Source organism: Oncorhynchus nerka, linkage group LG10, assembly GCF_034236695.1.
Source record: "Oncorhynchus nerka isolate Pitt River linkage group LG10, Oner_Uvic_2.0, whole genome shotgun sequence".
Taxonomy (NCBI): Eukaryota; Metazoa; Chordata; class Actinopteri; order Salmoniformes; family Salmonidae; genus Oncorhynchus; species Oncorhynchus nerka.
In genome coordinates, this window is record NC_088405.1 from 19156224 (window position 1) to 19410398 (window position 254175).

The 254175-nt window shown below is 41.5% G+C and overlaps 7 protein-coding genes across 11 annotated transcripts; 1 reads left to right on the forward strand and 6 right to left on the reverse strand.

The window, feature by feature from the left end:
• Positions 1–5605: 5605 nt before the first annotated feature.
• On the reverse strand, positions 5606–93207 carry LOC115134974 (potassium voltage-gated channel subfamily H member 1-like). The gene is made up of 14 exons (XM_065023098.1): positions 92351–93207; positions 86697–86820; positions 83449–83555; positions 82946–83074; positions 82475–82593; positions 81704–81871; positions 79872–80096; positions 68470–68627; positions 66694–66965; positions 51835–52034; positions 49907–50159; positions 43644–43840; positions 10941–11351; positions 5606–10830 (listed from the first exon to the last, which is right to left on the reverse strand). Exons 1-14 carry the CDS (start codon positions 92421–92423, stop codon positions 10381–10383), a joined length of 2886 nt encoding a protein of 961 aa, XP_064879170.1. The 5' UTR covers positions 92424–93207; the 3' UTR covers positions 5606–10380.
• Positions 93208–95326: 2119 nt separating this feature from the next.
• On the reverse strand, positions 95327–96665 carry LOC115136306 (large ribosomal subunit protein mL63-like). Its single transcript, XM_029671892.2, has 2 exons — positions 96537–96665; positions 95327–95811 (listed from the first exon to the last, which is right to left on the reverse strand). The coding sequence occupies exon 2, from the start codon at positions 95765–95767 to the stop codon at positions 95456–95458; it is 312 nt and encodes a 103-aa protein (XP_029527752.1). The 5' UTR covers positions 95768–95811; positions 96537–96665; the 3' UTR covers positions 95327–95455.
• A 458-nt stretch (positions 96666–97123) lies between these two features.
• On the forward strand, positions 97124–138443 carry LOC115134975 (1-phosphatidylinositol 4,5-bisphosphate phosphodiesterase epsilon-1-like). 3 transcript variants are annotated; one of them, XM_029669111.2, is made up of 32 exons: positions 97124–97387; positions 97827–99245; positions 118038–118314; positions 118685–119004; positions 119228–119373; positions 119597–119852; positions 121496–121716; positions 122024–122708; positions 122921–123100; positions 123239–123465; positions 123608–123730; positions 126030–126166; positions 126839–127077; positions 127168–127229; positions 127342–127507; positions 128699–128806; positions 128984–129100; positions 129357–129515; positions 129676–129805; positions 129951–129992; positions 130348–130472; positions 130629–130752; positions 130904–131044; positions 131271–131570; positions 131933–132096; positions 132291–132552; positions 134137–134255; positions 134488–134616; positions 134921–135166; positions 135513–135671; positions 135814–136038; positions 136443–138443. In XM_029669111.2, exons 2-32 carry the CDS (start codon positions 98052–98054, stop codon positions 136635–136637), a joined length of 6978 nt encoding a protein of 2325 aa, XP_029524971.1. In that variant the 5' UTR covers positions 97124–97387; positions 97827–98051; the 3' UTR covers positions 136638–138443. The 3 variants fall into 3 exon arrangements, with proteins under 3 accessions (XP_029524971.1, XP_029524972.1, XP_029524973.1); XM_029669112.2 differs by having other exon boundaries at positions 130647–130752; XM_029669113.2 differs by having other exon boundaries at positions 136447–136609.
• A 94-nt stretch (positions 138444–138537) lies between these two features.
• On the reverse strand, positions 138538–150660 carry hif1an (hypoxia inducible factor 1 subunit alpha inhibitor). Of its 2 annotated transcripts, none has more exons than XM_065023100.1 (8): positions 150216–150660; positions 147477–147727; positions 146273–146421; positions 143677–143822; positions 143342–143448; positions 143019–143082; positions 142620–142730; positions 138538–141212 (listed from the first exon to the last, which is right to left on the reverse strand). In XM_065023100.1, exons 1-8 carry the CDS (start codon positions 150402–150404, stop codon positions 141156–141158), a joined length of 1074 nt encoding a protein of 357 aa, XP_064879172.1. In that variant the 5' UTR covers positions 150405–150660; the 3' UTR covers positions 138538–141155. The 2 variants fall into 2 exon arrangements, with proteins under 2 accessions (XP_064879172.1, XP_064879173.1); XM_065023101.1 differs by lacking the exon at positions 150216–150660 and adding an exon at positions 148150–148673.
• Positions 150661–162788: 12128 nt separating this feature from the next.
• LOC115136307 (protein Wnt-8) lies at positions 162789–166290 on the reverse strand. The gene is made up of 4 exons (XM_065023281.1): positions 166278–166290; positions 165903–166045; positions 164083–164223; positions 162789–163977 (listed from the first exon to the last, which is right to left on the reverse strand). The coding sequence occupies exons 1-4, from the start codon at positions 166288–166290 to the stop codon at positions 163549–163551; spliced, it is 726 nt and encodes a 241-aa protein (XP_064879353.1). The 3' UTR covers positions 162789–163548.
• A 23905-nt stretch (positions 166291–190195) lies between these two features.
• scdb (stearoyl-CoA desaturase b) lies at positions 190196–199303 on the reverse strand. Of its 2 annotated transcripts, none has more exons than XM_029669116.2 (6): positions 199035–199303; positions 198523–198792; positions 197311–197441; positions 195887–196092; positions 193515–193747; positions 190196–192650 (listed from the first exon to the last, which is right to left on the reverse strand). In XM_029669116.2, the coding sequence occupies exons 2-6, from the start codon at positions 198746–198748 to the stop codon at positions 192451–192453; spliced, it is 996 nt and encodes a 331-aa protein (XP_029524976.1). In that variant the 5' UTR covers positions 198749–198792; positions 199035–199303; the 3' UTR covers positions 190196–192450. The 2 variants fall into 2 exon arrangements, with proteins under 2 accessions (XP_029524976.1, XP_029524975.1); XM_029669115.2 differs by having other exon boundaries at positions 198523–198797.
• Positions 199304–222444: 23141 nt separating this feature from the next.
• LOC115136308 (DNA damage-inducible transcript 4 protein-like) lies at positions 222445–224120 on the reverse strand. The gene is made up of 2 exons (XM_029671894.2): positions 223834–224120; positions 222445–223545 (listed from the first exon to the last, which is right to left on the reverse strand). Exons 1-2 carry the CDS (start codon positions 224009–224011, stop codon positions 223031–223033), a joined length of 693 nt encoding a protein of 230 aa, XP_029527754.1. The 5' UTR covers positions 224012–224120; the 3' UTR covers positions 222445–223030.
• Between the last annotated feature and the right edge of the window lie 30055 nt (positions 224121–254175).

A 254175-nucleotide genomic window follows, 5' to 3' on the forward strand; every position in this document is an offset into this window, starting at 1 on the left:
GAACATGAATGTGATTGAAAAGATAACACATTTCAATATATGCATCTCCACATCCTATTTTTCTATACTTTTCTAGTGTCCAGTCCAAATGAACTATTCTGATAAGGATAACCTGATTTTACTATAGAAAATGACATTAAGCCTTCCCAATAGAACCTCATGTAAATGCAGACAAACAATACCGTTTTGAAAATGTCATATTTTATACTAGGTAGCCTAGTGGTTAGAGTGTTGGACTTGTAACAGCAAGGTTGTACGAGTTGACAAGGTAAAAATCTGTCGTTCTGCACCTGAACAAGGCAGTTAACCCACTGCTCCTAGGCTGTCATTGAAAATAAGAATTTATTCTTAACTGACTTGCCTAGTTAAATAAAGGAAAAATAAAATAAAAAATATGTTCTGGTTTATATTGGTTGTTGTTCGTCTTATCTCGATCACCAACTGGAGTTTATAGTTTACCCACCTTTATGTATCACTACGTCACTGTAAACCACCCCATAGTGGACTCTACGTGGGTGGACCAACCCACCCTAAACCACCCCATAGTGGACTCTACGTGGGTGGACCAACCCACCCTAAACCACCCCATAGTGGACTCTACGTGGGTGGACCAACCCACCCTAAACCACCCCATAGTGGACTCTACGTGGGTGGACCAACCCACCCTAAACCACCCCACAGTGGACTCTACGTGGGTGGACCAACCCACCCTAAACCACCCCATAGTGGACTCTACGTGGGTGAACCAACCCACCCTAAACCACCCCATAGTGGACTCTACGTGGGTGGACCAACCCACCCTAAACCACCCCATAGTGGACTCTACGTGGGTGGACCAACCCACCCTAAACCACCCCACAGTGGACTCTACGTGGGTGGACCAACCCACCCTAAACCACCCCATAGTGGACTCTACGTGGGTGGACCAACCCACCCTAAACCACCCCATAGTGGACTCTACGTGGGTGAACCAACCCACCCTAAACCACCCCATAGTGGACTCTACGTGGGTGGACCAACCCACCCTAAACCACCCCATAGTGGACTCTACGTGGGTGGACCAACCCACCCTAAACCACCCCACAGTGGACTCTACGTGGGTGGACCAACCCACCCTAAACCACCCCACAGTGGACTCTACGTGGGTGGACCAACCCACCCTAAACCACCCCACAGTGGACTCTACGTGGGTGGACCAACCCACCCTAAACCACCCCATAGTGGACTCTACGTGGGTGGACCAACCCACCCTAAACCACCCCACAGTGGACTTTCCCTAAACCAGCCTCTGCTCTGCTGACTCTGCTGTCGGAAACCTGGCCATCAAGCTACCAATGAATAAAAAACACTGGACTCATTTACAGACTATAAGGAAGTGACGACAGGAAACCCGGACGACAAACTTTTTTACCTTTATTTAACTAGGCAAGTCAGTTAAGAACAAATTCTTATTTACACTGACGACCTACACCGGCAAAACCCAGACGACGCTGGGCCAATTGTGCACCGCCTTATGGGACTCCCAATCACGGCAGGTTGTGATAACGCCTGGAATCGAACCAAGGTCTGTAGTGACGCCTCTAGCACTAAGATACAGTGTCTTAGACCACTGCACCACTCAGGAATCCAATGGGAACTGCTGCATACTATCCTAGTTCAGTTTTAATATGTTGATAACCTGACTGAAGTTTGCAGTATCCAACATCTGGGAAGTTTTGGATCTGTTTTCCCAAAAGCAGCATTGTACATTTTCTGGAATGGAATAGCTGAAACCATCTCAGTATATTCTTTTGATTGTCTTCCATGTTAGCACTAGTTAGCATTACCTGCGCTAATCCTGTATCTGTCTCGTAGCACTAAAGGAATCAGGAGATCTCTGTGGTTTAAATCAGATTAACTAACACGGAGGGTCACGGGAGAAACCCTGCTAATTAGACCAGCCTAGCACTACCTTGAAAGGGATTTATTCTGCATCCTAAATGGCATGCTATTCCCTATGTATTGCAGTACATTTGACCAGGGCCCAATAGGGTGCCATTTGGTACACAGCCTTAGGTCTTATAACGTTCCAAGAATTCAAAGATCCAGCCAAAAACATAATATGATCTGCAGCGTTAAATCTTAAAAAGCTTACGATAAGAAACCCGCCACACAACCCTATTAGTGACGGATTACCGGTATAGCAATAATTTCATCACACGTAACGGTTGCGGTAGCTTCAAAGGGTGCCCCATCCATCTTTCGGAGCCCTGTGTTAATGTTAGTGTTAGTCATTTAGGCTGTTCTGTTTAATGATGTGGCAACCGCCAAGGGCCTGCTTGTATAGAGGCTGTTCATCGCCCTAATCTTTGGGTTGGCAGTGACTGACGTCGGTTCGAAATGGGCCATTGTCTATTCCTCTGTCACTAGATCCCTCACTCCCTATTTTTCTGTATTTCACTTTGTTTTTTGTCTTTGTTTTATATCTGTACCTGACTGAATCTGTCTTTCTCTTTCTGTGGACATTGGCCTCTTCCTCTCCCGGTCTCCCTCTCCATCCCTCAGTCGGGGGATGAGGGCCCGGTGGGGTGTAAATTGAATGTTAATTTGATGTTTTTAAATCAGGTGCTCGAGCGTTCAGTAAATATTGCACTCTTTCAGGAGGCAGCTAGATTTAACCCCTCGTCTGTCTGTTACCCAATGTAAGGTGTGCGTGTTGGTGGTAGGGAAGTCAGGTGCAGGAGAACGAACTTGGTATAAACTGAGTATTTAATAAGAACTCACATACAAACTAAGAAACTCACATCACAAAAAAGAAACTAGAGGAGACAGGTGAATTGGAGGACAGAATGTACCCCTGACACAGGGATTCGGAGACATATGACGTGACTCCTGGGAAGTGCAGCGTCTACCAGGAGATCTATCGCACAATCGCCCCGTCAATGAGGTGGTAATTGAGTCGCCTTCTTTTTAGAGAAGATGAGAGCCAAATCGGCATATTCAGGGGGAATGTGCATGGTGGAGACCTGATCTGGACTCTCCACCGTAGCAGCACCCTAAACACCTACTTGAGCACTCTCTCGACCACACCGTGAGAACCCTCTGTTGCCAAGAAACAGTGCGGTTATGACAAGCTAACCAGGGTAGGCCCAGCACCACGGGAAACACAGGAGAGTCAATAAGGAAAATACTAATTTTCTTTGTATGACCCCCCTGTGTCACCATGCCCAAAGGAGTGGTGACCTCCCTAATTAACCCTGACCCTAATGGTCGACTATCTCAAATCAAATCAAATTGTATTTGTCACATACACATGGTTAGCAGATGTTAATGCGAGTGTAGCGAAATGCTTGTGCTTCTAGTTCCGACAATGCAGTAATAACCAACATGTAATCTAGCTAACAATTCCAAAACTACTACCTTATAGACACAAGTGTAAGGGGATAAGAATATGTACATAAAGATATATGAGTGAGTGATGATACAGAGCGGCATAGGCAAGATACAGTAGATGGTATTGAGTGCAGTATATACATATGAGATGAGTATGTAAACAAAGTGGCATAGTTAAAGTGGCTAGTGATACATGTATTACCTAAAGATGCAGTAGATGATATAGAGTACAGTATATACATATACATATGAGATGAATAATGTAGGGTATGTAAACATTATATTAGGTAGCATTGTTTAAAGTGGCTAGTGATATATTTTACATCATTTCCCATCAATTCCCATTATTAAAGTGGCTCTAGTTGAGTCAGTGTGTTGGCAGCAGCCACTCAATGTTAGTGGTGGCTGTTTAACAGTCTGATGGCCTTGAGATAGAAGCTGTTTTTCAGTCTCTCGGTCCCAGCTTTGATGCACCTGTACTGACCTCGCCTTCTGGATGATAGCGGGGTGAACAGGCAGTGGCTCGGGTGGTTGTTGTCCTTGATGATCTTTATGGCCTTCCTGTGACATCGGGTGGTGTAGGTGTCCTGGAGGGCAGGTAGTTTTCCCCTGGTGATGCGTTGTGCAGACCTCACTACCCTCTGGAGAGCCTTACGGTTGTGGGCGGAGCAGTTGCCGTACCAGGCAGGATGCTCTCGATTGTGCATCTGTAGAAGTTTGTGAGTGCTTTTGGTGACAAGCCGAATTTCTTCAGCCTCCTGAGGTTGAAGAGGCGCTGCTGCGCCTTCTTCACGATGATGTCTGTGTGGGTGGACCAATTCAGTTTGTCTGTGATGTGTACGCTGAGAAACTTAAAACTTACTACCCTCTCCACTACTGTTCCATCAATGTGGATAGGGGGGTGTTCCCTCTGCTGTTTCCTGAAGTCCACAATCATCTCCTTAGTTTTGTTGACGTTGAGTGTGAGGTTATTTTCCTGACACCACACTCCGAGGGCCCTCACCTCCTCCCTGTAGGCCGTCTCGTCGTTGTTGGTAATCAAGCCTACCACTGTTGTGTCGTCCGCAAACTTGATGATTGAGTTGGAGGCGTGCGTGGCCACGCAGTCGTGGGTGAACAGAGAGTACAGGAGAGGGCTCAGAACGCACCCTTGTGGGGCCCCAGTGTTGAGGATCAGCGGGGTGGAAATGTTGTTGCCTACCCTCACCACCTGGGGGCAGCCCGTCAGGAAGTCCAGTACCCAGTTGCACAGGGCGGGGTCGAGACCCAGGGTCTCGAGCTTGATGACGAGCTTGGAGGGCACTATGGTGTTAAATAACGCTCTATCAATCTAAGGCGTGAACGGGGAAGGGCACATCCACGGGAACAATAGGGGTCCCTAAACTATGAGCTAACGCTCTATCAATGAAATTCCCAGCTGCGCCTGAATCTACGAGGGCCTTATGCTGGAAATGCGGGGAAAACTCAGGAAAAGTGACAGACACAAACATATGTGCGACAGAGGACTCTGGGTGAGAATGGTGCCAGCTCACCTGGGGTGACGCCAGAGCGCCCTGCCTGCTGCCTCGATTCCCAGAGGAACCAACCCGGCACCTACCGGCAGTGTGACCTCTGCGGCCACAGATGGTGCACAAGCGGAAACCCCCTCCGGTCTCCCTGCGCACCGCCCCTCCCAGCTCCATGGGTATCGGAGATGGGGTGCGGGAGGATGGAACCACCAGACCCCGATCTGGATGTCCGCGAGTATTCAACAGGTTGTCCAGCCGGATGGACAGGTCCACCAGCTGGTCGAAAGTTCGGTAGAAGTCGTGACACCCAACATGATTACTCTCACCTGCACACCATTGTGTTCCCTTAACTAAATGCTATGCTTTCCAGGGTTGTGTACAGTTGGGTAAAAAAAATATCATATATATATATAATAGTCCAATTAGAATTATTCTAAGGTGTGCCCAGCTGGACATGATCATAGGCTGGATGCCTTATCACTGTACTGTAAGTGTGACATCATGTATGCAAGAGTTTGGTTTTCTACTGATGATAGACTGTCCTGTATCTTATTCTTGTTGGTAGCTTAACCTATGGATGGAGCTATGTCTACTTAGTTTATTCTAAAGGGGAAACAATCGATTATTATTTCATCAACTTCTTATTTCTTCAACATCACACAATTGTGTTTGAAATTAAGAACCCCCCCTTCAAAACCAAACGACAGACTGCTATGTATAAAATATTTATTATAAATAGTATTTTACATATCATTACAAATACTCTCATTTGTGCTTACAATAATTACATGTACAGTATCATTACAGGGAACGTATGAGTATCGTGACATTACTGTCCTCATGATATATTTATATTAATGTTTGATATTTTAGTAACACTTTACTTGAAGGGTATCTACATAAGCACTTCATAACATATGTATAACCCATATACAGCACATATACAGTACCTTTACTAAATGCTTATGACAACTACAGTAGGTCAAAAAATATGTTCATTATGATTGTGTTAAAGTCCTTATATACTGTTGGTACCCTTAAAGTAAAGTGTAACCAATATTCTCTCTCTCTCTCTCTCTCTCTCTCTCTCTCTCTCTCTCTCTCGCTATGACATTCCAAAGTAGTATGTACATACATAGTGCCACTAGGCAGCAACCCTGAGCTGACCACAAAAATAGTTTAATGTTGTTTAAACTGGTCTGAAGTAATCATGCTCACATGTTTTAAGGAGTGCAACAGAGAATCAAGTTTAAGGGTTTTTTTGGTGCTCAGGGAGTCTGGGCCGTTAAACAAGGTGTTGGTGATGATCAGGTTTTACTGACCAGGCTCATGCATGGAAGTTTGCATCCCAAATCGCACCCTATTCCCTATATAGTGGACTTATTTTGACCAGGTGACCTGTTCAAAAGTAGTGTCCTATATAGAAAATAGGGTGCGATTTGGGACGCAGACAAGGAGGCAGACAAGCACTAACTGAATAGCTGGTAGGCTCTTTCTCAATTGTCTAAAATGTCAGTTCTCTCATAGCTTCCTCTAGTTTATTACACTGATCTGAAAGAAGTGACCAGGTTAAAGCTAGCCTAATGACCAGCGTCCACCATAAGGTTTTAACTGTCTTTCCAATCAATGTAGATAAGGGGGAGGAACCTAGGAGAGCCCCAGATTACCCACAATCGAATCGTGATGCTATCCATCAGAGCTCTCTATCAATTGATGTTCTAAACAACCCTTCCCCTCTGTGATGTCATCACAGTAATAAAACCCAACACATAGGGATCACCCATTAATGCAGGCGAACGCACTAAGCCAAGAATAAATACTTCTAAAAGTTTAGCATCAAATATTGCACACATGCATCAAGCAGCTGGCATGAGAATGTACATCAAGTTTCCATATAAGTGTGGTAAATGCATTATTGATGTACATTTGATGATGTGATTTCAGATGGAAACATATTGAAGAATAAAGTTACATTACATCAATATGCACCAACCAAATGACATCATTGTTGTAGTTGCCCATGGTGGCCATATTGGGACACTTAACAAAAGCATGCTATAATATTTAGAAACATTTGAGCATTATAATGCATAGAGTACAGCCTCATTTTTCTCGTTCAAACAACACCCCCTTACTCAGGCATTGGCCCATTAAACATTACTATACCGTATGTCAAGCTAAATGTGTTCAAAAATAAACAAGCTATCCTCTCTTCATGTTCACTTCTCTGTATCATGGAGACCGTGAATCTAGGCCAAAGTTAAGGTATGTTTAAGTAAAGTGTGTGCATTTTGTTTCCAATTTACTAGAAAATAGTAACACATTGACACCAATAGGGGTCATTCGGGTCAGCAGTAAACAATCATAACTGTATAGGTTACAGGGTACCACTTTACTTAACGCCAACACGGATAATGCATGATGTTGTTATAATGCATTATAAGACTTGCAATATGCATATGATCCTTGCAATGTCTTATCTCATAGTGATCCTTAATACATAACAACTATTTTCAGAAAGAAATGCTTTATATAAATGCATAACATAGCCTATAACAACACATTTTGAAGGGTCATATATGCATATGACAAGTCATAAAGCACTATACATATTGGCTTTACGTAGTGTGCTTCTGTTGACTACAATTAATATCTGTCCAGGATCGGAATTATACTATTCATAATTATTGCTAATATTGTCTGTAAGTGAAGACCCTCCACATTCCATGTTGTGTATGGTGAAAGATAAACGTGGTAACATTCATAAGTCGTAGTTTCCTTCAGGTTCCAGCATGAACAAATCCTCAAAATGTAGCCTAATGTAATACGATCACGATATGGGTTGGATTTTGTTCACGCATTGTAATCGCAGGCAGTTACAGCAGAGATATGATTTTTTGCTCTTTTACTACATAATTAATTGAGTGCAGTGTTGCAGCTGTCTATGTTTGTAGCCATCTGCGGAATTTGTAGCACAATGCAGCCATTATGTACCCCAATGTAGCCATTATGTAGCGTTATGTAGCCCAATGGGAACACTGAACCGTGGAGACCTCCCTTAAGACTGATAATGAACTACATATAAATGTACTGAAGCTGGTTTATTGAACCCAACTCACAGGATTGGTAACCTTGCCAGAGACCTGAAGATTCACGTTAGCTACCCAAACTAATGCCGAGGCTTGAATACAGGCTAACACTGTCTTGTTGCATGCAAGAGACTGGGCACGAATGCCAGTTAGTCCCATATAGTCACAGGTGGAACTCTGGCAGCAGTTAACAGCAAGATCATCATCATCATCAAACTGTATATTAAGATGACACTGCTAGGATGTGATTAGTTATGTTAAACTCACTGAAGATGTGAACACAGTGGTTGAGAACTTTGGCACTGCTAGTTTCCAATTAGTGACAGAAGGTCATCTACATGTCCTATGTATCTGTGCATGTCCCGTGTAATCATGTCCTGTGTACCTATTTAAAACATTTACATTGGTTACTAATTCACAGGCCTCAAAGTTATGTCTGCCTTTGATATTCAGCAATGGAGTTCACAGTACTATACAGTAAGCTAGCCTACGGCAAGCTGCAGGGCCAAACAGTACTGAAATGAATGTATGTTTAACAATGCGAGTCATGCAGCAAGTCATGCTTTGCAGTGAAGTATTTTTTTGTAGGAAGACACAGTTACAAATGCCATCGGTTAGATGAACAAAAAAAACTAAGAATCAGCTAAATAAAGCAACCTCCTCCACATGCAAACAGCTCAACATGGCGAGGTGGAGTGTTGTTAGTGCAACTGAAACAGTTCAGAGACATTCCCAGCACTGGAACCATCGGCCAAGAACACTGACCAAGCAGTCAACAAAAGGTGGTTGGATGTTGGTTACTTGGCTATGGATATCATATTGAATAGAGAACTGCTAAGACATACGGTGATGGTTGGTCAGTCTGAAAGGGGGTTGGATGATTTATAGCAAGTACAAAGCTCAGTGTGCAGTACCACCTGTTTTGAATGCATGTATAGCCTTTTTGCATTTATAAAGGCAACCCCCCCCGAGGTACACAACATGACCAAAAGTATGTGGACACCTGCTCGCAGAACATCACATTCCAAAATCATGGGCATTAATATGGAGTTGGTCCCCCCTTCGCTGCTATTACAGCCTCCACTCTTCTGGAAAGGCTTTCCACTAGATGTTGGAACATTGCTGCAGGGACTTGCTGCCATTCAGCCACAAGAGCATTAGTGAGGTCGGGCACTGATGTTGGGTGATTAGGCCTGGCTCGCAGTTAGCATTCCATTTCATCCCAAAGGAGTTTGACGGGGTTGATGTCAGGGCTCTGTGCAGGCCAGTCGAGTTCTTCCACACCGATCTCGGCATCCGTTTCTGTATGGACCTCGCATTGTGCACGGGGGCATTGTCATGTTGAAACAGGAAAGGGCCTTCCTCAAACTATTGCCACAAAGTTGAAAGCACAGAATCATCTAGAATGTCATCGTATGCTGTAGAGTTAAGATTTCCCTTCACTGGAACTAAGGAGCCTAGCTCAAACCATGAAAAACAGCCCTTACAGTTGACCAGGGCAGGGCAGAAATTTGATTAACTGACTTGTTTGAAAAGTGGCATGCTATGACAGTGCCACGTTGAAAGTTACTGAGCTCTTCAGTAAGACCATTCTACTGCCAGTGTTTGTCTAGGGAGATTGCATGGCTGTGTGCTCAATTTTATACACTTGTTAGCAACGGGTGTGGCTGAAATAGCCGAATCCACTCATTTGAAAGGGTGTCCACATACTTTTATATATATATATAGTGTATCCAGAAAGTCTTGTAAAGTATTACAGGGTGATAGAATGACATTGTGAATACATACAGAATCTATTGTACACTGGTGGCACAAAGAAAGTAAAATATGTATTCACCCCTTATAGATCATCTGAGAACCACTGATAGATAGTGATCCCACTGGAGATCTACAAGGATAATGAAGGTGAACAATACAACATTCATCGCTGCTCTGCTCTTACTCCATAGACTGGTAAAAAAAATAAAGTCTCTACCAAAATATACAGCAGATGTGCGCGAGCAGACTAGCACAACACAAGCGTACAGGAGTATAGGTGTGAACCTGTGTCTGTAGGTCACAGAGGGTAGCCAAACCCATGGTGGTCTTAAGGTCACTGCACTGTGCCTTGAAACCCTTTCACCACACTCACCCCAGAATCTTCAAAGTGACCAACAGGCTCAACTCCAAGGTTCCATGGCCCACAGGGGTAAAACCACCAGGTTCTCTTAAAATCAACAGCATCGTAGCGTCATCATCTGCTGCTCTTCACAGGCATCAGCAAGGTGAGGGCTAAGCAATGGCCTCAGCTGAGACACGCCAACAACTTGCAACATCTCTGACCCTATGACTAAATTGCCCAGCATTGGGACAATAAAGATTTTCTGAATCTGTTAACCATCTTCACACACTCAACATAAGCCCCTCTGCTTCTACGAAAATATGTCCTCCTTGTCCGAGTCTGGCGAGGTGGGTCTGGAGATCTCAAAGAGAGGCTTGGGGGAGCTGGGAGCTCTCCTTTGAGCCTTGAGGAGCTTCAGAGCCTCTGCTAGCTGAGTCTCCAGGCCGGCCATGCGGGTGTTCAAGGCCTTCAAGTCTTCTTTGAGCTCCAGCTTGAGCTCCAGGAGGGAAGCATGGAGAGTCTGCTCTGGGATAGGGTAGAAGGCGTGCTGCTTGGCCACCTCAGGGGGTACCACAGGGCTGCGGTCCTGTGGCGTGTTGCCCGTGGTTCGGGCGCCGTCCCCCACGTTGTCCAGGCGCAGATCACTCTTGGTAATGCCGCTGTCGCACGAGCCGGTTTTCTTGAGCGAGGTCTGGGACTCGTGGGCTGCCCCTGCCTTGGTCCGTTCGGGTAGCGTCTCCATGGACTCGGCTTTGGACACCTTGGAAATTAAGAATATAATGTATTAATGCAGATGGCTGGAGAGCTAATGCCAGGATTCAATCGGAGTTTGGGAATCCTGGTCTAAATATGTTATGTTTCTCGTTATACCTTGTTCCAGTTGGACTCCTTGAAGCGACCCCAGCCTTTGACCTTGGCTGGCTCTGACAATTGGAGAGACGGGGCCTGGAGCTGGGCTTTTTCTGAGGGGCCGGAGGTTGTGGACGCCAAGATGGAGATTGAAGGAATGGGCGTGGCTGGACTTTCGGTGACGGTGACAATGCTGGTGGTGGTGATGATTTCATGGATGGGAATGGGCTCAACATAAACGGTCTGGCCTCTCTCCAGGTCATCGGATGGGTCAGCCCGCTCCTGATGTACACGGGCCTCCTTCTGCTGCCGGAACCGCTGGAAGAGCCGACGGACCGGATGGTCCGGCGGGAGGTTGAGGGGCGCCTCATTCTTTCGTCTCAGGCGCTCCTCCTCCTCTCGTTTCACATCGCTGATCTTTCTGAACACAATCTGTAGAGAGACAACAGGCTCTTGATTAGTTCAATTCAACTATGACCTCCATCCTGTGTTATGTAGCTCATGTTGTGCATTGGGTGGTATGTCTAAGCTAAGCTATCCGGAGATTGCTGAAACTAACCAATAAACCAGAAGGTGCACTTTCAAATAAAATAAAAAATAAAATAAAATTGGGTCAATCAACTAAGTGTAGGTAAGTGAAAAAAACGTCAATGTGTTTCTGCACCAAATTCAGCTCTGTTCGATGATGAGCTTCTCTGACAGTTAAGACTAGCACACAGGTAAGTATCTATAGTAGGTAAGCATGGAAGTGCAGGTACAGTGCATTACTAATTTAATCCCATCAGACTGAAAACACAGCAAATAATGCCTTTTAAGGAATCCCTCAAAGGAAATATAAACGACTCAATCATTATTTAGCAGAACTTTAACCAAAACACAAAGCAGCTATTTTTGATTATTCTGGGTGACATTTAGAAAAAGATTGTTGTATTTATGTTGATACACTATTTTACACAGCAAATGTTGTCCATGTTGTCCCACAAATTACATTACTTTAACCATTCATGGTCAACACATTTCTTAGGATTTGTAAATATATATTCATAAGGAAAAGCACACGCAAAATATCAAAGTTCTATGCTTAGTATTTTCATTTATTTAGAGCCAGCACAAACACCTAACGTTTCAACTAGGTATTTTTCAAGGGTGTGCTGTGTGAGAAAACTCCTGCAGTCTCTATTCATACAAGTTTGAGTGAACAACAATTGGCAATAATTGGTCGTTTCAATTAGACAATTGGATAGCAATCAATTAGTAAGTCACAGTTGACAATACTTTTTCGACATACAATATTTACAAAAGTCTACATACACAATACATTTAGACAAAATCATAAGTCAACATGATATTGGGGCGGCAGCGTAGCCTAGTGGTTAGAGCGTTGGGCTAGTAACCGGAAGGTTGCGAGTTCAAACCCCCGAGCTGACAAGGTACAATTCTGTCGTTCTGCCCCTAAACAGGCGGTTAACCCACTGTTCCCAGGCCGTCATTGAAAATAAGAATGTGTTCATAACTGACTTGTGGTTAAATAAATTTAAAAAATATTGATAGGGCATGTTTTTCAAAGCAACGCTCCCATGACTTGTGCAAAGGCAAAACAATATTGTTAAAAATAAATCAAAACATGGCCATGATACATAAAAAATAAAGGTCTGAGATCGATTTCCTCATTAAAGGGATACTTTAATGGCAATGAGACTCTTTTCTACTTGAGCCAGATGAACTTGAAAATGCCATTTTTATGTCTCTGTGTTCAGTATGAAGAAAGAGGCAGCTTTGCCAGCCAATGCTAACTAGCATTAGCGCAATGACTGGAAGTCTATGGGAAAGAGAGAGCTAAAGAGGTAGAGAAAGATGGATAACATATGCAATGGAGTTGAAAAATATGAACTACAGGCAATCAGTGTTTGAACAGGAGATATTAAACAAAGTATTGATGAAAATGAGCTCATCTTATGATGTTCATTGCAAAAATGTACTTATTGATTCACTGGACACACACACACACACACACAAAGACTGAAATATTAAACAACAAATAGATTAGTATGGCTATCCTCACATCTATGGAGACAAAGAATTAGCAGCACATTCTAGATTGCATTTGAAAACTATTACATTTGAGTGAAACCCCAAACCCTGCAGACATATGCGAAATGCATATATGCTTATAACAAGTTATAAATCATTATACCTGCAAGCTTGTAGAAAAGTTTTACCCAAAAGTCCAATCTACTGGTTTATCATTAGTAGTTTGTTAAACTACTTCACAACAGGGACAGAGCCCCACCTGTTTAGCTAAAAAAATATATATATATACAGTGCATTCTGAAAGTATGTTCCCTTTACCCACATTCTGTTATGTTACAGCCTTATTCTAAAATTGATTAAATAAATACAAATTCCTAGCAATGTACACACAATGCACCATAATGACAAAGCGAAAACAGTTTTTTTTTTTTTTGCAAAAACAGAAATAACTTATTTATATAAGTATTCAGACCCTTTGCTATGAGACTTGAAATTGAGCTCAGGTGCATCCTGTTTCCATTGATCATCCTTGAGATGTTTCTACAACTTGACTGGAGTCCACCTGTGGTAAATTCAATTGATTGGACATGATTCGGAAAGGCACATACTATATAAGGTCCCACAGTTGACAGTGCATGTCAGAACAAAACCCAAGCCTTGAGGTTGAAAGAATTGCCCGTAGAGACAGGATTGTGTCGAGGTACAGATCTGGGGAAGGGTACCAAAAAAATGTCTGCAGCATTGAAGGTCCCCAAGAACACATTGGCCTCCATCATTCTTAAATGGAAGAAGTTTGGAACCACCAAGACTCTTCCTAGAGCTGGTTGCCCGGACAAACTGAGAAATTGGGGGAGGAGGGCCTTGATTAGATTAGGGAGGTGACCAAGAACCCGATGGTCACTCTGACAGAGCTTCACAGTTCCTCTGTGGACAGCCATCTCTGCAGTACTCTACCAAATAGGTTGAGACAGAAGCCACTCCTCAGTAAAAAGCACATGACAGCCTGCTTGGAGTTTGCCAAAAAGGCACCTAAAGACTCTCAGAACATGAGAAACAAGATTCTCTGGTCTGATGAAACCAAGGCCATTGGACATAACCATTACACAAGAAGTTAGAAATGGCAAAATCCATGAATGCTGAGGCACGACTGCAGCCTTGGGTTTGAACCCAGGATGTGTGACCAGGAGATCCGTGGGACAGCGCACGATTGTCCCAGCGTCGTCTGGGTTAGAGGAGGGTCTGGCCGACCAGGATTTCCTTGTCTCATGGTGCTCTAGCAACTGCTTGTGGTGGGCCGGGCACCTGCAAGCTGACCTCGGTCATCAGCTCGGTGGTGTTTCTTCTGACACATTGGTGCGGCTGGCTTCCGGGTTAAACGAACAGTGTGACAAGAAGCAGTGCGGCTTGGTTCTCGACCTTTGGTAGGAGAGTTGCAGATAAGAGACAAGATTGTAACTTCTGGCCCATGGCGTTGTATGTGAATGTTTATCCTTGATTTTTTTACCCTCTTTTTCTCCCCAATTTCGTGATATCAAATTGCTAAAGTTTGAATACATTGGCCATGCTGTCAATCCAGCATGACTTCTGCCGCGTTCAAAACAACTGGAAACTCGGAACTGGCAAATATCAGACTTCAGTGAGTTCAAGAAAACTGGGAACTCTGAAAGAAACTACCTTTGACTGGGAAAATAATTTTCAACGTTCATCCAACTCGGAAAGTGGGGAACTCCAGCATCTTTCTAGAGCCCAAAAGGACCGCCGCGCCACCACCCTGATCAAGTGAGAACAGCACAACAAGGTAAGTCTAAAAATGTCTTGTAAGTTGCTGCATGAATGATGTAATATGCCAGGGAGATAGCATTACTTTCGTGGCCACAGAATACATAAGTGTATGTTGTGTAGTAAGCTGTTAGTAGCCCATGTGTCTCACCCTAATAATTTGGTCCCTTCCCCCCCTCATAACTTAGCCTACTGTTCTGACTTGGTGGTGCACATGTAGCCTATAGCCTGTTTTAGAGAAATGGTATCGTTGAATATTGTAAGAGCTTTCATTGTCTGCTTATATGCCCCCTTTATTTATCCTACAGTTCTGACCTGGTGTACAGGGAGAATAATGTAAGAGCGATAACTACGTCCGTCCTAGCTCGGATTGCCTCTTATCCGCTCATTGTTCCCTTATGCCATAGTTTGTACATCTCAATTGTCAGTGAAACCACATTTGTTTAAGCAAGTCAGCCATGTCAGCTATGTTTTTTTAAAGGCAGTAAATGAGGCTGAATGAACTGTTTTGCTGCCCCAAAAAATTTGCGGCACTTTGCCCCACCAAGATTTACATGCTAAAATCTGCACAAATATAAATCCCAAACATTTTCTGCTATTATAATTCCTCTTACCAAGTAATGCGTAAAATATCAGATCTCTCTACAGGGTTCTAAGCCTCCAACCCCCAAGCAAAATGATGGTGTCATGAACATCGAAGTCAGAGATGTGGCTTGGCATCTATTATTCAGTGAGCTGCTGAATTGCCAGCTGGCTGCTTCAGAGAACAAAAGCTTCACGTCAATTGGGTATTTTTTATTTTATGTAAGGAGGCAAGCTTAATTTAGGTTAAGCCAGTGACTCTCATCATAGGGTGGGGGGTAATCATGGCAAACACTGTAACTGTAACGGTTGAGGAGGAGTAGTAGGAAGGACGAGGAAGAGTAGTAGGAAGGATCGGAGGACCAATGCGCAGCGTGGTAAGTGTTCATGATATTTATTATAACTCAGAACACTAAAGAACAATACAATAAAGCGACAACGAACTAAACGAAACAGTCCTGTACGGTGAATACACAAAACACAGAACAGAAAATAATCACCCACCACTCAAAGGTGAAACCAGGCTACCTAAGTATGGTTCTCAATCAGGGACAACGATTGACAGCTGCCTCTGATTGAGAACCATACCAGGCCAAACACAGAAATCCCAAATTATAGAAAAAAGAACATTGACTGCCCACCCCAACTCACGCCCTGCCCATACTAAAACAAAGACAAAACAAAGGAACAAAGGTCATAACGTGACAGTAACGTTAACTCTGTCACTAGCCCACATATACAGTGCCTTCAGAAAGTATTAAGCTTTCATAAGTTCAGGAGTAAAAATGTCTTCTACAAGTCACATAATAAGGTGCATGGACACTGTGCAACAATAGTATTTAACATGATTTGTGAATGACTACCTCATCTCTTTATCCCCCACATAAAATTATCTGTAAGGTCCCTGAGCTGAGCAGTGATTTTCAAACACAGATGTAACCACATAGATCAGGGAGATTTTCCAATGCCTCGCAAAGAAGGGCACCTATTGGTAGGTTGGTAGTGGTATTTTTTTCTTTTTTAAGCTGACATTGAATGTCCCTTTGAGCATGGTGAAGCTATTTCTTACACTTTGGATGGTGTATCAATACTAGAGGTCGACCGATTATGATTATTTAACGCCGATACCGATTATTGGAGGACCCCAAAAAAAGCCGATACCGAATAAGTTGGCCGATTTATATATATATATATATATACAGTATATCACAAAAGTGAGTACACCCCTCACATTTTTGTAAATATTTGAGTATATCTTTTCATGTGACAACACTGAAGAAATGACACTTTGCTACAATGTAAAGTAGTGAGTGTACAGCTTGTATAACAGTGTAAATTCGCTGTCCCCTCAAAATAACTCAACATACAGCCATTAATGTCTAAATTGCTGGCAACAAAAGGGATTACACCCCTATGTGAAAATGTCCAAATTGGGCCCAATTAGCCATTTTCCCTCCCCGGTGTCATGTGACTCATTCGTGTTACAAGGTCTCAGGTGTGAATGGGGAAAAGGTGTGTTAAATTTGGTGTCATCGCTCTCACATTCCCTCATACTGACTGGTCACTGGAAGTTCAACATGGCACCTCATGGCAAAGAACTCTGAGGATCTGAAAAAAATCATTGTTGCTCTACATAAAGATGGCCTGGGCTATAAGAAGATTGCCAAGACCCTGAAACTGAGCTGCAGCACGGTGGCCAAGACCATACAGCGGTTTAACTGGACAGGTTCCACTCAGAACAGGCCTCGCCATGGTCGACCAAAGAAGTTGAGTGCACGTGCTCAGCGTCATATCCAGAGGTTGTCTTTGGGAAATAGACGTATGAGTGCTGCCAGCATTGCTGCAGAGGTTGAAGGGGTGGGGGGTCAGCCTGTCAGTGCTCAGACCATACGCCGTACACTGCAATCAAATTGGTCGTCCCAGAAGGAAGCCTCTTCTAAAGATGATGCACAAGAAAGAAAAAAGCAACCAGGTGAGGAGTACAAAGACAAGTGTGTCTTGCCTACAGTCAAGCATGGTGGTGGGAGTGTCATGGTCTGAGGCTGAATGAGTGTTGCCGGCACTGGGGAGCTACAGTTCATTGAGGGAACCATGAATGCCAACACGTACTGTGACATACTGAAGCAGAGCATGATCCCCTCCCTTCGGAGACTGGGCCGTAGAGCAGTATTCCAACATAACGACCTCAAACACACCTCCAAGACAACCACTGCCTTGCTAAAGAAGCTGAGGGTAAAGGTGATGGACTGGCCAAGCATGTCTCCAGACCTAAACCCTATTGAGCATCTGTGGGGCATCCTCAAACGGAAGGTGGAGGAGTGCAAGGTCTCTAACATCCACCAGCTCCTTGATGTCACCATGGAGGAGTAGAAGAGGACTCCAGTGGCAACCTGTGAAGCTCTGGTGAACTCCATGCCCAAGAGGGTTAAGGCAGTGCTAGAAAATGATGGTGGCCACACAAAATATTGACACTTTGGGCCCAATTTGGACATTTTCAGTTAGGGGTGTACTCACTTTTGTTGCCAGCGGTTTAGACATTAATGGCTGTGTGTTGAGTTATTTTGAGGGGACAGCAAATTTACACTGTTATACAAGCTGTACACTCACGACTTTACATTGTAGCAAAGTGTCATTTATTCAGTGTTGTCACATGAAAAGATATACTCAAATATTTACAAAAATGTGAGGGGTGTACTCACTTTTGTGATATACTGTGTATATATATATATATATATATATATATATATATATATATATATATATATATAGTAATAATGACAATTACAACAATACTGAATTAACACTTAATTTAATATAATACATAAATAACATTTATTTAGTCTCAAATAAATAATGAAACATGTTCAATTTGGGTTAAATAATTCTTGGCTTGGCTGGTGTAGGCGGCCAGCTGTGTTGTTGAGTTGCTGAGCAACGGAGATGCTGGGCCAAGTTTTGAACTCTGAAAAAGATGTGAGCATTGTCAGAAATTCTACAAAATGTAGCACCTCTTTGGTTCTCTATTGACACGCGAGAACAATAAATTATAAATGTATTCAAAACTGTTGCCCCTACAAGTCTAATGGTCACTTTACAGATGCTGTAGTCTCGTTCTTATCCAATGCCTTGATATTGAGCTAGGTCTAGGGAACAAATTGTATTTTTTTCCTAATGGTAACGACCCTGGAAAATAATTTCTTAGCGGTCATACAGTATCATATGTCTTGTTGTGTTAACATTTGTGGCTAACTTTAGCTAGAAAGTTAGCTTAACATAGCTAGCACGTTAGCTTAACATACCTAGCAGGTTAATGTAACATAGCTATACAGGTTAATGTAACATAGCTAGCAGGTTAGCCTTACATGGTTCAGTCTAGGGTTAGCAAACATACTAAGTATTTGCAAATTGGTATGGTTGTGGTTAACTAAAGTTGCTAATTAGCTATGATGCTAAAGCTGTCCCGACCTGATTCAAGACGCAACCTTTGGTTTGATAGACATGTGCCTTATACGCTCACCCATCCTCCCTAACCAACCTCCCTACTTTCGTTTCTGTCTAAAGTAACCAGACCATTTGTAACATATCATACGTATCGGAGGTATCGCTTCCAAAAAAGGGTACTATCATAAATCTAGTCGGAGCGAACAGGCTGCACAGGCATGCACACACACACACCTGATTTATCTGATACAAATACAGACAACAATACTGGATGTACAGTATGGAAGCAAACATATTGTACTTTACCCAGTGGAGATTTTAGCATGTAAATCTTGGTGGGGGGATTTTTTTTTGTGGGATTCATTCCAGCAAAGCCCCTACACAACACTAAACAATACATTAATTGCACAATAATGGTGACAAACGGTGCCCACAAACTATTAGTGCCTACATAAAGCTGACCCAACAGCAGAGTCCCAACACCTTACCACCGCTACACCTGGCTATCAGCGGAGCCTTGTCTGGAAGAGAAACAGTTCATTCAACCTCATTTACTGCCTTAAAAACATAGCTGATATGGCTACTGACAATTGAGATGTACAAACCATGGCATAAGGGGACGACAAGCGGATTTGAAATGTACAGCGACAGAATTCAGAACATGAGCCGTTCTTACAGTGTTCTCCCTGTACACCAAGTCAGAACCATAGAATAAATAAAGGGGGCATATAAGCAGACAATGAAAGCTCTTAAAATGTTTGATGATTACATTTCTCAAAAACAATGTAATAGCTACATGTGCACCACCAAGTCAGAACTGTAGGCGAAATTAAGAAGTGAAAATAGACCAAATTATTAGGGTGAGGCACATGGGCTACTGACAGCTTACGGGAACAACGTACACTTAGTATTACTTTCTTAGCTACAGTATACATTTCTCCCTGGCATATTACATCATTTATGCAGCAGCATACAATACATTTTTGGACTCACCTTGTTGTGCTGTGCTCACTTGAACAGGAAGGTGGAGCGACAGTCCTTCGTCATCAAACTTTGTCAAATTCTGCCATTCTCTGGATTTATCGTGCTTTCAAGACAACTGGGAACTCCCCAAAAAAGTTGAATCATGATGATGTCAGTGATCTTCAGGTCATTGTTCTAGAAAGAGGCCCGAGTTCCAGATTTACAATTTCGAGTTGTATCAAATAGAGGTTGACCGATTAATTAGGGCCGATTTCAAGTTCATAACAATCCCGATTACATTGCAATCCACGAGGAAACTGTGTGGCAGGCTGACCACCTGTTGCGCGAGTGCAGCATCAAAAGGACCTTGTGGCTGCAAGGAGCCAAGGTAAGTTACTAGCTAGCATTAGACGTATCTTACATAAAATATTCAATCGTCACATAATCACTCGTTAACTACACATGGTTGATGATATTACTAGGTTACCTAGCTTGTCCTGCGTTGCATATAATCAATGCGGTGCCTGTTAATTTATCATCGAATCACAGCCTACTTCAACAGCCAAACAGGTGATGATTTAACAAAAGCACAATTGCGAAAAAAGCACATTCATTGCACAAATGTACATAACCATAAACATCAATGCCTTTCTTAAAATCAACACACAGAAGTATATTTTTTAAACCTGCATATTTAGTTAAAATAAATGCATGTTAGCAGGTAATATTAACTAGGGAAATTGTGTCACTTCTCTTGCGTTCAGTGCAAGCAGAGTCAGGGTATATGCAACAGTTTGGGCTGCCTGGCTCGTTGAGAACTGTGTTTCTTCCTAACAAAGACCGTAATTAATTTGCCAGAATTTTACATAATTATGACATAACATTGAAGTTTGTGCAATGTAACAGCAATATTTAGACTTAGGGTTGCCACCCGTTCGATAAAATATGGAACGGTTAGGTATTTCACTGAAAGAATAAACGTTTTGTTTTTCGAAATGATAGTTTCCGGATTTGACCATATTAATGACCAAATACTGGTATTTCTGTGTGTTTATTATAATTAGGTCTATGATTTGATATTTGATAGAGCAGTCTGACTGAGCAGTGGTAGGCAGCAGCAGGCTCGTAAGCATTCATTCAAACAGCACTTTACTGCATTTGCGAGCAGCTCTTAGCAATGCTTGAAGCACAGCGCTGTTTATGACTTCAAGCCTATCAACTCCCGAGATTAGGCTGGCAATACTCAAGTGCCTATAAGAACATCCAATAGTCAAGGTATATGAAATACAAATGGTATAGAGAGAAATAGTCGACACGTCATAATTCCTATAATAACTAGAACCTAAAACTTCTTAACTGGGAATATTGAATTACCAGCTTTCATATGTTCTCATGTTCTGAGCAAGGAACTTAAAACGTTTTCTACATGGCACAAATTGCACTTGTACTTTCTTCTCCAACACTGTTTTTGCATTTTTTATTTGACACTAAATATATTTTATTTATGCATTATATTAAGTTAAAATGGGGGTTCATTGTTCGTTCAGTATTGTTGTAATTGTCATTATTACAAATATATATAAAAATCATCCGATTAATCGGTATCTGCTTTTTTTTTTGGTCCTCCAATAATCGGTATCAAAATCGGCGTTGAAAAATCATAAATCGGTCAACCTCAAGTATCAAAGTTCAAAACTAATTTTCCCCAGTAGTAAAAATACATGTTTACACTTCCCAGTTGTCTTGAACTCACTTGTCAGATTTTGCAGTTCTGAGTTAACAGTTGTTTTGAGCGCGGCACAAATCATGCTTCACTGCTAGCATTGCCAATGTTGAATGTTTATCATTTTAAACTCGGAAAACAGACCCTTAATCTTAAGACTTGGGACCACACAGCCAGTCCACTGAATATCAGGCTAATGATTGCTTTGCGGCGGCAGCGTAGCCTAGTGGTTAGAGCGTTGGACTAGTAACCGGAAGGTTGCAAGTTCAAACCCCCGAGCTGACAAGGTACAAATCTGTCGTTCTGCCCCTGAACAGGCAGTTAACCCACTGTTCCCAGGCCGTCATTGAAAATAAGAATGTGTTCTTAACTGACTTGCCTGGTTAAATGAAGGTAAAAAAATATATTTAAAAAAAAAATATTTAAAAAAATGATTGCTTTGCAATGCTTGCAGTTAGCCACTGATTCCTTCCAAACCACTCATTGTTGAATTTGCGATTTCCAACTTGTTGTGTAATGTTTATGTCCAATAGCTGATGAGCACCGATACTTTTTATCTATAATTTCTCTTCATTATTTCTCTTCATATGGGGATTAAAAAGGATTTGCCAGTTGATTGTCGACTTGATTCATGATGATCACCGCTAGCTAAGATTTTCCAAGCTCTACCCTTAGACTTGGTGGTCACATAGTGTCCTCATGAGTGGCAGAATACTGAGCCAATCATGGCGCAATGCTCTGTATTTTCTGCTGGCTTGCCCCACCACCACAGAAAGCACTGAGCTAGACTGAAACACCTGCATTTTGGAGCTGCCTTACTCAAGAAAACAAAAAAAGAGACCATGTTTGTAAATTTTTATTTGATTTAACTAGGCAAGTCAGTTAAGAACAAATTCTTATTTACAATGATGGCCTACACCGGATGACGCTGGGCCAATTGTGCACCGCCCTATGGGACTCCCAATCACGGCCGGTTGTGATACAGCCTGGATTCGAACAAGGGTGTCTGTAGTGACACCCTGGGATGCAGTGCCTTAGACTGCTGCGCCACTCGGGAGCGTATGCGGTTTTATTAACTCAATTACATATATTTTTACATTGTTTACAAACTGATATGTGATGTACTAATGCCAAAATAACATGAAAAACAGGCAAGCACCATGTGTTGCTAAAAATTTACCATAGTTATAGCCACTGACTGTACCATAGTTATCTAACTCTCTTCGTTGTTGCTGTCTGCTTTGTTTGCTTTAATATTCCATATCACCTCAAGGGAGGAACCAATGCCTTGCTGTGTGCAGAGCAGTCAAGACATGTCTTGCTTTGTGCAGAGCAGTCAAGACGAATGTCGTGTACAAAGAAAAATTGTGGCCTGAGGTATTGAGGTGTTAGTGTTGCACTTTTCTCTTTAGATAAAAGACAGAGACCAGGTACACAGACATGGTAACACACACACATGCACAGACAGTGTTGATGTGCGTATTTGTGCTTGTGTATTTTGGGACAGACATGTGCTCAGTCAGTAAGGAACTCCCATGGCGCGGTCTGAAAGTTCATAACTCGCCTATGGCTCAAGCTTTACTTTCTCATGGGGACGCTATGCTAACATAGCCTTCTGCCTCATGAACCACTCAAGCTAACGCAGAGCAAATCCAGTCTGCATAAGACAAAACAACAGCCATGGTCATTTAATAAATAAATATATATATATATATCTTATTTACAATGATGGCCTACACCGGATGACCACCCTATGTGCACAATTAAATGACCATGGCTATTAAATTACCATATGTATATATAAATGCTACCCAACTTTTTATTAAAGGTTGTATAAAAAAAGTGCTTTATCTGTTAGCTTATCATTGCTATTTATAATTCATTTTCACAATTTGAAACTGAAAGACAGTCTTTTCAGAGTAATACTGCACCCAAACCCAAGTCATTTGAATGTGTAGCAGAAGACCCCTAAAGGCAAAGCAAGCAGTGTCATTTTGATTCTCTTTCGATAGATCAATGGGCATGGACGACTCACCACTTTATTGTATCCATGGCGATGCCAACAGGGTGTTACTTCTTCTAAGACTTGCCATCAGCATCTGGGTCCACTCAGCCATAACAAAACACAAAGTAGGTTGATGCTGTAGTGTATTCATGTCGTCTTCAGAGGCTCATTAGACGTATGATATGCATTGATGTGTGACACTAATGTATCCGTCTTTTCTCTGAATGCTGTTACAACGCAAAGGAAGATACAAATGAAAAAACTGTACCAGATAAGAGTTTAAACTTATACCATACCAATCTGTTGGAATTAAACCAAATGAGACATACAATATATTGTATATATTTTGTATTCAAGTGTGATCCCAACACTGGCGTCTCTTTCTCTCTTCTACTCCCTCGTTTGGCCTAACAGAGTAGTAGATTCTGTCTCTCTCCCTCTCCCTCTCTTTCTCTCTTCTACTCCTTCGTTTGGCCTAACAGAGTAGTAGATTCTGTCTCTCTCCCTCTCTTTCTCTCTTCTACTCCTTCGTTTGGCCTAACAGAGCCATAGAAGTAGATTCTCCCTCTCCCTCTCTTTCTCTCTTCTACTCCTTCGTTTGGCCTAACAGAGCCATAGAAGTAGATTCTGTCTCTCTCCCTCTCTTCCTCTCTTCTACTCCTTCGTTTGGCCTAACAGAGCCATAGAAGTAGATTCTGTCTCTCTCCCTCTCTTTCTCTCTTCTACTCCTTCGTTTGGCCTAACAGAGCCATAGAAGTAGATTCTGTCTCTCTCCCTCTCTTTCTCTCTTCTACTCCTTCGTTTGGCCTAACAGAGCCATAGAAGTAGATTCTGTCTCTCTCCCTCTCTTTCTCTCTTCTACTCCTTCGTTTGGCCTAACAGAGCCATAGAAGTAGATTCTGTCTCTCTCCCTCTCCCTCTCTTTCTCTCTTCTACTCCTTCGTTTGGCCTAACAGAGCCATAGAAGTAGATTCTGTCTCTCTCCCTCTCCCTCTGCCTGTGTGCAGTATATTGTTTGGTTTATTCTTTAGCATGGCATTTGGCTCTCTACCACTCATGCTGACAGCAGTATAGAGAAAGCAGTGTGCTCCCTACCCAGACCACAGTACCCATCAACCACCACCCCCACCCATATTTTACCAACTGGCAAACACCATCTGAAGCACTGTGGGAACACACACACACACACACACACACACACACACACACACACACACACACACACACACACACACACACACACACACACACACACACACCACCACCCTGACAGCGAAATGACCACTCCCCTCACCAGAAACCCTCATACCATCCACCCTGACAGCGAATTGACCACTCCCCTCACCAGAAACCCTCATACCATCCACCCTGACATCGAAATTACCACTCCCCTCACCAGAAACCCACCCGCTCCATATGCTACACTCTTAGAGGTTCCATCTAGAACCTAAAAGGGTTACAAGGCTGTCCACATAGGAGAACCTTTAAAGAACCATTTTTGGTTCCAAGTAGAACCCTTTCCACATGGAACCCAAAAAGGATTCTACCTGGAACTAAAAAGGGTTCTCCAGTGAGGACAGCCGAAGAACCGAAGAAGAGTATAGCACTCCAAGCCCGCGTTGAAGATGCTGAGGCGAGAGTGAAGATGCTGAGTGTTCCTGCCTGGAACAGCATGGGATTAGCGCTAGCATTAGAATGAGGGCAAGGGAAGGCAGTGGCAGAGTGTGTGCCTTTGCGATCGACTGCACAACTGATCCTCTCAAATGTCCTCTGTCTCTTACACAGCCGGTGTCCCAAATGGTACCATATTCCCTATAGCTCTATGGGCCCTGGTCAAAAGTAGTGCACTATATTTGGAATAGCGTGCCATTTAGGAGTCCACTCGCACAGAAGTCAAAACTCTGCTTCTGTGATATTTCACACCAACACTTCGTCATTAAGCTGTCTTTATAGTGACATGTTGTCCACGTCATTTAAAATGTGGTCCTTTGATTTCCCCAAAGGCAGAACAGAAAAGAAATCTGCCATTCACAAGAGCAGAAGTCCAAACTATGGTTAAATAAGAGGAGGAACCCAGCAGGCAAAGCGGGTTGAATGACATCAATCCACATCAAGGAGAGACGAGTGTTCAACTTGCTTTTTTAATTTGAATTGGTGTCATTACAACCAGTTACTATACCCTGATGAAGACAGATTGGCTGCCTAAACGATGGTATTAAAGCATCTGAGCTCATGGAGTGTGCGGCCCTCCTTTCATTTTTAAATCTGGTTGAATGTCATTGCAACCCATTTATAGATTGAAATCGGGTTGTAATGATGTTGATGCAACCAGTTTTGCCCACTGGGGAAGATGGCGAGGTGACAATATTGCAACCGTAAATTTCATCGACCACCCTAATCGTGGAAGGGTGTACTTTTCATTACTACGATTCATTTGTTTTCACTATAACTGTGACAGTGGACCAAGATCAATGTTCACATACTGCCATCCTTTTTAGTCCCCTCAGAATTGAGCATTCGGTTCCCTTTGCCCCAAACACTGCTGCTGATTGTAAATTGTTTCCTGCATTGAACCGTTATTGAAGCCCTCCTCCTCCTCCATAGCCTGCCACACACACACACACACACACACACACACACACACACACACACACACACACACACACACACACACACACACACACACACACACACACACACACAAACACAGGATTATCTGCCACCCTGGTAGTTTACCTCATGTGGAGCCTCACACTCCTGTTCACTCACACAGCTCCTTCCCAACTCTCTATAATTCAATGCATTTCTCAGAATATTAAATACACTGCATTCGGAAAGTATTCAGACCCCTTCACCTTTTGTTAACGCTCATCAATCTACACACAATAACCCATAATGATAAAGCAAAAACACGGTTTTAGTCATTTTTGCAAATGTATTAAAAAAACAACAACAGAAATACCTTATTTACATTATATTCAGACCCTTTGCTATGAGACTCGACATTAAGCTCAGGTGCATCCTGTTTCCATTGATCATCCTTGAGATGTTTCTACAACTTTATTGGAGTATACCTGTGGTAAATTCAATTCATTGGACATGATTTGGAAAGATACACACCTGTCTATAAGGTCCCACAGTTGATAGTGCATGTCAGAGAAAAAACCAAACCATGAGATCGAAGGAATTGTACGTAGAGCTTAGAGACAGGATTGTGTCGAGGCACAGATCTGAGGAAGGGTACCAAAACATTTCTGCAGCATTGAAGGTCCCCAAGAACAATTTGCCTCCACCGTTCTGAAACGGAAGAAGTTTGGGACCACCAAGACTCTTCCTAGAGCTGGCCGCCCGTCCAAACAGCAATCGGGGGAAAAGGGCCTTGGTCAGGGAGGTGACCAAGAACCCCATGGTCACTCTGACAGAGCTCCAGAGTTCCTCTGTGGAGATGGGAGAACCTTCCAGAAGGACAACAATCTCTGCAGCACTCCACCAATCAGGCCATTATGGTGGAGTGGCCAGGCAGAAGCCACTCCTCAGTAAAAGGCACATGACAGCCCACTTGGGGTTTGCCAAAAGGTACCTAAAGACTCTCAGAACATGAGAAACAAGATTCTCTGGTCTGATGAAACCAAGATTGAACTCTATAGGTTGAATGCCAAGCGTTCTGGAGGAAACCTTGTACCATCCATACGGTGAAGCATGGTAGAGGTAACATCATGCTGTAGGGTTGTTTTTCAGCGGCAGGGACTGGGAGACTAGTGAGGATCGAGGGAAAGATGAACGGAGCAAAGTACAGAGAGATCCTTGATGAAGTCCTGAGCGCTTTGGAGCAGGTTTTCAGACTGGGGCGAAGGTTCACCTTCCAACAGGACAACGACCATAAGCACACAGCAAAGACAACGCTGGGGTGGCTTTGGGACAAGTCTCTGAATGTCCTTGAGTGGCCCAGCCAGAGCCCAGACTTGAACCTGATCGAACATCTCTGAAGAGACCTGAAAATAGCTGTGCAGTATGCTCCCCATCCAACCTGACAGATCTTGAGAAGATCCGCAGAGAAGAATGTGAGAAACTCCCAAAATACAGGTGTGCCAAGCTTGTGGCGTCATACCCAAGAAGACTTGAGGGTGTAATCGCTGGCAAAGGTGTTTCGTCAATGTACTGAGTAAAGGGTCTGAATACTTATGTAAATGTCATATTTCAGTTTTTATGGGCTATTTATGAATATCTGCATCTTTCTCTAAAACTCTCTTAAATTCTCTCTCTCTCAGAAAGATTCAAAATAAAGAATTGTACAATGAATAAGGTGTAATATAACGTATTTATAATATTATGTGGAAATGCAAAATGCTCTCACACAACTGTAATGTACTTCATCTCTCTGATTGTTGAAGTGTGTTTTATTTGTCAGCTTAAAAGCATTCCGAACTGCAATTTGGAATCCATTAATAACATTAGCTCTATCATTATAAATAGTCTGACATTTTCAACTGATTTCACCTGACTATATAATAGAGCAATGTTATACTATTATGCATTTTCTTGGTTCTATCACAATGATTACATCAGCCCCCATCCGGCAAATCTGAGCCGCGTTCAGCAGGATGCAACATTTTGGAACGATTTTGGAACGTTCAGATAGAAATATGCTATGTCGAGCAAGTATGCCTCAGTTCCATCGGTGGCATTTCAATTTGTGGGCGCAGGTTATAATATGGTTGTAAATCGTTTTAATAAAAAAATAAAAATAATAAAAAACACTTTAGTTTAGTCAATATTTTCTTAACTCTATTTCTTGAACTGCATTGTTGGTTAAGGGCTTGTAAGTAAGCATTTCACGGTAAGGTCTACACCTGTTGTATTAGGCGCATGTGACAAATACAATTTGATTTGAAATTTGATTTGATTATGTCCTGAAACATTGTAAATAAAATCAAGCACTCATAATACAGGAAATGTGTGTGCATACCAGCGTTACCGTCTTCCAATACATTTTCCCATATAACAACAGTTATTTCTCATAATTAGTAACATATCTCTGAGGAATTGGATGCTGCTGCTGGTTGTCTCTCCAATCAATGACACAACAGGTTGGTGATGAATAGCCCTTATGCCAGAGGACAACGCTGAGCGTTCAACATATGCTCATCATTGCTCATACAGGTCACGTACACACCCATAACCATATGATATAATGACAGATTATTCATCATCATCCACTTTGATTAAAATGAATCACGCTTCTCTGATTTAATGGTCGCCCCACAAACCTGGGTTGCATAAAATACACTGGTGTGGCTTATGCAACTGTAATTGTCACAACTAACATCTTTCAATGGTAATGGTATTTTCCATTAGGCTGCACAGCCCTGGGAAAAAACATGAATCCTTTGCTGACCCTTGTCACATTCTAATGTAGCTGAGAAATCTAAGGTGATCAGTACAGTGCCTTGCAAAAATATTCACCCCTCTTGGTGTTTTTCCTATTTTGTTGCATTACAACCTGTAATTTAAATTCTCCACCCTCTCCGAGTTGAGCATCTCCGGCGCGGCCCACGCTTGGATTGCGTCCTACCTGACAGGTCGCTCCTACCAGGTGGCGTGGCGAGAATCTGTCTCCTCACCACGCGCTCTCACCACTGGCGTCCCCCAGGGCTCTGTTCTAGGCCCTCTCCTATTCTCGCTATACACCAAGTCACTTGGCTCTGTCATAACCTCACATGGTCTCTCCTATCATTGCTATGCAGACGACACACAATTAATCTTCTCCTTTCCCCCTTCTGATGACCAGGTGGCGAATCGCATCTCTGCATGTCTGGCAGACATATCAGTGTGGATGACGGATCACCACCTCAAGCTGAACCTCGGCAAGACGGAGCTGCTCTTCCTCCCGGGGAAGGACTGCCCGTTCCATGATCTCGCCATCACGGTTGACAACTCCATTGTGTCCTCCTCCCAGAGCGCTAAGAACCTTGGCGTGATCCTGGACAACACCCTGTCGTTCTCAACTAACATCAAGGCGGTGGCCCGTTCTTGTAGGTTCATGCTCTACAACATCCGCAGAGTACGACCCTGCCTCACACAGGAAGCGGCGCAGGTCCTAATCCAGGCACTTGTCATCTCCCGTCTGGATTACTGCAACTCGCTGTTGGCTGGGCTCCCTGCCTGTGCCATTAAACCCCTACAACTCATCCAGAACGCCGCAGCCCGTCTGGTGTTCAACCTTCCCAAGTTCTCTCACGTCACCCCGCTCCTCCGCTCTCTCCACTGGCTTCCAGTTGAAGCTCGCATCCGCTACAAGACCATGGTGCTTGCCTACGGAGCTGTGAGGGGAACGGCACCTCAGTACCTCCAGGCTCTGATCAGGCCCTACACCCAAACAAGGGCACTGCGTTCATCCACCTCTGGCCTGCTCGCCTCCCTACCACTGAGGAAGTACAGTTCCCGCGCAGCCCAGTCAAAACTGTTCGCTGCTCTGGCCCCCCAATGGTGGAACAAACTCCCTCACGACGCCAGGACAGCGGAGTCAATCACCACCTTCCGGAGACACCTGAAACCCCACCTCTTTCAGGAATACCTAGGATAGGATAAAGTAATCCTTCTCACCCCCCTTAAAATATTTAGATGCACTATTGTAAAGTGGCTGTTCCACTGGATGTCTTAAGGTGAACGCACCAATGTGTAAGTCGCTCTGGATAAGAGCGTCTGCTAAATGACTTAAATGTAAATGTTAAATGTAAATGTATTTTTATTTGGATTTCATTTAATGGACAAACACAAAATAGTCCAAATTGGTGAAGTTAAAAAAATGGTGTATTCAACCCCTTGTCTACGAAGCCCCTAAATAAGATCTGGTGCAACCAATTACCTTCAGAAGTCACATAATTAGTTAAATAAAGTCCACCTGTGTGCAATCTAAGTGTGACATGATCTCAGTATATATTCACACATCTGTTTTTAAAGGCCCCAGAGTTTGCAACACCACTAAGCAAGGGGCACCACCAAGCAAGTGGAACTATGAAGACCAAGGAGCTCTCCAAACAGGTCAAGGACAAAGTTGTGGAGATGTACAGATCAGGGTTGGGTTATAAAAAAATATCAGAAACTTTGAACATCCCACAGAGCACCATTAAATCCATTATTAAAAAAATTGAAAGAATATGGCATCACAACAAACCTGCCAAAACAGGGCCGCACACCAAAACTCATGGACCAGGCAAGGAGGGCATTAATCAGAGAGGCAACAAAGAGACCAAAGATAACCCTGAGTATCTGTCCATAGAACCACTTTAAGCCGTACACTCCATAGAGCTGGGCTTTACGGAATAGTGGCCAGAAAAAAGCCATTGCTTAAAGAAAAAAATAAGCAAACACGTCTGGCATGTTTGGCAAAAGGCATGTGGGAGACTTCCCAAACATATGGAAGAAGGTACTCTGGTCAGAGCTTTTTGGCCATCATGGAAAACTATGCCTGGCGCAAACCCAACACCTCTCATCACCACGAGAACATCATCCCCACAGTGAAGCATGGTGGTGGCAGCATCATGCTATGGGGATGTTTTTCAACGACAGGGACTGGGAAACTGGTCAGATTTGAATGAATGATGGATGCCGCTAAATACAGGGAATCCCTAAGGGAAACCTATTTCAGTCTTCCAGAGATTTGAGACTGGGACGGAGGTTCAGCTTCCAGCAGGACAATGACTCTAAGCATACTGCTAAAGCAACACTTGAGTGGTTTAAGGGGAAACCTTTACATGTCTTGGAATGGTCTAGTCAAAGCCCAGACCTCAATACAGTTGAGAATCTGTGGTATGACTTAAATATTCCTGTACACCAGCGGAACCCATCCAACTTGAAGGAGCTGGAGCAGTTTTGCCTTGAAGAATGGGCAAAAATCCCAGTGGCTAGATGTGCCAAGCTTATAGAGACATACCCCAAGAGACTTGCAGCTGTAATTGCTGCAAGGGGTGGCTCTACAAAGTATAGTTATGCACGTTCAAGTTCTGTTTTTTTGGTCTTATTGTCACGCCCTGGCCTTAGTATTCTGTGTTTTTCGTTATTATTTTGGTTAGGCCAGGGTGTGACATGGGTATTTATGTGGTTTGTTTTGTCTGTGGTTGTTTGTAGTTATGGGATTGTGGTTAGAGTAGTACTCTAGGTAAGTCTATGGTTGCCTAGAGTGGTTCTCAATCAGAGGCAGGTGTTTATCGTTGTCTCTGATTGGGAACCATATTTAGGCAGCCATATTCTTTAGGTCTCTTGTGGGTGATTGTTCCTGTCTCTGTGTTTGTTTGCACCAGATAGGCTGTTTAGGTTTTTTCACGTTTATTGTTTTTGTATACTGGTCGTGTTTTCATCTTTATTAAAGATGTATACAAGTAACCACGCTGCATTTTGGTCCGCCTCTCCTTCAACTCAAAAAAACGTTACACTTATTTCTTGTTTGTTTCATGAAAAAAAATATTTTGCATCTTCAAAGTGGTAGGCATGTTGTGTAAATCAAATGATACAACCCCCCCAAAAAAATATATTTAAATTACAGGTTGTAAGGCAACAAAATAGGGGGTGAATACTCTCGTAAGCCACTGTATTATTACCATATAACGTTTTCCTACTCTCATAAAGTCAGACATTCTACTCTACTAAAGTAATATCCCATGAAGATACATATTACTATATTATTGTAATATTATTATATATTAAACATTTGTTTTAATGATGTGTGATATCCTCTCTCACTACTCTGTCCTCTAACTCCCATTACCCAGCATGCACCATTCTGTAAATGCTCTTCTGTCCCTCCCGCGCCCATGGACAGGAAATGGTCTGGTAGAAGACATGTTTCTGATACGTCTGTACAACCCTAGCTCCTAGGTGAGATTGATGTTGTTAGGAAGGAGGAGGTCTGTCTCAATAAATCACCCGAGTTTAGTTAAGGTCTATAAATCTGCCCAGAGACCAGCCATTAAACACACTGCTGCAGATGGTGGGAGACAGAGACTGTCACTACAACTCAGAATCAACATGTTCTAGCCACTCAAATCCTTCCCCTTCACTCCCATCTACAGTAAGTCTCCATTCCAGTCTTCCCCTTGTTCTCCCAATTCTCTTCCTCTATAGCACTTTGCCACTCTTTAAAAAGGCCCACTCCTTAATTCTGAGGAAACAATAAATAAAACAGCAGCCCACCACTTGGTTTCTTATACAGCAACTCTTCTATCCATTCCAGTCTTCCCTATTTCCCTTCTCTAATGCTCTATCCTCCCTCTTCCTTTCTGTAGCTTCTTATCTGCCATCCTTTCATTTCCTTGGGATCATGTCTAAAGTCTCAATCCACATAGTGGTGTTTCATATGGATGAGAGGACGTTTTGCTGACAAATGGCGGGCTTTTGTAAGCTCATTACACTGCCCTCGTAGGAAAAGCTCTGTTAACAACAGAGAAAGTAAATTTTGTTTTACAGGTCACAGAGGCGGCAAACTTTGTTTTACAGATTTCCTTGGTAGGGTAAGGTCCTTTGAAGGGTAAGGTGGTCGCTCTTGGGATGTTTAGTGAGCAGAAAGGACGAGATCAGCAGAGATCAGGGCATAGGCTCAGCAGAGTTTGGTGCTGATGAGGCAGGAATGGACAGACGAGTGAGGAGGAGGGGATGAGGAGGAGGAAGGGTGAGGCCAAGTCTGAGTCTGAGGGGTAAGTTCAGCCTGCCAGGGTTCATCGGTACTGTAGCATTTACTGTGGACAGACACAACCCAATGCACCAAACTTCCTAGTAAGTCTCAATAGCACAATACTGTTCATAGATTGAGATAGAAATACTAAATAGTTCTCTATGGATACAACTGGCCAACTAAGTGCAGTCAGTCTGTTCTTTCTTTCTTTTTAGATCTGACTGATTTATAGCCCATGTTATCAATTGTCTGTAGTGGTTGGCTTTTGAATTTATACTAAGGCTATTGAATTAGCAACAATGAGCAGCACCAGGAAACCAAACTAAAGCTACCTGCCTTAATGGTCCACTCTTCAATTCTCCAAGCATTCGGCTGCTGCGAATTTCCAGTTTACTGCTTTGTGTTGAAGCAGATCACATACATTCTAAAAAGTCTACTATACTAAATATATTGAAACAACTATTTGCATCCAGGATAATAAGTAAGCACACAAATACACACAGGAGAGGGAGCACTATATATTTATTTAACTAGGCAAGTCAGTTAAGATCAAATTCTTATTTACAATGACAGCCTAGAAACAGTGGGTTAACTGCCTAGTTCAGGGGCAGAACGACAGATTTTTACCTTGTCAGCTCGGGGATTCGATCTAGTAACCTTTTAGTTTCTGGCCCAACACTCTAACCACTAGGCTACCTGCCGCCCCAAAATACCATATGAATGACATCAGTAAGCAGAGGGAAGTCCCCTGATGCTTCACTCAGTGCTACGGTAAGCACTAGCTGTGTGGAGGAAGCCTCAGGTAAGCTAATACATTCTGGAACCAAAACGTTCCATGGTCATCAAAGTATTGGGTTTCACCAAAGCAGATGAGGTAAGCTCTAGAGACCTTGAGTTTTACAATCTCAGCTAATCTCTAAAACAAACGTGGCCCATGCACCACTTTCCCCCAATGGGGTTTGGCATCTCAGGGGCCAATAGGTTGATATTAATGAACGTCACAATAGGCCACTATGGCGTAAACTGGTCATGGCAGCTTCAGACGAAACATGGATCTATGTTGTCAGTGGATTTAAAACTGAGTGGTGTTTGGAGGTTTTGTTAGGTATGTTAGTAATGGATTTAGCTCAACTGGCGCAGGATGGGGCATCACAGTCAGTGGTGCTGCATTATGTGACCAATCAAAAGGACATTCCACTCAATCTGCTCACCGATTGGCTCCTGAGAGAGAACCGGGTGAAGCGTGCCAAGTAACCTTTTCTAACCTCTGTTACATTGCTATGTAATCACTCACCCTTTACACCACACACACACACACACACGCACACACACACACACACCCCAAATGCCTGTAAATCTACCTTGAAAGACATGGTAGCGATCATAATAACTAGTAAACAAGAGACAAATGATCAACAGATCTGTCAGATAACATCATGGACCCCGTCAAGTCAATACCAATCCACATTACAGCGCCACTCTAGGGACCTAATTGACCTGTAAGGGCATTACTTTTGACATAGATTCATTTGTGGAATTCTCAGGGGGCCACGTTACAGAGGTAGAGCCCCCATTGGTGTCTCCTCTGGATCTGTGTCCTGTTACATAGAGTTATAGCTATGGAGTGCAAGAACAGATTGATTATCTCCTATCCCACCTGAGCCCTCGGAGAGGCCGGATGGTCGCAAATGGACACCGTAAATCAGTGAAGGCTGCTGAGGGGAGGATGGCTCATAATAATGGCTGGAACAGAGCAAATGGAATGGCATCAAAAGACATGGTTTCCATGCCATTATTATGAGCCGTCCTCCTCTCAGCAGCCTCCACTGCCATAGATAGCTGCAGCATCCCATTGTCTGTGTATGGTTGTCTTATCTGCATTGACTCACATGCGGAGGTCATTTACAGCAGAATCAAGGCTTATGCGCGGTCGCACAGATGCACGAATGTACACACACATCCACACGCATGCACTCTATCACTGACACACAAACACTGTAATCTCAGCATGGTTTTACACTGATAGTGCAGAACTAGCCAGCTGAAGTACGTGTTGTTGACTGATGTGGTGTGGCAGTAGATGAAATGGGATGAGTTTCCCCTACACAATGTCAAGTGCTTTGAGCATATTGGGAAATAACTATATTTATCATAACTATTGTTATTAATACTTAAGTCTGTGTACTGCCTTCCCCATGAGTGAGTTTACATGGACTCGCTCAAAGCCTTTATTTAAAAAAAATCCCTTATCCTGTGATTTCAGTACATTATATGTATTCTAAACTATATGTAGCTACAACATCTGCTTGCAATTCAGTATTGTGTGTTTGCATTGCGACGGTAGCTTACAAACGTGTCCTTAATTAAATTAAACACCTTGCAAATCATTAAAAAAACACACTCCTCAATGAAGAGATCCTCCAACAATCTGAATTGCCTGAAAGGCACCAATGCGTTCCAATTGTAGGGTATTCTGTAGATTGTTCCATCAATCAATATATCAAACACATAACGTAGAGGAATATTTACGCTAAAATGTTATGCTGATGTATGGCTTACAAAGACACAGCATTTCCTAGACATTAGTCTGCTGATCAGGCAGTTTGCATCAATGTACAGTACCAGTCCAAAGTTTGGACACACCTACTTATTCTGTCACACCCTGATCTGTTTCACCTGTCTTTGTGCTCGTCTCCACCCTCCTCCAGGTGTCGCCCATCTTCTGCATTATCCCCAGCATATTTATACCTTTGCTCTATGTTTGTCTTTTGCCAGTTTGTTTTGTGATACCTATCAGCGTTCGTCCCCTTGCTCCTGTCTGTTCTTGTTTTCTAGTCTTTCCTGGTTTTGACCTTTCTGCCTGCTTTGACCCTGAGCCTGCCTGCCGTTCTGTCCCTGTTGCACCCTTTCTGGATTATTGAACCCTGCCTGCCCTGACCCTGAGACTGCCCGCCGTTCTGTCCCTGTTGCACCCTTTCTGGATTACTGACCTCTGCCTGCCCTTGACCAGTTGTTTGACCCATTACTAGCAATAAAAACTTTTGTTACTTTGTCTGCATCTGGGTCATACCTGAAACCCGATAGAACAAACTGGCCATGACTGACCCAGCAGACTCAGACTCACACCAGCTCCACAATACTGTCTCCCTGCAAAGAGCCACCATTGGAAGACACGAGGAGGTACTTCAAGGTCTTATGGAGGGACTCCATACCCTGGCATAATGACATGACCAGGCATTCAATACTTTGCTGGAGCAATTCCGCAGATTCCCCACTGGGCAGCGGATCACGCCCGTAATCTCCCAGCCTACCCCAGTGTCCCGAGAACCCCGCTTACCTCCTCCGAAGCGCTATGCTGGAGATTCCAGATCCTGCCGGGCTTCTCTCCCAGTGCTCCCTCATTTTTGTGCTGCAGCCTTCTTCGTTCCCCTTGAACCTTTCGAGGATAGCGTACATCCTAACGATGATGTCAGGCGGTGTGGAAGCAGCAATCCGCCATCTGCCTCAGTCTGGAGGAGTTTGTGGAGGAAGTTCGGAAGGTGTTTGATTCTCCGTTGTCCGGTAGAGAGGCTGCTCGTAAGCTGCTCCAGCTACGTCAAGACTACTGTAGTGTGGCAGACTACGCAGTGGATTTTCGCACGTTGGCGGCTGAGAGTGCCTGGAACCCAGAAGCAATCAACATGTTTCTGCACGGAGTATCGGAGGAAGTAAAGGACAAGTTTTCAGCCCAGGAACTACCGACGGATCTCAACTTGCTCATCGCCTTGACCATTCGAATCGATGGGCGACTACGAGAACGAAGAAAGGAGAGGAGATTCGACTTCACTTGCCCGTCCAAGGATTCCACATCGCCTCCGAGGCATCCCGGAAGTCCCCGACGGCTCCATTGTCAAGAGAACACGAGGCTACCCGAGTTTCCACGAGAGTCTCCGAAGACTGACGATTCAACTCTTCCCAAGCCTATGCAACTAGGCAGAGCTAGGCTGTCTCCAGCTGAACGGCTAGACAGGCTTCACACTAAGAGTTGCCTGTATTGCGGGACTACGGGTAATTTCCTCACCACCTGTCCACTAAAAGACCACCGGTAGGAGCGAGTACTCTGGTGGGTCATACAGAGAACTTTCCTCTCCCTTTACTCGCATCCCTTTTCATGCCATGTTGCTGTGGGGGAACCAATCGAAATCTCTCCGGATACTCATCGACTCTGGGGCTGTTGAGAGCTTTATGGACGTAGCCTGGCTTCCGCTATGGATATCCCCACTCAGCCCCTCTCTATTCCCATGGATGTTAGAGCACTGGACGGGAACTCTATAGGCCGGGTCACCCACAATACCACCCCCATCAACCTACATGTGTCAGGGAACCACAGCGAGACGATCCAGTTCCTTCTGCATCAGATGACCTAGCCTCCACAATCACCAGACCTCAACCCCACTGAGATGGTTTGGGATGAGTTAGACCGCAGAGTGATGGAAAAACAACCAACAAGTGCTCAGCATATGAAGGATTTCCCACAAGACTGTTGAAAGAGCATTCCAGCTACCTAATGAAGCTGGTTGAGAGAATGCCAAGAGTGTCATCAAGGCAAAGGGTGGCTACTTTAAATAATATAAATATATTTTGATTTATTTAACATTTTTTGGGTTACTACATGATTCTATCTGTGTTATTTCATAATTTTAATGTCTAGACTATTATTCTACTATGTAGAAAATAGTAAAAAATAAAGAAAACCCTTGAATGAGTAGATGTGTCCAAACTTTTGACTGGTACTGTAGTTCAAGCATCTATCCAGCTCATCAGGCAGAACTGTGTTGAGTTAACATTGTTTTCACCATACCTTATCGACGTAAACATGTCTTTTTGGCTTTTTGATTGAATTTGCAACATTTAAGTCTTACATGAACAAAGGTTTAATCACAGGCATGTATCATTAACATTATCATCTAGAAATGTAGTAGTGAAAATTATAAAATGAGAATATTTGTAAATAATCTGCACACATTTTCAACTATCCAAATGGTTCTTCCAACCTTTTCATTTCTCCCTTCCTCCCTTTCCCTCTCTCCCGCTCCCCTAAATCAGTCATTGGTGTATTGATTGAGCCATGCCAGGCTGAGGTCCAAGAGCGCCTTGATAGCCAGCGTTTTGCAGCGATGAGTAAGCTATCTATCCCACAGTACAGCACACAGCTGTGGTTAAGTGGTGAGCATGTGCTCAGTTCACAAAGTAACAACAGCTGTTGAGCAACTTGAGGAGACTTAATTACTTTGTGTTTCATTGGATTTTTAACTGTTATGGTCAAAACATATTGATTCAGTGGTTGTGAAGATGCTCTGCTTTTTTGACACCACACTCCACAAAGAAAATCCTGCAGGCTCTAGTTTGATCTTATCTTGATTATTTTCCAGTCATATGGTCAAGTGCTGCAAAGAAGTACCTAGTTAAGCTGCAGCTGGCCCAGAATAGAGCGGCGCATCTTGCTCTTCACTGTAATCAGAGGGCTAATATAAATACTATGCATGCCAGTTTATCTTGGCTATAAGTTGAGGAGAGACTGACTGCATCACTTATTTTTACAAGAAACATTAAATGTGTTGAAAAATCAAAATAGTTTGCATAGTCGCTTACACACAGCACTGACACACACTGCACCAGACATGCCACCAGGGGTCTTTTCAGTACCCAAATCCAGAACAAATTCAAGAAAACACAGTATTATATAGAGCCATGATTGCATGGAACTCCGTTCCAACTCATATTGTTCAAATGAACAGCAAACCTGGTTTCAAAAAACAGATAAGCAACATCTCACGGCACAACACCTCTCCCCTATTTGACATAGATATTCTATGCATTGATACTGTAGGTAGGCGTTTAAAATGTACGTAGTTCTGTCCTTGAGCTGTTCTTGTCTATTAATGTCCTGTATTAAGTCATGTTTCATGTTTTGTGTGGACCCTAGGAAGAGTAGCTGCTGCTATCGCAACAGCTAATGGGGATCCTAATAAAATACCAAATATCAAAGCTCTCACATCATGCACAGAGAGAAGATCACACATCACAGTGCAGAGTAGGACACAGACAGACACACCTCTGCTGCAGCCCTGGTACATCCTGTCACAATATCATCATAAGTAAGCTTTGTACATCTGATCTCATCTGATCTGATCCACCATCATACAATCTATCATCTAGGATCTCAGAATCACCCCTTAATGATTCATTCATTCCAAAGAAAAATCATCTAGAAGGTGATCGGCATGAATTTTGTCTATAACTGAAAATCAAAGAGTTTATGCTGATACTGCTAATATAAAAGTGATATGGACTTCAAAATACCAGGTTGTAATCTGCTATTGACTTTTCTCTGATTGTTACAATGAGATGATATTGATTAGATTAGAAGCTTAGGTCAGGATTCATTAGATCAGTGGTTACTCGGGTTAGCCTGAAAAACATAGCATAGCATATATTGCATTTGTTTAGTTGGTGTCTACGGTGTAACTACGTAGGAGCTGTTAAATTAGAGGGCGGCTGCTCTTACGATTTAGTTTATTAGGATCCCCATCAGCTACTGCACACGCAGAAGTTACTCTCCCTGGATTCCACATAAAACGTACAAGTACATGACAAAGTATAAAACATTATAGACAAGAACAAAATATTAAATTATAAATGAAATAAAAATAAGAGATATATATGAAAGACACCAAGTGGCCCTTGTCACGAAACCACACGTATCCTTAGTGCATTCTGAAAGTATTCAGTTACATACCAGCCTTATTCTAAAATAGTTTAAATGTAAAAAAAGAAAAATCCTCATCAATCTACACACAATACCCCATAATGACAAAGCAAAAACAGGTTTAGATTTTTTTTGAAAATGTATTAAAAATAAAAAACAGAAATACCATATTTACAAAAGTATTCAGATCCTTTGCTATGAGAATCGAAATTGAGCTCAGGTGCATCCTGTTTCCATTGATCATCCTTGAGATGTTTCTACAACTTGATTGGAGTCCACCTGTGATAAATTCAATTGATTGGACATGATTTGAAAAGGTACACACCTGTCTATATAAGGTCCCACAGTTGACAGTGCATGTCAGAGCAAAAACCAAGCCATGAGGTCGAAGGAATTGTCCGTAGAGCTCCGAGGCACAGATCTGGGGAAGGGTACCAAACCATTTCTGCAGCATTTGAAGGTCCCCAAGAACACAGCGGCCTCCATCATTCTTAAATGGAAGACCTTTGGAACTAGAGGTTGACTGATTATGATTTTTCAATGCCGATACCGATGCCGATTATTGGAGGACCAAAAAAGCCGATACTGATTAATCGGCAGATTTTTATTTATTTATTTGTAATAATGACAATTAGAACAATACTGAATGAACACTATTTTAACTTAATATAATACATCAATAAAATCAATTTAGCCTCAAGTAAATAATGAAACATGTTCAACTTGGTTTAAATAATGCAAAAACAAAGTGTTGGAGAAGAAACTAAAAGTGCAATATGTGCTATCTAAGAAAGCTAACGTTTCAGTTCCTTGCTCAGAACATGAGAACATATGAAAGCTGGTGGTTCCTTTTAACATGAGTCTTCAATATTCCCAGGTAAGAAGTTTTAGGTTGTAGTTATTATAGGAATTATAGGACCATTTCCCTCTATACCATTTGTATATTCATTAACCTTTGACTATTGGATGTTTTTATAGGCACTTTAGTATTCCCAGTGTAACAGTATAGCTTCCGTCCCTCTCCTCGCTCCTCCCTGGGCTCGAACCAGCAACACAACGACAACAGCCACCATCGAAGCAGCGTTACCCATGCAGAGTAAGGGGAACAACTACTAGAAGGCTCAGAGCGAGTGATGTTTGAAACGCTATTAGCGCGCGCTAACTAGCTAGCCATTTCACTTCGGTTACACCAGCCTCATCTCGGGAGTTGATAGGCTTGAAGTCATAAACAGCTCAATGCATAAACAGCTGCTGGCAAAACGCACAAAAGTGCTGTTTGAATGAATGTTTACATGCCTGCTTCTGCCTACCACCGCTCAGTCAGATACTTAGATACTTGTATGCTTGTATGCTCAGTCAGATTATATGCAACGCAGGACACGCTAGATAATATCTAGTAATATCATCAACCATTTAACTAGTGATTATGATTGATTGTTTTTTATAAGATAAGTTTAATGCTAGCTAGCAACTTACCTTGGCTTACTGCATTCGCTTAACAGGCAGTCTCCTTGTGGAGTGCAACGAGAGAGAGGCAGGTCGTTATTGCGTTGGTCTAGTTAACTGTAAGGTTGCAAGATTGGATCCCCTGAGCTTACAAGGTGAAAATATGTTGTTCTGCCCCTGAACAAGGCAATTAACCCACTGTTCCTAGGCCGTCATTGAAAATAAGAATGTGTTCTTGACTGACTTGCCTAGTTAAATAAAGGTATAAAAAATAATAATAATAAAACAAATCGGCGCCCAAAAATACCGATTTCCGATTGTTATAAAAACGTGAAATCGGCGATAATTAATCGGCCATTCCGATTAATCGGCCGACCTCTATTTGGAACCACCAAGACTCTTCCTAGAGCTGGCCGCCCGGCAAAACTGAGCAATCAGGGGAGAAAGGGAGGTGACCAAGAACCCCATGGCCACACTGACAGAGTTCCTCTATGGAGTTGGGAGAACCGTCTCCGCAGTACTCCACCAATCACATCTTTGTGGTAGAGTGGCCAGACGGAGCCACTCCTCAGTAAAAAGGCACATAACAGCCCGCTTGGAGTTTGCCAAAAGACATAAAGGAATCTCAGACAATGAGAAACAAGATTCTCAGGTCTGATGAAACCAAGATTGAACTCTTTGGCCTGAATGCCAAGCGTTATTCTGGAGGAAACCTGGTGAAGCATGGTGGTGACAGCATCATGCTCTGGGGATGGTTTTCAGTGGCAGGGACTGGGAGACTAGTCAGGATCGAGAGAAAGATGAACAGAGAAAAGTACAGAGAGATTCTTTATGAAAACCTGCTCCAGAGCACTCGGGACTTCAGACTGGGGTGAAGGTTCACCTTCCAACAGGACAACAACCCTAAGCACACAGCCAAGACAATGCAGGAGTGGCTTCGGGACAAGTCTCAATGTCCTTGAGTGGCTCAGCCAGAGCCTGGACTTGAACCGGATTGAACATCTCTGAAAAGACCTGAAAATAGCTTTTCAGCGTCGCTCCCCATCCAACCTGACAGAGCTTGAGAGGATCTGCAGAGAAGAATGGGAAATACAGGTATGCCAAGCTTGTTGCGTCATACCCAAGAGACTCAAGGCTGTAATCGCTGCCAAAGGTGCTTCAACAAAGTACTGAGTAAAGGGTCTGAATGCTTCTGTAAATGTGATATTTCTGTTTTAATTTTTTTATTTTACAAATTTGCAAACATTTCTTGCTTTGTCAATATGGGGTATTATGTGTAGATTGATGATTGGGAAATGTTTTATTTAATCCATTTTAGAATTAGGCTGTAACGTAACAAAATGTGGAAAAAGTCAAGGGGTCTGAAAACTTTCTGAATGCACTGTATCTCACCCACGTTAGAAGTTCAGAATAAGAACGTGTAGGCTATATAGAAATAATGACTGTCAATTTGAAAATATTTAAAGGGAAATTTAAAAAAAAATCTAATTCACGTTCATCTCCAGCACCACCCCATCAACATATGTGAAAGTGGCATGTTTCTATGTTTTGTAATAAAAAAGATAGAGGAAGATAAATGTTTCCAATGACATCCTCAACCAATTAGTAGACAATTAGCAGGCAATGCCAACTCATAATTGGTTGAAAATCACACAACGCACACCGATGATGTCATTGGAAACACTTATCTTCCTGTATCTTTTTTAGTACGAAACATAAAAATGCGCCATTTTCACATGTTGATGTTGAGGTGGTGCTGGAGATTGTGAAAGTTCCCTTTAAACAAAAAGAATACAGATTTATATCAGCCTAATCGAGGTGTAGATTAAAGCATTACATTCCAGTGTTCAAACTTGTAACATGGCTGCATTTAACAGGGATTTCTACTAATGCGACTATGGCAATGTTCGCAATAGGAGGAGCCTCTTCTGGATTTGACCACTCTAATGCATTTAAACCTCTGACACATACTAAACAAAAGCAATGATAGGCTATGCGTTTGTCGGTCACTGTGGGTTACCGCTGATCTGATTTCAATCCTGGCCTTAGATGCCCTGTGCGGATGATGAGACGGGAGAACAGAGAGAAATATATATATATATATATATATATATATATATAGAGCGAGAGAGAGAGAGAGACGTGAAAGACAGGCATAGGAGACAAGGAAGATAAAATAACAACAGATATGAGAAAAGAAGATGAGTTTGATAGGCAGGGAGGAAGAAGAGTGGCCTGGTGAACCAGCCTGATCACTTAGATGAAATAGTCTGGTGAACAGCTATTAGGCTGGTTCTATGAGGCTAGAAGATAAGTGGATGGTCCAATAAGTTACTGACCCTCTTCCGCAGGTTGTAAGTGAGCAGCAGGTTCCGTGAGAAGTGGTTAGAGAAGGCTGTGTAGAACTCCAGAACCTTCTGCAGGGCGTCTCGTTTGATGACGTGGAGGTCACAGTAGGTCAGGGCACGCACGTTGGCACACGCCTGGGCTAGGGTCACCTCCTTCCAGAACACATCCCCAAACACGTCCCCCTTACCTGCAGAGAGAGAGAGAGAGAGAGAACCGATTAAGATATTACTTCTTAAATGTGACAGATTTTCCATCTGAGATTTACTTATGAATTACTTTTTTTAATACTTTAGAAAGATTTCCTAAATATTTTTTTTACCTGCAGAGAGCAGCTAAAATGCCCGGTTTACAACTGAGTATTTACCCATTTACTTCTGAGACATAACAATAGTTTGTTTATCCCAGTGACTATGCCGGAGATGTGAAGACGAACGTTTGCTCCCATAGTTAATGCCTAGGCTTTGGCTCAGCAGGATAACAAAGTGTTTTGGCTCAAACCCTGTCAGTCACAGCAACGAAAGCCTGCTTGAACCCATTCATCTTACTGGCTGAAATATACAACTTGTTGATGTGAATCATATCAATGTTCAGTCAATTGACAAATCATTCACAGACACTATATACATTTGTTCTGATCATTGGGTCTGGCTTCTGAGAGGATCCTATTTGTGATTCTGTAAAATTGCATTTAAAATGGCTGAGCTTATTAAAAAGAGAAGACATTTCACAACAATACCGAACAGTACAGTTGTCTATGAACTGACAATAATTGAAATTATTAAACTACAATATTCAAAAGGGCTTTGATATCTTTGTTGAATGATTGAAAGTGAATGGGAAAATGTTTGATGCTGTCATTGCAAAATATAACAAGATGATCCATTATATTACCTAATGATGTTTTCCTACTTGGAACTCACAAGATTTCATGCAATTGCACAAGACATGCATTCAATTACACATCCACACGCGCACGTACCAGACCTTGGTTCAAATACTATTTCAGGTATTTCAATTACTTTTCAACGATACATTTGAAAACAAGTATTCAGATAACCTTTATTTGAAAAAACAAGTAGTTGAATTTTGGAATGTATTTGGAAACACTCAAATACACAAAAAAGTATTTAAATAACAAAATACCCACACACACACACACACACACACAAACACGTCTTCTCGTAATCAAACACATAAAAATATTCTATATTCATTTGGGAAAAGAAACAGGAAATCTCTCCCATCAGTCACTTTGCTAATCACCACACTGCAAAGAAATCCCAATAGAAGTTAATTGACTGAAAAACAGTCATTATGGTGTAGCGGATAATCTATGGTGATAGAATTATTATTATTATTTAAGTCAGGATCATCTCCTACTCTCCAGAGAAGCTCTGACTAGCACAGCACAAAGTAAGAACGTAGCACAGTAACGCTCAGCACAGTACAGCACCGCTCAGATCAACACAACACAACACAGCCCAGTATAACACAAGCTAGAACAAAACAGAACAGCACAACACAGAACACCAACCTGCTAGATTTTAGTTGATCTACTCATCTAGACTACTAATCTACACACACACACACACACACACACACACACACACACACACACACACACACACACACACACACACACACACACACACACTCTATTGTGTGGCCAACATCCATCAAATACACGGCCAACATCCATCAAATACACGGCCAACATCCATCAAATACACGGCCAACATCCATCAAATACACGCCATCTGTTTATATCAGTCTCTTCCTAATTAAAGCGGACATCTGCCTCAGCTTTACGGTACGTTGTTGAAAAGCTGGCAACATCCATCAAATACACGGCCAACATCCATCAAATACACGGCCAACAACGACCAACATCCATCAAATACACAGCCAACATCCATCAGATACACGACCAACAACGGCCAACATCCATCAAAAACACGGCCAACAACCATCAAATACACGGCCAACATCCATCAAATACACGGCCAACATCCATCAAATACATGGCCAACAACCATCAAATACACGGCCAACAACCATCAAATACATGGCCAACATCCATCAAATACATGGCCAACAACCATCAAATACACGGCCAACAACCATCAAATACATGGCCAACATCCATCAAATACATGGCCAACAACCATCAAATACATGGCCAACAACCATCAAATACATGGCCAACAACCATCAAATACATGGCCAACATCCATCAAATACACGGCCAACAACCATCAAATACACGGCCAACAACCATCAAATACACGGCCAACAACCATCAAATACACGGCCAACAACCATCAAATACATGGCCAACAACCATCAAATACACGGCCAACAACCATCAAATACACGGCCAACAACCATCAAATACACGGCCAACAACCATCAAATACATGGCCAACAACCATCAAATACACGGCCAACAACCATCAAATACACGGCCAACAACCATCAGATACACGACCAACAACGGCCAACATCCATCAAATACACGGCCAACATCCATCAAAAACACGGCCAACATCCATCAAATACACGGCCAACATCCATCAAATACACGGCCAACATCCATCAAATACATGGCCAACATCCATCAAATACACGGCCAACAACCATCAAATACACGGCCAACAACCATCAAATACACGGCCAACAACCATCAAATACACGGCCAACATCCATCAAATACATGGCCAACAACCATCAAATACACGGCCAACAACCATCAAATACATGGCCAACATCCATCAAATACACGGCCAACGACCATCAAATACATGGCCAACAACCATCAAATACACGGCCAACAACCATCAAATACACGGCCAACAACCATCAAATACACGGCCAACAACCATCAAATACATGGCCAACAACCATCAAATACACGGCCAACAACCATCAAATACACGGCCAACATTGAATTACAGAGCGTACCTGGGTGTGTGTATGGCCCCATACAAAACAGTATGATAGTAGTTTGAACTAACTCAGTGGCCTTGTGGCTAGAGTGTTTGCCCTGAGATCGGAAGATTGGGAGCTCGATTCCCGGCAGAGTTATACTAAAGACAGTAAAAATGGGACCTGATGCGTCTCTGCTTGGCACTCAGCATTAAGGAGATAGATTGGGGGTAGGGCCCAGCGGTAGACCAGCGTCCTGTCCAGGGGGGGTACTTGTACATCAAGCTGCCTCACGCTACAGAAACAGGAGATCCTGCTCCTATGGGCTGTTCTGGCTCACACAAGCCAAGGCTCCTTACTTACTTATAGTTTGTCGGTTGCTGGTAGTCAGTCCTAACAATGTAAATTCACGCTCAAATTTTGGAACTAACAAATCTAACATATAATTTGCGATGGGTTTGGAGTTGATGAGTTTGTCAGCATAATCAGATTGGATTGAATAAAAAAGCAAGGCTTTCATGTTTTACAGCCTAAAACAAACCAAGGCAGTGATAGAGAGGCAAAAATGGAACAGCAAAACAGCTAAAGTCAATTCTAGTAAAACTATCATTGTTCTCTGCAGCTGTGGAAATGTGAATCAACTGCATGGTCGTTCTAAAAAGATCTTGTGAAACATCACAGCAAAGTAGAAAAATATATGGTAAATAGAAATCCAATCTGGATGGTTTTAAGAGATAGATGGGAGGTTGAATGGAGCTGAAGGTTGGGACTGGATGGTTTTAAGAGATAGATGGGAGGTTGAATGGAGCTGAAGGTTGGGACTAATAACAACTAGTAACAAGATAACTAATGTAAAACATACTGTGTCCGTAAAACGTACATAGGTTCAGAACTTTTGTGAAAGAGCAAAGTTTGACAGATATCGCAAATAGAAATCAAACCGGAATGACATCAGAAATAGATGGGAGTAGTTGAGGGTAGAGGAAGGACAGGAGTGAAAACAAACCAAATATAACTATTGTAAAATAGACTGTGTCCATAAAATGTATATAATATGTATAAACTGGAAGTAGAAGCCTAAGCGTTGTTGTTATATATATATATGGGGGATTGGAATTGATGCAAACAATTACATTGATGGAAGCTACAACCTATCTGTAACATTAAAGCTGATCTACCCCCTTCTGACAAACCAAGAGCGAATGAGGTAAGCAACTAGAGTTAATTAGTTAATAGAATGATCACGGTGCTACGTAGACCTACATTCAGCAGCTGGTGCAGCAATGATTCTGTATAGCAGCTGCCATTAGTTTAATGAGACTGTGATTTACAGCAGTAGCTAATTCATCACCCAGGGTTCAATCAACATGAACTAACCAGGTCAGCAACACAATAGAAAATAACCACAGCTACTGTTTGTTAGTAGGCCCAGGGAGATGGTGTTGCATTTTTACTGTTTACCATTTTTTATTATGTTGGTGTGTATGTTTGCCTGGCAATATTGGCTGTTTGCCCAGCAACAGTCTAACGATCTGTATATGCACTCACACACATCCGCCGACACACACACACACACACACACACACACACACACACACACACACACACACACACACACACACACACACACACACACACACACACACACACACACACACACACACACACACACACACACACACACACACACCATGGAGAACAACCAAAACATAATATGAGAAATAACAAAGAATCCATCACTCAGATCAATAACAGGGTGGGATTTACAGCCACTCAACATTTAACTATGTAGCCTTCACCCTCCACTCCCACATTAACACCCTGGTAATGTCTCTACAGGGACTGTCTTTGGGATTAGACTATAGCTCCTTTCACACAAGGTAGCGATGAACACCACGGTACCGATGTGCACCGGCTCAACTTAAGCACTGGTCCATGGACAGCAACTCACTCAAAATAGCCGCAAACCATCCTATACAATAGACAGCAGCAAAGCACCCAAGATGGCCACCATGTAATCCTACATCGTCATAATGTATAATACACAACTACTCACCCAAGATGGCCACCATGTAATCCTACATAGTCATAATGTATAATAGAAAACTACTCACCCAAGATGGCCACCATGTAATCCTACATCGTCATAATGTATAATAGAAAACTACTCACCCAAGATGGCCACCATGTAATCCTACATCGTCATAATGTATAATAGAAAACTACTCACCCAAGATGGCCACCGTGTAATCCTACATCGTCATACTGTATAATAGAAAACTACTCACCCAAGATGGCCACCGTGTAATCCTACATCGTCATACTGTATAATAGAAAACTACTCACCCAAGATGGCCACCATGTAATCCTACATCGTCACACTGTATAATAGAAAACTACTCACCCAAGATGGCCACCATGTAATCCTACATCGTCATACTGTAATAGAAAACTACTCACCCAAGATGGCCACCATGTAATCCTACATCGTCATACTGTATAATAGAAAACTACTCACCCAAGATGGCCACCATGTAATCCTACATCGTCATACTGTATAATAGAAAACTACTCACCCAAGATGGCCACCATGTAATCCTACATCGTCATACTGTATAATAGAAAACTACTCACCCAAGATGGCCACCATGTAATCCTACATCATCATACTGTATAATAGAAAACTACTCACCCAAGAACGCCACCATGTAATCCTACATCGTCATACTGTATAATAGAAAACTACTCACCCAAGATGGCCACCATATAATCCTACATCGTCATACTGTATAATAGAAAACTACTCACCCAAGATGGCCACCATGTAATCCTACATCGTCATACTGTATAATAGAAAACTACTCACCCAAGATGGCCACCATGTAATCCTACATCGTCATACTGTATAATAGAAAACTACTCACCCAAGATGGCCACCATGTAATCCTACATCGTCATAATGTATAATAGAAAACTACTCACCCAAGATGGCCACCATGTAATCCTACATCGTCATACTGTATAATAGAAAACTACTCACCCAAGATGGCCACCATGTAATCCTACATCGTCATAATGTATAATACACAACTACTCACCCAAGATGGCCACCATGTAATCCTACATCGTCATAATGTATAATAGAAAACTACTCACCCAAGATGGCCACCATGTAATCCTACATCGTCATACTGTATAATAGAAAACTACTCACCCAAGATGGCCACCATGTAATCCTACATCGTCATAATGTATAATAGAAAACTACTCACCCAAGGGCCACCATGTAATCCTACATCGTCATAATGTATAATAGAAAACCACTCACCCAAGATGGCCACCACCTCATCATCTTGGATGACCTCCAGGGACCCTGACACCACGAAACAGAGGCTGTCAACACTCTCCCCGGCATGGTAGATGAGGTCGCCAGGGGCACAGTGGATAGTCTGGAACTCCATGGCCAGGGCACGCAGGCACCCGTCACTGGCCAACCTGAACGCAGGGTGTTCTTTGAAGACTTTCCTGTTGAGGTGGACGCAGATATCTGCCCTCATGTCCTTAGGGCATATCTGCAATACCTGGGGCAGGGAGAGCAGAGGGATAAGAGTTAAATAACCTAATTGTATCACCTTCCAAACTCATGGTCTTTGGTGAACCAGTAGTTTCTGACTGGCAGCCATGATAGCGTTTAGATATATTACTTTAAAATCTTTATTGTGAAATATTCTAAGGGTGTCGCAACAAGGCAATCAAACAAAAACAGATTGCTAATACTTATAATAATAGCAACAAAATTAAATCTTAGCTAGACTTTTAATCTTGTATTGAGTGATAATGCATTTAAAAGTACATTTCTTTTCTTACCAAGATAAATTATTTTTTACCACATTGACAGATCGCTTGTCTTATTTTAACCTAAAAAAGACTTGATATAAGGTGGAATAAGATAAAACCCCCCACTATTAAAATTATCATACTCCACTTCTATCAAGCCAATGCGGTAAGATCATTTATCTTGATAAGAAAAAAGTAATTTTAAGAGCATTATAACTCAATACAAGTTTTTTTTAATCTAGCTAAGATTATATTTTTTGCAGTGCATCAACAACAACCACCATCATCATACAGTAATGGTGCACATTGGGCAAAAGTACAAGTTAGAGGGGCACAGAAAATACAACAGTACATCAATGTTAAAATCCTGTTATTTTAATCTTCTTTTTCTGTCTTAAAAAAAGGGGAAAAATGGAAGTATAAGTGTATAGACTAACCCCAACAATGTTTTGAGCTTAGTGGTATGGGTTACGGTTAGTTAAGTATGTGAACAGAGCACACTAAGAATCACCCAGAACTACCACTCAAACCAGCCTCCTCTCTACAGGCCTGGCTGGGATACTGTTGTTGTCACAGCAACAGCCACAGTTAAACACCTGGGAGGCTGAGGTGAGTCCATGGGTGATAGCAGAGAATCCTTAAAGGATTTTACCCTCCTTCGCTCATCCATTCTCTCTACGCTGTGGGAGAAATGTGCCTGGAAGCTTACATAGTGTTGCTTTCTACAGTCACTGAGGTAATCCCAAAGCATACAGCATAGGAATGTGTCTAAAAACTGTACTGAACTGCACATACACACCCCAGCTATCAGGCAGCCCCAAAAGGACAACACACTGTATTTTATATTTGTATTTAACTAGGCAAGTCAGTTAAGAACAAATTCTTATTTACAATGACAGCCTACCCTGGCCAAACCTGGACGACTCTGGGTCAAATGGTTCACTTATTAGACACATTTCTTACATTGATTTCCTCACTGTTTTTTCTGTAAACTGCTCATAATTGGATTAAAACCATCACATTCAGGCATTTAATTAATTGGAAACAAATTTCACAATGGTTAAAAATACCACCAGTTCGCTAATCAGCCAAAGTTTGTGTCATAACAGGGTCTTAACAGTCACTTGTCATAAACTAACACCAGCTGTCATGACTAATTATAATAATTAGTTAATATGACAGGTACAAAGCATTATCCATTAACTCAACACCAACACTCAACACCCTCCCCCACACTCCCACCCCAAGTGGACTGGTCAAGCACATCGAAACACAGAGCCACAATCACCACAATACAAAGGGGCCAGCTAGCTGCGGAAGCTACCATGCAGAACCAACCAACCAACCAACGCGGGGGGGGGGGGGGGGGGACAGCATGCAAGCCAAGGTAATGAATGTCAGGCTTACAGTTTGAGATACCTTTTCAGTATCTATGCCCCGGGACATGGACCAGGTGGAGGCGATGTAATCCATGACCCTCTCGCTCAGCCCCTTGGGCACCTGGTAGAGCTTGAGGAAGTCACGGACGCTGTTCAGCATCTCGTGGTAGCGGTTGGTGTTGGCGTACATCTGCTGGAAGATGGTGGTGACGTTACCGAAGATGGTGGCATAAAGAAGGGCTGTGAAAAAAGAAAAAGAAAGATGAGGAGGGAGAAACATTGAGAACAATTAGAGAAGATTACCTTGCAAACCAAAATAGTTCCCAGAACATTCGTTAGGTCTCGGCAAATGTTCTCATAACACAAAAACTGTCCATTTTGTATAAAACATTCACCTGATGTTGCAAGAGCTAGAACTAGGGCTGAATCGTGACCACAGTAAAATTCCACGTGACAGTTGAGTTACCGTATTCTCGTTTTATGCATGCTGGACATGCTTTGGTAGTACCCAATTTGATAACAACCATCAGGTCATAATGTCCTGGTACTTATGGCTCTATTGTCCCTCTAAACACTCTAACATCAAAGAATATGCAATCAAAAATCACATCAAACACTTATCCAAACAGGGGCCTATCCTACTTTTAAAACTCACCTCACTGTGACCAATTTGAAGAAAGAAGTTCAACAGCAGGTTGAAACAATGTAAAACATGGTTGTTGTGGATGTTTCAACGCCTAACACAACCAAAAGGACAGTGCTTTCTAATGTGATGATTCATTCAAAACACTCATATGCATATTATAGTTTGCGCATAGGTTTATGAGCCCAAAAAAAACAATTAAAATGATTGTGCCATTATACAGTGCATAGCCTACCGCATATTACGCATAGCAGAAAAACATAAACTAAACTGATTTAAGATGTATTTGGTAAATAATTGGTCTAGCCTTTGAGTGGACTGTATTACTATGCATACTGGGTGGACTGGTTACCTTGTGCTACGCTCCAAAATGTCTATCCATGGGTCTGGGAGACAACGTATAGCCCAAGGCGATGCTGTTGGTTCATTGATTGTGCGTGGCGGCTTTGATTTTGAATAGCCTAGTAATAGGAACATTTTTATATTTTCATAATTCATTGGATGACACATTACTATACCTATTACCTATTCAGAATATCTCACCACCATGTTTCCATATATCTCCAGCCCCCCCTTCCTTTCGCTCCTTTATTCCTTTCTCGAGCGGGCAGACGGGCTGTCAACAGTTCTAGTGAAATGTTTCGTTGCGAAAACCTGTTACTATCGATGTTCCCTAACAGATTTCACGTGGCCTCCATTCGCTATTCGACTGCATAAAGATGATATGCATGTCCCTGTTCCTGCCCATTTGATAAATGGTTATTCTAAATCGAAAGACAAGATTCAATTGAGAATAGTCCGATGGGTGAAAATATGATCAGTTGATGAGAGAACAGCTGTGGAGCCTGAGGCAAGGAACAGAGCGCAAGCTATTTTTCTACTTTCTCAAATCATCAATAGCCTATAGTTAAACCATGCAGCCCTTGGAATGTATTATATATGTTTTTACTTCTAAGGTTTGTATCATTCACAACTAAAGTTGCCAAATAACTCTAAATCTAGTTTTAAATGACCACTTTTATGCTTGATATAGCCACTTCATATGCACACATGCTCCGGAATGGGAAAAATATCCTTGACATTTTATTCAGCTCAGTTCAATACTATGAAATGATATAAAATAATTGCATGGGACTTAAGAATATATTGTCAGCTAAATGAACAAGCCTACAGCCTATGGTATGGAGCATAGCCAGATAACTAACAGTAGGCAACTCATTCTGTTCTTCTGAAATACATGTTCTTCATATCATGTTTCTTTAAACCTGACTAAAATGAATAATGGATGTATTGTGATGGTATATATTACATTTATTTATTATACTTTTATTGAAATGTAGACGTTCCAAAAGGTTAACATCAGCTGCTTGTATGCCTGGAGATGCTAAACGTGTTTATGTTCATTAACGGTCAATTACCTGAACCATGATACCAGTCTTTTGAATGACAATTACCAGACAAAATGTAATGACCGTCACAGCCCTACCTAGAACACATTTATCCTGTTATTTAATGGTTCCCAGAATGTTTCATTGTGTTGTGGGAACAGTCTGGTGACAACATTGTGGGGACATCACAAAAGATACGTTCTCAAAACACAAAAACTGTCCAGTTGCGTGGATGATTCTACAATGTTTCTTTGCTACTGGCGACAACAATGTCATACTATTTTTGACCAGACAGAATCAGAAAGACGGGCTACAAATACAGAGGGGACCTGTTTCTCTCACATGGATGCTTTCTCCTGTGAGGTACATTCAGCCTCTTGTGAATTGAAGGAAAATAATTAAACACAGAGACAAAAAAAACATAAAATAATTAGTAAATTTCCTGGGGAAGCCTGGCTTCCCTTTGCATCCATGAATACACTCCAGTGCATTTTACCTTGTTTTGCCTGTCCTCAGGTACTTATAACAATTTAACAATATAACATTTTCTAAATGTTCTTGAAATGATTACCTAATATTACCACAACATGCTCAGCTGTAGCTCCTTAAAGCAGATTGGAATACATCCCCATTATGTTTCTCTCCAGATTTAATGGCAATTCACATTTGAAGGTAATATAGAGACACATAGTATTTTAATTTCATTAATAGTACATTTGAACAGCATTTAAATAAAACAGACACCCATATTGTTTCCACCTCATATGTTAACAAAGTGCACATGTGGGGTTTGAACCTCCAATGTCTGGTTCCCAAGACAGGTATTTTATCCTCTTTGCCACCAGGCAACCCCTGAACGTTTGCATAAGTGTTCAAACCCTTTACTCCGTACTTTGTTGAAGCACCTTTGGCAAAGATTAAAGCCTCAAGTCTTCTTTGGGTATGACGCTACAAGCTTGGCATACCTGTATTTGGGGAGTTTCTCCCATTCTTCTCTGCAGATCCTCTCAAGCTAAGTCAGGTTGGATGGGGAGCGTCGCTGCACAGTTATTTTCAGGTCTCTCCAGAGATGTTCAAATTAGGTTCAAGTCCGGGCTATGGCTGGGCCACTCAAGGACATTCACAGACTTGTCCCGAATCCACTCCTGATTTGTCTTGGCTGTGTGCTTAGGGTCGTTGTCCTGTTGGAAGGTGAACCTTTCGCCCCAGTCTGAGGTCCTGAGTGCTCTGGAGCAGGTTTTCCTCAAGGATCTCTCTGTACTTTGCACAGTTAATCTTTCCTTCGATCCTCACTACTCTCTCAGTCCCTGCCTCTGAAAAACCTCCCCACAGTATGCTGCTGCCACCACCATGCTTCACCATATGGATGGTGACAGGTTTGCTCCAGACGTAACACTTGGCATTCAGGTCAGTCTTTATTTCATCAGACCAGAGAATCTTGGTTTATCATGGTCTGAGAGTCTTTAGGTACCTTTTGGCAAACTCCAAGCGGGCTGTCAGGTGCCTTTTACTGAGGAATGTCTTCCGTCTGGCCAGTCTATCATAAAGGCCTGATTGGTGCAATGGTGCAGAGATTGTTGTCCTCCTGGAAGTTTCTCCCATCTCCACAAAGGAATGCTGGAGCTCTGTCAACTCCCTGAGCAAGGCCCTTCTCCCTTGATTGCTCAGTTTGGCCGGGCAGTCAGCTCTAGGAAGTCTTGGCAGTTCCAAACTTCTTCCATTTAAGAATGATGGAGACCTGTCTTCTTTGGGATCTTCAATGCTGCAGAAATATTTTGGTATTCTTCCCCAGATCTGTGCGTCGACACAATCCTGTCTCAGAGCTCTACGGACAATTCCTTCGACGTCATGGCTTGGTTTTTGCTCTGACATGCATTGTCAACTGTGAGACCTTATATAGACAGGCATGTGCCTTTCCAAACCTTACTGGTAAATTGTGTTATTATATTACCTGGAAACCTAATGAGAACTTTTGGGGAATGTTCTGTGGTAGTTTACAGATGTTGTGCCTAAAAGTTTAGTGAATGTAAGGAAAACATTACTGGTACGTTGTGTTATTACTAAGCTAAGGACCCTGGGACTAAACACCTCCCTCTACAACTGGATCCTGGACTTCCTGACGGGCCGCCCCCAGGTGGTGAGGGTAGGCAGCAACACATCTGCCACGCTGATCCTCATCACTGGAGCCCCTCAGTGGCACGTCCTCTGTCCCCTCCTGTTCACCCACGACTGCATGGCCAGGCACTACTCCAACGCCATCATGACGTTTACAGACGAAACAACAATGGTAGGCCTGATCACCGACAACGACGAGACAGCCTATAGGGAGGTCAGAGACCTGGCTGTGTGGTGCCAGAATAACAACATATCCCTCAATGTAACCAAGACTAAGGAGATGATTGTGGATTACACGAAAAGGAGGACCGAACACACCCCCATTCTCATCGACGGGGCTGTAGTGGAGCAGGTTGAGAGCTTCAGGTTCCTTGGTGTCCACATCACCAACAAACTACAATGGTCCAAACACACCAAGACAGTCGTAAAGAGGGCACGGCAAAACCTATTCCCCCTCAGGAGACTGAAAAGATTTGGCATGGGTCCTCAGATCCTCAAAAGGTTCTACAGCTGCAACATCGAGAGCATCCTGACCGGTTGCATCATTGCCTGGTGCGGCAACTGCTCGGCCTCCGATCGCAAGGAGCTACAGAGGGTAGTGGGTATGGCCCCGTACATCACTGGGGCTAAGCTGCCTGCCATCATATCTACATGTACATATTACCTCAATCAGCCCGACTAACCGGTGCCTGTATATCGCCTTGCTACTGTTATTTTTCACTGTCTTTTTACTGTTGTTTTTAGTTCTTTACTTATCTATTGTTCACCTAATACCTTATTTTTAACTTAGAAATTGCACTGTTGGTTAGAGCCTGTAAGTAAGCATTTCACTGTAAGGTCGACACCTGTTGTATTCGGCGCGCGTGACAAATAAACTTTGATTTGTTTTGTTAATATTATTCGGAAACCTAACTTTTGGGAAATGTTCTGTGGTGGTTGTTGCAGATGTTGTGCCTAACATTTTAGTGAATGTAAGGAAAACATTCCAAGGATATTTAAATGAAGACAAAAAAAATCTATATCAAATGTTACCATGCTAATGTTAGGATTTTATCTAACGTTACGATCTAACTATAACTTAAATGGGAATCTTAGCTAATGTTCCCGGTTTATTGGGAAGAGTCCAAGAAAGTTAGCTTCACAGAGAAGAATATTACACATTTAAGGAGAAAAGCTTAAAGTTAACAGATGGCAGACTTCAGGAATTGATCCAGTATTAGAAACGTGCTAAAATGTGTCAGCCTACGTAATTGTAAGTAGCTGAAATACATACTTTAAGTCAAGTTATCAAAGCTTGTTGATCTGTAAATGTATCAAAGATTCACTGAAGGTTCAGACAGAGGTATCCTGCATCTTTGAGGACAAACAGAAAAGAAGAGTCAAGAACCAAAGTGACAAACATGCAGTTTGTGAGGAAGTGTTTATGCGGCATTGGTGACAGGGTGGCAGTTTTGCTTGCGTGTGTGCATGTGCGCATAGAGGAAACAGGAAACAGAGCTTTAGAGGTGGTGACAGAGACGCAGAGCTCTTCTGACCGTGCCTGTCTATCAGTATCATGGTCTATGTTGCATGACAAGCCTTTAGGTCACTACATGGATATCAAACGACTCAGTTTTACAACCTTTGGTAGTTCAACCTTTTCCTGCACAGTCTAAAGCGGTGTTTCTCAAACTTTTTGTCCACCAGGGACAAGCAAGATGTGGTACTTCCTTCTTTGAGGGCTTATTTTTAAATTCAATCAGTGTTAGCTAACTATGAGGGATTGGTGCCAGTCTACGGACCGGAGGTTGAAAAACATTGAACTAAAAGGTCTCCAATCAGTGTGGATGTCTTCAATAACTGGAATCAGGGATTCTACATGAATACATGTCTCCAGGTTTTTATTTTGGAGGGGTGGATATTGCGGAATTACAACACCTTATGTTTCAGCCTTTATAAATCAACCTGTGAATGTCATACGCATGTTCCAGCATTTGGAATTTTTTGAATAACCGATCATTCCCCTGTTAGCTTATAGATCACCACTAGAATATTTCATGTATCAACATTTAAGAATGCAGTAACGGTATTCTGCAGGAATTCAACAAATTAAATCATATTTTAATCTGCATTGCTACACTTTAATTGCTGAAAAATGAACAGATACTCATGACATCTGTGTTTATTTATTAATAAGCATTATACAACAGGTGGGTCAAATCCTTAATGCTGATTGGTTAAAACCACCTTCCAGCCGGTGTCCATTCCACAAGTTACCACGGGCTAAATCTATGATGTTAAAATGCCCATTTACTCTGACCTGACAGTCCAGAGCTCTGTTTTCATGTCATCTGACCAAAGCACCAGTTTCAATCCAAGTGGCAATAACACTACAGGTGTTAACATTTGTTAGATGACGTGAAAATAGAGCTCTTTGGCCACGCACACCAGTGGTGGGTTTGGTGTGGAAATGAGAACGCATGAGCAGAAAATATCCCCATAACTACTGTAAAATATGTTGGTGGATCTTTGATGTTATGGGGATATTTTTACTTCCACTGGTCCTGAGGCCGGTGTTGAGCTTGAGCTTTACCCAGTACCAGGATATTTTTGCCAAAAGCCTGGTTGCCTCTGCCAGGAAGCTGAAACTTGGCCACAAGTGAATCTTCCAGCAAGACAATAACCCCAAGCACACATCAAAATCCATAAAATCTACATCAGGTCTCCGGACTTGAAACCCATTGAAGACCTGAGGTTTGAATTGAAGAGGGCAGTCCATAAGTGCAGGAGGAGGATCTGGAAGGATTCTATATGGAGAATTGGTCTAAGATATCTCCCAACTCATAAAATATTTTAGAAAAAGGCTCAGTGCCATTATCTTCATAAGGGGTGTCAATAATTTGACCCCATTTTTTTTTTTAAATCACTTGTAAAATCTATTTCTGACCTATTATTATTATTTTCATGATTTATTTAATACAGTAATTTTTGCTCATCATCATCAAGGGTGACAATAATTTGGGACCCCACTCTAGCTCTACACATTCATAATACAAAGAGTTTACTTTTTCAACAGGCTATTGTGCAGCTTTAGCAGGGAAGCCTTTCTGTGGGCTGTCAGAAAGACTATGGCGAACTAACAAGGTTTAACAAGCCTGCTTAGGTTGATAGAACTGCATCTGATTGAAAAAGGTCAGCTCTCTCTCTTACACACATACAAACTTTATGTGCTTTATTCTGCAAAATAACAATAATCGTATGCCTTCCTCATTGGTTCTACTACAAGGGCAAATGGAGGGTTTGGTCAGTTTTCTGTGTAAAAATCTGTTTGAATTTCATGCTTATTCCTTTCCAAAGAAATAGGAATCCAAACCCTGGTTCTTCAGAGTAAAGTGTGAAGGGTGTCTCATTGAGTAATAAGGCTGTCATAAGAAGAGCTGCAGAAATATTTTCTTTACGCCATGTAAATGAATGTAATGATTGCACAATGAACAATTGAGCTAATTTAACAGCTTATTATAGCTGTGGCAATTTTCTGGAAGATGATAGCTTTGAGACATTGATGCTCCTTTTTTCCAAACCAAACACCACCTATAACATTCTGCAATGCCAACAGTATTTGACAAAGTACTCTATTTGAGGCCAGAGGGACCACAACAAAATTATCGCCTGAAATGGGTGCCATGTTGAAATGGAGTTTCCCATCATTGTAGCAGGAGATAGCAGTTAACACAGTTTAAATTACATTTCTCTCCCCACTTTAGAGTGCAGCTACACTGGTTTGTATTGATTTGACCTATCTGCCAAGTGTGTGTATTTGTGTATGTGCAAAAGCATCCGTTTCATCACAGGACGCAGTGATAAAGTGTTGTCACTATGATCTATGACAGCAGACACAACTTATCTCCTGACACACTCCAGTCTACTGTGTTTCTATCTAAACACTGATGTATAGGATACTGCAGATATACAATACGATCATTTTCCGTAATGATGTATTTACAAAAAAAAAAAGACATTGTATAGGGGAGAGTGGGGTAAGTTGTTTCAAAGGGGTAAGTTGAGCCACCTTTGTTTCTAGGAAACCATACACAAAATGTATATTTTGACCAAATATTTAGGAAGAGGTCATCATTTCATGGAGTCCATAAAAGAAGCAACCAGATGGAAAATGTAAAGTCCAAATGATTTTCACAAAGTCAAATGAATTTATTGTTTGAGGTTTCATGATGCTTGTATCTAAACCAAAGTAGATAATTTAAAGATTGTTCAATACATCAGATAGGGTCTCTATACATTTCATCATGAGGTCCAAAACCTAGCAAGAAAGTGCATCCTTGTAGCTGTGTGGGCTAATATAGTCAAAATATTTGCTTTGGGGGCCTCCCGAGTGGCACAGCGGTCTAAGGCACTGCATCGCAGTGCTAGCAGCGTCACTACAGATCCTGGTTCGATCCCAGGCTGTTTCGCAGTTGGCTGTGACAGGGATGCCCATGAGGTGGCACACAATAGGCCCAGCGTCGTCCTGGTTAGGGGAGGGTTTGGCCGGCCGGGTTGTCCTTGTCCCATCAGTCTCTAGCGACTCCTGTGGTGGGCCTGGGCGCAATGCATGCTGACACGGTCGCCCGGTGTACGGGGTTTCCTTCAATACATTGGTGCGGCTGGTTTCCGGGTTAAGTGAGAAGTGCGGCATGGCAGGGTCGTGTTTCGGAAAATGCACGGCTCTCGATCTTCGCCTCTCCCGAGTCCATACGGAAGTTGCAGCGATGGGACAAAACTGATTACCAACTGGATATCACGAAATTGGGGAGAAAAAGGGATATATTTTTATTTTCTTATTGTTGAGCCAATGGCAAGTTGAGCAAACTGAAGTGTCTTCTTCCCAGGAGTAATACAAGGCATTATTGCTGGAATATGAGGTAACCACAGCGCCTGGCCTATGTTAAAAGCGTACACAGTGTTTGTTAGGTGTAAACGCCTGTGTTAAAATATGCATGTGATGAATTATGTTTGGGAAATAAAGATATGCATGGTTTTTAAAAAGTAGTGGTAATATTTCATTCAGTACAGAAACTTGTAGGTAGCTTAACTAACCCTGTCCTGTGACTCACCTTACTCCATACCCAGGGTATTTGGGACAAGCTATGTTTTCAAAACTGTAATGTTTACATACATTCTGATTATTTCCAGGAATACACAACATCCAGAAATATATGGAGATATCTTTGTTAGAACGAATACTACATTTCTCTTGATGGAGTGATGCTGAATGCAAAGAATGGCTCAACTTACCCCAATCCCCCCTACAGTGTTTGCATTCACACACACAAATGTGCCTAGAATGCAGTATGAAGAGGGTATTCATAGTCTTACTCAATGTAGCTTTCCAAAGCAAAACTGTTACTGTAAAATTGTGTCCATACCATCCCTATCATTAATTGCACAAATATGAAATTGGCTCATATTGGTGCGATAAACCTTATTGTCAAACAAAATGTTGAGCCATTCTTAGCGAAAAAGTCCCCACGGCAACTTTTAAAATCCTTTGTCCGTTAATTTGCTATAAAATAGTATTCTAACAAGAGTATTTGAAGCAGGGCTCAATGGGACTTCCCTGCATGAATAAAGATTTTAAAAATGTCCTGCATGCTGTCTGCAATGTGAAGCATATGTGACAGAATATTATATCATTACGTTGTCACTGTTGCCTTTGAAGATGATCAGATACTACACAGGTCCATGTGACTCCAGTGCTCCTCTCTACTGTAGCTCTCTCTCTTCTCTCTACTGTATACTAGAACTCTCTCTCTCCTCTCTACTGTAGAATAGAGCTCTCTCTCTCCTCTCTACTGTAGACTAGAGCTCTCTCTCTCCTCTCTACTGTAGAATAGAGCTCTCTCTCTCCTCTCTACTGTAGCTCTCTCTCTTCTCTCTACTGTAGCTCTCTCTCTCCTCTCTACTGTAGCTCTCTCTCTCCTCTCTACTGTAGCTCTCTCTCTTCTCTCTACTGTAGACTAGAGCTCTCTCTCTCCTCTCTACTGTAGAATAGAGCTCTCTCTCTCCTCTCTACTGTATATTAGAACTCTCTCTCCTCTCTACTGTAGCTCTCTCTCTTCTCTCTACTGTATACTAGAACTCTCTCTCTCCTCTCTACTGTAGAATAGAGCTCTCCTCTCTACTGTATATTAGAACTCTCTCTCCTCTCTACTGTAGCTCTCTCTCTTCTCTCTACTGTATACTAGAACTCTCTCTCTTCTCTCTACTGTAGACTAGAGCTCTCTCTCTCCTCTCTACTGTATACTAGAACTCTCTCTCTTCTCTCTACTGTAGAATAGAGCTCTCTCTCTCCTCTCTACTGTATATTAGAACTCTCTCTCCTCTCTACTGTAGCTCTCTCTCTTCTCTCTACTGTATACTAGAACTCTCTCTCTCTTCTCTCTACTGTAGACTAGAGCTCTCTCTCTCCTCTCTACTGTAGAATAGAGCTCTCTCTTCTCTTTACTGTAGACTATAGCTCTCTCTCTCCTCTCTACTGTAGAATAGAGCCTTCTCTTCTCTTTACTGTAGACTAGAGCTCTTCTCTCTCCTCTACTGTAGACTAGAGCTCTCTCTCTCCTCTACTGTAGACTAGAGCTCTCTCTCTCCTCTCTACCGTAGACTAGAGCTCTCTCTCTCCTCTCTACCGTAGACTAGAGCTCTCTCTCTCCTCTCTACTGTAGACTCCCTAACTTCTTAGTGGACAGATACAGATGTAGGATCTTCATTTGCCCCAGTTTGCTACGTCAGGATACATTTTTCGTAAGGGAAAATCAAGTCTGAAATTTCAAAGTGGAAATTATAAACCTCAAATAGTTTCTCTCTCTCACGCTCTCTCTCTCTGGACAGGACAGAAGGTGACACCTGGAGCCATGTTACTAGGGGTGCTTGGGCAGGATGGAAGGTAACACCTGGAGCCATGTTACTAGGGGTGCTTGGACAGGATGGAAGGTAACACCTGGAGCCATGTTACTAGGGGTGCTTGGACAGGACGGAAGGTAACACCTGGAGCCATGTTACTAGGGGTGCTTGGACAGGACAGAAGGTAACACCTGGAGCCATGTTACTAGGGGTGCTTGGATAGGATGGAAGGTAACACCGGGAGCCATGTTACTAGGGGTGCTTGGGCAGGATGGAAGGTAACACCTGGAGCCATGTTACTAGGGGTGCTTGGACAAGACGGAAGGTAACACCTGGAGCCATGTGACTAGGGGTGCTTGGACAGGATGGAAGGTAACACCTGGAGCCATGTGACTAGGGGTGCTTGGACAGGATGGAAGGTAACACCTGGAGCCATGTTACCAGGGGTGCTTGGACAGGATGGAAGGTAACACCTGGAGCCATGTTACTAGGGGTGCTTGGACAGGATGGAAGGTAACACCTGGAGCCATGTTACTAGGGGTGCTTGGACAGGATGGAAGGTAACACCTGGAGCCATGTTACTAGGGGTGCTTGGACAGGATGGAAGGTAACACCTGGAGCCATGTTACTAGGGGTGCTTGGACAGGATGGAAGGTAACACCTGGAGCCATGTTACTAGGGGTGCTTGGACAAGATGGAAGGTAACACCTGGAGCCATGTTACTAGGGGTGCTTGGACAGGATGGAAGGTAACACCTGGAGCTATGTTACTAGGGGTGCTTGGACAGGATGGAAGGTAACACCTGGAGCCATGTTACTAGGGGTGCTTGGACAAGATGGAAGGTAACACCTGGAGCCATGTTACTAGGGGTGCTTGGACAAGATGGAAGGTAACACCTGGAGCTCGGTATGGCACGGGATCAAAGGCAGTGGAAAGAGACCTTCTCTGCTCTTTGTGTGTGTTACTGTACCATTCTCTTGACAGTGAGAACCTAATAAGTACTTATGCAATAGAGTGTGTGTGTGTGTGTGTGTGTGTGTGTGTGTGTGTGTGTGTGTGTGTGTGTGTGTGTGTGTGTGTGTGTGTGTGTGTGTGTGTGTGCGTGTGTGTGCGTGTGTGTCATCAATGCAACAGCCACGTCATTGTCCCTCTGGGTATATGAATGCATCAGCAAATCAATATTCCATATGATGTGACAATAATATGCAGAAACTGCAACTAGCCACAAAAAGTGATTACACAGTCTACAACATATACCGTACCTGTACTATACATTAAACATGCATCCCCAGGAAGAATGGCTGCTGCTTTGGCAAAAGCTAATGGGTATCTGAATAAACCAATAAACAGAATCACTGACAGAGCAGTGGTGTTATAACAAGACCGGATGGAGAGATTCAGGTGAAACAGGGACAAAGGTATTAACACACATAATGTACTTCAAAATATTTTAGAATGCCTAAGATTGGTAGCACTTTACTGTAGGGGGCCTTATGAATGCATTCATAATACTTTATAACAGCTACATAACACATAAAGACAGGACACCTACAGTAAAGAGTCACCAATCCTAGGCATCCGAAAGTCCTAATCTTTTTAAGTACATTGTGTGTGTTAATACCTTTGTCCCTGTTTCATCTGAATCTCTCCATCAGGACTTGTTATAACACCACTGCTCTGTCAGTGATTCTGCTTTAAATGGAATCAGCCAACAGCTGTCTTTCTTTAAAGACAATTTACAGACAGTTGTCAAAAACCCTATAATGCTCAGGGCCAACCGTTGCTATAGTGACAAGACAGCTGTATAATTCCCCTGTCAATGATGTGATCTTCGGCTGCTGCCAATAACAAATCACAGCAGTTGGTAAAAATAGAATCGTGCCGAGTCTGACATTTTTATAGCGAATAATGAAATAGTCTGTCAGGGTTTAAACTGAATAGAATCATACAGTAGTCATTCCACTTGAATCTTCTGATGCCTTTCCAAGCTTCTTTCTATTCAGAACAAAACCTACAGCATGACCTTCACAATACACAAACCCCAACTCTTGGATTGTGTCTCCATCGTTGAAGTGTATAGAATCCCTACTAGGACTTACTTTATGCCACAATGGTGCACAAAACAACCTTGGAGCTCTGCAGGTTATGAAATGGAAACAAGGAGAGAAACCAATTCAGTATTGAAATGCACCTGTACAACCGCTGTACCTCTCACCGTCTCCCTCTTTGTCTCTCACCATGGAAACGGAGGCTGAGGTGCAGGGAGTGCATCTGAACCTGTTGTTCAGTGGGTGCTGTAAAGTAGTGAGTGAAACAGGTCTGCGTCCCAAACGACACCCTGTTCCCTATGTAGTGTACTACTTTTGACCAGGGTCCATAGGGCTCTGGTCAAAAGTAGTGCACTAGGTAAGGAATAGGGTGCCATTTGGGACGCACAAGGGTGTAAGAGCAGCTGAGGCAGATGGTGCTGGAGGTAGTGAGTGATTGCAGGGGGATTGCTCGGCTCAATTGATCCTGCCTAGTATATTTCTCCTGGTTCTCCTGCTGCAGCTACTCCTAGACAACTGAGAGCCAGCCAGCCATATAACTGGTCTACGGTCTGTGCCCTATATGGCATGTGTGTGTCAGTCTCTGGCTGTCTTTAGATGTAGCCTTGCGAAATGGGTGGATGGAATAAAAAGGATGGCTAGGTGATGATCATTCCCTAAATGTTGCCATAACCACTGACAGATATGATATGAATCTCACCAGGTGAGATGATTCATCACCCCTGAATTAACGTTTCAAAGAGCTCAGGAGTGGCAAACATTTGTTATTTGCATACAAATGCTCATGCTGTTGTGATGCAAATATAATGATGCGAAATAGTGTCAGAAAATGGTTTTGGGGACAGTAGAGTGCTTGCTGTGCTCGCTGTTTCCTGGCTGGATGAAGTGCAGGGCCATCGATTCAGACAGTTTAAGGGGACATGATATAATGGGTTGGTCAAATCAATTCAAAATAGAGGCCTTAAAAGGCCCAATACAGCCATTTTTATCTCAATATCAAATAATTTCTGTAACAATAAAGTACCTTACTGCAATAGTTTTCCATTAAAATTATTTAAAAATATATATATTTCTCAAGCAATAATTTTGCTAGGACTCACTGGGAGTGGTCTGAGTGGGGAAGGGAATAGCGCCAAAGTGATGGAGGAGCCTAATGTGATGTAAATGTGAAAAGTAGCTGATATTGACAGAGAGGTTTGGAATGCTCTTTGTTATTGGTCTATTACATTTATACCGCCTGGTGACGTCACCAGGAAAAGCCAAAACTCCACCGATGGAAAAACCTGCTAATTAAAAGTTCCTATGTAGATTGCATTTTCAACAAGCAACTATCAGGAAATAACAACGATCAAATTTGACTTTTACAGTGTTAGTTTCATCAGCTGTGGTACAATATGATACAAAACAGAGGAAAAACTGAATTTTGACTGCCTTGGCCTTTTAGGGTCAGTGGAGCCCAAATGTATGATGGGGTGAACATGACAATATTACCAGATCGTGTTCTGTTTATATAGAATCAATGAATTCAATTCTAACAACAACGTCATGAGACTTGAGAGCATCATTTCTTCATTCAGAATGCTACCACAAGGGGAAAAAGCTAACATAAAGGAACCCTTAACCCTTAGATCTGTTTCCCAAACCTCTCAGAGTTCCCCCAGCCAGTCCAGAATGTATTCCACAATCCAAAGCTGATTCAAATGGTCACCTAACCATCAAGCCCTTCTGTTAAATCAGCAGCGATAATTCTGGAATACATCATATGTGGACTGGATGGGGGTACTCCAGGAGAGGATGGGGAAACATTGCCTTAGATCCCATGTACTCACATCCGATCATCATCATGGCGACAGCGAAGATCTTCTCTCCATCGGTGGTAGGGGCGATGTTTCCAAACCCTATACTGGTCAGAGAGGTCATGGTGAAGTATAGAGATGTGATGTAGACCGAGTCTTTGTTGGGGCCGCCCTCCCACTTCCCTGTCCCGCTGGCGTTGAAGCGGTATGGAGAGCCCACCGTCTCCCCCAGCATGTACAGCCAGCTGTCTGTCCGCAGGATGCCCGTTTCCTCGTCTATCACCTCATAGTCACCAATACTGTACCTGTTATAGTCAGTCAAGATAAAAAGATATTCAGCCACTCTTGGTAGAACAATGGACGTTTGCTTTAAAAAATGTATCCTTTATTGTTAAAGCCTAGTTAGACAACCAACCAGGTGATACCGGTTAGGTTGAGAAGAGAAAGAACCATGTTAGGGGTAGGAGTTAGGTTTAGGGGTTATGGTTAAGGGGTAGGGGCTAGGTTTATGTTTAGGGGTAGGGGTTAGGTTTAAGGGGGATGGGAAGGGATAGGTTTATGTTTAGGGGTTAGGTTTAGGGGTAGGAGTTAGGGTTACGGGAAGGGATAGGTTTATGTTTAGGGGTTAGGTTTAGGGGTAGGAGTTAGGGTTACTGGAAGGGATAGGTTTATGTTTAGGGGTTAGGTTTAGGGGTAGGAGTTAGGGTTACGGGAAGGGATAGGTTTATGTTTAGGGGTTAGGTTTAGGGGTAGGAGTTAGGGTTACTGGAAGGGATAGGTTTATGTTTAGGGCTTAGGTTTAGGGGTAGGAGTTAGGGTTACTGGAAGGGATAGGTTTATGTTTAGGGGTAGGGGTTAGGTTTAGTGTTAGTGTTAGGGTTAAGGGTACCTCTACAACACAGGTCAGAGGTTGGTTCACTTTGCTTAGGGGATTAAGAAAATAATGCATGTCAATGCTGGTGAGAAACAGAAACGCACTTCTCCACATGACATTGTCAACACCACAGAGCATGGCGCTTTTTAAAGGCGCTGTTTCTCAACCCTGTTACTCATTGACTCCCAAGTCCTTTTGTTTTGTATTTGTGTTCTAATCCACCGCTAGGACATCTGATTCAACTTGAACACTAATCCACAACTAATCTTCTAGATTAATTAAATTAGGTGTGGTAGAACAAAAGCATGCCACAGCTGGGGATCAGAGGGGGATGGATTAAGAAACACTGAAGAAATATGCAATTAACAAATACAGTAGTCAGATTGTTTTGACTCCTGTGATCATATATCAAAATATGATAAAAGTTCATTTTGAAGGGTACCAACATAATGGCTTTCTATCACATGAATAACTCCTATAACAGGTTTTGCCAACCCTCTCCTTGGGGACCACCAGACGGTTTACATCTTTGTTGTCTAATCGTCAAGGCTTGACTAGTTCAAATCAGGTGTGCCAGTTTAGGGCTACCGCAAATATCTGCAACATCTGGTGGTCCTGGATGAGAGGGTTGTAAAGTACTGTCATGACACATTAAAGGCAGACTCAGCGATATGACGTAGATGCACAATGTAAACAGCATAGTGGGACAATTTCCTCAAATAAGACCGATGAAGCAGGAGCTTAAACTTCTCCTCTGTTTTGTCCCGTACCTACCATGTTGTAACAGCGTGAAGTGAACCTGTGCACATGCTCAGATACTTGATTGTGACTGTGTGAGAGCAAAGTCTTGCATGTCGCTATTGTAATGCTGCTCGTGACAACACCATTTCACTGAAATCTACTTTTAATATACAGTAAATCAGTCAGAACAGTACCAGATGCAGGCCAGCCAGTGGGCAGCCAGGCCAAAGACACACACCAACAGGACGAGGACGGCGGCTCCATACTCAATGTAGTGGTCCAGTTTACGAGCTACCCTGCCCAAGCGCAGCAGCCGGACCACCTTCAGAGAACTGAACAGACTGCTGATCCCCTGAGAGAGAGAGAAAGAGAGAGAGAGAGATTTAAATAATGTCTCAGTTCTATGGAAACAGTAGGGTTGTCCTGTATTTTAAGAGCCATTACTTCAGGTGCAAACAAATACCAGGATTAACACAACTGCATCATATTTTTACCCAAACCAACTCAGTGAGTTTGATAATGAAAGGCCTACTTGAGTGACAGCTCGATGGTTCCAGTTCTTCACGTTCCACAAATAAACACAGGTAGAGGGACCATGCAAACAGAATGAAACAGGGGGACGAAGAAGAAAAGAAAGAAAGTAGTGAGCATGATCAAAACCGAAAAGAAGATCAAATTAAAAAAACTAAACATATACAAATTATTAGGTAAATCACATTAATGTAAAAAGGATCATGTGATAGAAAATACAAAAGGTTGCGACACTAAACCTAATCTCTGTTAGACTTGATTTTTATTACGAATGTGGTTTATTCAGCATGGTGGAATGCGACGAACATGTTACCTAGTAACAATTTCAGTTGACCAATTTCAATGCACATCCCAAAATATTACTGTGAAGCTGCAAATAAACTCATCAAAAAAAGAAACGTCCCTTTTTCAGGACCCTGTCTTTCAAAGAATATTCGTAAAAATCCAAATAACTTCACAGATCTTGGTGGTCGAAGTCACAAATTGAATACCGAATTTTTCTGGGTACATGCATTTACATTCAATATGCAAGATGTGAGTGCAAGATATATCTTAGACGCAAGGGTATAGTACATAATGAATTGCATGGCAATTCCGCCTACAGTTTGGTGATCAGAGTGGAATGGTATAATAACCTTGGGGGTTAAAAGACAAACAGCTCAAAGGCAGTGAGACAATTATTCTTCTGTCTCAAGATTATGTAGTCATCCTGATTTCCGTATACATGCATCATTGCAGACGTTGGCTGAAATGAAACTGATGCAACTTTCAGTTGAACAATGAGAGCAGAGAAACATCTGCTACTATGGGTACAGCTTGAGCCAGTTCAAGGTCGGATTGTCACGAGTTGAGGCCTCTACTGTGTGATCTGGGGCCCAGAGAACGATGGAGAGACCATTTTAAGCTATATGTGTGAAATTATGCAGGTCACTCATGATATGATTGCAAGCAAAGATATGTAATATGTAAGCATCTGAATGGAGTTGTCCTCCGTTCTCAATAACTCCTTTGATTGATTAGGCTCCACCCTATACGATCTCAACTCTACCCCGCCCCCAGATTACTGTGGCTTTTTAGCTGCAAACTGAAAAAACGGTCTATTACATGTACTAGGAATAGCAAAGTCAACATTTCCACGTGATTATTTGTAGTGGCAGTTTAGACTCGAAACAGACACGTTCGCCATAGACTGCTGTCACGCCCTTAGAGATCCTTTTTATGTCTCTATTTTGGTTTGGTCAAGGCGTGAGTTGGGGTGGGCATTCTATTTTTGTTCTATGTTTTCTATTTCTGTGTGTTTGGCCAGATGTGGGTCTCAGAGGCAGCTGTCTATCGTTGTCTCTAATTGAGAACCATACTTAGGTAGCCTTTTCCCACCTGTGTTTTGTGGGTAGTTGTTTTCTGTTTTTGTGTCTGCACCAGACAGGACTGTTTCGGTCGTGCTCGTTGTTGAATGTTGAATTGAATGTGTTAGCTAACTTTCAAACTAAACATATCTTAGTAATGCTGTACTTATCCCTTGTAGGTATAAAGCATGTTGAGGCCTTTATAATGTTATAACTTTATGCCTAAAATAAGCCTCACAAATCTTTTATCAAGCCTACTGTATGTAGATGCTTCACAAATCCTTTATCAAGCCTACTGTATGTAGATGCTTCACAAATCCTTTATCAAGCCTACTGTATGTAGATGCTTCACAAATCCTTTATCAAGCCTACTGTATGTAGATGCTTCACAAATCCTTTATCAAGCCTACTGTATGTAGATGCTTCACAAATCCTTTATCAAGCCTACTGTATGTAGATGCTTCACAAATCCTTTATCAAGCCTACTGTATGTAGATGCTTCACAAATCCTTTATCAAGCAGATTTAAACTCATCAAAAAAAGAAACGTCTTCTCACTGTCAACTGTTTTTTCAGCAAATTAACAAGATTCAACAACAGACATAAACTGAACAAGTTCCACAGACATGTGACTAACAGAATAGAATAATGTGTCCCTGAACAAAGGGGGTGTCAAAAGTAAAAGTGAGTATCTGGTGTGGCCACCAGCTGCATTAAGTACTGCAGTGCATCTCATCCTCATGGATTGCACCAGATTTGCCCGTTCTTGCTGTGAGATGTTACCCCACTCTTCGACCAAGGTACCTGCAAGTTCCCGGACATTTCTGGGGGGAATGGCCCTAGCCCTCACCCTCCGGTCCAACAGGTCCCAGACGTGCTCAATGAGATTGAGATCTGGGCTCTTCGCTGGCCATGGCAGAACACTGACATTCCTGTCTTGCAGGAAATCACACACAGAGCGAGCAGTATGGCTGGTGGTATTGTCATGCTTGAGGGTCATGTCAGGATGAGCACCACATGAGGGAGGATGTCTTCCCTGTAACGCACAGTGTTGAGATTGCCTGCAATGACAACAAGCTCAGTCCGATGATGCTGTGACACACCACCACAGACCATGACGGACCCTCCACCTCCAAATCAATCCCGCTTCAGAGTACAGGCCTCAGTGTACATGAATCTGACCATCACCCCTGGTGAGACAAAACCACGACTCGTCAGTGAAGAGCACTTTTTGCCAGTCCTGTCTGGTCCAGCGACGGTGGGTTTGTGCCCATAGGCGGCGTTGTTGCCGGTGATGTCTGGTGAGGACCTGCCTTACAACAGGCCTACAAGCCCTCAGTCCAGCCTCTCTCAGCCTATTGTGGACAGTCTGAACACTGATGGAGGGATTGTGCATTCCTGGTGTAACTCGGGCAGTTGCTGTTGCCATCCTGTACGTGTCCCGCAGGTGTGATGTTCGGATGTACCGATCCTGCGCAGCTGTTGTTACACATCTGCAGTTCTCATGCCTCCTTGCAACATGCCTAAGGCACATTCATGCAGATGAGCAGGGACCCTGGGCATCTTTCTTGGTGTTTTTCAGAGTCGGTACAAAGGCCTCTTTAGTGTCCTAAGTTTCCTTAACTGACCTTAATTGCCTACCCTCTGTAAGCTGTTAGTGTCTTAACGACCGTTCCACAGGTGCATGTTCATTAATTGTTTATGGTTCATTGAACAAGCATGGGAAACAGTTTAAACCCTTTATAAAGAAGATCTGTGAAGTTATTTGGATTTTTACGATTTTTCTTTGAAAGACAGGGTCCTGAAAAAGGGACGTTTATTGTTTTGCTGAGTTTAGCTGATTCACGTGAGCAAATGTACAACCAAAAGTACTAAAATTACTTGATGATCAAGCCCTTTAATGACATTAGGCCACATGAATCCCCAGTCATACAGAAATGTATATGTTGTTTTCCCTGTCCATAGCAGCTGGCTGGACAGAGCCTGGTTTTCCCTGTCCATAGCAGCTGGCTGGACAGAGCCTGGTTTTCCCTGTCCATAGCAGCTGGCTGGACAGAGTCCATAGCAGCTGGCTGGACAGAGCCTGGTTTTCCCTGTCCATAGCAGCTGGCTGGACAGAGCCTTGTTTTCCCTGTCCATAGCAGCTGGCTGGACAGAGCCTTGTTTTCCCTGTCCATAGCAGCTGGCTGGACAGAGCCTTGTTTTCCCTGTCCATAGCAGCTGGCTGGACAGAGCTTGGTTTTCCCTGTCCATAGCAGCTGGCTGGACAGAGCTTGGTTTTCCCTGTCCATAGCAGCTGGCTGGACAAAGTCTGGTTTTCCCTGTCCATAGCAGCTGGCTGGACAGAGCCTGGTTTTCCCTGTCCATAGCAGCTGGCTGGACAGAGCCTTGTTTTCCCTGTCCATAGCAGCTGGCTGGACAGAGCCTGGTTTTCCCTGTCCATAGCAGCTGGCTGGACAGAGTCTGGTTTTCCCTGTTCATAGCAGCTGGCTGGACAGAGCCTCGTTTTCCCTGTCCATAGCAACTGGCAGGACAGAGCCTCGTCAGGCTGACAGTGAATGTCCTGGTGTCTGTCAGCATTAACCGTGGCGCGAGTTGAGAAGCTGAAAGACTAGAGGCCGACAAAGTGCTGTACCTGCATATACAATAGACTTGGTGCCTCTCACAGTCCTGTTAGCATCAGCCTGTTAAGCACCACTGCAGCACTTTATACTACCGACACAGCCAAGTCCTTCATCCACCAACAACTCACAAAGGGACACATCAGGACGCTACCACAGATGTAGGCACAAACGGAGGCATGCACACACACAGTACTGGCTCCTAACTTGAGTCTAGTTTGGTTTGTCTAAATGACAACTGAAGGTAGCAACCGTTTGTAGCCCTTGGCCACATGTTAACACATTCCACGAGGGCTGAGTGTCTGGGGTTTTTCACTCCTCCCTTGTACTTGATTGATGCATGAAGGTCACTAATTAGTAAGGAACTACCCTCACCTGGTTGTCTACGTCTTAATTAAAAGGAAAAACCAAAAACCTGCAGACAGTCGGCCCTCTGGAGAATGAGTTTGACACCCCTGCCCTGGGCCTATAGGGGCAACAGTGTGCGTGTGTGTGTGTGTGTGTGAGAGAGAGAACAGTGTGCACATTGTGCAGTGCATGCTAATAATGAAGGTGACCTGGGTAATCAATAGGCCTGGTAGTGTATCATTATCCATCTGTAAATCTGTTGACACCGAAACCCTGCATGGTACAATGAGCCAGAGATGCATTAAACGTTATAATTCAAACTAAAAAGGTGCTTAAATGGCATTTACGTGCATTGACCCTCTATTACACCCTGTGCTTTCACATATCCAGTAGCGTCAGGGGCCATATTCACTAAGGAAGTGAATGTTATTAATAAACGTTATAATAAAAGGCTTGCATGGAGAAAATCGGACCTCTAAAATGACAATGGATGGCCTGCTCTATAAGCAGTGAATACCTCCAGGGCTGTATTTACTAAGCGTGTCAGAATAGGAATGTAAATCTATCAAGGATATAGTTCCACCTGTCCATATAATCATTCATTCATTCTGATCTAAAAGGCAAACCTGTTCCTATATTTATAGATTTTTTTATTTAACCTTTTTTTAACTATACCAGCACTCCTACTCTGAGACTCTGAATACGGACTCAGATCTGTCACGAGAAATAGCTTGAGATCAGAATGGACCTGAACAATATTTAAAGACTTCAAAGAAACACCAATATCATGTTTTATTCAATGTTACTATCCATTAGATAGACTTGGCACTGTTTTTAACAATAATTGGCTGTGGGATTGATTGTGAGAAACTTTAGAGGTGCCGATTTGGCTTAAATTGGGGGAAGGGAAATGGAGTGTATTGATTGTAGAGGGACTTATTGCATCTTAAATGACTCCGGGTTACGGTTCAGCTTCCTGTTTGGTCAGAGCTCCATTTGACCAATTACTATTAATGTTAGACCTCTCTCACACACACACATCTGAAATGTACTCTTTGTATATGTGTAGGCCTATGTACATATTCCTCTGCATAGCCAATCACACATTGGTTGGTAAATGTTCATACATACGTAGATCCAGTCCTGCAGCTGCACTAGTTCTATGGCTGTAGCTGTGCTGGCTAGCAGGGGCTTTGCTAACATTCTAGTTCTATGGCTACACTTTGAAGGCTTTGAAGGCGCTAATTCTAGTTCTATGGCTGTAGCTGTGCTACACGGCTGCTAATTCTAGTTCTATGGCAGCGTTGCTAACACTACGGCTACACTTTGAAGGCTACGCTAATTCTAGTTCCATGGCTGTAGCTGTGCGGCTGGCTAGCGGCGCTGCTAACACTACGGCTACACTTTGAAGGCTACGCTAATTCTAGTTCTATGGCTGTAGCTGTGCGGCTGGCTAGCTGTGCTAACGCTATGGTACAGCAGCTATCCCCTCCACCAGAGATCTCATTTACATGACGACAGGAGAAATCCCGAATCCCTTGACATATAATTAAAGCAGACGTCAAACCAGGCGGACAAGTTATTTTTAGAAGAAAGAAAATCTATAGAAAAGGGGAGATAGAGACAGAAAAGACAAAGATAATTTTTTTGTTTTGTCTCTTTGCATCTCTCTCCTTGCACGTTGAGAAACTAACAATGCATTTTAGTGAGACGGCAGTCTCCAAACCAAATGCTGTACTGATGGCTAGGGGTAGAATTCACATGTAAAACACAAAGAATTAGGCTAGCAGACTCTTCTCCCAACTCCATTTTATGAGATCTTCTTCACAAGCAGGGTTAGGGAGCAACATATTACATTTAATCCGTTACATGTAAGAGATTACAAAAAAACGGCAACTGTAATCCGTTACCAGCAAAAAATTTGTAAATCAGATTACAGACACTTGAAAAACTAGATGATTACTTTGAGGATTACTTTTAAATTCAGAAAGGATGTTTGAAAAAAAGATCTTTGACACTTTCTGTTTTCTCAATGACATTCAAATCAGAATTGAAAAAGTTTTTTTCCACCTGAGTGAGTCTGACCACAAATCAGAGACCACTATGACGACACACCAAATGGGTTTGATGGATCTAGGGAACAGGCTTTTGTAGGCTACAGTCCAAGCTATGTCTTCCAATGGAGCGACTGCTGTCGGCATCCAAAGATCATCCAACTTGAATAAACGCTTGGCGTTAAGGATGACAGTAGTGGTGTCGTCTACGGCGATATGGATATCATGTATTATTGATATCTACAAAGCACATTGATGTGAATCACACTGCTGCCCTCACATTTAGCTATTTGCGCCTGACGGATTGTGGTTGTTGTGGATGGCTTGTTCACAAATCGAAATGTATATTTGAACCCAATAATGGTTCAAATCAAGAAGTTTAAGCTGCATATTAATCATTGTTTTTGAAACCAGTGGACACCCAGAAAAAAATGCCTATTGCAACAGCTGTGAATCCCAGTCTATAGAATCCCAGTCTATATCCCAGCCTATAGAATAAAAGTAGGGCTTTTATTACTCAATCTAATTCATGCTGATAAAAAAAATACATCCATAGACCTAATGCTCAAACTCACACTTTTGCTTGCCCCTTTTTAAGTCTATCTGTAGTTCCTACATCCGTTTTAGGATTTATAAATTATATAATATATATATCATTTAATCATATTATTATTATATGTAGTAGAAAGTGATGGGTTAGAAGAAGCCTACATAACCAACCCATAAAGTAAAATTGAACATCCATATACGGCCAGCTATGTAAACTTTAACATTGATTTATCCTGCAATAGATGTCGTTCAATTGGTAACATACATTGTCTTCTTATAATACCTCTTAAGGGGAAAACAATCTAAAAGTATGTAAAAGTATGTAATCAGTATGTAATCAGAATGTAATCAGATTACGTTACTGAGTTTGGGTAATCCAAAAGTGATATTACTGCTTACAATTTTGACAGGTAACTAGGAACAGGTTACATTAAAAAAGTAACCTACCCTACCCTGTTCACAAGGTAATAATGGAGGGGACAATATGGCTAATTACCCTCACAGTGACCTCGATCTGTTTCCCAACCCTTCCCCTGAAGAGAAAAATGTATGTCAGCCAGCTCATTTCAAAAGGAAAAGAGAGTGACAGACAGGGTATACATAACTGGTATCGTAGTGTCTGTCAGACTGTGTGGATGTGACGACTAATGAGGAATTCTATTTTGGTATGCAGATATTTTGCCACTAATCATTTGGACCAATCACGATTCACAGGTGTTCATATCTTTCACATTTTTTAAATGGGAGGGGAGACATTTGGCCCATAGACTTGCCCGTAACTTGCAACCAGAGAGGAGGGATGCTACTGCTCTGTTTCCACTCTTCCTTCTAGGAAGTTTTATAACACGTCTTCGCACAGAACTAAATCGAGCATCTGACGCAATTATGCAAGGTTTTTGTTCTAGGTTTTTGAGATTAGGAACTCAGAAATGTCTGTTACTCATACCCAAGACACTCTGGGACTTACAATATATCGGCGTCATCTCCAATTATTCATCTAAGGTTGGTGTCAATTCTATTTCAAGTCAGAAAAAAAAATGAAAAGTTCAATTCCCATTTGCCTCATTCAAAAGCAATATCAGTTCACTTCATGAATTGACTAAATTCAAATGGAACCCAACCCTGTGCCTCAGACATGTTTACCTTGACTTACAGATCTGAAACAGGTGTTTCCAAATCTATCGATACCATCATCACCATGTGGTGTGTGAATACTGACACACTACAGAATTATCTGGTAAGGAGACTGACCCTAAGTAACCAAAAATGACATAGCACTTCATAGATTTAAAATGACAGCAATAATACACTGAGGGTACAAAGCATTAGGAACACCTTCCTAATATTGAGCTGCCCTCCCTTTTGCCCTCAGAACAGCCTCAATTTGTCAGGGCGTGGACGCTACAAGGTGTCGAAACCATTCCACAGGGATGCTGGCCCATGTTGACTCCAATGCTTCCCACAGATGTGTCAAGTTGGCTGGATGTCCTTTGGGTGGTGGACCATTCTTGACACACACAGGAAACTGTTGAGTGTGAAAACTCAGCAGTGTTGCAGTTCAGTGATTGACACAAATCTGTGCGCCTGGCACCTACTACCATACCCCTTTCAAAGTCACTTAAATATTTTGTCTTGCTCATTCACCCTCTGAATGGCACATGTACACAATTCATGTCTCAATTGTCTCAAGGCTTAAAAATCCTTCTTTAACCTGTCTCCTCCCCTTCATCTACACAGATTGAAGAGGATTTAACAAGTGACATCAATAAGGGATCATAGCTTTCACCTGGTCAGTCTGTCATAGAAAGAGCATGTAACGTTTTGTCAACTCTGCGTATATTTCCTATTACTGCAGCAGTCAGTCATAATCCCCCTTAATTAAGGAAAAAACATGCATTTGTGAAGTGTTCCAAAAACACATGTTTAATGTGATCAGATAATCGTATATGAAGTTCATTTGATAACATCTGACAACATATAAACAACATATGATAACATGGAACTACACATGTGAAAACATGATCACATGTAAAGTGTTCCAAAAACACAAGTCATGTGATTTTCCACAAGTGAAATCATGTGGTTTTTCTGCAAGGGATTTGCCTGTGACTCAATGATTTAACACTCATGGATAAATGGGTTTAATTTCATCATTTAATAATGCGTGAGGAGGGTAGGAGGGACGGGGCTAATATGTTTCTCTTTGGAGGATATTTTCTTTCTATTCAAAGAGAATCCTCCCTTTCCTTGCATCCCCTTCTTATCTCTTGGTGAGCAGCTTCTTGTCGTAAAGGTGGAGACTCAGAGAACCGTAAAAACCAGAGGGGTCTTTGTTTACTGTGACGCGCACACACACACACACACACACACACACACGCACACAGAAGACGGAGTCATATATTAGAACCAACAACCCACCCTTATAACTGAATATGGCTGCCATAAAACAAATAAATGCCGGCAGGTTTGTGGCCATTCAAATGGAGCCTGACTTCCAGTAATATAAACTGGTCAACAGGTTGAACTCATATCTAGACACACACATCTAGTAAAATAAGCCAATATAACAGGCGGCGCTCTGGGTAGTCAGGAAAAGACTGAGAAAAGGCGGTGTTGGGTTTCTGGAGGGGTAAGGATTAGGACATCAGATTATCAGGATTAGGACAGTAGGTGCCGTCATTAGCCAAACATAACTTAAATGGTCAGACAGGAAAAGAAACGCTCTGACATTTCAATAATTTAATGGCTGGTTCAAATGGCTCACTGGGCTTAGACTACTAGGTCATGGTGCTAGCAGGGGTAACACCAGGGCTGTGGGGTAAAGCATGGTGCTAGCAGGGGCAACACCAGGGATGTGGGGTAAAGCATGGTGCTAGCAGGGGTAACACCAGGGATGTGGGGTAAAGCATGGTGCTAGCAGGGGCAACACCAGGGATGTGGGGTAAAGCATGGTGCTAGCAGGGGCAACACCAGGGATGTGGGGTAAAGCATGGTGCTAGCAGGGGCAACACCAGGGATGTGGGGTAAAGCATGGTGCTAGCAGGGGTAACACCAGGGATGTGGGGTAAAGCATGGTGCTAGCAGGGGCAACACCAGGGATGTGGGGTAAAGCATGGTGCTAGCAGGGGAAACACCAGGGAGGGATGGTGCAGGGGCAACACCAGGGGGGTAAAGCATGGTGCTAGCAGGGGTAACACCAGGGATGTGGGGTAAAGCATGGTGCTAGCAGGGGCAACACCAGGGATGTGGGGTAAAGCATGGTGCTAGCAGGGGCAACACCAGGGATGTGGGGTAAAGCATGGTGCTAGCAGGGGCAACACCAGGGATGTGGGGTAAAGCATGGTGTTGGCAGGGGCAACACCAGGGATGTGGGGTAAAGCATGGTGTTGGCAGGGGCAACACCAGGGATGTGGTGTTTAAAGCATGGTGTTGGCAGGGGTAACACCAGGGATGTGGGGTAAAGCATGGTGCTAGCAGGGGCAACACCAGGGATGTGGGGTAAAGCATGGTGTTGGCAGGGGCAACACCAGGGATGTGGGGTAAAGCATGGTGTTGGCAGGGGTAACACCAGGGATGTGGGGTAAAGCATGGTGTTGGCAGGGGTAACACCAGGGATGTGGGGTAAAGCATGGTGTTGGCAGGGGCAACACCAGGGATGTGGGGTAAAGCATGGTGTTGGCAGGGGTAACACCAGGGATGTGGGGTAAAGCATGGTGTTGGCAGGGGTAACACCAGGGATGTGGGGTAAAGCATGGTGTTGGCAGGGGTAACACCAGGGATGTGGGGTAAAGCATGGTGTTGGCAGGGGCAACACCAGGGATGTGGGGTAAAGCATGGTGTTGGCAGGGGCAACACCAGGGATGTGTGTTAAAGCATGGTGTTGGCAGGGGCAACACCAGGGATGTGGGGTAAAGCATGGTGTTGGCAGGGGCAACACCAGGGATGTGGGGTAAAAGCTATAAAATGCTAAATTACCAATATATTGTCAGACTGACCTCGTCCAAATTTTAGAACACATTGATGAGTTCATATAGCAGGCAGGAGAGCAGGTCGATGACGAACACCCACCACACACACACACACACACACACACACACACACACACACACACACACACACACACACACACACACACACACACTACTGACCTCGTCCACATTCTCAAATGCGTTGATGACGTCGTAAGGCAGGCAGGAGAGCAGGTCGATGACGAACCAGGTCTTCAGGTAGTTCATCCTGATGAGCTTGGGGTCAGAGATGACCTCTCCGGCCGGGCCCACAAAGGTAGTGTGGAAGTTGAGCACGATGTCCACCAGGAAGATAACGTCTACAATGCTGTCCACCACCAACCACGTCACGTTGTTCTGCTTGGTCTGGAAGAGGAGAGGAGAGAATCTTTGGTATAGTAAGGGAGAGAATCTTTGGTATAGTAGGGGAGAGAATCTTTGGTATAGTAGGGGAGAGAATCTTTGGTATAGTAGGGGAGAGAATCTTTGGTATAGTAGAGGAGAGATATTTGGTATAGTATCGGAGAGAATCTTTGGTATAGTAGGGGAGAGAATCTTTGGTATAGTAGGGGAGAGAATCTTTGGTATAGTAGGGGAGAGAATCTTTGGTATAATCTTTGGTATAATAGGGAGAGAATCTTTGGTGTAGTAGGGGAGAGAATCTTTGAGTATAGTAGGGAGAGAATCTTTGGTATAATAGAGGGAGAGAATCTTTGGTATAATAGGGGAGAGAATCTTTGGTATAGTAGGGAAGAGAATCTTTGGTATAGTAGGGGAGAGAATCTTTGGTATAATAGGGGAGAGAATCTTTGGTATAGTAGGGGAGAGAATCTTTGGTATAATAGGGGAGAGAATCTTTGGTATAATAGGGGAGAGAATCTTTGGTATAGTAGGGGAGAGAATCTTTGGTATAATAGGGGGAGAAGTATAATAGGGAGAGAATCTTTGGTATAAGAGAATCTTTGGTATAATAGGGGAGAGAATCTTTGGTATAGTAGGGGAGATAATCTTTGGTATAGTAGGGGAGAGAATCTTTGGTATAGTAGGGGAGAGAATCTTTGGTATAATAGGGGAGAGAATCTTTGGTATAGTAGGGAGAGAATCTTTGGTATAATAGGGTAGAGAATCTTTGGTATAGTAGGGGAGAGAATCTTTGGTATAGTATCGGAGAGAATCTTAGTAGAGCAGAGAGAATCTTAGTAGAGCAGAGAGAATCTTAGTAGAGCAGAGAGAATCTTAGTAGAGCAGAGAGAATCTTAGTAGAGCAGAGAGAATCTTAGTTGAGCAGAGAGAATCTTAGTAGAGCAGAGAGAATCTTAGTAGAGCAGAGAGAATCTTAGTAGAGCAGAGAGAATCTTAGTAGAGCAGAGAGAATCTTAGTAGAGCAGAGAGAATCTTCGTAGAGCAGAGAGAATCTTCGTAGAGCAGAGAGAATCTTAGTAGAGCAGAGAGAATCTTAGTAGAGCAGAGAATCTGTGTTACAGTAGGGGAAAGAATCCACTATACATCCGAGATTATTACATTTATAATAAATTATTACAATGTTATTACATATATATTGTATACCTAAGGACAGGATCTTTATTTTTGTAGAGAAGAGACAGTTTATAACATAAAATAGAGTGGTTGATGTCACAAGCCTGCATAGCTCTAGAATGTGTTGATAATATACTGTTTGTTATGGTTGAGTTTGGTCAAGTCCCAAATGGCACCCTAGATAGGATAATGCACTATATTTCTTGCACTGGTCTTTTCCAACAAGCACTGACTTTGCTGATAGCTCTTTATTGAGTAAAAATGTACTTACTACGACTGTGACATGTCGTTGTCTCACATAGCTATATTAATTAAGATGAATGCACTAACTGTAAATTGGTCTGGATAAGAGCATCTGCTAAATGACAAAAATGTAAATAATGGCAGCCATCTTGGTCAGGGATAAATGATATGTAATTCAATTCAAAGGTTCAGACCTTGAAGGAGACATTGTAAGGAACCATGATGGCGGTGTAGAAAGTCAGGATGAGGATGACCCAGTCCCAGGTGGTCTTGAAGGCGCAGTAGTGGAGGATGATGTGGGGCGGCGTCTTGGGAGTCTCCTGCTTGTACTGGGGGAGGATGTCTGAGCCTAGCTGGAGGACCTGCAGATTGTATATCTTTGATGAGTTTGATTGAATAAAATCAAAGAAGGGTTTGGGGTAAACAGAGAGGTTACAGTTCACTTAAAGGTTGCTTACAGATTGTTACATCCATATATGGTGTGTGGGAGAAAAGTGTGTGTGTGCTCGCGAGTGTGTATATGAGTGTACATGTGTCATTTCAGTGCATCTCTGTAATCGCAAAGGACAGAGACAAATGAATACACAGCACGGGGGCACATGCCTCACCCATAGCCAAATGGAATGGCAACAAGCTCACACACATCTTCCCCCAGACACACGCATGGCTTAGCTTTATGAGAGTAGAGTTATAAACATTCACAACAGACATAAATACAGACGCATGCCTTAGCTTTATGAGAGTAGAGTTATAAACATTCACAACAGACATAAATACAGACGCATGCCTTAGCTTTATGAGAGTAGAGATATAAAGATTCACAACAGACATAAATACAGACGCATGCCTTAGCTTTATGAGAGTAGAGTTATAAACATTCACAACAGACATAAATACAGACGCATGCCTTAGCTTTATGAGAGTAGAGTTATAAACATTCACAACAGACAGAACTATGAGTGTACCTCAGCTAGGCGGGAGTGCTTGTGGACGTTCTCTCCCTTGTGTACAGTAGGCTGTAGCTGCTGTAACACTCCTCTACTGCTGGTCAGAGCACGAGTTAGCCGAGCGAACTTCCCCCAACCTGAGGCAACAAAAAAACATGTTTTGGGGTTAGCAGTCTGTGTGAAGATAATGAGAGTGCTAATAGTTGTACAAAAGATGATAAAGATTGAACTTATTAATTAGTCAGAGTGTTATTACTAATAAAACAATGTGTTTCGATAAAAAGCAACACCCTGATAAAGGCTTTAGACAAAACACATTTTTTTATAATAATGTTATGATATTTTATTGTAAAACACACACACACACACACACACAGCCTACCCTAAAAAGCTTTGTATAATAAAGACTATTTGTATAATCTACAGGGGACTATCCCAGGAAGGTACAGTAGGATCACATCCTCTGCTGCCACTCAAACTGTCACTCACCTTTCGAGGTTTCATCTTCTATTGGCTGTTTAAAGGCTGTGATGTCACTGAAGGTGCACAGAAACAGCACCACTTTTTCCTGTTCGTTTCGTATAGGGGCTATCTTCACGAAGAACCATACCGGCGTTCCTGAGACCAGAGAACATACACTGGTGAATAAACACAGCTTCATCTATAGCAGTATCTGTTTGATACAAATCGATCAAATGGGGAACACAACCATGAACAGTAACATATTTGGGGAGTTATAATTGGGCCTGTATTCACAAAGCATGTCAGAGTAGGAGTGCTGATCTAGGATCAGGTCCCCCCTGATTCATTATGATCTACAAGACAAATTGGATCCTAACTCAGCACTCCTACACTTGCGACGCTTTGTGAATGCGGCCCCTAATCGCCAGCGTTCCATGCGGCGTTGGAACATCATTGTACATATTCATAAGAAATGGCTGAATACATTTGCATTATGAGGCTTTAAAAAAAAAAATTCAATTGGTACTTACTGTTCTTTTTATACATGAGTATTTCAAACGAATTCATCTCGTAGTTTTCAAACGTTAGCCGTACTTTCTGGCTAGTATCTTTGTCTGTGAGCTCCCCGTACATGAAGCTAGGAAACACAAAACAATGGGTTTATTTTTATGACAAAAAAAACATTACAACTCAAGTAGGTAGAGGGTGTGTTAAGTGTAATTAGCAGTTTTTCGTATGATTGCACAAACAGTGTCATAATCTGAATTCTCTGTCCTTTTCACTTCTCTCTCATTCCCTCGCTCTGACTCTTAACTGTCTATTTCTCTAACCCCCCCACCCCGGGAGTATTCATTGCCTAAACGTTCTCCCTACCTTACAGGCCTGTCCCTGTGGGCCGAATGGGCTGATGCTTGTAGATGCTAACAGAGATGACACCATCAGGGGACTCTTCCAAGACACACACACACACACACACACTTCTGTCCCTCGGCCTCACAGTGACTCAACATCAGCGAGTCAAATCCCAGATCCCATCACAGATTACAACCGTGTGGGCAGAGAGGTGTGGCAGGCAGATTGTCTTGTTTCTCACCTAAGGAAGTGTTTGTAGACACCGGCCTAGTAGATCTGTTCAAGCCCATCTGATTCAACTAGTCAAGGGCTTGATGATTAAACAACTAATGTGTTGGTTCATTAGCTAGACTCAGGTGTGCTAGAGGTGGAATTGATCATGTGAAAGGCCTGGTGGTCCCAGAGGTGCTGCCGCCATAGAATGTTAGAATGCTCCAGCAGCACAGTGGTGGCATACTGATCATGATGCTACACATTGGGCCAGAGGTTCTTTCCAAGAAAGGTATGAGAAAGATCAGCCAGCCAACTGTCAGCTCTGTAGCAACACACACACTTTATTTAACCTTTAAGCAGGGAGGTGCTGAGACCAAGGTCTCTTTATCAGATGAGCCCTGCACGAACACATCAATAAACATAATTTACACTACACATATCTACACATCAATTACACATATACATTTCTAAAAATTATTTTGAGTTACTGACCTCAGAAATTGCAGCCCAAATAAATGCTTCACAGAGTTCAAGTAACAGACACATCTCAACATCAACTACAGACTGCATGAATCAGGCCTTCATGGTCAAATTGCTGTATAGACACCACTACTAAAAGACACCAACAAGAAGAAGAGACTTGCTTGGGCCAAGAAACACGAGCAATGGGCATTAGACCAGTGGAAATCTGTCCTTTGGTCTGATGAGTCCAAAATGTGAGATTTTTTGTTTCCAACCGCCATGTCCTTGTGAGACACAGAGTAGGTGAACGGATGATCTCCGCATGTATGGTTTCCACTGTGAAGCATGGAGGAGGAGGTGTGATGGTGCTTTGCTGGGGACACTGCTGGTGATTTATTCTGCAGCGATACGCAATCTCATCTGGTTTGCGCTTAGTGGGACTATCATTTGTTTTAAAACATGACAATCACCCAAAACACACCTCCAGGCTGTGTAAGGGCTATTTGACTAAGAAGGAAAGTGATGGCGCTGCATCAGATGACCTGGCCTCCGCAATCATCCGACCTCAACCCAATTTAAACGGTTTCGCATGAGTCGGACCGCAGAGTGAAGGAAAAGCAGCCAACAAGTGCTCAGCATATGTGGGAACTCTTTCAAGACTGTTGGAAAAAGCATTCCTCATGAAGCTGGTTGAGAGAATGCCAAGAGTGTGCAAAGCTTTCATCAAGGCAAAGGGTGGCTACATTGAATCATCTAAAATATATTTGGATTTGTTTAACACTTTTTTGGTTACTACATGATTCCATATGTTTTATTTCATAGTTTTGATGTCTTCACTATTATTCTGCAATGTAGAAAATAGTAAAGAATTCAGAAAAATCCTTGAACGAGTAGATGTGTCCAAACCTTTGACTGGTACTGTGTATATATACACACACACACACACACTCTCTCTCTCTCTAACTCTCTCTGGTTTAACACACTCTGGTTTCACACCATTGATTGCAGTTCTCGAGGTATGGTCTGTTCCAGTGTGTCTATAAATAAGTCTGGAGTTCAGTTAGCTTTGAATTGTGAATGACAGGGTCATTCTAATGAGACTATTTTGGGGGCTGCTCGAGAGGAGTGAAGACGCAACGGCTCCCAAAGACTAGTCTCTTCTTCTGACATTACTCCTGACAGGAACATATCTTGACACACCATGCACCGGCAGTCTGGGTTGTGTTCATTAGGGCACACTGCAGCAAAATGTTTTGCAAAAGAAGATTAAGACAAGCATTTCTTATTGGACAATAACTGCTAGGGTGCAACATCTCCCTAAGACTGTCGGCTTCATCTGACATCACTCCTGACAGGAACATGTCTCGACACATCACGTGCTAGGATCGGTGCCGTTCCCTTCAGACGGAGGTTCTTCTCAGCTAGAATTGCCAGACAAAGGTTACCGTAAGGTTCCCGAAATGTTGTGTTTGATTCCCCACTATATGGTCGACCCAAACAACAATGTGTTGGCTCAGATGTTTTCTCATGTTGTCCTTCCCAACACAGTCCGAGAATCTATGGTGATGCGTCACCAGCCCCGCCCAGTACAGTTCGGCTCAGTACTGTGAAGTGTCAAGTTATCAGTTCTTTTTATATGGAAGATGTGCTCATTGTTCTCACAACTTTAGTTTGAACTTAAAGAACAGAGAATAGTACCTTAAATAAGGAATATAATACCTTTATCCCAGCAATTGTAAAATGCGTAAGAAGAGCTTTAAAAACACCCATGCTTTTTCACACAATAACAACTAATCTGGCTTTGTTAGGAGCTGAGCAAGCAGAGCTTGCTGACATTGAACAAGTCACCTTCGGAGAGTCTGAATAGGGGTTTGTTTCTTATTTTTTGCTGACTGGGATTAGCTGTAGAGTATGGGCTTTAGTTTGGCAAGGAAAGGTGATTCTCTTGTTTTACTCAATTTTTCTTTTCAATGTAAATTTTTCTGCATAATTATATAATCCTGTTGGGCTGAAGTAAAAGAGGTTATCAACGAAGCAAAGAATCTGGTAATTGAATATACAGTATCTGAAAATAATTCTGCATGTAGGAACGATGGAGTAAAATGAGCTGAAGAAGAAGAACCCAACAACAAGTACAAGAAAGCTAACTCTGGCACTACTGCACCTCAGTGTTTTCTGAGATGTAGGCGGTTATTGTTCAGTGTTGCTGTTAAATAAATCTACAAAACAGATGGAAGGCAGTTTAGTGTACCTGCATGTGCTGCTCTTCTGCATGACTTCTGCCCTGTGGTACCCCGACAGCTTGCAGAAGCCATCGTTGCTATAGACGATGGGCCAGTCCACGATCTGAGCATTCCCAAGAACAAAATTGGTATCTGTCGAAGATGAGGGGGAACAGAGTAGAAGGTAAGGCTCACTCGTTTGAGGTTGCTCAAAGTTATCAACAACACATTACGTGGGGTGGGGAAAAAGAGTGGAGGCGGGCAGGATTGGGACCAATTACATTTCAGTACAGTCATGATGAGGAACTGAATTGAATTCATAATTTGGAAAGAAAATCCAAATGCATGAATTGAATTTCAGTGAGTTCCAAAAAAACTGAAGTGAAATGGTGTTGACACCAATCCAGGGTCGGCATCGACAGGCGACAGCACAGTCATATCGCACGATGGAAGCCACTACAGTACAGTGTGAAAACAGAGCAGCAGAATAATCCTACACATACTGGTACTGTACTCAGTCTCAGACCATCCTTACCCTTAATGCTGAGTAAGTAAGCACTGCATGTGGGGAGGGTTAGTTTCAGTTAGGCTGGAAGGGGTATACATAAGACTGTCATGATGCCTACGTAAGCATGACATAATGCCTGCATAAGCATGACATAATGCCTACATAAGACTGTCATGAGGCCTACGTAAGCATGACATAATGCCTGCATAAGCATGACATAATGCCTGCATAAGCATGACATAATGCCTGCATAAGCATGACATAATGCCTGCATAAGCATGACATAAAGCCTAGATAAGCATGACATAATGCCTACATAAGCATGACACCTGGGGCTTCATTTTGACCGAACAAAAATGTGCAGATTGTGTTAGAGAAGTCACTCCCAACACTGGAGACAACAGCATTTATTTCAAAACCACTCATTGTACCTATGAGAAAGTAGACAATCCACACAGGGTTTAAATCAAAGAGTGTAGATTTGTTTTGAAATAGATAGCTATGATGCTGAGTATGTAAAGTGATACCATTTTTAGCACTGTCAAAATCCCACTCCAAGTGTTCCTGGTACAGTACATGTACAATTGATGATTTCTCACAGAGAACATTAACTTCTCAGAGGTTTAAAGTAAACTTAAACATCAACAGGTTAACAAATACTACCAGGTGATTATAAAATATGATCGTTTGTTGTTTCTTTCCCTTATGTAATGTAATACCCCTTCAGATATACAGAAAGGCATAGAAACGCCTGTCTGTCCCAGCCAACAGACTCACTGAAGCTTACCACAGCACACTTCTATGCTGACAATGGCGATTCTATGCCGCTAAATAGCACATGTATAATATCACATTTGTATGAATTTGTGATTTTGGGCAGGAAGGAAAAGCAAGCTCTAAAAAAACAATACAAGAGTCAATGTGATGAGGATCAAATAGGCTTTTGATCCATTCACAAATGACTGACATAGGAGCTACTCAGACAGCTACAGAGCTAGGAAAGTCTGCACCTAAAGCTTCAACCATTGACTGTATTACCTAACTGGAGTCAACAGGACTCATGCACAGGACTGGCCACATACACACACACACACACACACACACAGTTCATTTGCTGTGTTCCACCATCTTTTTATGGAAGAGAAGATACACTGGCAATTCTAAGGATACTTCTGACAAAGGATTATAGAAAACTCCCAAATCTTAGGGATGGTTTCCACCACATATAAAATCCAGATTTAACCCTTTGCTGACTGCAGAACACAAAGGAAGAAAGACGGAGTCCGAGTTATACTGTACATTCACACCACTGTGCAGTTACATCCCTGTCCCAATATGAGTTGGGTGTAATAACTATGAACAACACTGATCTCTGTTATTCTGCATGTTCAAAGGGAAACTTAACTTCACTCCAATCCTCTGAAGCAACACACACACACACACAGGCGTGCGCACGCACGCTCTCTCGCTCATCACAAACACCCTCTTGAAAGTAGGTTAACGTCTCAGAATCCAGGGGGGAAAATGGGAATAGGAGAATAATTATCGTAGCAGTGTATGTCGAGCCTCAAGATTTCATTCCATGCAGCTTTTAAAAGACATGCTACTGTAAATCCCTCCAGGTACTCTGGGCCTTGTATTGTTGCTGGGCAGGATTGAACATTTCTGAAGGCAAAATAGCATTACCATGAGAAAACATGTTTACACAATAGTACCCAAATGAGTTTATATTGGTTCCATACCGTAAACATGGTGTTGTCTGTCTCATTTATGAAACTGCTGTGCTGGCAGTTTGTATCGAATAGTATAGCTTCTGTATTGATCACTAAGACAATCTAGCACAGTGTGTGTGTGTGTGTGTGTGTGTGTGTGTGTGTGTGTGTGTGTGTGTGTGTGTGTGTGTGTGTGTGTGTGTGTGTGTGTGCTTCAGCTCTGTCTCCTTGTCGTTAACTTTCGGGAGGTTTCTGGCCTGTCAGCTCTGAGATTAGGGGACTGACAGACACAGGTACATGCCTGACAGACTACAGGGAAATCTCTCTCTTTGTTGATTCCTCCACTATTGCACAATATGTTGTTTACATTGTTGTTATAAAAAAGCACAATTGAATCTGCCAGTACCTAGTCAACCTGGCATCCATTAAAAGGGGCATGCTACAGTAGCATACTAAATAACACAATTATGTCATGTCTGTGGTGTCAAAAAGTCACACGGAATCAACATGGAATGGCAACGAAACACAAACGAAATGTACTACTCAAGAATTGAAAATACACAAACTATCTTACCAAACTACAAACTTCCCCAAGATAAATGAAGACAAACACTAACATAACTGACACAAGCACAACTACAGGGCTATGAAGTAGAACGTTCCATGCCAACATGTTATTTTACAATGTTTTTTAAAACAACCGTAGGATGCCGTCGCTGATGGCTAGCTAAACATCCGTCATCTATGCCCCAACAAAGAACAAGTGTCCTAGGAACTGAATTAACAGTCACAAACAGTTACAAGCACAGAACGTCTCCGAAACTTTAACTGGGTAGTGTCTATGAACCCAAATGAGTAGAAGTTAAGGATGTTAAATGAAAAGAGAACAGGTGGCATTAAGAAGCAGGTGTCTGTCCCCAGGCCAGGGTTTGAAGCCTATGTCATAGACTTGGATTCATTTGCTTTGCAAATGAACAGCAATTGGTACAGAACAACAGACATAGTACATGGAGTTAATAGACGGTGAGATTAGGGGGAAAACATGAGCAGCAGCACTACAAAACATGGGTTGGGTTTATACCTGTCTGTCTATGTGATAATGTCCATACTGAAAAGTTGAAAAGAAAAATGGTTAAAGTAACAGTGACAAACTTATTTCAAACAAACTGGTACGTTTCATTTGAGTGATTTTTGTAATGCTTTTTCCACAACCAACATTTCACACGTCAACATATTGAGTTACACACGTTCTTTGAGCTCTTGAACTAAAAGGAGTAGTTGTGTGACTTTGCAAAATCACAATGAACTAGCTACACAACCTGGGTTATGGCCCGGTCTCAATGCATCATACTAATACCCTTGTTCACTCTTCCTCCTGAACTTGGATCAATGAGTCCACTCTAATCCATGCCAAGTGTCTCCTTCTGCCCTGCTATGACTGGTGTGTGGAGTAGCTTGGTGTATAATGGCTGCCGTGCTTCACCCAGGGTCCTGTTCATTAGGGAACCAAACAGGAGAAAATGGACTTGTACACCTAGAGTTACACAAACTGTAATGCTTCCCTAATAAACACAACCCTGGTTGGTGCTTCTACTCATTGGTTACCACTATACATCACTAAACAGACAGTGGGGCCCCAATAGACTACAGTTGGGCAACAATGGCTGACAACAGTATTTTCTGAAAATGTTGAATTGACGAGGAGAAAACTTTAATGGATTGAGGACTGTGCCATTCAAGTAGTTTATTTTGGTATTACATAAGGTCATTCTTACAAAAGCAAAGGTGTAGTTGATTGTCCAAGGAGGGATGCTCATGAATGAGAGGGGTGTCCCCAAAATTGGGGTGTGCCTCAAACATGTAGGCCTGGTGCAATTGCACATGGGTAATGTAGCCTGCCCACCCGGCCCCGCCTTGCTGCCTCATTGGATATGGATGTCTCCTTCCATCCCACCTACACCTGTCCTACTAATTTGTGTTTCTTTCATAAATTTGGTAGGCTACCAATAACTATGTACTTTGTTTTGTTATTTTGGCAGAATTGATTGACCATGCAGTTAAGCAAACTCCAGGAGAATGCTACTTGCCCCAATGCATAGTGCCAACTGTAAAGTTTGGTGGAGGAATAATGGTCAGGGGCTGTTTTTCATGGTTCGGGCTAGGCCCCTTAGTTCCAGTGAAGGGCCATCTTAACAGTACAGCATACAATGACATTCTAGATGATTCTGTGCTTCCAACTTTGTGGCAACAGTTTGGGAAAGGCCCTTTCCTGTTTCAGCATGACAATGGCCCTTGGCACAAAGCGAAGTCCATATAGAAATGGTTTGTTGAGATCGTTGTGTGGAAGAAATTGGCTGGCCTGCACAGAGCCCTGACCTCAACCCAATCAAACACCTTAGGGATGAATTGGAACATGGACTGTGAGCCAGGCCTAATCGGCCAACATCAGTGCCCGACCTCACTAATGCTCTTGTGCCTGAATGGAAGCAAGTCCCCGCGGCAATGTTCTAACATCTAGTGGAATGCCTTCCCAGAGGAGTGGAGGCTGTTATAGCAGCAAGGGGGGGGGGGGCAACTCCATATTAATGCCATGATTTTGAATGAGATGTTCTAGGAGCAGGTGTCCACATACACTACATGACCAAAAGTATCTTCATGCGTAATCGATGCATAATCATGTGCATAATGAGACCCATACACCGTAGCTACTGTTGTGAAGAAAAAACATGTATGGGCCCTGTGTATATAGGTTGGACTACATGTTGAAAACAACGACTATATCCATCCTCTCAAAGACACACCAATAAAGAGGATGGAACAAAGAGCCTATTATTTCGGGTGTATTTTCTCAAAACGATAAGCAAATAGTATAGTTTAACTAGCTGACAGGCCAAACAACTTCAAAGTGCAATTTAATCATCCTATTTTATTTAGTATATAAAAATGTGTTTATTCAATATATATATATATATATATATTTAATATTTATTTAGGCAGACTACGTAGAAATAGCCTAGGCTATTTTTGGATGCATAATTTTCAAAATTGTGCGTTGCTGCTGATTCCAGGGTAGTAAGGTTGTACTTAGGATGAAATAAGAAGCGACTTTCTGGGGATGGGATGTGCCCAAGCCTGACTGTAAAAATAAAGAGGTGTGCCTGACAAATAGCCTAGTAATTGTATCCCATTTGATAAGTTCATAAACTACCATACAACTTTTACTAAGCATAGATGTTTGGAAAGGACATGGAACATGTTTCCATTTGTGTTATGGTTATTCCGAAGAATCCAAGTCACGACGACGTCGAGGAAGAAAAATCGCGCAGTTTCTCGATCCTAGCCATTCGTATGCTTTTTTACATGCCAAATATTTAAAACCCCAACAGAAAAGTTTTGGGGGGATACTCCATTCTCAAGATAATTATCATAGGCATTACACATCTCATTGGAGCATGGTCCTTACCGTTAGATCGTCTGACAATATTTTCTAAAAAAGTGTTTTGAGGGGCTACAAGTCCTCTCCTTCCTCCGGCCATCCTGGTTCGTCATTCAGTCGTCCGTGTGTGGAAGCTGTCGGTGGGGCTGTATGCTGTCAGCAAAACTATAACTCCAGACGTCTGTCTTCATGGTCCCTTTTATCTGTACGGAGTGAGTGAGCTTTAGATAAAGAGCTCGTCTATAGCTGCTACTGCTATAAAGACTTCTCCCAGTCGCTGGCTGCGCTTCCCCAGTCTAGCAAGCGCCAACAGCACGTCAGGACGCGCATAGGAAATTATCCTCCGCGCTTGTTTGAGCGCAGCGGCGCGCCTGACTTGTGGTCCACGGGCTTTTGTGGTTCTTCATTCAAACTACGAGTGCCATCTGCCGGTGATATATGGCAGTGATTCTGAACCCTCTCCTCGGGGACCCCCAGCCGTTCCATGTATTTGATCTATTCCGGAGCTATCGCACCTAATTCTACTTCTCAAGTCATTATCAAGCTCTTGACTAGGCGAGTTAGTTGGGCCAATTCAGGGCTACAGCAAAATTGTGAAACGTCTGGGGATCCCTGAGGAGAGGTTTGAGAACCACTGATATATGGTATACCATCCTGAAAGAACCATATTATACATCCACTAGAAAATGAGTTTCCCAAACTCGTTCCCGACCCCCAGGTCAACTTAATGTTGGTTATTTGAATTAGCTGTGTATTGCTCAAGCAAAAATAAAATAAGTGTAACAGGGCCCCAGGACCCGAGTTTGGGAAACAAATCAAATCTTATTGGTCACATACACATGGTTAGCAGATGTGTAGTAAAATGCTTGTGCTTCTAGTTCCGACCATGCAGTAATATCTAACAAGTAATCTCACAATTTCACAACAACTACCTTATACACACAAGTGTAAAGGAATGAATAAGAATATGTACATATAAATATATGGATGAGCGATGGCCGAATGGCATAGGCAAGATGCAGTAGATGGTATAGAGTACAGTAAATACATATGAGATGAGTAGTGTAGGTTATGTAAACATTATATAAAGTGTCATTGTTTAAAGTGAAACATGTATTACATCCAATTTTTAATGATTAAAGTGGCTAGAGATTTGAGTTAGTATGTTGGCAGCAGCCACTCAATCTTAGTGATGGCTGTTTAACAGTCTGATGGCCTTGAGATAGAAGCTGTTTTTCAGTCTCTCGGTCCCAGCTTTGATGCACCTGTACTGACCTTCTCCTGACACCACACTCCCGAGGACCCTCACCTCCTCCCTGTAGGTGTCTAGTCGTTGTTGGTAATCAAGCCTACCACTGTAGTGTCGTCTGCAAACTTGATGATTGAGTTGGAGGCGTGCATGGCCACGCAGTCATGGGTGAACAGGGAGTACAGGAGAGGGCTGAGAACGCACCCTTGCGGGGCCCCAGTGTTGAGGATCAGCGGGGTGGAGATGTTGTTTCCTACCCTCACCACCCGGGGGCGGCCCATCAGAAAGTCCAGGACCCAGTTGCACAGGTCGGGGTTGAGACCTAGGGTCTCGAGCTTAATGATGGGTTTGGAGGGTACTATGGTTTTAAATTTCTGACCTGTAATCGATGAACAGCAGTCTTACATAGGTATTCCTCTTGTCAAAATGGGTTAGGGCAGTGTGCAGTGTGATTACGTCGTCTGTGGACCTATTAGGGCGGTAAGAAAATTGGAGTGGGTCTAGGGTGTCAGGTAGGGTGGAGGTGATATGATCCTTCACTAGTCTCTCAAAGAACTTCATGATGACAGAAGTGAGTGCTACGGGACAATAGTTGATAGTTACCTTAGCTTTTTTGGGATCAGGAACAATGGTTGCCCTCTTGAAGCATGTGGGAACAGCAGACTTGGATAGGGATTGATTGAATGTGTCCAAAACACACCAGCCAGTTGGTCTGCGCATGCTCTGAGGATGCGGCTAGAGATGCCATCTAGGAAGGCAGCCTTGCGAGGGTTAACACGTTTAAATGTTTTACTCACTTTGGCTGCGGTGAAGGAGAGCCCACAGGTTTTGGTAGCGGGCCGTGTCAGTGGCACTGTATTGTCCTCAAAACTAGCAAAGAAGTTGTTTACTTTCTCTGGGAGCAAGACATCGGCGTCCACGACGGGGCTGGTTTTCTTTTTGTAATCCGTGATTGACTGTAGACCCTGCCACATATGTCTTGTGTCTGAGCCGTTGAATTGCGACTCTACTTTGTCTCTATACTGACGCTTAGCTTGTTTGATTGCCTTGGAGGGAATAGCTACACTGTTCGTATTCCGTCATGTTTCCGGTCACCTTGCCATGATTAAAAGCAGTGGTTCGTACTTTAAGTTTTGCACGAAGGCTGCCATCAATACATGGTTTCTGGTTGGGGAAGGTTTTAATAGTCACCGTGGGTACCCTGCCACTTTGAGAGTGAAATGGGCCTTCTTTTGTACAAGTTGTGGGTCTATTTGCATCCTAATCTGTTTAAACACATTTTGAAAGATCATCGTCAAGTACGCCAGTGGTTCTCAAACCTCTCATCGGGACATAAAGCCGTTCCATGTAGGCTACTTGAACTACTCCAGAGCTTGCACACCTGATTCAACTTGTCAACTGATCATCAAGACCTTTAATAGGTGAATCATATGAGCTAGTGTAGCAGATGGGAGCTGGAAACGCACTCCTCAGCCTGAAGTGTCTCCACTTGCGCTGCCCAAAGCTAGCTTTGCGGTGGCACGAATGGGTAAGATGCTTCAGGAGGGCAGACACATGTTTGTGAGGCAGAGGTGTTGGGTTTGAGCTGAATCAAGAGGAAGTGGAAGCATGCTAAGCAAGCAGCATGGCATCCTTTACACTAGTTCAGGCCTACAACATAATTGTGAAACATCTGGGGGTACCAAAGGAGAGGTTTGAAACCCACTGATGTATGCACAAGAACATTTGAAATGTATTATGAAGCAAAGAACAGGTGGTTTTTAAATCAGAGCTGGCTTTATAGAGAATTTCCAACACTCCATAGTTCATATACATTACATATATTTCACACCGGAGTCAACCCTCTCTCCATCCCCCCACACAAAGTCAATACTTCCTCGTTATTAACTGGACCATGTCTTGGTTGTGTTGAGGTGATTTAGATGATCCGCAACATATTTATGTTCTGGAAACTTTTGAAACTTGGTCTCCTTAATTTTGAGCCAGTTCTGTGCTCGGCGCTCAGCGGCGTGTCCTCTCTCCTGCTCTGGGGTCATGTATGGTCTGGAGATCCAATACTCATTCTCTGCCTCGCGTTCCAGGTGCACCAGCATGTTGCGTTTCATCTGCCAGGTGATGGCACGTGGCCGGCGGTACTTCCCGATCCACTGCTTCCCAGAGATGCCTTTCCTCAGCAGGGCCATGGTGAGGAACATTGTGAAGGATGGTGGTTCTTCTCAGCAAGTCGTGGATTTATAGGCTACAATATGATAGAAACAGAGAAAAATGTGGGTATTGGCTCCATCTTACAGGAGAGGAACATTGATCACTAGCTAGGTGGTAGTGGCAAAACAATGGAGGGAATAAAATGTAATTCCCCCTGAAATGTTATCATTAAAAAAACTGAAATGTTATCATTAAAAAAAAATGAATTAAGAAGTTACATTTTACAATTTAACGTGAGTCATTTAGCAGGTTCCGGCTTACAGTAGTGAGTTTTCTAATGGATGTATAATATGGTTATTTTCGTATAGCCACACGGGACCATATTAAATTTATAACTATAACTATAAAGTATAAAATTACTAGAGATATATGGGTATACTCTTCCAAAACCCTGGAATACTTAGAAATACAAATGCCATAAAAATGTCAAACAGAACCGCGCATGCACAGAAGCTGTCCCCCTATCCTTGACAAAAACGACGCATTTGCAGCTAATTTACATTTGGTTGAACAAAAATTATTATGGACAGGTCTGTCCCATTTTCAGACTAATCCAAGTAATCAGAGTATATCATTTTACGAGTGAAACCCCGAATAATTGATCAAATCATTGACGCGACAAGTATAGCTAGCTGTGTTCACTATCAAAGTAAATGCTACTAGCTAGTTGGTAGCATTAGCCTGGCTAGCTACTACAAACGCGTTAAAAAAAATGAATTTATTAGGAAAATATTCCTAGCTCCATTTCTTTTGGGTTACCTGTCAGTTATCCGACACAAATCCAGCAATATTGATGTTGTCTTCATGTAATTCGTGCAAAACGTGACCCCAGTCGGTTTGAAAGACATTTCTTTCTTCCGCGAATTCTACGGTATGCAGGAGGAATCAAACCATTTCACATGTAATGACGATTCCATTCCAGCTGGAGCGCTATTATACAGAGTTGGTTACAAGAACACAGAAACAGTCATCCAGTTGTTTCATCAGAGACGGAATGTTTTCAAACCTCTGGTTTCATATGTTTTTGTTATGATAAGTTAAGACATTTGTACCAATCAAATGTCATGTTCTTCAAAATCAAAGAGGCACTATTTAATGCCTTTAGAAAGCTGCTCAAATCTAATCTGCTAAAATAGGAAAGTAAGGTAATTGCAAAGTAGGCACGTGTTGCATTAACCAAATCCTAACCTTACCCTATGTTGTGTGTTTACTTTCTGAATGAGCAAGCAACTCATGATTGATTGTACACCCATATTGACCTGATGGTACAAAGTTCATATTGAATAGATGGGAGTATAAAAGCAAGTCTATTTAAGTGACTGCCACTTTAAACACTGTGAAGGTATTAGCATTAGGTCCTGTCCAGTGTGATTGCAAAACAACCCAGTTAGCTGTGAGAATAAAAAAGGAAAAAAGCTCCTGCCAAGTTCTGTAACGAAAGCCCTGCCCGGTGAGATCCCTGTTTCTGTGACTTCCTTTTACCCACTCCCCTGATTCCTCTCTTTTCCTCTCCTCACAGACCCCCTATAATAACAGGAATAGAGAAGGAACTGGGATGCATCTGGACAGCTGGAAATGAAACTGGAGAGACACAAGTCAACCACACTAAGGTAAGGAAAACCTAATCATTCAACAAGATCACAGGCTGAAAAGTTTGAGAAGTTTTAGTCTTGTGACTTTTTGATTATTCTAATAGGGTTTTCATGTGATAATCCCATGCAAACAAACCTTTGATAATGCAGTGTTTTTGATAGGCTACTGTAGCAGAAGAGAATGGGGTACAATATTCTATTAACAATTTTTCATTCACCACTTTAGGAGCTTTAATGCACGTACAGTAGGTCACTGCACAGAGCTCTGTTACAGTTACCCCATAATATGGTCTTAATAATGTTGTCTCGCTTTGTTTGGCCATAGGCAGGGAAGGGAAGGAAAGCCTGATTGTATGGTATATCTGCCTTCAATCATCAAATTATAGTCACTTCCCTTGGTGCATTGTATCCAGTGCCATTTTATATCTAACTTGGGTTTTCCTGCTGTCTCCTGCAGATTTACGAGGGGTGTGCCTGCCTGGCTGGCACAGCAGCAAAGTTAATCTCTACGTGTGCACAGAGGGACACATCTCCTTAACAACATGCAGCATTGACAAAATAACTTCACTCTCCTGGCTTTCACAGCTGTTGTGGACTCCACCTGCACCCACCTCTGTTTCTAGATGCTCTGACATCTCTGAATACCGACCAGGAGGAAGACACAGGCAGGCCGGCCAGCAAGATGGAGGAATTCTCTACCAGCAACACAGACGGGACAGAGACATGTGCCAAGGAGATAGATCATGGGACTGTGAGGCCCAGGGGCTCACATGGGGACCAGCAGAGAGTTAAAGTTCAACTCCAGTCTGATAACACAGACGCACCGCCACCACCACCGGATAAACACTCCAGCAATGGCTGCCGTGCAATGGCGTCTCTGGATGCTGGATCGAGACAGAGAGAGTGTGTGACTGTGCCTGCCAGTAAACCTTCGGGCTGCTGCTGTAACGCAAGCTGCAGGAAGGGCCTTGGGCCTTGTGTACTGTGCTGCAGTCAGATCACAGACGTTTGCAAGGACCCTGACAGTAACACTGCAGTCCAGAGAGCAGGGATTTCACCTCCGACGTACACAGCTGATAAAACAGGATATGTTACACAGAGCATTGAAGGTACTGTAGTGCATCACGACACAGATGTATGCAGGAGTGTCATGGAGTTGGAGTCAGAGGAGTTGTCTCCTCTGTGTAATGCAATGACACTATCAGGTGGGGGCAGTAACAAGAACTGGTTTCAGGGCTTGCTCTACCCTGGTACCTCCTTAGGTTATGATAGAGGCAAGGAGGCTGTAGGGGGCAAGGTGTCAGGCTCAGAATCCTTAATGTCCTCAGTGCCATCTTCCACAGGAGTCACTACGGGCAGCTTTGCCTTCTGTCTGGTGGAGGAGGTGACATCATCAACAGTCACCGACACCAGCTCTGTCCATAGACTCAGAGATGGCCACATCAGCCCAGGGGGCAAAGCCGAAACTAAAATGTGCTCTACATTGGCACTCGTTCCCGCCAGCCCTTCCAAAAGCCCCACGGCTTTAAAGATGGCCTCAGACAATGGGTTAGGATCTGACTGCGAGACTGAGGATAACTTTTCATATAATATGCAAGAGTGTTCGACGGTCCTGGTCCGTAGATTTTTGAGGGAAAACCAGAGGGTGAAGAAGTCGATGTGTACAGGAACCAGGGCTATCATCAGGACGTTACCCACAGGGAGGATCGGTGAGGAGGCGTGGAACACTGTCTGCAGAAGGGAGCCCCTCCAGGTGTGGGATGAGGATGGCCACCAAACTTCTGGGGGATACAGTGAACACAGTTCAACCTCTCAGTGTCTACATCTGCAAGTGTGTAAACTTCTCCTTGGAAAAACAGGAGACTTGTTTTTTGAGGTAAGAGCATACACGCAGTTGGCTTTAATGGTTCCATTGAGCAAAACTGTGTCACTTTTAGTTTAAAACTACTTTGTAAAATCCCTAGACTACACTGGACACACACACCTAGACCATACCCACACAAACACACACACTGCGTGTTTCAGAAAGGAAACGTGTGTAGAAAAAGAAAATGGTACAGTGCTACACTATGTAGTGTGAGCCAAAACTCAGGTTGACCTATTTTGGGATGAATCTTATCTTGGAGGCTTAGCTGAGTGATTTCCACTAGATGGGCCAGTGCCAATGTAAAACATGTATGTTGTTGTTCCTTTTTTGGTCTTATTTGAAGGTTAGGATTATAGGCATAAGGTTATCAGTTTGCTTAAGGTTAGGTGTAGGTTTCACATCTTATTTGAAGGTTAGGGTTATAGGCATAAGGTTATCAGTTTGCTTAAGGTTAGGTGTAGGTTTCACATCTTATTTGAAGGTTAGGGTTATAGGCATAAGGTTATCCGTTTGCTTAAGGTTAGGTGTAGGTTTCACATCTTATTTGAAGGTTAGGGTTATAGGCATAAGGTTATCAGTTTGCTTAAGGTTAGGTGTAGGTTTCACATCTTATTTGAAGGTTAGGGTTATAGGCATAAGGTTATCAGTTTGCTTAAGGTTAGGTGTAGGTTTCACATCTTATTTGAAGGTTAGGGTTAGGCATAAGGTTATCAGTTTGCTTAAGGTTAGGTGTAGGTTTCACATCTTATTTGAAGGTTAGGGTTAGGCATAAGGTTATCAGTTTGCTTAAGGTTAGGTGTAGGTTTCACATCTGATTGTATGACTTTGTAGTGACTTCCCTGCAGAGCTGCCATTAGTATGAGTCACCCCAATAAAAGCCAACCTGCAGCCAAAACTCACTGAGCTGCAGTGGCAATGGGGGTTGGGGCAGCCGGGTAGGAGAGCAAAGGGGAGGGGTGGTTAACTAAGTAGAACTTTAGAGGCCTGTATTATAGAGGTGTGTCTCAAATGTCACCATATTCCTTATATAGTGCACTATTTTTGACCAGAGCCTTATGGGCCCTAGTCAAAAATAGTGCACTATAAAGGCAATAGGGTGCCATTTGCGACACAGCTACAGGGCCTGGGCTGCTCTGCACTAGTGGGTACACACCCAATGGAAAAGTTAGGCTACACCATTACATCACAATCACTTGGCATATGGTTACAATCTCAACCATGCAAAACAAATACAGTCAGTGGAAAACAAAGCATTCACGCTCCAGAGTTTGTTTTTAAGGTGCTGCTGAGTCAAAAACATCAAGCTTCAGGAGAAATAAAAGGAACAACTTGCGTACTTGGCCTACTTATAGCTTCAACCTGTGGTAATTGTTTGGTAGGTAGACCCAGAGTAGGTTAAAACAGTCACAGCCTATTGAAAGAAGAACCTGTCATATAAGGATGATTAGAGAGAACTGAGAGATGAGGGGATGGTCTGTCTTCAGTCCGCTTTACACCTTCACCAGGAATCATGAGAGATGAGGGGGATGGTCTGTTTCAGTCTGCTTTACACCTTCACCAGGAATCATGAGAGATGAGGGGGATGGTCTGTCTTCAGTCTGCTTTACACATTCACCAGGAATCATGAGAGATGAGAGGGATGGTCTGTCTTCAGTCTGCTTTACACCTTCACCAGGAATCATGAGAGATGAGAGGGATGGTCTGTCTTCAGTCTGCTTTACACCTTCACCAGGAATCATGAGAGATGAGGGGGATGGTCTGTCTTCAGTCCGCTTTACACCTTCACCAGGAATCATGAGAGATGAGTGGGATGGTCTGTCTTCAGTCCGCTTTACACCTTCACCAGGAATCATGAGAGATGAGTGGGATGGTCTGTCTTCAGTCTGCTTTACACCTTCACCAGGAATCATGAGAGATGAGGGGGATGGTCTGTCTTCAGTCTGCTTTACACCTTCACCAGGAATCATGAGAGATGAGTGGGATGGTCTGTCTTCAGTCTGCTTTACACATTCACCAGGAATCATGAGAGATGAGGGGGATGGTCTGTCTTCAGTCTGCTTTACACCTTCACCAGGAATCATGAGAGATGAGTGGGATGGTCTGTCTTCAGTCTGCTTTACACATTCACCAGGAATCATGAGAGATGAGGGGGATGGTCTGTCTTCAGTCTGCTTTACACATTCACCAGGAATCATGAGAGATGAGGGGGATGGTCTGTCTTCAGTCTGCTTTACACCTTCACCAGAAATCATGAGAGATGAGTGGGATGGTCTGTCTTCAGTCTGCTTTACACATTCACCAGGAATCATGAGAGATGAGAGGGATGGTCTGTCTTCAGTCTGCTTTACACCTTCACCAGGAATCATGAGAGATGAGTGGGATGGTCTGTCTTCAGTCTGCTTTACACCTTCACCAGGAATCATGAGAGATGAGTGGGATGGTCTGTCTTCAGTCTGCTTTACACATTCACCAGGAATCATGAGAGATGAGAGGGATGGTCTGTCTTCAGTCTGCTTTACACCTTCACCAGGAATCATGAGAGATGAGTGGGATGGTCTGTCTTCAGTCTGCTTTCACCAGGAATCATGAGAGACATTCACCAGGAATCATGAGAGATGAGGGGGATGGTCTGTCTTCAGTCTGCTTTACGCCTTCACCAGGAATCATGAGAGATTAGGGGGGTGGTCTGTCGTCAGTCTGCTTTACACCTTCACCAGGAATCATGAGAGATGAGGGGGGTGGTCTGTCTTCAGTCTGCTTTACACCTTCACCAGGAATCATGAGAGATGAGGGGGGTGGTCTGTCTTCAGTCTGCTTTACACATTCACCAGGAATCATGAGAAGATGGTGATGTCTGTGTTGACTTTTAAGAAATTTTCTCAGGACCCCAAATGGAAAAATGTCTTTGGGCTTTATTATGTTTTATCCTCAATTATTTTATGTAAAGTAGTTAAAACATGACAGTGTGTACTGTGGTCCAACACAATAAAGACTTATGAGTACATTCCTAAAAGGGAGAATGAGGAGTGGCATGAGCTCAGAGGGGGTTATGATGCAGTCTAGTCTGGGATTCAAATGACAACAAAGTGGGGCCCCTGCCACTTTTGGAGACAAACATTTTAGAAAGGTATTTACCAATCACAGATTGCCCCTTTAGAAGTCAGTAAACCTCAGAGAATGGACTGCAGACCTTCTCATTCAGTACTTATTCTGCAGCAGCAATAGACTGTACGCTGCTGGTAATAATACATTAGACTGCCACCTAGTGGTATGATATATATTGTTACTTCTCACTTAAACCATTGGCACAGAGAAGTGTCCAATCTAATCTGAAAAACACTGATGTTTGCTCCAGTCCAAGCAATGACACACCTGATTCAAATTGTCAATCAATTATAGTCTGTTATAAATACTTTATTATTTGAATTAGGGTCAATTAAATGCTCTCCTTTTGAAAATAAATTGCATGGCCGATTCAACTGACAGCAGAAGACATGAACTGCAACTGTTGTTGTACAATAGATATTTGTACTGAGCCACCGTGGTCTCAGCAGAAAATAAGACTCTAAGATCCTTGTTAAGTCATTTCTGTAGAAAATAATACCAGAATCTGTTTCAGTGATCAGGGTTTAAAGAGGTAATTTCAAGGTTGACTGAACTCAATAGTGTGGGTCAGGGATAAAGACAATTAAGGGTATTTCAGAGGGGAAAATCAGTTCATGAAGGGAAAAAAAATGGCATTTAAAATAGCAGTCATGGTTATTGAATAAACAATGTGATTGGTAGCTGTGTGTGTAAATGACCTCACGCTGCTTGCTTAGCGAGTGCCGTTTCCTCCTGAGTCAGCTCATACCAAGGCTCGAACCCATTACCCCAGCCTTGCTAACACACGTGATCACCCTCCTGATGCGTCTTCCCATTCGCACCACGGAAAAGCTAGCTTTTGCGGGCCAATTCAGGCTAAGGAGTGATTTTCATGTGCGTGTGTGTGTCCTGTGTGAGTCTTTTCTTGAGTGCAGTCACTGCCGACCTAACGTGATGGCATAAGGCTTTGTTTCCACAATATAGAGATTTTCACGGATCGCCCAAACTGCAGTGGTTTGTGTAGAAGAGCAAACGTGATGTGTTTTATAGAGAATGGTCATGTTCTCCTGATAACTCCTCTTACTGATGTCAAGTCTCCCTAACCATATAAGGGGAGCTTCCCCACCCCCTCTCTCTAGTTTTGCTCCCTCTCTCTCCTCTTAGGTTTCAGACATGCTCTTTCTCTTCTGTCTGAAACATATCTCTGTCTCAAACATACTCTAATTGTGGAGGCTGTATTGCATTAGGCATGATTTTCTAATGTAAGTCAAATATATTGTCTTTGTCATTCAGATGGTTTATTCAATGAAAGCAGTAGCACTAGTACTTAACTGACGTTTCTATCAAATGATGCATACTATCATCTTAGTTATTCGTATCAGTGGTGATCGCTCAAGGTAGAGTGTGATTGTGTCCCTGATGGTAAATGTGGGTCGTATTTGTCTCTGTTCAACTGTTAGGTAAAACCCTACAAGATAGGCAGAGTGTTGCTTATGGCAGTATATCTTATAGTGTTACAGGGGTTCCGTACATGATCTTGTGGCACAACTATCATTTCAGATGGTTTCATTGCAAACATGCAGTACAGTATATTACATGCATCCTTGTGACAAGTGCTGTAGTATTATAGTCTATGAAAGGCTGTATGGATGGCTGAAGTGATACCAAAAACCTTAACAAGATTCTACTGCAGAGAGATGTGTATCCCTGGTTTGGTGTAATATGGCAGAATAGTTTCTAGCCAATGTATAGACTGTCCATGGCCAATAGGTCCATGGCCAACATCTGTAGCAACCTTCCACAATTTGACAAAAACATATTTTTTATTTAAGACATTGAGACCTACTGAAGGTCTCTTTTACAAATGTGCCCTGTATGTACAACATAATATACACATTATACCCAAGCGCGATATATATATATATATATTATATACTGTATATACACATTAAAATACAAAAACACAGTCATGGGAAGCACAAATAAAATATCACAAATCACCCAGAAAAACAAGTTACATTCCTCCACAAATAAGTCCACAATCAATCCTTTAAATTGCCCAAACAGCAGCAGAACATCAAGATGAAATGTATTAGGGTGTTCTCTCTCGTTCCACTTGACTAAATTTGTTGTTCTATTTCATTTCATTTAAACAGATAGAAATGTATAAACTGACATGAGTTTTAAACCATATACAGTATGAAAGGTATTTGAGTAACACTTAACATTGAATGTATCATTTCTAAAGGAGTCGTAAAGAGCTTATCAGTTGTTGATAGACAGTTTAGTTTACAGGTGGTAATAAACATTTATCACTATCTGACAGATATAATCTTTCATTATTGGTTTAGGCTTATAAATCACTGTACACAGGGTTGGGTAGGTTACTTTCTAAATGTAATCCGTTACAGTTACTAGTTACCTGTCCAAAATTGTAATCAGTAACAACTTCTGGATTACCCAAACTCAGTAACGTTATCTGATTACATTCTCTTACTTTTAGATTAATTTCCCCTGTAGAGGCTTTAGAAGAAGACAAAAATGTATGTTACCAATTGAATGACATCTATTGCAGGATAAATCAATGTTAAAGTTAAAGCTGGCCGTATATGGATGTTCAATTTTACTTTATGGGTTGGTTATGTAGGCTTCTTCTAACCCATCGCTTTCTACTACATATAATAATACCATTAAATGATATATTTACATTAAAAACCAAGTCTATCAGAATTCCAGTCATTCCAATAAATGTTAAACCCCTTGATATTCAAGAATAGGACTTGGAAATATGGAAATATAGATTAGCCAAATTGTTTTACCTGAGTATAACCCAAAAACTAAAGACTTGTTTGTCACACCCTGATCTGGTTCACCTGTCCTTGTAATTGTCTCCACCCCCTCCATGTGTTGCGTTTTATCCCCGGTGTATATATATCCTTGTGTTTCCTGTCTCTCTGTGCCAGTTCATCTTGTTTGCCAAGTCAACCAGCGTTTTTCCTTGCTCCTATTTTTCCCAGTCTCTGCTTATTTCTAGTCCTTCTGGTTTTGACCCTTGCCTGTCCTGACTCCGAACCCGCCTGCCTGACCACTCTGCCTGGTCTGATTATCAGCCTGCCTATCCCCTTGTACTGTTTTTAGACTCCGATCTGGTTTCTGACCCCTGCCTGGCCTGACCTCGAGACTGTGTCACGGTTTTCTAGGTGTGGTGAAGGAGAGTCGGACGAAAATGCAGCGTGTATATTACGATCCATGTTTTAATAAACAAACGTAACACGAATCTAAATACAATTACTACAAAAACAATAAACGTAAAGAAAACCGAAACAGCCTATACTGGTGTAACCTAACATAGACAGGAACAAGGACACTAAGGACAATCACCCACAATACAACCAAAGAATATGGCTGCCTAAATATGGTTCCCAATCAGAGACAACGATAAACACCTGCCTCTGATTGAGAACCACTTCAGACAGCCATAGACTTATCTAGAACACCCCACTAGCTACAATCCCCCATAATTACACACCACATACAAAAACCCATGCCACACCCTGGCCTGACCAAATAAATAAAGATAAACACAAAATACTTCGACCAGGGCGTGACAGACTGCCTATCGTCTGGTACTGTTTGGACCTGGTTTATGAATTCTCGTCTGTCCCCGACCTGCCTTTGCGTACTCCCTTTGTTATAATAAATATCGGAGCACTACCATCTGACTCCTGTGTCTGCATTTGGGTCTCACCTTGTTCCCTTATATTATTAGCCACCCCTCCTCGATGTTTATGATTTTGTTGTCATGGAGGACTGATTGGGCTCATTGATTTGAGTGGATAAATAAATGCTGCACTCATGGAAGGGCATGCTTTGAGCACTACTGAAAAGTGCTATTTACACGTAAAAAATAAATGCCATGTGCTGCATTTGCCTATTGTTTACCTTTTTGTTGGTGACACTTTATCTTGATAATATGCAGCTGTTTAAAGTGCAAATCCACAGATGAAACAATAACAAAATGGATGCCCAGCCTCTGTTTTGGTGAAAGGTTGAGGGATGGGCCTGGAGAATTGTAACCTCTCAGATGAATAGACAGAGCTATGGAAGCAAGGACTGACCATCCATGATATAAAATGATTGTTTTAACCATGTTATGAGGCTATACAGTGTTTGTTTATATTTACAATGTTTACAAACATTGGAATAAATCAAGCTTATATTTGGGGTTGTCATGGAGTACGACAGTTGAACTAAGCTCATCAAGGATTTATAAATTATATTCTTCAACAATCAATGGATATATATATACACTACCATTCAAAAGTTTGGGGTGACTTGTCCTTGTTTTTGAAAGAAAAGCAAATTTTTTGTTGTCTATTAAAATAACATCAAATTGATCAGAAATACACTTCTGGTGGAACAAACCTAAATTTGTGCCTTTTTCAATTCTGATTTGAATGTCATTGAGAAAACAGAGAAGTGTCAAAGATATATATTTTTTGTTAACATCCTTCTGAATTTAAAAGTAGTCGTCTGGTTTTTCGAAAGTATCTGTAATCTGATTACAATATTTTTGCTGGTAACGGATTACAGTTACTGTTTTTTTGTAATCCCTTACATGTAATCCGTTACTCCCCAACCCTGATTGTACAATACTAGCAACAAGCTGAGTGGGAAGTAAGCCTAGAACTTACTAGGTATGTTCTTATATTGAAACTGTACAAATGTACAAAACCACATATAACAACAACACTAAATAACCAAGGCTTCCTCTCCTCATCTCCTACAGTCATCTTCTCTGATGTAAAATAAATGGACTGGACCAGTCCGACTGGTGTATGCAAATACTAAGAAGATATCGCTCTCACCTTCCCTATGATCAGTACAGAATGGAGTGTAGATGAGTGGAGGACACCACTATAGACAATTGCGTTGCACCCTATGATCATCTTCAAATCGACCAAAATCCTGAGCTTTGAGTGAAATGACCAGATTTGACGATACAATCATCTGACAAATGAGGTCCATTGAAGGCCATTCTCTTAACATCTGTGGAAGCCCCTGATCCAGCGCAGTGCATGCTGATCAGATTCATTTAGGGAAAACATTTTGAAATAGAAAACAAAAACACGCTGCTCTTATTGGACAATTCCAAGTACAGTCCCTCCCCGTTTCAGTCCATTTTCTTCCATTTGCTCCCTAATGAATACGACCCAGGGTTTTGGCTCTTACCAATGTGGCCACGTCTCAAGGGCACAGATTGTATCTTACCTAGTTATTTTCTGATGATCTCATTTTGCTTTATTGTAGGTTTGGCGACTGTGTGTGTTTTCTATACCTGTTCGCACCTTTCCCTGTAGGCTTTACAGACGCTCCCCACCTCTTGTTTGCAACCCTTCTAATTTAGTGTACCCTGCACGCAAAAACCATGTTGAATTCCAGGTCTCTGGCAGCATTTGGAACTGCCGATTTGCGGTCAAGAACGTCAAGTTCATCTCAGCTTATGCTGCCCTTCAGACCCTTGACTTTTTGGCTCTGACATAGACATGGATCCCCCCAGAGAATACTTCTACTCCAGCTGCTCTCTCTTCATCTGACTATGTTTTATCTCTTAGTCCGAGGGCATCTAGTCGTCGCGGTAGTGGCACAGGGCTACTCATTTCTCCTAAGTGGAGTTTTTTTTTCTAGCTCACATTTCCTCCCTCACTCACGTGTCCATCTCCTCATTTGAATTCCATGCTGTCACTGTCACTCGTCCGCTCAAGCTTAACATTGATGTCATCTATCGCCCACCACTTGCTCTTAGAGAGTTCCTTAATGAGCTTGACACCTTGATAAATTAATTTCCGGACAATAGCTCACCACTCTTTGTACTCCTGACGTCTGCCTTCGTTTAATTTCTTTACAACTTTCTTTCCCCTCCTTGCCTCTTTTCACCTCACCCTTCCCAGTCCCCTCCAACTCACAAGGCAGGCAACACACTTGACCTCACCCTTCCCAGTCCCCTCCAACTCACAAGGCAGGCAAGACACTTGACCTCACCCTTCCCAGTCCCCTCCAACTCACAAGGCAGGCAATACTCTTGACCTCACCCTTCCCAGTCCCCTCCAACTCACAAGGCAGGCAATACACTTGACCTCACCCTTCCCAGTCCCCTCCAACTCACAAGGCAGGCAATACACTTGACCTCACCCTTCCCAGTCCCCTCCAACTCACAAGACAGGCAATACTCTTGACCTCACCCTTCCCAATCCCCTCCAACTCACAAGGCAGGCAATACTCTTGACCTCACCCTTCCCAATCCCCTCCAACTCACAAGACAGGCAATACTCTTGACCTCACCCTTCCCAATCCCCTCCAACTCACAAGACAGGCAATATTCTTGACCTCACCCTTCCCAGTCCCATCCAACTCACAAGGCAGGCAACACTCTTGACCTCGTCTTTACTAGAGGCTGCACGCCTACTAATCTCACTGCAACCCCCCTCCAGGTCTCTGATCACTACTTTGTTTCCTTTTCTGTCTCCCTCTCCTCCAACCCTAGCCACTCAGCCCCTACCCAGATGGTCATGTGCCGTCGCAATCTCCACTCTCTCTCTCCCACTACTCCTCTTCTATCCTATAATCTCTCCATTCTGTTAAATCCTTCTGTCTCCTGGTTCTGCCCCTTCAACCCTAGTCTCATCCTATGACTCGCACTGTCCCCTTTCCTCCCGGCCGGCTCGGCCCTCCCCTCCTGGTCCGTGGCTGAGTGACTCATTGCCAGCTTACAGGACAGGGATGCATGCGGGCAGCTGAGTGAAAATGGAGGAAAACAAAACTTCTTTCACTCCCTCCTCTCTACCTTCTCTTCCTCTGTATCCACTGCTAAAGCCACTTTCTATCACTCTAAATGTCAAGCTTCTGCCTCTAACCCTAGGAAACGCTTTTCCACTTGCTCCTCCCTCCTTAATCCCTCCCCCTCCCTCTGTGGACGACTTTGTCAACCACTTTGAAAAGACTGACGACATCTGCTCCTCATTCACTCGGCCTATTGGATCCACTGGTCCCAGTCACACAGAACTACTCTGTCTTGACCTCTTTCTCCCCTTTCTCTCCAGATGAAATCCTGCAACTAGTGAGGTCCGTTCGCCCATCAACCTGCCTGCTCAACCCCATCCCCTCCTCTCTTCTCCAAACCATCTCTGGAGACCTTCTCCCATTCCTTACTTTTCTCATCACCTCATCCCTGACCCCTCTGATTTCAAAATGGCAGAGTCACTCCCTTCCTCAAGAAACCAAAACTACATACCAGTATACCTTCTTATTTTCTTTCCAAAACACTTGAGCATTCTAGGCCCTCCTCTTCTCTTCTCTCTATACACCACGTCACTCAGCTCAGTCACATCCTCACATGGTCTCTCCTATCAGTGCTTTGTGGAGGACACTTAACTGCTTTCTCAATATCTCTGCGTGGCTGGCAGATATCTCAGCTTGGATGTCTCCCCACCACCCCAAGCTCAACCTCAACAAGACAGAATGTAATGTAAAGTCTGTAAGGAAGAAGACACCCTGCTGGTTATGATATCCGCACATATCATATGGAAGTATGTAGTATGGAAGACTTTCTAGAAGAATGAACATACATGTGTGTGTGTGTGGTGTGCATGCGTGCGTCCGTTCATTGGTGTGTTCATCTATGTGTTCGGGAGAATAAATTAATTCATGACTATGAGTTCCAAACCCTTTAAAGGAACCAAAGGAGGTTAAAGTCCGGTGATGATAATGTGAATATAATTTCAGAATATTAGACTCCAGGGAATATAAGGTTTAACTAAAGCATATTGTCTGTTAGGTTCTGCCAGCTGGATCCACTTCCCTGTCTCCTCTCTCTCTCCTGGTGGTGGGGGCTGAATGTCCTGGGGTAGGGTGGTGGTCCTGGGGAGGGGTGGTGGTGGATGGGGGCTGAATGTCCTGGGGTAGGGTGGTGGTCCTAGGGAGGGGTGGTGGTGGGTGGGGGATGAATGTCCTGTGGTAGGGTGGTGGTCCTAGGGAGGGGTGGTGGTGGATGGGGGCTGATTGTCCTGGGGTAGGGTGGTGGTCCTAGGGGGGTGGTGGTGGATGGGGGCTGAATGTCCTGGGGTAGGGTGGTGGTCCTAGGGAGGGGTGGTGGCGGATGGGGGCTGAATGTCCTGGGGTAGGGTGGTGGTCCTAGGGAGGGGTGGTGGCGGATGGGGGCTGAATGTCCTGGGGTATGGTGGTGGTCCTAGGGAGGGGTGGTGGTGGATGGGGGCTGAATGTCCTGGGGTAGGGTGGTGGTCCTAGGGAGGGGTGGTGGTGGATGGGGGCTGAATGTCCTGGGGTAGGGTGGTGGTCCTAGGGAGGGGTGGTGGTGGATGGGGGCTGAATGTCCTGGGGTAGGGTGGTGGTCCTAGGGAGGGGTGGTGGTGGATGGGGGCTGAATGTCCTGGGGTAGGGTGGTGGTGGATGGGGGCTGAATGTCCTGGGGTAGGGTGGTGGTGGATGGGGCTGAATGTCCTGGGGTAGGGTGGTGGTCCTAGGGAGGGGTGGTGGTGGATGGGGGCTGAATGTCCTGGGGTAGGGTGGTGGTCCTAGGGAGGGGTGGTGGTGGGTGGGGGATGAATGTCCTGTGGTAGGGTGGTGGTCCTAGGGAGGGGTGGTGGTGGATGGGGCTGAATGTCCTGGGGTAGGGTGGTGGTCCTAGGGGGGTGGTGGTGGATGGGGGCTGAATGTCCTGGGGTAGGGTGGTGGTCCTAGGGAGGGGTGGTGGCGGATGGGGGCTGAATGTCCTGGGGTAGGGTGGTGGTCCTAGGGAGGGGTGGTGGCGGATGGGGGCTGAATGTCCTGGGGTATGGTGGTGGTCCTAGGGAGGGGTGGTGGTGGATGGGGCTGAATGTCCTGGGGTAGGGTGGTGGTCCTAGGGAGGGGTGGTGGTGGATGGGGGCTGAATGTCCTGGGGTAGTGTGGTGGTCCTAGGGAGGGGTGGTGGTGGATGGGGCTGAATGTCCTGGGGTAGGGTGGTGGTGGATGGGGGCTGAATGTCCTGGGGTAGGGTGGTGGTAAATGGGGGCTGAATGTCCTGGGGTAGGGTGGTGGTCCTAGGGAGGGGTGGTGGTGGATGGGGGCTGAATGTCCTGGGGTAGGGTGGTGGTCCTAGGGAGGGGTGGTGGTGGATGGGGGCTGAATGTCCTGGGGTAGTGTGGTGGTCCTAGGGAGGGGTGGTGGTCCTAGGGAGGGGTGGTGGTCCTAGGGAGGGGGCTGAATGTCCTGGGGTAGTGTGGTGGTCCTAGGGAGGGGTGGTGGTGAGTGGGGGATGAATGTCCTGGGGTAGTGTGATGGTCCTAGGGAGGGGTGGTGGTGGGTGTGGGATGAATGTCCTGGGGTAGGGTGGTGGTCCTGGGGAGGGGTGGTGGTGGGTGGGGGATGAATGTCCTGGGGTAGGGTGGTGGTCCTAGGGAGGGGTGGTGGTGGATGGGGGCTGAATGTCCTGGGGTAGGGTGGTGGTCCTAGGGGGGTGGTGGTGGATGGGGCTGAATGTCCTGGGGTAGGGTGGTGGTCCTAGGGAGGGGTGGTGGTGGGTGTGGGATGAATGTCCTGGGGTAGGGTGGTGGTCCTGGGGAGGGGTGGTGGTGGGTGGGGGATGAATGTCCTGGGGTAGTGTGGTGGTCCTAGGGAGGGGGTGGTGGTGGGTGGGGGATGAATGTCCTGGGGTAGTATGGTGGTCCTAGGGAGGGGTGGTGGTGGGTGGGGGATGAATGTCCTGGGGTAGAGTGGTGGTCCTAGGGAGGGGTGGTGGTGGACGGGGCTGAATGTCCTGGGGTAGGGTGGTGGTCCTAGGGAGGGGTGGTGGTGGGTGGGGGATGAATGTCCTGGGGTAGGGTGGTGGTCCTAGGGAGGGGTGGTGGTGGGTGGGGGCTGAATGTCCTGGGGTAGGCTGGGGGTCCTAGGGAGGGGTGGTGGTGGGTGGGGGCTGAATGTCCTGGGGTAGGGTGGTGGTCCTAGGGAGGGGTGGTGGTGGATGGGGGCTGAATGTCCTGGGGTAGGGTGGTGGTCCTAGGGAGGGGTGGTGGTGGATGGGGCTGAATGTCCTGGGGTAGGGTGGTGGTCCTAGGGAGGGGTGGTGGTGGATGGGGGCTGAATGTCCTGGGGTAGGGTGGTGGTCCTAGGGAGGGGTGGTGGTGGATGGGGGCTGAATGTCCTGGGGTAGGGTGGTGGTCCTAGGGAGGGGTGGTGGTGGATGGGGGCTGAATGTCCTGGGGTAGGGTGGTGGTGGATGGGGGCTGAATGTCCTGGGGTAGGGTGGTGGTAAATGGGGGCTGAATGTCCTGGGGTAGGGTGGTGGTCCTAGGGAGGGGTGGTGGTGGATGGGGGCTGAATGTCCTGGGGTAGGGTGGTGGTCCTAGGGAGGGGTGGTGGTGGATGGGGGCTGAATGTCCTGGGGTAGTGTGGTGGTCCTAGGGAGGGGTGGTGGTCCTAGGGAGGGGTGGTGGTCCTAGGGGGGGCTGAATGTCCTGGGGTAGTGTGGTGGTCCTAGGGGAGGGGGTGGTGGTGGGTGGGGGATGAATGTCCTGGGGTAGTGTGATGGTCCTAGGGAGGGGTGGTGGTGGGTGTGGGATGAATGTCCTGGGGTAGGGTGGTGGTCCTGGGGAGGGGTGGTGGTGGGTGGGGGATGAATGTCCTGGGGTAGTGTGGTGGTCCTAGGGAGGGGTGGTGGTGGGTGGGGGATGAATGTCCTGGGGTAGTATGGTGGTCCTAGGGAGGGGTGGTGGTGGGTGGGGGATGAATGTCCTGGGGTAGGGTGGTGGTCCTAGGGAGGGGTGGTGGTGGATGGGGGCTGAATGTCCTGGGGTAGGGTGGTGGTCCTAGGGGGGGTGGTGGTGGATGGGGGCTGAATGTCCTGGGGTAGGGTGGTGGTCCTAGGGAGGGGTGGTGGCGGATGGGGGCTGAATGTCCTGGGGTAGGGTGGTGGTCCTAGGGAGGGGTGGTGGTGGGTGGGGGATGAATGTCCTGGGGTAGTGTGATGGTCCTAGGGAGGGGTGGTGGTGGGTGTGGGATGAATGTCCTGGGGTAGGGTGGTGGTCCTGGGGAGGGGTGGTGGTGGGTGGGGGATGAATGTCCTGGGGTAGTGTGGTGGTCCTAGGGAGGGGTGGTGGTGGGTGGGGGATGAATGTCCTGGGGTAGTATGGTGGTCCTAGGGAGGGGTGGTGGTGGGTGGGGGATGAATGTCCTGGGGTAGGGTGGTGGTCCTAGGGAGGGGTGGTGGTGGATGGGGCTGAATGTCCTGGGGTAGGGTGGTGGTCCTAGGGGGGGTGGTGGTGGATGGGGGGGCTGAATGTCCTGGGGTAGGGTGGTGGTCCTAGGGAGGGGTGGTGGCGGATGGGGGCTGAATGTCCTGGGGTAGGGTGGTGGTCCTAGGGAGGGGTGGTGGTGGGTGGGGGATGAATGTCCTGGGGTAGTGTGATGGTCCTAGGGAGGGGTGGTGGTGGGTGTGGGATGAATGTCCTGGGGTAGGGTGGTGGTCCTGGGGAGGGGTGGTGGTGGGTGGGGGATGAATGTCCTGGGGTAGTGTGGTGGTCCTAGGGAGGGGTGGTGGTGGGTGGGGGATGAATGTCCTGGGGTAGTATGGTGGTCCTAGGGAGGGGTGGTGGTGGGTGGGGGATGAATGTCCTGGGGTAGGGTGGTGGTCCTAGGGAGGGGTGGTGGTGGATGGGGGCTGAATGTCCTGGGGTAGGGTGGTGGTCCTAGGGGGGGGGTGGTGGTGGATGGGGGCTGAATGTCCTGGGGTAGGGTGGTGGTCCTAGGGAGGGGTGGTGGCGGATGGGGGCTGAATGTCCTGGGGTAGGGTGGTGGTCCTAGGGAGGGGTGGTGGCGGATGGGGGCTGAATGTCCTGGGGTATGGTGGTGGTCCTAGGGAGGGGTGGTGGTGGATGGGGGCTGAATGTCCTGGGGTAGGGTGGTGGTGGATGGGGCTGAATGTCCTGGGGTAGGGTGGTGGTCCTAGGGAGGGGTGGTGGTGGATGGGGGCTGAATGTCCTGGGGTAGGGTGGTGGTCCTAGGGAGGGGTGGTGGTGGATGGGGGCTGAATGTCCTGGGGTAGTGTGGTGGTCCTAGGGAGGGGTGGTGGTCCTAGGGAGGGGTGGTGGTCCTAGGGAGGGGCTGAATGTCCTGGGGTAGTGTGGTGGTCCTAGGGAGGGGTGGTGGTGGGTGGGGGATGAATGTCCTGGGGTAGTGTGATGGTCCTAGGGAGGGGTGGTGGTGGGTGTGGGATGAATGTCCTGGGGTAGGGTGGTGGTCCTGGGGAGGGGTGGTGGTGGGTGGGGGATGAATGTCCTGGGGTAGTGTGGTGGTCCTAGGGAGGGGTGGTGGTGGGTGGGGGATGAATGTCCTGGGGTAGTATGGTGGTCCTAGGGAGGGGTGGTGGTGGGTGGGGGATGAATGTCCTGGGGTAGAGTGGTGGTCCTAGGGAGGGGGGTGGTGGTGGACGGGGCTGAATGTCCTGGGGTAGGGTGGTGGTCCTAGGGAGGGGTGGTGGTGGGTGGGGGATGAATGTCCTGGGGTAGGGTGGTGGTCCTAGGGAGGGGGGTGGTGGTGGGTGGGGGCTGAATGTCCTGGGGTAGGCTGGGGGTCCTAGGGAGGGGTGGTGGTGGGTGGGGGCTGAATGTCCTGGGGTAGGGTGGTGGTCCTAGGGAGGGGTGGTGGTGGATGGGGGCTGAATGTCCTGGGGTAGGGTGGTGGTCCTAGGGAGGGGTGGTGGTGGATGGGGGCTGAATGTCCTGGGGTAGGGTGGTGGTCCTAGGGAGGGGTGGTGGTGGATGGGGGCTGAATGTCCTGGGGTAGGGTGGTGGTCCTAGGGAGGGGTGGTGGTGGATGGGGGCTGAATGTCCTGGGGTATGGTGGTGGTCCTAGGGAGGGGTGGTGGTGGATGGGGGCTGAATGTCCTGGGGTAGGGTGGTGGTCCTAGGGAGGGGTGGTGGTGGATGGGGCTGAATGTCCTGGGGTAGGGTGGTGGTGGATGGTGCCTGAATGTCCTGGGGTAGGGTGTTGGTCCTAGGGAGGGGTGGTGGTGGATGGGGGCTGAATGTCCTGGGGTAGGGTGGTGGTCCTAGGGGAGGGGTGGTGGTGGATGGGGGCTGAATGTCCTGGGGTAGGGTGGTGGTCCTAGGGAGGGGTGGTGGTGGATGGGGATGAATGTCCTGGGGTAGTGTGATTGTCCTAGGGAGGGGTGGTGGTCCTAGGGAGGGGTGGTGGTCCTAGGGAGGGGGCTGAATGTCCTGGGGTAGTGTGGTGGTCCTAGGGAGGGGTGGTGGTGGGTGGGGGATGAATGTCCTGGGGTAGTGTGATTGTCCTAGGGAGGGGTGGTGGTGGGGTGGGATGAATGTCCTGGGGTAGGGTGGTGGTCCTGGGGAGGGGTGGTGGTGGGTGGGGGATGAATGTCCTGGGGTAGTGTGGTGGTCCTAGGGAGGGGTGGTGGTGGGTGGGGCTGAATGTCCTGGGGTAGTGTGGTGGTCCTAGGGAGGGGTGGTGGTGGATGGGGGCTGAATGTCCTGGGGTAGGGTGGTGGTCCTAGGGAGGGGTGGTGGTGGATGGGAGCTGAATGTCCTGGGGTAGGGTGGTGGTCCTAGGGAGGGGTGGTGGTGGATGGGGCTGAATGTCCTGGGGTAGGGTGGTGGTCCTAGGGAGGGGTGGTGGTGGATGGGGCTGAATGTCCTGGGGTAGGGTGGTGGTGGATGGGGCTGAATGTCCTGGGGTAGGGTGGTGGTGGATGGGGGCTGAATGTCCTGGGGTAGGGTAGTGGTCGTAGGGAGGGGTGGTGGTGGATGGGGGCTGAATGTCCTGGGGTAGGGTGGTGGTGGATGGGGGCTGAATGTCCTGGGGTAGGGTGGTGGTGGATGGGGGCTGAATGTCCTGGGGTAGGGTGGTGGTCCTAGGGAGGGGTGGTGGTGGATGGGGGCTGAATGTCCTGGGGTAGGGTGGTGGTCCTAGGGAGGGGTGGTGGTGGATGGGGCTGAATGTCCTGGGGTAGGGTGGTGGTCCTAGGGAGGGGTGGTGGTGGATGGGGCTGAATGTCCTGGGGTAGGGTGGTGGTCCTAGGGAGGGGTGGTGGTGGATGGGGGCTGAATGTCCTGGGGTAGGGTGGTGGTCCTAGGGAGGGGTGGTGGTAGGTGGGGGCTAAATGTCCTGGGGTAGTGTGGTGGTCCTAGGGAGGGGTGGTGGTGGATGGGGGCTGAATGTCCTGGGGTAGTGTGGTGGTCCTAGGGAGGGGTGGTGGTCCTAGGGAGGGGTGGTGGTCCTAGGGAGGGGGCTGAATGTCCTGGGGTAGTGTGGTGGTCCTAGGGAGGGGTGGTGGTGGGTGGGGGATGAATGTCCTGGGGTAGTGTGATGGTCCTAGGGAGGGGTGGTGGTGGGTGGGGGATGAATGTCCTGGGGTAGTGTGATGGTCCTAGGGAGGGGTGGTGGTGGGTGGGGGATGAATGTCCTGGGGTAGTGTGGTGGTCCTAGGGAGGGGTGGTGGTGGGTGGGGGATGAATGTCCTGGGGTAGTGTGGTGGTCCTAGGGAGGGGTGGTGGTGGGTGGGGATGAATGTCCTGGGGTAGTGTGGTGGTCCTAGGGAGGGGTGGTGGTGGGTGGGGGCTGAATGTCCTGGGGAGGGGTGTTCGTGGGGAATGTGTTGCACCACAGGCGCCCTTTCACGGGCCCCAAACCTTAATCCTGGATAGCTGAGAACATCCTTATAAACAAGAGATTTACAGACAGAAGATCCCAAAGTTCAGATAAGTGGGGGGGGGATAAGTGTGTGTGTGTGTGTGGGGGGGAACTCTGGGTCTTGTTGTTCCTGTCTGCTCTTTTATGTTTAGATAAGAATTGTATACCTGTCTTGTATACGTAGACACCATTCTTGTGTGTGTTTAATAAAAAATATTTTTAAACATAAAAAATACCATCTTCCCAGGCTCAGAGGTTTTACCAACAACTAACATGCCATAATGCTACAATGTGAGAGTCAAATACACAGATCAACCCGAAGATCTTTGTTTTATCAGAACCCTCATGTTCACAGCACTGATTTAATGCCCAAACAAATTCATTAGGCAAACTCCAATATATTGATTTTAGACTCAGAATAACTGCCAAGTCGACTGTCAGAGGCACACAGACACTTCAGATAGTTTTATGGCGGTCGGAAATGGAATACAAATCATTTACAAGAGGCTATACCTGATTCTATACATAACACACACACACACATGCGCACACACACGCACGCACACACACACACACACACACACACACACACACACACACACACACACACAACGTGAGAGACTGTGTTATAATAGCACCTTTTATGAGAAAGGCTACTGTGTGTCTTGTACGTTTGTAATTCTCAAGGAGGCTGGTGGCACCTTAATTGGGGAGGACGGGTTCATAGTAATGATTGGAACAGAATGGATGGAATGGTATCAAACACATGGTTTCCATCTTTGATACCACTGCATTCACTCAATTTCAGACATTATTATGAGCCGTCCTCCCCTAACCAGTTTCCTGTGGTGTGATTTGGTGATGAGATGCCTGGGTCGTGTTCAGTAGGGAGAAAAGGTTTTATAACTTCGTGACTTCCACCTGAACTTATCCAATGAGAACACAGATTATTGTGTTGGTTTGCTACAGTGTGCCTTGCTGAACGCGACCCTGTATCTTCCTATGTCTTCCCAGGCATGCCATGCCCTGAGTTCTGATGTAAGGGTGGCCAGTTCAGGAGCTCTACTCCTGTCTTCCAGGAAGCTGCTGTCTGCAGAGAGGAGGGCCACATTGCCATGGCCGGAAGGAGGAGGGGAGTGTAGCTACCGAGCAACCCTACAGAGGACTGACATTTCTGCCTACATCTCAGGGACCCTCCTGGAAGTGGTTCTGTCCATCGGCAACACGGGCGTCAATGACTTCTCTCCTCCCTGTATCACCACAAGTCCCTTGGGCTGGGCTGTCCTGAAAGGTCCCATAACCAATATGAATCTTATGAAATTCAAGTTGATGAAGTATTGAATGAAGTAAAGTGACATAATAAATCATATGAAATGTATATTAATCAAAATTAAAATACTACCTGTCTTATCGGAGAGTAGGATACAGCTGTTACTATAGAGATCCTATTAAATTACTATTAGTATTCTAATTCCTAATTCTATGGCTATAACCATATTGCTTACAGTTATCTGATCGATTCAGTTCTACATGAAGTGTCTACCAGTAGAGTCAATATAGGAGTCCAGAAACAATCTACAGTATTTTACTCCTTTCTTAACTCCCTCTTGACTCATCCTCCTTCACCCCTCACCCTCCCTCTCCCTATTCCTCCCTCCCAGAGCGTCAACTGCACTCCCCCATGGTGGGATCCAGCGTGGTGCCGGCGGCTCCACTGACGGAGGTCAACAAGGAGCTGTCTGACCTCCAACCCCTGGTCAGGTTCCCGGAGGAGATGGCCTACATCCTCATGGATCAGGAGCTGCAGCTCTACAGCCGGATCCTACCCCAGGACTATCTCTGCTTCCTCACCCTCGACCTGGGGGGCCCTGGCCAGCCACAGCCCCAGGGGCAGACACACCAACCTGTACAACCTCATCTTATGGCTGGCTGCAGTCGGCCCCACAACGCAGTAGAGGACCTGGTCACAAGGTTCAATGAGGTGAGAGAGACCTAACTAACCTGCAATGTGTCTCAGCATGGGGAATACATTTTCTACCTATATGTTGAGTAACTGTGCCTGAGACCTGAAGACTAGTGTTGGTTCCCAGAGCTATTAACTTGGCTTGAGCTCAGTGGGCTAACACAGCCCTGTTGCAGAAAGGTGACTCTGGATTCAAACCCAGTTAGTCACACTTACAGTTACTGTATTTTCCTGTTTCCAGGTGAGCTCCTGGGTGACCTGGATGATTCTGACAGCAGGTTCTATGGAGGAGAAGAGAGAGGTGTTCTCATGTCTGGTCCACGTGGCCAGGTGCTGTTGGAACATGGGAAACTACAACACTGTCATGGAGTTCCTGGCTGGACTCAGGTAGAAGCAGGGCTAGGGAACATTTGATTATTTGATTTTATATTTTTGCAAATATGTTTCGGATCCATCTGCTCCACTATCATTTCCTGCTTAGTAAATAAACATCACACCATTTTTCTTTCACGCTGATTCTGTCTTCATCTCCAACTTCATCGCCTCCTAAACTGTCCACTTTTGGCCCTTCCATTCTCACTCAGCAGCATCTCTCCATCCTACCCTTCAGGTCTCGCAAGGTGCTAAAGATGTGGCAGTTCATGGAGCAGTCGAACATCGAGACCATGTGCGCCCTGAAGGATGCCATGGCGCACCACGAGACATCTGCAGAGTACAGGAAGGTGGTCTCGCGTGCTCTCCACACCCCGGGCTGCAGGGTGGTGCCCTTCTCTGGGGTCTTTCTGAGAGAGCTAGGGGAGGCCCTGGATGGAGCAGCTAGCCTGATCAACCTCAGACCACGCCTCAGCTCACAGGACTCTGTGGAGGTGAGGAATTATGCATTTTTTGTCTGAACCCATATCTGTTTGGGGGGTGTGACAATGACCATAGGAGTTGGCAAGACCATACAAACAGATCTAGAATCAGTCTAGAGGAATCTTGGCCTTATACTTAGAAATTAGGGCCACATTTACTAAGTGTTGACATCACTGAATCTGTTTTCTACAGTTGTTTCCTATTCCTTTTTTTATATTCATTTACATAATATTTAAATGTGTTCTATCCAAGTATCAAGTGCATTTGACCTTTCTGTGACCATCCATTCAGGCCAGAAGTGAATCTCCACACAAAACTCTCATTATAAATATACTTTAGTAACCTTTCCCATTGTAACGAACTTCTTCTTCGTCTGATGATGAGTAGGAAGGATCGGACCAAAATGCAGCGTGGTACGTGTCCATGTTAACTTTATTAAATCAGAACACAAGAAAATACAAAATAACAAAGTGCAGGAAAGAAATGAAAATCTAAACAGTTCTGTATGGTGAAAACACAGACACAGAAAACAACTACCCACAAACACCAGGTGGGAACAGGCTACCTAAGTATGGTTCTCAATCAGAGACAATGGTTGACAGCTGCCTCTGATTGGGAACCATACCATGCCAAACACACAGAACAAACATAGAATGCCCACCCCAACTCACGCCCTGACCAAACTAAAATAGAGACATAAAAAAGGAACTAAGGTCAGGATGTGACACCCATCTTAAACACCACCATGCCTTCTTTCCATCGTTTCAATGGTGTGTATTCATTCCCCAAAAATGTACAAAGAAAAAAACATACAAAATAATTTCTTTACTTCAATTTGAGGCTGAATGTATCTCACTGGAGAAAGCATCCGAGCGAGCAAAACAGAGCCCGTCTGTCTCTGTATGTGTAGCCCATCTATCTGATGCTGTCTGGTCTAAAAGACTAGAACATTGTTGCCGCCCGTAGCATTGAATGCAAGGGAAGCAAGCATTTGGCCTCCCTTCATAATTACAAATAAATAAATAATAACCAATCAGCATTGAGCTAAACTGAGTGAGGTGTGAATGGTCCTGGCGCAAAAAAAATTGTCAAGGGAAGACAGTTTGGATTTGGCTTCACACCAATCACATCACATCAAAAGCCAAACGTCATTGACAGAAAAAATTGTTGTGTTGTTGTCCTCCGGTGGCTAGCTAGCGATTTCCTAAATTAGTCATGGATGGAGGTAGGGATTTGGACTTGTGGTTTTACTTCATTCTTCGCAATGGCCAATGATTATGAAGGCGATTCTGATCCACCCATAAATTCATACATTGTGACCTTGGCCTGAGAGGATGAAAGTTCAACATGTAGCTCAACAGAGGTTAGTGGCACCTTAATTGGGGAAAACGGGCTCCTGGTAATGGCTGGAGCGGTATCAGTGGAATGGTATCAAATATATAATCTGCTCAGATCACCGATGCAGATGTTACTCTCCGGTTTTGGTGTGGTTGGATTTATTCTGCCACTGTGTCTTCTTCACGGTGTCAAGACATATGAACTAACAGGTTATGGAGCAAACAACGCAATTATCACTAATTCATCGGTTGTAATATAGCTTTTTTTTCTGGCTTGGCTTCCCCGGTGATTTTACCAACGCACCGCTACTGCATAGTTTGTCTCTGACTACAACGGACAGGACAACTTCCTGCAACGGGCGGGGCCAGATGGGCTCAACCAAGCAGAGAAGGAAGCAACCATCAACAACATCCTCCAGACCATCCGTAGCTGCAACCGCAGTATGGAGTCTGAGGATTGGGAGGAGTCTGGAGGGTCTGGGGACGGGAGCATCACTGGCTCACGTAAAAACTCCTTCAAGGATGGCAACCACAACCAGTAGGTGTTCACAGTAGACCCACCTAAGTTTAGGCTACTTTTTAGTGGTTTGTGCTGGATTTTGGCTCTGAATGTGCTAGAAAGTGTCAATAAAATCTGAAACCACTGATACCACAACACCTGCTAGTTGGCTCCCCGTTTCAATATTACATCGTATTTTTCTTAATATAATTGTCAATGCATTATCATTTATTTTGCTTCTTTAGAAATATTTGTGTTGGTGTCTTATTATAGATAAAAATATCTGCATCCTTTTAAAGCTTCTTTTGGTCATTTTCCTCTCCTGAAAACACTCTTCTCTGGTCAGGTTCACCGTGGGCGATCTCTCCGAGTCTGCGGGTGACCTATCTGACCTATCACAGGGCAAAGACCCAGACTTCCAGGGTATGGGTGAGAGTACTCAGAAGGCCTTTGCCCACGGTACAGAGCTCATGCCCTGGTACGTCCTCTCCCTCCACCCCCACGTACACCACTTCCTCCAGCAGGGCGCTACTGTGATCCACTATGACCAGGACTCCCACCTCACCGCCCGCTGCCTGCTCCGACTCCAACCCGACAATTGTATCCTCACCTGGGCCAAGCTCCAGAGTGAGGGCCTCCCTGGTTCTAGCCCTGGCTCTGACTCCTCAATGCTCCGGAGCCCCACTGGGTCAGGGTACTGTGGGAAGCTAATACTGAACAGCCTGGCGGATGGATTCCTGGATCTCTCCGTGGCGAAAGCTGTCTTCATGGGCCATCCTGGGGCTGACATTCAGGCGGTATGCCTGCAGAACAAGCTCTCATTTGGACTGAGCCTGGAGGAGTGTGGGGTGACTCTGCTCTATGGGCTCCATACAACAGACAACAGGTTATTACACTTTGTGGCCCCGAGAAACACAGCTAGGATGGTGTACGCTGGGCTGGAGTCCCTGTTAGCTGTTCACAGGAGGATGAGGAGGTTCCCTGACCAAAGGCTGCAGTGGCTCCGGAGGAAGTACGTCAACCTCTATCAGGTGAGGGACTGTGATGTAGTGATGGAGTCAAGTTACTAAACCTTGGGTCCGAGTCAAGTGTTCCAGTCCCTACTGGTAGAGTGTGAATGGTGTCACCAGTCATGAAAATTGTGACTCGAGTCTGAGCTCTGGACACGAGCACCACAACTCTGAGGGAGGAGATGTGAGTGATTTACCATTTTGTACCAAGAAAATGTTCATCTCTCTTCCAGGAGGATGGCAGGTACGAGGGTCCAACTCTAGCCCAGGCCATCGAGCTGTTTGGGGGCAGGAGATGGAGTGTGGGTGCTGGTAGCATGGAGAAGTCTGGAGCTCAGAAGAACAACCATCTCACTGTGACCAATCAGAAGACGGTTAACTCCAATAAAAATAAAAAGAAGGTTGGGACCAGGGTAAGGAGCCATATTTGCAGTAGTGATTGATTCAACTCCTGCACAAATGCCTTGAGCTGGGTTGGAGGAACATGTTGAGTCAGTTTCAATAAAATAGCTACATGTGGTGTGTGTGTGTGTGTGTGTGTGTGGTTACAGGGGGACAGTGGGGATGCCACAGACGATGAGATGGTGTCACAGAAGGTGACGAGTGGTTGGGATATCCTAGGGCGGAATGCACCGGACCTGACAGACAACATGGACCAAGACCAGGAAGACAGCAGCTCCTATGGTTTCCCTGAGCCTCTCTCCTCCTCTTCCATGGCCATTAGCACCTCTTCCTCCTCCATCTCTTCCTCAGCTTCCAATCACAAAGCTCAAACTGGGTAAGATGCTACAAACTGTGGTATATTCTTCTGTGTGCGTTTGCGTGCATATGCTTCATGTTTAATTTGTTGTGCTGATGTTTATGCTGGAATTCAGTACACATAACATCTCTTGTGTATTTTATTTGGCTACTCGCTTCAGTAATATGTCAAGTCAGACACTATCTAGCCGGGGTAAGAGCCAATCAAAGAGCTTCCAGAACCTCATGGTATCAGATGGCACCATGAGCTTTACTGAGTTTGTTGAGCTCTTCAAGTCCTTCAGGTAATCTCCTCTAACTCAACATTTATCTATCTACAGGGCTTTCGGAAAGTATTCAGACCCCTTGACTTTTTCCACATTTTGTTACGTTACAGTCTTATTGTGAAATGTATACAATTGTCCCCCCCACTCATCAATCTACACACAATACCCCATCATGACAAATCAAAAACAGATTTTTAGAAATGTTTGCACATTTTTATTTATTTCACCTTTTTTTAACCAGGTAGGCCAGTTGAGAACAAGCAACCTGGCCAAGATAAAGCAAAGCAGTCCTGCAAAAACCACACAGTTACACATGGGATAAACAATCGTACAGTCAATAACACAATAGAAAAATCTGTATACAGTGTGTGCAAATGAAGTAAGGAGGTAAGGTAATAAATAGGCCAATAGTGGTGAAGTAATTACAATTGAGCAATTTACACTGGAGTGATATGTACAGATGAGGATGTGCAGGTAGAAATACTGGTGGGCAAAATAGCAGAGAAAAAAAACATATGGGGATGAGGTAGGTAGTTGGTTGGATGGGCTATTTACAGATGGGCTGTGTACAGCTGCAGCGATCGGTAGGCTGATCTGACAGCTGACGCTTAAAGTTAGTGAGGGAGATATAAGTTTCCAACTTCAGTGATTTTTGCAATTCGTTCCAGTCATTGGCAACAGAGAACTGGAAGGAAAGGCGGCCACAGGAGGTGTTGGCTTTGGGGATGGCCAGTGAAATGTACCTGCTGGAGCGCGTGCTGCAAGTGGGTGTTGCTATGGTGAACAGTGAGCTGAGATAAGGCAGAGGAAAAAATTATAATGATATCACATTTCCTTAAGTATTCAGACCCTTTATACAGTACTTGGTTGAAGTACCTTTGGCAGTGATTACAACCTCAAGTCTTCTTGGTTATGATGCTACAAGCTTGGCACACCTGTATTGGGGAGTTTATCCTATTCTTCTCTGCAGATCCTCTCAAGCTCTGTCAGGTTGGATGGGGAGTGTCACTGCACAGCTATTTTCAGGTCTCTCCAGAGATGTTCGATTGGGTTCAAGTCCGGGCTCTGGCTGAGCCACTCAAGGACATTCAGAGACTTGTCCCGAAGCAACTCCTGCATTGTCTTGGCTGTGTGCTTGGAGTTGTTGTGCTGTTAGAAGGTGAACCTTCACCCAAGTCTGAAGTACTGCACCTGAAAAATATCCCCACAGCATGATGCTGACACCACCATGCTTCACGGTAGGGATAGTGCCAGGTTTCCTCCAGACCAAAGAGTTCAATCTTGGTTTCATCCGACCAGAGAATCTTGTTTCTTATGGTATGAGAGTCCTTTAGGTGCCTTTTGGCGAACTCCAAGGGGACTGTCATGTCCTTTTACTGAGGAGTAGCTTCCGTCTGGCCACTCTACCATAAAGGCCTGATTGGTAGTGTGCTTCAGAAATGGTTGTTCTTCTGGAAGGTTCTCCCATCTCCACAGAGGAACTGTGGACCTCTGTCAGAGTCACCATCAGGTTCTTGGTCACCTCCCTGACCAAGGCCCTTTTCCCCCGATTGCTCAGTTTGGCCGGGTGGCCAGCTCTAGGAAGAGTCTTAGTGGTTCCAAACGTCTTGCATTTAAGAATGATGGAGACCACTGTGTTCTTGGGGACCTTCAATACTGCAGACTTCATGGCTTGTTTTCTTCTCTGACATGCACTGTCAACTGTGGGACCTTACATAGACAGGTGTGTGCCTTTCCAAATCATGTCCAATCAATGGAATTTACCACAGGTGGACTACAATCAAGTTGTAGAAACATGTCAAGGATGATCAATGGAAACAGGATGCACCTGAGCTCAATTTCGAGTCTCATAGCAAAGGGTCCGAATACTTATGTAAATAAGCTATTTATGTTTATTTCTTTTTTTTAATTTGCAAAGTTTATGAACCTGTTTATGCTTTATTATTATGTGGTATTGTGTGTAGATTGATGAGGAATTGTTTGTGTTTAATCCATTTTAGAATAATGCTGTAACGTAACAAAATGTGGAAAAAGGGAAGGGGTCTGAATATTTTCAGAATGCACTGTATATAGAATTATTGTGTAATACATTATTAGCTGTTACAGCAGTGAGATTCCTTATTATTTTCCCAGTGTTTTTCTAAGTGTTTTCCCATTGTACAAAATTGCCACTATTTAATCAATGGCAGATTGTGGATTTCCAGATAGGGCTTTCAGTAGTGTGTTTGATCTGCATCAGCTGTCCTAGGAAGTTGACATGATCTACAATTGGGTGAATTGGGGCCTCCAACTTTTTTGTTTCCATGTTGGTGTGTAGTATCCGGAGTCGTAAGGACCTGAAGAATGTGTTTGATGCCCATGCTGTGTCCTGTGGTCAGTCTGCCTCTGAGCCTGCTCCTCTCTACACTCACCTCCGCATCGACGACAGAGTCACAGGAATACAGCCAGATCTGGGTGAGTTTTCTGGGTGAGTTTCCTGGGTAAGTCTCCTGGGTGAGTTTCCTATGTGAGTTACCAGGGCGCATTACCAGGGTGCGTTACCAGGGTGAGTTTCCTGGGTGAGTTTCTTGGGTGAGTTACCTGCCCAGTTGGGGTCAATTCCATTTAGATGATTTAGGACTAATGAAGCCTGGTCTCAGATCTGTATGTGCTGTATTGCCATGCTTGGCATGTCAAGGACTGCTGGAGTTGGTGAAAGAAGCACAAACAGATCTGGTACAAGTCTAGGAATAACAGTCTTCGAACTACAGATTTAAAGGGATCTCTGAGCCCTAGGCTAAGACGGCCTGTGCAGTGTGAAAAGCCCTTAAAGGGGCAGTGGAGTTAAAAACATGATATTCTTATTGTTTTATTTATTTCCACACTGAGGTCGAAATAACACTCTGAAATTGACTTGAATGCCTTGAATTTCAGCATGTTGAGATGCAATGGAGTTTTTGGCCCAGATCATGACATCACAATTTGATCTGATTATAATAGACCAATGACCATTCGTCTGGGTAAGGGGATGAGCTCTAGACCATCCTATCAGCCAATCAGGGCTGTGTATGTAAATAAACTCAGCTACTCATATTTGCTTTGAAGTCAAGTGTAAAAGTCTTTATTTGTGTTTCCCCACCATCCTAGACCTTCTGACACGTAATGGCCTGGACCTTGGTCCTTCCATCTGGATCATGAGACACATGTCAGACAATCAGAAGCATATTTCAGACGCCATAGCTTCTGCCAGCATCGTGACCAATGGTACTGGCGTGGAGAGTGCCTCGCTGGGAGCTCTGGGCATGACCATCATGCACCTCAACGACTTCCTGGTCAACTGTCAGAGAGAGAACCACTCACATGATGAAGTCCTAAGAATCATCCAGGTGTGTGACGATGAAGTGTGCCGGTGTGTGTGCGTGCGTTTGTCCTTTGGCAAACAATCTTCCACTGAATTAATGTGTTGTGTGTTCTAGACATTTGAACCATCTACCACTTTGCATCAGATTGGCTGGATGTCCTTTGAGGGATTTGCCCGGTCAGTATTTTTTGTATGTATTTGTGATCCCTGCGGGAATTGAACCCATGACCCTGCTGTTACCAACTGAGCCAAAAAGGAATGACCCAGACTGGTTTTTCCCTGCTGTAAGGTATCTGATGGACAAGGACAACTCTGCTTCCAAACTGGAAGAGTCTCCACTGAATGTTGAAGAGCTCCATTACCCTCTGTCTTACTACTACATCGCTACATCACACAACACCTACCTGACCTCCCACCAACTCAAGGGAGAGTCGTCTGTGGAGCTGTACAGCCAGGTGACAACCAGAACACTGGTATTACCCTAACAGGGACAACACTCTATGTGATATTTACTCAAACCCATTGAGTGTACAGCAATAAAGCTTTTGTGGTGATAAACTGTCATTGAAAAGCCTTTATTGTTATGAATTTGGGGGGAAGCCCTACCAGGATTTGAACCCGGGTCCTTACGCCTGTTAGTCCAACACCTTAGCCAATTACATCAAGAGATCCAAAACTTCTGATCCAAGCCATTGAGGTGTCTAGGTGTTGTGTCCTTCTGATCCAAGCCATAGAGGTGTCCAGTTATTGTGTCCAGGTGTTGTGTCCAGACGTTGTGTCCAGGCGTTGTGTCCAGGCGTTGTGTCCAGGCGTTGTGTCCAGGTGTTGTGTCCAGACGTTGTGTCCAGGCGTTGTGTCCAGGCGTTGTATCCAGGTGTTGTATCCAGGCGTTGTGTCCAGGCGTTGTGTACAGGTGTTGTGTCCAGGTGTTGTGTCCAGGCGTTGTATCCAGGCATTGTGTCCAGGTGTTGTATCCAGGCATTGTGTCCAGGTGTTGTGTCCAGGCGTTGTGTCCAGGTGTTGTGTCCAGGCGTTGTATCCAGGCGTTGTGTCCAGGTGTTGTAGCCAGGCGTTGTGTCCAGGCGTTGTGTCCTGATGTCCAGGTGTTGTGTCCAGGTGTCGTGTCCAGGTGTCGTGTCCAGGTGTCGTGTCCAGGTGTTGTGTCCAGATGTTGTGTACAGGTGTCCAGGTGTTGTGTCCAGTTGTCCGGGTGTTGTGTCCAGGTGTCCAGGTGTTGTGTCCAGGTGTCCAGTTGTTGTGTACAGGTGTTGTGTCCTGGTGTCCAGATGTTGTGTCCAGGTGTTGTGTCCAGGTGTTGTGTCCAGGCGTTGTGTACAGGTGTCCAGTTGTTGTGTACAGGTGTCCAGTTGTTGTGTACAGGTGTTGCGTCCTGGTGTCCAGATGTTGTGTCCAGGTGTTGTGTCCAGATGTTGTGTCCAGGTGTTGTGTCCAGGTGTTGTGTCCAGGTGTTGTGTACAGGTGTCCAGTTGTTGTGTCCAGGTGTCCAGTTGTTGTGTACAGGTGTCCAGATGTTGTGTACAGGTGTCCAGATGTTGTGTCCAGGTGTCCAGGTGTTGTGTCCAGGTGTTGTGTCCAGGTGTCGTGTCCAGGTCGCTACGTTATTGTTTGGTTTGTTGTTGTCTCAGGTACTCCTCCAAGGATGTAGGAGTGTTGAACTGGACTGTTGGGATGGAGATGATGGCATGCCAATCATCTACCATGGACACACCCTCACTACCCGCATACCCTTCAAGGTGAGTTGAGTTGAAACGAAGTGAGTTGAATTTAGTTTACCTAAGCTGAGAGGAGTTGAGTTTATTTGGGTTGAATTGAGTTGGGTTGAGATGAGCTGAGTTAAATTAAGTTTAGTTGGGTTGAATTTAGTTGAATTTCATTTATTGAGTTGAGTTATTAATCTTCCGTTCCTGCAGGATGTGGTGGAGGCAGTGAACCGCTCTGCCTTCGTGACCTCTGACCTACCTGTGATGCTGTCCATAGAGAATCACTGCTCCCTGCCGCAGCAACGCAAGATGGCCGACATATTCAAGGTTGGTAGGCCTACTTACTATCCTGTCTAGTTCAATGTTGAGATGTGAAATGGTCTCTTTCTGATGCTTGTTGGTGTTTAACGAAAATAAGTAGAGACGGGGTGAAGTTAAGGGTTCAGGGTAGTCATAGAATTATTGAACCACCACCCGGGAACAAATACCTTACATTGCGATTAACAGGTCAATCACAATGGCTCCTTCTTCCCCTCAGAACAGATTAGAACTCTGATGGTGTGTTTGTGTTGTCCTTCAACAGACGGTGTTTGGAGATAAACTGGTGACAAAGTTCCTGTTCGAAAGTGATTTCTCGGACGACCCACAGCTGCCGTCACCATGGCAACTGAGGGGGAAAATCCTCCTCAAGAACAAGAAGCTAAAAGCTCACCAGACGCCAGTGGACATCCTCAAACAGAAGGCAAGGCCACTGATAAGGAACACACTGACCAAAAGTTTTTTTAACAGTTGTTGATCCAGTCCGGTATCTATATAATGTGCTATATGTACCTAAAATGATGGCACACGGATACATAATTAGAAGGAACTAAGATTGTCCTAAATGACTCTTCCTGATACAGGCTCACCAGTTGGCCCAGATGCATTCTCAGGCCAGTAGTGTGATGCCTCCTCCCTTCCCAACCATTGAGGATCAGGAGGAAGAAGAGGATGAGGATGAATACGACTATGAGTATGAATCCCTATCTGATGGTATGGTCACAACACCAAGAGCATCCCCGTGTATGCCAGTTTATAGTTGAGACGTTTCTGTGGTAACAACCTCAAACAGCAATAATGTTGATTATCCCAATTCTTCTACTTATCCTGTGACCCCCTACTCTCTCTTCCTCTGTAGCTGACGCCCTGGCTTTATCTACTGCTTCTTCTCTCCCAGAAGGTAATACAAATAATCTAATTAATCACTTAAGATTTGCCAATTCCACAGCATGCTTGTTGTCCTATTGCTGAATAGATTTGTGCTCTGTTTGTGCTGTGCTCTAGTACACTGGCTGTGTGTTGTGACTTTTCCAAAGCTTCTTATCTGCTAAATTAGTACCCACCGATACTCAATTGGATTACCAAGTGGGTCAAAAACAACAAGAGATTGCTTGAAAGCCAATAGTTTTTGGCTACATGTTTTAATGTTACTTAGATCACTGAAAGCCTCAAATTAGATTACACTGCAGGAATGTGTGTTTTTGTTTATACTGCAATAATAATGTCTTTGGCTGGGAATGTCTACATTGATACAGATAATATCCTGGAGGATAGGCCTGAGGGAAAGTCTCTTTCAGGGGAGAAGTTACAGACCAAACACAGTGACCAAGTCCCCAAGAAGATGAAGAAATGTGAGAGAGCTACTCACAACAAAGCAGAAGTGAGTTTGTCCTCCATTCAGGATCCAGCAGACGTAGAAATACAAAAGTATTTATCTTGTTGGAATTTTTCTTAATTAACCAGTTTCTCCCTGATTAATAACATCATGAGACAAGAGTTTTGTCTCTTTTGTATTTTTACACACTCTCTCACCCAGACACATGTATTTGGCAAGGAGCTGGAGGAAGAGTTCAAGCTGCCTCGAAGCAAGAAGGAAGGACGCCAGATAGCACAGGAGCTCTCAGATATGGTGATATACTGCCAAGCTGTCAAATTCCCAGGTCTTTCCTTACTACATCATCTTCTATAAAGAAACTATACAATGCCTTGTAAATGGCCTTGTGTTCCAGTCTCACATTCACAAGAGTAGGTTAACATAATATTCCTGACTTGTGAGATCTCCTTGTGAAGGTATAAGTCTGTGTGTCCCAGGTCTATCCACTTCCAGGGAGAGAAAAGAGAGACAGGAAGTTCTTTCTCCTAAAGGAAAGGGAAGGAGGTACATCTTTGGGAAAGATCCAGAGAAAGGTGTTCCAGGGGACCCATCGACAGTGATGCGCACCCCAGGGAGAGGTAGACTATCCTTCTCTGCCCCATGCTTAGCTATCAAAACGTAGTTCTAACTCAATGGTTAAGGGTCTGCTACTTCTTCCTAGACAGGCTGGACATCTTTTGGATATATTTGAAAGTTGATGAGTTAAACCCTTTGCGTTCAGTGTGTCACACACACACACACACACACACACACACACACACACACACACACTCCTCTCATAACCCTTTCCCCTTAAATCTGAAGGAGCAGCATCAGAGGGCCCCCGTCCCAACTGGGAAGAACCACCCACCTCCCCTCTGTACACCTGTAATGCCTCCCTCAGCTCCCTCATCCACACCCCAAAGTGCTACCATGTCTCCTCAGTCAATGAGAACGCCGCCAAACGCCTGTGTCGCCGCTACGCCCAGAAGCTGATCCAACACACCAGCTCCCAGCTCCTGCGGACCTACCCAGCAGCCACACGTATCGACTCCACCAACCCTAGTCCCCTACTCTTCTGGCTGCATGGAATACAGCTGGTCGCTCTCAACTACCAGACCGATGGTGAGCTAGACGCTAAGAGTCGTCAACTAAGTCAAGTTTGCTTCATTATGCCAAATGTGGGAGAAAGTGGGAAATTCATTTGGCTAGCTTCATATGAGGAACTGATATTTGGCCTATTGCCAGAACGAGTTGGGCCTGTCTGCATTCAGTCAAAAGTACGAAGGGACAAGGGGTTTGGCGAATTCAATATTTCAGAAGTTGATTCAGAGAAGTCATTTGAAATTGGAGCACAACATGCTTCTTGAAAATGACATTGTCTGTCTGAAAGTCTAGTTGTTGGCGCACAAACCTATTTTTGAGTCTCTCCAATAGTTTACATATTTATCTCTCTTTCTCTTTCTCTCTCTCTCTCTCTCTGACAGACCTTCCCTTGCAACTGAACGCCGCCATGTTTGAGCCTAACAGGGGTTGTGGGTACGTCCTGAAGCCCCCGGTCCTGTGGGACCCCAGCTGCCCACTCTACGGACACTTCTGCCCCCTGGACAGAGACCCAAGGGGGATGAGCCCCGTCCTGTTGTCTCTCACTGTGAGTACATAGCAGAGGTAATGGATTGAATGTATACATGTGTACAACAAGTAGCTAGTGATCCTCAAAGGCAGCAGTGTCAACCAGTTTCCTTTTTCGGTCAGTTCATCTGGTGCAACACATTTTTTCTTGACGTCTTTCTCTATCTGTGTCTCTCGCTTATCCCCCCCCTTCTCTCTTTCCATTCCTTCCAGATTATCTCTGGTCAGAATCTATGCCCAGGGACTACAGCAGGCAGTCCATGCATCGAGGTAGACATCCTGGGGATGCAGGCTGACGGGTGTCACTTCCGCACCAAACCCGTTCACCGTAACCCCCTGAACCCCATATGGAACCAGAGCTTCCACCTCCCCCTGCTCATGGCTGACCTGGCCTTTCTACGTTTTACCGTGGTGGAACACAACAGCTCCCAGACCACCGCTCAGAGAATCATATCACTCAGAGCACTCAGGACAGGTAGGCACACACGCACGCTACATCATTTAATCTGTGACTTATCTTCCACACACTGGCACACACACACACACGCGCGTGCACGCTACATCATTTAATATGTGACTTATCTTCCACACACTGGCACACACACAAAGAGTGTGTTTTTATTAGAAGACCCAAATCTGGTACAGCTATAGTCATTTCAGATGAAAAGAGACTCATTGTCACATGAGACATTTCAAACATGAACACCTGGTGTGAGTGGGGCTACATTGTTTCCTAACATTAAAGCTAGAATTCTTAGTTCCTACATACATTTTTGGACTTATAAATAATAATAAATACCCATTGATTCTTGAAGATCATAATAATAAAAATAATAATATACCTTATAAATTCCTCATGAGCTTAGTTCAACTGTCGTATCCCATTAGAACCAAAAATATAAGCTTGTTTTAACTCCAATGTTTGTAAACAATGTAAATGCAAAGACTGTATAGCCTCAAAACATGGTTAAAACTATCATGTTGATTTCATGGATGGTCTGTCCTTGCATCCATATGTTTGTCTATGAATTTGAGAGTGGTTATATTTTCTCCAGGCCCTGCCCTCAGCTTTTCACCAAAACAGAGGTGGGGTGAATGCTTTGTTTTAGTTTTAATTAAGGACTATAACTTTAACACTTCTGCTATGCCTCTGAATGAGCACCAAATGGTCACATGTGGCTCAGTTGGTAGAGCATGGCTCCTACAATGCTAGGGTTATGGGTTCGGTTCCCACGGGGGACCAGTGAAAATCTATGCGCTCACTACTGTAAGCTGTGTCTGCTAAATGAATAAAATGCACACTGAATGGGCATACTGTATACCAAGGGAATGGACATGTGCAAACAAATAGGATACATGCAAATTACCTGTACCTATTTGTCTTCACATGCCCATTCAAGGCTTTTACACCTGTATCTTTTTGTCCAGAATAATGTCGTACTGTGAAACTTCAGTCATGAGTATCATCAGACAGTTTGGGTTTGATGTGCAATAAATGTAACCGACATTTTCAAAATACTGTAACCCTGTTTCAAAACTGAAAATAATTCATTATATATATATTTTTCTTCTTCTGGGGGTAGGCATGCTGCGTTTGAAGGCATTCAGTGGTTGTACAACTATGGCTGCATATCATTTTAATCCATATTTCATACATTAATAAATTTTATTTTTAAAGCTACATGCTTCAGCACTCGGCGGTCCCGTTCTGTGAGCTTGTGTGGCCTACTACTTTGTGGCTGAGCTGTTATTGCTCCTAGACGTTTCCACTTCACAATAACAGCACTTACAGTTGACCGGGGCAGCTCTAGCAGGGCAGAAATTTGACGGACTGACTTGTTGGAGATGAACACAACTTTTTTCAATTTGATTAGCTAATTGAATTCACACAAAATGGGTAAAATTCTATGCCCACGTGAAGTTCAGTTTAAAAGAGACAGCATGGGGAAAAGAACTATAAGAAAGGCAGAAAAAGTTGCAATGCTGTCAAATGAGAGCATTATTTTCCCAATACTAACAGTGGCAATCATTTCAAACCTGTGTGGGGTGTGTGTGGCAGGATACAGACACGTGCAGCTGAGGAATCAGCACAACGAGGTCCTGCCAGTCTCCAGTCTGTTCATCTACAGCCGTACATCTGAAGACAGCGGAACAGCAGGTTCACGGCCTGCATCATGGGTGAGTCTGTAGTCTATAGTGTGTAGTGAGTGTATAGTGGGTGAGTGTATAGTCTATAGTGTGTAGTGAGTGTATAGTGGGTGAGTCTGTAGTCTATAGTGTATAGTGGGTGAGTGTATAGTGCGGGGTTTTCTCCTACTTCTGTCCTTGAGTGCTACAGAGTGTGCAGGATTTTGATTCAGCCGTGCATTAACCACTAAACTCACGCTGTCTGTGTGTCTGTGTCTCCCAGCTCTTCAGCACAGAGGAGCGTAGGGCTGCTGTGCAGTACAGAGTCACCGTCCATGGAGTCCCTGGGCCTGAGCCTTTTACGGTGGTGGGTGTGAGTGAGAGGACCACTGCCAGAGAGCTCCTACACAATGTAAGCATGTCATCTTTCAATTCACCATGTACTGTACCTCAGCATTCTACACATTTGGTGGGGGGTTACATTTACATCATTACATTTAAGTCATTTAGCAGACGCTCTTATCCAGAGCGACTTACAAATTGGTGCATTCACCTTATGACCTCCAGTGGAACAGTAGTGCATCTAAATCTTTTCAGGGGGAGGGGGGGTGAGAGGGTTAAGATCATTTGGATCTTCGAGATTCATTTCAACAGTGCAATTGCAGCAATATAATGCTTAATCTCTATCGTTCTCTCTCTCTATATCTGCCTCCCAGATCCTTCCATCCCTCTCCTCCTCTACTCTAGTCTCCCTCCCTTCTTACTTCCTGATGGAAGAGAGGGTGGCATTGCCCCGTCAGAGGGGGGAGGCTCAGGGTGAGGTTCGGGGTAAGAGGGGGGAGGTTCGGAGGCCTCTCTTGCAGAGGACGATCAGGCCTGAGGAAGAGATACTCAGGGTTGTTGAGAGCTGGAACCCTGATGAAGGCTACCTGGGCAGAGTATGCCTCAAAACGAGAGAAAAGGTCTGGTTGTATTTCAACCTTCTCAAAATCCCTTTTCCGTTCTCTTATGACCAAATGTATGACTTCCAATTGGTAAAGTCATTGCACAGTTTTCAATTTTGTTGCTTCAGAGCCTAGAATTCAAATGATATTGGACATTTCCTTCTTTGATCTACTCAACCTGTTCAGCTTGTTCAACCCCAAAAACGGCTCTGGCGGCGTTGCACTGCAACTGACCCTGTTCCTTTCAATGTATGTGTGGGATGCGCCGATTATGCCATTCTTCGCAGATATGAATAAACTGTTGTTGATGTCTCTAAAAAAGACTCAACCTTAACCATACCTTTAATATTCACCTTTGTTTCAGTTTGTGAATGATGAGAAGCCAGTTATAGAGGAGATGGAGGTCAGCTGTGGACTGGAGGACGATTCCTTTCTGGTGAAAGTACATGGAGTATCTCCTGACCAATCACCAGTGACCCTCAGAGCTCCCAGACACATCACAGGCAATGACCTCATCCGACAGGTAAGCATATGGGAGTCAGTCACGGGAGTGGTTACATTTCCCTAACCCCATTACTTACCAAACAAACAAAGTTGCAGGGGCAGGCTGTTATAATTACAGATCGTGCCTTTAACCGTGTAACTGATCTCCATTTCACTTGCAGACACTGAGAAAAGCCAGACAGTCCAGCCTCCTGCTGTCAGCGGGCAACGCCAGTGACTACATTCTGATAGAGGAGGTAGTCAAGGAGCCCCTGGGGCGCAGGTTCCCTGCCAGACCCACCCAGAGGATCCTCCTGGACCAGGAATGTGTATTCCAGGCCCAGGGGAGGTGGAGGGGACAGGGGAAGTTCATCCTCAGACTCAGGGAGCAGGCTCAGGGAAAAGAGGTGAGGATATAGGATGAGGACTGTGTGTGTGTGTGTGTGTGTGTGTGTGTGTGTGTGTGTGTGTGTGTGTGTGTGTGTGTGTGTGTGTGTGTGTGTGTGTGTGTGTGTGTGTGTGTGTGTGTGTGTGTGTGTGTGTGTGTGTGTGTGTGTGTGTGTGTGTGTGTGTGTGTGTGTGTGTGTGTGTGAGAGAGAGATACGTCAAGTGTTGTTGATAGCCAAATGTATGAGATTTCCTGCATGGGCCACATTTATTGAATTTGTCAGTAAGATGGCAAGACCAACCCAATCAAAAACAGTTTGCAAATGTCTCAAAATCTTAACAAATCCCTCTATTCTGTAATGACCAAAATTAGGGTTATTTCTCTGGAGTAGCTGGCCATAATTGACAGCTTCAATGTTCTCAGACAGCTCAGCATGAAGACTGTGTCAGACCTGTTCGCGAGGATCGGCGGAAAGGAATATCGTTGGCGAGCGAGTTGAAACGACTGACAGGCCGGAGCCGGGCCATATGGATCGGGGCTCACGCCTGCTCTGAGGTGGTGCACAGCAATGATGAGAGGGCCGTGTGCTGTCTGCATCTGAGTGAGACCAGAGAGTGACGTTACACACAGTGTATTCATAGTGAATTATAGGATCTCTATGTCCAACTCATAGAGATAAATAAGTGCCCAAAAGCCTGTCTTAGCATCGGCAGCGCCATTGAGGACTTTCACAATTCTTAAGTAGTCAACTGGGTGGAACTTCCTATGGGTTAAGGAAGGATCACACAATTCCATCCAGGTCATCAGGATGGACCAGCCAATGAATTATACAAACATTCCATAACTGCAGGTGGCAGCATATTGCCAACCTTGGCTTTATACCTATCCAGACAACACACTTCAGGTGACAGTATGCACCCCTTTCAGTTTGTTTACCAACTCATAAAGTAGTAGAAGAAGAAAATTGACTACTTCAAAATGGAGATGGCGCTGGCTATGGTCTCATAGATGCCATAATGGGACAGATGCAGTGTTGCGTCCTCTATCTAACTCTATGGTCCAACCCTCCCTTGAGTTTCTCTAACTAACTCCATGGTACAACCAAATCCAAATCTACCGCATAACTTACAGCTAAACAACCTCGCTAGCATCATCATTTGGGGCAGAGAACCAATTTGGAATCTGGGAACCAGACTGAAGTGTAAAAAGTAATATTTTATGTTCTCTGCTATCGATTGTCCAATTGATAGTATTATTGTATGCTCATAATATGTTTGTGTGTTTATCTCCCTTCACACACTCTAATTAAAGATATCCAAGATGGGCTGACACTGGGAAGATGTGGAATTGGAGCCGTGCAACTCCTAGGTGTCTGATGTGATTTGGACCAGGCAATAAGCCTAATCTACGTCTACCTAGAGCTGGAAATGGCACCTTATCGGCATGTGCATTTATTGAAGCCTTGCATTAGTTCCCCAAGCAAATGCCTAACGAAAATGGGGAGAATCTCAATTGGATATCCTTGCCTCCTTTTCGAAATAAATGCACTTGTCATCAGGCAAATTACATTTACAGAGGTGGAATCACATAGTCTGTTAAAAACAGTAAGATAAATACGCATGTAGCTAGAGTCCATTCCATTCTCCTTTTTCCTGTCCTTGTGGCACGCAGAAGACCCAGGTTCGAATCCAGTCGGAGATGAAAGACGAACACACTGACTGTAGGACAGACCAGCAGATGGTGATATTGTGCTTTCTGATGGATACATAAGACATCAATCTGGCAAGTTTGAAGTGGCTGGAGGAAATGTGAAGAATCTCAATTAGATTTCCTCGCGTCCTCTCCTCGCCTCCTTTGAGTCGAGGAGATGAAAACAGGAAATAAATGTGCTCGTCATCAGGCAAATTATGTTTAGAGGTGGAATCCCAAAATACATGTTTAAAGTGGTTTACAAATTCTAGTTATGCTAGACATTTTATAGATAAAAGGATAAATAAGTAGAGTATAATTTTTAAATGTGTACATGCTTTTCCCCTCTGAGAAAATAATAGTTGTTTCAAAGGAGGTGTGACTGATTTCAAAACACTTCTGCGGTAGGATACACCCGAGCATCCTTTCCCGACGGTGGCAGTCGAGGAGAGGAGACAAACTCCTTCATTGACCTATTAACTTAACACGCTCCTACATATGCCAAACACTTACTGGATTCCAGGTCACGGAGGAGAGGAAGGACTTTCCCAATTGAGAATCTCCCATGGTCAGACTCAAATAATCAAGACAGACAAGTTCACCCATCATCCCTCAAAACAAATTTCTACATTAACTCCAAACATGTTTTAATTTTTTTCTCTATTTTACATTACTGCTGGTGTACAATACTGCAATATTACTGTCATATTAGTATATTAAACATTCCCAGTGCTATAGCTGTATCCTTTGGTCTATTTCCTCACAATGAATCTCTACAATGACAGACTTGAATTTGACACCAAACCGCTGTGATGACTGATACAAGAACTTGATCAAAAAGTTTAAGATTTTATTACAAAGCCACTAGCACAACAATAGAACTCCTTGTTCAGCAGTCATTTTGAAATCAGTGCAAATTACATAGAGCAGACAAACTCAAATCATACAAGTGCAGGAACCCAGAAAAAAGTTTTGTATTTGTAAGATTAAAAAAACACAGCAAAGAGTTTATTTAACCATGTTCAGGTTTTGCATTTAAAGCTACATAATGCAAAAATTAAATAAAAATATCATTGTTCTGGCTGTTTCTTGAGCCATGTCATAACCAAGCTAGGCACACAGGTAGGAGAAACAAATACACAGAAGAGAGCAATTTAACCTCAGACTTAACTATCAAATAATAATTCATTGAAGAACTAGTCTATTCATCAACCATATTGATATACTATCAACAATCAAGCATACACTCCCTTGACATTAACATTCTTAGAATATTAGCCTAAATATAAACATTACGAACATTCCACTTGATGGACTTTAACATTCTTAGAATATTAGCCTAAATATAAACAATAAGATATGAACATTCCGGTTGATGGATTCCATATTTGTTTTTGGAAAGCCAGAGGAGTACAATACATGCTGTTGGAAAAATGCTAATAATTATAATACACATGGCTAGAACATAGAAACTCCCCTAGAAATATTTTGTCAGTCACTGAAGGTGTAGGCATTGAACATGCAGCATTAGTATATTAGCCTAGTAGTTAAATCAGACGGAATGCTGTGTTCACCATTCACACAGCCGTGGTCAGTCTGGTTTAACTAGGCTATTAGTTTTAATAACAAATTAATATGATGCAGCTTAAAATGAAGTCAAACCAATGTCACACCAGGGCCTCCGTACATACAACTTTCTGAACATCGTTTACATTAAGAAAGTAAACTAAAATTCCTACTCCACATTTTCCTCACAGAAAATCATAGAGGAAAATTGAAATTACAGTTGTTGTCTTCCTGAATTGACCAAATTGAAATGAGCCACAACCCTGTAAGGACACACCTGGTTTGGCACACAGCACTAGGACGGCCAATATGTGCTTTAAATAAGTCCTGTGCTCTAAACTGCACCTGTTGAAGTGAAGTCTTCACTAGAAACACTTGACAATGGCACAATAAGAACCGGAATTCAACTGAACTCTACACACACTTTGACATCCTTCCGAAAATAATTGAGAAAAAACAGCAACAGTAGGGGGAGAGTAAGATTAGAGAGGCACACACGCATGAAAACCATCCACTAGGTACATTCTTGATACAAGTACTAAGAAATACTGTTGTAATAACTACAAGTAGAATATATTTGAAATGATATTGAATTTAAATGAATATAGGGTTAGCGTATTGTGTGACTGTTACCGGAGCTAAACATGACTGTTTTTTAGGACAGCATTTCCCAAACTCAGTCCTGGGTGAACGTTTCGTTTTGTGTCCTGTCCTAGCACAACACAGCTGATTCAAATAACCAACTCTTCATCAAGCTTTGATTATTTGAATCAGCTGTGTAGAGCTAGGGCAAAAACCAAAACCTGTACCCAGGGGGGCCCCAGGACTGAGTTTGGGAAACTTGTTTTAGGATGCATTTGAGTAGGAAAACTGGTGAGATGTCTTCAATCATTCCACTGGAAACATGTAATAGATTCTTATTTTACTGTCCAGCTGCAATTGAAATGAGTTTAAATACTTTTAAGCCCATCCTCATTAACTTAATTGTACCATGTATCATAACAGATTTACAACAACAAAATAACACACCAACAGAGAATCAGTTATGCCTGAATGTAGACAAAAACACACCATCAAAGAAAAAGTATGTCGGCTATAACACACAAACGTTCAGCAATTATACAGAAACAAAAATCAGCTTACTGACCTAGTCAACAGAACAAGAATATGACTCGTCTCTTTCGGGGTGCATGTGTCGCAAATTCATTGAGAAGTTTGTCACAAAATAAGTAGGCCTACTTTAGTTACTACACAGCTATTCCCTATTTAATATTCAAGCTGCAGGTGTGTTGCTAACTGTAATGACAGGGGAACGGTTAAATAGACGAAGGGAGAATCTTGTTGGTTATGACTAACAACCACCCAACACACACACCTGTTTAGTGTTCAAGGTAGAAATTGCTCCCAACTACAGATCTAGGATCCGATTTTCCCAATCCTATTGGGTGTGATGATAAAATGTCCAACATCTGACCCTGCATCAATGGTTAATTATGGGCAACTTCCACTTTGAGGGTGTTTGGGGGTTTATTCTTTGACATCTACAGCGGTTGCCTATCACTCCACTCCCTCTAAAATACCACAACTCTACATTGTGTAGTTTACACAGTTCATCCCTCTCTGACAGCACACTGCATGTGGGTCTCCATGGCTGGTCCGTTGTCCACTATTGTCTTCCCACTAGTAGCTGAAGTTGTGATGATTATGGCTCCCAGACAATCAAAACAGTCAAAATGGCTGATTGGCCAAGTCACTGCTAGCTTAACAGTCCGAATGCACAAACGTGTCTGCACACACATGCTCACCTACAAACACACAATCAGGCCTGGGCACACTCACTCACACACAAACACACACACAGACAGTTCTGAGGCAGTAGCTCTAGCTGAATCCCTGGTCATATCGGCCTTTAATCATCATGTTCAATAAAGGGCCAACCTACAGAACAGAAAGCACATTGATGCATTAAAATACAATCGCACTAAAACAAGTCCATTGTTGAAAACCCTATTAGGGCCTACTACTAGGTGAGATACTATAGCTATAGCTTTGTTTCACTGAGTGTCCTGTCCTCTAGTCTTTGTGCTGTACCACACATCCCCCTTCTTCCATTCACTCTGTGCTAAATCAGGTAGACCATAAATATTCACAGTAATTGGGTTGCTATCAGGGTCAGCGTTCCCGGAGCCGTAAGGATTCCGGGCATGGCAAGCTTTCTGCACTATTCCTACAGGACCAACTAAATACAGAGCCGCCAAATGGCATGTCAATCATCTGATGTCATGTTCTAGTTATGGAACCAGCCAGAATCTTCCTCTCAATGGAATCTCATTGGGATCTCAGAGCTGTGAAATGTCATTTGATGTTCTAGAAAAAATGTGATTTAGTCATGTTCTAGTTCTGGAACTAGTGAGTCTATGGGATCTTTGGCAGCCTGGTACAGATATATGTTTGTTCTTGGGTTTAGCCAACTCTGACTATGTCTGTCATGCCCAGATATGACACCATGGCTGTCATGCCCAGATATGACACCATGGCTGTCATGCCCAGATATGACACCATGGCTGTCATGCCCAGATATGACACCATGGCTGTCATGCCCAGATATGACACCATGGCTGTCATGCCCAGATATGACACCATGGCTGTCATGCCCAGATATGACACCATGGCTGTCATGCCCAGATATGACACCATGGCTGTCATGCCCAGATATGACACCATGGCTGTCATGCCCAGATATGACACCATGGCTGTCATGCCCAGATATGACACCATGGCTGTCATGCCCAGATATGACACCATGGCTGTCATGCCCAGATATGACACCATGGCTGTCATGCCCAGATATGACACCATGGCTGTCATGCCCAGATATGACACCATGGCTGTCATGCCCAGATATGACACCATGGCTGTCATGCCCAGATATGACACCGTGGCTGTCATGCCCAGATATGACACCATGGCTGTCATGCCCAGATATGACACCATGGCTGTCATGCCCAGATATGACACCATGGCTGTCATGCCCAGATATGACACCGTGGCTGTCATGCCCAGATATGACACCATGGCTGTCATGCCCAGATATTACATTTTGTCTGTCATGACAGATATGCCTAAAGTAGCCAGTGCATACAAAAATACCAGGCTTTCTACAATGGGTTGGTCAGAACAAGCATTGTGATGGGTGGGCTTCGCCTCATACCTACGACTGCAGCACAGCCGTGCTAAAAAAGTCCAAACCCACGGCCTCTCGTGTACAATTGCTTTAACATACCAGACTAGATCTCCCATAAATAAATCCCATCAGAATATTCCTCATCTGTCCAGTTTCAGTACCTCTTGTGGGTCTCCCAGTGCCTCCCCCAGCATCTTCTCTATGTTTCTCATGATGGCCACCTTCTGATGAGCTCTCAGTGGGTACTCGATCCGCTTGGGCGTGGGCGCACCCTGGGGGAATAACAGATCATTTAGTGAGGACAGAAATATAACATGTCCTCTAATACTACTTCTATGAGTAAGGGATGTATCAAGGTGATCCAAGCTAATTCAAAATGATAAAGAGAGCACAGTGAGAAATGTATCTTTCAATGCAAAGATATTCAATTCATTTCACCAATATTTTGACCGTAATGGTGCCTTCTTTAAGGTGCCACAACATTAGTTGACATGAATGTAGTAAAGATGATACTGATATGGTGATATATTTTGGCATATATCAGTGAGCACATACAGTACCTTGTACCAGAAGTTGACAGTGATGGTCACTCCACCACTCAACAGGGACTCAATGTGGTGCCACCTGAATTAGCCATGAAACGAAAACAGAGCAGACTTATCAGATCATGTACAATGTCACCAACAGGTCAAACTGACCAGTCTGGTTCCACAATGCCACAGTGTTGACATTTCAGCGACAGAATCCTCAGTCAGAAAACAGCATCAAAATCAGTCTATTTTCAGACTCGGTACAGAACGACTCTTACCAATACACACTGTACTGTACATGGGATCCCACCACACACATAATACTAGGTAGAACAGTGTAAAGCAGCTCCTACCAGTACATGGGGATGTAGAGAACATCTCCCGGGCCCACCACAGTCTCATAGCCCGACACATTCTTGAAGTTGGGAAACCTCTCATAGTCAGGGTTCTCAAAGTCAACCTACAAATGGCAAAAGCAAACTTGCTGTTAGTAAGATTAATTCAAAACAAACAGAAACAGTTGAGAAACAGAAAATCCACTGCATATGAAATCAAACACCGGTTTCTAAAGGGACCACAATGGAAATACGTTTTCCTTGATGTGTTATCCTTTATGATTGCATTGCATCCACGTCTGGTTGGTTGTTTTAAAATGGTCAAATAAATGACATCAGAAAGTAGGTTTTACCTGGCTCTGTCTGTCACAGGGGTGGTGAACAGGGAAGGGATAGAGACACTCAAACTGGTCGGGAGGGAACAGGATGCACCTCTTGTAACCTTTGATTTGTGCAAAGAAGTTCTGCTGCTCGTCGTAATGGGCTGGCGTCACGTTGCCTACAAACATTGAGCAGATCACAGGATTACCTGGCTGTCTCTGGAGGAGCAATGCCCTTAAGCTAATTTCAGCTGAAATGAAGGTGAGTGGATTTCTTTCTTAATGCCCTTTCCACAAGGCCTTTGATTGCACATTGAGACAGGGTAGTTCACTCTTTCCATCAGCGATATATGGCACCCACATTGTAGATATACTGTATATTATGTCCTTGTCTAATAGGACTAGGGAAATCACCTGCTAGCCATGGTCCCCATGCCTAAAAGCCACAGGGTCCCTGCAAAATTCTCTGAGTCCAAAGGGGGGCACCGACCCCTTCCAGGCCTCCCATCCCCAGCAGAACCAACCTTGTTAAAACATCCTGGGGAAAACCCTGCTTAACCTTCATTCCTATAAACTCCTTAGTTCCTTACCCTCCATGCCTATAGGCCAGGTCTCTCACCCTCCATGCCTATAGGCCAGGGCTAGGTCTCTCACCCTCCGTGCCTATAGGCCAGGGCTAGGTCTCTTACCCTCCATGCCTATAGGCCAGGGCTCTCACCCTCCATGCCTATAGGCCAGGGCTAGGTCTCTTACCCTCCATGCCTATAGGCCAGGGCTCTCACCCTCCATGCCTATAGGCCAGGGCTAGGTCTCTTACCCTCCATGCCTATAGGCCAGGGCTCTCACCCTCCATGCCTATAGGCCAGGGCTAGGTCTCTCACCCTCCATGCCTACAGGCCAGGGCTAGGTCTCTCACCCTCCATGCCAGGGCTAGGTCTCTCACCCTCCATGCCTATAGGCCAGGGCTAGGTCTCTCACCCTCCATGCCTATAGGCCAGGGCTAGGTCTCTCACCCTCCATGCCTATAGGTCAGGGCTAGGTCTCTCACCCTCCATGCCAGGGCTAGGTCTCTCACCCTCCATGTGTAACAGTATAACTTTAGACCGTCCCCATACCCGGGCGCGAACCAGGGACCCTCTGCACACATCAACAACAGTCACCCTCGAAGCATCGTTACCCATCGCTCCACAAAAGCCGCGGCCCTTGCAGAGCAAGGGGAACTACTACTTCAAGGTCTCAGAGCAAGTGACGTCACCGATTGAAACGCTATTTAGCGCGCACCGCTAACTAAGCTAGCCGTTTCACATCCGTTACACATGCCTATAGGCCAGGGCTAGGTCTCTCACCCTCCATGCCTATAGGCCAGGACTCACCCTCCATGCCTATAGGCCAGGTCTCTTACCCTCCATGCCTATAGGCCAGGGCTAGGTCTCACCCTCCATGCCTATAGGCCAGGGCTAGGTCTCACCCTCCATGCCAGGGCTAGGTCTCACCCTCCATGCCTATAGGCCAGGGCTAGGTTTCACCCTCCATGCCAGGGCTAGGTCTCACCCTCCATGCCTATAGGCCAGGGCTAGGTTTCACCCTCCATGCCAGGGCTAGGTCTCACCCTCCATGCCTATAGGCCAGGGCTAGGTCTCACCCTCCATGCCAGGGCTAGGTCTCACCCTCCATGCCTATAGGCCAGGTCTCTTACCCTCCATGCCTATAGGCCAGGGCTAGGTCTCACCCTCCATGCCTATAGGCCAGGGCTAGGTCTCACCCTCCATGCCAGGGCTAGGTCTCTTACCCTCCATGCCTATAGGGCAGGGCTAGGTCTCACCCTCCATGCCAGGGCTAGGTCTCTTACCCTCCATGCCAGGGCTAGGTCTCTTACCCTCCATGCCTATAGGCCAGGGCTAGGTCTCTCACCCTCCATGCCTATAGGCCAGGGCTAGGTCTCTCACCCTCCATGCCTATAGGCCAGGGCTAGGTCTCACCCTCCATGCCAGGGCTAGGTCTCTTACCCTCCATGCCTATAGGCCAGGGCTAGGTCTCACCCTCCATGCCAGGGCTAGGTTTCACCCTCCATGCCTATAGGCCAGGGCTAGGTTTCACCCTCCATGCCTATAGGCCAGGGCTAGGTTTCACCCTCCATGCCTATAGGCCAGGGCTAGGTTTCACCCTCCATGCCTATAGGCCAGGGCTAGGTTTCACCCTCCATGCCTATAGGCCAGGGCTAGGTTTCACCCTCCATGCCAGGGCTAGGTCTCACCCTCCATGCCTATAGGCCAGGGCTAGGTCTCACCCTCCATGCCAGGGCTAGGTCTCACCCTCCATGCCTATAGGCCAGGGCTAGGTCTCACCCTCCATGCCAGGGCTAGGTCTCACCCTCCATGCCTATAGGCCAGGGCTAGGTTTCACCCTCCATGCCTATAGGCCAGGGCTAGGTTTCACCCTCCATGCCAGGGCTAGGTCTCACCCTCCATGCCTATAGGCCAGGGCTAGGTTTCACCCTCCATGCCAGGGCTAGGTCTCACCCTCCATGCCTATAGGCCAGGGCTAGGTCTCACCCTCCATGCCAGGGCTAGGTCTCACCCTCCATGCCAGGGCTAGGTCTCACCCTCCATGCCAGGGCTAGGTCTCTTACCCTCCATGCCTATGAGCAGCAGGTTGGAGGTGAGCTGGCCCCAGTTTCTCTTGCTCTGCTGCTTGGTGATCCAGTTCCAGTTGAAACCCAGGAAGTCCACCACGATCTTCCTGCCCACTGTGTCATTCAGTGTCTGCTGCAGGTACACCCTGGGAGGATGAACAGAATAGAATTAGACCATCTGATGAGACGGAAATGGATATTCTGCTTTGCACATATTTTGGAAGGAGCACAGCCACAGAGGGAGCTGCAGTACAGTGATCCTGGAGCTAGTTGGAGCAGAATGTGGATAGAGACACAAAGGATAAGACAGTCCTGCATGACACTCTGTCATTGACACAGTCTAAAGAAGGGGTAATGCTGTACCTGTAGAGTCAACTACTGATAAAAGCAAAAGGGTTGGAACTGTAGTGAATATGCTGCTTTAAGCCCAGTGGTTAACACAGATATACAGAGGAATGAAGAGAAATGCAATTGAATAGGGACAGTTGCAATGCAATTCCAGTGTTTGCACTTATCAGGAGTCAAGTGTACTCAGCAAGTGTACATGCATCCGGAAATGAAAGCTTGTCTTGCCAATATAAAATGTTCAACTCGGCTCAGTAGAAAGCATTCCTTGCCAAACCACAAAGAATGATTTCAATTAGAAAACAGTAATGCCATGCAACAAACGTTGCACAAAACCACCACTATGTGACAGAAAACGTAATTTAACTGATCAAATCTACAGTACATGGACACAAGCAGCAAGCATTAGTTCTAAGGAAGGGGCTCAGTGTAGTAAGTGATATGTGTGTGCGTGTGTCTCTCTCTCTCCCAGGCCAAGCAACTCAGTCAGGTGAGAGTGGTACAAAATGTTCCCAAGATGCCTTATAAATGCTTAGTCATTCTCGACAGCTAGCTATTTCAGTTCCTGCATTAGATTTAATTTGACTCACTCAACATTTTACTTTGGTCTAAAGAGCAATGCCCGGCACTCCTGCAACGCAAACACCTAGACTGGATAGCATTTAATATGATTCTGTCCATATTATACATGTTTTGTGACTCAAATAAGAGAAGTTGTATATTACCTTCACTCATATTAAGCACTGATAAAATGTCCCTAAGGACCTAACTCTCCTGCAGCAGGTCAGCAGATCAAACAGCAGATCCCCCTACCTCGGATGATGGTTTAATATAGCCATTTACACAAAAACATTACCTCTCATCTCCTCCCTCTTCCTGTGTTTTATGCATTTTCTCCACAAAATCAGAGAATTTCATGTCTATCCGTCGAGACTTGGGTACAAAGTTCTCAAAGTTGGCCATTTTCTTCTCGTCATAGTAGAGGAATTTGTGGTTTTCCGCGATGTACACAGAGAAGTCCCCATTTCCAATGTTCTCCTGCAGGTACGGGATGTCCCACTGGAGAGCCGGATACACTAGATTGGTGTCTGTTAAAACCACCGGTTGCTGAAAGCCCCCCCCCAAAAAGGAAGATTTGTTAGATTAGAAAAAGACGGCATATACTCTGATATTTTTATTCCTTATAATATAGGACTGAAGCAAGCAACAATTTTCATTAAATTATACAAAAAGTATTAAACTTTTTTAAACATAATTTGTTAACATGTTTTCCTAATAGTGATAGGCCTAACGTTATATGCATGAAATATCATAAACTGGGTGGTTCGAGCCCTGAATGCTGATTGGCTGACAGCCGTGGTATACCAGACCATAAAATATCAATATACATCTAATCAGTTTTCCTTTGACGCATTGAATAGTTAGGCTATAATCAGAACAAATTAAATGCATGGGGAATTCATCAATATGTAATAGCTTTTAATACATTACACATATTATCCTTAGGCACGTAGCAAAGAAAGGCACACCTGTCGCTGGCGAATAGGAAGAGCCTGCATTAGCCATGTGTATCAACAACACTGCGGTTCGCTGGCAAGCAGAGCGATTGATGGTCCCATTGGACACAAGTGGCAAGTGCTACGTGACTACTGGAACGTAGGCTGTATAGCACATGCGCGCTGTGCGGCTGCACTGTATTTCATTAGCGAAGCTCGTACAGCAAAGACCGCAAGCAGGGCGGAAGCAAGAGGTATAATATACTGAGTGAATTATGAATAGGATACGGAAGCTCCATTTCAACAGACTATGTTGTTTGACTTTTCACTTGGGTCAATAAGACGCTATTCAACTCATTTCATGTCAACAGCAAATTGTTGGTCTACTCTATTCGGTACTCTACTGTTTACCGCGCGGGTACTCTACTGTTTATCGCGCGGTAAATCTGAATTATACAGCTCATTCACCTAGTCAACATTGAGGTGTCTGGTCAAAACTCGATCCCTCCTCATCTCTTTCCCTCTCCCACCTGAGTTCACTGGGAGTTCACCACAGATCATAATTGTGGAACCACAACCATTCTATGCCCCCCCCACAAAACATTTGTTTTATTTGAACCACGCAGTCAACTGCTCGTATAAACATAGCTGCATAAAGACCAAGGAATAAAACCTGTGATTTGCATGCAGAAAAAGTTTACTTTGCAGATGGATCCCTCAGCACACAGCAGTTATGCCTAGCTAGCCTCATGTATGGAACATATAACTGATATTCACTACAGTTCACTTATGTCAACAGTCTCAGAGTTACACTGTAATAGCCTAGATATCCCATATGCATCCATAGTACCATACCTGCTGCCAGCATGCCACATATTAACAGCCAGCATTGATCTTCCAGGCTGTAGCCTAATCTCTGGCATTATATAATCATATTTCAAAGAAAGGCACATCAATGGATGCGAAAGACAGTCATATGAGAAATACTGATTTATTTAGTGGTACGTGCATTTCAGTGTTATAACATGGTGTGACTGTTGCATTCCTCTGATGTAGGCCAAGTTAGAGATCAACCAGTCAACTCATATCAGATGTAGTAAATGCAGACTGACTTTTGGAGAGAAGCATTCAAGAGGAGACATGACATGTTTTCTTATTGAACATAAAGCGAAGGAGGTGGCACGTGTATACTGAGAGGACCATTGCTAACAAGGGGTCCAGATTACCTGGCTACAAATAGTATCAGACAGGAGAAGAAAAAAATCTGCTTCATTGGCTACCTATAAGAAAATAAGATAGTCTATGGTAGGCCAGATGTGTGTTACCAGCAAACGGATTATCTGCACTGCAGACTGCCATGCCATGCAGACTTGTCAAGTCCAGTGTTCTTTGGCCTTGGTTTTGGGGACCAAGGGGTTGTAACCTAGGCTACAGCCAAGCTTGTGTTCCAATCCAGTGTCAAAAACACATGTTTCACCTAATAATCAAGCCCTGCCATGCTACATTGGAACTGCACACCCTACGAAGGACCCCAGGACCAGGTTGGAAGAACACTGGACTTGTACACTATCAACCAGACCAAGTAGGGTCTCTCTTGCATGAGATTTGATTCATGCAGAACAAGCCTGGATAAAACAGGTGAAATTGAAAATAATAGAACCACTGTCAAAATCGTGTTCGCTGGCTTGCCAGCAGCTGATTCAGTTGAGAGAACATTGGCTATCTTACTAACAACATACAGGATACAAGCAGGTGGTGTGTGCAAGACAAAATACTTGTTGATTAACGTTATTTGACAAAGTAGCAGCTAGCCATATAGCCATCGTTAGCTAGTTATTTTTGTTTCTCACCAAATCCCTCTTACCCTTGACCTGCACATTGATCTGGTACTGGTACATTATAGCTCCATTCTTGTATATTTTATTCCTCGTGTTACTATTTTTAATTGTTCGTATTGTTTTTTTAACTGCATCGTTGGGAAGGGCTAGCAAGCAAGCATTTCAAATACAAATACAATTGGGTTACTTAATTTGAGCTATCTGTCAAACTTGAACAAAAACATGACAGCAAATTAATTGTCATGTCAACTGTCACTTTACCTCGTTGTTTATGAGCATCTCAGCTCTAGGATCCGTGTGAGAGAGTCTGGGTATCGGTCTGGTCTGGAAAGGATACTTTCGAAGTTGAGAGTCGTTCCAGATAGGGCTGTGGACCTCCGGCTCCGAGAATGATGCGGCACCGCCTTCGCTCGCCGTTGGATCATTCTCGACCACTGTTGCCGCTGCCATGCCCGTGTACCGAACCCAAGCCAAGATTGCCCCTCGCTCGCTGTCAAAAGATGTTCTCTTGACTCGAGATACTGACACCTCTTCTTTAGGACTTATGCTACGTGTTTGCTCACAACATTGCCATGCATAAATTGTCTGTTTCTTTCCCGATGCAATACATTAAACACCGAGCCGACAAGCTTCCAAAGCTCAGTGTTTGCTAGCACCAGTCAAATGTGTAAATAACCATTGACCACTGAGGTATAATAAGAACGGCAGTGACAGGCAAAAAAACAAACGACGAAAATGTATTTGGAAGGGAAATACCAAGCGAGGTGTAGTACCCAGAATGAGAGTACAGCGACATCTAGTGTACTGAATGACTAACTGCTATAGAGCAACTTCATACACATCCATCAGATGGCGTCAGAGTACTGCTATTTGATTAGAACGAAAACTGTCAGAAAAATAGATTTTCCTCAGGTTTCTGACATCACAGTGTATAAAAACAATTCCAAATTACACTCACTTGAAATCTTGAAATGAGAGACACCCATAGAATATAGGATTCTGAGTTGAAATTTGGTGCAAATAACATACATTTTATGTATCTTTGCTCATCTCTCTGTATGTGTGTGTGTGTGTGTGTGTGTGTGCAGGGTTGGATGGATTACATAAAAAAATGTAATCAGTTACTGATTACAGATTACGTGACAATAAAAGTCATTATTAACATAATTCATTGGATTACTTGTAATTGAAGGATTACTTTTGGATTACTTCCTTGGTTTGTCAGCATTTCTGCCTCCTCAGTTTATGCTGTACACCAATCAGTTCTCTCTCCAAAGAGAAATTAAATGATACTGTATGTCATCCCAGTGCTTTGGAAGTGAACAGGGTGATGCTATATAATGAAAAATGTCCTTTCGATACAAAGAACCTGATGAAATGTGGGATGATTGAGGTCTCAGTAAATGCGGGTCTAAGTTTTGGTTACAAAATGATTCTGTCGAAAGCAAATTTGGCATCAGATTTCATGTAGAATTTCCACTGAAAGGTGACTTCCAAAATGTCTGGCTTACTCAGCACAGCACAGCACAACTATTTTATTATGTTTTAGGCAAACACTTCTAGCACACATCCTGATTAGATTGAGTAATCAAATATGTAGTCAGTTGTTGACAGTAACTTTACAGTGCATTCGGAAAGTATTCAGACCCCTTGACTTTTTTACATTTTGTTACGTTACAGCCTTATTCTAAAATGGATTAAAATGCAAATTCTCATCATCAATCTACACAATAGCACATAATGACAAATAAAAAACATGTTTTTAGAATTTTTTGCAAATGTATTTAAAATGAAAAACAGAAATACATTATTTACATAAGAATTTAGACCCTTTGCTATGAGACTCTAAATTGGGCTCAGGTGCATCCTGCTTCCATTGATCAACCTTGAGATGTTTATACAACTTAATTGGAGTCCACCTGTGGTAAATTCAATTTATTGGACATGATTTGGAAAGGCACACACCTGTCTATATAACTATTTAAGGTCCCACACTTGACAGTGCATGTCAGAGAAAAAAACCAAGCCATGAGGTCGAAGGAATTGTCTGTAGAGCTCAGAGACAGGATTGTGTCGAGACACAGATCTGGGGAAGGGTACCAAAACATTTCTGCAGCATTGAAGGTACCCAAGAACACAGTGGCCTCCATCATTCTTAAATGGAAGAAGTTTGGAACCACCAAGACTCTTCCTAGAGCTGGCCACCCGGCCAAACTGAACAATCAGGGGAGAAGGGCCTTAGTCAGGGAGGTGACCAAGAACCCGATGGTCACTCTGACAGAGCTCTAGAGTTCCTCTGGGGAGATGGGAGAACCTTCCAGGAGGACAACCATTTCTGCAGCACTCCACCAATCAGTGGCCAGACAGAAACCACTCCTCAGTAAAAAACACATGGCAGCCTGCTAGGAGTTTGCCAAAAGGCACCTAAAGGACTCTCAGACCATGAGAAACAAGATTATCTAGTCTGATGAAACCAAGATTGAACTTTTTGGCCTGAATGTCAAGTCTCATGTCTGGAGGAAACCTGGCACCATCCCTACGGTGAAACATGGTGGTGGCAGCATCATACTGTGGGGATATTTTTCAGCTGCAGTGACGAGACTCGTCAGGATCAAGGGAAAGATGGATGAAGCAAATTATAGGGAGATCCTTGATGAAAACCTTCTCCAGAGCACTCAGGACCTCAGACTGGGGCGAAGATTCACCTTCCAACTCGACAACAATCCTAAGCACACAGCAAGGACAACACAGGAGTGTCTTCAGGACAAGTCTCTGAATGTCCTTGAGTGGCGCAGCTAAAGCCTGGACCCAATCGAACATCTCTGGAGAGACCTGAAAATAGCTGTGCAGCAATGCTCCCCATCCAACCTGACAGAGCTTGAGAAGATCTGCAAAGAAAAATGGGAGAAACTTCCCAAATACAGGTGCGCCAAGCTTGTAGCATCATACCCAAGAAGACTCAAGGCTGTAGTCACTGCCAAAGGTGCGTCAACAAAGTACTGAGTAAAGTGTCTGAATACTTATATAAACGTCATATTTCAGTTTTTTATTTTTAATACATTTGCGAAAATGTCTAAAACCTGTTTTTGCTTTGTCATTATGGGGTATTGTGTGTAGATTGATGAGAAGAAAAACAACTTAATCCATTTTAGAATAAGTCTGTAACGTAACAAAATATGGAGAAATTCAAGTGGTCTGAATGCTTTTGGAATGCACTGTATTAATGTAACTGCAATCTGATTACACATTTTTTCAAAAGGAATCTGGGATGATTACAGTTACTTTATTTTTGTAATATGATTTTTATTATTAATACCTGTTACATGTAATAAGTTACTACCCAACCCTGTGTGTGTGTGTGTGTATACTGTATATGTGTGTACGCACGTGCATGCCTGTACAGGAGTGCGTGTCTACGTGAGTCTGTCCATGCATTTGTCCGCATGTGTGTTAGGTGGAGGGGATAGACAAATACTTTTGAAATGGTCTGTCAATATTTAAACATTGGTTACAGTACCCTCTTACTTCATTGACCCCTGGGTCAACTCTATGGTCACACTTTGAAGATAGCATTCTATTTGCTTTGCACACCATTGACTTTGCTCAGTTGTCTGACCAGCTGATCAAGGCTATGTTTCTTTACTTTGTCTGTGTAACTTTGGCCAGTTTCTGTACCTTTTGTACCAACCACCTTTGAGGAGGGGCCCTTTAATAATTATTTTGCCATAAATACCAGGTGATATTTTATACTGTAAAACTTACAGGTTCAAGTTTCAAAGTTTATTCGCCACATGCACAGGATACAACAGGTGTAAAACATGACAGTGAAATTCTTACCTTGAGAGCTCTTTCCAACATGGCAGTGATAATAACTATTTTGATAATAATATAAAATAGAATAAAAAATAAAAGGCTGAATAAAAACCACACAAGAACTACAATGAGAGTTAAAGAAACAAGAATGCAAGTATTTTATTTAGAGGTCAGTGCCAGTAACTAATTCAATGTGCAGGGGTACTGGCGTGGTTGTATTTACAGGTCAGTGCCAGTAACTAATTCAATGTGCAGGGATACTGGAGTGGTTGTATTTACAGGTCAGTGCCAGTAACTAATTCAATGTGCAGGGATACTGGAGTGGTTGTATTTACAGGTCAGTGCCAGTAACTAATTCAATGTGCAGGGATACTGGCGTGGTTGTATTTACAGGTCAGTGCCAGTAACTAATTCAATGTGCAGGGATACTGGCGTGGTTGTATTTACAGGTCAGTGCCAGTAACTAATTCAATGTGCAGGGGTACTGGCGTGGTTTGAGGTGGGTTTATTTTAATTTTTTATTTTACAAGGCAAGTCAGTTAAGAACACATTCTTATTTTCAATGACGGCCTAGGAACAGTGGGTTACCTGCCTGTTCAGGGGCAGAACAACAGACATAAAAAGTGTCTGGTAATAAGATATACAGTAACTAGTTCAATGTGCAGGGGTACTGGCGTGGTTTGAGGTGGGTTTATACATAAAAAAGTGTCTGGTAATAAGATATACAGTAACTAATTCAATGTGCAGGGGTACTGGTGTGGTTTGAGGTGGGTTTATACATAAAAAGTGTCTGGTAATAAGATATACAGTAACTAATTCAATGTGCAGGGGTACTGGCGTGGTTTGAGGTGGGTTTATACATAAAAAAAGTGTCTGGTAATAAGATATACAGTAACTAATTCAATGTGCAGGAGTACTGGTGTGGTTTGAGGTGGGTTTATACATAAAAAGTGTCTGGTAATAAGATATACAGTAACTAATTCAATGTGCAGGGGTACTGGCATGGTTTGAGGTGGGTTTATACATAAAAAGTGTCTGGTAATAAGATATACAGTAACTAATTCAATGTGCAGGGGTACTGGCGTGGTTTGAGGTGGGTTTATACATAAAAAGTGTCTGGTAATAAGATATACATGTAAACAGGACTGAAAAGTGACTGGTAGCAGGAATATATACAGTACTGTAAATACTTATGGTAATATACGTATACAGGAGTAATCGTGACCAGTACAGGTTAAATATATAAATACTAATGGTAATGGAAATCAATAATCAATGGACAGCAGCGTAATGGTGTAATACATCTAATCAATAATAATTGTAGCAGAACCTTAGGTTGTGTCTGACTGGGATGCACTGGTACCGCCTGCCAAACAGGAGCATGGAGAACAGTCCTTGATTTGGATGTTGGAGTCTTTTTACAATGCCTAGATTTATTCTTAATAGGGAATAAATTGCACTTTCAAAGTGAACTGCTCCATATTTTCAAAGTGAAATAAAAAGTCTAGACATTATTTTAAATTCAAATTCATAAAAAATGGAAAAACAAAGATGTCTTGATTGTGTATATTTTCACACCCCAGACTTGGTGGAAGTAACTTCGGGCAGCAATTGCAGCTGAAAATCATTTTGAATAAGATTCTTCCAACTCCACACAACTCTTAGGACAACATTATATCCATTGTTTTTGACAAAATTGCTCAAGATCAGTAAATTTGGTTGGGAATCATTGATGGGCAGCATTATGAAAGGAAAGGAAAGGAAAGAGGGATACCTAGTCAGTTGTTCAACTGAATGCATTCAACTGAAATGTGTCTTTCGCATTTAACCCAACCCCTCTGAATCAGAGAGGTGCAGGGGGCTGCCGTAATCGACTATGCAAACCATGTCTCTGTTTTCAAGCAAATTTAAGTCAGGACAGAAGCTGGACCCCTCAGAAATCCTCAACGCCTCTTAGAATACCATTCTGGTGTGCCTTTGGCATTCAAATGTGTGTAATTGTCCCATTGAAAATAAAACTCTATCCCAGGGTTAGACTGAGGCAGGTTTCCCTCTTACTTTTTACCTGAGCTTTGCTCCTTTAGTATTTATTTTGCTCCTGACAAATTCCCCAGTCCCTGACAGTGACAAGCATACCCATAACATGATGCTGCCACCACAATACTTGAAAATACAGAGGGTTTCACTGGATGTGACCCAAACCTGATGTTTTTATTTTAAGGCAAAAAGTTAATTTATTTGCCATGTTGTCTTGCAATATTACTTAAGTATTACTTTCTTGCAAAAGTAATTGATTATTTTAAATTTATTTTAAAAATAGGCTTCCTTCTTTTCGCTTGTCATGCAGGCCAGTAATGTGGAGTGAATGCAAGGCTGTAAAATTGTGGTGGCAGCATCATGTTATTGGTATGCTTGTCCTCTCTGTTCTCCTTCTCCTTCATTGTCTGTCTATTAACACCATTCAACCCCGGGACTGATGATGGCCTCCTGGTGTGTTCCCATGCTCGATGTTTCCTGCTCTGAGCAGTGAGAGGATCTGATCCATGCCTCTTCGCTTCCCATTCTCTTCCCTTTCTCTCCACAGATCTCACAGTATAGGGATTGACTAGCCACCCTGCTGTGCTGAGACAGGGGTGCACATCTCTACCCTGCTGATACCCCACACCACGCTTTTTACTGCAAGGTAGGTTTACTGTTGTACCTTCAACTCAACAATAGCAGATCAGAAACAGAACAATATAATAGCAATAGTAGTTATTAAACCATTCTTCTCATGGAATCCTGCGAGGGGCTCTGTCTCTTGTCTCCTGGCCTCTCTTCTCTTTTATTTGGCTTTGCTCTCTCTCTCTCTCATCCATAGTGACCCTGGCCCCTCTGGGTGTTGTGTGTCCAGATCCACTAAGCCTACAATCCTATTAGTTAGAGATTCCAGGAGGCATTACATGTAATTGTCCTATTTTCCATGCCTTGTTTCATCACTTGAGCGAAATTGTCATTTTTCTCCTGTTATCTGTCTGTTATTCTTTTTCCGATTGAGATTGAAACAATGGCTGTAAGAGATAGGCAGTATGCAGTGTATAAAGGGTTTATTTTAAAAGGAAAGTTGACAGAGCAATGAGTGTGAGAGAGAGAGAGAGAGAGAGAGAGAGAGAGAGAGAGAGAGAGAGAGAGAGAGAGAGAGAGAGAGAGAGAGAGAGAGAGAGAGAGAGAGTGAGAGAGAGAGAGAGAGAGAGAGAGAACCGTGGCCGTATGATAGCCCAACTGAAGTTACACCACACACAACTATAACATTTCCCAGAGCATTTCCATGTACAGGTAACTGCCAAAATAGAGGAAAACCAACATAAAGTGTCTTAATAGGGCATTGGGACACCACAAGCCACCAAAATAGCTTCAATGGACCTTGGCATATATTCTACAAGTGCCTGGAACTCTATTGGAGGGATGCGACACCATTCTTCCATAAGAAATTCCATAATTCTGTGTTTTGTTGATGGTGGTGAACACTGTCTCAGGCACAGCTCCAATATCTCCAATAAGTGTTTAATTGCGTTGAGATCTGGTGACTGAGACAGTCATGGCATACAGTATGGTTTATATCATTTTCATGCTCATCAAGCCATTCAAGGACCACTCGTTCCCTGTGGATGGTAGCATTGCCATGGTAGCCAAAATAATGGCCTGCCCTGCATTTTTATACATGGTCCTAAGCATGATGGGATGTTAATTGCTTAATTAACTCAGGAACCACACCACCCTCATTTACTCAAGTGTTTCCATTATTTTTGGCAGTTACCTGTACGTTGCTTGATGTAAAGTTCCTTAATTTCTTCATACAGTATTTCTTCTAGACATCAATGTGATTGTAACGTAGACGCAGGAAGTCAGGAAGCAGGTGCAGATGATGAGTTTAATAATAATGAACATCAAGAGTTACAAAACAAGAGAAGCTTCTGGACATGAAAACTGAACCAATACTGCCTGAAGAGTGATGCTAGAATGTGCTAGATAAAGGGGCAGTAATCTGGGTAGTTTAAAAAAAAAAAAAAATTATTTCACCTTTATTTAACCAGGTAAGCAAGTTGAGAACAAGTTCTCATTTACAATTGCGACCTGGCCAAGATAAAGCAAAGCAGTTCGACACATACAACGACACAGAGTTACACATGGAGTAAAACAAACATACAGTCAATAATACAGTAAAAAAAAAACAAGTCTATATACAATGTGAGCAAATTAGGTGAGAAGGGAGGTAAAGGCAAAAAAGGCCATGGTGGCAAAGTAAATACAATATAGCAAGTAAAACACTGGAATGGTAGTTTTGCAATGGAAGAATGTGCAAAGTAGAAATAAAAATAATGGGGTGCAAAGGAGCAAAATAAATTAATTAATTAAATACAGTTGGGAAAGAGGTAGTTGTTTGGGCTAAATTATAGGTGGGCTATGTACAGGTGCAGTAATCTGTAAGATGCTCTGACAGTTGGTGCTTAAAGCTAGTGAGGGAGATAAGTGTTTCCAATTTAAGAGATTTTTGTAGTTCGTTCCAGTCATTGGCAGCAGAGAACTGGAAGGAGAGGCGGCCAAAGAAAGAATTGGTTTTGGGGGTGACTAGAGAGATATACCTGCTGGAGCGTGTGCTACAGGTGGGAGATGCTATGGTGACCAACGAGCTGAGATAAGGGGGACTTTACCTAGCAGGGTCTTGTAGATGACATGGAGCCAGTGGGTTTGGCGACGAGTATGAAGCGAGGGCCAGCCAACGAGAGCGTACAGGTCGCAATGGTGGGTAGTATATGGGGCTTTGGTGACAAAACGGATTGCACTGTGATAGACTGCATCCAATTTGTTGAGTAGGGTATTGGAGGCTATTTTGTAAATGACATCGCCAAAGTCGAGGATTGGTAGGATGGTCAATTTTACAAGGGTATGTTTGGCAGCATGAGTGAAGGATGCTTTGTTGCGAAATAGGAAGCCAATTCTAGATTTAACTTTGGATTGGAGATGTTTGATATGGGTCTGGAAGGAGAGTTTACAGTCTAACCAGACACCTAAGTATTTGTAGTTGTCCACGTATTCTAAGTCAGAGCCGTCCAGAGTAGTGATGTTGGACAGGCGGGTAGGTGCAGGTAGCGATCGGTTGAAGAGCATGCATTTAGTTTTACTTGTATTTAAGAGCAATTGGAGGCCACGGAAGGAGAGTTGTATGGCATTGAAGCTTGCCTGGAGGGTTGTTAACACAGTGTCCAAAGAAGGGCCGGAAGTATACAGAATGGTGTCGTCTGCGTAGAGGTGGATCAGAGACTCACCAGCAGCAAGAGCGACCTCATTGATGTATACAGAGAAGAGAGTCGGTCCAAGAATTGAACCCTGTGGCACCCCCATAGAGACTGCCAGAGGTCCGGACAGCAGACCCTCCGATTTGACACACTGAACTCTATCAGAGAAGTAGTTGGTGAACCAGGCGAGGCAATCATTTGAGAAACCAAGGCTGTCGAGTCTGCCGATGAGGATGCGGTGGTTGACAGAGTCGAAAGCCTTGGCCAGATCAATGAATACGGCTGCACAGTAATGTTTCTTATCGATGGCGGTTAAGATATCGTTTAGGACCTTGAGCGTGGCTGAGGTGCACCCATGACCAGCTCTGAAACCAGATTGCATAGCAGAGAAGGTATGGTGAGATTCGAAATGGTCGGTAATCTGTTTGTTGACTTGGCTTTCGAAGACCTTAGAAAGGCATGGTAGGATAGATATAGGTCTGTAACAGTTTGGGTCAAGAGTGTCCCCCCCTTTGAAGAGGGGGATGACCGCAGCTGCTTTCCAATCTTTGGGAATCTCAGATGACACGAAAGAGAGGTTGAACAGGCTAGTAATAGGGGTGGCAACAATTTCGGCAGATAATTTTAGAAAGAAAGGGTCCAGATTGTCTAGCCCGGCTGATTTGTAGGGGTCCAGATTTTTCAGCTCTTTCAGAACTTCAGCTGAATGAATTTGGGGGAAGGAGAAATGGGGAAGGCTTGGGCGAGTTGCTGTTGGGGGTGCAGTGCTGTTGACCGGGGTAGGAGTTGCCAGGTGGAAAGCATGGCCAGCCGTAGAAAAATGCTTATTGAAATTCTCAATTATGGTGGATTTATCAGTGGTGACAGTGTTTCCTATCTTCAGTGCAGTGGGCAGCTGGGAGGAGGTGTGATGGTAGTGATGGAGTCCAGGTGTGCCTCATGATGGGGTTTGACAGGTATGTGTAATGGGGGTTGACAGGTGTGCGTAATGGGGGTTGACAGGTGTGAGTAATGGGGTTGACAGGTGTGTGGAATGGGGGTTGACAGGTGTGAGTAATGGGGGTTGACAGGTGTCAGTAATGGGGGTTGACAGGTGTGTGTAATGGGGGTTGACAGGTGTGCATAATGGGGGTTGACAGGTGTGTGTAATGGGGGTTGACAGGTTTGAGTAATGGGGGTTGACAGGTGTGCGTAATGGGGGTTGACAGGTGTACGTAATGGGGGTTGACAGGTGTGCATAATGGGGGTTGACAGGTGTGAGTAATGATGGTTGACAGGTGTGCATAATGGGGGTTGACAGGTATGTGTAATGGGGTTGACAGGTGTAAGTAATGGGGGTTGACAGGTGTGAGTAATGGGGGTTGACAGGTATGTGTTATGGGGGTTGCCAGGACCGGTGATTAGTAGACCGACGATGTTGAGCGTGTGATTAGGTGATTAGGTGCAGTGTGAGGCAAGGTTGAGAGGGTCAGCCAGTGCAGTTGTCACATTCGTCATAATGAGTGGACCAAGGTACAGCGTGGTAGAACAAAAACAACAAAATACCAAACTAAATGTGAAGCTAAATAATAGTGCTAACAGGTAACTATCCATAGTCAAGATCCCACAAAGCACAATGAGGAAATGGCTGCCTAAATATGATCCCCAATCAGAGACAACGATAAACAGCTGTCTCTGCTTGGGAACCATACCAAGCCAACGTAAATCATTAAACACCCTGCCCTAGTCACTATCACGCCCCAACCAACATAGAGAATAAACAGCTCTCTATGGTCAGGGTGTGACAGCAGTGCTATGTACAGCTTTAGGCTTTAGGACCCTGAGGTGCTCCTAGACCAGAAGTAGCCAGAGTCTTAATAACTGTATGATCGACTAAACTTACATCTCCTGGCTCAGCTGTGTGAGTGCATGTGTCTGTGCATGCGTGCTTCTGTGTGCATGTGTGCTTCTGTGTGTGTGTGTGTGTGTGTGTGTGTGTGTGTGTGTGTGTGTGTGTGTGTGTGTGTGTGTGTGTGTGTGTGTGTGTGTGTGTGTGTGTGTGTGTGTGTGTGTGTGTGTGTGTGTGTGTGTGTGTGTGTGTGAAACTGAAGACCAGGAGGATCTAAACGAAAGGCTCCCCAGGTTCAATTATTAAGCATGGTATTATCTTCTAACAGATTCGCCTTTGTTGCCCCAACAGAACGGGATTAGTCCACTGTTTTAAATCACTTCTCTTTCATCTTTCCCCCCCGAGCGCAATCGCTTCTGACTGACCGGTGTAGATGTTGTCTTAGGAGTGTCTGACGGTCTGGGTGTCAACCAACTCAAAGTGTTCGGTTGGGTCAGCTGCTGTGTGGGGTTTTCATTTCAGCATAACATTTATGGTGACTCTTTCGAGGGCCAATACTACCTTCATGTATTGATATCAATGGGAGACTTGCACAGATTAGTGATTACAGAGAATTGCTCTGCTGGGAATGCCACCCCCTAGTTCCATCCAGCCAACAGGGCTCATTTAATGAGGGGTGTGTTCTGATCATTATTTCGTAAAAAATATGTCAACAAGGTGTTTCCTTGACACTTTATTGGACAGAAAGACGAGGGTGCAGAAATTAACTGCCCCTACTCTCAATAGGGGCTCCTAATCTCCTCTTTCAGGTCCCATCTCATCTGGAGAGCCCTGTCGGGCTGTCTTCCCCCAGCCCTGGCACCCTCTTTAGGCTACCACAGGTGGGGTGGTGGGTGGGTATCCACCCTAGCAAGCATTTGTTTATCAAACCCACTTGTTGTGGGCACAATACTTGAACTAACTTGTATTGAGGGAACAGTGTGAATCCGTGCAAAACCTTTTCCCAAAGCCCTTTTGAAGGCGGCGTCCATTGAGCCAGTGGAAGAGGAGAGGGGATTAAGTGGCTCGGCAGTGGGGCATTTCCGAGAGGGCTGATTAGCTCGACACTCATTGTTAAATCAAGCAAAGGCAGGCCCTAGAGTAGAGAAAGGTAGGTGAACCGTGGAGGCTGAGGGGGCCCAGGAATGAAACAGCCAGCAGGAAGCCACTGGCGAGTTCGGCAAAGGATAGCAACTCCACCAAGTTTTCCAAACAGTTTTTGTCCGAACTCGCCACTCACTCCTCAGGAGGGGTAGAGTAAAAAGGAGATTAGCATACAAAATTAGAGGCGGGGTGGGTGATTTTAAGGATTTTTAAGGGCAACTTGTCTGGCTTCTTCATGATTCCACCCCACCATGCACTCTGTCTGGACAAAGTGAATGAAACTAGTATTAAACTGTAAAGAAAGTTCTGAGCGTTAGGAGAGGCTCCTTGAGGATTACACGGACGAGGGGCAGAAATAGAGGAGATATTTGTCAAAGCGTAATTGAGAAAGGCGTGAAGAAGAGTATAATGAAAATGTTTCTGTTGTTGTTCATTTGTCCCAGAGGGTTATCAGATCCCCAAGTGAACAATGTAACAAGACACAGGTTGTGTTGTAGCCTGCCACTGCTGAACATTGGTGATTTATATGTCACACAGGGGGAATATAAGAAATAATCATGCATTTTATTTAAACACTTCTGAAATGAATTCAACACTTCTGAAATGAATGGATGTGAAATGGGTGATGGGCATACTCAATTAATTAATATAATAGGGGGTTTTAGATTATACTTTTTTAATTACAAAAGTTTGAAAGAAAATATCAACAATAAAGCAACAACTTGGGAAAAACATGTGCAATAAATTAACAATATACAGAAAAAAGTGCTTTGTTTTATTTACAATGAAATGCATCCTTAAGGCAGGGCTGGGAAGGGAAGGGAGGGGAGGGGAGGGGAGGGGAGGGGAGGGGAGGGGAAGACAGTGCTGGGTTGGGCAGGAGAGGGCTGGGCTGGGCTGGGGAGGGCTGGTCAGGGTTGGAGAGGGCTGGTCAGGGCTGGGGGCACTGCCACACGTAGTGAGAGCTTGGGCTGGAGTTGTCATCATGACAGGAAGGAATGTCTGATAAACTGACCAATCAGAAATGGCATAGCTCATTGGTGATACATATGACAATACATAAGATGTTGTTGAGGTATGCCATGGACTGACCATTTAGGAAGAGTTGTTCAAGCTATCAAATATGAAGGAGATTATTCAGAGCGGCCGTATGTAACATGCTTTAAATGCCCAATGACTTATATATAATTGGGGAAAAAAGTTGTAAAAATATATACTGTTAAATATATGTATACCATCAGTTCTAGACAAGTAATAGTTACCCTCCTTTCTCTATCATGTAGTTTCATCAACATGTTTTTTTTACACATTTTCTCCCCCACTATTAAACGTTTGATTAGGATAATAACAATACTAGTCTTATTCAATAAATACATTTTCAATTATGTCTTTAGAACAAAAGCAGAAAGCGTGTTGCAGAAATGTTTGAGAGGGGCACAGCTTTGGTGCACAGAGGTCTGTGAAAATCAGCTTGTGAGAAGACATGGAGTGTGGCAGTGATGATGATGATGATGGTGAGGAAGATGGATGCCGCTCAGTGCTTCTTCCTCAGCCTCAGGTTCTTCCTACGGCTGCCTGCGCTCTCGTTCTTGCCCCTCTGCGCCCCATTCTTCACGCAGAAGTACTTGGTCACTGTCTTGCGGCACTGCTCGCACTTTACCGCACAGCACCAGTGGAACTTGCAATTGCAACTCGACACCAACTCCGCCTTCCTCTCCTCCACGGCTAAACCACACTCCTCGCACAGCCTCTTGCAGCTACGCTTCTCCCACTTATTTAGGCTCTTGCCCTTCTTCAGGCACTCTCTGCCCTCTGTGCCGGGCAGTTCCAGGGTACGGTTCTCCAGGCAGTAGTCTGGGGAGTCCTCTAAGTGGACCAGTTCTTTACGAGAGATGGAGCTGAAGGTCTCGGAAATGGCACCTCGACTGGCTGCACTGTTCCCGGCCCCCCGGAGCAGGTCCACCTTGAATTAAAGAATAAATTAATGAATGAGATAATTAATTTTATGTGAAGTGTCTTTAGAGTACTTATAAACAATATTGTTTAATATAAACAATATATACTGTACCTTCAGTGCTCGGTGGTACTTCTCCTTCAGATAGTTTCCCACCTCCCTGAAATCTGGGAGCTGTAACCAGCAGGTCTGTGTGGTGCAGGACCCAGATACACCATGGCACTTACACGTCTTCTGCATAGTCCCTTTCACTGCCTGGGAAGGAGAGGAAAGGGAAGGAGTGGAGGGAGGGGTTGAGGAAGGAAGGAAGGAAGGAAGGAAGGAAGGAAGGAAGGAAGGAAGGAAGGAAGGAAGGAAGGAAGGAAGGAAGGAAGGAAGGAAGGAAGGAAGGAAGGAAGGAAGGAAGGAAGGAAGGGGGAGAGGGAGGGAGCAAGAGATTCTTTGGTTAAGCTTTTCTACTGTCTGTAATTCACCTGGAAAAATGGTAATTACATAATAATAACATGAAAATTACGGAAATTAAGTAAATACTGTGTAAACTCCAGACAGAACCTGTTGTTGCCATATAATTATTATGTAAATACCAGGCAAATACCAGGTGAAACAGGAGTGTAGAAAAATGTATAATTACTCAGACTTCTTTTTAAGATCAGGACTTAGCAACATACCGATGAGATGTTCATTGTCTGATTTGGTCTCAGGAAATCAGTTGTGTATATGTGTGGCTGAGTATGAATTTGTTTTAAAGAATCAGTTGTGTAATGTGAAGACTATTGGCTCTTGATTGATGTGTTGTCAGATGAACCCACTGCACACTCAAGCCTTCCCATTTGACAAAAAGAGGATGAATTTACTAAGGGAGAAAGGATAGGTTCAAGGTTCATGCTGGAGTTTTTGTGGTCCCCCTCAATATTTCCTGACTTCACCCCGACCCAGATGTGGGGGAAGGGAGGGGGAAGAGCTTTCTTGCGAGGTGAGTGCCGAATCAAAGTTTCACATTGAGACACTGACTGTGTCCCTCCTGGAATGAGAGGAGTATTTATTAGGCAAGGCCATTGTCAACATGTTTTCTGCCATGAGTACACCCAATGAAGAGTCTACGGAGAGTCTATTGAGTGGCAAAATTAAAAAAGGGTGAATTTGTTTTTGTTACAATGATGCTCCAGGTGCCGTGGGGCTCGGAGGGGCAACGAGGCCCCAACAGGAGGGCTCCTAGGTGGTGTAAACAAAGACTACTCCAGCCTCTCGCTTGTGGTCCTCCGTCCCTGACTAAGGACTCCTTAGGGGCCACACAAAGACTAACAGAATAAATGTTGGATGCTTATTGCAAGAATAAAACCAAAAACGACTTAAAGAAAGCGGGCAGGCAAAATACTGGCCCTGGTCTGCAGTGTGTGACACCATGGGATACTCTAATTAAGAACTAGCACCAGTGATCCTGAGATTCTGAAACTTAAGACTTGTCATAATAAAGGACATTCATTGACTGGGGAACAGGCCCTTGTGGTACAGCGAACACGCTGTGGTTATTGGAGGACAAGTGGCACCTCACTTATGGGGACGTGAAAGGGATGCTTGGGTGGTACGCTTGCTGTATGATGTAATACTCAATGAGCAGACTGAAAAAGAAAGAAATTATTCTAAAGGTACTTTACATTGAGCAGTCGGTCAGTTGGGGGTTGAGTGGGAAACTCAAATATCTGACCCTTCACCTTGAACTACAAGAGCTCCCTCCTATGGCAATTGCACTGATTCAATCTCAACATGATCTGGGTTTTCAGAACAACCAGAAAACCAAGCTCTAAATCAATCTGTAATCATGATAATATTTCACTATATCATCAAAGTTTTTTAGATTGTATGGTATTGAGGGATAGCTTACCCCTTCTATCACCAAGGTGTAAATTAAAAGTAAAGTTAACTGAATACTGTACCTTGCGTCCAGCCTCGTTGTTGTGGAGGTTCATGGCGGCCCGTGCGTCCTGGCCTGTCTCCAGCGTGTCAACAAACTGCTTGGAGATGGCCTCACCGAACCCCACGTTGTCACTGCAGCCGCCCCACTGCCAGCCTGTACCCCCTGGGGACACAAGCAGGAGACATCAGTTTGTCTGTATGAGAGGATGGCTCACCATTTGTGATGAAAAAAACATGGAAGGGTATTATTTCCAAGGTACTTGAAAAAATACCGGTTTTGTTGTTTTGCCTACAACCGAATCACATTACATGAATACAACACAGTGTGAATACAACACAGCTTGAATACAGCACAGTGTGAATACAACACAGTGTGAATACAACACAATGTGTACACAGCTGTTTCATCTATGCATGTCTTGTAATGATCTGTGTGTGGATTTTTAAATCTTCTCTTACCCCGCTGTCCGTTCCTGGTGTCATCACAGCCACAGTTGTCAAAGTCCCCCAGACTGCAGTTCCTCGTCAGAGTGTACATGACCCCTGCTGAACTGATGGCATGGACAAACGCTGTCTCCCTGTTCGCTGTGGGAAAGAAACATATATTATATATAATATGATATAATATTATATGATAGTCACTTTACAAATGACCTCGACTAACCTGTACCCCCGCACATTGACTCGGTACCCACTGTATATAGCCTCGTTATTGTTATGTAAATGCTATTTGATTTAGTAGCAATGATTACTGAACTGATGGCAAGGACAAATGCTGTCTCTCGGTTTGCTGTGGACAAAAAAACAAATATTATATATAACATTATATGACATTATAATAGTAATGATTACTGAACTGATGGCAAGGACAAACGCTGTCTCTCTGTTCGCTGTGTGTGAGAGAGACATTTAAATTCACTCAGGAATACCTTCTCTTGAAGAGGTCATTCCTCTCCTCTAGTCATTATCTTCAGAGTGGGGCTTCTATTTCAACGCCTCTCACTCCACAGTATCCTTTATCTCCTATCTCTCCTGGTAATTAACACATTGGCTCTAATTGCCATTGGCATGCAATATTTGTGTGTCCTGTTGATGGGTGGCTCAGTAGGATGTTGTGAATTGGATTTGTAGCATAGTTTTAGCCAGGGTGACCGTGGGGTTGCTGTTGTTTTAGCCAGGGTGACCGTGGGGTTGCTGTTGTTTTAGCCAGGGTGGCCGTGGGGTTGCTGTTGTTTTAGCCAGGGTGACCGTGGGGTTGCTGTTGTTTTAGCCAGGGTGACAGTGGGGTTGCTGTTGTTTTAGCCAGGGTGACCGTGGGGTTGCTGTTGTTTTAGACAGGGTGACCGTGGGGTTGCTGTTGTTTTAGCCAGGGTGACCGTGGGGTTGCTGTTGTTTTAGCCAGGGTGACCGTGGGGTTGCTGTTGTTTTAGCCAGGGTGACCGTGGGGTTGCTGTTGTTTTAGCCAGGGTGACAGTGGGGTTGCTGTTGTTTTAGCCAGGGTGACCGTGGGGTTGCTGTTGTTTTAGACAGGGTGACCGTGGGGTTGCTGTTGTTTTAGCCAGGGTGACCGTGGGGTTGCTGTTGTTTTAGCCAGGGTGACCGTGGGGTTGCTGTTGTTTTAGCCAGGGTGGCCGTGGGGTTGCTGTTGTTTTAGCCAGGGTGACCGTGGGGTTGCTGTTGTTTTAGCCAGGGTGACAGTGGGGTTGCTGTTGTTTTAGCCAGGGTGACCGTGGGGTTGCTGTTGTTTTAGACAGGGTGACCGTGGGGTTGCTGTTGTTTTAGCCAGGGTGACCGTGGGGTTGCTGTTGTTTTAGCCAGGGTGACCGTGGGGTTGCTGTTGTTTTAGCCAGGGTGACAGTGGGGTTGCTGTTGTTTTAGCCAGGGTGACCGTGGGGTTGCTGTTGTTTTAGACAGGGTGACCGTGGGGTTGCTGTTGTTTTAGCCAGGGTGACCGTGGGGTTGCTGTTGTTTTAGCCAGGGTGACCGTGGGGTTGCTGTTGTTTTAGCCAGGGTGACCGTGGGGTTGCTGTTGTTTTAGCCAGGGTGACCGTGGGGTTGCTGTTGTTTTAGCCAGGGTGACAGTGGGGTTGCTGTTGTTTTAGCCAGGGTGACCGTGGGGTTGCTGTTGTTTTAGACAGGGTGACCGTGGGGTTGCTGTTGTTTTAGCCAGAGTGACCGTGGGGTTGCTGTTGTTTTAGCCAGGGTGACCGTGGGGTTGCTGTTGTTTTAGCCAGGGTGACAGTGGGGTTGCTGTTGTTTTAGCCAGGGTGACCGTGGGGTTGCTGTTGTTTTAGACAGGGTGACCGTGGGGTTGCTGTTGTTTTAGCCAGGGTGACCGTGGGGTTGCTGTTGTTTTAGCCAGGGTGACCGTGGGGTTGCTGTTGTTTTAGCCAGGGTGACCGTGGGGCTTGCTGTTGATTTGGGCGAGGCGACCATGGCGGCTGTTGGGTTGCTGTAATGATCCTTTTGACTGATGAATCTCATGACTAAACAAACAAATGCCATCCTTCCTCTGATCTGGATGGGCCTATCTGTGACTTAAACCGGTCTGTTATTAAAGGGCAGATCAAATGAGTCAGCATATACAGTACTACATTACTTTTGACCATATAGTGTCCTACATATCTTCTGGTCAAAAATAGTACACTATATTCATTGGCTCTTACCGCTGCGGAGGCTTCTGTGTGTGGACAGCTGCAGGGCTCTCTCAGGGCAGTTCCATCGGTCCCAGGCAAACTGATACTTACACTCCTCGATGCCGCTCTGAGCCCCAGCTGCTACACTGCTGGAGTAAATCAGGTACACCTTGAGGAACACAGAGTATATCATCAGGTCACTTAAAACTGAATAGGTTCAATCATGACCATGGGAAGCAACACATTCTAGGGACATTTACTTCCATAACCCTAAAAGTCGTAGTGTATACAACATTTTTTTTGTTTTTAACAACGGTGGGAAAAGTCTTAACACAATATTAATTCAACTTTTTTAACCTGTTTCACAACCCCTGAATGAGTTGGAATCCCAAGCCCTATTCTTTACAAGATCACTATGTCCACTTGGCTTGTTCGCCTAGCTCTCTGGTCCTTGTTGAGACTGTGTGAATGATATGTCTCAAGTGGCCTGTGCAGAGACTGAGCCACCACCTCTCTGCTTCTCACTGGGGTCTGGTGGGCTAATGATGACCACCCACCACACCATAGTACTGCACAGGACAGCACTGCCTTCCCTGCCACTGCTGCTTGTAGTTTATTCACACGCAACACACATTATCTAATGCCTCTCCTCCTCTAGATCTATCAACCCAGGGAATCCTACTGCCTCTAGTCTAGATCTATCAACCCAGGGAATCCTACTGCCTCTAGTCTAGATCTACCAACCCAGGGAATCCTACTGCCTCTAGTCTAGATCTATCAACCCAGGGAATCCTACTGCCTCTAGTCTAGATCTACCAACCCAGGGAATCCTACTGCCTCTAGTCTACATCTACCAACCCAGGGAATCCTACTGCCTCTAGTCTAGATCTATCAACCCAGGGAATCCTACTGCCTCTAGTCTAGATCTACCAACCCAGGGAATCCTACTGCCTCTAGTCTAGATCTATCAACCCAGGGAATCCTACTGCCTCTAGTCTAGATCTACCAACCCAGGGAATCCTACTGCCTCTAGTCTAGATCTACCAACCCAGGGAATCCTACTGCCTAGCCTAGATCTATAGGTCCCTGAGTTGATAGAGCCTGGGACACTCAAATTAATATGATATGTTACATTTAGTGTGGTTACATAAGACAGATGGTTACTTAAAGAAAAAATGAAAGTAGGGTGGTTGGTCGGGCATATAATGCAAACGTCTAGCAACCAAAGGTTGTGAGTTCGAATGTCATCATGGACAACTTTAGTATTTTAGGTAATTAACAACTTTTCAACTACGTACTTACTAGTTTTTAGCTACTTTGCATCTACTTATCATGTTAGCTAACCCTTCCCCTTCCCCTAACCCTAACTTTAACCCTCTTAGCTAACCCTAACCCTAACGCGTTGACCTAACTTCTAAACTTAACACTAACCTTAACCTTAACCCCTAACCCTAACCCCTAGCCTAGCTAACGTTAGCCTGCTAGCTAATGTTAGCCACCTAGCCACCTAGCTAGAACTCGTAACATATCATAGGCTTTGCAAATTCGCAACATATTGTATGTTTTGCAAATTCGTAACATATATAATACGAATTGTATACAAATTGTATACAAATGGATACATACCATACAAAATGTAGCATATCATACTAAAGGAGCATCTCTGATTTACATATAGAATAATAAGAATAGCTCTAAGACCAGGTTGCCTCTATACACACTGAACAAATAACTCTCCATGCCTCTACTATCTCAGCCCATGGACATTCAAAGCTTCTCAGCCTTAATAGAGTCAAGAGCCGTAGATAGGAACCCAAAAGGTCACCATAACACTGATAAGGCCTACCCTTGCTGTTGTTACAACAAAACAATGATGAAAGGACATATTTATATTTATATGTAACCATGACAATCTCATTCTGGAGAAATGCAGTCTAACAGAGGGGAAAGAGAGTAACATACGCAGACAGCAATAGGAGATCCTTACAGGGGTGGTCTTTGCTCTCTTTTTTGGGATAGGGAAAGAGGGATCTGGCCAGAAGATCAAAAGAATGTTGGCTTACCTTAGGTCCAGTCATAAGGAAATTATTCACTGACCTGGAAGAGGAGACAGCTTATTAACTCTGGGAATTAAGAGTTGTCCTTCAGCCAGGGCAGGAATTCCACAGCTCCCTCACTTAAGTCTCTCATTAGTTATCTTTAATAACATGGTACGATAGCATCATTGGCTATCTTAAATAACATGGTAATGAAGCATTTATTATCATACTCTCAAAAATTCAGTGTCCTTCAGTAAAGGGAGGGATTTATTTGCTCCCTCATTAGATAACTATCTTTAATAAAAATGTAATAACATGGTACTAAACCATCATCAATCTAAATCATTGTCTCCCATATGAATGAATCCCCCCGCCTGCTGGTCAATAACCATGCTGGTAAAGTGACATTTCTTGGGGATGTTAAATCCAAAATACTTCAAATAAAGCCCTAAGCTAATTATGATAAAAGTATTAATTTATACTGACAAAATACATTGTTACTGGTCACATACACAAAAACTCAATAAAATACAGTGGGATGAAAGTATATTCATGAGTAATAAACATGCAACAAACAAGAATTTTAGGAAAATATTTAATTATAATAATAATAATAATTGTCCATACCTACATTCTCATAAAGGAAAATCAAGAAGCCTAACTGTTTCCCAGTCGTGCACCAAACGATGTAATTTGGTAAACAATTTTGGAAGGTAAAAAAACTGAACAGAAACTAACTTTTTAATTTGATCAGTAAATAGAAAAACATTTCAACATATAAATCATGGAATTATTTATATATTCCAATAGGCCTTATGTACCAATATTTCATGAACGACCTTCCTATCACATACATTGCATCAAATCATTGAGGCAATCACAAAGAATGCAAAATGGTTCAAACTCACCAGCTGCAGCAAGACGTTGTCATGTGAGACATCAACATTAAGATACAGTAAAAGACCTCCAAATGCATGAACATCCTGCCAGAAGAGACAAGAGAGGATAGAGATGGCATGCACATTCAGCAGCTCTCTAAAGGAGAAGAGGGGATATAGCGAGAGGCGACCAACCCTACATACATACACAACTCCACTGGCTGTATATGCCAAGGTTCTCATGCGGGACTCACTCGAGGGGGGCTCTGAAATTGACCCACTCTCATCCCAACAAGAGATGATCTACTTAATTAAAGATGTTCCCCTTCTTACTCCCTCGACCAATCAGAAGGAGCACACCGAGGAGAGACTGAAATGATCAAAAGGGCACCCTGGGCCTCGCGCGGACAAATAGCAGCCCGAAAACTCTTTTTCATCGCGCGGCCTTCTGAAGGATTCAGGATAAAGTTAATTAATATTAAACCGGCTGAAATCGACTGATCTCAAATAGATCTGGTGGTGTTTGCGCCCTGAAAAACTAATTTATCGAAAGATTTTGATACAGTGGTAACATGTAACAGTCACGGACTACTGGTATTATATCATTGGAACAAACATGAGATGTTATTTGGATACTGTGTGATTTTTTTGAGAGTTGTGCTTTTTTGGAATTTTGCACGATTTTACAAATGCCACGTCCAATTTAATCAATTGTTGTCACTCTAAAAAAATAGCTAGGCCTAATTAACATCCAATTGTTTTAAAATCAATGTTGAAGCATTGTTGACATTTTACATTTTCAAGACTGCGCTCAGTTTCCCCCAAGTTATTTTCGAACTTCTGATGTGAAAGAAAATATAGGCCTATTAAAACGAATTTTAAATGGTTTAACCAAAAATACATTTTAGGGAAATAGTTTTAAAACAACATCAGATAGCCTATTCATATTGATAATTGTTTATCCTAACATAATCAATCACGCATTAACATTTCCACATCAGTAAGATCCAAATGAATTAGAGATCGAGTATTCATGTTGATTGTTTTGGGGATGGTACGGCATTTTAGATCACCTTAAGAATGAACAGAAGACATTTTATGCCTTCTCGAAAATTAGTTGATAATTAGCCTGATACAAATCGAGGAAAAGGTGTTTATTTATAGCATAAATAGCTATGTTTATATTCAATTGTCAACAGATTTTCATGAAAATATTTGAATTCATGAAAACTGACTTGTTGTGGATTTTAAAAAATCAGTACGCAATAACAGTGCACACAAAATGTACTTTCTCTGCTTAAGTTTTCATGTACCAAATAGCATTTTAAAGTTCAATGCGTTTCCATCACATTTTCAACTCTACTGATATTTTGTCACAAAAACTGTTATATTAAATAGCAAATGTGCCTCTTTGGTCTTGCCATGTGTGTTCCAGCCAACAGCTCGCAGATACAGTGCTGGTAGGCTGTGTGGCTAGTCTTACAGTACATGATGAGATTATTATGGATAAGAGCAAGAATATTTATATCTGTCAAATGGCAGTCAAGCATCAATCATCATGTCACCAGAATAAGACCCTAAATATTTATTGGAAAGGAGCATCAAGATCACCATGCACTTTCACCACCCTGTGAAGTCCATCATAAATGATTTCATCTGTAGCCTAATAAACGGCATGCTTCCCCAACAAGTAATAGTGGGAAGACCACACATGTCATCATTTGACTCCAAGTTTAATTAGATATTATGGTTATTATATCAAGATTTGCCCATAAAAGCGTTTCCACCCCAATTGCTCGCATAATTAATGTTACTGACACAAAAAGATCCCACGAAGTCAAACGAACAAATTATCTGTTGGCATTCATAAAATTGTGCAAAAACTTCCTGTTTCCGTCACAGCTATAGTAAGGAAAGTGAAAGTGATGTGCTTGATGCTCCTTTCCAATAAATATTGAGGGTCATATTCTGGTGACATGATGATTGATGTGGCTGCCTTTGATAAATAAAAAATATTATCCCTCTTATACATAATAATCTCATAATGTAGGTAGTTTACCAGCACTGTATCTGCAAACTGTTGAGTAGTTGTCTAGAGCGCACGTTAAATCCAGAGTGGGCACATTTGCTTTATCACGCAACAGTTTTTGTGACTAACCATCAGTAAAGTTGAAATGTGATGGAAACCCATTTAACTTGTATGTTCATTCTGTACATGGGAATTTAATGCAAACATGATTTTAATGTCCAGTACGTCATCACGCACATACTTTTATCCCGCAATAAGTCCGTTTTATGAAAACACATCTCTTGTGGGAAAATGTGCATATTATTTTATGCACATTTAAAAATATTCACATGGAAATCAGTCGCACATTGGATGGAAACCTCAAGTTGCACGGTAGCCCACTAGCTATGTTTCCATCCAATTTGCAACACATTTTCGTGCGAATATTCTCAAATCCGCATAAAAACATGTGCATTTCCCCACCACAGATGTGTTTCCATAAAAGGGACTTGTTGCCGATAAAAGGATGTGCGTGGTGACATAGTGGGCCTACACATACAAGTAAATGTTGAGTTAAATTCTCATGTACCGATTAAAAACACAAGTTAAATGGGTTTCAACTGTATGTTGTTGTTGTTTTTTCACAAAAAAAATGTTGTGTTATGTGTTAACCTTCCGGTTACTAGTGCAACACTCTAACCACTAGGCTACCCTGCCGCCCCTAATGAGACATAATGAGATTATTATGGACAAAGGAGCGAGATTCTTTTTTATTTGTCAAATGACAGCCAAGCATCCATTTATCATGTTCACTAGAAAAATTGAATAAGATCCTCGATGTTTATTGGAAAGGAGCATCAAGCTCATCACCTTGCACTTTCACCACCCTGTGAAATTCATCATCATTTATGTCATCTTCAAGTTTTAATGTCACATGCACAAGTACAGTGAAATGCCTTTCTGGCAAGCTCTAAATGCAACAATGCAGTAACCATAATTGATTTAATCTGTAGCCTAATAAACTGTGTGCTTTCCCAACAAGTCATATTGGGAGTAACACACGTCATCCCATGACTACAAGTTTACTTAGATATGATGTTTATTATATCACTATTTGCAGGGGGGCAACTTTGGATTTAAAATATTTTTTAAATATATATATATATTTTTTAAAGGGGGTAGATCAGCTTTATTATTGCATCTATGTAATTGTCTGCATCATTTCCAATCTGCCTTATATATTTTTGTAATTACTTATATATATATATGTAACAATATGTTTTCCTTTATTATTTACCCCTAACCCTACCATCCCTCCCCTAATTGGAGTAAACTAAACTAATGGAGAACAACACTTAGACTTCTACTTACAGCTTATACATACTATATGCATTTTATGGACACAGTATATTTTACATTAGTTATCTTTTGTTTGTTTTTAGTCCCATCCTTCAGCTCCACTCAACCCCTCCCATCTATCTCTGAACACCATCCAGTCCCATCCTTCAGCTCCCCTCAACCCCTCCCATCTATCTGTGAACACCATCCAGTCCCATCCTTCAGCTCCACTCAACCCCTCCCATCTATCTCTGAACACCATCCAGTCCCATACTTCAGCTCCACTCAACCCCTCCCATCTATCTCTGAACACCATCCAGTCCCATCCTTCAGCTCCCCTCAAACCCTCCCATCTATCTCTGAACACCATCCAGTCCCATCCTTCAGCTCCCCTCAAACTCTCCCATCTATCTCTGAACACCATCCAGTCCCAACCTTCAGCTCCCCTCAAACCCTCCCATCTATCTCTGAACACCATCCAGTCCCATCCTTCAGCTCCACTCAACCCTCCCATCTATCTCTGAACACCATCCAGTCCCAACCTTCAGCTCCCCTCAAACCCTCCCATCTATCTCTGAACACCATCCAGTTTGGATTTCTATTTGCCATATATTTTTCAACTGTGCTGTAATGTTTCACAAAAGTTCTGGACCTTTTTAATTCTCATAGATTCTACATATTGTAAAATATATATTTTTTGCTAAGAGTATTATTATATTATTGATCAATTGACTATGACTTTTTAAATCAGCCATCAGTGCTATTTGCAGAGGGGGACGTAACTTGGCAGGGGGTCTGGGGGACCTCCCATGGCCCTTCTAGCCATCTCTATTTAGAACAACAAAAAGGAAACAAAAACTGACCACAGTCATCAAGCTAGGTAAGAGATGATTAAATATGTTTAAGTGATTGATAAGACTGAACCAGATCCATGATAATTAATGAGGTAAGAGATGATTAAATATGTTTAAGTGATTGATAAGACTGAACTAGATCCATGATAATTAATGAGGTAAGAGATGATTAAATATGTTTAAGTGATTGATGTGACTGAACTAGATCCATGATAATTAATGAGGTAAGAGATGATTAAATATGTTTAAGTTATTGATATGACTGAACTAGATCCATGATAATTAATGAGGTAAGAGATGATTAAATATGTTGAAGTTATTGATAAGACTGAACTACATCAATGATAATTCAATAATCATTGTTGTGTTGCACCTTTAACCAATAGCTTAACAAATGAACAACTCTTACAAATAAAGTACAAAGACATAACTTTTGATTGTCTTTATTAAGACATGCCCTTTCCCTTGGCCCGCCCAGCCAGCCCGAGCCGCCTGCACGCCCGACCCCCACCAGTCTAGTAAATAACTCAACCCTCGCCCCAACACAACTTCCTTCCCATCTTTTTTTTTATATCTCAAGGGAAAGGTTTGGAAAACAACATTTTAATAAGAACACAGGTAAACCTACACATTAACACACAGAAGCAATACGCCCTCCATATAATTCATATCATTGGCCTAATACTACTACAGAGCTCTTTTTACTTGCACACAAAATAGCTGAGTCACCTCGTCCTGCCCCTAGGGGTCCACGACCCTGCAGCGCCCCAACCCAACACACCCACCTCAACATTAGGATCTTAATGAAACATTCATTATTGGTTTCAGGTGTGTTAGGCCAAGGCCAGAGTGACAACCAACAGTACGGCAGACCCCCAGGGCCAGGACTGAGCAAGCCAGCACCTATGTATTGCCTAAATAGGTATCTCCCCTGACGTGGGCATGTTTTCAATACAGACTCCTTTTGTCGTACAGTATTTCGTAGAAGGCATTCAGACCTTATGAATGTAGCACAGTATACCCTCAATCTTAAAACAAATCTAGTGAAACTGTACATAACTTGACATTTATTCCATACATTGTGGGAGGATAACCAACCGTCCCATTAATGGCAATGCATTTGTTAGCCACTATAAATGCTAGGTTACACAGTTTCTTCTGATAACAGTCTCCAGTATCAACATGTCCAAGCAAACAAAAACAGGGAGAAGGGAGAATCTGTAGACATGCTGAGATAAAAATAAAATACTCTTTGCCAGAATTCAGCCAGTCTTCACAACACCACAGCAGAATAATACCATTTCTAAGTGCATGATATTCAGTTTCACTGGCATATAGAACATTCTATGGATGGTCTTAAACTGCAGTAATTTATGTCTGAGATGATATGAACATGACTGGGCATTCTAACATATCTGTATCCATTCATCATCAATAGCGTATCCCAGGTTGTCCTCACATTTTTGTTTTACATGTTTTGTGTCATCGGGAAAATCCTCTATCAACCCTTGATACAGTTTGGAAATCAACTTTGGGGGGTTGTCAGACTGCCTTAAAATAGCATCTGGCTGCCTGACCCTGATGAGACCCCGGTCACCGTCTGATCCTCCTAAAATGAGGCATGACAAATAATTACCTTTGTGTGCATTTATACATTATTTTATCGAAAATAGAATCAATGGTTCAATAATTGAAATGACCATTATTCCCAGATCCCAGACTGAGGCTTTAAAATATGAAAATATTTTGGTTGTCCAACAAAGTCTTTTGTCACGAACCGGCTCGAAAGTTCGTAACAAAAGGGAGACAATGTGGTGACAAGGAATAACAGAATATATTTATTAAATAAAGTAAACTAAATACAATTAACAATGGTGTGTGTAATCAGTAGTGTAAGTGAGTGTTTGCATGCATAAATGTGCCAAAGCAAACAAACAAAAGGCCACAAAAATACCACAACAAAGTCTATAAAAGGTGTCTGCGTGGAGAGAGTCTCTTCCATAAATGGGGAAGTGGTGTATTTATCCTGGGACACATGCGTTAGCCTACCTATTGTAGGTTAGGTTACTATGGTGACTATAGGTTAGGTTACTATGGTGACCGTAGGTTAGGCTACTATGGTGACCATAGGTTAGCCTACTATGGTTTACTACATTGCCTAGAAATAGGCCTATATATTGAACACCCATATTTCTCAGTCTGAAAATCTTGACACTCCTAAAAGATAGGCAATAAAAATAGCTCAAGAGAAAGTGCAAGTCTCTCCAACTCTGCAACTACATCTAGCATATTTGCTGATATAGCCCAGTAATACAATGTAAGGGCCATGTTAGAATCTCTGGTAATTCAACCCATTTCTTAAGATATTTTTTGCGCATTTGATATTGTCTATAGGGTGCAACAATTGTTGGGACTATGGCTGGCAAGTGAGCTGCATCACCTTCACCTATGCCTAAAATAACATTGCGGTTGGGTTTGTGACCAGTTCTTACAGTTGCAGGTGGGAATCTGACAGAAAGCCAGCAGGCCCCAGCATGAAGTAAGCAGGATGAATAAATCGGTCCCTTGCAGACCTCTACTGTGCACCATGACAGTGAAGCCTGTAAAGTTAGAGCTGTTTATTACTGTGTCAGTGTGAAAAGTAGGGAATTAGCTAGTGAAACTGACAGATCAATAACGTTACATTGACATACTGACTAATGCAACTCAAATTGCACAGAAAAAACATCAGAATATCAATCTTCAATTGTTTGGTGATGGTTTCATCATTTGAGTCATGTCTAGCTTGATTGAGCAAAAATAATAGCTAATGTAAGCCAACTTTAGGCCAGCTTTCTGCCTAACAGTACATCAAATGGCGAAAGCTTTCCAAATGAATTTACTCCTGAAACGGAACAAAAAAGCTACAAAACATGTCCATTCAAACAACTGTTGTTAGATAGCCACCTCATATTGCTATCTGACAGATAACTAGAGGCTAGGGCTGACCTGGCTGTGGTAGCTACTCACTAGCGTAGCTTATTCATTCACCTCAGTCGAGAGGGGTTGAAACATTAACGTTGCATGTCAGTTACAATACTAGCTCAGCACTGCGAATAAACACTAGTTTAGTTTTTTTTCTGTTAAGTTAAACAGCAGTTACCTTGCCAGCTACATCAGTCAACTAAAGAGTAGCCAGTTTCTGTTCCTTTTACAACTCAGTGAAAGAGCGCAACGCGTACACACTGAACTATGCTCAACTCTCCCGTGCTGGTCCAGCCAGCCTCCCAGAAGCTTTGCCTTCACACAGCCTGTCAGCCCACTTTGTGGTGTCCACGTGGTCCTAAATCCAGTTTTTAAATGCTCCAAACAAACTACCCGACTGCTGGGAGGCATCCGCATGGTCCTAAAGCACACCATTGCCTTGTTTTGTATCACATTCCAATGTATCATATTCCAATTCCCCCATCCCCAGTGAAAGTTGCGCCCCTGAATATTTGCACATAGAAGCGTTTCCACCTAAATGTCTCACATCATTAATTTTACTAACACAAAAATATCCCAACTTGTCTAGCATATTTTGTTTTGTCTACATTTGGAAAGTTGACTGAAAAATGTTCTGTTTCCACCAGGCCTGTCATGACATTTTTTTTTATCTGAAATGTACTTGCATAAAAAAGTTGGATGGTAACCTGGTTTATGAAACCAAACGAATGAATCGGTCACTTTCTGGCCTTTGCATATCCCATTGAACAGCCTACTGTTACAGGCCTAACATGATGTGACATCTTCACGCGACAGCAATTGCTATCTCAAGTTAACATTTCACCCAAATGCTGCACTAGTTTGTGAGAATTGGATATACGTTCCACCTATAGAGATCCTATTAAATTACTCATTCTTAATTATATTGTTCCACTTCACAAAACAAAGTGCAATTGAATTGAATGTGATGACATTGAGATAGCCTACAAAAAATACAAATAAAAGTGAAGGGGATCCGAATAAGGACCATTGATAAGATTGGCTATATCCATCACTAATGCAGATGGTAGCTATCTAACTACTCATACTGGGTTATTGTGCCCAACTAATCCCTACATGACTCATTTCCAGTTTAAAACCATACAGATCTCTGGTCCTTTGACAGCCTTTGACGTCTGCGCATCTTCTTATGTGCAAATTAAGATTAGGGAACACTGAGTGTCATTCGTGGGATGTTTTGGATACATTTTCTGAGCGGATTTAGTGATCAATCTTATTTAGGTATTTTACTTAATTTAGGTATATATGCTGATGTATGATTTGTTTGGTTGAATAATAATTGAATAATTTCTTTCTAGGCTACCATAGGCCTATCATAGGCTATTGTTTTGATGATTATATCTTATTTTCAAAAAATTAACTGATCAAATTACAATAAATCAAATTACAATAAGTCATATTCAAATGTAAGCCTATCCAACCCCCTGCTGGATCATGGACTAATAGTCTACCCTATATGGAAAGAAAGTCACTTGTGAAGCATCATGTCTTGAGATTTGATCATGTTACAATGCGTAACATGCGTTTTGCTGTGTGTTTTGTGCTTTTTGTTGCCAACCTTACTTTACTACCTGACAACATTACGGTTTTTACTTTTTAATTACCGTTTAAATGTTTGGTTTTTCCCTCACTCAACTTTTTTTCATTCCGGACGCTTTATCTGGACGTGGTTCGTCAGGACCTCCAACAGCCAAAGCTAAGTAGTAACATTAACATTATGCCTTCTAATTGCAGTCGCTGTACTCATAATATACAGGAGAACTATCGCCTTAAGGCGAAGATAGCTGTGTTGCAAGCACAGCTTCGGACGCAATCGTTAGGCAAGGGTAATTTCAGTGTAGGAAAGGATGAAACAGCATCTGTGCCACCAGTAAGTACAGATAGTAACGTTACTATAAATCCCCTCCCACGGTCCCGCAGCCGGACAACTTTCTCACGGTTTCTGGAGGGAAATGCGGTGTCGCTCATTCAGCTGACAGAAACTTTCAACCGGTTTTCCCCATTAAGCAGCGAGTTGGAGTCTTCCTCCCGTTGCGGGATCTGAGACACCGAAGCTTCCCACCATTAGCTCTGACAAATTGAAAACCCTAGTCATTGGCGACTCCATTACCCGCAGTATTAGACTTAAAACGAATCATCCAGCGATCATACACTGTTTACCAGGGGGCAGGGCTACCGACGTTAAGGCTAATCTGAATGGTGCTGGCTAAAACTAGAGAGTATAGAGATATTGTTATCCTCGTCGGCACCAACAATGTTAGCATGAAACAGTCAGAGGTCACCAAGTGCAACACAGTTTCAGCGTGTAAATCAGCTAGAAAGATGTGTCGGCATCTAGTAATTGTCTCTGGCCCCCTCCCAGTTAGGAGGAGTGATGAGCTCTACAGCAGTCTCACAACTCAATCGCTGGTTGAAAACTGTTTTCTGCCCCTCCCAAAAGAGAATTTGTAGATAATTGGCCCTCTTTCTGGGACTCACCCACAAACAGGACCAAGCCTGGCCTGCTGAGGAGTGACTGACTCAATCCTAGCTGGAGGGGTGCTCTCATTTTATCTACCAACATAGACAGGGCTCTAACTCCTCTAGTTCCACAATGAAATAGGGTGCAGGCCAGGCAGCAGGCTGTTAGCCAACTTGCCATTTTATTGGAGTCTGCCATTAGCACAGTCTATGTAGTCCGCTCAGCTATCCCCATTGAGACCGTGTCTGTGCCTCGACCTGGGTTGGGCAAAACTAAACATGGCGGTGTTCGCCTTAGCAATCTCACTAGGATAAAGACCTCCTCCATTCCTGTCATTATTATTGAAAGAGATCGTGATACCTCATATCTCAAAATAGGGCTACTTAATGTTAGATCCCTTATTTCAAAGGCAATTATAGCCAATGAACTAATCACTGATCATAATCTTGATGTGATTGGCCTGACTGAATCATGGCTTAAACCTGATGAATTTACTGTGTTAAATGAGGCCTCACCTCCTGGTTACACTAGTGACCATATCCCCCGTGCATCCCGCAAAGGCGGAGGTGTTGCTAACATTTACGATAGCAAATTTCAATTTACAAAAAGAAAAATTACGTTTTCGTCTTTTGAGCTTCTAGTCATGAAATCTATGCAGCCTACTCAATCACTTTTTAATGCTACTGTTTACAGGACTCCTGGGCCATATACAGCATTCCTCATTGAGTTCCCTGAATTCCTATCGGACCTTATAGTCATAGCAGATAATATTCACATTTTTGGTGACTTTAATATTCACATGGAAAAGTCCACAGACCCACTCCAAAAGGCTTTCGGAGCCATCATCGAATCAGTGGGTTTTGTCCAACATGTCTCTGGACCTACTCACTGTCACAGTCATACTCTGGACCTAGTTTTGTCCCATGGAATAAATGTTGTGGATCTTAATGTTTTTCCTCATAATCCTGGACTATCGGCCAAACATTTTATTACGTTTGCAATTGCAACAAATAATCTGCTCAGACACCAACCAAGGAGCATCAAAATGCGTGCTATAAATTCACAGACAACACAAAGATTCCTCAATGCCCTTCCAGACTCCCTCTGCCTACTCAAGGACGTCAGACGACAAAAATCAGTTAACCACCTAACTGAGGAACTCAATTGAACCTTGCGCAATACCCTAGATGCAGTTGCACCCCTAAAAACAAAAAACATTTGTCGTAAGAAACTAGCTCCCTGGTATACAGAAAATACCTGAGCTCTGAAGCAAGCTTCCAGAAAATTGGAACGGAAATGGCGCCACACCAAACTGGAAGTCTTCCGACTAGCTTGGAAAGACAGTACCGTGCAGTATCGAAGAGCCCTTACTGCTGCTCGATCATCCTATTTTTCCAACTTTATTGAGGAAAATAAGAACAATCCTACATTTATTTTTGATACTGTCGCAAAGCTAACTAAAAAGCAGCATTCTCCAAGTGAGGATGGCTTTCACTTTAGCAGTAACAAATTCATGAACTTCTTTGAGGAAAAGATCATGATTATTAGAATGCAAATTATGCTGTCCTCTTTAAATCTGCGTATTCCTTCAAAGCTCAGTTGTCCTGACTATGTACAACTCTGCCAGGACCTAGGATCAGGAGATCAAGTGTTTTAGTACTATATCTCTTGACACAATGATGAAAATAATAATTGCCTCTAAACCTTCAAGCTGCATACTGGACCCTATTCCAACTAAACTACTGAAAGAGCTGCTTCCTGTGCTTGGCCCTCCTATGTTGAACATAATAAACGGCTCTATATCCACCAGATGTGTACCAAACTCACTAAAAGTGGCAGTAATAAATCCTCTCTTGAAAAAGCCAAAATATAAAAAACTATCGGCCTATATCGAATCTTCCATTCCTCTCAAACATTTTAGAAAAGGCTGTTGCACAGCAACTCACTGCCTTCCTGAAGACAAACAATGTATACGAAATGTTTCAGTCGGGTTTTAGACCGCATCATAGCACTGAGACTGCACTTGTGAAGGTGGTAAATGACCTTTTAATGGCATCAGAGCGAGGCTCTGCATCTGTCCTCGTGCTCCTAGACCTTAGTGCTGCTTTTGATACCATCAATCACCACATTCTTTTGGAGAGATTGGAAACCCAAATTGGTCTACACGGACAAGTTCTGGCCTGGTTTAGATCTTATCTGTCGGAAAGATATCAGTTTGTCTCTGTAAATGGTTTGTCCTCTGACAAATCAACTGTACATTTCGGTGTTCCTCAAGGTTCCGTTTTAGGACCACTATTGTTTTCACTATATATTTTACCTCTTGGGGATGTCATTTGAAAACATAACATTAACTTTCACTGCTATGCGGATGACACACAGCTGTACATTTCAATGAAACATGGTGAAGCCCCAAAATTGCCCTCGCTAGAAGCCTGTGTTTCAGACATAAGGAAGTGGATGGCTGCAAACGTTCTACTTTTAAACTCGGACAAAACAGAGATGCTTGTTCTAGGTCCCAAGAAACAAAGAGATCTTCTGTTGAATCTGACAATTAATCTTAATGGTTGTACAGTCGTCTCAAATAAAACTGTGAAGGACCTCGGCGTTACTCTGGACCCTGATCTCTCTTTTGACGAACATATCAAGACTGTTTCAAAGACAGCTATTTTCCATCTACATAACATTGCAAAAATCAGAAACTTTCTGTCCAAAAATGATGCAGAAATATTAATCCATGTTTTTGTTACTTCTAGGTTAGACTACTGCAATGCTCTACTTTCCGGCTACCCGGATGAAGCACTAAATAAACTTCAGTTAGTGCTAAATACGGCTGCTAGAATCCTGACTAGAACCAAAAAATGTGATCATATTACTAGCCTCCCAACACAGGCTTCCTGTCAAGGCAAGGGCTGATTTCAAGGTTTTACTGCTAACCTAGCCTGGTTCCTCTCTCTGTTTCTTCCTAGGTTTTGGCCTTTCTAGGGAGTTTTTCCTAGCCAACGTGCTTCAACACCTGCATTGCTTGCTGTTTGGGGTTTTAGGCTGGGTTTCTGTACAGCACTTTGAAATATCAGCTGATGTACGAAGGGCTATATAAATAAATTTGATTTGATGATTAAAGCAGGGGTCTCCCAATATTTTCTAGCATGAGATCTGCCTCAAAAAGGCATGTTTTTCTCTTCTCACCTACGCTGCAAATCTTCCCCGAGTCCTTGGTGTACAAGAGATGTGTTTTCTGTCAATATACCTGGTAAAACAATGGTTAATAAACAACATCTAAGGGGGCTCAATAAAATTATATTTTGTATGTTCCTGAATTCAGTTTTCTTTGTTTTCTTTTTCCTGGTTTACGATATACAGTTGAAGTCGGGAAGTTTACATGCACTTAGGTTGGAGTCATTAAAACTCGTATTTCAACCACTCCACAAATGTGTTGTTAACAAACTATAGTTTTGGCAAGTTGGTTAGGACATCTACTTTGTGCATGACACAAGTACATTTTCCAACAATTGTTTACAGACAGATTATTTCACTTATAATTCACTTTATCAAAATTCCAATGGGTCAGAAGTTTACATAAACTAAGTTGACTGTGCCTTTAAACAGCTAGGAAAATTCCAGAAAATTATGTCATGGCTTTAGAAGCTTCTGATAGTCTAATTGACATAATTTGAGTCAATTGGAGGTGAACCTGTGGATATCTTTCAAGGCCTACCTTCAAACTCAGTGCCTCTTTGCTTGACATCATGGGGAAATCAGCCAAGACCTCAGAAAATTGTAGACCTCCTCCACAAGTCTGGTTCATCCTTGGGAGAATTTTCCAAATGCCTGAAGGTACCACGTTCATCTGTACAAACAATAGTACGCAAGTATAAACACCATGGGACCACGCAGCCGTCATACCGCTCAGGAAGGAGACGCGTTCTGTCTCCTAGAGATGAACGTACTTTGGTGCGAAAAGTGCAAATCAATCCCAGAACAACAGCAAAGGACCTTGTGAAGATGCTGGAGGAAACAGGTACAAAAGTTTCTATATCCACAGTAAAACGTGTCCTATATCGACATAACCTGAAAGACCGCTCAACAAGGAAGAAGCCACTGCTCTAAAACCGCCCTAAAAAAGCCAGACTACGGTTTACAAATGCACATGGGGACAAAGATCGTACTTTTTGGAGAAATGTCCTCTGGTCTGATGAAACAAAAATAGAACTGTTTGGCCATAATGACCATCATTATGTTTGGAGGAAAAAGGGGGAAGCTTGCAAGCCGAAGAACATCATCCCAACCGTGAAGCATGGGAGTGGCAGCATCACGTTGTGGGGGTGCTTTGCTGAAGGAGGGACTGTTGCACTTCACAAAATAGATGGCACCATGAGAAGGAAAAGTATGTGGATATATTGAAGCAACATCTCAAGACATCAATCGGTCAGGAAGTTAAAGCTTGGTCACAAATGGGTCTTCAAAATGGACAATGACCCCAAGCATACTTCCAAAGTTGTGGCAAAATGGCTTAAGGACAACAAAGTCAAGGTATTGGAGTGGTCATCACAAAGCCCTCACCTCAGTCCTATAGAAAATTTGTGGACAGAACTGAAATAGTGTGTGAAAGCAAGGAAGCCTACAAACCCGACTCAGTTACACCAGGAGGTGTGGGACAAAATTCACCCGACTTATTGTGAGAAGCTTGTGGAACGCTACCCGAAAAGTTTGACCCAACTTAAACAATTTAAAGGCAATGCTACCAAATACTAATTGAGTGTATGTAAACTTGATTGAATATGTCCGTAAACACACCAGCAAGCTGGTCTGCGTATGCTCTAAGGACGCGGCTGGGGATGCCGTCTGGGCCTGCAGCCTTGCGAGGGTTAACACGTTTAAATGTTTTACTCACGTCGGCTGTAGTGAAGGGGAGTCTACCGGTTTTGGTAGCCGGCCGTGTCAGTGGCACTGCATGGTCCTCAAAGCGAGCAAAGAAGTTATTTAGTCTGTCAGGGAGCAAGACATCCTAATCAAGGAGATGAGTCCAGGTGAGTCTGATGACGCGCAGGTGCGAGTAACGATGGTGCCTGGTAACCTAGAGGCCGGAGAGGGAGCACAAGTGACAGCAGGTACTAGTTTGCATCAAGCATGTCTTGAGCATTTGGCCATACTGTATGTTCTCATCGAAATCGCAGTAAATATGCTCATGATTCATGCACCTGGGGAAAAACCTTTTGGCATGGCGAATCCAAGCCTGACATAGGTCTGGATTGATTTCATTGCATGCCTCATCCATAGCCTGAAGGAGGGTGGTACACTCATGGGGATGGCAATTATATATCTTTCACCTGTATTGTAATTGTGTATTGTATTTTACAGTATTGAATTGTACTTATGTATTGTCGTGGTCCTGTACGTGGCTCAGTTCTTAAGAGCATGGCACTAGCAACACCAGAGTTACACCAGAGTTATGGGTTTGATTTCCACTGGGGTCAAAAGGTATGGACTGTTGTTTCTTTTTTATGACTTTCTGGATTATTTGCGTATTGGTATTGGTATTGATGTTGTATTACTGCAATGTAGGAGTTAGAAACACAAGCATTTCACAGAACCTACTGCAACATCTGCTAATCTGTGTACGTGATCAACAAACTTTGATTTGATTTGTCACATACAGTACGTCTCTGATCTGGTCAAAATCAGCTTTAAAAAAAACAAATTGTGAAGTAAAATCATATGTCATACTTCTCATGTTTCTACTTTACAGGCATACAGGAGCAGTACCGATTTTTCTTTATTTTGACTATTTTATACATTGAGAGTAATAGTGAAGACATCAAAACTATGAAATAACATATGGAATCATATAGTAACTACAAAAGTGAGAGATTATTCAAAGCCTCCCTTTGCCTTGATGACAGCATTGCACACTCTTGGCATTCTCTCCTTTGAAGAATAAAAAATATATATTTCATTTGTTTAACACTTTTTTGGTTACTACATGATTCCATATGTGTTATTTCATAGTTTTGATGTCTTCACTATTTTTCTTTAAATTTAAATTTAGGATTAATTTCAGCCAGGGTTAGTTTGTGTTTCACACATGCTTTATAGCGTGGATCAGGGTAAACAGTTTGAAGGATCAACTACGAGCACAGAAAGAGTGAAAATCAGGCCACATGTAAAAATGGGCGAACTTTCCCTTTAGTTGATTATGGATAAAGTCTACCCACAAGACGTTATGATTAGCGTCGCAAACTGGCTACTTACAGAGCGATAGACAAACACGTGCACCAAACAGACATATACCGGAGCAATATTGCTTGAAATTAATTGGCTCCGTTTAGCTTTTCAGGGGTGGGATAATGTCAATGTGGCCTTGATTGGATAGTAGCCAGGATCTTGATGTTTATTATTCATTTCTGACATGATTGGCGAGCTACTCATAGGTGGGCTGCGAGCTACTGGCAGCTCGTGATCTACCTGTTGGAGACTACTGATCTAAACTAAGGTAGCCTCATTTGTTTTAAGAAAATAAGCATTTTGTGAAATTATTAATGCCTACATTCCATTTGAATGCATTTTTTGAGGACAAAAAAAACTCTAAAGCGGTTGATTTGATTTGTGACCACGCCCTCATTATCACCCCCAACAGTTTCCCAGTGTGTGATGAGCAGTCCAACACATCACACCCATCAAATGGTCCATCAAATCACTTCAGTATAGTCCCCTTGTAATAATCTATTTATATTTTAATTTGATTTGTCACATACACCAAATACAACTGGTGTAAACTTTATCGGGATAAGCTTGCATATGAGCCCTTCCCAACAATGCAGTTTAAAAATGTAAATAAAATAGTAAAATAATTGGAATCAAATAAAATATACAATAATCAAGCTATATACAGGGAGTACCAGTACCAGATCAATGTGAAGAGGTACGGGGTATTTGAGATATGTACATGAAGGCAGGGTAAAGTGACTAGGCATCAGGATAGATAAGAGAAAAATAAAGAACCTGATTTAGAAGTTCCTCAGAAGCTTCGCTGTGGTTTTATTATACCATACTACAATTGAAGGAAACAGTTAGCAATTATTTTAAAAAATCTAATATTCCAGCAGTAGGCAAGACACCCTGTTTAGTTAAGAAAAAAATATGTAAAATAAAAAAGTTTGCCATCCTATTTTTTAGGCTAATATTCTACCAGTAGGCTACTGTAGCCTAGACCTAGTATTGTCCAGCAAAGCAGATCAGAGTTTGACAGTGCAAGGCTAAAACTGTCAGCCTGATGACCACACAAGTGTTACACACAGAGCAGAGCAGTGGATGGTCTGACACCAGGCAGCCAATGGAGAGAGGGGTGATGTCACTGGGAGCTGGGCTGAGTCTGACAGCAGACCACTGGGCAAGGAGGCAAGCTCACAGACAGACGTGGTGCTGTGGTAGGGACACCCACTGCAACTGGACTGAAGCAGACCTGGGATCAAACTCTATTTAAAATATTTGAAAAACTTTAGCTGTACTGGATTTTGCTTGTCTGTTGCAATGAAACCAATAGCAGTCTCAAAAGTACAAACTCTGGCACTCCAGGCAGACTAAAGCAAACACTCAAAGTATTTGAAAGATTTCAAATAGTATTTGAACCCAGGTCTGGACTAGACTCTGACCATGTTTGCATAGGCCAACTCTTCACTGTCCAGGCTCAAACTGGCCATTCAGGAATAGTACAAGGAGTGGAATGTTAGCTGAACAGACTGGTACCCAGGCTAAAATAATTAGCCTGTCTATTTGGTTGGACTTATTTAGATCTGAGAAGAGAGATCATTTTCAGTGGTTCACTAATATATTCTCCAGTAGGGGGTGCAGATTTGTTCGTTTTTGAAGAGAAATTGGCCGACTGCCAAACTGAAACCGGTATTTTAGCCGTCTGCGTCCATGCTTTATCAGAACGGTTCATTCAATGCACCAAAATTAACCCATTTAGCAGAGGCTGAAGCACAATACCATAGATAAACCAAGACTCTGGCACACACAAAAGACGACGATCAGATAAAACGGATCAGATTAAAAGGAAGCAGTGTCTTGTTGCTGCTCAGTGTAGGCCGGAGAGAGGACATGCATAGCAGGCGCCCACGGCCTGACGTTGTGAGATAGCTTCAATAGGTGAGTGAGTCATGCACGTCCAGCACAATATGGAACTGATCAGCAGTTGGCTGAGGAACTAGAGGAATGTGAAGAAACAGGAAGCAAGCACATCATGTTCAGAGAGAGATAGGGGTGGAGAGAGAGCGATCTGAGAGAGAGACAGAGGATGTGTGTGAGAGGGAGAGTGAGTTAGCTGGAGAGGGAGAGTGAGTGAAAGAGCAAATTGCATTCAACCTGAATGAGTCTAGGGAGCCCAGGGGACCAACACACAATCTTGAAACAACTGTTTAAGGAAGTGATGACATCTGTCAGCAAACAAGAACTCAAACAAGAAGTCGTTATGAAAAACACTTAGGCCGACTGGTATGCATGTTGTCTGTCAGCAGGCACACCGACTAAATACACCAAACCTTTAGTTTCAGAGGCCTGCGGTCAGGTTAAGGTTTTGAATAAGCAATGTGATAGGTAAATACCACATTCAAAGGAGCTATACAAGTGCTATGTATTTTTCTGTACTTGGTGTTGCATGTTGATAGTATAAAGTTTAAATTAAATGCTAGTCTAAAATACCACGATTCAGTAAGGGGAAGAAAGATTGTGAGAATAGGTCACAGAATAGTCAAACAGCATCCACCCATCGCCCGAGGACAAGGCCAGTCAGAGAATGGTCTTCTATGATAGCTGGAGTTGAATTTATAATGACTTTAGGCAGTGTTGAGAGTAACGCAGTATTATGCTGCATACACAGCACACCTTCATCAGGGGTGTATTCACTAGGAACCAAATGTGCGGAAGTGGGAGGGACTAACCGGAATTGTACAAATAAGAAACACTCGTTTTTGTTGCACAACATTTCCCATTGCAATAAGTTATTTTTTAAATTATATATTTTTTAAATGATCTACGGTGGGCACTTTGCAGAACAATTACTGAGACAATGCACTGGGATGGGACCAGTAAATGCTAAGACAACGACATGTCTTTTATTCAATTAGGAACAGAGAGATTACAGAATTACAACAAAACTGACAGCAGAACATACTTTCCAACATGTAGAAAATGTGGTTTATTTACGGTACATACAGTGGGTAAAACATTCCTTGAAAATAAATGCGGCAGTTTTTTTTTAAGGCATTCAGACTTCAAGAAGTTAACACTGTACAAAATAATTGCACTGAAAAAAGTAGACCAAAGTGCGACAAATATTATTACAATTTGATGAGTTCATAACTAATCTGGAATCTTGTTTCTTCAGAGCCAAAACATTCGTTGAAATATTATGCAAAAATTGATTCCTAATTCCTCATCAGAATCTTCTGATACTTGAAAGAATATCCCTAGATGCAAATTATATGGTCTTTCCTTTTACTTTCAATTTAAATAAGTGCTATCCGTTACTCTAGCTCTCTCTCATACATAAGACACACATACTTTTGCATCTTGGGATATTCTCATACATACAGACACACATACTTTTGCATCTTGGGATATCCTTTCAAGTATAAATATATTTTTTAAGTCATTAAATAACAACCCCGGAACCAAAGCAAATCTCTCATTCCTAGAAAGTGGAATTCCTATAGTTTTTCACGATCACTCCTAGAGTGTTCATTTGGTTGGACATCAATTGTTGGCGCTTTCTTTCCCTCCCCTATGTTGCATCCATATTTTTCTAGACATGTCCATGTCTACAAGCAAAGTACATAACATTACTTCCATAAGGCATCTTGGGCGAGTCCTGACAAAATATTTTTCTTCAAGATATCGAGACGCAAATGCTCTCATTGCCTCTTTTTTTCCACATTGTCCTATTGGAGAAGGGAGACAGAAGTCCCATATTCCTATTTCAACTGCAGTAAGAGTAAAAAATAAATACAAACAAGTATTTCTTTGTATAATAAAGACTGATCAGTATGTCATTTCACTACATTTCAGTGCAGAGGTGTCTCCGTGAAGCAGGATGGGAAATAACACCAACTGAAGTCACAGGCACCTTCACCCACACCAGAGGTATAAATCGTCTTATACACAAATGACCCCGAGACCTTATGTACGTCCCAAATGACACCCTATATAGTGCACCACCTATGACCAGAGCCCACATTGGGCCCTGGTCAAAAGTAGTGCACTATAATAGGGAATAGGGTGCCATTTGAAACTTGGGAGAACTTCCTTCATCCTCCTGTTAAGAGCAACGTGGACAGGAGACCACTGGTGCTTTCATGTGTAATGCCGCAGCAGAAGTGAACTTCTATGCCAGCTTATATGGAATAGGATCTGGTATATAATGACAGCTAAAACAGTACTTTGACTATGAAGTAGGTAGGGCTGTTTCAACAGCAGCTTTCGGTAAAATCAGACTGAAGGTGGGTGCCTTGATAAAACAAATAAAATATCAAGAAACTTACATTTTGAACTTGACAAAAGCTGGACTTCTCTCAGGACTTAAGACTACTCCACACTTATGAAATGAACGTCAGCAAAGCGCGGCTGATTGAGAGATCGATCCTGACATATCAAAGAGATTATTTTTTGTCTGAATTGAACGAAACGTGATCAAAACAAAACTTGCTTGCTTCGCCTTCATGTCAACAAACCCCAAACTCCTTATTTTTTTTCACTTAACAATTTCAAAAGTGCCACAGAGGGTTAATTAATAATAGCACATGAATAAATTAGAGGTTAATGTTCTTCCATCTTCATTGTTGGTGCACAGATGGCACAGGCAGGTAGTTTGGTTGGTGTAATGTTTCACACATTACACCATCTAGCTCCGCCACACACACTTCAGGCTATTCCACAGATAACAAGACTCTCTAATCAAGACTCTTCCAGTGTCTGTGCCAATATGCCCAGCCTTGCCACTCTATAAGCTCACTTTGGCTAATAGTCACCTCACACAGCATTCATTTCAAAAACACAACATAAAAAAATACACAATTTACTGAAAGGTCTAGGACCGTTTTAAAGCCAATATTAGTCTGAGGAACTCAGAAATAGGTTTTTAACTAATACAGAAATGAAACATCAATGAACCTGGTCTGATCACTACTATGTGCAGCACTACTAACTCCATCATCATCATCGCTGCAATTTACTACAGCTACAATCTTTCCATCTTTCGTTGGTTTGGCCCGTTTTAACATATCTGGTATCGGTCTTATCAAGTCCGTAACAGTTTGAGGCGGTTGAGACAACATTACTCAGCCAGTCTTGTGGCTGCCATCACCAGTTCTCTGGGCGCGGGTCGAGATGAGGTCGCGGGACACCCTCTTGCAGTCCTTGGCCAGGCCCAGGAAGCACATGAGGTCTATGAAGGCGGTGGTGATGTTCAACTTCACGCCGAACTCACTGGTGGCGTAGTCGAAGGGAAAGGTGTGGTGGTAGTTGTGGAAGCCCTCACCTGAAAGGAAGGACACGAGACCAGGGCATTTTTTTTCATAAAAATTTTAAAAAGACCAACAGGCCGATGTGCATCTATGAGAGTTACTTTTCCCTCCAATAGGCTTGAAAACATGATTTGATTAGAGTACAGGTGATATGTCAACTAAAGCACTTGGAGACTGAGAAGTTCCACAACAGGGCTGGGTCACTTCAGTCTTGGTGGGAGGATAGTACTCAAACACATGTTTCAACAAAGTTAATTATAGTCTCCAACTTGAAGAACCAGCATTAGATGACTCAAAAACATGCACCAACTACAGCAGCCCTCTAAGTATCTTACAATGTAAGTATCTTACAATTCCCACTTGTTTTAAGCAATTCAACTAAAGCATGATTTTCATAGCTGACAAACAGGCAGCTCCTACAGACAAGAGGCTACAGTAGAACATTGGTATTCAGAGTCAGGTGTGAACTGCAGTGGGGTCACCAAAATTATTTAAATGGTCATTGGCTGTGTCTATACTCCTTATAGAGTGCAAGGCTCTGGCCAAAAGTATAGCTCCACCCAAAAGTAGTGCACTATATAGGGAATAGGGTGCCATTTCAGATTTGCCAATTGTGAAAGCTGCATTAATTTATTATACATACATCTCTACGGTCCGAGCCTTTCTTACGCTATAAAGAACACTTTATAGTGCCGGGGTTGGTTGCGAAATACAAGCCACTGCCCCCTGTGCAAAAAGATCAATCTAAGCAAGCCTAAATGTTTATATTGAGTGATAATTCATATAAAATTGTGTTGGAATTTAAATGGAATTGTGAATTGATCCCAACACTGGATCTCCCCTCACTCCCTTTAAAGAGAAAGATGATCCGGGCTTACCGATGGCGCTGAAGGCCACGAAACGGTTCTCACTGGGGTTGATGTTGCGGTCGTAGGGTCGGTTGCCCCACATGTGAGCGGCAGAGTTGACCAGCCAGGTAGCGTTCAGCACCAGAGCGTACCTCATGAGGCACGGGATGAAGTAGCCCACCCACAGGGACTCATCCCACAGGAACCAGGGCACCCACATGGGCACCAGGAAACACAGCAGGACCACAGACAGCTTGTAGTACCTAGAGGGCAGAGATGAGACGTTAGAGATATACTGAGAAAAGAGACATTGTTTGAATCTAAACATAGTTACTAACGCTGAAAAGTCACCACCCCAAGCACCTAGATTCATAAACAGAGGTACTAAACTGCGGTACGTCACACCTACTTCTCAGTCCACATAAAAAAACACATTTGGACAAAATCTTCTGATCAGTTGATTGTGTCTACCACCATATATTAAATCACCCTTTTCTACAAGAGCTGTGGTGATACTAGTTTGGGACTGCGTCCAAGAGCACCCGCTGCATGTTGACCAATGGCCAGCCAGTCACTGTACTTTGTGCGGGTATGGCCTGATCGAGGTCCTGGCAGAGATGACAGCTCTTATCAAAAGATCAGCCACCAGCGCCGTCACGGCCACCGCGACCCAGACTACCACTTCCTGTGGTCGTGACTAGAATGGGGAAACTGGTTCAGAGAGCAGCAGTGCAGAGAGCACAGTCAAGCTACTGGGGCTACTCTCATGCAACATACACAGAAGTATAGCTAACCACATGATCATGAAAGCACCTGGTCCTAACAATGAAACATTTGTGTGGAGCACTCAAGAGTTTGGTTTACCTTAGATATTGTCATGCATAGACAATGAATTCAAATACATCTAAACGTTGACGAGTAACTGGTCTCACAGAACATACACATGTACAATAATGTGGAACACAACGATTTTGGGTTGCTTGATTATCTTGTATTGACAAGATATGGTAGAGAGGGGGAAATGCAAAACTCAATGGCATCATCTGATCACTAGTCACATGCAGTCCAAATCTTGATGTGACATTCATTCTGTAACCACCGATTTCTATGGTGGATTTTATACAGAGGTCTTTCAAGTGTTCAATGAGTGTTAAATTGCCCCTCTGTGGTACATTCTGTGCCGTGCCACTGCCAATGGAGGTTTGGTGCAACTTTCCCAGAATGCAAATAGGCTTCTAGCTATAACACTGCATGATTCAAAGCAAGGGTACTGCCAAAGGCCTTGGCAGGGCCAACACCTTTAAAAAGGACCAGTTCAGTCAAAAATTCTGTTTTTACTGTGTTTTGTATCACATTGTACAACAGCTGATGAAACTAATACTGCAAAAGTGTGAACAATTTTGATCAGTGTTATTTCCTGATACTTTCTGGTTGAAAATATAATCTACACAGGACCTTCTTATCAGCCTGTTTACATGGGAGGGAGTTTCGGCTTGGTTAATAGACCAATAATAGACCGGTAAATTGGTTAATAGACATAGTTCCGAACAGCTCTGCCAATAACAGCAAGTTTTAAGTTTTCCCCTCCCACTTGGACCCCTCCCAGACAGTCATAGCAAAATTCTTGCTGAGAAATAGTTTGTTAAAAAGCTATTTGTCAGTTTTAATGGAAAACTATTACAGCAAGCTACGTAATTGTTACCCAGAAAGAGAAAACAGCTGCATTGGGCCTTTAAAAAAAATACTTCCAACTGAAAGGTGACAGCAAGCTACAGTATGTAGATTATTTTATTTAAGTACAACAAGAATCCAGTTCCTCAAAACAAACAAACAGTTCATAATTGTAGGTCTGAGGGTATAACTGTTCTTACGAAAGGAGAGGGTTTTACACACATCCAAGAACAAGATCCCCAATACATGGAAAAAGGGAATGTGGCTCAAAGTTTTGCTGCTCCCAAATGTCATCTTTTGATAAAGTGAACAGGTGATAAAATAACAACGTTGACGGAGATAGTCTTTGTTACGTCAAGCTTTATCAAAAGATCACATTTGAGGAGCAGCAATCTCTCTAAAGCAATATCTTTAAGTATTAAGATAACGTTTTATCTGTTTTCACAGAAATGTGCATTGCATCATAAATAAACTCTTTACAGGAGATAATACCAACAGACAATATACCAACAGACAATATACCAACAGACAATATACCATCCTGTGTGGCTCAGTTGGTAAAGCATGGGGCTTGCAATACCAATATCGCAAGTTCGATTCTCGCTGGGGTCACCCATCCAAAAATGTTTTCATGAGCAACTTTTGACAAACGTGTCACCTAAGTGGTATATAAGATGAAAGGCATGGAACTAGGACGGGACAGGGCATAGACTGGAAAAGTGTCATCTTACTTTCTCTGGAGCATGACGACTTTATCTGCCTTCAGGTCCGTCAGCTCCAGCTTCTTGCCCTTCTCGATGACGTCGGGGTGCTTGCGTACGAGCAGCCAGCCAATGTGAGCGAAGAAAAAGCCCCGCACTGCATTGTGGGGGTCGGCGTCTGTCTCAGAGTACTTGTGGTGAACCCGGTGGTCCCTCGCCCACTCGTAGATGTCGTTCTGGAATAAATAAATGGTGACGTGGTTGTTTAGGAGCCACTTATATCCAACAGAAAAGCAACACAGGAATCTGGGACCATGTGTATCAAGCGTCTCAGAGTAGGAGGGAGAACCTGATCACCACTCTTACTCTGAGATGCTTGATATATATACGGTTTGGCCCTAGATCCACAGTTCTGGTGTTTCTACTATAGAGATAACCATTAACATTGATTGTCATGCAAGCTGAAAGGCTCATACCCGAACGTTTGGCAATAAAAATGTACATTTAAGTATATTTACTGGAGTGCTGTCCCATTTCTGTTCTTTGTACCATAGAGATAAACCATGTATTTATCTCCATGCTGTAATTCTACAAGCAATTGAGATGTCAGAACACTAATATTAATATGTATGGGAACAACACCAGAGAGAGGGTTTAAACACAATATACTTAAGTATAAATGCACAGTATACTATGCATTTATACACCTAGAAAACATATAGTAGAGAACTACAGTTCAATAGACAATGTGTATTAAGAGGTGACCATCAGATTAACCGGGCAGCATCAGTCAGTCAGCACAACAACGCAGATTATACAGGAAACACCCACTCAGATTAAATGCAATTGTTAATTCCAGTGGAAATTTGTTAACACTCAATCATACTTTATATACCAGCATATTGCACAGTGGGTCACTCATTAATTAAGTTGTTGTTATTAGTGGGGACTAGCGTAGCCTTTTTTAACCAAACCCTTAACCTGATTGCTTCTTTAAATCAAGTCATCAGTTTGTAAGGTCGTCATTGGGCCACATGATGGTCACTTCATACATCTAATTTTGGAGATTTCTAGAATAAAATTGGGTCTATTTCAGAAAGGGATTTTATATGAAATTTGGATAAGTAGGCTTGTGTTGATGTTTTTGGTGAAGGCTGGCTAAAGCCGCTAAATCGTTGGCACTTGGCGGTAGCCTCTGCTAGCTCTCTGTCCTGCTGTTTCTAACTTTCCCTCACAGACACGCCAACACAATAAAGGCCTTTTAATTGAAGCTACACTCGAGAAAGAACCTTGGTGTTTTGGAAGAGCCATGTTGGTTGATCACACAAGTTTAGCCTTCAAGTTTATGATGTGTGTGTATGCCTGTCTGTTTTTGTCCCTGTAGGAGTCCTATACTGTGTCCTCTCTGGGGTTCAATAAAGTTGATTCAATTCAAAAAGTTCTCATTTGTTTACCTGAAAGGCCATGGAGTTAGCGAGGGCCAGAAAGACTCGGAGAGGGGTGGAGGCCTTGTAGGACTTGTGACTCCAGAGGCGGTGGGCCCCCGCAGTTATACCCAGGGCACTGAGCAAGAAGCACAAAGCAGCTAGGGGAAAGAAAGAGAGAGATTAGGCTAGATATACAGACGCCCATGTCTGGCTCGCACACACAGAATCATGTGAAACACACACAAAGACATTTGACTCCTAGTAGTTACAAGGGACATCATGTCCCATGCCTGTTCCCCATCCCTGCCTAGTTAATATAGTTATTTCTGTTGGGAACTGGCAATGGCAGCACATATGCATGCATGTCTACTCTCAGGGTTGTTGTTGTAAAACTTCTGAATGTGTTTCTATGTGCAGTCACACAAGGCTGCTTAGGATGTGAGAACCTGGGACATCCAACTGGTCCAGGCAGCAAAGAAGAGACATTCTGTTGTGGTGCCATGTAGCCTCACAATGGAATGTCTATTGGAATGCTGATTGTTCTTTGTCTTGCCCAATGGAATAATATGCAGTTCAGCATATGAGAGCTAGAGCGAGAGAGACAACAGTGGAAACACAGTTTTGGTTGTTCAGTATTCGTTACAGTATAATCCAAGTCACGAGTTCTGTCTATCTATTCCAACTATTCTCACAAAAACAGAATTAAAACCCCTGCACGTTTTTTCCTATGTCTAAACAAGCAAATAAAGATGGGTGCAGCTATTTTCTAATTCAGAAATATATTTAGAACAGACGTGCCTCAGGCCACACATTCCAAAAGTCTCTCTCCATCTGCAACACAGTAGGCCTAGCCTATGAGCAGTGTCTTCAATTGAAGATAGATGGTCCATAAACTGTTAGGCTACATATTATATAATACGAGAGAAGTCACCAAATAGGCCCTTGTTTGTTATTTCCATGGGGAAAATATTGAGTAGGTGTGCCCCGAAATAGATTTACCAACATTCAACACTATTCTTATAGGAGGGCGGGCAAGTAGCAACATGTCGGTGTAACACCACCAAACGCCTACTTCACAAATGCATCACCCGGCTCAGCACATTCTCTTGTCGCTGGTCGACCAGATAAACCATGCTGCGTAGACCAACAACTTTAACGAGGAAGAGGGCGTCGAAACCGATACAAGCGGAACAAGAACATTTGAATAAAATGGCACATTAAGTAAATGGTGATACTTACTCCAAGCCAGAGTCAGGGCCGACGCGGAGGGCACGATCATCAGTCCATAAAGCGCTCCAACATGTAATAAAAACATTAATATGATGTTTCTCCACACCAGTCTCATCGGTGGTTTAGGGCCCTCTTTTGCTTTATAACTATCATCAAAAACATCATCCCTCGTCGACGTTTCTGGCATCACGGCATCTCCGTTTTGTTGCTTGCTGGGGTTTGTCGTCTCTGTCATTTTTGCTGTAGAATTCTGTAACGTGCCCAGTGTGGAGACGAGATCTGTACTTAAAAGAGGACAGATAGCTATTCAGTTTACATGACAAACACCGGCATCATGGTCCATCCCACCAGGAAATCGAGCACGCACTTCACAAGGTGAAAGTGCGTGCTAGCAGCTAGATTAAAATGCGTGCTCGATTTCCTGGTGGGCAAGCATCACTGGTTGCAATGCTAGGATAGCATAGGCTACTCTAAAACGAACACATCATTTGCTATCAACTGGCATCAAATACAAAACTTACTGCGTGGTATGAAGAGAATCGTTAAAATGTACCAAAATGGGCACAACGCGGAGATGGCTTCTTCGGGCGAAAGTTGACAATTGAACGCGTTGTCAGCTCTACTCGTAGTGATGACTCCGCTTACCTAACCTGCTGCTGAGTTTCATCTTCAGACCTCGTTTTAAAGACTGCAATTGGTCGAGGGGCATTTGATGCCACTTCTACCCTAATCGTTTCATTGGTTGCCTTCGTATCTGATGTTTATTTTACAACCCCTGGCAGTGAAATGTTGAAAGACATCCAGATACCACCACCCACCCACCCCTTTTCTGTTTGTTTCTTTACAGTCGCGCTCATGTTAATTTATGTGATCACAAATTACACAACTTGTGTCACAATGGTCGGATAGCTGTTTGTTTTATAGGCGTAGCCTAGTTAGATAGACAGACACCACCTTTCCAAAGTCAGTGCCCAGCAGTAACCTTTCCATAAATTGGTCATTACAATAAGGAAAATTGCATTTTGTTGTTCATGGAGAGGATGTGGGGTGATGGGAGTTGAATGATACATCATTTTAGGGACAGATACAAATTATTGGGACAGGGGTGGTCCAAAATAGGGGAGGGTTGTCAAACCATTTTTTTTTTTTTGCTTTGGGGAGGGTTGTGTTTTTTTGGGGGGTCACGGGGGAGGGTAGTGCGTTTTTTCCCTGGTTTACATATGCTCTTCTGCTTGTATTTTCTCTAATAAACAATGGCTTGACTTACTTTGATATTACCCTAATGAAGCGTAGAAACGTTTGTGGCTATTATTAAGCTTTAATTATTGTATGCCTACCTATGATATAAAGGCATGATGTGAAGGCAGTACACACCTACGCTCCAACTGACTCCGACAGTTGAACTTGAGGTGAGGAAATCGGTTTTAGACCTACCAGAGTTACTCCTATAATCTAACAATATGATGCTTATCTTTATACAAAATATTCTGAGAGGAAATGTACAAATTAGCCTCCTTCTGTACGTCTATATCTGTATATCAGACGTAGTAGCCATCTGACATAAAGAAATGCATATCAGTGTCGTAAGCATGCCACCGCATGTCTCTATCTCTCTCCATCTCTCTGGGTTTAGGCCTATGCTTCTCTTCCTTTATATAGGCTATATACACCGTATATATTTATAAAAATATGAATATCATAGCCTATAGGCCTATGCATGCAATGCCCTGATACATGTAGTGCTTAAATCTCTGACAGCTGAACCGCAAGGTGGACAATTATTATTTTAGGAAAGTAGACAAAAACAAATTAAAAACAGACTATAAAGTTATGCATATGCTACACATCGAAGCACAAGGAATAGTGTTTTTGTAATTTGTTATAGCTGTTTTTAAGGACATGTAAATGTGGCTCATTTGGCCGACATCCCTCTTTGTGTCTGTATCTATGTAATGGTATTTATGTAAAAGAAAACAGGGACCACAAAGACAATAAGTTCCCGACTTTATTGTGCAATCCCGGTATCTTTTAAAAATCTTTGTGTATATATGTCTTTTTTGAACTGACAAATAAAATCAATCAGTCAATTCAAACTCCAAATGATGGATGGTAAGAGTCATCTGTTACAAAACATCCAAAATTTGAATGACATTCGGAGATTGTCAAGAGAAGCCTTCGATACTGGGTAAGCCTTCAAGGTAGGGAGGGATGTATTTTCTGTTTGTCCAGATTGACATAGTCTATTTATTGTGGTGTTGAAAACGCAAACCATGATATTGAAGTGCCCAAAGTCAGTATGGTTTGTTTATTGGTTGTGTGGTGCATTGGCACAGACACCTGTTGGTTGAAAATTTGTTGCATATTGTATATTTTATATAATTATAAATATGGCATCAAAATGTTGACATTTTCTCCTAGCTGATCATTGTCTGCAGCCAGCTCTGGTCGTAGTGTAATGAAAGAGGTAGGGAGAGCTCCTCTGTGGTGGTCAGCGAACCTTCAACCTTCTGGCCCGTAGCCCTGCGTAGCATCAACGGTGCCACAAAAGCGTGCTGAATAGGCAAAGTCGATATCCACGTTTATAAACGCAGGGTCGTGACAGGTATTGTTATTTTTGAGTTAATTTTGTGAGGGGGGAGGGTGTTCAATTTATTTTGCAGAGTCGTGAAAATCATTTTAATGTTGGTGAGGGGGGTGCATTTTTTTTTGATGACACCTTGACTTGGACCAGCCCCTCCCCCTAATACATTTTGATCTGTCCCTTAGGCCATTTCTCCATACAGAATCTTTCCAGATCTTGATATCCTTTGTCTGCACTTATGGACTGCCCTCTTCAATTCAAACTACAGGTTTTAAATGGGCTTCAAGTCCGGAGACTGAGATGGCCATTGCATAAGGTTGATTTTGTGGTCAATTAACAATTTCTTTGCAAATGTTAATGTTGCTTGGGGTTACTGTCTTGCTGGAAGATCCATGTTTCAGCCTCCTCGCAGAGGCAACCAGGTTTTGGGCTAAAATGTCCTGGTACTTGGTAAAGTTCATGATGCCGTTGACCTTAACAAGGGCCCCAGAACAAGTGGAAGCAAAATAGCCCCATAACATCAAAGATCCCCCACCAGAATATGCAGTAGGTATGGAAGAGAATAAACCTCATACCTACTGAAAAATCAGGTGCTGAATCTTTGATGTTATGGGGCTATTTCACTATCTACAAAGAAATGGTTCATTGACCACAAAATCAACATTTTGCAAACATCTCAGTCTCATGAAGCAAACCTGTGGTTTTAATTGAAACTGCAGTCCATAAGCGCAGACGAAGGATATCATTATGTGTGGAGGAATGGTTTAAAGATCCCTCCCAATGTGTTCTCCAATCTCATAAAACCTTTCAGAACAAGGCTCAGTGCCTTTATCCTCGCAAAGTGAGGTCTTAAAAACAGCGGGCCAATCATTTTGAACCCTATCTTCTTCATTTTTATTACTATTACTTGCTCAACAAAATCTATTTTTCTGAGCAATGGCATTTAAAATAATCAAATTTCTAAAAATGTTTAGCATACAATATAGCTCAGTATTTGTATTATTTATTTTATACAGTCTTTTTTGCTCATATTTATCAAGGGAGCCAATCATTTCGGATCCCACTGTACATATTCGACATACTAATTATAAAAAAGGGAACCCTTTCCTTTGACTCTCCTGAATAAGCTGAATAAATAAAGGTATGCTTTTGCATAATGAAAATAGGACTCATCCTGTAGACCAGACTCATATTTATATAACAAGGACATTATGAATGAGAGGACTCATATTTCAAAAGCTGAAGAACATGCGCACATCCAGGTACATTTTCAAGGTGCTGGAGTTATAGATGAACTCATGAAAAATCTAAATGAAAACGCCGCACACTGCTGTCCATGCGCCCAGGCCATTTTATTGATACAATGTTTCAACCCTTAGGTCTCCATCAGGCATCCATGACCTAAGGTCGAAACGTGGTATCAATAAAATCCCCTTGTAGCATGAACAGCATTGTGGCACATTTTCATTTTTATGTTTCAACACACGATCAGGCAGCAAGGCTCGGGTGTTAGGCAAACACACCATAAAACGTGCCATATTTCACCTGTTGGAACATGACAAGCCTTCAAGAGTGACATAAGCCAATAATGAGCATGGGTCTACTAATATAATATTGCAGGTAATATGATATGAGTATGATAACTATGAATATATACGGTATCATACATATTCAACATGGAACCTTTTCTGTTGACTCTCCTGAATCTCTTGAATCAGTTGAGTCCTAGAGGAACAGAGGTAGGGGGTGTGGCTACATGGTGTACAAGATGATTCATTCCTAGCTTGAAGGCCATTACTTGTAACTATTAGAATGATCTAACAGTGGTTCCCAAACTTTTTATTGTCCCGTACCCCTTCAAACATTCAACTTCCAGCTGTGTACCCCCTCTAGCACCAGGGTCAGCGCACTCTCAAATGTAGATTTTTTTTGCCATCATTGTTAGCCTGCCACGCACACACTATACGATATTCCATATAGTCATTATTCAAAATGGAAGCTTTTCTGTTGACTCTTCTGAATCCCTTGAAGCAACAGAGTGTTAGAGGCAGCCTATTGCTGCCATAATGTTAGTCAAACTGTAACGTTAGCCTCATGTCATGTTTATAGAATAATGATTACATAATAACTATGAATAGAATCTCACATATTCAAAAATATATATATTCGACTCTCATGAATCACTTGAATAACTTGAATCCTCAATAGCCTATTTGCTGTAATAATATTGGTCATCCTATAGCCTAGACTCATGTTTATATAATAGGGATATTATGAATGAAATGACTCAAATGTCAACACATGTTCAGGATCAAGCAAACACACCATAATAACGCCCATATTTTACCTGTTGAAACATGACCTCAATACTCCAATGAGTCAACCAACCATATACAGCTTAGACTGCAGTGCACTACAGATAAAGATCTTATTTCATTACTTGAAAATAACAGAAATAAAAGTATATGGATGCATAATATATATTTCCCTTTTTGCACAAGTAGAGCACCACCAGTCATACATGGAGTTTCCCACCTGGTTGAACTTTGACCAAGTATTTTCAAATTCCAATTAATTGGAAGGATCAAGAACACCATATTTTAAGCTTCCTGTTAAAGCCTTTAAGATTGTCATTGCTAGAAAACTTCCTTTGTTGGTCCATTTGGATGGAAATCCTGTATTTGTTGCTGTAACAGTACCCAATCTGACACTTAACACACAATTAAGGGCTGCTGGAGCAAAGAGCCTTGCTCTAGTGCACAACGGTGCTAGGTAGTATACGGGATGTTGAAGCCGGTAAACCTCCGGCTGCCATCTCATTCCCTGCAGATTTCACCCCAGTCAGCTTGGGGATTGAAACAATGCAAGCCTCCAGTTACCAGACCGCTTCTCTAACTATGAGGCTACCTCCGCCAATCAGGTTGGTTGACTCATGGCATGACTCAATCCACTTTATACAGTTTACTTGGTACAGCTACACTGTAGATAAATATCTCATATCACTACTGAAGAGTTGTAAATACATAGTATATGGTTCTGTATTGCACAGAGCACAACCGTCATACATGGATTTTCCCTGCTGGTTGAACTTTAACTTAATATTTTGCCACAATGGGATCCTTAAAATGATCAAACACTCAATTATAATCACGTGCCATATTTTACCTGTTGGAACATGACAAATGTTCAAAACTGCCATGAGCCATCCAATCGTACAACTCTTCAGAGGCAGAAGCATGCATTCTCTAATTTTGTTAAGTAAACATAATTTTTGACTGGTCAGTTCTAACTGTCAGAATAAGGCCTTCAAGATAGGCTTGAATATCCTATAAAGTACAGTATACAGAATGTTTAGATAATAAACTCTCTATTGCTCAAGTGGGATGGACACAGAACACCACACATCATATATTGTCTGCAGGTATCCTCGATGTTAGAGCATTGAGCCAGTAACCAAAAGGTTGCTGGTTTGAATCCCAGAGCAAAGCACTTAGCCCTGGCTTTCACCCCACCTGCAGGTGTCTCAGGGGGTGTTGGGATATGTAAAAAATGTGTGTAATTGCAAAAATATAAGCACACCCCAAATTATATGTTGTACATACAATTTACGCTCTTGGTTTAATTTTAACCTGATATTTTCTGATTGGTTTTTAACCTGATATTTTCTGATTGGTTTTTAACCTGATATTTTCTGGTTGTTTTTTTTTGGGGGGGGGGGGGGGGGGTTGTTTGAATTTGACCCCTTTTTCTCCCCAATTTCGTGGTATCCAAATTGTTTTTAGTAGCTACTATCTTGTCTCATTGCTACAACTTCCGTGCGGGCTCGGGAGAGACGAAGGTTGAAAGTCATGCGTCCTCCGATACACATCACAACCAAGCCGCACTGCTTCTTAACACAGAGCGCATCCAAACCGGAAGCCAGCCGCACCAATGTGTTGGAGGAAACACCGTGCACCTGGCAACCTTGGTTAGCGTGCACTGCGCCCGGCCCGCCACTGGAGTCACTGGTGCGCGATGAGACAAGGATATCCCTACCGGCCAAACGCTCCCTAACCCGGACGACGCTAGGCCAATTGTGCGTCGAACATGTAACCATGTTCACTTGCTCAATCACTGGATCCGTTAACAGGTGTAGTGTACAATATATAAGGTATAGACTATATGAATTCAATCACTGGATCCGTTAACAGGTGTAGTGTACAATAGATAAGGTATAGACTATATGAATTCAATCACTGGATCCGTTAACAGGTGTAGTGTACAATAGATAAGGTATAGACTATATGAATTCAATCACTGGATCCGTTAACAGGTGTAGTGTACAATAGATAAGGTATAGACTATATGAATTCAATCACTGGATCCGTTAACAGGTGTAGTGTACAATAGATAAGGTATAGACTATATGAATTCAATCACTGGATCCGTTAACAGGTGTAGTGTACAATAGATAAGGTATAGACTATATGAATTCAATCACTGGATCCGTTAACAGCTGTAGTGTACAATAGATAAGGTATAGACTATATGAATTCAATCACTGGATCCGTTAACAGGTGTAGTGTACAATAGATAAGGTATAGACTATATGAATTCAATCACTGGATCCGTTAACAGGTGTAGTGTACAATAGATAAGGTATAGACTATATGAATTCAATCACTGGATCCGTTAACAGGTGTAGTGTACAATAGATAAGGTATAGACTATATGAATTCAATCACTGGATCCGTTAACAGGTGTAGTGTACAATAGATAAGGTATAGACTATATGAATTCAATCACTGGATCCGTTAACAGGTGTAGTGTACAATATATAAGGTATAGACTATATGAATTCAATCACTGGATCCGTTAACAGGTGTAGTGTACAATAGATAAGGTATAGACTATATGAATTCAATCACTGGATCCGTTAACAGGTGTAGTGTACAATAGATAAGGTATAGACTATATGAATTCAATCACTGGATCCGTTAACAGGTGTAGTGTACAATAGATAAGGTATAGACTATATGAATTCAATCACTGGATCCGTTAACAGCTGTAGTGTACAATAGATAAGGTATAGACTATATGAATTCAATCACTGGATCCGTTAACAGGTGTAGTGTACAATAGATAAGGTATAGACTATATGAATTCAATCTCTGGATCCGTTAACAGGTGTAGTGTACAATAGATAAGGTATAGACTATATGAATTCAATCACTGGATCCGTTAACAGGTGTAGTGTACAATAGATAAGGTATAGACTATATGAATTCAATCACTGGATCCGTTAACAGGTGTAGTGTACAATAGATAAGGTAAAGACTATATGAATTCAATCACTGGATCCGTTAACAGGTGTAGTGTACAATAGATAAGGTATAGACTATATGAATTCAATCACTGGATCCGTTAACAGCTGTAGTGTACAATAGATAAGGTATAGACTATATGAATTCAATCACTGGATCCGTTAACAGGTGTAGTGTACAATAGATAAGGTATAGACTATATGAATTCAATCACTGGATCCGTTAACAGGTGTAGTGTACAATAGATAAGGTATAGACTATATGAATTCAATCACTGGATCCGTTAACAGCTGTAGTGTACAATAGATAAGGTATAGACTATATGAATTCAATCACTGGATCCGTTAACAGCTGTAGTGTACAATAGATAAGGTATAGACTATATGAATTCAATCACTGGATCCGTTAACAGGTGTAGTGTACAATAGATAAGGTATAGACTATATGAATTCAATCACTGGATCCGTTAACAGGTGTAGTGTACAATAGATAAGGTATAGACTATATGAATTCAATCACTGGATCCGTTAACAGGTGTAGTGTACAATAGATAAGGTATAGACTATATGAATTCAATCACTGGATCCGTTAACAGCTGTAGTGTACAATAGATAAGGTATAGACTATATGAATTCAATCACTGGATCCGTTAACAGGTGTAGTGTACAATAGATAAGGTATAGACTATATGAATTCAATCACTGGATCCGTTAACAGGTGTAGTGTACAATAGATAAGGTATAGACTATATGAATTCAATCACTGGATCCGTTAACAGCTGTAGTGTACAATAGATACAGAAGATAGAGGTGCTCAAAGTTGCCCCATTTTGCAACTCCACCACGCCATGAGACTGTTGGGTTTGATATCATTTGGTTGGGTTTGATATAATTTGGTTGGGTTTGATATAATTTGGTTGGGTTTGATATAATTTGGTTGGGTTTGATATCATTTGGTTGGGTTTGACATAATTTGGTTGGGTTTGATATAATTTGGTTGGTTTTGATATAATTTGGTTGGGTTTGATATAATTTGGTTGGGTTTGATATAATTTGGTTGGGTTTGATATAATTTGGTTGGGTTTGATATCATTTGGTTGGGATTGATATCATTTGGTTGGGATTGATATCATTCGGTTGGGTTTGATATCATTTGATTGGGATTGATATCATTCGGTTGGGTTTGATATCATTTGGTTGGGTTTGATATAATTTGGTTGGGTTTGATATAATTTGGTTGGGTTTGATATAATTTGGTTGGGTTTGATATCATTTGGTTGGGTTTGACATAATTTGGTTGGGTTTGATATAATTTGGTTGGTTTTGATATAATTTGGTTGGGTTTGATATAATTTGGTTGGGTTTGATATCATTTGGTTGGGATTGATATCATTCGGTTGGGTTTGATATCATTTGGTTGGGATTGAAATCATTCGGTTGGGTTTGATATCATTTGATTGGGATTGATATCATTCGGTTGGGTTTGATATCATTTGGTTGGGTTTGATATCATTTGGTTGGGATTGATATCATTTGGTTGGGTTTGATATCATTTGGTTGGGATGGATATAATTCGGATGGGTTTGATATCATCTGAAAGCTTATAAACAGGGTTGTCAAATGATTTGATTATTACTTGAAAAAATGTTGTATTACATTTTTTTCTTTTTTTTACTGAATGCCAACTTAAATGTGAATTCATATTCTATTATCTATATTTCTAGGATTTCAATAGGTTTCCTATGAAAGATTGACAGTTGAATTTAAAACATTGGATATTCCCACTCAAGTCAACATTCTCTGATATGTGTATCTTTGTAACATATGACAGGGCTGGCAAACCGGCGACCCAGGGAGCTCCAATGTGCACGGCTTGTCTTATCATTTGAATGATAATGGCAAGGAGAAGTAATCAACATTTTAAAATGAATAGATTTGGTAGATAGTTTTTCATTATTTTGACCTTCCCACATTATAATTTAAAGAGGAAATGTAAACTCTAACAGCCTATTAGCTAAAAGGTAACTCCAAAACATTTCCGCTAATGCCATGTTCACATACTAGACATGTAGTTATTATACACATGCCGCATATAACCAGTTAGTAAGGTATAAGAGCAGATGTTTAGCTGTTTAAAGGCCAAGATGTATTTTTCCTGTGTTTTATACAGCATATATTTCCACACTATGAGGTTGGAATAATACTGTGGAAATTGTGAAAATGATGACAACGCCCTTTTAGTGTTGAGCTGTTTGAAAAGACCACCTGAAATTTCAGCCTGTTTTGGTGGGATGGAGTTTTGGCCTTCCATGTGTCATCACCATGCAGTACATTAGCTAATAGACCAGTACGAACGAGAGTTCCAAACCTCTCTGTCGTTAACAGCAAATTTTCCGTTTTCCCCTCGCCACTCAGATCACTCCCAGACAGTCCTAGCAAAATTCTTCCTTGAAAAATTGCACTGCAAAGAAGCTATTTTTGTAACTTTTTGACATTTTTAACTGAATACTCAGATACTCCAGTGAGTGTAATTTGCTCAATATTAGAAATTTGCTCACGAGAAAAACATATATTATCATCTTTTCTACAGTAGGTACTGTATGTTATTCAAATTTCATTTATTCTGTTGGTGCTAGCAATATTCATAAAAATACATTTGAAACATCTTTGCAGACCCCTGACCTAAAAGGCTAAACTGATTCTAGATCAGCACTCCTACTCTAACACGCTTTATGATTACAAGTTCCGATGTGATGTTGACTGATAAATCAGAGAACATTCTAGAAATGCTTGATGCTAATCTAGATAAGCAAAAAAAAAACAGGTAACTCCCCCTGTAAGACATACCATAAAGTGGCACTGACTAGCACACACAATAAAGATAAACAAACATGCCAACTCATCTTGACCTCCTGGAATGCATTTATCTCTTTCTCAACTACATTTGACTATGTGGTCATCTGTCTAGCCAACCTGGCACTATTGTACTAGCCTGGTCCCATATCAGTTTGTGCTGTCTTGTCAACTCAAATGCTGGTTTGCCAACTAATATGGTCATTGTCACAAGACAGCACAAACAGATCTGGGACCAGGCTTCTTATCTCCTGGCTTAGTGGCCAGTCTGTGACTAGGCCTGCTGGTCAGCAGGTCTGGTGGTCTAGGTCTGGTGTGACATCATCCCTCTGACCTCTTGTGTGGGGAAAATAGCACCCCGTTGTTAGGCAGGCCAAGGGACAATTGTTGCAACACATTACAACAAATAGAGTGTAACCTCTCTGGCTCAAACAGGTTTTTTTCCTGCTGTATATTTGAAACATTGCTTGCAAATTGAGTGCAATAAGTCAGTCAACTAGACTGTCAGTGAACTACAGTGAACCAGTACCTTAGAACCAGGGCTCAAACGGAGGCGGTATGCCATACCCCTTGTTAAAAAAAAAGCAAAAAGCCTACCCTTTTTGAGTTTAAGATTTTGAATGGGAAAACAAGCTGTAAGTTTTACGAGAAAAGTGGGGTTCTGATGCACATGGGCCATCATTGTAAATTATAATTTGTTCTTAACTGACTTGCCTAGTTAAATAAAGGTTACATTTAAACAATTAAATGTAAAAATATCTGGTTTGTCTCTATGATGGCATTCTGAGGCTGAGCTACGACCTTCTAAAGTCGAGGAGTCAAAGCTGTTCTTGTCTAATGATGTTGAGTATTATGTCATTCTGTATTATGTTTCATGTTTTGTGTTGGACCCCAGGAAGAGTAACTGCTGCTTTTTGCTTGGTCATATGTGATTCTGTCACTATCAATTGAGCTAATCACTTTTTGAAAAATGTGTTTAAACTAAATTGATACTTGAATTTTTATGTGAATTATAATATTATAACATATTTGTTAGCTAAATAACACTTAAAAATAGTCTAGACATTTTGTCTCCTATCCTTATTAATATTTACTAGGGCCTCTAAATTAATCATTAATAATAATTGTTTTAATTCAAATGTATTTGGTCTTTCACAATAGCTAGTGTCAGTGGAGCAAGGTGCATCTACTTATTTGAAGTCTGAAATGCTTGGTCTTTGAAAATACATCTAATGAGGTCAGCTTTTGTGTACGCATTTTCAACTAACTATGTCCTGGACAGTGTTGACTGTAAGTCATAAACATTTTGAAAAGGCTGTCTTGAAATGCCCTTTGCCTCAAATATCTTGTTTTGTCCTTTTAGTACTTCAAACCAACTCGTCAAGTTTGGAATTTGGATTCAACCTTTAAAGCATCCTGAATACACCTGACTTGTGATTCTATTTGATTTCAATTCCACTTTAGTCATAAACCCAAGCCTCCCAGGAATCCACATAATTAACCAATTAACAGCTGCTTTTACCAAAAAAGTATCTATATGCATATGCCATATTCTATAAATGGTGTATAAAGGGTGAGCTAACCATTCCCACTGTAGGGAGAATTGCCAAATGTGTCATAACATGCTATGTATGTTTATACACCATTGATAGAGTATGAGAATGCTTTGAGATGATTTGCGACACATGCTAAACCTGCTAAACTGTATAAGTTGTACTTAAAGTGGGACTGACAATTACTCTCTTCCTACATTGACCCCAACCTTGCCAAATTAGTAGGTACATCACCCATTCATGAAAACTGATCGCTCCTACAGACAGCGAATCACGTGGCCGCGGCTTGCTATATAAAGCAGGCTGACAGGCGTCGAGACATTCAGTTACTGTTCGACCGAACGTTAGAATGGGCTAAAGGAGAGACCTAAGCGGTTTTGAGCGTGGTCTGACAGTCAGTGCAAGGCGTGCCGGATACAGTATCTCAGAAATGTCTGATCTCCTGGGCTTTTCACTCACAACAGTGTTTCGGGTTTACCGAGAATGGTGAGAGAAACCAAAAAATCCAGTTAGCGGCAGTCCTGTGGGTGAAAACAACTTGTTGATAAGAGAGGTCGAAAGAGACAAACAGAGAAATAATGGCGCAGTGCAACAGTGGTGTGCAGAACAGCATCTTGGAACGCACAACTTGTTGATCCTTGTCATGGATGGATGGGCTATTGCAGCAGAAGACCACACCAGGTTCCACTTTTATCTGCTATAAACAAGAAGATGTGGCTCCAGTGAGCAGGCGATCACCAACACTGGACAACTAAGGAGAGGAAAAACATTGCCTGGTCCAACGAATCCCAGTTCCTGTTGCGTCATGCTGATGGCAGTCAGGATTTGGCGTAAGCAACATGAGCCCTTGGACCCATCCTTCCTGGTGGCAACCGTACAGGCTGGTAGCGGCACTGGTGAGGGGAATGTTTTCCTGTACACGTTAGGTCCCTTCGTGCCAATTGAGCAATGATTGCATGCCACACTGTATCTGAACATTGTTGCTGACCAAACCCAATAGAGCATATTTGGGATGAGATGGAACGGGCTGTTCGCAGCATGAATGTACCACAGTCCAATCTGCAGCAACTATGTGATGCCATTGTGTCAGCATAGTCCAACCTCCCTGTGCAATGTTTCTGACACCTTGTAGAATCCATTCCCGAAGAATTCAGACTGTTCTGGAGGCAAAGTGGGGTCCAACCAGGTACTAGTTGGGTGAACCTAATTAACTGGCCACCGGGTATGTCCATAATGTCTTTTGTTATTAATTAAAAAAATATATAAACCATGGGTTTTTAGAAGGGAGAACTGATCAACTACTGTAGATTTCACCCTAACGATTATTCAATTTAAGGGCTCCTCTTGTCTTTTATGTCAGCAATAATGTAAAACAGGTAACTCAAGGCTACACATTGGAAGTTGATACTTGACTCTATAGCACCACCTAGTGTACATATATGGAGTTTACGCCTATGCAGTTCAGGCATGCAACATGACATAACAGATGGAGTACAGCATGGGCCTCATTCAAACACAGAAGAGGTGAAGATAGCAGTGAATCTACTCCAGCATTTTGTGAGCAAGCAACCCCAAACACACTTCACGCTGCTCTCCACCCATTTCCTACTTTGATCCATTTACAAGGCAGAAAATGTTTTGATTCACTGCTGCTGTAGGATATAGAGACACAACCCCTCACAATGCAGTATCTGAATAACGTACAACATTGATTTAATATTCTACATGACATTGAAAAGCTCTCAGAATTTGTATTTTTAAGTAATGATCACTTTCCTTTTTGAGAGGATTTTGGAATTGAATTTCCACTGATTCAACTATTTTATCTCTGTAGTCAACATACAATCCAGAGGACAACATTCACAATGTATAAGAATTAGAAAAACTAGAAAAGGTTCAGCTGTAGTGTAAGTTGTAGTGGTAGTGTTAGTAATGAACTATCTCTGAAAGACCAGCAACAGTTTGCAGTGTGGTGTGTGAGGGAACATTTTTATTTTATTTCACCTTTCATATCCACAGGCACAGTTACAGTCAGACTGAACGCCTCCCCTGTCAGCTTCCTGTATGGGGTCAGGACGGCAGGACAGCTCCCTGAAGTTCCTCATTGGCTCTCCTTCGGGTTTACAGGAGATATAGAGCAGCCTGCGGGTAGATGAGGGATTTCTTAGAGCCTGGATCACACGATAATGAGGCCCAGCCCGGGCAGGGTTCACCACAGCTGCGAGTGGGCAAATGTCTGGGGAATAGCCTGGGACCTCCATGATCAATTGATTTGGAAATGTCAGTCCTTGTTCCACAATAACCTACATTGCTAAACTATCCCCATGTAGTTACAAAGCAGTTACTATGTCACTACATGATAAAACAATGTGGTTCTACAATTATTACTGTGAAGGGCAACTTAAAGGGATAGTGTACACAAATTACTAAATTACATTTTGTTTTCTTACCCTGTTAGAAGTCTATGGACAAGCTATGACAGGGATCAATGCTTTGGTTTTGTTTACCTGGCTACTGTTTCCAAATGCTAATTTGTCAATCATACTGATAGTCAATCATACTGATATTAGCATTTTTCGGCCTTCATGTCCAAATCATCCTAAAGTGTGTAAAATGGATTGTGTAGCTATGTTACTTATAGATGATTTGGACATGAAGTGTGAAAATGTGAATATCGGTACCATTGACCTGCATTGGATTTGTGCCACAAAGCTAAAAAGTTAGCATTTGGAAACAGTGGCCAAGTAAACAAAACCAAAGCATGGATTGCTGTCATACCCTCACAGCATTGCTTTCAGGATAAATAAATCAACATATCATTTTGTAATTTGGGTGAACTATCCCTTTAAGGTAAAAAGTTACCAAATAAAACTATACCATTCTCTTACTGTAGCCTTTTTTATACTGTGCATGTTAATATATTGTGTACTGTATTGCATTCTATTCATCACTTCCTGTTGTATGTGTGGCAGGACATGTAGCAGCTTGTAGGGGGATTCCTCATAGCTGCAGCGACTCGTGAAACGCCCCTGGAAGTACAGGGAGTCTAGCTGGCAGATAGCACCAGGCCCCTTGGTGAAGTACTCCACCAGGAAGGACTTATGGACCTCTATCTCCTCCGGGGTGAGCCTCTGCAGGTGTGGTGTGGCTTGCTGCGTTGGTCCTCACTGTCACCTGTGAGCGTGTAATGTATAGGGTTCATTTCAATAAATGAGTACTGTGTGTCCAAGACGATTGAACCCCCGGGGACAATAAAGTTTAAGCCTATCTTATCCCAGCCTTTCTCATCCCAATTCTTTGGGCCCAACAGTCGCTCCATATATTTGAAGTATTCCAAAACAAACACACCTGAAATTAGTTAACTAATCTGAAAGCCAATGTGCTTGTTCGACATTGCAGCCGTCACTGCAGGCAACTGCCGACTGACTGATTTACAAATCACCTTGCATCATAAATAAACTACTCGTTATTATTTGTAGATCAGTCAGTCACAATTTACCCACAACGCATCATGGATTTGACGCTCTTGACACTGTCGCCCCTAGTTACCGCAGCCACAAAGTCATAAACCATGCCTATTTCTACAATTTCTCTTATTAAAATATGATTATTTAAAATCTAACCCCTAACCACACAACTTACCTTATTCCTAGCCAAACCATAACTTAAGACCAAAAAGCACATTTTTGTTTTAATTAATTTTACAATATAGCCAATTTTGTGGCTGTGCAATCTAGTGGAACACAGTTGAGTTCCTGCCCGACTACGTTACAGACGCATGCCAGATCTTACAAATCCTGGATAGGTATTTAACATATCATCTAACCACATCATATGACAGCTATCTGATGCCCAACTGCACAGTTGATGACATGGTGTGCAACCATTGGTTGATGCAATGCAACGCCTGCTCATAATGTTGGGCAGGAACTAGACCAATTGCTGCGTTCCTGCCTAACTACATTACGGACTATAGCTGTGTTTGAGATGATCAAACCTGTAATGTATCATGGGTAAATTGTGTCTGACTGACTGATCAACAAATAATATTGAGTTGTTATTTATAATGCAAGGTACTTTGTAGATCAGTCAGTCGAACACTGCTATCACAGCTTTGATGCTCTTGAACACGGCGGTTGCATTGCATCAACCAATGGTTGTGTGCCACATCATTGACTACACAGTCGGGCATCAGATTGCTATATTATAATGATGTAGTTAGCTGATGTGTTAAACACCTATCCATGCGTTGTGAGATCTGATCAGGCAGGAACACCACCAGTGTTGATTTGAATCAGTTGTGCTGGTGTTAGGGTACATCAAATACAGTGCCTTGCGAAAGTATTCGGCCCCCTTGAACTTTGCGACCTTTTGCCACATTTCAGGCTTCAAACATAAAGATATAAAACTGTATTTTTTTGTGAAGAATCAACAACAAGTGGGACACAATCATGAAGTGGAACGACATTTATTGGATATTTCAAACTTTTTTAACAAATCAAAAACTGAAACATTGGGCGTGCAAAATTATTCAGCCCCCTTAAGTTAATACTTTGTAGCGCCACCTTTTGCTGCGATTACAGCTGTAAGTCGCTTGGGGTATGTCTCTATCAGTTTTGCACATCGAGAGACTGAAATGTTTTCCCATTCCTCCTTGCAAAACAGCTCGAGCTCAGTGAGGTTGGATGGAGAGCATTTGTGAACAGCAGTTTTCAGTTCTTTCCACAGATTCTCGATTGGATTCAGGTCTGGACTTTGACTTGGCCATTCTAACACCTGGATATGTTTATTTTTTAACCATTCCATTGTAGATTTTGCTTTATGTTTTGGATCATTGTCTTGTTGGAAGACAAATCTCCGTCCCAGTCTCAGGTCTTTTGCAGACTCCATCAGGTTTTCTTCCAGAATGGTCCTGTATTTGGCTCCATCCATCTTCCCATCAATTTTAACCATCTTCCCTGTCCCTGCTGAAGAAAAGCAGGCCCAAACCATGATGCTGCCACCACCATGTTTGACAGTGGGGATGGTGTGTTCAGGGTGATGAGCTGTGTTGCTTTTACGCCAAACATAACGTTTTGCATTGTTGCCAAAAAGTTCAATTTTGGTTTCATCTGACCAGAGCACCTTCTTCCACATGTTTGGTGTGTCTCCCAGGTGGCTTGTGGCAAACTTTAAACGACACTTTTTATGGATATCTTTAAGAAATGGCTTTCTTCTTGCCACTCTTCCATAAAGGCCAGATTTGTGCAATATACGACTGATTGTTGTCCTATGGACAGAGTCTCCCACCTCAGCTGTAGATCTCTGCAGTTCATCCAGAGTGATCATGGGCCTCTTGGCTGCATCTCTGATCAGTCTTCTCCTTGTATGAGCTGAAAGTTTACATTTAACATTTACATTTAAGTCATTTAGCAGACACTCTTATCCAGAGCGACTTACAAAGTGTTTAGAGGGACGGCCAGGTCTTGGTAGATTTGCAGTGGTCTGATACTCCTTCCATTTCAATATTATCGCTTGCACAGTGCTCCTTGGGATGTTTAAAGCTTGGGAAATCTTTTTGTATCCAAATCCGGCTTTAAACTTCTTCACAACAGTATCTCGGACCTGCCTGGTGTGCTCCTTGTTCTTCATGATGCTCTCTGCGCTTTTAACGGACCTCTGAGACTATCACAGTGCAGGTGCATTTATACGGAGACTTGATTACACACAGGTGGATTGTATTTATCATCATTAGTCATTTAGGTCAACATTGGATCATTCAGAGATCCTCCCTGAACTTCTGGAGAGAGTTTGCTGCACTGAAAGTAAAGGGGCTGAATAATTTTGCACGCCCAATTTTTTCAGTTTTTGATTTGTTAAAAAAGTTTGAAATATCCTATAAATGTCGTTCCACTTCATGATTGTGTCCCACTTGTTGTTGATTCTTCACAAACAAATACAGTTTTATATCTTTATGTTTGAAGCCTGAAATGTGGCAAAAGGTCGCAAAGTTCAAGGGGGCCGAATACTTTCGCAAGGCACTGTATATACGTACAGTCACTGCATGGATGGCATTCATTTAACGAAAAAACGCCGCCTACTGGAGGGAAACGGATTTTCTGCAGAGTTGGCCTCTCTCTTCCTCTCTGACAACAGACACAGCGGTTTCTACTACCACTACCTCAGGTTACATCAGCCACAAAAACAAAATTGTCTATATGATAAAAGTTCATGAAAACAAAAATGTGCTTTTCGGTCTTAATTTAAGGTTAGAGTTAGCATAAGATTAGCAGCTTGGTTAGGGTTACCACAAACGATTTTGTAAAACATTTTTTTAAGGTTTAAAATTATATTTTAAGAAGATCAGGTGTAGAAATAGGCACTCCAGAGTGGTGCAGCGGTCTAATGCACTGCATCTCAATGCTTGAGGCGCCACTACAGACACCCTGGTTCGAATCCAGGTTGTAATTCAACCGGCCATGATTGGGAGTCCCATATGACGGTGCACAATTGGCCCGGGTTTGGCCGGTTTAGGCCATCATTGTAACTAAGAATTTGTTCTTAACTGACTTGCCTATTTAAATAAAAAATGTATAACATTTTTTGAAAACTGTTTGTGTTAATTAATGATGATCAGGCACAACGCCGATAAGTTCATGGCTAGAAGGGATTCAGCTTTCGGCTAATTCCTAACCCAAACCCATTTCCTAACCTTAACCTAATTATCATAAACTTCTGCGTAAATTATACTAACCTGCTGCTACAAAAGGTAAATATGACGAAAGCTGGATCCCTTCTAGCATGACCCTCCTATTTATAGTCCTACTTATATCATTACACTCATAACAACCTTATTATTACGAAACTTCTATTAGGTCAAATAAGCCAAAGATAACAAATAAACCATTACATTTTTTGTTAACTAAATTCGACACTCTCATTGACCTCCATACAAATACTCCCAGTTATCCTTCTCCCTTCACCTCTTCTGGTGGTTTCAAGTCAGAGATTTCCGAGTCCCCAGTTTCCAATTGTTTTAATTGCAACATTAATTTCTGCGGAGATCATATGTCGAGTTCAAAACAACAGGGAACTCAGAAATGTAGACTTCAGTTCGTTCAAGACAAATGGGATCTCTGAAAACAATATCTCAGACTGGGGACAGAGATAGGCCGGCAATTGCATTGGGGAATGTTCCTCCGTGGCTATTTCCGAAACCAAGTGTAGATGTTAACATGATTGAGGGCAGGAGAGAATGTGTTGTGGACGTGAGATGGTGTGTGGAGAGATGGATAATCGTTTTTATTTGTTTTTAAGGATGGAAACAGATGGTTCAAATGATCCAGTCAGTGGAAGGGTGGGGGCAGGTGTGTATATCCCAGGTGTGCATAGAGACACCTCAAAAAGGATGTAGAGAACGTGTGTTGCAGCCATGGGGTGTATATATAAGGGCGGACCCCAGCCGTGACACAGGTGTACACGGGAGTAAATCTGTAAATCCTCACCTCGAATGTGTCCCTCCACCGCGGAGTGACACCAATATATAAATGTATTGGAGTGATCCATATAGCTCACTTAACCGTAGTTACATACGTGACCTTCGGTCTCAATATTCTGCTGGCCTGGACATTTGGATGCTAATTGTTGTTCTATACTGTATGTTCTACTGGCCTGGATGTTTGGATGCTAATTGTTGTTCTATACTATATGTTCTGCTGGCCTGGATGTTTGGATGGTAATTGTTGTTCTATACTGTATGTTCTACTGGCCTGGATGTTTGGATGCTAATTGTTGTTCTATACTGTATGTTCTGCTGGCCTGGATGTTTGGATGGTAATTGTTGTTCTATACTGTATGTTCTACTGGCCTGGATGTTTGGATGCTAATTGTTGTTCTATACTGTATGTTCTGCTGGCCTGGATGTTAGGATGCTAATTGTTGTTCTATACTGTATGTTCTGCTGGCCTGGATGTTTGGATGCTAATTGTTGTTCTATACTGTATGTTCTGCTGGCGTCCAGGTAATGTGCATGTTTACAGAAAGTGCGGAATGCACTTTGGGTATCAGCATAGAGCAGGACCAGAGTGGAGAGAACAGTGGGATGTAAGTGAAATCCGTAGACTCCTTTTTGTTGATCAATGGATGCATTTCTAACGTCCTCACTTCATGATAGAATGAAGGGTATTGACCATGACAATAGTCAAACTAAGACAGTGGTTAGTTATCTAGCCTTTTCTGTGACGTGTGTGCTGAATTCCAAATGGATCCTTAAAATTTACATTTAACCCTAGAGACTTTGTGTAGATCTGACTTGTAGACCAGAGGTTCTCAGAAAACTCATAGAGCACTTTGTTCAGCGTAGACCACTGAGGAGAAATTTAGTGAAATCTGTAAAATATGTAGGTAGTTGATCAATGTATTACTTATTTCCGGAGTTACTTCAAGGCATCATTTCGGTTGCTGTGCTCTGTGAATCAGAATGTGGACCATGCTAATAGTCAGAACTTTATTCTGTAATGTACAGTATGTGCTGAATACTAAAATCAACCCCTTACCCCTAGAGACAATGTATATCTGAAAGCAAATGTTATTGTTCCATCTTACCCTCTTTCAGACAGGTTGAGCTTCTGTCATTCCTTTCTGATTTGCATAAGTGCCTAAAAGGAGGAGTAGGGGCTAGGAGTCTATTTGGATTTCAGCTGGGGAGTGCTGGAGCAGTGTTGACTCTTATTTCTGCCTTTCTCCGTATATCTCTGTCCCCCTATAGGGAGGCTTTTCCGTTTGTCCAGCTGATGCTCATCCTAACTACTTCGTCTCCTCCCTCAGCCAGATGATGGTGACCCCTACAGCCTAAACCCCCGCTTGTCAGTCTCACTGTCCTCCTTTACACACGAATGCTTCTACAACTCACTTATAACATAGTTATACACACTTTTATACAGCTTGGGATCACAGCTTCAGAATAGATTAAACATTGGTTTTGTCACAAGGAAATCTGAAAGGCTTTAGTTGGGTCAGTGTAAAAAAGAAGATTGCTGAACCACCTCTACATAGCATCTCTGGTTATGACTTTATCACATGATTTATTACGTCTGATGGTATCAGTTATTACAACATGAAATTATACACGGTTAGCTTTTATTGTGCTCGTAACCATCAGAATTACGAGTAATACTTTGGCGTGATGTCACTCAGGAAGTTGAACCACCCGTTTGTCACAATGTCACTTGTGCTGCGTTGCAGTGGTACGGGCCACATACACCGGAGGCAGACACAGACCCTGAAGGTGCCTTACTATGTAGGAGCTAGCTTCACCGAGCGATATTCTGGAAAAGACCTAAAGACCGCATCTCCAACCTCAGGAACAGTTGTTGGAAGGAGACGAAACAGAGTAAGTCACAGCCCAACGTTAACGCAACGCACATGCAATGTTTGTACCCTTTTCACACTTTGCCTACTGTACTGGCTTGGATATTTACCTTTCATATGGTCTTCTCCAGCATGAGTCCTGCAACTCTATGATGGCGCTGGAAGAGATGGCTTCCGTTTTACAGGCACCTAACCAATTGTGCTATTGTGTTTTTTGCGTTATTTGTAACTTATTTTGTACATAATGTCTCTTCCTCACTACTGTTACTTTGTTTCTCCTTAATTATTTGTTTATATTTTTTGTTTGTTTAAGTTCAATTTTTCTATTATGTTTTATTTCTTGTTAAACATTTTTTTACTTCAGTTTATTTTAGTACATTTTTCTTAACTGCATTGTTGGTTGAGGGCTTGTAAGTAAGCATTTCACTGTAAGACTACACCTTTTTGTATTCGGTGAATGTGACAAATTACATTTTGATTTGAACAATGGTGGATGCGTCGCCAGACCAATGCAGTGAAATAATTCTGAAGTTTTAAATTTTTTGATAAAGTGCATAATTATATTTTTCAATATATTGGATACATTTTTGTGTGTTTTTGTCTTCCAGAGGAAGGCTTGCTGTACCTTGCTCGTCATTTCGGAGACTGACTTGTACCAAAGGGCTCAGCAGATGGGAACGCCTACGACTGTCGGAGATTCAGATCACGATACCGGGATAAGAACCCACAGACATACAGACGGGTACGTTGTAATGGTGGGCACCAATATCTAAAATTCCCACAGACATACACGCATATAAATTAATGCTACACACAAATCACAATTGCTGCTGCCAGACTCTTATTATTATTGCTAAATACTGCACAATTTAAACACCTGCCCCCAAATCCCCCCTTTCGCCAAAACACATGTAAATATTGGAATATAAATTATGCCTTCCTGTATTATACTTTTGGTAAAATGTTTATTCTCTTCTACTGAGCCATTTACTTTAGGTTGGTATTATTATATTTTATTATTTCTTATTGTTGTTGCATTGTCCAGAAGGAAGATGCAAGTAAGCATTTCATTGGCTGGTGTATACCACATGTATCCTGTATGACTAATAAAACTTGAAAAATATATCAGTATTGCTTGATACTGTTTTGATCTCAATATTGTTTGATTTGGGTTTGATATCGATATGAGCAAGACATATCACGCTATTGGTTTATCCTTCCTGTTAACCTATGCTATTATGTAAAAAAAAAGCATAAATGACTGTTTCTGCATGCACAAAATCCTCTCGCAGATGTTCACATGCTCTCAACTTAATATATTTAACGTGAGCATTTGTCTCCAATAAAAAAATTGCTTGGACATGTGGTGCAGCAGGTAGCCTAGTGGATAGTGTTGGGCCAATAACCGAAAGGTCGCTGGTTAGAATACCCAAGCTGACAAGGTGAAGTCTGTCTGTGCCGTACTACCATGGCTGACTCTGTAAAACACATTTTACTGCATCTGTGACAATACATTTGTTTTTTTCTGGTTTCGGCAATTTAGTTGATTTGGCAATGTGAAACCAACCGGACCAAATGTAAATAAAATACTATAGCTCAGAACAGTGTGTGAAATGCCCTTACTTGCCTGCTGATAGATCATTGACAGAGGATGGGTTTCCCATTGCACTGTTACAATATTTTTTATTAACCAATGTGTTATTAAAAAAATGTAACTGATAGATGCCCATGATTAACATTTTTGATGTGTGCTTGCATGACCTGCTGCCCATCTGCTCTGATTTGAACCTCAATGGAAAAAGTTCTGTTGTTGGAGATCCATTTGATGTTTTGATTGCTCCATACTTATTTTCCTCCTTGGATTATTTGTTACTTGAATCGAATGTGAAGAAATCAATAGAGAACGCTCTATTCAAGCCAACACACACAAACTGGAGCGTAAGATTTGAGCAGCAATTAGAGAGAGAAAATGCCTTGCAGACATATGGGCTGTGGGGGGACCCCCCCCCACAAATTATTGCACAAATGAATCTGTATTTATTCAAATTAAACAAATATCAAATGTTTCTTTATAATCACTATATAATGACCTAGTGTGGTTTTATTTTATTACAGAGACAAATATTTGATCCATGAACAAAATATTTCACATGGATATTTTAATTTGAAAATGTATTTTAGTTTTTCAGTTTCAAGTTCTTGAAAGAAAGTACAAAAAGCAGTTCAGGTGAATATGAGTATCAAATCATTTCTAATCAAATCCATGGTTCAAATAAATACTGTCTAATCAAATCCATGGTTCAACAACAGCAGATTTGCATTGTCTTTATGGCCATATCTTACATTAAATTGTCTCCACATGTCAATTGATGTGGAAAAGCTGCCATAAGATGTGTTCCTAGAAAACATTTAATACATTTGAGCATATACAAACAAAAATACATGGTTAACATTGTTGCACAAGCTTTTCTTGTCCGACTGGGAATTATAAGCATCTTCAGAATTTGACTATTCAAGGTACCTACACACCTTCAGAAGTGGAGTGAGTTTTCTTTAGGTACATTGGTGACCACATTGGAATATCTGAAATCACTTCTATCACACAGAGGCATACAAGGCTTCTCTCAATGTAGTGTTGTCTTCAGTCCAGAGTCATAGACAATATATACATCCGACCAGAGTCAGACAATATTATGTACATCCGACCAGAGTCAAAGTATTGAAGCATGCCTGATTTGCACTTTTGGGACCATTACACTGGTTCCATTGCACCAGACAAACCAAACAAAGTGCAGCATACTAAATATCAAAGTATTTCAGATATGTATTATTAGACTCAGGTCTGATATCTACTACAAAACATCCATAGCTCTTGCCAGGTCAACACTCTTCAACGAGCAGTTCTCCTGAACTATATAGCTTTCTTTTGATAGCCCTGAACCCGGTACTGAGCCTGAGTGTGTGTCTCCCACTCTGCCTCTGGGGGGACACAGCCCTCCGGCCCCCAAAGAGCCTCTGCACCTTGGGCCACAACCCCCCCACCTCTGGCCGTAGCACGAGGGTGAGATGGAAGGTAGGAACCAGGTTATGGTCAACGGCTATCTGCTCCACACTACACAGTTCTCCTTGTTGGTCCCCCTGCTCCACACACAGGTCAATGAGCGCCCCCTTGAGGCCGCAAGGCTCACTAGCAGCCAGATGGAGAAGCTCCCGACTGATGTTGTGCAGGAGAGGATCTGGTAGGACCAGTTTGGAGCAGCACAGGACAGTGTCCGTAGCATCTGAGAGGCTCTCGACAATGGTCTTTACAATGTGGGCACAGAGAGACTCCTCCAGTGGACTGTAGAAGAGACCACTGTCAGACTCTGATATCATGGACATGTCTGTGACTGATCCTGGAACAGAAAAGAAAACAATAGGGCTACTTTTCATTCATTGTACTGTATAGTGCTGTAACGATCAGTCTTGAGGTGAACTTTTTCATATGAAGCCTATGGATAAGCAACTATTGATGCCAAGAAAAAAAGTGTTATACTTTTAAATCTGTTTTGGTATCAATATTGCTGCATACCTTTTGTGTGATACATTATTTTGCAACGTTGTAGCAATCCTCCTAAATAAAGCAAAGACAGTAGGCTACTCTTCACTCAGGCAAAAGGCTGCAGTGCTAAACAAACACTCACCAGTGTCACTATTCCAACTGCGATGATCTTTGTCTGCCAACCGTTGATTGATCCTTTTGATTACGGTTAGTTTCTGCACCAGATTCCCCCAGGACAACCGTTGAGAACCCAGGTCTTCCTGTGGGGAGGAAGGGAACCTGTCGTCCAGCGAGTTGTTATGAGAAAAAGTAAAGTACATTTTTTAAACCCGTTGACGATGAAATAATAAATCAAATAAGTGCTAAGAGTGCGATGTCTTTCACCACCGACCAGACCAGCTGGACTACACCAAAGACAATTATAGAATGGAACTAGCTAAATAAATAGCCGCATTAACACTCCTCCCACATATGGCTACCGACCAATCAGATGATCTCGCACGTTCCCAACGTCCTAACTTAACGTATTAGCGAGTGCCAATGTCGTCACTAGTTATCACAGCTACAAGATCATAAAGCCCGCCTATTTCTACAATTCCTATTTTTTAAATCTGAATTTTAAACCTAATCCTTACCTTAACCACACTGCTAACCGTATACCTAACCTTAAATTAAAAAAAAAATGTTTGCATTAATTTTTCCTATATAGCCAATATTTACTTTGTAGCTGTGGTAACTACTGGAAACCAGCTTGCCCTGTAACATTTTGGGTCCTTTGATGAAGCCCCCCCACCTCCCGGAGCCCCGAGCCCTGTGCCCCACCCCCTCTCAGCTCCACCCCTCTCAACTTTACTGTCAAACGCCACGAAACCCACGTAACCCACGTACCCAAAGATGGTATCGACTATCCCCACACCAACCCTTGAAATGTACACAATTTGGTATTTCTCAAGGGAGAAAATGACATTTGGAGACAGTGCATGCACTGCAATACTATGTCATGACCCTTGAACAGTAAACGTTCCCAGTTTTGGGGAGAAGTGAACTACATGTTGTTCAAATGGTAATTTAACTACATTTTGCAGTAGCTTGGTGATAGTTTAAAAAGTAGTTCATTACTTTTTGACATGTAGCAGTGTAGCTAACTACTGGAACTACACACTACTTAATAAATAAAATAAAATATGGGTAAAGTAGGTAATAGCCTAATTTCCTTTCTTTTTTTGGTATCCGACCTGCCTGATTCTCACTTGAACATATTTTTTGTGTTTAATAAGCTAAATTACAGATTTTATTAACATATAACCCCAAAGTGATTTGTTCTTATAATTAGTAGTCTATGACATTTCAGATTTAGCCTATATATGATGTCATGTTTCACAGAAAAGTTTGGATGTAGTGAACTACTTTTTAATTTAGTTAATTTAGTAAAGTAAACTATATGTTTTCTTAACGGTAGCTGTAGTGTAGTTTAATCATCCAGTGTGAAGTAATAGATAACCTATATTTTCAGAGTAGCTACCCCAACACTGAATGTTTCTAGTTATTTCATGACATTTAATTTAAGCTTTGCTTTCTGATATCTGGGGCATGTTTGCTACCTAGGCACATCTTGAGTAATTTTACATATCTACAGGGCCTCATTTATAAACGTAGCGTATACATAATATACCCCAAAACCAGTTTTCACACAAAAGTATTTTTTGTTTTGTTTTTTTAACTCTCCAAAAATGGCTTTTATCGAGTTAATCACAGTCTTTGCTGTGATTAATCATGATTGATCTCATATTCAGAATGTGCTCAAATTGAGCTATAATTAAGATTTTTTATATATATATATAAAAAGCATTACAAGAATTTTAATGTCTTAATTTTGTCCAAAGTAATGGTTAGTAAAATCAGGTAAATTGATGAAGCACACTTCCTTTAACCTCTATTGTTTTGACATCACATTGCTGTTTTTAGCTGTAGGCCTATAAATGTATGTTTTATGTGTATTTTGAAAGCTTTCAGACAATGCGATTAATCACGATAAAGATTAAATATGCATTAAAATTACAAAAAGTTGACTGGAATTAACTAACCTCTGACAGTCTTAATAAAAACTGAACTTGATATGAGAATGTGCGTAACTCCCTGCAAACTTTAGACCATGCGTTTGCACAATATCTAGTGGTTGAATTGTTACATTGTAAGCAGGCAAGTAGATTTTGTGAAAGTGGGGGGATATGATGATATGCATTGGCAAGAAAAATGGAACATTTCAAGCATTTGCCTTTAGTGAGAAGAGAAAAAAATCTATTTTATCTTTGCAATCTAGAAATAATAATTGATTAATAATTAGAAATATGAATATACTTCCTGTTAATTTATTTCATTTCATTTCCATTTGGTATTTTATTAGGATCGACATTAGCTGTTGCAAAAGCAGCAACTACTCTTCTTGGGGTCCACACGAAACATGACATAATATAGAATGTTAATGGACAAGATCAGCTCAAGGGCAGAACTACATAAATTAAAAAAGAATAAAGCCACACGTAGCCTACATATCAATGCATACACACAAACTATCTAGGTCAAATAGGCGTTGTGCCGCAAGGTGTTGCTTTATCTGTTTTGTGGAACCAGGTTTGCTGTTTATTTGAGCAAAATGAGATGGAAGGAAGTTCCATGCAATAAGAGCTCTATATACAGTGGGGAGAACAAGTAGATACACTGCCAATTTGGCAGGTTTTCCTACTTACAAAGCATGTAGAGGTCTGTAATTTTTTATCATAGGTAGACTTCAACTGTGAGAGACGGAATCTAAAACAAAATTCAGAAAATCACATTGTATGATTTTTAAGTAATTCCTCGTTCTCGGGGCCGCCCCTCTGGCCGGCGTCGTCCTGCAGCTGGAGCCTTGTGTCAAGGGGGTGGGGGGTACAGTCATGTATACTCCCGCTCCTCCTCTCCGGCGTTTGACGTCGGTTTACTAACCACCGGTCCTGGCATTCATCATTACGCACACCTGCACTTCATCAATAGGCACACCTGGACTCCATCACTTCACTGATTACCTTCCCTATAGTTGTCACTCCCTGAGTTCCATTCCCAAGCAGTATTGACTATATGTTTCTTGTCTGTACACTACTCATGTATATTGTATTGTTCCATTTGCTTCCCGACTCCCAGCGTCCACGTTACAAACTGATTGGCTCAAACGCATTAAGAAGGAAAGAAATTCCACAAATTAACTTTTAACAAGGCACACCTGTTAATTGAAATGCATTCCAGGTGACTACTTCATGAAGCTGGTAGAGAGAATGCCAAGAGTGTGCAAATTTGTCATCATGGCAAAGGGTGGCTACTTTGAAGAATCTCAAATATAAAATATATTTTGAGTTGTGTAACACTTTCTTCGTTACTACATAATTCCATATGTGTTATTTAATCTTTCTGATGTCTTCACTGTTATTCTACAATGTAGAAAATAGTAAAAAATAAAGAAAAACCCTTGAATGAGTAGGTGTGTCTAAACTTTTGACTGGTACTGTAAGTTCCTGAGGTTCTTGGCGCTTTACAGAACAGCTACCTTGAACCTCAGGATCTTGAATATCGGCCTGGGCCTCTCATCTGGACCGGTGGTGGGTTTTCCAGTCCTGTGGGTGAGCTCCACCTCAGTCTTCCTGTGGTCCATCTTCAATTTCTCAGATCATTTCCCTCACTTTGTCCTCAGACTCCATCTAGGTCTCGTGGAGATTCTGCAATTCTGTCCACAACCATGTTCTGCCTTGATTGTCCCTTGAGTCTGATTTATCTGTCATGGATTCACACACACAACTGATGTCCTCAATGGCTTACAGATTTCTATCATCTTGCCGTTCTGTCACGTCTGCTCCCGCTCTTCCTCCCTGGTGCTCGTGGGCGCCAGGCTGCCCTGTATTACGCACTCCTGCCATCATTTACACACACCTGCCTTCCCTCGTCACGTGCTTCAGCGATATTGGACTCATCTGGACTCACTCAATCATCTGTATTTGTCAGTTCCCCAGCTCTGTTCCCCACCTCTGTTTGTCATATGTCTGTGTTACCCCTGTGCTGACGCTGTTCCTGTCTTGTTCTATGTCTGTTCCCGAATAAATGTACCTGCTTCTCCTGTCCGGCGTCGGCCCTTACATCATTCTCCTGTTTCAACTGCAAACTGTTCCCCAGGTCCTGGACCTCTCTGGTCAGGTTGTACATTATTTTATTAGTTGAATCCACCAGTATTTGGACAAAAAACTTGAAGCTATTTTCTTGTAACAACTGCTTGAACTCTTTTTGGTTGTTTAAAAGATCCACCTGTGATAGAGAGATACCACTGTCCTCAACGGTATTCCCGCTGGCTTTGGTCTTTGTCATGGTAGCTAGCAATGTAGGTTACACTGTTACTCCTCGCAGGTCACAGGGAAGATTGAAAACAAACAGCAGGGATCTAGACAGCCACAAACCCGGGACAATCCGCGGGCCGAGTCACAATGGCTAACCGCATCGCGGGCTGTGTTCAATCCCTCAAGAAAACCCTACTAGCTTGATAGGCAGCTAGCTAGTAGCTAGGCTAGCTGCTACACCAAATAGCTCCTCAGACCCATCCTTGGTCAGCACTGGACAGAGAGTAGCAGTCCCAGCAACTGATACCAAAAAAAAACCTTTCCAATATACATTCAAAACAACAAACTTTCCAAAACACCAAACCGAGCTTTCCCTCATTGTTCGTTCAACAGGATCGCCCATTATCATTGTAGAAAGATAATCACACACACATACGTTCTATGTATTAAAGTCAGTAGACAAGACATACTGCTTTCTTTAAAATTTAGACTCCAATGGGACACAATGGTCATGTAGATACGACCATAAAATTGCAACCATTGATGGCTACCAGATTATCACCTGGGCTTCGTTTTTCAAAATGTTTAATCTAGATCAGATTATCTCGATTCTGCAAAACTGCATTTAGACGGTCAACACAATTCTGATCTTTTTTTCCCACTAAATTGTTATTTTGACCATTCAGATTAGTTCTAAAAACAAATCTGATGTTGAAGAGATCTGATGTGAATGGTCAAAAGACCAATTATTGGAAAATATATCAGAATTGGGCTGGCTAACTAAGCCCAGCCTAATTTTATTTTGTTGCAATCCAGGATCAGATCGATCTGGCTGTTTTTGAGCCAGTTTTTCAGAAAATAACCTGATAGGATAATTTAGATCCAGATACCACAATATCAAAATCACAGAATCCATATTTCAGTGCATTGAACAGGCCTACACCATGCCATCTACTGGACAGGTTAGGGTACTACTTCTACACTGTAAACTACATACATGAAGGTACCTAAGATGAAACATAATAGCCTGAATATCACTTGTAAGTACATTAATTTATTTGACACTTCTCAATATAACTGACCACATACCAGGGTAAAACGACTGCCCCCTTTCATTAAAACCACGGAAGTTCAAGGCCAATCGCAGTACTACAGGCATTAGCAGAAAACAGGATCCCCCATGATAGTGTATGGAAATATGGCAATCTTCGTGTAAACATTTTTTTAAGACAATCATTGTACAAATAATTGCTTCTAATACATCAGATGTATGTCCTTGAACCAATTATTTTAATATCGCACTCAAAATAAGAAGATCATGTACAGGTAACTGCCAAAATAATGGAAACACAATTAAATTAGGGATTATAGAAAGGGAGGAGCAAAATGGAGTCGTGGTCAGATTTGCCAAAAGGAGGGCGGCGGAGTCGTGGTCAGATTTGCCAAAAGGAGGGCGGCGGAAGGGAATTTGTGCATCACGGAAGTTAGAGTAGCAGTGATCCAGAGTTTTGCCAGCGCGAGTGCTACAGTCAATATGCTGATGGAATTTAGGTAGCCTTGTTCTTAAATTTGTTTTGTTAAAAATCCCCAGCTACAATAAATGCAGCCTCGGGATATATGGTTTCCAGTTTGCATAAAGTCCAGGGAAGTTCCTTGAGGGCCGTCGTGGTATCGGCTTGAGGGGGGGATATACAAGGCTGTGACAATGACGAGGACAATTCTCTTGGGAGATAATACGGTCTGCATTTGATTGTGAGGAATTCTAGGTCAGGTGAACAAAAGGACTTGAGTTCCTGTATGTTGTTACAATTACACCATGAGTAGTTAATCATGAAACATACACCCCCGCCCTTCTTCTTCCCGGAGAGACGTTTATTCCTGTCGGAGCGCCATACAAAGAATCCAGGTGGCTATACCGACTCTGACGGCATTTCCCGAAAGATCCATGTTTCCGTATAACTTGTCACGGTTATAACGAGAGATCAACCTGCTGATTTATTTTTGTGTGTTATTGTTTGCAAGCAGGTTTGATTCAACACATACGTGCATGTAATAGCGTTCGTTTTAAGAAATCCATTGGTAATGGCAAAGATGGTGTATAATGAAGATGATGCATAAAGGCTGTTTACCATTGAGAAAAATCAAGTTTCATGTCTGTGTAGGTGAGCATTTCCTCTTTCGTGTGAGCATGCTTTCCCGCATGAACCTTGACCCTTTTTTTCAATGGGAAACTGTCCAATAACAGCTGGCTCTGGTTTTTGTTCAATTAAATAAAATAAATGAAATATGGCTCAAGTAATTAGAACTGATAGGGTTTTAGACCTATCATAAATTCTAGTGATTTAGCAACGTCCGGTAATGCAGAAGCCTACTGATCGCCAGTAGGTGACGTCAACTCGTGGGACATGGCCATAGTTATGTTTTAAAATGCTATTTCCCCCCATGGAAATCAAATGGCCATCCAACTGATTTGTTCTGGCGCCAGGCCTGGGAAGAGGAATTTTGGTAGTGGTGTATGGGTAACAGTTATGATTGACAAGACAAGAGTGACCAGAATTACAAGGTGTAACAAACAATGAATAAACCAACAAGAACAAAACACTGACAGTTGTCTTTGGCACTATTTTTACTTAACTAGGCAAGTCAGTTAAGAACTAATTCTTATTTACAATGACGGCCTAGGAACAGTCGGTTAACTACAGAACGACAGATTTTTACCTTGTCGCCCCAACTCACAGTCGCCCCAACACACACACACTCTCTCTCTCTCTCTCTCTCTCTCTCTCTCTCTCTCTCTCTCTCTCTCTCCTAGTTTTGTTTAAGAATGTTTTTAACAGAATCCCCTCACCACACACACACACACACACACACACACACACACACACACACACACACACACACACACACACACACACACACACAAAGACAGGGGTGTACATAGCTTAGGCCGTCCCAATGCTGGCTAGCCTAACATTGCATACCACTGCAGATAGAAGTAGAGTTTACAGATTGGATATGGTTCTCTCCATGCTACAATATCTGTCTGTAGAACATTGCAGTGTTCCATCAATTAAATTCATCCCAAATTCTTCTGAAAGAGTTTTCTCTTCACAGTAAAATACGTATGACAAAAGGATTATATCAGAACATTTTTGTTCAGAATACCATTGACTAAGTGAACAGCTAGTATGGCAACAGTTCAACATATTGACCCCTGAAACAAGTCCTGTCCAGAATGCCCAGATAGTTTGAATTACTCAACATTAGGCGTGGAGCGCACCTAGGCTATATCTGAAGTTGCTGTGTGCAGAGCAATACAGTGTTAGCATTGACATAAAGAACAGTGGGTCTCAGCGAGATTCTCCAACCATTACAGATCTGTTTCTGCCTCCTCCAGCATTAAATCACACAACCCTAAAGAGTGCATTATCTTCACTCCAAACTCCAGTCACAGATGCAGAGTCAGGCAGAGAGACAGAGACAGACAGAGGGACAGAGACAGAAAGAGTGTCAGAGGCAGAAAGAGACAGAGAGAAAGACCTCTCTGCTCAGGGCTGCAGTATATTCTAATTGAACATGGCCTCTGCTCCAAACTCCAGGCAACTCCAGAGTCAGAGAAAAGGAGAGAGAAAGAGAGAGGAGAACCAGATAAAATAGTGAGAAAGAGAGAGGCAGAAAGAGGGAAGTAACTACAGAGATAGACAGACAGAGGCAGACAGGGATACAGAGGCAGAGCTACAGGCAGAGACAGAGATTGACAGACAGAGGCAGGGGCAGAGGCAGACAGAGATACAGAGGTAGCGATACAGGCAGAGACAGAGATAGACAGACAGACAGAGGCAGGGGCAGAGGCAGACAGAGAAACAGAGGTAGAGATACAAGCAGAGACAGAGATAGACAGACAGAGGCAGAGGCAGACAGAGAAACAGAGGTAGAGATACAAGCAGAGACAGAGATAGACAGACAGAGGCAGAGGCAGACAGAGAAACAGCAGCAGAGATACAGGCAGAGACAGAGATAGACAGACAAAAGAGGCAGGGGCAGAGGCAGACAGAGAAACAGAGGTAGAGATACAGGCAGAGACAGAGATAGACAGACAGAGGCAGGGGCAGAGGCAGACAGAGAAACAGAGGTAGAGATACAAGCAGACAGAGATAGACAGACAGAGGCAGAGGCAGACAGAGAAACAGAGGTAGAGATACAAGCAGAGACAGAGATAGACAGACAGAGGCAGAGGCAGACAGAGAAACAGCAGCAGAGATACAGGCAGAGACAGAGATAGACAGACAGAGGCAGGGGCAGAGGCAGACAGAGAAACAGAGGTAGAGATACAAGCAGAGACAGAGATAGACAGACAGAGGCAGAGGCAGACAGAGAAACAGCAGCAGAGATACAGGCAGAGACAGAGATAGACAGACAGAGGCAGAGGCAGACAGAGAAACAGCAGCAGAGATACAGGCAGAGACAGAGATAGACAGACAGAGATAGACAGACAGAGGCAGAGGCAGACAGAGAAACAGCAGCAGAGATACAGGCAGAGACATAGTAGGATAAACACACTACCATATTCCTATGTTTACTCAGGTCTACAGAATCTTGAGATAAACACAGGGTTCCATTACAGGGGTGCTGGGAACTTTCATAACAAATCCTAACTTTAATTTACATTAAAAAATAGACCCACATTACTGTTAAAGTTACTCCCATTACTGTCACTCATAACTGTTTTCAAGCTTGGTCCAGCCCAGATTGTCAAGACACATTTTTTAAGGTGAGCTAATTGGATAGGATTACCTTTAACCCAACTAAACGGTTCATTTGAATGTGGAATCCCTCTGGTCTGGATTTTAGCCTTGAATGGCATCACATTTTCTCTTCAGGCACTTTACCCATAAAAAAACATTTTTATAATATTAATATTATAACATAGCCTACCATGTCTGTGTAATTATTCTCTTCAGGCGTTTCCCCATACAATATCAGTGTCATAATACAATATCAGTGTCATAATACAATATCAGTGTCATAATACAATATCAGTGTCATAATACCATAATACAATATCAGTGTCATAATACAATATCAGTGTAATAATACAATATCAGTGTAATAATACAATATCAGTGTCATAATACAATATCAGTGTCATAATACAATATCAGTGTCATAATACAATATCAGTGTAATAATACAATATCAGTGTCATAATACAATATCAGTGTAATAATACAATATCAGTGTCATAATACAATATCAGTGTAATAATACAATATCAGTGTCATAATACAATATCAGTGTAATAATACAATATCAGTGTCATAATACAATATCAGTGTCATAATACAATATCAGTGTAATAATACAATATCAGTGTCATAATACAATATCAGTGTAATAATACAATATCAGTGTCATAATACAATATCAGTGTAATAATACAATATCAGTGTCAAAATACAATATCAGTGTCATAATACAATATCAGTGTCATAATACAATATCAGTGTCAAAATACAATATCAGTGTCATAATACAATATCAGTGTCATAATACAATATCAGTGTCATAATACAATATCAGTGTCATAATACAATATCAGTGTAATAATACAATATCAGTGTTATAATACAATATCAGTGTAATAATACAATATCAGTGTCATAATACAATATCAGTGTCATAATACAATATCAGTGTCATAATACAATATCAGTGTCATAATACAATATCAGTGTCATAATACAATATCAGTGTCATAATACAATATCAGTGTAATAATACAATATCAGTGTCATAATACAATATCAGTGTCATAATACAATATCAGTGTCATAATACAATATCAGTGTCATAATACAATATCAGTGTCATAATATAATATCAGTGTCAAAATACAATATCAGTGTCATAATACAATATCAGTGTAATAATACAATATCAGTGTCAAAATACAATATCAGTGTAATAATACAATATCAGTGTAATAATACAATTTCAGTGTAATAATACAATATCAGTGTCATTATACAATAGCAGTGTCATAATACAATATCAGTGTAATAATACAATATCAGTGTCATAATACAATATCAGTGTAATAATACAATATCAGTGTCATAATACAATATCAGTGTCATAATACAATATCAGTGTAATAATACAATATCAGTGTCATAATACAATATCAGTGTTATAATACAATATCAGTGTAATAATACAATATCAGTGTCATAATACAATATCAGTGTAATAATACAATATCAGTGTCAAAATACAATATCAGTGTCATAATACAATATCAGTGTCATAATACAATATCAGTGTCATAATACAATATCAGTGTCATAATACAATATCAGTGTCATAATACAATATCAGTGTCATAATACAATATCAGTGTTATAATACAATATCAGTGTCATAATACAATATCAGTGTAATAATACAATATCAGTGTCATAATACAATATCAGTGTCATAATACAATATCAGTGTCATAATACAATATCAGTGTCATAATACAATATCAGTGTTATAATACAATATCAGTGTAATAATACAATATCAGTGTCATAATACAATATCAGTGTCATAATACAATATCAGTGTAATAATACAATATCAGTGTCATAATACAATATCAGTGTAATAATACAATATCAGTGTAATAATACAATATCAGTGTCATAATACAATATCAGTGTAATAATACAATATCAGTGTCATAATACAATATCAGTGTAATAATACAATATCAGTGTAATAATACAATATCAGTGTCATAATACAATATCAGTGTAATAATACAATATCAGTGTCATAATACAATATCAGTGTAATAATACAATATCAGTGTCATAATACAATATCAGTGTAATAATACAATATCAGTGTAATAATACAATATCAGTGTAATAATACAATATCAGTGTCAAAATACAATATCAGTGTTATAATACAATATCAGTGTAATAATACAATATCAGTGTCATAATACAATATCAGTGTAATAATACAATATCAGTGTCATAATACAATATCAGTGTAATAATACAATATCAGTGTCATAATACAATATCAGTGTAATAATACAATATCAGTGTCATAATACAATATCAGTGTAATAATACAATATCAGTGTCATAATACAATATCAGTGTCATAATACAATATCAGTGTAATAATACAATATCAGTGTCATAATACAATATCAGTGTCATAATATAATATCAGTGTCAAAATACAATATCAGTGTCATAATACAATATCAGTGTAATAATACAATATCAGTGTCAAAATACAATATCAGTGTAATAATACAATATCAGTGTAATAATACAATTTCAGTGTAATAATACAATATCAGTGTCATTATACAATATCAGTGTCATAATACAATATCAGTGTAATAATACAATATCAGTGTCATAATACAATATCAGTGTCATAATACAATATCAGTGTTATAATACAATATCAGTGTAATAATACAATATCAGTGTCATAATACAATATCAGTGTAATAATACTATATCAGTGTCAAAATACAATATCAGTGTCATAATACAATATCAGTGTCATAATACAATATCAGTGTCATAATACAATATCAGTGTCATAATACAATATCAGTGTTATAATACAATATCAGTGTAATAATACAATATCAGTGTCATAATACAGTGTCATAATACAATATCAGTGTTATAATACAATATCAGTGTCATAATACAATATCAGTGTAATAATACAATATCAGTGTCATAATACAATATCAGTGTCATAATACAATATCAGTGTCATAATACAATATCAGTGTAATAATACAATATCAGTGTCATAATACAATATCAGTGTAATAATACAATATCAGTGTCATAATACAATATCAGTGTAATAATACAATATCAGTGTAATAATACAATATCAGTGTCATAATACAATATCAGTGTAATAATACAATATCAGTGTCATAATACAATATCAGTGTCATAATATAATATCAGTGTCAAAATACAATATCAGTGTCATAATACAATATCAGTGTAATAATACAATATCAGTGTCAAAATACAATATCAGTGTAATAATACAATATCAGTGTAATAATACAATTTCAGTGTAATAATACAATATCAGTGTCATTATACAATATCAGTGTCATAATACAATATCAGTGTAATAATACAATATCAGTGTCATAATACAATATCAGTGTAATAATACAATATCAGTGTCATAATACAATATCAGTGTCATAATACAATATCAGTGTTATAATACAATATCAGTGTAATAATACAATATCAGTGTCATAATACAATATCAGTGTAATAATACTATATCAGTGTCAAAATACAATATCAGTGTCATAATACAATATCAGTGTCATAATACAATATCAGTGTTATAATACAATATCAGTGTCATAATACAATATCAGTGTCATAATACAATATCAGTGTTATAATACAATATCAGTGTAATAATACAATATCAGTGTCATAATACAATATCAGTGTTATAATACAATATCAGTGTCATAATACAATATCAGTGTAATAATACAATATCAGTGTCATAATACAATATCAGTGTCATAATACAATATCAGTGTCATAATACAATATCAGTGTAATAATACAATATCAGTGTCATAATACAATATCAGTGTCATAATATAATATCAGTGTTATAATACAATATCAGTGTCATAATACAATATCAGTGTAATAATACAATATCAGTGTCATAATACAATATCAGTGTAATAATACAATGTCAGTGTCATAATACAATATCAGTGTAATAATACAATATCAGTGTCATAATACAATATCAGTGTAATAATACAATATCAGTGTAATAATACAATATCAGTGTCATAATACAATATCAGTGTAATAATACAATATCAGTGTCATAATACAATATCAGTGTAATAATACAATATCAGTGTCATAATACAATATCAGTGTAATAATACAATATCAGTGTCATAATACAATATCAGTGTAATAATACAATATCAGTGTAATAATACAATATCAGTGTCATAATACAATATCAGTGTAATAATACAATATCAGTGTCAAAATACAATATCAGTGTCATAATACAATATCAGTGTCATAATACAATATCAGTGTCAAAATACAATATCAGTGTCATAATACAATATCAGTGTCATAATACAATATCAGTGTCATAATACAATATCAGTGTCATAATACAATATCAGTGTAATAATACAATATCAGTGTAATAATACAATATCAGTGTTATAATACAATATCAGTGTAATAATACAATATCAGTGTCATAATACAATATCAGTGTCATAATACAATATCAGTGTCATAATACAATATCAGTGTCATAATACAATATCAGTGTCATAATACAATATCAGTGTCATAATACAATATCAGTGTTATAATACAATATCAGTGTAATAATACAATATCAGTGTCATAATACAATATCAGTGTCATAATACAATATCAGTGTCATAATACAATATCAGTGTCATAATACAATATCAGTGTCATAATACAATATCAGTGTCATAATATAATATCAGTGTCAAAATACAATATCAGTGTCATAATACAATATCAGTGTAATAATACAATATCAGTGTCAAAATACAATATCAGTGTAATAATACAATATCAGTGTAATAATACAATTTCAGTGTAATAATACAATATCAGTGTCATTATACAATAGCAGTGTCATAATACAATATCAGTGTAATAATACAATATCAGTGTCATAATACAATATCAGTGTAATAATACAATATCAGTGTCATAATACAATATCAGTGTCATAATACAATATCAGTGTAATAATACAATATCAGTGTCATAATACAATATCAGTGTTATAATACAATATCAGTGTAATAATACAATATCAGTGTCATAATACAATATCAGTGTAATAATACAATATCAGTGTCAAAATACAATATCAGTGTCATAATACAATATCAGTGTCATAATACAATATCAGTGTCATAATACAATATCAGTGTCATAATACAATATCAGTGTAATAATACAATATCAGTGTCATAATACAATATCAGTGTTATAATACAATATCAGTGTCATAATACAATATCAGTGTAATAATACAATATCAGTGTCATAATACAATATCAGTGTCATAATACAATATCAGTGTCATAATACAATATCAGTGTCATAATACAATATCAGTGTTATAATACAATATCAGTGTAATAATACAATATCAGTGTCATAATACAATATCAGTGTCATAATACAATATCAGTGTAATAATACAATATCAGTGTCATAATACAATATCAGTGTAATAATACAATATCAGTGTAATAATACAATATCAGTGTCATAATACAATATCAGTGTAATAATACAATATCAGTGTCATAATACAATATCAGTGTAATAATACAATATCAGTGTAATAATACAATATCAGTGTCATAATACAATATCAGTGTAATAATACAATATCAGTGTAATAATACAATATCAGTGTCATAATACAATATCAGTGTAATAATACAATATCAGTGTCATAATACAATATCAGTGTAATAATACAATATCAGTGTCATAATACAATATCAGTGTAATAATACAATATCAGTGTAATAATACAATATCAGTGTAATAATACAATATCAGTGTCAAAATACAATATCAGTGTTATAATACAATATCAGTGTAATAATACAATATCAGTGTCATAATACAATATCAGTGTAATAATACAATATCAGTGTCATAATACAATATCAGTGTAATAATACAATATCAGTGTCATAATACAATATCAGTGTAATAATACAATATCAGTGTCATAATACAATATCAGTGTAATAATACAATATCAGTGTCATAATACAATATCAGTGTCATAATACAATATCAGTGTAATAATACAATATCAGTGTCATAATACAATATCAGTGTCATAATATAATATCAGTGTCAAAATACAATATCAGTGTCATAATACAATATCAGTGTAATAATACAATATCAGTGTCAAAATACAATATCAGTGTAATAATACAATATCAGTGTAATAATACAATTTCAGTGTAATAATACAATATCAGTGTCATTATACAATATCAGTGTCATAATACAATATCAGTGTAATAATACAATATCAGTGTCATAATACAATATCAGTGTAATAATACAATGTCAGTGTCATAATACAATATCAGTGTAATAATACAATATCAGTGTCATAATACAATATCAGTGTCATAATACAATATCAGTGTCATAATATAATATCAGTGTAATAATACAATATCAGTGTCATAATACAATATCAGTGTCATAATACAATATCAGTGTTATAATACAATATCAGTGTCATAATACAATATCAGTGTCATAATACAATATCAGTGTCATAATATAATATCAGTGTCAAAATACAATATCAGTGTCATAATACAATATCAGTGTAATAATACAATATCAGTGTCAAAATACAATATCAGTGTAATAATACAATATCAGTGTAATAATACAATTTCAGTGTAATAATACAATATCAGTGTCATTATACAATAGCAGTGTCATAATACAATATCAGTGTCATAATACAATATCAGTGTCATAATACAATATCAGTGTAATAATACAATATCAGTGTCATAATACAATATCAGTGTTATAATACAATATCAGTGTAATAATACAATATCAGTGTCATAATACAATATCAGTGTAATAATACAATATCAGTGTAATAATACAATATCAGTGTAATAATACAATATCAGTGTCATAATACAATATCAGTGTCATAATACAATATCAGTGTCATAATACAATATCAGTGTCATAATACAATATCAGTGTAATAATACAATATCAGTGTAATAATACAATATCAGTGTCATAATACAATATCAGTGTAATAATACAATATCAGTGTCATAATACAATATCAGTGTAATAATACAATATCAGTGTCATAATACAATATCAGTGTTATAATACAATATCAGTGTAATAATACAATATCAGTGTCATAATACAATATCAGTGTAATAATACAATATCAGTGTCAAAATACAATATCAGTGTCATAATACAATATCAGTGTCATAATACAATATCAGTGTCATAATACAATATCAGTGTCATAATACAATATCAGTGTCATAATACAATATCAGTGTAATAATACAATATCAGTGTCATAATACAATATCAGTGTCATAATACAATATCAGTGTCATAATACAATATCAGTGTCATAATATAATATCAGTGTCAAAATACAATATCAGTGTCATAATACAATATCAGTGTAATAATACAATATCAGTGTCAAAATACAATATCAGTGTAATAATACAATATCAGTGTAATAATACAATTTCAGTGTAATAATACAATATCAGTGTCATTATACAATAGCAGTGTCATAATACAATATCAGTGTAATAATACAATATCAGTGTCATAATACAATATCAGTGTAATAATACAATATCAGTGTCATAATACAATATCAGTGTCATAATACAATATCAGTGTAATAATACAATATCAGTGTCATAATACAATATCAGTGTTATAATACAATATCAGTGTAATAATACAATATCAGTGTCATAATACAATATCAGTGTAATAATACAATATCAGTGTCAAAATACAATATCAGTGTCATAATACAATATCAGTGTCATAATACAATATCAGTGTCATAATACAATATCAGTGTCATAATACAATATCAGTGTCATAATACAATATCAGTGTAATAATACAATATCAGTGTCATAATACAATATCAGTGTCATAATACAATATCAGTGTCAAAATACAATATCAGTGTCATAATACAATATCAGTGTCATAATACAATATCAGTGTAATAATACAATATCAGTGTCATAATACAATATCAGTGTCATAATACAATATCAGTGTCATAATACAATATCAGTGTCATAATACAATATCAGTGTCATAATACAATATCAGTGTAATAATACAATATCAGTGTTATGATACAATATCAGTGTAATAATACAATATCAGTGTCATAATACAATATCAGTGTCATAATACAATATCAGTGTCATAATATAATATCAGTGTCAAAATACAATATCAGTGTCATAATACAATATCAGTGTAATAATACAATATCAGTGTCATAATACAATATCAGTGTAATAATACAATATCAGTGTCAAAATACAATATCAGTGTCATAATACAATATCAGTGTCATAATACAATATCAGTGTCATAATACAATATCAGTGTCATAATACAATATCAGTGTAATAATACAATATCAGTGTCATAATACAATATCAGTGTCATAATACAATATCAGTGTCAAAATACAATATCAGTGTCATAATACAATATCAGTGTCATAATACAATATCAGTGTAATAATACAATATCAGTGTAATAATACAATATCAGTGTAATAATACAATATCAGTGTCATTATACAATAGCAGTGTAATAATACAATATCAGTGTCATAATACAATATCAGTGTAATAATACAATATCAGTGTCATAATACAATATCAGTGTAATAATACAATATCAGTGTAATAATAATACAATATCAGTGTAATAATAATACAATATCAGTGTAATAATACAATATCAGTGTAATAATACAATATCAGTGTAATAATACAATATCAGTGTCATAATACAATATCAGTGTTATAATACAATATCAGTGTCATAATATAATATCAGTGTCATAATACAATATCAGTGTAATAATACAATATCAGTGTCATAATACAATATCAGTGTCATAATACAATATCAGTGTCATAATACAATATCAGTGTAATAATACAATATCAGTGTCATAATACAATATCAGTGTCATAATACAATATCAGTGTAATAATACAATATCAGTGTAATAATACAATATCAGTGTCATTATACAATAGCAGTGTAATAATACAATATCAGTGTCATAATACAATATCAGTGTAATAATACAATATCAGTGTCATAATACAATATCAGTGTAATAATACAATATCAGTGTAATAATAATACAATATCAGTGTAATAATACAATATCAGTGTAATAATACAATATCAGTGTCATAATACAATATCAGTGTTATAATACAATATCAGTGTCATAATATAATATCAGTGTCATAATACAATATCAGTGTCATAATACAATATCAGTGTCATAATACAATATCAGTGTCATAATACAATATCAGTGTCATAATACAATATCAGTGTAATAATACAATATCAGTGTCATAATACAATATCAGTGTTATAATACAATATCAGTGTAATAATACAATATCAGTGTCATAATACAATATCAGTGTAATAATACAATATCAGTGTCAAAATACAATATCAGTGTCATAATACAATATCAGTGTCATAATACAATATCAGTGTCATAATACAATATCAGTGTCATAATACAATATCAGTGTCAAAATACAATATCAGTGTCATAATACAATATCAGTGTCATAATACAATATCAGTGTAATAATACAATATCAGTGTAATAATACAATATCAGTGTAATAATACAATATCAGTGTAATAATACAATATCAGTGTCATTATACAATAGCAGTGTAATAATACAATATCAGTGTCATAATACAATATCAGTGTAATAATACAATATCAGTGTCATAATACAATATCAGTGTAATAATACAATATCAGTGTAATAATAATACAATATCAGTGTAATAATACAATATCAGTGTAATAATACAATATCAGTGTAATAATACAATATCAGTGTCATAATACAATATCAGTGTTATAATACAATATCAGTGTCATAATATAATATCAGTGTCATAATACAATATCAGTGTAATAATACAATATCAGTGTCATAATACAATATCAGTGTCATAATACAATATCAGTGTCATAATACAATATCAGTGTAATAATACAATATCAGTGTCATAATACAATATCAGTGTCATAATACAATATCAGTGTAATAATACAATATCAGTGTAATAATACAATATCAGTGTCATAATACAATATCAGTGTAATAATACAATATCAGTGTCATAATACAATATCAGTGTAATAATACAATATCAGTGTAATAATAATACAATATCAGTGTAATAATACAATATCAGTGTCATAATACAATATCAGTGTTATAATACAATATCAGTGTCATAATATAATATCAGTGTCATAATACAATATCAGTGTAATAATACAATATCAGTGTCATAATACAATATCAGTGTCATAATACAATATCAGTGTCATAATACAATATCAGTGTCATAATACAATATCAGTGTAATAATACAATATCAGTGTCATAATACAATATCAGTGTCATAATACAATATCAGTGTCATAATACAATATCAGTGTCATAATACAATATCAGTGTCATAATACAATATCAGTGTAATAATACAATATCAGTGTCATAATACAATATCAGTGTAATAATACAATATCAGTGTCATAATACAATATCAGTGTCATAATACAATATCAGTGTAATAATACAATATCAGTGTAATAATACAATATCAGTGTCATTATACAATAGCAGTGTAATAATACAATATCAGTGTCATAATACAATATCAGTGTAATAATACAATATCAGTGTCATAATACAATATCAGTGTTATAATACAATATCAGTGTCATAATACAATATCAGTGTAATAATACAATATCAGTGTCATAATACAATATCAGTGTCATAATACAATATCAGTGTAATAATACAATATCAGTGTCATTATACAATAGCAGTGTAATAATACAATATCAGTGTCATAATACAATATCAGTGTAATAATACAATATCAGTGTCATAATACAATATCAGTGTTATAATACAATATCAGTGTCATAATATAATATCAGTGTCATAATACAATATCAGTGTAATAATACAATATCAGTGTCATAATACAATATCAGTGTCATAATACAATATCAGTGTCATAATACAATATCAGTGTCATAATACAATATCAGTTTAATAATACAATATCAGTGTCATAATACAATATCAGTGTCATAATACAATATCAGTGTCATAATACAATATCAGTGTTATAATACAATATCAGTGTAATAATACAATATCAGTGTAATAATAATACAATATCAGTGTTATAATACAATATCAGTGTCATAATATAATATCAGTGTCATAATACAATATCAGTGTAATAATACAATATCAGTGTCATAATACAATATCAGTGTCATAATACAATATCAGTGTCATAATACAATATCAGTGTAATAATACAATATCAGTGTCATAATACAATATCAGTGTCATAATACAATATCAGTGTAATAATACAATATCAGTGTAATAATACAATATCAGTGTCATTATACAATAGCAGTGTAATAATACAATATCAGTGTCATAATACAATATCAGTGTAATAATACAATATCAGTGTCATAATACAATATCAGTGTAATAATACAATATCAGTGTAATAATAATACAATATCAGTGTAATAATACAATATCAGTGTCATAATACAATATCAGTGTTATAATACAATATCAGTGTCATAATATAATATCAGTGTCATAATACAATATCAGTGTAATAATACAATATCAGTGTCATAATACAATATCAGTGTCATAATACAATATCAGTGTCATAATACAATATCAGTGTAATAATACAATATCAGTGTCATAATACAATATCAGTGTCATAATACAATATCAGTGTCATAATACAATATCAGTGTCATAATACAATATCAGTGTAATAATACAATATCAGTGTCATAATACAATATCAGTGTAATAATACAATATCAGTGTCATAATACAATATCAGTGTCATAATACAATATCAGTGTAATAATACAATATCAGTGTAATAATACAATATCAGTGTCATTATACAATAGCAGTGTAATAATACAATATCAGTGTCATAATACAATATCAGTGTAATAATACAATATCAGTGTCATAATACAATATCAGTGTTATAATACAATATCAGTGTCATAATACAATATCAGTGTAATAATACAATATCAGTGTCATAATACAATATCAGTGTCATAATACAATATCAGTGTAATAATACAATATCAGTGTCATTATACAATAGCAGTGTAATAATACAATATCAGTGTCATAATACAATATCAGTGTAATAATACAATATCAGTGTCATAATACAATATCAGTGTCATAATACAATATCAGTGTAATAATACAATATCAGTGTCATAATACAATATCAGTGTCATAATACAATATCAGTGTCATAATACAATATCAGTTTAATAATACAATATCAGTGTCATAATACAATATCAGTGTCATAATACAATATCAGTGTCATAATACAATATCAGTGTTATAATACAATATCAGTGTAATAATACAATATCAGTGTCATAATACAATATCAGTGTAATAATACAATATCAGTGTCATAATACAATATCAGTGTAATAATACAATATCAGTGTTATAATACAATATCAGTGTCAAAATACAATATCAGTGTCATAATACAATATCAGTGTCATAATACAATATCAGTGTAATAATACAATAGCAGTGTAATAATACAATATCAGTGTCAAAATACAATATCAGTGTCATAATACAATATCAGTGTCATAATACAATATCAGTGTCATAATACAATATCAGTGTCAAAATACAATATCAGTGTCATAATACAATATCAGTGTCATAATACAATATCAGTGTAATAATACAATATCAGTGTAATAATACAATATCAGTGTAATAATACAATATCAGTGTCATTATACAATAGCAGTGTAATAATACAATATCAGTGTCATAATACAATATCAGTGTAATAATACAATATCAGTGTCATAATACAATATCAGTGTAATAATACAATATCAGTGTAATAATAATACAATATCAGTGTAATAATACAATATCAGTGTAATAATACAATATCAGTGTAATAATACAATATCAGTGTCATAATACAATATCAGTGTTATAATACAATATCAGTGTCATAATATAATATCAGTGTCATAATACAATATCAGTGTAATAATACAATATCAGTGTCATAATACAATATCAGTGTCATAATACAATATCAGTGTCATAATACAATATCAGTGTAATAATACAATATCAGTGTCATAATACAATATCAGTGTCATAATACAATATCAGTGTAATAATACAATATCAGTGTAATAATACAATATCAGTGTCATTATACAATAGCAGTGTAATAATACAATATCAGTGTCATAATACAATATCAGTGTAATAATACAATATCAGTGTCATAATACAATATCAGTGTAATAATACAATATCAGTGTAATAATAATACAATATCAGTGTAATAATACAATATCAGTGTCATAATACAATATCAGTGTTATAATACAATATCAGTGTCATAATATAATATCAGTGTCATAATACAATATCAGTGTAATAATACAATATCAGTGTCATAATACAATATCAGTGTCATAATACAATATCAGTGTCATAATACAATATCAGTGTCATAATACAATATCAGTGTAATAATACAATATCAGTGTCATAATACAATATCAGTGTCATAATACAATATCAGTGTCATAATACAATATCAGTGTCATAATACAATATCAGTGTCATAATACAATATCAGTGTAATAATACAATATCAGTGTCATAATACAATATCAGTGTAATAATACAATATCAGTGTCATAATACAATATCAGTGTCATAATACAATATCAGTGTAATAATACAATATCAGTGTAATAATACAATATCAGTGTCATTATACAATAGCAGTGTAATAATACAATATCAGTGTCATAATACAATATCAGTGTAATAATACAATATCAGTGTCATAATACAATATCAGTGTTATAATACAATATCAGTGTCATAATACAATATCAGTGTAATAATACAATATCAGTGTCATAATACAATATCAGTGTCATAATACAATATCAGTGTAATAATACAATATCAGTGTCATTATACAATAGCAGTGTAATAATACAATATCAGTGTCATAATACAATATCAGTGTAATAATACAATATCAGTGTCATAATACAATATCAGTGTTATAATACAATATCAGTGTCATAATATAATATCAGTGTCATAATACAATATCAGTGTAATAATACAATATCAGTGTCATAATACAATATCAGTGTCATAATACAATATCAGTGTCATAATACAATATCAGTGTCATAATACAATATCAGTTTAATAATACAATATCAGTGTCATAATACAATATCAGTGTCATAATACAATATCAGTGTTATAATACAATATCAGTGTAATAATACAATATCAGTGTCATAATACAATATCAGTGTAATAATACAATATCAGTGTCATAATACAATATCAGTGTAATAATACAATATCAGTGTTATAATACAATATCAGTGTCAAAATACAATATCAGTGTCATAATACAATATCAGTGTCATAATACAATATCAGTGTAATAATACAATAGCAGTGTAATAATACAATATCAGTGTCAAAATACAATATCAGTGTCATAATACAATATCAGTGTAATAATACAATATCAGTTTAATAATACAATATCAGTGTCATAATACAATATCAGTGTAATAATACAATATCAGTGTCATAATACAATATCAGTGTTATAATACAATATCAGTGTAATAATACAATATCAGTGTCATAATACAATATCAGTGTAATAATACAATATCAGTGTCATAATACAATATCAGTGTCATAATACAATATCAGTGTAATAATACAATATCAGTGTCATAATACAATATCAGTGTCATAATACAATATCAGTGTAATAATACAATATCAGTGTCAAAATACAATATCAGTGTCATAATACAATATCAGTGTCATAATACAATATCAGTGTCAAAATACAATATCAGTGTCATAATACAATATCAGTGTCATAATACAATATCAGTGTAATAATACAATAGCAGTGTAATAATACAATATCAGTGTAATAATACAATATCAGTGTCAAAATACAATATCAGTGTCAAAATACAATATCAGTGTCATAATACAATATCAGTGTAATAATACAATATCAGTTTAATAATACAATATCAGTGTCATAATACAATATCAGTGTAATAATACAATATCAGTGTCATAATACAATATCAGTGTTATAATACAATATCAGTGTAATAATACAATATCAGTGTCATAATACAATATCAGTGTAATAATACAATATCAGTGTCATAATACAATATCAGTGTCATAATACAATATCAGTGTAATAATACAATATCAGTGTCATAATACAATATCAGTGTCATAATACAATATCAGTGTCATAATACAATATCAGTGTAATAATACAATATCAGTGTTATAATACAATATCAGTGTAATAATACAATATCAGTGTCATAATACAATATCAGTGTCATAATACAATATCAGTGTCATAATATAATATCAGTGTCATAATACAATATCAGTGTCATAATACAATATCAGTGTAATAATACAATATCAGTGTCATAATACAATATCAGTGTTATAATACAATATCAGTGTAATAATACAATATCAGTGTCATAATACAATATCAGTGTAATAATACAATATCAGTGTCAAAATACAATATCAGTGTCATAATACAATATCAGTGTCATAATACAATATCAGTGTCATAATACAATATCAGTGTCATAATACAATATCAGTGTAATAATACAATATCAGTGTCATAATACAATATCAGTGTCATAATACAATATCAGTGTCAAAATACAATATCAGTGTCATAATACAATATCAGTGTCATAATACAATATCAGTGTAATAATACAATATCAGTGTAATAATACAATATCAGTGTCATTATACAATAGCAGTGTAATAATACAATATCAGTGTCATAATACAATATCAGTGTAATAATACAATATCAGTGTCATAATACAATATCAGTGTAATAATACAATATCAGTGTAATAATAATACAATATCAGTGTAATAATAATACAATATCAGTGTAATAATACAATATCAGTGTAATAATACAATATCAGTGTAATAATACAATATCAGTGTCATAATACAATATCAGTGTTATAATACAATATCAGTGTCATAATATAATATCAGTGTCATAATACAATATCAGTGTAATAATACAATATCAGTGTCATAATACAATATCAGTGTCATAATACAATATCAGTGTCATAATACAATATCAGTGTAATAATACAATATCAGTGTCATAATACAATATCAGTGTCATAATACAATATCAGTGTAATAATACAATATCAGTGTAATAATACAATATCAGTGTCATTATACAATAGCAGTGTAATAATACAATATCAGTGTCATAATACAATATCAGTGTAATAATACAATATCAGTGTCATAATACAATATCAGTGTAATAATACAATATCAGTGTAATAATAATACAATATCAGTGTAATAATACAATATCAGTGTAATAATACAATATCAGTGTCATAATACAATATCAGTGTTATAATACAATATCAGTGGCATAATATAATATCAGTGTCATAATACAATATCAGTGTAATAATACAATATCAGTGTCATAATACAATATCAGTGTCATAATACAATATCAGTGTCATAATACAATATCAGTGTAATAATACAATATCAGTGTCATAATACAATATCAGTGTTATAATACAATATCAGTGTAATAATACAATATCAGTGTCATAATACAATATCAGTGTCAAAATACAATATCAGTGTCATAATACAATATCAGTGTCATAATACAATATCAGTGTCATAATACAATATCAGTGTCATAATACAATATCAGTGTCAAAATACAATATCAGTGTCATAATACAATATCAGTGTCATAATACAATATCAGTGTAATAATACAATATCAGTGTAATAATACAATATCAGTGTAATAATACAATATCAGTGTCATTATACAATAGCAGTGTAATAATACAATATCAGTGTCATAATACAATATCAGTGTCATAATACAATATCAGTGTCATAATACAATATCAGTGTAATAATACAATATCAGTGTAATAATAATACAATATCAGTGTAATAATACAATATCAGTGTAATAATACAATATCAGTGTAATAATACAATATCAGTGTCATAATACAATATCAGTGTCATAATACAATATCAGTGTCATAATATAATATCAGTGTCATAATACAATATCAGTGTAATAATACAATATCAGTGTCATAATACAATATCAGTGTCATAATACAATATCAGTGTCATAATACAATATCAGTGTCATAATACAATATCAGTGTAATAATACAATATCAGTGTAATAATACAATATCAGTGTCATTATACAATAGCAGTGTAATAATACAATATCAGTGTCATAATACAATATCAGTGTAATAATACAATATCAGTGTCATAATACAATATCAGTGTCATAATACAATATCAGTGTAATAATAATACAATATCAGTGTAATAATACAATATCAGTGTCATAATACAATATCAGTGTTATAATACAATATCAGTGTCATAATATAATATCAGTGTCATAATACAATATCAGTGTAATAATACAATATCAGTGTCATAATACAATATCAGTGTCATAATACAATATCAGTGTCATAATACAATATCAGTGTCATAATACAATATCAGTGTCATAATACAATATCAGTGTAATAATACAATATCAGTGTCATAATACAATATCAGTGTAATAATACAATATCAGTGTCATAATACAATATCAGTGTAATAATACAATATCAGTGTAATAATACAATATCAGTGTCATTATACAATAGCAGTGTAATAATACAATATCAGTGTCATAATACAATATCAGTGTAATAATACAATATCAGTGTCATAATACAATATCAGTGTAATAATACAATATCAGTGTAATAATACAATATCAGTGTAATAATACAATATCAGTGTAATAATACAATATCAGTGTCATAATACAATATCAGTGTCATAATACAATATCAGTGTAATAATACAATATCAGTGTAATAATACAATATCAGTGTCATTATACAATAGCAGTGTAATAATACAATATCAGTGTCATAATACAATATCAGTGTAATAATACAATATCAGTGTCATAATACAATATCAGTGTAATAATACAATATCAGTGTAATAATACAATATCAGTGTAATAATACAATATCAGTGTCATAATACAATATCAGTGTTATAATACAATATCAGTGTCATAATATAATATCAGTGTCATAATACAATATCAGTGTAATAATACAATATCAGTGTCATAATACAATATCAGTGTCATAATACAATATCAGTGTCATAATACAATATCAGTGTCATAATACAATATCAGTTTAATAATACAATATCAGTGTCATAATACAATATCAGTGTCATAATACAATATCAGTGTCATAATACAATATCAGTGTTATAATACAATATCAGTGTAATAATACAATATCAGTGTCATAATACAATATCAGTGTAATAATACAATATCAGTGTCATAATACAATATCAGTGTAATAATACAATATCAGTGTTATAATACAATATCAGTGTCAAAATACAATATCAGTGTCATAATACAATATCAGTGTCATAATACAATATCAGTGTAATAATACAATAGCAGTGTAATAATACAATATCAGTGTCAAAATACAATATCAGTGTCAAAATACAATATCAGTGTCATAATACAATATCAGTGTAATAATACAATATCAGTTTAATAATACAATATCAGTGTCATAATACAATATCAGTGTAATAATACAATATCAGTGTCATAATACAATATCAGTGTTATAATACAATATCAGTGTAATAATACAATATCAGTGTCATAATACAATATCAGTGTAATAATACAATATCAGTGTCATAATACAATATCAGTGTCATAATACAATATCAGTGTAATAATACAATATCAGTGTCATAATACAATATCAGTGTCATAATACAATATCAGTGTAATAATACAATATCAGTGTCAAAATACAATATCAGTGTCATAATACAATATCAGTGTCATAATACAATATCAGTGTCAAAATACAATATCAGTGTCATAATACAATATCAGTGTCATAATACAATATCAGTGTAATAATACAATAGCAGTGTAATAATACAATATCAGTGTAATAATACAATATCAGTGTCAAAATACAATATCAGTGTCAAAATACAATATCAGTGTCATAATACAATATCAGTGTAATAATACAATATCAGTTTAATAATACAATATCAGTGTCATAATACAATATCAGTGTAATAATACAATATCAGTGTCATAATACAATATCAGTGTTATAATACAATATCAGTGTAATAATACAATATCAGTGTCATAATACAATATCAGTGTAATAATACAATATCAGTGTCATAATACAATATCAGTGTCATAATACAATATCAGTGTAATAATACAATATCAGTGTCATAATACAATATCAGTGTCATAATACAATATCAGTGTAATAATACAATATCAGTGTCAAAATACAATATCAGTGTCATAATACAATATCAGTGTCATAATACAATATCAGTGTCATAATACAATATCAGTGTAATAATACAATATCAGTGTCATAATACAATATCAGTGTCATAATACAATATCAGTGTCATAATACAATATCAGTGTCATAATACAATATCAGTGTAATAATACAATATCAGTGTAATAATACAATATCAGTGTCATAATACAATATCAGTGTCATAATACAATATCAGTGTAATAATACAATATCAGTGTAATAATACAATATCAGTGTCAAAATACAATATCAGTGTAATAATACAATATCAGTGTAATAATACAATATCAGTGTTATAATACAATATCAGTGTCATAATACAATATCAGTGTAATAATACAATATCCGTGTAATAATACAATATCAGTGTAATAATACAATATCAGTGTAATAATACAATATCAGTGTTATAATACAATATCAGTGTAATAATACAATATCAGTGTCATAATAACTGATCTGCCCCCTCAAGCCCTCTACTGTATAGTGGCTCACGATTGGTGCAGCGTTATAAGGCACTACATCTCAGTGCTTGAGGCGTCAGTACAAGACTCTGGTTCAATTCCATGCTGTATCACAAACGGTCGAGATTGGGAGTCCCATATGGCGGCACACAATTGGCCCAGCGTCGTCCGGGTTAGAGTTTAGCCGAGTAGGCCGTTAATTGTAAATAAAACATTTCAAAATAAATAGTGTTAGTTGTGTCTCTCCAGTACTGATTCATGCAACAGTAGCCCAGAGGATTGTGATGGACTGAATTGTTCTCATTATTAGACCTTGAGAGAGGGAAGATTTACCCATTTGATCACGTAGCCACTGTCTCCTGCATTGTTCCATTTCGACTGGAGATGTTGTTTCGATTTGAGAAAATATTCCGAGAATTGCATAATGGGAATGAATAATAAGAACATTTATAATGCCTTATGAGCTATGTATGATGCTTCATCATGTTGAGTTTTTCTCACAATACATTTCTCACAAAAGTAGTATTATGTGCTGAGAAACAGTGGGGCAAAAAAGTATTTAGTCAGCCACCAATTGTGCAAGTTATCCCACTTAAAAATATGAGAGAGGCCTGTAATTTTCATCATAGGTACACTTCAACTATGACAAACAAAATTAGAAAAAAAAATCCAGAAAATCACATTATAGGATTTTTTATGAATTTATTTGCAAAATCTCTTAGATTTAAAGTCAAATTCACTCCAAATGTGTTATTTGTACTCATGACAATAGATCCTAAAGAGTTTGAGAAAATAATGTTAATACATTCAAAGATGGCCAGTATGAATATTAGCACAAATGCTAATATGCTAATTCTCATTAACTACAGGACGAAATTACACCAAAATGTCTCAGCTTAGTTTGAGAGAAGCTAAGGGATTGGTCAAAAGGTAGCTGAGTTATTCACAAATCAAAAATCTGATTTTACAAGGCCATTTT

Excerpts from the sequence above, each read along its gene's own strand:
- scdb (XM_029669116.2), bottom strand. The coding sequence starts at position 198,748 with ATGACAGAGACGACAAACCCCAGCAAGCAACAAAACGGAGATGCCGTG. Across the intron at positions 197,442-198,522 it reads GGCCCTGACTCTGGCTTGGA|CTGCTTTGTGCTTCTTGCTC; the intron begins GTAAGTATCACC and ends TCTTTCCCCTAG. Across the intron at positions 196,093-197,310 it reads CTAACTCCATGGCCTTTCAG|AACGACATCTACGAGTGGGC; the intron begins GTAAACAAATGA and ends TATTTATTCCAG.
- LOC115136308 (XM_029671894.2), bottom strand. The coding sequence starts at position 224,011 with ATGTACTTTACTTTTTCTCATAACAACTCGCTGGACGACAGGTTCCCT. Across the intron at positions 223,546-223,833 it reads CAGTTGGAATAGTGACACTG|GATCAGTCACAGACATGTCC; the intron begins GTGAGTGTTTGT and ends TTTCTGTTCCAG.
- LOC115136306 (XM_029671892.2), bottom strand. The coding sequence starts at position 95,767 with ATGTTCCTCACCATGGCCCTGCTGAGGAAAGGCATCTCTGGGAAGCAG.
- LOC115134974 (XM_065023098.1), bottom strand. The coding sequence starts at position 92,423 with ATGGCCGGAGGAAGGAGAGGACTTGTAGCCCCTCAAAACACTTTTTTA. Across the intron at positions 81,872-82,474 it reads AGCACTCCCGCCTAGCTGAG|GTCCTCCAGCTAGGCTCAGA; the intron begins GTACACTCATAG and ends TACAATCTGCAG. Across the intron at positions 50,160-51,834 it reads GGGGCATAGATACTGAAAAG|GTATTGCAGATATGCCCTAA; the intron begins GTATCTCAAACT and ends TCCCTGCCCCAG.
- LOC115134975 (XM_029669111.2), top strand. The coding sequence starts at position 98,052 with ATGGAGGAATTCTCTACCAGCAACACAGACGGGACAGAGACATGTGCC. Across the intron at positions 121,717-122,023 it reads AAGGATGGCAACCACAACCA|GTTCACCGTGGGCGATCTCT; the intron begins GTAGGTGTTCAC and ends TTCTCTGGTCAG. Across the intron at positions 129,101-129,356 it reads AGATGGCCGACATATTCAAG|ACGGTGTTTGGAGATAAACT; the intron begins GTTGGTAGGCCT and ends GTCCTTCAACAG.
- LOC115136307 (XM_065023281.1), bottom strand. Across the intron at positions 164,224-165,902 it reads ACAACGAGGCTGGACGCAAG|GCAGTGAAAGGGACTATGCA; the intron begins GTACAGTATTCA and ends TCTCCTTCCCAG. Across the intron at positions 163,978-164,082 it reads AGTACCACCGAGCACTGAAG|GTGGACCTGCTCCGGGGGGC; the intron begins GTACAGTATATA and ends CTTTAATTCAAG.
- hif1an (XM_065023100.1), bottom strand. The coding sequence starts at position 150,404 with ATGGCAGCGGCAACAGTGGTCGAGAATGATCCAACGGCGAGCGAAGGC. Across the intron at positions 147,728-150,215 it reads AGATGCTCATAAACAACGAG|CAACCGGTGGTTTTAACAGA; the intron begins GTAAAGTGACAG and ends GGGGGCTTTCAG. Across the intron at positions 143,449-143,676 it reads CCTGTGACAGACAGAGCCAG|GTTGACTTTGAGAACCCTGA; the intron begins GTAAAACCTACT and ends TGCCATTTGTAG.